Below are 287,328 nucleotides of genomic sequence, written 5' to 3' on the forward strand. Positions count from 1 at the left end.
ATGTTTCACACATTGCAGACCTGGTTTTTGAATACATCAGAGTCAGTTAATGAGCTCAGATTAGTCCTACCCTGGTTTCAGCCAAAGCCAAAGTGGCAGCAGTAAGAGATGGAGCCTCCAACACCAACATGCCTTTGAGCAGAGTCCTGCTGTCTGCTGTGCAAGGATGACTTGCAAAGTAGGCTGATAAAGCATGTGCTTATGAATTTTGTAATGCTGGCACTCAGATACTGTGATTCAGGGTAATCCCAGGGATCATGGAGGGAATATTTTGAGGGGAGAGCTTCAAAGCAGTGTCTAGATGCTGCAGGAACTGGTGCTGGCATGGATTTATTTCCCAACCATCATTTTCTCTACTATTTTCTTAGATACTACAGCCCCTGTCTCAGCCTCAGGTGTCAAAGCAGGGCAAAGTGGATCAGAGGCAGTCAGTGCCATGGCTAGAGGGGACAATCTCTGCTCCTTATCCATGTGTGAGCTGGACACACTTGGAGGGAGGATCTGGAATTTGTCACCCTCCAAACCAGGCTCACAAGTGCTTCTCATGCTGCCACCCCTTGTGCAGGCACTTACGAACCTGCTAGAGCCCCACAGCAGCTTCACAACTCTGTGTGTGGAAGTGCTGCAATGTGGCAGGCACAGGCTGGAAAGCAAAAACAACGTGGACAGCTTCCATGAGCAGTCCAGTGGTGTTCAAAATCCAGCCACAGACACATGCACACAGTGTATGATCACATACCAGTATATAAGACAACAGAGTTATGGTGGGCAGTGGTTTATACTAAACAAAGTCCTATTGAGTTATAGGACAAAATCAACATCACCCTGGTGAGTAACTTGGGAAGTAATTAAGAGCAGTTTTATAGGTGCCAGATCCCACTGAGCAACAGACCAGTAAAACTGTGTCTGAGTCTTCTGAGGGATGGATGTGAGGATGGAACACACAAGCCAGGCTCATGCTGCAGGTGTGACAGTGCCTGCCCACCTCCTCTGAGAGCCTGGAGAGCTCAGGGCACTTTACATGGGAGCCAACTACCCACAGTCCCACCTGTTGCACATTCGGGAATGGCTCCACCTGCTTCGGAGCTGATTCACACAAGGTACTAACCAAAACTAAAGGGTCATGCTCCCAAAAAGCTGGATGAAAAGCTTTATGAAATTAAGCTTGGAGACCACGGTGAAGGAGCAGTGCTCCCAGGGTGGGTATGCCCTGCTTCCCTATGATCTGGTCACCAAATACCTCTGGGCTGGGCATCCAGAAATGCAGGTGACCTGCAGAAGAGCTGGGTGTTTCCCCAGATCCAGGCTTTGGGTTTTAGCAGTTCAGCCTCAGCAGAATGGGCAGGAGGCTCTTTCCAAGATGCCAAAAGGAAACATAGCAGCGGGACCCACCAAGCCATTGGGTCCTCGCTCCCTGGATCCCACAGCCAGCACATGGCTAACCCAGCACCAGGGCCTTGGGAGCCAGCTTGTGTTCCCAGACTGAGGCAACATTTTTATCACGCCAATTTAAACCATTAATAATTGTCTGCACAAACCCTCCCAAGCTTCCAACATTATGTAAACAGAAGTGAATTAAAATTATTTTTTTCCATCACTGTTTGAAATGTGCAATGCTTTTTCTAAACTGCCCCATGAGCAAAAGACAGAGTGGGACCTGAAACAGTTCCCTGGCCTCCAGCCAGGTCCCAGCAAGTACTTTATTTCTCACTACAAGACAGTCAGAGCAAGGGTTTAAGAGGCTTTGAACACAAACAGCGTTAGGTTAGTTAAGTCCTGCTTTGAGCAGTGGCGAGCAGTGGAGACATAAACAGATTTCATTTGAACTGGGCTTAATGTGGCTGGGTTTACAGAGTCCCAGCTGATTTCCACATACATCAGAAGTGGTGTATATTTAGGGTGGCAGCGTGGTCCCATGGGGAGGGCAGCCATCCGTGTAGGTGCCCCGGCACCGGCGCTGACCCCCCGTGCACCTCTCAGTGATCCCCACCGCTCCTTTATCTGCGAAATGGAAAGAGCTGACCTACTTCACAGAGCAAACCTGGAATCAATTAATGTCTAGCCTGCATTTAGGAGAGGCAAAACACTATATAAACATTATGTATCATTTAGCTTCTGAGGAAAAGCCATCGCCTGACAAAAGGGGCCTCTCCTTTCTATTTCATGAAGTCCGGTTCACACTGGTGCAGCCCTCCTAGACTTTTTTGGCCTGGTCCTAATTTTCACCAGCCCAGATTGCAGGAGACTTCAACTCACAAAGTACATTAATTTCCCTCTTAATAAGTGAGGGTGTCCTTGCTGAGAATGCCCATTCCTTATACATCTCCCCAGGACAAAGCTGGGGGCCAGCATCACACTGTGTTGGGCACCAGGAAGGCTGCTGGCTCCTCCCAAGACCAAAGACATTGTTCAGAGGGCTGCTTCTCACTGCCCTGCCTGGCCAAAAGGGTTGAGCAACATCCCAACACACCACTTCTCTGGGCAACCTGTGCCAGTGCCTCCCCACCTTTACAGGGAAGAATTTCTTCCTAATATCTAATCTAAATCTACCCTCCTTAAGCTTAAAGCCATTCCTTCTTGTCCTGTCACTTCATGCCCTTGTAAGCAGTCTCTCTCCAGCATTCTTGCAGCCCCTTTAGGCACTGAAAGGGTATCTAAGGTCTCCCTGGAGCCTTCTTTTCTCCAGGCTGAACAACCCCAGGTCTTTCAGTCCATTGTCAGGTTAGAGGATTTTACCACTCTCTACCTGGTTTTTAACACACTGTACTTGTGATGGCTGGCCTCTGCATTCATCCCGAGTTACTCACCAATGTCACTGTTGCACTCTCCTGCCATTAATATTTTACTTTCAGTTAAAAAAATACCTCCAGACCCTTTTTGACAGGTGTCCCTTTGCATTGGTTGCTGTCCTGCAGTCTCCTGCCCTTGCACACCAATCCTTCAGCCTGTCTGAGCCCTTCCTATAAACACAGGAAGGCTCCGGATTGTTTTTCACACTACACAGAAGTTTTCTCTCACCATTAAAATAATGAAAACCAGGATTACCAACAGCCTACGTCCTGAGCTGGGGGTGCCAAGCAGGGTGCTGCTACTGCTACTGCTGCAAGTGCAATGCTGCTGGTGAGAGCCAGCCCTGCATTTTTGGAGACCCAGGGATAAGCAGCAGTCCTGGCTCATGGACTCAAGGTGACCCTTGTCACTCACCCAAACACAAATGCTGCAGGAATTGTCCCTGTTCAGTGACAACTGTGGTGTGGCCCAAATACAGCCAGTGATGCTGATAACTCAGTCATACCCTTTGTAGAGGGATTTGCTAATTTAAATAAGCAAAGGTCCTTTAACCTTGGCATCATTAGCTCTGAAACATGCAAAAACTATTTCTAGGGATAGTGTTTGCTCCCCCTAGTTTGGCTCTGTCCTTGAAGCCAGCACAGGAGCAAACCTGCACTTCAGATAAAATTCCAAACAATACTTTTTGTGTCACCCACAGGCCACAGAGCTGAGCTACCCCTAGTAAAACAAAATTTTAGAAGGAGGAGAAAAAATTTAAATAAAGAATTGGCAAGAAAACCCACCTGGAGACTGTGCATGCAAAGTTATGTGGGCTGTGTTCCTGGAGGAATGAACAGTGTCAGCATGGCTGGGGGAAGGTCAGGTACCCCACACCGCACTGATTTTCCATCACTGGGCCATGTGCTGTGGAGATGTCAGGGAAAAGCAGGTTTTCATCTCATCTCTCCACCAAAAGGGTCACATCATGAATAACAGTACCACATGTGTTTCCATCATGTTGGCAAAGTTTTAGGAAGTATCCCTCATAAAACACAAAATGATTACAAATGAGAACATGAAAAACAAATTCAGCAGGAGCTTGTGTCGGAGCTTGTGTCACTGCTTACTCCCTCACCCTTTTACAAGGAGCTCCTGTTCTCAGCTCTCAGCTGGCTTGGGGAAGGCTTTGGGGTACAAACACTACAAACAGTAATCCAGGGCTGGGATCAGAAAGGCAGATTTTGGAGAGCAATGCAGACGGGCTTTCTGGGGTTGGTGAGAGGCAGGTACAGCCTCAACAGTGGCAGGCAGAGCTCTGCAAGATTGACCCATACTGTTCTGTAGGGGTGCATCAATAATTTTGCTTAGATACTGCTCATGTCAGGGTCTCATTTATTTTACGGCTGGAAGACATAATATAGAGAAAAACAGGATATTTTCTAGAAATTCTGCCCTGTGAGGGTGGTGAGGCACTGGCACTGATTTCCCAGAGAAGCTGTACATGTCCCATCTTGGAAGTGTTCAAGGGCAGGTTGGACAGGACTTGAAGCAGCCTGGTCACATGGAAGGTGTCCCTCCCTATGGCAGCAGGGCTGAAACTAGAAGTTCTTTAAGGTGCCTTCCAGCCCAAACCATTCTGGAATCCTGTCTTCCTCTGGCAATGCTGAACTCCAACTGATTGTGCAGAATCAAAAAGAATGGTCATACAAAACTGAGGAAAACTTACCTGATGTTATACCAGCGATGCCATCAAAGGCCCGCCTTGTGGCTGACTGATGGCCAGGTCATCGAATGCACGAACCTGTTTGCACAGGAGCAGAGGAGTAGCCCTGAGCCCCCAGCATCCCTGCTGCAAGGCACACGCCCCTCTCCCCACATCACCCAGCCAAGAGAGAGCCAAACCCCCAAACGTACCTCTCCCCCAGGCACTTTCCTCCCTTCGGTCACCCCCACAGTTATTTCTTGGCCCTTGCCATAGCACAAGAACAGGAGACCGAGCTGGAGGCAAAGTGAAGCTGTGCAGGCAGTCCTGCTCTGCTAATCCCCACTGCCTGCACGACTGGGAGGGGTCAGGGTGTCTCAGCCTTCATTGTCTCTAGCACATCAGCCTCTGCCATCACAGTCACTGTGCCCAGGCCTTGGGGTGCAGCTCTGTCCTGGCACGCCTTGTGCTGCATGCAGGAACGGCTGCTGCTCACAGGTCTCCTCTTTCCTTCTCCGATTACCCCGAGCTGTGTGGGTGTGTTTGCACTAGAACTGCCAGGCGAGGCCAAGCAGGTTGTTCCAAGGTGCTAATCAGCATCAGAGCACAGGAACAAGCTGCTTTGTTCTGAGGTATCACAGCCCCTTTCCTTAGTGCGGGCTGGTTTGCCGACTCTTTTTGCTGTGCCAAGGCTGCTTGATCTTAGAAAGAGGGAGCTGGCAGGGAGAGCACTGGAGGCCTGGGCTTTAGTCCCAGCCTTGCCACAAGGTTTCCAGGAAAAGGACCTGGGCTGGGATCCATTCACAGCCCGCAGTTGCTCCAGCTCTCAATGGCAACGTTCTTCCCTCCATCAGCAGCTGCCCTCAGCGCAGGGCCAGAGCTGGCGGCTGCACTTCCACCCATTCAGCTCACAGAAAAAAGAGAAGATATTTTCTAAATTATGTTTAATCATAAAGGCTTATTTCTCAATCATTCTGGCTTATTCCAATGAAGATTTGAAGCACAGGTTTTAGGCAGAGCTCTGACAGTCACCAAGGGTCACATTCTGCCCAAAAAGAGTTTAGCTTTTCATCCTCTCGTGATCTGGTAAAGCTTTTACTTTCGTGACTTCCACGATCTCTCCCAATATGCCAGTATGTTCACAATGGTGACGTTGCAACCTGCAGGGAGAGAAAAGCATGGTAAAAAGATCCCCAAATGCTGTGCAAAATGGAAAGGGCCACATCTAAGGCACATGGAGAACTGCACCCTTGGCAAGCACTCCTCCGTCCACCCAGCAGGGCAAGGAGCAGTGGAGACATCCCAAGTGTTTTGAATGATGAGCCTCCTGACTCTTCAATATCTTTATTTTTTTTAATATCTTTCAAAATAATTTTCTCCCAAAAGATCAAGGGGGGCACCCAGGAGTGGCCTCACAACATGTGCCATGTGCACACAAAACATTTGCAGAAGCCTAAGTCCTGGTAAGTGATAGGAAGGAAATAACACAGAGACTCCTGACAGTAACCACAGTCACCTGGAGTTTTGGGTAAAAGGGAATTTTTTGATATCCAGGGAATCCTTTCTGGACTCCAGGCCAGACTGTGGGTTTTTTAAACAATGGGTATCAAGCTGTGATCATAGGCTTGTAGCACATTAAGGTTAACCCAAGATATGTAAAATTCAGCAGTCTCCATTTGGGGAGTTTGTGAGAGGTTTTTCTCATTACGTGGTTTAGACTTGCTGCCTGGGGTTAGCTGCTCCCAAACAAGATCCAGAGAAGTCCTTTGCTGAGGGAAAGCCCAGACCAGATTGGAGTTGTGTTGTAAGAAGAAGGCAAGTCCTCCTCACCTCCCAAACTTTAAAGCAAACACATTTTCCAACCCCACTGTCCCTATAAACCTGGAATGATGTCTCACCTCTCTCCCAGGTGTGCTGAGGAGAGGAACATGTGAGCCAGACCATGAGGATGGAGCCTTGCTCAGGCCTCTGCACCCAGGGGAGACCCAGGACTCTGTGAATCCCAGGACACACCAGGGCCAGGCACAATGAACAACGGTGAAAAACAGTGAATATTCCAGCAGGAAATTGATCATGTTTGGGATGAACCTTGATCCCACACCGATACTGATGGTGCTGGGAAATGACATTAGTCCTTCTGATGGGAGTGAAACCAGTCCATTTCCAGCATGTGCCATATGATGGTGCCTTCCTTGACTCTCAGCACTGCTCATGCTGAGAGCAGACACATTTTCCCTAGGGAAAACAGACTCAAAATATCCGTTTGTTCCAAGAAAATAATTCAGTGCCTCTAAAGGGTATCTGGTTCTGTGACTTGAAGTCTCTCTTGTAGTCACCTGCTCCACCATTACTGTTCAGTGTGTTATCCTGGAGGTCCAGGAAGAGCAAATACACGTGAATAAATGGAATGGCGAAACAAAATCCATCTATAATTATGATATCAGAGCAGCACAAAGTCTTTTTGATGTCATCCAGCAGCTCACTGAAATCTTTAAGAGATTTTGTGCTGTGAGAAAGAACAAGCACAGGAGGAAAGCACTGTCAGCAAGAAGGAGGTGACATTGGGGCTGTCACCCTGTGGAACCCTCCATTGTCTTCACACCAGGTGCTGGCTGGAAGGGGGATTGTCTGTGGTCCCCATCCCCAATGCACTTTTGGAGAAGGCACAGGTGCCAGGCAAGGCAGGAGCCCCTGGGTGCTGATGGCATGGGGATGCTCATCCCAAGGGAGCAGCCTGGGGTTTCCCCAGTGCCCACCCAGGCAGGCAGGATCTGCAGCTCTGCAGGAACCCTCACCCCTGCCCTTGTGTGGGACCCAAACCCCTGACCCACTCAGTCTAGAACTGAACCAGTGACTTCCTGGCCCAAAGGCAAGAACACTCTCAACCAAGTCAGCCTGAACTGATTATTTTTAAATTACGTTTGCTAAAAGCAAGAACGAGCAGAAGAGTTGGGGGAAGCAGGGAGTCACATTGCTCTAATCATCTACATTTCAGTGACAGCTTTACTGCTTTTATTTCAAGTCAGCTTGGCAAAAGCCCTTTATCAAGAGCTCTCCTGCAGCATGTGTTTCAAGTCCATAGTAGGATTTTGGATGTGACACATCACTGGGCTGCGAGAGGGCAGGAAGGAGCACGACCTCCCTCGAGTGCTCACAGAAAATAAGTCCAAGCCATTCTGGACAGGGTTCTTGGCTTGACATGACCTAAAAGGGTTTCTTTTTAAACTTCCATTTGATGTTAAACAAAGCACCACAAAACTGATTAAGAGCTTTTGCCCACCTATATAATACTTTAAGCTCTGTGTGCCATTAGAATACTTTTAGCGGCACATGTGATGAGCCTACCAAGGAGGTGTAGAGGATCTACAGCCTGGATTATTATAAAAGTGGGCAAGGAAAGAAAAGAAAATTTTTCCTCTACTGGAAGCAGTTCATCCAGACCTTTCCCTGCTAAACAACATCTGACATTTGTAGACAGTGCTGTCTGCCCACAGCCCACCTGCTCTAGTGGGACGGGGTTGGTTGTTCATGTTCTGAGCACAAACTGGAGATAAAACAATATCTCCGCTGCCTTCAGTGCCTGGCTGTTCCTCCCCTGCCATCCAGGATGGGTCAGGATGAGAGACAGGAGTCTGCAATCATCTCTCACCTCTAAACCTGCTAAGTTTGGTACGAATTCCTGGAGGAGCCAGCAGAGGCCTTTCCTGCTTCCCTGCACACCTCTCTGGCAGGCGCAGCCTGGGACTAGCAGGGGAGCAAAAGCCATTCAGGCCCCAAAATCAGGCGACGTTTTTGCCAGGTTATGTCATGACATTGGGCAAGTTTGGGCTGGGGCACATGGTCATGAAGAAAACCAGCCACCCAGAGCTGGGGGTGACAGGGGGGCCATAAAACTCTCCCAGCAACTGCAGGCGGGCCAGTGCCTCCCATGCAGGACCATCAACTCATTTGGGGCTGCCAAGGCTTCTTCGGGTGCTTCAGGAACTGCTGCAGAGTTCTGTGAGCTCTTATTAAGAAGGAGCTTTGTGGTTCACAGTCTGCACAAGCAGTAAACTACATCGGAATTAATCCCAAATATATTTTTAAAAAGCAGAAAAGTTGATTTTTTTTAGTTTTTCTTCTCCCCCCCCCACCCCCCCCCATTTTTTTAACAGAAAAACCTGGCATTTTGAAAGTTTATTTTGAAATTGAAATAAGGCTGAGTGGGGCCTACACTGAAACAGGGATCGCAGCTAACAGAACGTCTCTGTATGGAATACAACAAGGAAATTATTTCCTCAAGGTGGAAATTTATTGCTCCAAGGTGGAAGGCGGAGTGTTTTAAAGAGGTTTTTAATTAATAAAGGGAAACGTGCCAAGAATGCGTTGCATGTTTGAGCTCTCTGCATTAAATACTGCTAACCTGTTGAGGGCTAATTTAGGCTGCAATAATAAATAACAATACACACAGAGGCATAAACAGCCTCCTGCACCTTTAGCAAAATGCATTTAGATGGCTCTATCACATTTTAAACAAATTTTAGGCAAAGAGATGTTGTCTCTTGGGATGCCAAGTAGCTCAGGGCACTTGTCTCCTCAGGTCAGGACACAAAGCCAAGTACCAAAAGTCCCTGGAGCTGGAGAACAGCAGCGTGGTAGGGCTTGGCAGGATATTTATAACATCCCTGGAACAGGAAGGGACTGTGAGACACAAAAGAATTTCTCTGTTTCGTATTTTTTCCCGCAGTAATGCAATTCTAGGCATTCTCACCCAAAACCAGGATGCAATTTCCCAGTGGTCCCAGTCCCTTAGGTGTTAAGTCGCACCGACTTCCATCAAAACCCAATCCTGCATGGCCCAGATTTTCAAAGGAATTTAGGCTCTTAAACTTGCAGATTTGTGCTGAGAGGGATTTTTTTCAAAGCACCTCAACATTTTAAGTGGCTCAGGGGGGAATGGTGCCAAATCTTATCCTACAGGTTTTCTTCTTTGTGGTCCCCAGGCGAGTCATCTCCTGGCACTGGGTTCCACAAGTTCATAACGTGAGGCTCCACCAACAAACACACAACTTACCCTGATTTAAATTCCTCCCCACTTTGCCATGCATCAGTTTTCTCTCTCACAGTCAGCCCAAACTGGAGCATCTAATCCTCCGTGCTTAAATCATTCATTATTTCATGCACTTCTGCATGTCCTCCCTTCTCCCAGCGACACAGAATAATTAACATATAAAAGTCTGGTGATAAGTGAAGTTTACGATCCAAACTAGAGGAATGAAGGCTCAGAAGTGAACATTATAAGAGCCCTGTGCCCATAAACATCCCACTTCTGGTGGGCTACCCAGCCAATTAATTACAGGCAGAAATTCTGGCTGAGCATTCATTGCCCACATAAGCTCCTTGATGAAAAATAAACCTCCAGAGTAGTCAGGAGAAAACGAAGTAGGAGATGGTGTGCTGGAGAGAAAAATACACACAGACCAAGAATAGGACATGACCTATGTTTCATAGGGGTTTTTTTTTTGTGTCTACTCCGCTGTAGTAAAAAAAAGAAAAACCCTCCCCTCCTTTAAGGAAAAAGAAACTGTGCAAGAATACAATGGCCAAGCCATGGGCTTCCTAAAAAATCAGGAATTATTAATCTTCACCTTTTCTCATAAGCTAATACAAGCATCAGCCCCTCTTGGGCCAGGCAGCCCCTGACACCTGGGTACAGGAGAGCCTCACCCGGCTCCGGGGCTTGGATCCCCTTCTCTGGTGTGGCTTAACCACTGAGCAGAGCTCCACACTCATCCCTCTGCTGTACTTGAGGAGCTTAGCATGCAGAGAGTCTGGAAACCTTTGGTTGTCCCCTCCAGGTGGGCATGTGTGGTGCTGTCTGCAGGTGAAACACATGGGGAAAAGGCGATGAGGAGTGATCTGAGATCACTGAATCGCAGAATGGTTTGGATTGGAAGGGACCTTAAAGACCATCTTGTTTCACCCCCTGCCATTGGCAGAGATGCCACCCACTAGATCAAGTTGCTTATAGCCCCATCCCACCTGGCACTGAACACTTCCAATAATGGGGCAGCCACAAATTTTCTGGGGAAACTGTACCAGTGTCTCATCACTCTCAGAGTGAAGAATTCCTTCCTAATATCTAGTCTAAACCTGCCGGTGTGAAGCCATTCCTTCTTGTCCAGTCACTTCAGGCCCTTGTCCAAAGTCCCCCTCCAGCTCGTTTTTAGCCCCTTTAGGCACTGGACAGGCCTGTCAGGCCTTCTCTTCTCCAGGCTGAACAGCCCCAACTCTCCCAGCCTCTCTCCAGAGCAGAGCTGCTCCATCCCTCTGAGCACCTTCATGGCCTCCTCTGGACCTGTTCCATCAGGTCCAGATCTTTCCTGTGCTGAGCACCCCAACGCTGGTCACAGTGCTGCAGGTGAGGTGTCACAAGAGTGGAGGGGGAGAGTCCCCTCCCTCGACCTGCTGGTGACGCTGATTTTGAAGCAGCCCAGGGTGCAGTTGGCTGTAAGAAGTTGCAGCCGCTCTCTCAGCAGGGGATGGGACTCGTGGACGGCTTCAGCAAAAGCTCATTGGTGTAAACAGCAAGAAAGATCTGTGACCTGGAGAGAGGGGGAGATGAGCCCAGACAGCTGCCTGTGGCTGCCAGACTCTGTACACTGAGCCAGCACTTCCATATTAAATGTCCCAAACAACATCTCTGCCCACAGGGACCATTTCAAGTGTGAAGCAGCTCACTCTGCCACAGTCATCATCATGGGTCACTGCCCAGTGTGGGGGTGTCCTGCCCACCTATCCCCACATCATGCACCCCACTGGCCCCTTGGAGCCCGGCACGTGCCTCTCGCTTCCCTGCAGGGAGCCAAGTCCTGCAGCCAGAGCTCTCAGAAACCTCCGATGCTTGTGACTGGGTTTCCTGACATTAGCCAGGCCTGGCTATATATTACTGGGATATATAATTAAGGCTCAGAGGTTTGCATACAGTAGCTGGCTTTTGTAAGACAAGGAAATCAAGGACTGTGACCAAGAGGGATTTTTCAATGTGAAAATTGAGTATTAAAAGGGTGCTTAAGCCAGCTGAGCCAAAACCACAAGGGGGAAAGGGCTGCCTAGTAAAGGACCAAACAACTGTATCAAAGAGGTGAGGGGATCTGAAGCTGCATACGGACTCTGGGCCAGTGCAGACAATGGCAAAGGGGAGGACAGTGAACTGGCAGCCACCCCAAGTGCCCAAAGGGGCCACACCCACATCCCTTTCATCCATCCCCTCCAGGCCATAGCACATGGGAACATACCTTGCAACAGCCTCAAGTAGATGCTGAAAAGATCTAGTAAGAAAATTAGGCACAATTCATCCATCCTAGGAAGGATCTGGATGCTCCATGTGCCACTTCCACAATGGCTCCATGAAACAGCTGGGTGCTTCTTACCATCCCCAAGTGACTCTTGGCATGGCTGGGAGGGTAGAACTTGCTGTTTGATGTCACCACCTTATGAGGTCACTTCCAGAAGAAGGCAAATGCTGGGGCAAATTCCTGGATAAACAAAATTCTAGCATTAGCACAGGGTGATTATTCTTAATTTACTGGGTTTGCATTGCTGAGCAGTTTAGGCACACACCTGCTCCAGCCAGGAGGAGGAAATCAGGCAGTGTAATGCTGTGTGGACATGGGTATCACCCCTCCTGGCATCCCAGGGGAACAGCCTGCCTCCATGCCAAGGTAGGAGCAGCCAGCAGTGAGATGGAGAGCATCCCTCCATCCTGTCTCCTGGCCAACAGCAAAAACTGCCGAGCACTCCCATGAAGGGCCGTGCCTTTGAGCTTTAGCGGGTCATCCTCCCTTCTTTGTGCACCCATCATGTCTGGAAGCAGAGCAGGAGCCCAAGCACAGACCTTTGCTCTCACTGGGACCCTTCCCAGGGCTCCAGCATCCCTGCAGTCCATGTGGACTGGCTGACTCTGACCAGAGAACCTCTGGCAGCCATTCCTGGGCTGTTTCTAGAGTTTGCTTGCAAACAAGTTACCAGTTCCTCACCACAGAATCCAGCTCTGTGACAGATCTTCAGTTTTTATGCAAACATGCCAGTGGGATAGCTCACATCCATGATTGCTCCTTGCCTTGGATCTTCAGGAGAAAGAGCATTTACAATTGCCAATTTATCCCAGTTAGTCAGCAGCTCCATGCTGCAAGTCTGGACACTCTGAGAGCACTTGTTCCAGGACACACACGTTTCCCAAGGCATATCTTTGAGCAAACCACAAAAATTTGTTTCTTGGAGCAAACAGTGGTGAAAAATTGAAACTAACTCATGCAGAAGAACTCATTAACTTCATTTGATTGACAATCCCATTAACCTGAGGCTGAAAGTGCCAGAGGAGATGCATACGCCTACAAGAAGCTGTGGGAAGTACGAAGTTTTCAAAGCTGTTTTTTGCAGGATTGAAAAGCCCCTCGGAGGAGGGAAAGGCAGAGCAGGGCTGAGGACCTGGCAGGCTACAAGACAGCACAAAGGCAGTGCTGGAGCAGGGACTGGGCAAACCCAGGAATTGTGCTCATCACCCAAAGCCATGGATGGTGCAAGCACTCCTGACCTTGGGCTGATCCATAAACCAACCAAAAACTCCAATGGGATCCACCCTGCAGTTTCACTCTGCTGAACCCCCAAGGCTCCAGGCAAGGCCAGTGAAGAGGCAGCAATGACCAGCATAGCAGCCTGGACATGTCCCAAGGGATGCTGTGATCCCTCCAGCCCCACCCTGGAGCCAGGGATGTGTAATGGACACGTGCAAAGTAACCACATCAGTGTATCATTCCAGTGGGACAGGCAGCTGGGTGAGGACATGCCCTCATCAGTCTTCTCACGTCCAAAAGTGTCCGAGGTGAGAGAGGTTAATTAACAGAATACCCACCTCTTCTTCAGCCTCTTCAGCATCAGTCTGGGCAGCCAGGAGGAGGAAGGGCAGGAGGAATGCTGCTGCATCCAGGCTGAGCCATAACTCCCAAACTGAGATAGACTTCTAACATGTTCCTGCAGAGCTGTGGGACCTGATTCCTAGAGCCCCACAGCACAGCTGATGCCACTGCCTCTCATTTCAATATGATTTTTGCAGTTTACTGGACCTGAGCTCCCACTATGGGGAAAGAAAAGGATTATTCTCTGGCCCTGTTTCAGAGCTGGTGCTGTGAAGGTCTGATCTATGGCCTCACACGAGCTGAGCAGCGATCCCAACACACAGCACACTGCAGGCATCTTTCCTACTCTGCTCTCTCAGCCTCGAGTTTTGCTTTTTAATTTCCTGTGGCTACAGAGCACCATTGGAGGGTCTCCCAGGGACAGTGTTTCCCATACACCATGGTCAAGGTTGGTGGGAGGGACACAGTTGTATCAGTCTCAGCATAGGGGAGTTGCCTGCAAGAAGGCTGCTCCTGATGGATTATCCAAGTATTTCAAGCCACAATCAGCCTTAAAGCAAAAAACACCCAAACACTCCAGGGGAATATTTAACCTGGTGGCTGGTGATCTAAAGCTGGCAGCAAACAGGGAAATGTGATTGCAGGAGCAGCAACACGTTGCCTTGGGGCGCAACTTCAGGGGCTCTTGGGGAGCAGGCACCAAGCTGCCCTGGAGGAGAAGCCAGCACAGCAGCACCAGCTGTATTTTGGGCAGCTGCTTGAGCCCTATCTTCCCAGAGCAGCACAGCTCCAGCGATGCCGCCACCTGGGAAAGGCCCAAACCTTGTACACTGGCTACTTTTGCTCAGAGCAGAGCAAATTATGCTCTCCTCAAGAGGAGCCTTAGGCTGAAGTTTCCTGGCCCCAAACCAGTGCCTACCACTAAATCCTTGCTGTCCAAGTTTGCTGTGAAGTTCCAGCTCAGGGAGATCGTGCATCCCTTCCCCATGTCCTATATTTGTATTATTTACATTTCACAGCAATGCTCACCTTACTTACAGGTCTGTGGGATGCCCCAGAAGTTATCAAGAAATTACTGAATTATGGCTAAAATTATGGCTAAACAAGCACTGACCATAAAACTTGAAGCATTTCACAGCCATCCTCCTCATTCCTGAGTATTTTTGCCTCTTTGGTGGTGAGGGCTCTCAATACCCCCAGACAGTGCAACTCTCTGAGCTGAATTAGTTGATGGGGATTTTTTTCCTCAGAGTATGTAAATAAATATCAATATTCTAAACCAAAGACCTCCCAGTAACTAAATATTATTTATCTTAAATTTATCTTCAAACTAAACAGCTTTGTCACATATGTACAATAATAAAGAAACAAATTACAAAGGAGGAATTTGATTTTATTGGTTTTATTCAAAGCCCATGCGTTATATATAAATTCTGAACAGACTTTTCACAGTTCATTAGAGATGTTGTCAAAACTTTGGGTGAAGCTTGTTTCACTTCCCCACCAGTAACAGGAGACATCACAGCCTGGTTGGTTGTTTTAGTTTTATTCGCTCTTCACAACAGTGACCGTTTTCAAACCGTATCAGGGAAATCCTCCACTTCACTGGGGAAAGGCACTTGTGAGAAAACAACAGCTGAGCACGTAGTCTGAATTTGGGTCTTTTTAGGTATTAACTTGATATCCCAAGTAGGGTTACTGACAATAAACCCCAACATCTTGCTTCCTGTGTGTGACCAATTAGCACGTGACGGTGTGTTTGCTAAGGATTTACAAAAAATATCTTTCTCATTTTATCAACAGTCGCTTGGGTGGCAGCTCGTGGCATTTTGCATCCCAAAATATCTGAGAGACCACACACCTCGCATGTACCCCCGATATAGATTTTGGCACTCGTGCATCTCACTTCTTGGTAGCTGGTGGCTGTGCCGCTGGTGTCATCTGAGCAATGCACTCCGGCATTTCGGAGGTGTCAATCTCCTGGGAGCGCCGCACCCGGAGCTGCTCAAAGGGCATGACGGAGCACGCTGGGGACACTTGGCAGGGGGACTGCAGGGTGAGAGGCCCTCCTGCAAGCTTTAAGCAGGATGAAATCTCCCTGCCGGCACTGGAAATCTGTCTCAGGGAGGATCATAGGATAAAAACAAAGACATTCAAACCCCGGAAGGAATTATTTTAAACGTCAGCGGGATCTGTAACTCCTGCAACAACATTTGCAATGAAAAAAAATCGGTGAGCATAGCTTCAGTCAAGCCCAGCTTAGCAAGAATCCTGCTAATGCTGCTTCCTTCACCGCCGGCAGCCCTGGCCGGGGCTCCGGCCACTTGGCCAAGCCACCTCCCACCTGATCCAGCAGGTACTGGAGCACTACAACACCAATAGTGGCTCAATCCTGCTGAGCCACTGACCTGACCAAGCCCTTAAGAACATGCTTCATTTAATGGTGTGGGTGCTGGGAGCTCGCCGGGACTTTTTTGTATTTGCAGTACCAGAGCTAAAGTTTTCAGCAACTGCAAGATCCAGTCCTGCACCTGGGAGTGTCCAAGCCAGGCTGGATGGGGCTAGCAGCAAACTGGTCTAGTGCAAGGTGACCCTGCCCTTAGCAGGGGGTTGAAATGAGATGAGCTTTAAGGCTCCTTCCAACCCAAACCAGTCTGTGGTTATGTGATTCTATACCGTCAGACGGGGAAAGGCTCTCAAGCAGCAACACTGGATACAGCTGTTCCTGCCAGTTGAGCTGCAACTCCAAGGACACATCAGCAGCAGCTTGCACTGCTGTCCCCAGTGTCCCTTGCACTTGTTATTGGTCACTGGCAGAGATGGTGGTACCAAGCCAGAGGGGACTGACCTGGCCAGGCTGCTCTGACACTATTTGAAGTGCAGAGATCTACAAATCTATAGGAGGGAAATGGTCAGGCATGGGGGAAGCTCATATGGCAGCTGCCACCCGTTCCTGTGGGCTTGGGGAACATCAACACACATGGGTGAGCTCCTGGTTTCATTCCAGCTCAGTTTAGTTTCCAAAAAAGGATTGTTCAAAACTTATTTATTGCTGGTTTATCCACTACATCCTCCTGCAGAGCCAGCAATGGGAAAGGACAAGCACAGGTGTCCCGAGGGGTTTCAAGATGAAGGTCTTGAAGGTCAGAAAAGCTCAGCCACTCATTTTACAAAATATCTTGTCTCTAGGGGTTTTTGAAATTAGGATTACAAAGAAAGAGGGCTCCCATTTAAACACAAAATATTGCTGGACACTGTATTAAAGCTATTTACATCCTGGTTAAACCGAAGCAGCAGCTTTGTCAATAAACTGAGCCAGCTTCACATCTCTCCTGGTCAGCCCACCACAGTCATGGGAAATCAGAGTTATCTGAACCTGTCACAAAGGAAAAGAAAGAGGTTACAAAGGCATTTTGATCTCTGACACATAGGCTGAACAGCAATTCATTGGGAACACTGTGTGTCTCCATAGTGAGCTGGTTTTACTTGGTGCTCCTGGCAAGCACCAAGCTGGACCCTCCCTGCTCATGTAAACCAGAAGACGCTGTAGGTGAGGAGGCTTTACAGAGCCTGGAATCTCACCAAAATGAGCCCCTTTGCAGAATAACACAGGCTTTGCATTCTTGGGTTTCATCCAAGAAGAGGTGTCTGATTAAATCACTCACTCTTTACATTTAAATTCCATGGATCAGTTTCATGAAGAACCTGGGCCAGTGACCAAGCTGCCAAGAGCTGGGTCAGAGGCTCACATTTTGTTAAAAACCAGCATCCCAAAAGTGAAAAAATTCTTAAGCTTGTTGCAGATTAATTTAAAAATTAAAAAAAAAGCTGTCTCACAGGTCTGTTTAGACTGAGCCAGATGACAAATTGGGCATTATTTTGTCTTGCCTTTGACTGAGATTTTGGGAAGACGCAAAAGGAAAAAAAAGACAAATTCTGAATATTCTGGAAATCCAATAAAATCAGGAAGAATGGGTGATCAGGATTTTTTCCAGTGATCATTTAATGTCCCTTAAACAAGGTGACCTGAAGGGCTGATGAGGAAGAGTCTCTGCTGGGAGGCTCAGTTGCAGTGAGAGGTGGGATGTCCTGCTCTGGGGGTGGTGGTCTGAGCTACAGGCTGCTTGTCGGCATGTCCTTTCTTTTGGTATATTTTTAGTGGGACTGCCATATATTCACTAAATGCTACAACAAACAGTGTGATACAATGCAATGAGAAGTATTAGAAAATAAAACTGAAGGGAGAGCAATAATTTCACCCTTTACACAGCACCTTTCATTCGTGGGTTACAGTAATCCTTGTAACCCTTGTAAATACAAGACCACCATCAGTTAGGTAATATTATAAACAAATTTTATAAGCTGCTATGTTGAGACATAGGAGCCTACAATTTTTAAAAAATCAAATCTAAAATGAGACTGCCAGGCTCCCATTTAGGTACCAACAGTCTGCTACCCTACACCGCTGAGTTCCTGACCTGCTGCACAGAGAGGAATGAGAGCTGGTGAGCAGTCTCAAAACACTAATTTATTCAGGTTGGGTAAATAAGAGTTTAAAGGCTTCTGTTTTATTTTTAGATCTCAGCCAGAGGGGTGAAGCCACAGGCCCCAACCATATAGCTGGCAGCAAGCGCAAAGAGCTTCATTCTTGATTCCTCACCACTGCAAATCTCAGCATCTCTTTAAAATCTCGTATCTCTTTATAGAGACACTTCCCATTCCCTTATCTTGTAGACAAGCTACAAATAAAGGCAGAGAGAATGGGCCAGTGGTTTGGTCTCCTTAACTCCACTGCCGTGTGAGTAACTAGGGCTGGTGAACACGTTACCTTGCTGTAGACATTAAACCATTCTGGGTGGTGATTCATCTTCTCTGCTTGTAGAGCAACACGTGTCATAAATCCAAAAGCCTAGGGAAAGAGAGAGCAAAGAGGAAAATACTCCACCCGCCAGGATTGGCAAGATTCACTCCAAAATCTCAAAATCTCCTCAAGATGCCCCAGATGGCTGCACCTTGGGTGTGTGTGTGCTAAAGAGGCATTTGAACTTCTCATGCCACTGGTGCATTTCCCAATACAGCTGAAATGATCCCCTACAGATCCTGGTAAATCACTCTGCTCAGTGTGACTTAGCCCAGCACTCAAAGCTATTGCTGACAGCAATGATTTTACCTCTGGCATCAGCAGGGATTTTAAATATCCATCCCAAGTCCTCCATCCCCTACTGCATCTTAGAAACGTGCCATTTCTAACTAAGCACCATGCCACAGTATGGCCAACACTGCTTCCAGAAACACACCTCTCCCTTTAACCACTTTGCTATTTATTTTATTGGGGAGAAAAAGGCAGTGGGTGGGTCTGCCCCTCTGCTTTATGAGACATGTTTTCCCTTTAAACGAGTTAAAATATGTTTTCCAATCCTCTGTCCCTGCATGCTCCCCCAGGACACAGGTTTTATCATAGGCTCAAAAGGAAAATAATAGCAGGCCCTTGCCAAAGTACTTAGGAGCAAATCACTGCATTATAAAGAAAATTAGAATGTCCATGCAAATCAAGACTGTAATTATGCAGCGGGGCCGGAAGGGCCTGGGAATGTGAGCAGGACGCCTCCCAGCAGCAGGCTTTGTTCATACCAAGCTCCATCCATCGGGTTCAGGACCTGAATTAACATGCAAAGCTGGAGGAACATCCACATTACAGTCTGGTTCAGATTATAATACAACAAGCTCCACAAAACCATACCTGATTTAGGTAGGTTTTTAGTGCTAATTTATGGAAGAGAATGTATATAGCCCGCATTCCACCAGGCGATGGCCATTTCAAACAAACATGTGGTCAATGAATAACATATAATGGTTGATAATAGTTTCAAGTCTTTTTCCCTCTCACAAATTGCAAAAACCTTTAAGGAAAAAAAAGAATTGGTGCCTGGATGAAGAATGACTTTATTGGTCGCTTTGCCAGTCAAATGAATGCAAACGTTATAATCAGAGAAAATCATTCCAATGAGGTTTGTCATTTGGAAATCACCAAACTGTCAGCAATTAAAAAGCTTTTTTTCTTTGACCCAAGAGCATTCCAAAATTCAGAAGAATCTAACTTCCCTTGAATCTCTCACTTGGTTTAGTTTTACTTTGAGTGAACAATTACTTTAAAAATTTGCCCATGTTTCAGCAGTACACTTTGAAGTAGAAAGCGGCAAGTTGTGCATCCAATGTTAGCAAAGATTTGCAAAACTTCTCTATTAATAGTGCTGATTTAAATGTTTTTAGCGTGTCCATGGGCTTAATGCTATTTACAACACAGCAATCTGTACACAGAAATGTCCCCAAAAGTTTAAAACAGTGATGTGTCTGCAACCAAAGTGCCTTTATAGAAACAAATAGCAAGGGAAAAAATAAGAATGAATTTATAAAACCCCCTAGCAGGTTTGTGTATGCTCTATTGGTGTCTGTCTGTTCATCCCAGGAACTCGCCCACATACGTACAGACCCGGGTCACACTGCAAACACAGTCACTAATGGTGAGACAGTAATCATTGCTCCAACGAAAGCACACAGAGAAAATTACACAAGCAAATGACTCTTAAAAAATTAATTTGCTCTGTAGACCTTCCTCCACACTTCAGATGACAAATCCTCCTCATCAGTAGACCACCAAATCCCCCCAGTCAGTGCACCAACATGCCATCCCACTACCCCTTCCCCGCTGAGAGTAGAGTCTCCAGCTGAATAAAATGGACATCGGTCATAAAATTTTTCATCCTACCGAAGACTGCTCAACTTGAGACTGTCCAACTCATGAAAAGGAATAAATTCCAGCAGAGAGGACTCTCCCCAGGACACGTCCTGCTGCTTGTTGCTCCAGCTGCCCACAACTGTTGCAACCAGAGAAGGACGAAGCCTGCCCGCCTTCGTGCATGCCCTGCTCTGCTCGGAGACGTTCTCCTTCCCGGCACATTACCCACAGCAACTTACTCACTGCATTTTAGTTTATTTTAATTACACACAAAATGTATATCTCTCACTAGGAAAATGAGCTATGGTTCTACTGAGCAATTTCACCAACACAACCTCCATTAAGGTCTTAAATACTTCCTTTGCAAATTAAATGAATTGGAACGCTATTGTTTATGAATCACCTTTATATTTGTAGAGCCTTAACCTTTCTTTGGGAAAATACAACTGGCTCTGGAAGGAAAAGATATTTAGGTTTGGTTAGATATTAAAACACTATTACACAAAATCAGTTTGGACATTTCTTCACGTCTTGAAACTTGATCGGTAATTTGGTCTAATTGGTGATCAAGGAAACTATCTTGTGATCAATTAAAGTAATTACCGCATTCCGGCAACACAACCAACCTTAATTTGAGCAGGAGTCTGCACTTCTTCAACTTTAATTAAAAATAATGAAAATTATTATGCAGTCTGCAGTGCAAGATCATTGTCAAGACTGCACTGGTGGGCAGAGTTTATCAGACCATCACACATTTCTTGATGAAAGTAGGACAAGCACATTCACTCAGTGAGACCCAACACAGTCTTGACTTTCACCCTATTAACAACAGGGATCTGCAGTCCCTTGGCCCCTAACGAGAACTTTTTCTGATTTTTCCTTCAAAAATAAAAAGACAGGAGAAAGAAAGATTTTGTGCATTTTCTAGAAGCCATAAAGAAGTATTAAAAGAGACTTCAGTGGAGTAAATATTATGAAGTATTCTGTTTTTTCAAAAATAGGCATATTAGACACATTTTCAACCTAACCCTTTTAGGACTTCTGGGCTAAAATAGTATCCAGACATACAGGGAACTCCACACAAGTAGATCATGCCACCCAACGGGTGGCAAAGTGCAGAGTCCCTGCAACAAACCATGAAGAGCAATGTAAGTAAGGAGCGAAGCAATCCTGTAAGGACAAGATGCCTTGGGTGCACTGGTACATCTCTTCCCTCTCCTTCCCTTCACGTCTTTTAAGATCAGGAAAGAACGAACTAAAAGCTACTGGTGTTTCAGTTGTAACATCACATCTAAAATGTCTGTTAAATATTAGCAGCCCTACTATGTCTCCATGAGATAAAAATTAGGGCTACTCTTAGAAGAACAAGTTAACCTAAAGAAGTGAAAAAAAACCCCCAGGTAAACTTAAAAAGAATTCAGCTATCTCACAATGTTTTGTGACTGGCCAAGCTGCTCTTGAAACTGATATAATCTACTATCACAAAATAAGACTTAATGTTACTTTTGTTTCCAGAGAATGGGAAAACCAGGGCCAGACACTTTGCTGTCAAAAGTGGGAGGAAAGATGAAATTCCATCTGCCCCTCTGCTCCACACAGCGCTGCACAGCTCCGGGAGAACCGCACAATCCTGGAGCTAATCTGCTATTATTCTTCCTTTCACACTCCTTAAGCAAGGAATCCATTCATCTTAATACTTTTTAAACATGCTGCTTTTGTACAATGCTTGCCAACATTATCTTGATGAGTTATACATCAAAGACCCACAGGTCGTTGTGTTGTGCTCATACATCACCTACTGCAAGTCCCCCGTGATGGATCACCCCCGTGCATCTCCACAAGAAAGCAGCTGACAGTACTTGACTTGAAAGTGGAGATATATAAGAAAAACAGCTGAAAGGCTCAACAATATAACCATGCACACTTTTTATTTGTTTGTTTTAAAATGAAGTGTGCACTTGGGCTTCTTAAATCCTCTGGACGCCCAGCCAAGGAAAGCATGTGCTAATCACAAGTACATTAAGGTTTCTGCCTCCCATCTGTCATTGTAACGCTGGAGGTAGCATTAACCCTGACCTTCTGCAGTGCAAGGGCTACCTGTCTTCCCTTCCCCCGCCACCCAGGCTGCATCTGTACCATTTATCAGTGGGAAATTAATAAATTACTCAGGTTACAGTGACACTGTCATACAGGAGATGACTACACCTCACACGTTTGCTCTCCACTCACCCGAGTAAAAAGTACCCAGGGTACAGCACATATTCTCCTTAGCAGTTTGACACTTGTAACAATAAAATCAAATCATTAAGGTTCACTCCCAAACTCCAGAAGCTTTCATATATCCAGTTGACATTACTACCTAACAGTGAGCTACAAGCCAGAAGATAAAAGGAAAAAGCTCTTTAACGTCAAGCTATTGTAAGTCAGGACCAGCTGCTAGTCACAAGGGCTGTCACGACATTTCCGCTGTGCTCGCAGGAAAAAATTGGAGTTTGTTTTATTTTAATTATCTTTATTCCATCACTACTTTTATCGTATAAATACGCATAAATCATGCCATAAAGCTACACTCTTTATCTGAAAATGACAACATAGTTAAAACACAAAAAAAGAGGAATCTAACTAGTATTTAGGAAAGTAATGGCAGCAGCACAGAAGGACAGGTATTCATTCACAAAACCACGTGCCCATTTTGGGATTCTTCCCAGCTGGCATCATCAAGCTGCCTGAACTATCCTCAGGGACACTGGATCCACATGGCATTAGATACTTTCCTCCTTTTTTTTGTCTGTGTCTGGATTCATACACAACATAAAACAGGTTAATATCTTCTCATTGCGCTCCCCCTTTTCTAACATCAATCCACAAACAGCGAGGCAGTAATTAAGAATGCAAATAACCATGCACCAAAATAGAGCTAAACTCAGGTTACTCATGTCCTCCATCTCTCTGCTGAGGCTTCAAGTAATGGACAAGGCAGATCAGGCATTGTGCCTACAATTCCCTACTCCCTCCATCCCACCCCATCCTGACATGGGCACCCAGCAGGGTCTGACGGTGAACAACACCTGATGAACCACTGGTAGAAATTTGGTTTTCTCGTCTTTAATAGCATGAGCAGCAAAATATTGTGAACAGAGGCAACCCTCCCATTCCCCAGCATCACTTGTGACTAGGGAAAGCAGTGCTTTTAATTCTGAAGGATAAGGACACTAATGACGGGAAAGGATGGAAGAATAATACTACAGACACACTGGCATGGACTGAGATGCCGTTTCTGTCTTCACAGCAATATCTGAAACTGTAAAAACCCCCACAACTCAAATTTCCAACTGAATTGTCAATGCTTTTCTGTGTTTACAATATTCTTTAAAAATCCAGAGCTGACCACTCACATCCCCCATACTTACCTGCATACATCATCGACACAAAAGTGCAATGCTGCTTTACACTCCAAAAAAAGTTACCTATTTACATTCCTATTGCGGTTGTAAACATTGCTCTCTGTGTTAGATGTGCAGTGGAGAACGTGCAAACCTTTACACCATGTTCTCCAAAGAACGCTGTTTCTGTCTCCCAACACTTGTTTACAATTATGTCAGTGAAGAAACCAGCTTGCCAGTTCTATATCAAACATTTTTGACAGCAAAAGCACAAACACTGATCTATTCTAAGTAGTTTGCCACTCTATGTAATCTTGGAAAGGCATTCTTGCCTTTGATTCTAAAAATGTTTATACTTCATACATTATGCAAATAGTTTTTATATATTAAGAAATAATGCAAGCAAAGATCAAGTTAAATTAAATTCTTCACCAATAACCTTGCCAAAGCACTGATTTTCTTATTAAAAAAATTATTCCAATTTGTTGATCTTACATTGGATGAAACATACTGTAACAATCTTCATAATTTATGTCCTGTTGGGACACTATGATTTAAAGTAACATAATACAGACCAGCATCACTGCTAATCTAAACCACCTGACCAGATAAACAACAGTTTCCCCTTCTCTCTTCACTGAGGGTATTTCTGTTTATTGTCATATGATTTACCAATTTGAAGAACATGAAGAATAACTGGAGGCAGAGAGGAGTGGAGCTGGGAGGCACAGCCTTGCCTCGATGGGGATGTTTCTCGCACAGGTACCGGTACAATGTCAAGAGCCGCAGGAGATGACAGAAGGCAATTTCAGGAATGCTGTCCCAGGAAAGGCCCACACCGCTTGTGGCAAAGGGAAGTTTGCACTCACCCAGCACCCTTTAGACCCAGTGCAGCACTAGACACAACACAGTTCTGACAATGCTTGAGATGCAGCTCTCCAAAGGGATTGGAGTTTAAGGCTTCATCTTCCCAGTTCAGCCATGACCTAAGCTACGACATCACAGAATCAGAATGACAGAATGGTTTGGGTTGGAAGGCACTTTAAATGCCATCTTGTTCTAATCTCCTGCCACAGGCAGGAACATCTTCCACCATCCCAGGTTGCTCCAAGCCCCATCCAAGATGGTCTTGAACACTTCCAGGGATTCACAGCTTTCCTGGGCAACCTGTGCCAGTGCCTCACCACCCTCAAAGGGAAGAATTTCTTCCCAATATCCAATCTAAATCTACCCTCTTTCATCTTAAAACCATTAATAGTCATAAAGCAGATGCAAGTGTCATTTGCCCCATCTGAGTTTCAACCGGTTTCAAAGGAAAACTCAAGTATTCTGCTAAGGTCAATGGACACGGATCAGTGCAAGGAAAGGGACTTTGAGGAAAGTGGAGAGCACTGAGCTGCACTTAAATCCTGCTCCTTGCTCTTCTCTCCTCTTCCTCCCAAGCTCATTTAAGTATGCAAAAAACCCTTGTGTACAATCTGTACAACAAACCCCAACCTGGTCTTTTCTAAGCCTGTTTATATCAGGATTTTAACAACCGCTGAATTTAGGCCTTCTTTCTCTTACTGGTAATAATAAAACATAAAATGTTACATGTATTACCTTCTTCTTCATCACATCTTGACTTTTCCAGCAGCCTCCATGCTGAGGATCTTTATTCCTATTCTCCTTTTTATTATAATAAGCGATTGCACCATGGCTTTCATGAACAGAACACAGAAAATATTCTTGGTGATTTAATGAACACACTTCACACCAAAATTAATCACCTGTTCCACCAGAGAGATTTATAGACTTGATGGAGTAGAAGTGAGAGAAAATGGAGATGTCTTAAGGCAGCATAAAAACTTTCTGGAAGTGATAAAAGTTTCAATGTCAATACAACCATATTAGAAAATACATTAGTTTGTTTATAGGTAGATAAATATAATTTTAGTTGCCCATAACAACTTCTGCAAAATAAGTAGATACCCTAAATCCCAAGCAAACCTGGAACTAGGTCATGTGGTATTTGTGATGCATCATTTCATATTGAACTATTCAAAATAAATGCTTTTATTTTTCCTTTTTTCCCCCCAGTCCCTCAGCACTTATAAACATAGACTAATAAATATTATTTTATTTATTAAAAGTTGTAGATCTCTAAATTACATTTTCCAGAAAAAATGAGGGAAATAATCCCAGGTTTCAGGACTGAACTAGAACATGGAAGAAATCCTCCAGCCTTGTCAAAAGCTCAATGTGGCTCTCCACCTCCCAAGCCATTTTTGTGTGCTTTGTGTTAAAAAATGTAATACAAAGGTTGCACTTAGGAGGTTTGCACCAAATAAAACAGCAATTTCAAGAAACATGACTTTTTAAAATGAGCTTTTTGCACCCTACCTAAAAACATGAAATAACACGGTGAAGTCCCCATTTACTGAGCACCTGCTAAAGTAATCAGGCACTTAATATAATAAATTCTCTTGGCTGCACAACTGAAAGAACAATGATAATTTGACTTGTTAAAGCTAATGTTTGGTCCAGCAAATCAAACCCTTGGCTGTACTGTAGTAAAGCCATCACACAAACCACTATAAAATAAAGTAGTAACAACGTGCAGGGAGTCCCCAGTTCCAACCTTCTGAATTCAGACACCTGAGCCCTCTGCTAAAGCAGAGGGCAATGAATCATCCTTGACAGCACAGTGCCAGTCCATGACATGAAGGTATCATAAACCAGAGCAGATCAGAATTAATTTAAGTGAATGCTCCACTTTTAAAAGTTTCTCAAACCCTCTGACTTTTATGCAGTGCAGGTATGGTGTAGAAGAACAGAGGAGTTCATTATCCCATCACGCCGCATTTTGGATGAAAAAGATTTGACTGGAGCAGAACAAAATATTCTGCTATTTTCCCCAATGTTTGTTTTTACTCATACGTGAAGGAATGATTTCATTCTGCAGACATGAAAGTGAAGTTCACATGCCATCCCTGCTGTTGATAACACAGGGATGCTCAGACAAAATTCTCCTTGGTCTTTTGGCCAAGATTACACATACTATCAGTTTAATATCCAAGATCTTCTCTGCTGAGCATCCAAGGGCAATCATATCCTGCCTCTGATAATCCTCTAAATCTCTGCCATTTATGATCCTAAGAACACATCAAAGAATGATAAGAAAGGCTTTGCTTTATGATGGATTAAGGGAAGAAGTTGGTCTCATGACCATTTCATCTTCCACTATCCTGTCAGCTTTTTTGGTTTAGTTTGTTTTTTTAAAGACAAGTTCAGCAATTCAAACATGCAACAGAGAAAACACGATGGAGATATGAGGAATTTGGACAGGTCTTCCCATCATTCTCTTGGCCAAGCCCGAAGTTAAAAAGATCTAGAGATTTGCAATAAAGCAAACTAAGGACCATTTACTGCAGATCCAGTCAGGGAATCGTTTCACTCAACTGCTGAAGGTGTCCTACTGTACTGTCAGAACAGATTTTAATGTTTGGCCACCTTTTATAGTAGAAGAGTTTAGGCGATACGCAGGGGCAGTGAACTCAGGAGAAGACTTAGCTGGGCCAGCACTGGCAGGCTGCTAATTTATATTGCACCATAAAATTCAAATGTTATTTTCCAAAAGAACACATTTAAAATCTAGAAACAACAGAACACTTGGGAAAAAAAGAGTAGGACAGACCAAGCATCTTCCCAGACAAGATGGGGCATCCTTCAAGCTCCGCACAGTTGGGTCCCTTGCCTGGTTTGCCATGCCCACTGCTCCCTCTGGGATCTGTAGGTCACCTCGACCTGAGCTTCATCTCCTGTCTCTGCTATTTGGAAGAACAGCTGGAGCAGGTCACAGAGAAAAGGATAAAAGCAGCTACACTAAGTTGTGTTATTAAGGACACGGCTCACCTAACTGCCAACAATTCAGATACTCAACCTGCACTTCACATTATCCACTGTCTTCAGACCCCTTCTTATGCTCCAAGCACATGCCTGGAAGTGACAGAGTATGTTCCATGAGCAATATTTTGAGAAGTTCCATGGGGTTTTTGTTGGTTGTTTTTTTACCAGAACACAAGGGCTTCTCTGGGCAACCCACGCTGCTTGTACATTGGTACACCCGGAAACAGGGACACAGGCTCAGGAGGGGAGGCAAATAGGATTTCTGAGTTCTCCAGTGAACATCAAATTTCTTTTAGAAATTCGTATGAGCCACAAAGGGAAACCCTTTGTAGAACTCTTGTTTTTTTTGTTAGATGGGGCATTACAAGATGCATGCATAAACCTAGCATTCTGGGCTTGTACAGTTAACAGTATTTTAGCTTACTACAAGCACCCACCCATTGTAACACAGACTAAATGTTCCCTCAACCAGGGACACCTTGGACATACACAGACATATATTTAACTGTCTGTTGTTATTCTCATCCCAGTCTGAGGAAAATCACAGTAGATCATGCAATCAGGACTTCTTCCTCTGATGCTAGGAATAAATAACATTTTCCTACAAAGCATCCTTAGCAATAAATAAACCCAACAGTGCAGTGCTGACTCAGCACAGGGCTTCCCACTCATCACTGTGCTCCCACCAAACCCCTCCAAGACATCACAACCAGCTTCATGTTTATCCAAAATGACTTTTCATCTCAGCCAAACAAAACTAAAGGAATAAAGGGCAAGCGGAAGAAAGGAAGCTCTCCCCCCAAAAAACCCATGTGAAGTAGGTTTGTAGCTTTATAAAAGAGGGCTAAAAAACCTCCACATGCCTTGCCCTGACAAACCATGGCCCTGCCAGTGGCTTTTCAGAGCAGATGTAACGTTTTAGCCAAACGTGATTGTTTGTGAAAGAAATAATTCTGATCAAAACCCAAAATTGCAGCCAGCAGAAGAGCTGCACTTCATCACGCTAATCCACCCTGACGGGGAGCGGCGAGCGGAGATTCCTACTGCGAGAGGAGCAGATGCGAAAGGTCAGCACTGGCCCGTGACTTCAAACCCCTTAACGTGTAAAACAGTGTGCATTAAAGCCTGAACCGGCTCACGGTGGGATTAACGGATGTCCGCTAAGTGGGTTTGATGTGCTTTTGGTGAGTAATGGTTAATTTTGAAATAGGGGCGTTGTAGTTTTATTTTAGTTTATTCTGCCAGCCGGAGTCCATTTTTAATTACAGCTGCAGAGAATAATATCCCAAAGCGCGTCGCTCCTTTGTGGGAGTATGAGAAGGTGAGAGCTGCCGGTGCTAAAGGCAATTTACGGTTTGAAACCATAGGCAGGCGTTGCTCCAAAAGCAAGGAGATGCAAAAGGTTAAACAACCAGGATTGCATTTAACCAGCATCATTCCAGTGCCCCCATAAAAATAAATTTTACTGCATAAAGGAGTTTCTAGAAACCAGTTTTCCTTAACTGAAAAGATAAGAACATTCACTGAGTAACCATCTTCTTCAAAAGAGGCAGTCATACTTGCATATTCCCAAATGAAGCTATTCAACTTGAATTCAATGAATTCAACTTGAATTCAATGAATTCAAACCCACTGAATTTTCCATTCATTTTTCAAAGGTGTTTTATCATGGAAAGTGCCAAAACTGTAGCTAAAATTAGGTTGACCTGCTCCCATTTGCTCTCTTTGAGCACTGTCCACATGGCTGTAAAAACATTTGTTCTGTTTAATTGAAAAAATCAATTTGTGCAGCTGGAAAAAAAAAAGGAGAAATATATTTTTTTTGCTACAAATCTACAAGACAGCTTGTGAGATCCAAAACGCATTTTGACAAATAATTTCTTTTGCATTTTCAGATCAATGCATGCAACAAACATAAGACAAATGCTGCAATAATTTTTACTTGAGTGATAATAAATCCATCTGTTACAAAAAACATTTGTATTGGAGCCAACTGGAGAGCAGCCCAAAGGTCAACCGGGCAGATTTTAAGCAGTGGAGTGCATAAAAGGAGATACAACGGGTCTACTGAGGGGGGAAAATTCAGCAATTAGAAACACCACACCCCAATAATTATAAACAATAAAATAATGGTTTATTTTAGGGAGAAATATGACTTAGCTCATCAAGAAAATGAGTATCCCAAATTACAGTTAAGTCACAAAAAACCCCAAAACTGATACAAACTCTACCACAACCAGGATGCGACATTTTGCATGATGAAGGACATATGACCACTCTTGAGTCTTCAATTTAAAGATAATTATTTTTATTTAAATATTATTAATATCATGACATTTTAAATAACCCTGGTGGCCTGGTACCACTGGCAGTGCCATGATGAAATTATACTGGTGACATGGGTACTGTAACAGCACTTGTCACAAGCAGGTGGGACACAAGGGTGGTGGCCTCTACACACACAGACCCTGGCAAAGAGGAGATGGGACACTCCACAGCACAAAGATAAACCATCACCTAAAGGGGCTACAGGAGAGACAGGGAGGGACTTCTTACAAGGGCATGGAGTGACCGAACAAGGGGCAATGGCTTCAAAGTGACAGAGGGCAGGATCAGATTGGATATTGGAATGAAATTCCTCCCTGTGAGGATGGTGAGGCCCTGGCACAGGTTGCCCAGAGAAGCTGTGGCTGCCCCACCCCTGGAGTGCTCAAGGCAAGGTTGGATGGGGCTTGGAGCAAACTGGGGTAGTGAAAGGTGTCCCTGCCCAAGGCAGAGGTTCGGAATCAGATGAACTCTGAGATCCCTTCCAACCCAAACCATTCTAGGATTTGTACACTGCAAGCCATGATGGCCGTGAGAAGAAAATAAATACCTTATTTCCCAACTTCCAGCAGCAAGGATTTAATTTCTTCCTAGACACAACCAGATCACACATTTCTACCATTTACAGACCTCCAACTTTGCACAACTTCTCACCACTGACTGCCAATTAACTAGAAGCATCACTGGATACAGAACACACTGATCAGAGCACCAGTGTCATCTCCTCCTTCCCCAAGGCCAAGGAAGGAGAATCATAAGCTTCCAAACAAGCCATCTCCCTGGAAGCTCTCATTTCATTTCCCCCAGACCCTGCACTACCTTTGTCCCACAGGCAGTGCCAGGCAGTGGCGCGGGCAGGTGGATCATGTCCAGGTCCCACAGCTGCACCCTGACCTGCCGACTCAGAGGCGAGACTCTTATTTACTCAGTCGATCCCAAGAATAAACTCAAGGAAGGTGTGACCATCCAGGAATCATATATTTTTACTATGCTCTGCTCTGAGACACTTGATGCAGTTCACTGACTGTGTTTCAGCCTCAGGTTAACTTCTGCCAGTCCCAAAAACTTCACTATCAGTTTCTAATAAAGGAAAATGTCAACAGGCAAATACGCCAGAAATTCATTATTTTCAGATACAAAGATATTCTCAACTCTGTAAACCCACTCATAAATAATTCTGATTTATTGTAAATCTGTTATTGTATTCATAAATGCTGGGAAGTTAGTGAACAACATAACTACCAACAAAATATTTTCATAACTTTGCAGGTGCACAAATCACAGCATATGGGAGAGGACTCAAAGGATAATGGAAAATGAAGCAGTTTCAGAAAGCCTATATGAAAACCAGCACCTACCTAGGTGGATAGAAAAATAATTTATTTTCAGTCGACAGGCAATCAAATGCAAAACTCTAGCAGAAGGAGCAGGCAGAGCAATACTACATTAAAAATAGCAATTCCCCCCAAAACGTACAAAAATGAGTCCAACTTTCGATTAGCAGAAGTGACAGTCGGGCTGAAACTGCTCAGGCTTTGAGGTTAAACACAACTGACACAGGCTGCACCTGAATCCAATCACTCCTTGGGCTCTGAGAAGATTCACACGCGAGGACTAAATTTGTCACAAATGGGTTGGTTTCCGATCCTCCTGTAGCCGACTTGCTTTATTCTGACCCCCATTTAACAAATCAACTTAATGGGCACTGGGAGTGCTATAAAACTTAACAATGGAGTGATTTTAACTTTTAAAATATAGTTATGAAGCAAAATGTTGGAGAGCTCCTTCAATACTGGAAATCAAATTAAAACTAGACATTTTTTAACAGTCTTGACAGATATAATCCTAGTTACCATGTAAATTTATGGTAAGCTGCTGTGATATTAGCCACAGGTGCTACTTTTAATATATGGCTTGCATCTGGCTGGGAATAAAATATCTCAAGAGGACTGAAAATGACCTCACTATCAGACAATGGAGAAGAAAAAAAACACAAGACCACTGTGGCATATAAAAAGCTGGAGATGTGGTCCACAACTCAATATTTACCATAAAATTCATTTTAACTCTGCAGATTGTAAGTTAAAGGATATTATGTTTTCAATACATAAAAGGCATGGACCTTTTTTAGACAAACAGCCAAAAGATTAAGTACATAAAGTGGCAATGAAATACACTGCCTATATGTATAAAACCAGTTTTTCCAACCTTTGATGAATGTAGAAAACAAAGCAATGTGCCAGGAGTAGAAAAAAGGAAGGATGGATACAGATTATATTGCAGGGACTGGCACCAAGTACTGCCATCAAAAGAAATCAAGAGTATGCATTGCATATCCCACCAAATTCGTTTAGATGTGTAATTGGGATCACACAACAAGAACCATCAATTTAAAGGGACAAAACTGAGCATGTCTCCCTACAGCCAAAGGAAAAAAAATTGGCATCACCAGGAGGGAGAAAAAAAGGCATGCTCTGTCTGATTTTTTTTTCCCAGATTGCAACTAAGAGAGATATCCAATCTGTAAAGGAAACGCAAAGTGAGAAAAATAATTTATTTAATATTCCTAGATTTTTTGCACATCTTTAAATATGTTCTCAAAACTCAAGACAAAAATTGCACTGAGACACTTCCATACCGTCCCCTCTACTCAGGCTCATCTTCCACCTCCGTTCTCTTACCCCAAAAGACAAAAAATGTATCTGAAATAGCTTTCAAACTCTTAGAGCATTTGATTTCCTGTCATTTTAGAAAATTATGTTAGAGGTCTTATAGAGACTTCCTATATGTTATTTTTTTTTTTAAACAAACTTAATTAAAAACTTACCCTATAAAAGAAAGCAGCTGTAAATGCTGAACCTGACCATCAGCAAACTTGCCCACCTTTGTAATTTCCTAACTGCATTTGCTGCCTTGGTGTGATTACCTACGGAAACGCAATCACACAGGCAGTTGCCCCTTAAACCCTCTGGTCAAATCCAACCAAGTTTGACAAGAGACATGGAAGTCTCAGAGCTAAGATGTTCCTGCAAATTCAGGCAAAGTGAGCAGCTGGATACAGGACCCAAACAGAGCACTTTGCATCCTGCACTCACACCCCTTCACAGCTGCTTGCCCAGCCCAGGACTGGGCTTGAGATGAATCTGGGAGAAATTCACATCTTTAAAACAGGCCTATCCTCTCTTCCAGATCACTGCTCTCAAGGTGAACTCACCTGGAATGCTGGGAGAAGTTACCAGCATGATCTGGAGGCATAAATTAACTTTCTATCCCAATTACCAATTTTATTTGAGCAGACTGGAAGCAGAGGGCTTACTCCACTGGAAGAAAACCATTTTGTTTCAGTAGCACAAAGATCTGAATGGATGAAAGTGTCCCTTCGTGATGCTACACCATGGCCTGAAAGCCTCACCAGTCGCTCTTCTCTGCCCTGCCGCCTGGAAGAAGGGCCCCAGAGAAGCTCCCTGATGTGTCTGTGAGGTTTGTAGAGGCCCACGAGCACCCAGGTGCATAGCAGGGATTGAGACTTGCCACGGAGTGCTCCAAGCCCACCTCCTCTCCAAAACCTCGCTCACAGCCAGACATTCCTGCCAAGCACATGTTCCTTGGGAAAAGTGACTCAACCTGGGTGCTCTTGAGCAAGTGCACCCCACTGAGGGTCCTGAAGGTAAAAGACTCCAGTGTTAACTCATCACTGCCTACCTGCCACTCCAGAGTGGCAATAGCTCAGGGCAATTGCAAGGCATAAAGAGGAATGGATACATTGGCGGCATCAGCACAGCTCTTCTGGACACAGCACTCTCCTCTACAGCCGAATTGTGTTTGCCCCTACCACAGGTGTATTTTATTTTATACAAGGTGCAGAACACCCACCCACCAGAAGGCTACCTCACATAATGGGAACATACAGCCAATGCCATCCAGTCTCCCAGGACTGGTGCTTGGTGGGCATCCACAGCAACAAAACCAACAAAGGCCTTTCAGCAGTAACCCCAGGCTGGTTTTCAGCTTATTTCAGAGAACTGTACCACCAAAGCCCATTTTCATGAAAATGTATCTTCAGACTAACAATCACCGTCAGTGCTTTCAAATTCTGGGTTACAAACTAATTCCCTGAGCCAGAAGTGTCATTAGCTTGTCAGCCTTACAAAGGCAGCTCACTGCTGATCGCTTTTAACTGAGCTGATCTCAGCCTGAAAGCTTCAAGAATCTAAATAACTCTTGTTTCACAGAAGTTTCATTTCATTCTCATGCTGAAAATAATATACATAAACCAAGCTCGTGTCTACACATTTGCACAACTTTATAATAAAAGTTGTGTTTATATTCTTAACATCTGTGGACATACACAGACTTTGTAAACCTGGCATAGATTTTGAAGCCACAGAATTTTCCATGCATCATGAACATTATCTGCAAGAAGCAATAAAAAAAAAAAAGCAATGAATACATTAATCATACCAATATCATCTGCAAAACATAAATTTGAAATACCTTTCATGTCAGCTCAACTACTTTTTTTGTATTTTTGGGGGTGTTTTTTTTTTCCACACCTGATTTTATACCATCTGTAAAAGGGCAGCAAGAAGATCACAGAGGAAATGACATTTCTCAGTCCTCTGACTTTTTACTAAACACTTTAAATCCTGTACATAGAATATTTACTACATTAAATGAAAGCAGTTGTACCTACGAGTCCCATTTTTTCATTGCAGGACTAAATTCTCCCAAAGTACAAGGCAGGTATACCTCCACTTTTGTCATTTGTTTCCTAGGTTGTAGTAAACACAGTATTTACTAATAGTCATTATAAATACAAGTGTATGTGCATAATTTAATAAAATTAAGCTTACATGCATAATTTTAATTTATTTTCAGCTTCAACTTATTGAAAGGCAAATACCTGCTCTCTAATACCAGGTAAGGATCTAATGCCCTTGGGATCTGCATGTTGAGCCTGCTCCTGGACTACGGGAACAAGAATGACTTCTGCACTCTGCAATTCAAAGGGGACACTGCAATAAATCCATAAAAATCAACAGGTGAAATTCTGCCCTTAGATATTTGCATCTAAGCTTGATCCAACCAGAGCTGCCCACAGCACGCACCCGCGTGGCTTTGTCTCCCAAGTGGGGGCAGAAAGTTCCGTTTTGAAGCCAATTCCCAGCCTCTGCTCTCATTTCTGCCTTACATCCATGAAAGCAGCTAAGAATGAAAGACACTGTTCTAATATCTCCCAAACAATTGAAGTGGTCATTTTTTAAAGTACTCCTCCTACAACTACAGGTACTAGAAGTATAAACATATAGTTCATCATTTACCAATAAGCTTATTTAAATATACTCAACTTCCTATACTGGTATGTGCTCCATTCACCTTCAAACCAGGAAGACATATGGATATCTATCCATGCTGTAAGATAAATCTACACCGTCAAAAAAAAAATACAACTTTGTGCATTTTTGTCAAAGCAATGCATTTTCCAGATATCTGCTGGTGCAGGACACTGATTTGTCTCCTTACCTGTCTGTTGGCAGACAGGGACTGTCTAAATCCATCTGATCAAACCAATTTACTCATTTACAGTGAGCAAAACCGCTTTTTAATTAACTTTGGGGGCAACCTCATTTCTAGTTGTGCTGAACCAACAAAGACTTTGACCATAACCAGGCAGAGATGCCATTTCATGAATATTAAAAGCCAGGAAACCTCAACTCTTCCAAGGGTCACTTCTATCCCACCGGTGTCAAATGCGCCTTGTTCCTGGTTGCTTCAGCCCCCACCTGCCTGCACATCTCACCAAGGCTTCCTGTGAGCTCCCTCTCATGGGCTTCTCCCCTTCACTGCCCTCTGAATGAACTGATTTGGTTCTATTTGCTCTACATTAACATTCAGGTTAAAAATGTACTCAGGGCTCTGGACATGCTCCCTGGACCAGCACTGTCCTGCTCAAGAGCTGGATTTTCCTGCAGTTGTTTTCTCTTTTGCTTTCACCCAGCGCAGAGGGGCTGGGATCACCTCACCTGCCTTCTCTCTATACTGCCTCGGCTTTCCTTACTGTGACAACTACTGAAACAGAGAAAAAAAGAGCCAGCGTTACAAATCGTTGTTTATACAGCCCACTGTGGTTTCCTAAAACATCTTGTTCTGGGTTTAGGCAAGGCCATATAAATAAACAGCTCACAGCACAGCTCCTGGTCCCTACACACACCAACAAACCCATGGCATCCCCAAACTGGAGCTTGCCGTGTCCCTCCACAGTGAGGGCAAGAACTGGCTCAGTGAGATCCATCAACCCAAAAAACCCCTGGGAATTCTCTCCTTCCCAAGAAAGAGCTCACCCCTCCCTCAGAAATAAAACAAAAGGGAAATTCATGCTCTAGGAACGTGACTTTTTCTAAGCAACATCATGATTCCTCAGAAGAGAATTTTCAGGGGAAAGTAAGATGAACATGGATCTCAAAACAAATTCAGTATTTCTAAAACAAGTTTGTAACTGATGTCCGAGACATATGCGAGAGAGATGCGGCTCAGGATCCTGTCTCCAAACAAAAACCCAGTGAGGTAAATAAAAACCAGCACTCTGTGTGCCAAAGACACTGCAAGATCAGCTATTACAACTCAGTCAAGGATATACCAGAACTTTGTCTTCCTGCTTAGAAGGTGAAATGCGTCCTATTTTCCCCTCCTTACTCGCTAAAAGTTTCTGTTCTTTCTTATATTTACCCATTTTTCTCATGTATTTCCCTGACAAAGATGATCCCCACTGCCCATCAGTTATATATTTCCAGCATTTACTTATGAGTGCTAGTAATGAAAAAAAAAAAAAAAAAAAAGAGGATCAAATACTGCTTTGTCTGATTCCACAATACCAACCTTGACCCTGACCTGAATATTATAATTGAGAAACTGTCATATTAGAACAAATCTACTTATCAACTACAAAATGGAATTAATTTACTCCACCTAATGAGATCAGAATCTGAGAGCAATTCATCAGGACAAATCCAAGAGGATTTGGCCCCACCAGGATACTCCCAAACTTCTGAATATAAGTATTTTCCCATCAGGACTATATGGAAATTAAAGCAATTACATTTCTTTTATATTAAAAGCAACATACAACAATCATTACCTGATTAAAAGTTTTGAAATTGAACTCCTTGTAGATGGCATCTCTTTCTCCCAGCTCAGACCAGCCTGAAGCTTTGAGATCCAGTAAAACTTGGTTCCTTTCCTCTGTTGTCAACCAGTGAGACTGGGAGGACTATTGAGCGGAAAAAAATAAAGGCATGGCACGAGTGAGGCTGAGGTTCTCTTTTGTACAACAATAAGAAAACCACACGATGAAATTGTGGTGATGTATTGTGCAAAGGTGAGGATGTGGAAAATTCACTGTGCAGTTTCTTACTGTTTGTAATTTCTCAGACCAGTTTAACCTAAACCAGCCAAACCCTGCCATTTCTCTTTGGGCAAGTAAATTTGGCTAAGTGCTTTTTGTGAAAAGCAACAAGCTCTTTCCCAGGAATGAAGATGGACACCAGCGTACCTGCACCCTTGGTCATCTGAATTATGCAGATGTTTTAACACCACATTTAATTTTCAAATATTCCACTCTGTCTGATAATTAAGGGATGATTTGTATTATCTGATAAATGTACAATTATAAGGCTAAAAGAGATATCAGGAAATACCTATTTCAAAAGGCAGAAGAAAAACAGGAGATTGCACTCTACCTACTTCGTATTTTGTTTTTAAGAAAACAGGAATGGACTTGAAGACAGCAAAGACTGTGGAGTTCTACAAGGAACAAAGAGCTTTATAACTAAATTAAAAGGAAAAAAAAGACAATACAGACACAATTATAAGAAGTTTGACATTACTGGTAAAAGCACTAGATTCTGCAAAGCACCAGTGTTTAAGTACGGTGTACTTGAAGTGACAGGAGTCCTCCTGATGCCACTGGGAGCACAGACACAAGAGATTAACACTCTGCTTATATATATGTTACATATCTGAATCAGGGGCTGAACCACGCACAAGGCCAGAGCCAAACACAGAGGAATGTTCTGTGGGGCCTTTGGAAGAGATTTGATACCTTTTCTAGAAGCAGGGACTAAGAGCATGAGCCCTTCCTCAGATGATACATTCTGAGAGATGGGTCTCAGACTCTCATGATAAAGGCAGTGGTTTAGAGGGAAGAACCTTTCTCCCCAGTACAGCTACATTCAGATTGTTTTAGTCTTTATTTTAGCAGCTGGCCCAGCTTTGTGAGGTCCTCCAGAAAGGCCGTTTTTCTCCAGGAGTTCACTCAGACATGGGAGGGCAGTGAGGACCTGCCGCCAGCTCAGCAGCTCACAGGATTTTTTACCTTTGCCAGCCGGTGCTCCAGCGGGAGCCCCGGTGCCACCAGATGGGGCTGTGAGTCTGAGCAGAGCAGGAATTAACGCGATTAATGCGACCTGAGCAAGGCCTTAAGATGCAGGAGGACCAAGGAGCAACATTTTCATCAACAACATAGGATAAAAAACCCCAAATGAGGTAAATCAATCTAACAGCATCACTGTTGCTATTTGTGTTTAGGGGGACAAAGAGATGTAACGAGAGATGGGTTTTACAGGTCCCAAACCGAACTAATTTAGGCTCTTTACACTTCAAACACAACTCTGGGCTTGCAAGAACACAAATTTCAGATTTGTCATTGCTGTAACTGCAGTTGTAGGCATGAATTTCTTACATTCTTTTTTTTTTCAAGCATATACAAAAATCACCAAAGCCAAAGGCTGTCTTGAAATGCACTGTTTTATGTGGCACAAGATGAAATTACTCTGCGAATGTACAAAAAGTCATAGGGGTGGGTGTTTTATTTGAGATAGCAAAGTCCAGGATTGCAACCAGGATGCAACACAAAGTCCACTTCTCTGACTGGCACAGACATGTCCTGTGCCAACTCTGGGGACACTGTGGTGTCTTCCTGACACCTCACATGACACATGGCCATTGACAAGACAATGCTGTGACTTGAAATTTGATCACAGAGTTTTTAATAGCAATATGGAGACCAAGTTTGATGCAGGCCCTGGTGAACACCGAGCACATTTTGCATTGTGGAGGCCACATCCTGAGTCAGCTCCTCGACACATCATGATGTTCAGAAATGTAGCAGAAAGCAGCTTGTACAAGGAAAAAGATAAAGTGGGAGATTCCGATTGCGTTTCCATGCTCATACCCCTCAGCAGCACGTCAAAGGCATGGCCAGACCCCCAGGGAAGCAGGAACGGGCGCCGGGTGCCAATGCTGACCGAGCACCCGAGGTGTTGGCACCTGACTCACACTCGGGTCAAGGGGCGGTTGGGTGGTGCGCTTGACCCAGGGATCAATAACGTTTGTTTGGAGGAAGCTCAGGGAAAAAAGTCATTACATAAAAATTAGAACTAACTCTCATGCCTGAGGGGCGAGGGTTGAACCCTGCACTTGCTGTTCATTATCAGCTTTCTGTAAAATAATCGGCCATGAGGTGGGATGGTGGGGGGACACAGGGAGAATCACAGAACGATTTGGGTTGGAAGGGACCCTACAGCCCATTTTATTCCACCCCCTGCTATGGGCAAGGGCACCTTTCACTAGACCAGGCTGCTCCACGCCCCATCCAGCCTGGATGAACACTTTCAGGGATGGGGCAGCCACAGCTTCTCTAGGCGGCCTGTGCCAGGGCCTCACCACTCCCGTGGGGAAGAATTTCTTCCCGATATCCTATCAAACCTTCTATCAGTGTGAAGCCATTCCCCCTTATCCTCTTCCTCCACGCCCTTGTCCAAAATCCTCTCCATCTCTCCCCTAGCCCCTTCACGTACTGAACGGTGGCAACCAGATCTCCCCGGAGCTTCCTCCAGGCTGAGCAATCCCCATTCCCCCAGGGCCGGGGACTGACCCGAGCCCGCGGCCTGTCCGTGAGGGGCCCCTCCGCCCCGCGCCCCCGGCCTCAGCCCCAGCCCGGCCCGGCGCGGCGCGGTCCCCCCTCACCCTCACCCTCACCATGGCCGCGGGACTCCCGGCGCCGCCCGCCAACCGCCGCACTCCCAGCAGCGCCCGCCGCAGCCCGGCCCCGCCGCCCGGCATGGCCCCTCCGGCCCGGCCGGGCCCGCCCCCGCCGCGCCCCGCGGGAGGAGCCGCAGCCCGCGGCGGAACCGGGAGCTGCGAGCGCGCCGGGAGCGGGGGAGACGGGGGGAGAGAGGAAGGGGAGCTGCCTGCGCCGCAACAGCCGCCCGGGGCGGCGGGTGTACCGACAAAGCAGCCATCGGTCAGCAACGAGGAGGCTCAGGCACCGCATGGCTCTGTGCAACTCCCTGGAAGGAGGTTGGACTGGAGGGAGACCGATCTCTTCTGACGTGCCTGCAGTGAGAGGAGCAGAACTGGCCTAAAGCTGAGATAGGAGGATTCAGATCACATATTATGAAAAACTTGTTCGCTGTCGGGGTGGTCAGGCATTGGACCGGGCTGCCCAGGGAGGTGGTGGAGTTACCATCCCTGGAGGTGTTTAAGAGGCACCTGGATCTGGCGCTGGGTGATGTGATTTAGGGGTTACAGTGGCGGTGCTGGGTGGAGGGTTGGACTGGACAGTCTAAAGGTCTCCCAAACTTGATGATTCCCTGATCTGTGACACCCACCCGGGAGGAGAACGGCCGAGCGGAGCTGCCGGCCGCGGCCGCGGGTGGATCCTGTCGCGCTGTGAGCAGGCAGGTGTCATTTCCACCCCACAGGACAGCACTGGAAAAGCCCCGTCCTGTTTGTGAACACATCCCTGTTTCTTAAGCGTTGCAAAGATGAGCATCGGGGACAATCCAGCCCTGGGCCTCTCAAACGAACCAAATGGCAGAGGCAAGAATGCTCCAATTTATCGCTCACAATCTTTATTAATAACATCTATCCTAGCTTTATCTTCGATCACACCAAAGTTTTAGTGACAGAAACTAAAGTTTCAGTGCAGTTTCCCTTTTGGATACAGGACCTCTGGTTTCCAGAGGAAAAGAGAGAGCCAGCAGAGAAATACCTGAAGAATCACATTGCAGGGATGTGAGCTCTCTGTCAAGCAGTAAGTTGTAAGACTGGGTTGGTCTCTTTTTAGCCTTAGTTTAATTTGCTCTCTAAAGCTCCCTGTCAGGGTACTCTGACAAGCATCCACCATGATAAATGCTATGCAATCAAATAATCCAAACCCCACACAACACACCAGTCCATACCTTATCCAAAACCCTCCATACTAATCATAACTAAAAAAACCCATCAATTCTTTATGTAACCTCAAGTGGAGAGTGTGCAACTAGCAAACATGGTACTAGAAATTTAGATAGACATCAAGACTGCTCTTGCTAATTTAGGCAAGTTAACTAGAGCTGTAGTTCAGAAATTGCATGTTTTTACTTCTGAAAGAAAGCAACTTAAAAGGTTACACTAAAAACCTGATTTATTTTTTTTAAAAAGGACAATTAATACAATTTCATCCAACAGGAATGTGGTAAATTAGTTGTATACACACACAGAAATAGTGATGTGAGCTTGGGAAGTGACTCTAAATCTCATAAAGAACCGCTACTAAGTCAAAACTCAGAGCAAAGTGAATGAGAAAACCAGCACTGAACCCCAGTGCCAGAGGTGGGAACAGTCATCTCCATGGGAGTGAAAAATCATTCAAAACATCTTCATAGTTTATTTTATGGACACTCAACATACCAACACCTCCCTTCACCAGTGTTTTCCTTGCAGTGCCATGCACAGACCAATGTGCTGTAAAAATCTTCCCTGATCTACAAAGCTCAGGGAGCTCTTCAAAAGAGCAAATTAGAACTGTACCACTAATTACATTAAAGTCCATTAAAAAGAAGTCAATCAGAGCAGCTTAATAAATACTTTAGTTCATGTTTTTTCATACTTGTTTACTTACCACTGTAATTGCCACAAATGTGCTTGTTACAGATTCAGTAGTTGATAAATAAAGTCAATTTTTAGTCACTATTATAAATTACAACCAACAAATTCAACAGTTCATTCTTAGGTACTTCTTGTCCATAGAAATTCCCACTTTACCAATAAGTGGAAAAGTCTGTCCCTGTTTCAGCATCTGAGGTTATTCCTGATGTTCGTGCTCTTGTCCCGGGATGAGCCACCGGATGCTCTCGGTGCGAATGGTGGCATACATGACAAAGCCAGCCAGGAAGAGCACAGAGAACAGGAGCAGCCAGTCTATGCCCTTCGTCAGAACGCTTGGCAAGGGCCCTTCCCAGTCTTCCTCTGTCACAGCCACATCGCTTTTACCTTCTATCCCTAAAAAACAAAGCACTTGGTCAACATTGTAATCGCTAAATACAGAGAAGGTGGTTCTATCTGGAGCTTTGTTCCTGCTCTCAGACACAGGTAGACTTAAAATTTTGGTGAGATGGCCCTTGTACATTAACATATACCCAGCATACAATTTACTTCTATAAAAGCTTAGTGATTTTTATGTGTATTTTCATAACAGGAGAAGGCTTGTTCTGTCCTCCCACAGCAGAGCCTTGAGTAAGTTTGTGGGGGTTTTTCAGCACATGGAAATTTAATTTAGAGTGTTTTTTCAGGATTCTCATTTTTGTGCATTTTTGGAAATGCAGATCCACCACACAGCCCTTCAGTGTGGATTAGAAGAGAGCCAGCTGGCTGGCAAAGAGAGTTTAATTTATTTCATTCTCAATTAAATCTTTGGGCAGGAAGATGTGCTCTGTCCTTCTGGCAGCCTCTCTAGCTAAACTCGACTGTTCCCCCTGCTCTGTGACAGCAGCCCAAGGAGCTGAGTTTCTGCTCTCAGCACAGGCTGAAATCCAGCTCACAGCAACAACTGATTACATTAACCTCTGTTGGGTCCTCTCAGGGTCTTTATGACATTCATTTTAAAGAACACACACAGGGACATGAAAGCCCAGTTTGGACATTAAAGTCAGCCTGTTCTTCCCACTGATGGACCAGGGCTGATTTACACACCTGTTTGGTTAAAGATGAACTCTTTCAGGGTTTCCAGCGTTCTGTCTGTATGATTAAATCTAGCCATAGGTTTAGCACCTTGGAAAAGGAGGATATTTGGTACAGCCACAGTTCCAAATCTAGTTGATAAACTACATAAAGAAAAAACAAAGCATGAAGGAAATTAAATCTTGTGGAGGAAGAAATAAAGACAGTTACAATATAGAAAGTGTCAGTTTCACTAAATAAAGTTGTCATTTTATGTAGAAAAAAGTCACTCCTGTTTTTAGAACTCAAAGCTGAGAGAAATAAACTACAGCTAGAGCACAGGGAGTGTGAGTTACCTGCTGTGCTGGGATGCATCCAGTGCCAGGAAGTGAAGAGTTGGGAATGCTCGGGGCAAAGAGTTAAAATGAGGTGCCAGGCTGGCAGAAAAGCGGCACCATGGTGTGTAGAACAGGACCAAAGTACAGTCACTGCTGTTTGGGTTTAGGAACTCCATCAGGTCCTTGGAGAAAGCACGAGAACATGAACAATTACATATTTAACAGAGTTAAATTCTGTGTAGGGATGCAGCATTCAGCAATCAATTAGATACTTGGCAATACTGATCAAGCCATGCACCTTTTAAAACAGGTGGAGAATTGTATATAACCTTTTTTAAATATTGTTTTCAAGTTTATTGCTTAAAAATATACATACACATAACTGTAACAAGAAATGAGCTGGCACTAACTGCCATTAACGATTTCCAGGAGAAACGCCAGTCCACAGAGCAGGAAAGCTGGCAGTGCCCTGCAGGCACAGAGATGACACACACCGGCACATGAACCGAGCCATAACTCCATTTTTTTCCTGCTCAGAATGGCCCGAAAAGCCTCCTTGCCCAGTCATATCTTTTCTTCGGTGGAACTGAGAACGTTACATGAGGAAATTCACTAAGTCAAGCACTGAAAGCAACAGGCTGACGGGGCATCTTCCACCACCCTCACGGGTTCACACCAACCCCGGGCAGTGAGCGGGCCACCCGCGTACCTGGGACACGTTCAGGATCTGCAGCGTGAAGCGCTCGATGCCCGTCGTGTTCCTCTCCTCGCAGTTCACCTTGGGAGCCTTGGCGCTGTCGGTGCCGTTCTGCTCCTCGGCAGGCCCGGGCAGCACGGGCTCCAGCACGGGCTGCTCCCGGGCCTGGGCGGCCGCGGGGCCGCTCCCCGCCGGCCCGCACGCGTCGCCCGCGGTCGCCCCATCGCAATGCCCTGCCGGGCCGCCGCTCGCCTGGGCCGGCACCGCCGACAGCAGCACGGGCGGCTCGGCCGCGGCCCCGCTGCCCAGCATCGCGTCCGCCATCTCGGCCGTGCGGTACCGCACCGGCTCGGGGCCGCCCGCGCTCCGCTCCGCCGCCGCCCCTGCGGGGAGAGAGAGGGACGGAGGGAGGTGTCAGCTCCGCGCCCCGTCCACCCCGCGACCGCGCACCCAGAGCCCCCCGGCCGCACCTGCGGGAAGGGTCGCAGCGAGCCAGGCCAGCGCCAGCAGCAGCCGCCACATCCTCGCCCACATCCCCGGCCCCGGCAGGCGCCGCCGCGTTTCCCCGGACAACGATCGCTTCCGCCGGATCCCCAGGACACTTCCAGTTCCGCTGCCGGTCGTATTTCCGTGGGAAGAGGTCTTGGGGCGCGGGGGTGGGGCAGGGATTTTTGTCGGGTGGGGCTCAGCCCTTCTCGTGTTAGATACAAAGCGGGTTTAACCGAGTTTTCTCGCGGCCCCGCTGAACCTTGAATTGGGATTGTTCAGCCTGGAGAAGAGAAGGCTTCGGGTGACCTAATTACGGCCTCCCAGTACCTGAAGGGAGTTTACAGGAAGGATGGGACAAGACTATTTACAAGCGCATGTTGTGACAGGACAAGGGAGAATGGTTTAGATTAGATATTAGGAAAAAAAAAAAATTTACTAAAATTACTTTAAGAAAAAAATTACTGTGAGGGTGGTGAGGCCCTGGCACAGGTTACCCAGAGAAGCTGTGGTTGCCCCATCCCTGGAATTGTTCAATGCCAGTGTGGACGGGGCTTGGAGCAACCTGGGATAGTGGAAGGTGTCCCTGCCCATGGCAGGGGTGTGGAACAAGATGTTCCTTAAGGTCCCTTCCAACCCAAACCATCCTATAATTGTGTCCCCGCCTTGCAGAGCTGAGCCCGCACGCTGTGACCGGAGTGGCTGCCCGGGCCGGGTGTCGGGCTGCTGGTGCTGCTGGGGGCATTTCATTGTTGATTTAAATTAGTTCAGGTCGAAAATTCTTGCAGAGAGGCAAGTGCCATCCAATGGCTTCGGCAGGATGCTGTGACTGAGCAATAACTGAGGGCGCACAAGCGCACCCTGTAACTCATCCCGAAGCCGGTTCTGTTACAAGCCGGTGTTGCGGCCCCAGCGGCTCCGGTGACCAGCACAGCCGCAGCTGCCTGGCGAAGGATTTGTCTGCTCCCACCCACGTTAGGGAAGAACGGTCCCGTTTGGGAGCTGTTTGCACACAAACTGTGCCTTAACCTACAGCAGGCTGGGGGTAAAGGTAAAACGTAGCAAACTCAAGGCGTATTTTTAAAACTAAAAGGAAGAATTCTTGTCAACCAGAGCTCCAAAGCAGAAAGGCAAGATAAATACTCCCATATTCATTTTTAGGAAATTATATTTTTCCTGTTGCAGAATTGGTTTTTACTTTATTTCAGTTCAATAGTGAAGCCTCAAGACTATCTGGGGCATTTTGAAAATGAACACGCTACTTCAAGTGCCGATACAATTTTTAACACGCTTCCTTAAAACTGCCAGCAGTGCACAATGAGATTTTGCCAAAACTCTGCATCTGTCAAAAACTGATAGTTATGACCTAGGGGAGCATGAACCATGCACATTGGAAAAGGGCAGGAAAAACCAAGTACATGTGTATAAATGAAAATGGGTGTAATATATTACAGAATTTGACTTTGTTTTTAGTCAGGTGTACTTCTCCAACTCTGTCATTCCTTACAGCACACATTTTCTCACTCGAAGCTTTTTCTTTCAAAGTCCAATTTGCATAAGCACTAATAATGAGGACATAATAGTCTAAAAATAGAAAACATGAGGTTTGCACATAGAGGGAAAATATTTAATTAGATCAGCTGATACAGAGCAAGCCTGAAAGCAAAAGCACAAAGGGAATCCAAACTGGTGCAGACTAGCAAAGAAAAAGCTGCCCCATTCTCCCTTCTCCTTATGTTTGAGTTTAGTCAAAGCAGCATTTTCAACTTGAAAACGATTTTTTACTGTGAATTTAATCCTAACATAATATCCTTCCTGCCATAACACAAATCAAAATGGTACAGGTTTTTTATGGTGACTGTAAGTAATCCATGTTTACCAGGTACGACATCACTAATTCGCGTGGTACTCCTTGTGCTACTTAAAGAGCTCAAACCATGGAGATGCAGAGGCATAAAACTGCCAATCCAGCCCCAAACAAGCCCTGGTGTCTCACCATACACATAACTGAGGTTATTAAAAGGCAGAACCATTTTAAAGATTCCTTGAAGATGTGCAGCTTGTGTAACTGATACCCCAACACTGCTAGTCTGCCAGCCTGAATAAATCCTGAACTGCTCCTGTCATCAGAAACCACATCTGGCCTCACACACCACCTGTGCACTGAGGGAACAGACTCCCTGCAGCTTCCATCCTTCCATTCATTCCATGGCAGAGAACACAGAGGCCATGGAAGCAGTCAAGCAACTTCCAAAACACCTGAAAAAGCTGTATTCTTGTTTGAACAATTTGTGACTGATATAGTATCTAATACTTAAAACTTTCCTTACACCAAATAATGCATGTTGCTCATGCAGTCATGTCCAGGAACTGATTTTTAGACCAGTATGTAGCAGACTGCTGCTGAACATATCCAGTCACCTTGAATGCCAAATATTTAGAACTACCAGAATGGCCAACCAAAAAAAACCCCAAAAAACCAAACTAACCAACCAACTAACCAACACATCAGATGTCATTTTCAGGTAAATTCAAAAAGTCTGCAAAATAACTGCAACTGACATTTGGAATGTTCCAACTCCAGATGTGTTCAAGGCCTTTGAAAGTTCACGGAAAAGAAAGCAAAGGGTGCTGGAGAGCAAATAGAGGATGCAGGCCTGGGAGTCTGGACCGCAGCTTCTGGTAGGTAGGACTGCCTGTTCTTCCCCAAAGTTATTGAAAAACTTCAGTAAAGAGAAAAAAATTAAAAAAAAAAAAAAAGAAGAAGTGTTAAGTGGCATACAGAAAACATCTTACCAACACAGATAAATTGGAATATTGCTGGAATACAGGGATAAATATGTCTTACTCATCACAGAATAACCAATTATGATCACCATTCCATGAAAAGTTTAGTTTATGAGTACTTTCAAATTTATTTCCATGTGCAGCAGAGGAAAAGTTAGCAGTTGACTATTTATCCATACAGGGTTATAAGCTCCTTTCCTCCCCTTTTCTCCTGTTTGAGTGAAAGGACAAGAACAATTAAGTTATTGTCACACTGTTTTCAATTCATTAAAAAATAAGCAACATTCCTCTATTTCCTGATGCCTTGCCACTCATAGAGTCTTTTTGCCTTAATGCAAATATACATAACGTGCCTGTAATAAGCAGGTAACACTGTTAACTGGCATCTTCAGCCAGAATTTAAAAGATATTAAAAAAAACAAAACAGGGAAAAATGCTTAGGTTTTAAAGTATTAACTTTATTAATAAATATACATCCATATGATGATGTAAATACAGATCATGAACACTACTCCATTCCCATACACATAATTGCACACGAGTAGCTCAAGTTCATGGACATAAAAACATACACAGTATCTAATCAGGCTTTTTACAGCAGAGGACAGGGTGCTGATACTAGTTATTTAACAGATTACTGTTACCCCCAAAGTAAACCTGTGGAAAAGCAAATGATGAAAGATTGAAGTAACAGAAAGTGGTTCAAATTTTAGAATACAGATTCTTCTATTTGGAAAAAAAGTCACAAGGAGAAAGGTCTAGTCTCTACTAAAGTCATAAATATATTTAAGCGGTGTTAAAATATATGCATTAAAATAGAGAAGAATAAACTTTTGTAATCAGAAATGAAGTTTGCAGTTCCAAGTATTTATGATTGTTATCAGCTGTTTTAACTGTCAACTCTAAGGGTAGCATGAAACATTATTATACATATAACAAAGAACAGCAGAGTCACAGCTAATGAAACCATTGCACAAATGACTTCACATTCCTCTGCCTTTTAAAGCTCTTCAAAATGGGGGAGGGAGTTAAATTCTCATCTGAATTGCTCTGCGTATTGTAGTTCCAGGTAATTCTTTTCACAGACACATCACTTTTCACTGACAAGGCTTGGTTTTGTCCTGACTGAACATTAAGATCCTTCAGACAAAATGAAAATATATTCATTCAAAAGAGAGATCTTTAATGGCTCTAGTTAATTTGATCATTTTAAACTACATCCAAGATATAAAGAACATTGCTTTAATGACAAAGCTAAGTGCTGATTTTAAAAATACCATCTTTGATATCAAAGTCAGCTGCTTCTGATGGTATCTGATTTTTTCCTGACAAAATATGGTGCTAGCATCTTGAATCTGTCCAGTGCAAGACTTTATAGTAGCAAAATTATTTGGTTTTAAAGTTTAAGTAAATTTAATCAGAAAATGAATAGTAGTTACTATATGTATCTTAAACAGTGAACTTTATAGCATCATTAAGGAATAATAGCAAGCTAATACATTTCATTTATGTATAAATAAGACGTTAGAAACTTGCTAATTAAAAGAAATTATTAAACTTGACATGTCAGTCTTCTGAACAGTGTTAACACACAACAGTGATCCTAGCTTATGAATAGCTGAATTATGATATATAATATAAAATAAGCAATTTACCTTACAAGTAATGTTTTCATACTATGGGGGGAAAGTGCCAGTTTTCCCATTGGTACTAATAAAGTTTAGGCATTAACATGCTGTTTCAGTGTTTCTCATGGACAGAAAAGTGTTGAAAAAAGCACAATGTATTCTGCAGAGTATACATAGAAAGAAGTATTTGAAAATTCCATTTCTAGTCATTTTGAATCTCCTCTTTTTTTCCTTCCCCTCACTGCATGGCACCAGTAAACTCTAGTCAGATATAAAATAAAGCAGAATTAGGAAATGCCAGCAGTGCACTTCTGCTCTCCTTCCTAAATCCAGAGTGCCAAGGAACCCACTGCGGGGTCTCTGAACACTCTTCTACTTGATGCTCATCATTTCACAACTGACAACATTAATTAGTTTTTACTGGGATTATATTTCATCTGATATAATTAATAAACACTGTAATGAACAGAAATTGCTTAGGTGATTTCATTATTTCATCAGCATACTTGAATACAAATTATACTAGCAGAACAGCAATACATCTGCATTATCTCCTGACACACAGCACAGCACCATTGAGTGGATGCACAAGTGAGGAACAGACAGGAGCAAACAGGATCAACGGGAGGAGGTAAGGAGTGGAGTTTCTCCAAGGTACAGTGGTGACATGCAACACGTTCCTTGCCAGCGAGGTGTGACACTCCTGCAGTTATACATTCAGCTGAAGAGGACTGCTTGCCCAGCTGAGTTCAGGAAAGAACTTAAAGAAGTCTTTTGTTGAAAAATTATCTGATTAAAAACAGCCAATAGAACACAGATCCTGAGGGTGAATGAACTCACGTTAGCACTTTGCATGTGTCAGAAGTTACATCTTCTGAGAGAGAATGCTAAATTTCAGACTTGCGAGTTTGTTGAGGAACAGAACGTACAACTGGATTTCAGAGCTTCAGCATGAAGAAACTATTCCTTAGTAGCAATTTAGCTGCCATTAGTTCATCTATCGACTAAGGAGCCATCCAGTATAAGTTGAGGTTCATTGTCTTAGTTGCCAGTGCATACACAGTTCCCCCAAAACAATTCAACACACCTATTGTAAAGTACAGCAAAAGTCCAGCTCAATATGTGTTAGGCATCACTGGAACACCTGAAGGCTTGCTGCTTTTTTCCTGATAAAAAAGGTATGAAACATGACATCTGTTTCTTAAGTTGTCATCACTGAAATCAAGAGGTCTAGTCAAAATGACAGCAGGCCAGAATAGCATTTATATTAACAAAAATTACCATCATCATTACCCATTCAGCACAGGCTCAATTAACCCAAATTTTTATTCTCCCCAAATCTGCAAACTCTATATATTCCCCCTCCCCAGATATTTCAAGCTACAAATTTATCATAAAGTCATTTTATATATGAAATGACTTAAACGCAAACTTTCTTCCAGATTAAAAAAAAAAAAAAAAAAAAAGTTTTAGTTTCAGTAAAATGAATTTAGAACAAACAATATACAACATTGAGGACTGATTTTTTTTTTCTTTTGAATTCTGGATGAAAGTATTTTACACACTCACACTCACACATTCTCCCACACTTAAAAAAAAATTACACACACCCAGTTGAAAAATGGAACATTTCTTTTGGGAGGAGGGGAGGTGTTAGTTTGAGTCAAGAAAGGTATTTATAGTTAACCAACAACATTTTTTTCCGGCTTGCATGCATAGATGAACTCTATATCTGGGGTCTAGCAGTGCAGTAAACTGCATCCTGTTTGCATCAGCTATACAGTTTGCTTTTATAAATCATGGAAATGGTGTCCTTTGGTAGATATATAAGCTTCCATAACTTAAATATAGTATAAGTGTCAAACAATGAAATAACTATTTCCAGGAATATCTGGCAAAACTGAGTCTAAAAATTTGGCAACAGCATCTGTTTAAAAAGTTTAATTTGTAAACATTATACGTTATTACTTTAAAAGCTATTAAACTGTTGCCATCTAAGCACAGATTTGAAAGGCAAAAGCCAGCGTAAATACCTATTTACAGATTTAAGAACATACTGTTTAATATTAATCAAGTGCCTAACTAGAATGAACAGTACTTAATTTCTTATAAAATATTTCAAATTTCAAAGAATTATTTGTGGTTTGGTATATGTACTATTAGGCATTTCAAAATTACCCAGCAGAATCCTGTAACAGTGTAACTAAAAGAACAGCTCTCACCTAAAGGCAAAGTAACTTGTCTTTGTAAGGCGCTGTGAAGCTGTAATGCACGGTACAAATACTCAGGTTTCTTTAATATCTTCAAAAATATTTTTGGAGCATTAGTTGAAATTCACTTAATGCTACAACTCCAGAAATAAAAGCTACTGGAAATCACTTTAGAAAAAAAGGGGTTTTTTTGTTTAAGTTTTTAAGTATATCTGAGGTCTTTAGAAGGTCCTGCAGAAGTGGAAAATGTGGCTTGCCACTTTCTTTATCAATTTTTATCAAGTAAGAACTTAACTGGCTAAGTTGCTTATTGTGGGGCAGGCCACATCATGAACCATCAGACAGCTAATTTCTGTCCTCCTTATTTCAATTATTTAATTTATAACCACACATCTATATTTATGAGAAACTGAACTTAAAACTAGGGACATGGACATTACTTAAGTATGGACACCAAAGCATAATGTATAATTTCAGACTTCCTTATAAATTATGATTTAAAATCAACAGAAGCCTCTTTAAACCAAAGCCTTCTCAACATTCTGTAAAACTTATGAATTGCACACGTAGGCTACGGCATTACTGTAATAAAATCTAGAAACTCAGACTTAGGCAAACATTACAAGAAAACTCAAGAAACATGCCCAAAATCAGCATAAAGCAGATAAGTCAGGAGTTATTCATTCCCTCCTTTCATTCATTAGGCTGTTTGATTTTGCTGCTAGTTTCACCAGCAGCATGTACTCCTCTGTTATGCACCATAGGGTAAGGAAAAGCTGCACTGCCACAAGTATAATTTAGATTTGCAAGCCGTGATAGAGCTTTAATGCTACCTGGAGGTCTGCCTGGGCTGACTTTGTATCCTGCTGCTTTAGTTGTACCCAAGGGTCTGCCTGGACTTGTCTTAAATCCAGCTGCTTTGGTGGTCCCCAGGGGTCGACCTGTGCTCGTTCGGTACCCTGCTGATTTCGTGGTCCCTGACGGCCTTCCACGTTTCCCGGAGCGGTTGAGGTTTTTCTTTTTCTTTAGTTCATCTTTTGTCTCTATATTCCTGCCACTTGTGGTCTGCAAGTGGGATTCGTTCAAGGCGTCTTGTCTCTGGCAGGCAATGGGTTTGTGGCTGACTGCATGGCTGTACTTGCTCTGCTGTGTGGCGTAGAGGTCAAACTGATCTGCAGCCCTTACATTGTCTTCATTCAGGCAAGAGCTCTTGCCAGTCCCACAGAAAGCTGGATTACTGCTGGCAACAGGGTGCATCATTTTCTACCAAAAATAAGAGAGAGAAATATGTATCAATATATCATAATACTGCAGCATTCCACAAAAGAGAATCTTTCAAAAGCCACCTCTGTTTCTTAAAATTAGTCCGAACTACTTTGTCTATTTTTAGTAAACAGTATTGATGTCAGTAAATTACTTTTAAAATGAGTTTTATTAAGCCTTCACTTGAGGTTCTGCACAGTAACCTTTACACATAGTTAAAAAGGACAGTTTAAACCATGTATTATTCACATAGGTATACTTAGGGAAGAAGTAAGTTAAAAAACTGAACAACAGCATTTGAGCAACCAAGAGCTATAATATTTGCTCATGATTGATTCCAAAACCTTTCTAACCAAATCTCATCTGAATTTTAGTTGCTTTAGCTCTAAGATTAATATGCGACTCAGCTGTAAGCCAAGGAAAGATATAACTCTTTTGGTATAGTAGATATAGGATCCTAAAGATTTTTTGTTTGCTTAACTGCAGCAAAAGAATGAAGTGCTAATCAGTTTTGTTATTTCCTATCACAATTAATGTCAAAGAAAGGAATACATAAGGCATTTGGCAACATAGTTGGGAAAGCAGAGGGAGGAAATGAATTTGTAACTAAGTACAAGATGCGGGATTGCAGAAATGCCACTGCTGTCCTAGTTAGGAGAGAACTGCTAGCAATGCCAGCACTGAGATATGTTGATATTGTTGGCAATACCAATGACTCTAGGAAATAAAGCAATTATATCTTCCCTTCAACTATACTGGTTCTACAACTTAAATAAGCTGCAAATACTCAAAGTTTAAGAAAGAAATATTTAGCTATGCTGAAGACAAGATTAAACCAATAAATACCTGGCCTGTCAGAGTGTTTCTGTGTCTTACAGTTACACTTAAGACACCAAATATGTCTTCCCATGGTAAATTTATCAAGTAGATAAGGTCTGGAAGATTTATTATCTTTTCCCTACAATAGCTCTGGAATATCACCTACAGCAACACAATTTAAACTCTACCATTGATTCCTGAATTTATTTGGCAGTTATGAATGTTTCCTGCCAGCCAGAGAGAAAGCACACAGCACAGACAGTCTATTTACCCTGGAGTAAATCCCCGTGCTCTTTTCTCCTGATTACAAAGGGTACATTCCCTGGTGGAACACTCCATCTACCCTGGCTTGTCAAATGCACATTACAGTGTGCATTACTCTTCTGCAAATATATGAATACGGGTTTATGTCAAATAGGGAAATTATGACAGTAATATAGTTTAAATATTAGATGTTCTAGCAGAGATAATTAAAGTGCTACAATGCTGGTGCATTGCATGGGGTACAGTAGACTAAAAGTGAAACCACTGTTATCGCAGCTGTTAACTTGCAAACAAAACAACTAAGAATAGCTTGCAAGCCTGCACTTAGCAAAGGACAAAGGAAATAAGCTCAGGTCAAGAGACCACAGACTTTTCTGTGCAGCAATACAGAAAGAAGCTTAAGGTTTTCTACAATTAGCAGTCAAAAAAATGTTACCTTTCTTTAACCCTACTAGAAAAGTGCCTGCAATAGCACAAAAAATACCTGAGATTTTTTCATGATATGTAATTGCAAACATGAGGGTTCTATAATATCCTTTTGCTGTGGAGAGAGTAAAGCCCAGCGGCTCTGAAAGGCTGTTCTGCTGTTTGTTGATCCACTAGAGACACTTGGAGTGGTGAGCACCATTCTTGTCTCAGTACTCATTTTGAACACGGGAATACTGGCTTTGGCCCCAAAAAGCTGCTCCAAGCTCGACTGCCACAAAGAAGGATCAGTTCAGCTGCCCAGTATCCAAGGAACACACCAGAGCTGGGAGAAGGCACTGAATAAAGCAGGGGCCCCTGGTATTTCTCATGAGACCAACCAGGCTCACACTCACTCCTGTGATACATTCTTATTCTCTGATTCTTTTCCTCATTACACTTGAGGAGATTTTAACATCCTTCTTTCTGGGGGAGAACCATCATAGGTACTCCTAGACAGTGAATATATTCTGCTGGAGCTTCATCACCATATGCATGTGCTTTGTGTCTACTGCAATACCAGTGAGAGCTCTGACAAACACTGACTTCACACACAAGACCTGGCTGATGATACTTTACCTTCCCTCTGGCAACAACCAGTACGGCTGGAATGGATGAAGAAAGAAAGACAACACAAATCAGTAACTATTTAAAATTTCTTTCTAGAGGAAGCTTAACAAAACCCCCAATCTCAGTGGAAGACTGCCAACAGGATTTTTTTTAATGCATTTTCCCCCCTCTCTGCACCATTTTTCAGCGAACCATGCAAATTTCAAGTAGTAGCCAAGGTTCCTCTTCTATCTTTTTGATTTAAGATGTTTTTGTTTAAATTTTGAAAAGGAATCTGTAATCGAGCTTAATTACCCTAACATGGACTCTCCAGTGTAATTTTCCTTCATTCACATTACAGTAGGGAATACAAGAATGTAGCGAGTCTATCTGTAGAATGGAAGCAGGTTTCTTGGCAGGGAGATATACAGTATAAAAGAGAATTGGTATAAAATGCAAAGCTATGCTAATTTAAGAATTACACTCTAGCTAAATTGTATAGCTAAACACATACAACTTTGTGTGCAATCATTCTTGAATAAAACCATCCAAAAAAGTTTCCAACAAGATAGAACTTTCTCGTTTTAAACTTGTAAATAGACACCTAAAAACAATGGCAACAGTTTACTTAAATCAGTTTTTAAACTGATTTAACTGACTGACTGAATATCTCTGTATAAAAAAATAGTTAAGATAAGGCACTGTAACAAGGAAATTTAGTTGTATTTCAAAAAGATTCACTGAAAAGTGACTATGGAGGATTTTCTGTATGGATCCTTTAGTGTCTGGTAATTTATATCTATAGAAGTGCTGGGGAAGGGGAGGAGGCACTGAGTAAGTTGGCTTTGGGAAAAGAGAGGCAGCACCAGAGCTTCTCATGCAACAAAGCACAGAAGCTCCACCGCTGCTAGAAAGAAACAGGACCATCCAGCTGGGACCCATAAGGTTTTGCTACAGGGGATGACTGGACATGGTCATGACCCCTCCTTGTATCCCTAAATACAGCTTAACATACAGCTCTAACTCACGGCTGCTAAGGCTCCTGGTTCTGTTATGGCCCATCTCTCTCCAGGCTTGAAACCCTGCAAGAAATTCCCATTCATGACCTGTTCACTACACAAAATTTTAATATCAAAGCTATTCAAATCACATTACATAAAAACACCCTCTTGAGCTGTGACATAATGCCATCTTTGGCTTTCAAACCTCGTACCCTGCCTTCTTCACGGGCAGGATTTAGCTGCCAGTGTAGACAAGATGAAACCTTTGATAAGCGGAGAAGTTCGCAAACCTCCCAGAATAGGCACTTGCTCAGTAGCTATTTTATACTGAGTACTGGACCTGAGACCCATTATCTGCATCGAGCAGAATAATCAGTTCCAGCATAAGCAGCAGGCAACTGCTCTGCTCTCACCCAGCCCAGCCTGCCTTCTGTGGCCTGCTGAGCGCCAGAACAGACCTGACTCAGCAAGTGCCCGACTTCTGCTAAAACACACCTGAATCACAGCAAAACTGCACAAAGCTCCAAGTCCATCTATACTACAGCTTTTCAAATGATGAATACCAGAAAGGGTATTCCTCACAGCAACAGGGACAATTTTGCTTTTAATGAGGGTTAGTATACAACACCTACTCATTTTTCTGAGGTTTTTCACCGCTGAGCTTGCAATAGTTTCCACAGTATTGACGGGGCTGTGGGAGGCTGTAGCAGCGCATTTTCATCATCATCCAACACATACAAAGTATGTGACTCGCTATTTAACAACACAAGCAGCCACAAGCATCATTTGTGCACAGCTCTCTGAAGGTCACTGCTGCCAATGAATGCTGCGGGAGCAGAGCACAGGCTCAGCTCTGTTCAGGATCCCTCATAAAGGACGCTCTATGCCGAGTTCCACGGCCCTGGGGAGCGCCACAGGGCTCCTTTGCTTTGCAGGGGGGGCTGAGCAGCAACAGCAGCAGGAAGAATATTTTCCCTTTCAAGACCGCAACAGAAATATGGTGTCAGTTCTGTTCTTCTCTCTCAGGATAGCATGTGTGAGAAATCCTTTCATCACTCACTGAGAAGAATTAATTCTATCAATTTAAATGTTTTTCACATATTCCTTTTATTGTCAGCTCCTTTTCCACACATTAACTCTTGCTTAAGTAGGGCCTTACCCAATTTTTAAAACCCTGTGACTGCTTGCTTTCACAAAGCTGCACCTTACCTGGAGTATTCACATAAATGTAAATATTTTAAAAATACTAAATATGAAATTCTATCAGAGGCACAACATACACTGTAACACCAGAACCTACAACTGAAATCTTACCTACTTGTGAAGCACAATAACCAGTTTTTCCATACTGTGCTTATGAAGCCCTTTCCACAGTCGGTGCATAATATGATTTTTCTCATCATCTGACACCAGGTAAAATATATTAAAAACTGCCAAAATATAAGAAATAATTTCTTTACAGCAGTGATTTGCTAGAGTTACTACATGATACCATAAGACTGCAAATCGAAAAGACAACGTAATTTTGGGAACAGTTTCTTTCTCAATTATTCTTAGTGCAAAATCACTAATAAATTAAGAGTTCCCCAAGCAATACAACTTACAAGTATGGTCCTTCCCCTGGTGACCCAGGGTCATTTTCTTATGTGACAGAAGTTAAGAGTTATATGGAGCTGAAATACCCACCCCCTTTAAATTCCTCTTCCCCAGACGTGCCAGGCAGAGTGGGAGCCTTCCTTCACTATGGTCTGCGCCTCGTGCTCCTCACCAGAGAGCTGCAACCTGGGTGCGCCTCTGTGCCCCCGGGAGTTCAAGTCTTTTGACTCAGACACCCTTGGAGAAACAAAGGTCTCCAAAGCCTAAGCACAAGCTTTGTATTACAGACAAAGCTCAACTGCTCACAAAGAGTTGATGTTGGGAAGCACCACTAGGCTAAGTGTCAAGTAAACGGAACTTTTAGGGTTCATTCATTATTTGATTGCAAAACCAGGCAGACAATTGTTAGGCTTTCTAACCCTAAAAACCAAATAAGCCATATCCAAGGACAGAGTTTCACTAGATGCTAACATAAGCAAGGATGTCAGCTGACTTCTTCCCACCCCAAAATTAAGATCATATATGATGATGATGATGAACAGGACACCTTGAAAGGGTTAAGACAGCTTCACAAAAATTAAGGAAGATGGCATCAATGATTTAATTACCTGTGCACTCCAATTACACTGACACAACTGACAGTTTGGTTTCATAATCAACAGAAACCACTCTTAGAATCCGCCCTTTTTCTGAGCAGGACAATCTTGCTCCTTCCTCTTCTCTCACATTCCCACTCCTTGTGCCAACACTAACTATTGTGCAAGAGCAGGACAAATCAACACCAGGGATCTGATCCAGGTGAAAACTAATCCAACAAGAAAGCAAAAGCAACAGCGCATAGGCATCGAGGCAAGAAGTAAGAGAAACTCACATTTCCATTAGCACAGAGACAGTCCCAAGTCAGCCTAAGCCACATTACCCACTGGCTGCCACTGACCCCACTCCCTGGTACTGTTACTTTAAAAAAATTACCAGATCTCAAAAAGATGGTCGTAGTGGACTTTAAAGACCTGGACGACAGGCATGACAAGTCCCAAACACAGCAGAGGGAATGGAGGTTGGAGTAAAACCCCAGAGCTGGGGATGGAGCAGCACAGAATCAAGGCAGCCATCAGGCCAGACAGACTTGCTTAGGAGAGTATGCTGAAACGGCACCCTCATTATTCTGTGGTTCTGCATTACCAAACTTCAAGGCAAACCAAATATGCGTATGAATGATGGAGCAGGTAGAGGTGGATCTTTATAAAGAAAGGATTATTAGTGTTTGTGAATTGTCCATTCACCTCAAGGGGCTACTCCCAAACAAAAAGGAGCAGTCCTTGCCATAGCCTAGAACAAGGGCTTTGAGGAGCTGGAGATGCTTATTCATCTCTGTGGGTGTTCTCACCCACCCGCTCTTCTCCCCAGGGCTGCAGTCTCGAACAATAGCTCTGAGAGGTAAGAGGTGCTCATTCATCTCAGTGGGTGTTCTCACCTACCCTTTACTCTTTCCCTAGCCTGCTACCACAAAAGGACTTTCAAGCTTAAAGAGGTGGATCAAGCATCTTCCTGATGTACGTTTTCAGAGTGTTTCTCTGTGATGAGACCTAGTGCAGAAGGCTCTGGACACCTGTCCACACACTCCAGCAGTGCAAAGGCCTCTGAACACCTGTCCACACACCCAAACACAGCCACAGCAGTGTCCTTGTGTGAGACTGCAGAAAGACAACGTCCACTTGTTGAATCTGTTCGACAGTGGTCAATGGAAAAACATGCAGGGCTTTTTTTATTTAAGGCTGCATCTAAAATACGAGGGATATGGGTACAGACACAGACACACACACAAAATTCTAAGGAAACTGTGGCATCTCAAGACTGAAATAGAAATAAACCATAATTTAAGAAGTATATTAACAGAGTGCCCCTCCTACCCTTTCATTTTACAAAAATAAAAACCACAAGGATCAAAATAACTGTTAATTCAGGGAGAACTGCACACAAATTTAAGGTGCAACTATTCCCTAATCAATTACCCCAGAAGGACTATGCACAAACAAGAATGCACTAAACTATCCGTAACTGTCCACGAGAATACACAGCACTGACACGCACTATGTTAGAACTCAAAGAGACACAGAAGGGACACAGTGAGGCTCTCCAGGTACCCCGATGTGCAGGTGAGCAAAGGCATCCGCTACTTAGGTGTGTCAGGAAATACATCCATGGGCTGTACGCACACATCCAGGTGCCCCACGCGAATGGGAGTATGCTTCAAGTAAACAGCCCTGCACACACACCAGCCCCACGCACGGAGCTGCGGCTGCTGAAGGGAAGGAACAATTCCCGGCCGCAGGCTGGAGAGCAGGAGGGCCCAGCCCCATCAGGAGCGGCCAAGGGCCGGCTGAGGGGACAAAGGGGCGGCACAGCTCTCTCCGACTCGGCCGCAGCCGGGGACACCGCGCCGGGGGTGGCCTCGCGTGTCCCCCGTCCCGCGCGGGGGGCACGGACAGGCCCCGGCCCTCGGCCCGGGGCACGGCCGGGCGGGGACGGCGGGACAGGCGACGATGGCGCAGCTGCCCTCGCGCGGCCCCACGGGGCTCGGGCACCGCGCTCCGGGGCTCGGAGACCGCGGGATCGCCCTCAGCGGCGGGGAGCGAGCGGAGGAGGGAGGACGGGAGAGTCCCGCTCCTCTCCCCTCCCCCGCCGGCCGCGGCTCCATCTTGCCCGCCCGCCGCCTCCCATCGCACGGAGCAGGGTCCGGGGCCCGCGGGCCCGACCCGCACCTACCTGAGAGGCTCGGGGCGGCGGCAGCGGCGGCGGGCGGAGCGGCCGCCTCCCCACACCGCGCCGGGCGGCTGCAGGGAGGGGACGGGCGCAGGGGAGGGAGCGGCGCTGCGGCGGGCGCGGGCGGCGGGGCTGGCGGGGCGCGCTCCCGAGCGGGGCCGCGCCACGGGGGCGCGCGCGGGGCGGGGCCGACGAGGCCCCTCCCTCCGCCGAGGGTCGGGGCCGCGCGGCCGCCGCCATTTTGTGGGGCGGGCGGGAAGAGGTGCGTGCGGGTTGGGTGTCCGCCCGGCGAAGGGACACACACGAATCCCGAGTGCTTCGGGCACTGTGCATGGCCACGCGCATCCCTGGAAGCGGGATCAGTATTAATGGTGCTCCCATCACTGCCGTTTGGATAGAGTGCGGTATCTTCTGTCTCAGGCTCACTTAGGTTGGAAAGACCTCTGGGATCACCGAGCCCAACCCGTGAGCAAACACTGCCGCGTCAAACGGACCATGGCACTGAGTGCCACATCCAGTCTTTACTCGAAACGCGTCCAGGGGCGGTGACTCCACCACCTCCACTCCACCACACGCTGCAATCCATTATGGAATAGTCCAGCTTCAGGACTATTAGAACGATGTATTATGTTAGTTCTCTTTCCCGGCTGACTTTGCAGTGGGAACAGCTGCCATTCCAGCGTAGCTCACACGGGGCTGGGTCCGGGCATGGACCATCAGAGTCTTGCAGCACGAGTGTGGGACTGCTGGTTATTAAATACTTTGCTTTGTTTCATCCATCTGTGTTCTGAAGAGTTCAGTGTTGCAGTAGCACTTCATACCTGCAAGCAGGAACAGCAAATACAAGGAATACCAACTGCAACTGTTTCCAAAAAGATCCCATAGAAACACGAATTTTAAGTGCCCAGCACATTTCACCATCCAACCTTTTGTTCTCGAGGTCAGTTTTAGTGAAACAATATGACAGCCCACTTGGTGGAGGGCTGTGACCAACATATTTTTTAATCCACGTTTGTTAATGACTATAACAGATTCCTGTCCTCCATTAGCACCCTTGGTCCATTGACAGACAGCAACACACACATCTTCAAATCACAGGGTCTGAATGAGCACATTGGTCCTTAAATGACTGATGGACAAAAGAGCCTGAAAAACATTGCGTATTATTCAGATGAGGTTTTAGAAAATAAAAGCAAAAAAGACCAGGAAACAAGAACCTGCAGCTTTCACAAATGTTAATTCTGCTTTTAAAAATATTTCCCTCTCCTGCTGTTGTTTGAGGAGCTGACTGCTGTACTCCAGCACTAAGATATTCCATTTCTACAATACTTGGAGCTCTTCAGGCTGAAAATTGCTGTGCAACATCCTGCCAAGATGATGATTCGTATTTTTGCCATTTCTTCCTAATGCACGCAGGAATCCTCACTTGCAATATAAGAAAGTGGCAGGGAAAAGCAGCCTTCATTTAGCTTAATTTAGCAAATGATTCAGTTTATTTACAAAGCTCATCTTTCTGCTGTTCAAATGTCTATTGGAAGTGCCAATGAAAAATGGTTCAGGTCGATACCTTTTCAGTATCCTGCTATTTTCAATATTTTAATCTGGAAGGTGATGGAAGGCTGGGCTCAGCCTCCTGATTTCTGCAGAAATTGTCATCTCAACAGAACACAGAAACCATCAGACCCTAGAGGAGTGGAAGTGTAACATAAGGCAGTGAAACGCTCCATCCCGAGCTGTGAAGCCTGAACCCAGCTGTTGTCGAGGCTGTTGCTGGCAGAGCAGAGCAAGATCTAAATGTCTGACCTGAGCTGGCCATGGCTCCTTGACAGCCAGGTTGGTGTCACTACCCTGCATCATGCTCCAAGCAAACCCACACCAGCTGAGCCAGCTCAAATTGTCATCTGGTAGCAATAGGACCCGGTCCCCTCATGTGCACTGTGCTAATAACAACAGGGACCAAACACTGATAAACTGCTCTGCCACTGTCTTGTTTTGTTACAGCTCCCGGGGCCTGAAGCATGGCAGTTCCTCCAGTTGTGAATCCGCTCCCTCCTTTTCTTCCTCTAAAGGACTGACTCATTAGCAGTACCAAATGATTACATTAAGTATCTGTAAGATAAGCGATGCAATGAAACGCTGCCCCTTCCCACATCCCCACAAAGTGCCATTCTCTTCCTCTCTCACTGGAGATCTCGCCGAAGGATCCGCATTTTCAAGGAGAAGAAGGGCCTCAAAGCACAAGTTCCTCCTTCTGCTAACACATGAGCTTCTCACCGGTCCTGGGCTCCAAAGCATGCTGAGCAAACAGGGAGAATTCAGTACAGGAACTGCCATGACCTCCTGTCTATTTAACTGTGAATTATCGGAGCTGATAATTTCTACAAATTCACTTCCTCGGTAACTTGCACAGGCAGAGGAAATGTAGGTTTTAATGAAAATCCTTGATCTTAATTCTGAGTGTAACATTTTCCTTGCTCAGCCATTCATTTTCAGAACAGTTGCCACAGGGTATTTATTATTTTGAGAAATGTTTGTGATGATGAACTTCATACTTAGAATGGCCAAAGTATAAAATAACTTAATCATATGCTCACTCCACAGTAGGTTATTAGTAATTTCTTAGCTCACTGGAACAACTTAGCTCTGAGATGTTAATTAATTTACCTCTGCTTATGCTGGTCAGCTTGACAATCTTGTATCTCTCAGTTTGACTAAAGAAAAATATTTAAATTTGTTTCAGATGAAAAGTCTCAGAGAAGCAATGTTTGGGTGGCAATCAGTCAGACTAATGGTCATTTATTTAAAAACAACTGTTTCCACTGCAGCTAAAACTATGAAAACAAATCTTCCTGCCTAGCATTGTATAAACATTGTACAAAATGTACATTTTGAGACAAATCTGAGTCCAGCTGTGCCCCTTTTATTTTTGCATTTTTAGGTTACTCTCTGCCTCCTTACAGCCAGCCATAGTTAGCTGGAAGCCAGAATTTATTCTGCAAACACCCGAGCTCTAAGAACACAAACTTGTTTAAGCTGAGACCATATTTGGAAGAGATCTGGGTCAAGAAAAATAATCAAAGGAAAGTGCATTCCTGGAGCATCACGTGAGGAGGCCAGAGTACGCACACAGGGCCCAGAGCTAATGCTCAGGGACGACCCTCAGGAACTCCCTGCCAAGGGCAGGTTTTACACTGATGTTCACCCTGAGAACCACCTCACCAGCAAACTGAGGCAAAGTTAGGCCCTTGTAAACGAGGTGTTCAGCAGCACCATCGATAGTATCATGTCCATGGCAAAAAGTTAAAAACTAGTTCCTGGCCAGCTTCACAGGCTCCATCCTCACAGCCACAGGTGCCTGTCTGTAACCCTGCCACTACTTTGGCAGAAGTAACCACCATTTCTTACAACTGTAAAAATGCCTGAAGGACTGAAACACCAAAGTATTCTCTCACTCCCTGAAATTCCAGCATTCTTTTTCTTATTTTATGCAGATCCCAAATCCAGCCTTTGGTGTTTCTTTTATATTCGTCACAATTGCAGAATTTCAGGAAAACTTTGCTTAACAAAAATCTTTTTTCTTCCACTTGGAAGACTTGAGTACAAAAAGCCCCTACAGATGGTACTTTGAGCCTCGGAATATTTTATTTAATTAACAGCCAAATGCACATTAACTATATTGCACTGTTCTAATTGTACAAGTAAAATCTAAAGCAGCCAGCTCAGAGAACAGCTACAGAACATGCTGGCTATGATCTACTCATTGTCTGGCTTACAACTTTTATAGCATGAAGTCAACATGCACAGTATGCCTTGAGCTGCCTGTTTTAAACAAAAGGTGGGAACCATGTGCCACATACATAGTTCAGGGAGTACAGAATTCTGAACTGTGACAGCACACATTTTTATCTTGCTGTGCATTTTTTTTCCCCACACAAAACACTGGATTTAGTCTCTCCTGTTTTCCTGGCTAAGGCATGAATCCTTCACAGTGGTGGGGGGGAGGAAGGGAGGGCTATTGCTGTTTGAATCTCTGGTGGGCCACTTGCACGGAGAATGAGGGAGCTGGGCTGGGGTCAGGGGTCTCGGTCTGCCTCCCCTCCCTGGTGTGGGCCCGCTGCACGATGACACCACCACATTACTGTGACATAGAAGAAAAAGCTCATTCATGATCCAGTGCCAAACACCTGTATCACTTATCCACCCAAAACACCACTGCTCACTCAAGTACTAAGAGCATAAAGGCAACTGTGAAAGCTGGTAGTATTATCACCTGGGCAGGTAACAGAACAAGCTCTGCTTATGTGTATTTAAAAAAAAAAACAAAAACCCAGCTCTTCCCACAACTGGCAACATGAATCTGACCAGGGCAGATTCCCTGGAAAGCAGCCAAATCATGATGTTTATAAAGATCTTGCCTATATCCATGGACACGCTTGCAAAGAACTAAATATAGCGGTTTTCATTATTAAATTGTATCTTCTCCAAACTTTTATTCTCATCTTGTTTCCACTGTTTTTTTCCCTGTGTATTTGTTAATTTGAGAGTTTATTTTCCACCGGCTTTTATGTATTTTGCTCCTGTTTTCATGTATCCAAACACCTTCGCTGTGACTTTCTTCCCTAAGTCTGGGCTGTGTCACATTGCATTTCCAGCACAAAAACAAAAGTACAAGCTGCTGTTCACATCACCCTACTCCAAACAGTGTGAGGTTCACTCTCATAGGAAAAAATACAGAAGCAGTGCAAACGCAGAAAACAGAGGAGCTATTCAGAAAGACAGTTTCTGAAAAATATACATTGAAATTACTTTTATTTTTGCTGGAATTAAAAAAACATAGGAATATTGACATTGCATTTAAAACCCCCAGGAAGTTAAAGATTATACATTGTTGTATCTCTGAAATCCAATAAAAGTGTCTCCATCATGCATTTTTTAGGAGATATCACTGTATGAACACGTTGAACCAAGATTTTTAAAGATGTGTCAGGCTGTCCAAACTCCACAGTGCTCTCCATTAAATACACAAAATGTGTCACTCTTCTGGGAAGGGACACTGTCCAAAAGGTAGACAATTCAACAAAGAATTTCTAGGAAAGACATCAAACCCCAGTTCTTATGGGAAGGAAAACTTAGATGTATTTAAAGGTAATCAGAGAGCTTTAGTTTGAGATTTCTGTTTTAGGTTTGGAGAAATGTTACTGTATGTGCTGCTTCTCTCTGTTCTACTCCATGTATTAATACTGGCAAGTACCACATTAGGGGTGTTCTTATCCTAAATGTAGACTCTTAAGCTGGTGTAATCATTCCTTTGCATCTTCCCCGTACTGCAAATAAGGTACACTGACAGGGTAACAGACAGTTGTATGCAAACACAGAGAGTCATTTAAATTACCTGAAGTTTGGAAAGAAAAGTTGTGAATTTATACAGCCATGATGCAGATTGTATGATTTGTCTTCACCGGGGTTAAAGCAGTATATACACAGCTGGTTTAAAATGACACATTTCTTCTCAATGTGTCAGGTAAGTAAAGCTTTCTATGAAAGTCCTTTTGAAAGTCATCATCTTCAAAGTCTTGCAGCTGCTAGAATGAGACAATTCAAATTGCTACAGCTTTGGCTCCAGACAAGCAGACAGGAGTTAAATGCTTAGGAATAGTGTCCATCATGAATCCTAATGGTTATGGGGATGAGACCTCAAAAACATCGGTCTTGCCTGTCCCAGGAGCTGACTGACTGCAATGATAGCATTTGTGGCATTCATTCATAAATATCACTATACATTTGTACTTAAAGCCATGTCCTAACAGTAATAAAGACAACAATCCTGGGGGAATAATCACATTAAATGTATATATAAGAACACTATAAAAGAGTGACAAAGTTATATTTCATTACAAAAGAGGTTTCTCTTTTTTTTTCTGCTAATTCCTTTTTAAACTAAAACAGGCTTTCATTCTTATGTCACCAAATGGGAAAAAAAAATCAAATCCTAAAATTCTGATGTTTAGGAAAAAACAGGAAAACTATTGTCATACTACAAAACATTTCACTTTACAACAACCCCAAAGAGTTATCTATTATCTGGATGATGAAGAAAAAATGGGACATGAGAAGGATAAGATCTTAAAACATTTTGAGACCTTGGGTATTTTTGGATAAAATTCTCTATTCTGATCAATGCAAGACTCTCTGACCTTAGGGGGACATTTGTACAGGGAACAAATATATGTGGAACCAGCCAGAGAGATGCTATGGATCAGGAGAAAAATCCTACCTTTATTTTGGTGTTTTATCATTTTTCCAGTATAAATTGATGTGTGAACCATCTCAACAATACGAAGCAGGTACATTCTAACAATTTCCAACACAAATCCCAACACTTTAATTTACTTAACAGTATACTGTCCGTCAAAAAAATTAAAATCTGTTTATTTCACATTCTTTATGATGAAAAGTATATAAACTGCACTTTTAAATTAAATCATGTTCCGCCAAAACTGGTCTGCTTTAAGACTGATAACTTTAGTGGAGAGAATTAAGATGCTTCAGCAAGTATCAATTTTCTGTTAAAAAATGTCCACAAGACGAAATAAAAAAATTCCTTAATTTACAATAAGCAGTGTAAACAGCAAAAACAACAGAAGCCACAAAGTTTCACGCACCAGCTGCTGGCAGACAGGTAACTCCAAATGCTCATAAAACTTTGTATCTTCCTTTGTTGGTTGGTTGGTAAGAATTTTGCTGCAAATAAAAAAAGAGGATAATCACAGTTAAAAGTGAAGAAGGACAAATGAATTGCAGTAAAACCCCACTAGGTTATTAGCTGGGTATGTTGTAAAGCTACAGCAAACCAGATCTCTCAACACATATAAAATATTAAAATGAGGGGAATCATTCTCCTCTCCCCTGCCTGATGGTGTTGAAATTAGGAAATTTACTGGGACCAAACTCTTTGAGGGGTCTTCATTCAAAAATCTCTGTCAATGTGTTATCTCCATCTGCTGGCTGGATAGCAGCCGTGTTCTGGCTGATTAACCAGTGTAATGGATTTTTAGGCTGTTTAATAGAACAGTGGTTTTGAGATCTGTAGGTCCCAGTCCCTGATATTAGTAAAACCTTATGCCAGAGCGTCAACATTTGCAGAAGTCAATCTCATAAAGCATACATTAAGACACTTTCCCTCTGCATTCTGGATATTGTACTCACCAATCTGATAAGCTCCTCTTTTATAAGTCGTGTGATTTCTGCCTTTGCTTTCTGTACAGCCAGTTCATTGGCACCTGAAGATAAAAATATGTATTATAATCTTACACAGAAAGTGTTTATGAAGCTTACAGAATAAACATTGCTGCCTACTTTCAGAAGCATAGTAAAACTTGCTGAATATCCTCAGCTATTTGGTGAAGAACACTCTATTGCACAGAATGCCACAGCTTGACTGAGTTCTCTTTTAAGAAAGATACTCCAAACAGTCATAAATGATACTGTTCAGAAATATGTAGGATTAGAGGTTTCTTGATAAAAAGTCAACCATCATGACATTTGCAAAGTTTTTGTTGTAGTAGTTGATGCAATTTCTTATACCTTTAATAGCCTAAAGAGAATTCTATTTTTTCCCTTATTTTACACTGGCATAGACCTCTTTGTGCTTATTCTTTTTCCTCTTTTCTTTTCCTCTCTTCCAAACTGATTTCATAGATTAGCTGTTGTTCTGTCACAGGTGAGGAGAAGCCTCTCTGTGATCCCCATGGATCATTTGATGAAGTGTATTAAGATAAACAAGTGTTTTTCAGTAACTACAGTGAGTCTGTAACTCAAGTGTCTGAACACTGGCTACAGAAATTCCATGTCTAATTACAAAACTAGACTCAGAGCTGTAACAGAAACATTTATAAAAAGAATACATACTTTCTATAGCCAAATAAATCTTTCTTTCTCCTTCCTTGGGTTCTTTGCCTGGAGGGAAGTAAGTTCCCCTGATTGTAATGGCAGCTTCAGAATATTCACTGATTCTCTGCAGTGCTTCTTTGGAGGTAACTTTCCATCTGGCAGTCTGCAGGGTGAAGGATATGGGAGGATCAACAAGGAGAAAGGCACCACACAAAATAGCAATACATTAGTTCTGCCAACGTGGGCAGAACCTCAAATATAAATACAGGGAATTTGTACTTGATACTGTGAAATATAAATCCTCAAAATAACAGAGGAGGTAGATTAGAGCAGCAATATTCTGAACGGCAGAAATACTCAGGTACTAAAAAAAGGACAAAGAGCTGTAGCAGTCATGGCAGTAAAGCCTTTGCAAAAAACACCAGACAGTGTCAGAGATTTGGGTATTAGAGAAGTGAGTAGAGGGTGAAGAGATTTTTGTCTGATAATGAATACTTGTTTTTCTGATACTCTCTGCAGTAAGTCCAAAGCATTGCATTTATATAACCTGAGAAGTAATCACAGATAATGTAGTAATTTCAATTAGGTATCATCAGAAATAGAGACATAATATTTTATTGGTGTAAGTATGAAGAGAGGTTTTGTTAAATAATGATCATTTACACTTGATTATAGCAAAACAGTTACTTGCCTGTGGGAAGTCATTGATCTCTAATTCTTCTTCATATCTCTTAAATGACTCATTCTGTCCTCCATCCTGTTTCTCTTCCTCCTGCTTCTCTATGGGTACATAATTGAGCTTGGCATTGATTTTTTCAGCCAGTTGCTCTGCAATGGTCTTGGCAGACACAGTAGGAGCTTGAATTGTGCCTCCTCTCAGGATAGCATTTGTAGCCTGCTGCATCACATCCTGTAAAAGCAGAAGTCCATACTGAGAACAAGGTAGCCAAAAAAAGTCCTATATAAACCAATAAGGGTTTCATTAAAGTTCTCTATGTAATGTAATTGTCTACATAACAAATACACTCTCCAGACTTCTGCTCTTCCTTTCTTCCTCTCAACAACTCCCTTCACACCTCCAAATAACTTACTGGACTTTCATATTTTCAGCTTAAAATATCTTTGGACATTCCAGAACAATTAACCTCAATCTAAACACATTGTACATCACATGTACATCTCATGCTTCAGCAGAGAAAGATGTTCTGCAACTCTGCCAAAGCTGACAAAACTAATTGTGCAATGTTATCAGTAAAGAACTGACTCTTTGCCAAGGCAAAGCATTTATGGTTCTGTAGTAAGTCTTATAAACGTATCAGCTCACTTACAAATCCTATATAAGTAGTTAGCCCAGCCCAAATGAGATAAACAATGCAGTATGTCACTAGTGTGCAGAAACACTAAATCAAATGGCAGACACAGAACAAAGAACTGAACAACCTTTATTAAAAAAGAATAACATTGGTCTGTAAAGAGCCTGACCTTAAAGTGGAACGGGACCATGACTTGTGCCTCTGCTCCAAGATTCTTCTGGGCATTGATTCTCAAAGCCAATCTTTTAGCAATTTCCAATTTTTCTGCATTCCCGGCTGATGGTGTAGGAGCATTTGATGTTCCTGGTGCTGCCATGTCTTTTACTCTTTTCTTTGAATTGAACATGCTTTCAATTTGTTCATCAATCTAAAGAAAACAACAATTATATGATCACTGCATTTACCACTATATAATCTTATCATCATGGAGAAAGAAACACTAAGGGGCATTTAGTTTACATGCTTTTAAAGAAATTAATCTTGTAGAAATGGCAGAAGCCTGCCCAGAACTACAGCTCAACAAAAAGATGATCTAATCAGGAAAATGTCTGAACACAGTGTTTACTTGCAAGTCACAAAAAGGAGTCTATCAAACATTAAGAAAGGAATCTAGTAAGATTTAGAAATAGGAAATGCTACTATGAATGTCTTTAAAGCAATGCAAATAAAAATATGTTTGCAATTGAGGACAATCGTTCTATTTCACTTACGCAAGATTATTATCACAAATAATTTATGTGACATTTACATAACTACACACATTAAGTGTAAAACACCAGTAAGTCAGAAAGAGACACTGAAGATCTTCCTAGATCTTGATCTTCATAGCTGTATCTCTACATTTGAAGAATACATATGGTCAGTAACAAAGGTCACAGAGTAACTGAAATCCATGCACTCTGCAGTGTGTGATGTAACCTACTGAGGAAGAAAATCAAATGAATTGAGAAAATCCATAAGCAACTTAAATCCTATTCCCAGATGCTTACATCAACAGCTGTATCTTCATCATCTGAATCTTGCAAGCCAAGAGCTGCTTTTTGTAGCTTCTTTCTTTCATTAGCCAAAGCCTGTTCTGTTTCATCAAACTTAAAACCTTTGCCAGAGAATCCACTGCTTTTCTTAATCAACTTTCCCTCCTGAGAACAAAAACATGTATTATCATACTTAGGAGTTTCAAATTCTAGTTCTGATAGTCATAAAATAACTGTAAGATTATACAAATAATTTTGAAGTTCTTCAAAAAGCAAATCCTAGCACATTCATAAAGCTCTTCAAACTTAAAAGCTGCATTTCACAATGAAATGTAATAAAAAAACCTCTGTTAATTCAGCAGAGACAATAGCCTATTGGGATTTCCTGTAAGTATACATTTTAAATGCTTTTCAAATGCAGTAAAAAAACCCCTCCATTTTTTAGTATCAGAAGAACTCCAAAGTCACCGTTCTCAGCATGAGCGAGATCCTCTGATGGCGAGAGCTCTAGAAATAATCATACAAATTCTGTGAAAGAACTTCATTATCTTGTATGTGAATCTTGTTAAAAGCTGAAATGCCCCTTATACCATAGGTATTTATAACATAACAGGTGACAATATTTAAATTCTCAAGAACAGTTCTTTAAATGACATTCAAGATCCCAATCTTGAGGTCCCTGATACACTTAGCTAAGCACACACTTGTTCCCAGTGAGGTGACCCCTGTGTGTACACTGGACAACTGGACCCACATGCATACACAGGCATTAAACCTGGACCAAGCCCCCTAGAGAAGAAAGAATTACTTACAGCCTTCTGTTGGTCTTTGAAGTCAGCCCAGAGCTTCTCCAAATCAGTAGGAATTGGATTCCCAGACAATTCCAAAGCCTTAATGATATCACCAGCATAACGTGCCTGATCCTCAGTAATGAATGTATATGCATACCCCTGGTCAAAATTAATTTAAGAGACAATTAGGAAAAAGTTCTCAAGACACTCCATCTCTAAATTTATTGAAGCACCCTTGCACAGATGCTGATTTCTGGTCAATGAAACTAACCACAACAGTCATGCAATAACGTTTTTTTAGTGGAAGTATAGAATGAATAATGTGATTTCCCAGGAAGCTGATAAAGAGGTAATCATCCAAAGATGGTAAACACAGAAATCTTTCCTTCCAACCAATCTTGTCATGGTTGAAAGCTTGAAAAATTAAAATCTTATCAATTTAGTAGGGCACATTTCCAACAGTAAAAAACACCCAAACTTTCAGCCACAAATGGGATTTAAAAGAACACTCATACATCAGAAGAACATGTAAGTTCCAAATTTCAGAGTGCTGAAGTTCAGAATATATTAAAAACACTCTTCACACCAACAACACAAACTACTCCCTCTGTAACTATCCCTTGGAACAACTTCATCAAGCAAGAAAGAAGGGGAAAATGCCAGTACTAACCAAACCAGACAACTGAGTGAACATACTTTATTGCCAGCTCGCCCAGTGCGGCCTGCTCGGTGCACATAGTCCTCATAATGGTTGGGACAGCTGTAATTGACCACCAGCATCAGCTGCTTCACATCCAAGCCCCTCGCTGCTACAGACGTGGCCACCAGAAGTTTGCAGGTTCCATTCTTGAAGTCATTAATAATGCTGTCCCTGTCATACTGATCAATACCTGCAAGACAAATCAGTTAATTATAAAGCTCTGCTTCAAGCCATGAGAATTTGTACCCAGGTCAAAACACCCTCCAACTTCAAACAACCAAAATCACAAGCAAAAAAAACTTCAATACATTCACACTTTCAAAGGCAAAGTACACTAGCCAAAATAACCTCTATTATTTAGAATAACTTTTAATTTTTCAACTATCAAAAGATGTTTTCCCCATACCAAGACCTTCAAAAGCCTTTTATATATTATTTTCAATTTTCTACTTCAGCTGTAACCTCATCTGGAGGTTTTGTCTGTTCTCTAAAGGCAACAGAAATCTCAGAATAACAAGAATATTTTTCCCCTTTTCATTACTGCATTCCTGCTGGAAAGTGATTTTGTACTTACTGGTTTTATATAAAATGCTCTAGAAAAATAATGTAAGTTTTAAAATATACTGGGATGGACAGTATTGTAAAGAAATTTTTCTCCTCTTGGTACTTCCATTATATTACCATTAGTTGATAGAAGGAAAGTAAAGCGACAACTGCTGTTACTGTGGAATCTCAAATAAAAATATCATGTGATACTGCCCAATGGCACTCACTACTCCACAATAACAAGTAGTTAGCAATATTCCCTGAGAGGTGTAACAGTCCTCAGTAACAGTCTCAGTAACAGTCCTCTTGCACAGACACAAGATTTGGCATCTGATGACATCTCAAAGGGAACAATGAAGAATAATCACACAAAACTATAATGTCTACTTCAAATTAAGAACAATTATCTTACCCAATTACAAAGCAAAACCTGCTTATGAAGAAATAATAACTGGTACTATACAGGAATAAAGTGATTTTTAACTACTGGATACCAACATTCTAGTCGGGAGTAGTTAATATAAATCCTTAAATTTGCAGATTACCTCCATGAAGAGACAAGCAAGGATAAGAGGCCCTCATTAAATCTTTCAACAACCCATCGGCGTGTTCTTGTTTATCTACAAATATAATAACAGATCCTTTCTCCTGATAGTGTCCCAGTAGCTCCAGTAACTTCAGAAACTTGTTCTCCTCCTCTATGACAATCTGGAAAAAGACATACAAAAGCAAAGTAGAAAGAGTATAATTTGTATCTTGAGTCATTAAACGAATTCAGAGTTTATAAAAGTAAAAATCAAGAACAGGAGATGACTTTTTCAGGCTGTTCCCATACCTAGTGGTAAAACTGCTGTTCATCTTAGTGCTACAAACCAACTTTAAAAATTACACTGCATTTGCAGATTAGGGTGTTGATTTATTTTGAGTTCATGTTTAATAAGGCCACTAAACTTCTAAAAATAAAAACTCTGTGGGTATACTGGCTTATATTCAACATTGCTGGGAACAACCTTTTGCCAGCAAATGAGAAAATAAGCAAGGCAGATGTGTGATACTGACCACATGTTGCTCCACATCAGAACAGACAACACTTCTGCCTCCAACCTGCACTTCTATAGGTTTACTGAGGATCCTGCGAGCCAGGGCCTCCATAGCTCTGGGAAAAGTAGCAGAGAACATGACAGTCTGACGGTCAGGCCTGACGTTGTCTACAATGCGCATAACCTGTGGTACGAGAACATTCCCTGTTAATATCCAAGTGCTGTAACTCAATTTCGCACACATACAAAGCTGTCATCTTTAAAGTCAGGTAGTATCTGCACCTCACAGACTACAAAACATTCTTTATGGATTTCCTCTTGGCACCAAGCTGCCAGCATTGGACGACAGGCAAAACTTGCTGGATTGAAAACTAAGTTGCATGGCAATATGCAATCTGGCAGCATCTCAGCAAAAATCATAGGAAATGAAGCAGAAACCCTACAGCTCAAGAAATAAATAAAAGGAATTTTCCTAGTTTTGGAGAACAGTATAGCCCATGACAACTGAAAGAGCCCTGGGTGTCCAAAGTTCTCAGCAAGTAATTAGTCAGCAGCACTTCCAACATTTTGCTCCTATCTCTTGCCAAGAGGCATCAAAGACTTGATAAACACATTACAACTACTAATACAACACCTGTATCAAGGGATTACACAGGGATACAACATGGCCACAAGTATTCAAAATGAGTGTGTAAAACACCCTGTGTATTACAGAAAAATCTAAGCTATACAGGAATTTATTGAAAGTAAAACATAGAATCCTGAATGCTTTGGGTTGGAACGAACCTTAAAGATCTTCTAGTTCCAACCCCTTGCCATGGGCAGGGAGGGATACCTTCCACTAGACGTGAGGATAACGTGATGTTATAATAATGTGACAATAGATGTGAAAATAATAGAAATACTAGAGTCAGCTTAAACTGCTGTCCATATGCAGCACACCCTTTTGAACACCCACTGACAGTGTAGTAATAATGTAGCATTGCAAAATCCTTGATGTGGAAAATAGCATCTTTTGGCACCATCCCTCATGTCATGAATTACCTGAGGCTCAAACCCCATGTCAAACATTCTGTCAGCTTCATCAAGTACAACGTACGTGACTCTACGGAGATTTGTCACCCGACCTGTGAAAGGAGAGGAAAAAACACATGGGAAACAAAACCAAATGGAAATCTAGTTTCCCTTAGGAATATTTTTTTAAATGTTATATAGTCTCACTATCTTCTAATAAAGACATTAATTAATATTTTAAAAAATTCACTAGATGTGAATTTTAATGTTCACACTTTAATCACACATACATTCTGGGAAATGTGTAAGTATGCACAAGGCCCTTTTAGTTTGTCAAACTCTTCTCTTGCATACCATCATAGGGCCAGAAGAACCTGAAAAATTCAGAAAACTGCCCTCGCCAAAACACATCATAAAACTAAGACTGAGCTGAAGCAAGGAGCCACATCAGCCAGTATCTGACAGCGGCACCTAGAAAAGAACATATTAGAGATTACAGCGCATGTGTGGAAGGCAAAGCCCAGTGCTAACTGCTGCAGCCTCAGAAAATTCCTTTATACACAACCTGTAATGCTTCCTTGGAGCTAAGAATAACTATTTGAGGATAATCATACTAGTTCTAGATCACTGCTAATAATAGGCATAAAACAGAGTAAGCAAGTCTTTTCAAAATGACTATATAAAGATTAAAACCTACCCAGTAACACTCCTGAATTTAAAATCGAGAACCACCCCAAATTCTGGGACAGGTTGAAATAAAATAAGCAAGTTGTGTTTCTGTGAACATTTTGAAATTATCATGGACAGGATAATTAGCACCCTTCCCAAACAAACAGCAAAGAGACTCCCTTTCATGAGAAGGACTTAACTCAAGGATTTTAGAATCATACTGTCAAACAATATAAATGCATTCAGTTCCACAAAACTGTGGAGTGACACTGCCAAATGCTCTCAGAATGGAAAAGATTTGTTACATTTTCTACAACTATCACTCAGACTTGTGCCTATCAACCTACAGAAGAATTTGGTCCTCTCAGCTTTAGCAAATTGTAGCTGAATCCTCAAATTACTTAGGACATTACGCGCTGCATTTTTTAACATACGGAATTCATACTTAAGGAACAAAGTAAGTATTTCTTAATATCTACATATCTATTTAACATCTTAACACTTTCATCCCCAAATAGTAACTTCGTAAAATTACTTGGGAACAGCATTAATGTACCTACCTTTGACGATTTAAGTCTTGGAAGCCCAGTTCTATATGTCTTGAAGGTACTTTTTTCACAGAAGTTAAATAATGTCAACAGTTTAGTAGAGGTTTTGATGTGGAATAATTTAATAATAAAACTTTATCTAATAAGCATGCAATGGTTACACTAGGACAAAACCTCTTAAAGCTGCAGTGGCTTGGTTTAATCAAACGGAATATCTGATATAAGGTCAGTTCTTTTACTTTTGAGCAGGTATTTAGGGAGGGCTTCTTTATCTATTTTTTAGAGCAAACAGATAAAGGCAGAGTCAGATGCTCTTGTAAAGTGGGGAACTGCTGAGCTACTCTAACATGAATAACAGATCAACGGGCAGACAAAATAAGCAACTGTTACATAACCTTTATCTAAACGACTTGAAGTTAAAAAATTTGGACCAGCACATCTCAAGTTTAGCAATGATAAACATTCTCAAAAATGCTTCAAGAATGTAGTATTTCCTGTCCTCCCAAAAAAAGTCAAACCAATATATGCTTAAACCTGTTATTAGTGCTATATATTCTCAAAAGCTAGATAGTGCAGCCTGAAGAGATATAAGAAAATTCCATAAGACCATTTAGCAAAATACATGATCTTCTGAATTTGTTAGAATTACACAACAAATGTAAAAAATTCTCCAAAGGAAAAGGTTTTCTACTCACCATTGTTAGCTGCTAACATGTCAATCATACGTCCAGGTGTGCAAACAATAATTTCAGCACCTCTTTTGAGTTCAGCTATCTGATTTCAAAACACAGTAAACAATCTATTAGTTTTTGCTTTGTGATTTCTTTCAGGTTTTTTAAAACATATATCACCTTGCAAAAAAGAAAACCACCTACATTGTAATACAGCTGTTCTACTAATGTGAATTAGGTAAAGATTTTTCATTAGCAATTTCTTTAAGTCTTCAGAAAACTTTGCTTCCAAAAAGAGTAATCCCTGACAGCCTGAGTTACCCCCACCTGAAGTAGTTTTAATGAGGATATTTCTTCAATGCAGTTAAGAGCCTGTAAGAAATGTCAGTGTTACATCAGGGACAAGTGATAGCAGACACACCATGTTCCATCACAGATGATCACTCCTGTTGTTTCCATAAATGGGTGGGATGGGGGTGTGGAAACCCTTGAAATTAATCTCTAAATTACTTCAAGATGCAATATTTGATAATGCAATAAACCAATGTTATCATTTTCTGGCTTTTTTTATCTTAAGGGGAACTCTCAGAAAAATACAGCTTCTTAGTAACTTTCAAATTATTATATCCCACTAATAATTCAATTTTAATTTAATGGTCAGTACATACATAAAGAGAAACAGTCTGAAACATTTAAGGATTGTATTTGAGACTTTCCAAAATCTGTATGTTTAAGGCTAAGTTACATGCAAAGCTTTTTGCATTATTACCATTCCCACTGAGCAGATCAATAATGAAGACTGCAAATGTACTGGAATCATGGAAAAGGAAAATCAACTAATTTTGCTGCAAAAGTAACATTAACTAATAAAGCCCAAGCATTCTTTGACAAGACAGGCATGTGTTTTGCATACCTGTTCACTGATTCCTGTTCCTCCATAAACACAGACAACTCGAAGCCCAAGTGTCTTTGAGAATTTCTTGCACTCCTTGGTAATCTGCAAAGCCAACTCACGTGTAGGTGTCATAATGACAGCTGAAAAGCAAAACATTTTCATCATACATTGCAATATAAGAGATCTTATAATTTACACAATAGAAATTAATCTTTTGTAATGATGTTTACAGCAATTTACTTCCTATTTTTAAGAATGCAATTTCAAGGAAAAGATAATTGAGACTATGAGGAAGGAGTGGAAATCTGGTCCAAATCTAAAAATCAAAGGAGCAAGGTCTCCCAGATATGTGGACATGGGAGTGCTATTGAAACAACATTAAATAGCACTGTGATCATAAAACAACATTAAAGAGCATGGTGATCATTAACTAAAAAAAAAGCCACTTATCAATGGATATTAGTAAGCACTTCTCCCTATGACCAAGAGAAGAACTGAAATCCCATCTAAAGCATATACTTGAGGTTATATTTATTTAAATAGTAACTTTGAAAATAAAATCTTTTTACCTATGGGACCTTCTCCTTCTTCTAATGCTCTCTGATCCATAATGTGTCTGAACATGGGCAAAAGAAATGCAATAGTCTTTCCACTTCCTGTTTTAGCAATGCCAATCAAATCCCGTCCATTCATAATTGCTGGAATAGCCTGGGTTTGAATGGGAGTGGGCTTTTCATACCCATGTCTTAAAGAAGGAAAAAAAAAATTTTTAAGAACAAAATAGAATTTGACAGATGTGAATCATGATGTCATGCTAAATTTTTTTGCATATTCATATTTATATATACATACCAGTGCAATTCAAAAAGTACAGTTCAAAATGAGCAGCAAAAACATGATACAAACGGCAGAGACTAGTTAATAACAGTAATTGAACACTGAGTGACAAACACTCTGATGACTATGTAACACTTGCAGACCTGGACATGTGGCATTATGCAACAAAGTAAAAGGTCCTTCTCATGGACATGCCACAGAACACAGTGAGCAAAATCAAGGATGATACAGTTCATTAAGTGCTTGCTTACTTTTTGAGGGCAGTGAGAATCTTCATGGAAATACCACATTGTACCCAGGTTTTTATTGGTTTGGGACAGCCTTTTCCCTTGACTGTAATTCCTTCCAGCTCCAGCCTGTACACATTTACCTCTGCAATAGAGTTTACATTATAACAGAGTCAAACTTGACACTTCTCTACTACCTTGATCAAAAAACTCTTGCTTTGTCCCTTAACATGAAATACTAATTTTATCACTACCAGAAAAACAGCTTTTTGCTTGTTACACGTGAACACAGGAGTTAGGCTGAAAGGACTCAGATTAATTTTCCAACCAAAGACTCATATATAATTATGGTAAGTTATCAACAATAGTGAGGCACCTGATTTAACACTTTTCTATAGCAAGCTGCTCCAAATGCTTTTTATATTCCGAAAGCATTTGCTGTTCCACAGCACACTGAAATCCACCATTCTTTTCTTTAATAGTGCACAAGGTGTTCTGGTTGTATTTGTCTTTACCTTCTTGAGTCATTTTAGCTAGTTCTGGTACTTCAACATAGAAGTTTTTCCTGAAAGGTTCATATTCTATCTTTCCATGATCCACTGGTTCTAGCAGCTTTCTCTGCTTGGTCTGATAGCCAGTCAGGGCAGTCTGAAGATCAACTTCCTCCTCTTCTGAGGAATACTGTAGAGATCACAATTTGTGTGTATATTAGGATTAATGAATTATGATGGTGTTTCCTTTTTTCATTTATAGCGAAACTATTCAGAAGAAACAAGTACTTCTTACTGTATTAGACATGAAACTGAAGAGCTGCTCTCAGCTTAAGAGGCCCAGTTGTTCCTTCCCCTAATTCTTTCATGTTTCTCCCAAACCTTAACTCTCACCATGTTCTGTATCACTTTCACAACTTTACCAATGCCAGCTACCAGGCCTGACATTCAGAAATAATCACTGCCATACAAAAGAAACAGTAAGAAAAAGCAGCCAACCAGCAGACTAGTGTCCCACTGCAGTCACAGATCTGACAGATGTCCCCACCTCAGCTTTGAAGGAGCACCAATAGCACTGGAACTGCAGCCACAAAGCATGGCCTGACGTGGCTGAGCTCCAGGGCCTGCAGGTTATTGAGTCTGTGACTCAGGCAAGGCTGTCCCTCCACAGCCTCCCGAGCAGCAAAATACCCACACCCTTCACAGCTCTTCAGGCCAAACACACACACAACCACAGGAAGCAAGAAGAGGCACTTTGCCTTTTCACAGGAGAAATGAAAAATATTTCCATTACCTCCATTGCATCTTGGTCATTCTCCATGAGCTCCCCTTTCTTCTTTTCTGACTCAGCAGCTGCCTTTTTGGTTGTCACCACGGTTACCACCTTGGTAACAGTTGGTCCAGTTTTCTATAAGAACAGTTTAAAAAAATTAATGCACTACTGTATAAAACAAAACCCATCCTGTAAAAAACATACAGAATATTTGTACTTCTGGATGCATTATGCTGAGCATTTTTTCCCCACTTCCCTCAGTGAAATGTTGTAAGAAAAATGCTTGCTAAAACAGTTGCATAAAAACACCAGGAAATGAAAGTGAAAGCAAACATGCATTAAGTGCATCTAAATTCTTGCTTTTTTGCACTTCCCCCATTTTTTTCCAAGCCATTTTGCTACTAAAACACAAAGTTATCTTTGCCTTTTAAAAATAAGTAATCTTTAACAGGTGATTTTACCTTTTCACTCCCACCTCCACCTTTCACACTTCTCATATTGAACTTCTTGACCTCTTCTTTTACTTCTTCCATATAAGCATCTAAAGGATCTAACTCCTCATCTTCAACCTCATTGCCTTCTTTTTCTCCTTCTGCAGTTTCCTCTTCATCATCTAATAACAGCAAAAAAGATAGGGATAAAAGACAGGGAAAGATGTAAGTCCTTGTATGTGTCAAATTATTGTCTATCCAAATAATTACAGCCCAGTGTTGTTACTATATAATTTTTCCTAATACAAATCTCTCCAGTTGGTTTATCAAAAATGTATCTTAAACCATTTGACACCATGACCAGATTTAGGCTTTATCGTTTTATGGTTCATATTCTGAAGAGTAATTAGATGCTTTAAGATATTGTAATAAAAATATTACTAGGAACAAAAGTATTCTGTTATATATAAAGAGGTTAAATACCATCATCATCTTCTAAACTCCATTTTTTCCCCTGTTTCATCTCTTCAATTTCTTTTTTTAGCTCTCCTATGTTTTCCATTGCCTTCTTGCGTTGTTCTTCCCTCCATTTCTCCACTCTTTCTTTTCGTTTTCTCATTTCTTCTTCTAGTTTGTTCTGATCAAAATTCTATGATAAAAACCAACCAAACAATGAAAATTAATAGCTGCTGGCTTTAGCCTATGCTTATTTAAACAAACATAACCATTGAGTAAGCATGCTGCAGAAGACTGGACATCCACAAACTTATCTTGTAAATTTACAAGTGCTAAAAGTCTCTACCTCAGTAGCCACGGCATTTGTGGTAGCATCTTTATCCTTCTCTTCCTCTTTGTCGTCTTTGTCTTTTTTCTTTTCTTTGGAAACTTCCACACCTTCTGTCTTTTCTTTAGATCTTGATCTGAAAGGTAAGATCAAAGGTTTCTTAGAACATTACAGCTTTCCTCAGGGGGAGGATACATATATGCTGGACAGAAACAGAACTATGATTACCCTGTTATGTTTTCAAACACCTTACAAAACACACTGCTTCCCAGACAATCTTTCCATGTCATGGAATTATTTCCTCTAACTACCAGAAATGTCGATGCTAACCCAATTCACTGTCATGTGCCTTTCTCATTTCTTTGCAGACTTCATTTCAGAGCTCTTACAATTGATACTCCAGTTGTTCTGCACTTTATTTTACACCTCCTTGAAGTCAGCATTTAGAAAAGACATAGAAAAAATTTCCTGTTTGTGGAATTTCTAGAGAAAGGTAAAGTGATCTAGCATATTGCCACGGAAATGTGAGCATCCCCCTAAAGACACCATCCTGGCTGACAGACAAAAGCCCTTCTCCCTGGGAAAAGCTACTCATGTGGTGCAAATGTAACACTTGCTCTGAATTCAAAACCCATTTATCACAGGTTTTACTGTCCTTGCTTGCATCCAATTTAAAAAAAAAGAATGCACCTAAACTAAATTTGTGCTAACTTACAACAATAAATATAAAATTCACTTTAGCTAATTGAATCTCATTAAGCTTTTTTCTTTGGGCTATTCTAATACAAAACATACACTTATTCCCAAAGCCTTTGTGATTCCAGCTTGTGATGATTTCTTGAGTGTCATCAATGCTTTTTCTGTATACAGACTGTTGCTACCATTTATGGACTTCCCACTCATTTTACAGCAGAGCCTGATTATAGTCTGTTTGCAATTATATCTGAAAACCCTATCAAGATACATTTAAAAGACAATGACCTTCAGTAAGCTTTCACACATTTCTAAAGCCACGAACACAAGAATACCTGTTTTCTGTTTTCCTATTCTTGCTTGGACTGGAGGATCGAGACCGTCTCCCTCTACTCCTGCTCCTCGAGCGCCTCCTCTCTCGGCTCCGGGATCGTCTTCTCTCTCGGCTCCGTTCCCTTTCTCTACTCCTTGAACGTCTGACACGCAACAAAATTGTCTTTACTACAACTTTAGCCTTCTGTTGAGGAACAGGTTATAAAAGGAACCCACCAATCATCAAGACCACTAAGAACTTATAAACTCCAGCACCAGCAAGCCAGAAAGCATTTAATAAGCAAAAAGCCTTAAGCACAGTGAAATCTCTGGCGGACATCAGCAGAGTAACTAACTGGAGTGGGAGAACATCAATATTCAGTGGACAGGCTGATGCTTTGACTGGAGCCGATGTCTTACCTTTGACGCTTTCTGTCCCGCGAGCGAGACCTTCTCTTGTCCCTGCTGCGTGACCTCTCCCGTCTTCGATCCCGATCCCTGCTCCTGGAGCGCCTGTCCTCACGTTTCCTCTTGTCCGATGGGGAGCGACTCCTGGAACGGCTCCCGGAGCGCCCCCGGGATGCAGAGCGCTTCCGATAATGCCTGTGTGGCACATTCACACAGCGTGAGCATCAGAACCACGCGCAGTTAAATGTGTTTGTGAGGTGGTCAAGCAAGCAAAAAAAATTATCTTAATTTCTTGGACTTTTTAAATGTCTAAACTTTTGTAATCATCTTGCCAAACTGATTAATATATATATGTATTATATACATAATATGCATATACACTCCTAATGATGCTGAAATTAGAAGGATTATTTGGTCACAATTTTGTTTTAGTTTTAGATTACTACCACAAGCACATCATGAGAACACCAGAGCATCAAGAACAATTTCCTTTTCAGAAATCCACTGATATCTGTTTCATATATAGGAAAAGCTGAAGGCTCTTTGAAGCTATCCCAAAATCTGTCAAGCAAAAATACTGCTCTTTGTTGCTTTTTATACAATACGTGTTTACTCATGCAAAGTAGGTAAACTATACCTTTGCTCAACAGGAAAGCTGCCACACTGGAATTAAAGAAACATAAACCCCTGAGGATGCGATACAGCTGTGGTCAATACCTTTACCATGCTGACATCAATAGAAATTCCATAATATCAAACCTCCCAACAGAAGTTGACAAAAGTCAGCAAGACTTGAGGGGTGTGTGATGGAGATGGGTGTCTCCTTTCCTCCCCTCATTAATGCTCTTATCCCAACCACACTGTGTGGCATAGCAGGGCTAGGAATTTTCTAGGAAACTCTTCATCTGAGTGTACAAGTCACAGAGGGATGTTTACTGTGACCATTTCCTCTTCCTCCAATTCCAGATTTTTGGTCACCATGCCAGAATAATTCCCTTGTTCACTCTCCAGTGGCTCAGGACTCACAGACCCGTTCTCCTAACGAGCCCAGTAGTCATGCTAGAGAAGCAGGAAAAAGCAGAGAAGGCAAGACTTTAAGCCCCCCAACTGCTTGTTTCACTTCTATCGTAGTATTAAAATAGGTCAGCATTAAAAATAACAGTATATTTATACTTAGTCTATGTTATGTGGTATATTTAGATACCACGTGCATTCGGAGTTCATACAGTAGCACATCCTGCCTATCAGTAGGATAACTGAGTGCCAAGAATATCTGTCAGCATTGAGATTTTAAATTTCTTTCCCGTCTCCATCACAAACTTCCATGGGATTTGCTCTATACTTCCTCTCTTTCTAATATTTTAGTTTTAGAGAAATAATTTTGTTTTTAAGTTTTTTTCCTCTACACTGTGCAATAAAGCCAAAAAGATGATTTCAGGTTGCAGAAGCCCCAGTGCATGGAACATTTCTTCACACCAACCCCAGCACAGGCAGCCCCCACCCATGTCCACTCACCATTCGCTCTCACCCACTTACCATTTCTTCACTTCTAAAACTTTTCGTACGTTAAAATAGAAAAGTAATACAAGTTTAAACCCACTTTTAACATTCCTTTTAGCCCAAACAGAAAAACCTCGTCATTTGCAGCAGAGAAGCTATGCTGTGACAAGCAAGGGAGTCCTGCTGGATGGAGTGCCAGAGCTTGGCTTTCAATTCAGGTGGCTCTAACGGGTGTCCTGTACCGCCCACTGCTGCCCCAGCTCATTTGGAGCTAATTTAGGTAGATTTGTGGGAGTGCCCAGCTCTGCACTAGATCACTAACTTGAGCCTAAGGTTGTTAAAATTTCAAGTCATCTGCCTCTCTTGGTGTAAATCTCCGTTATAGACCTGGAAGCTGTTACAGTGTAGTACAACCGCATGTGTGGCCTGTCGTCTCAGCTTTAGTATTAAAATCTAATTAAACTAGGAAACAGAGGCATATACCCGACAGCACTTGCAAACTGTGGCATCGGTTTAAAGCCTGATAGGTGTGAGCAGCTCCATACCATCTGGAGCACAGGCTTGGCCCGAGACACACGGAGCACAGGGGGCCATTACTGCCGAGCTGGTTACAACACTAACTGGGTCTTTATATCAGCTGCGAGAGAACAAAAGATACGCGATCCTGCATAAGTACAAAAGGCACAAGCAAAAACATCTAAAGCAGATTAACCCCCTTACGTGGCTAATTATGGCATTTTGGAACACGCCGGCGAAGGCCGGAGGAGTTCCAGGAGCCACGGGGTCGGTGCCGGTGAGCCCCGGCACCTCGGACGCACCTAGCGCTGGCACCCGCGGCCCCGGCCCTGCCCTCAGGGCCGGCTCCAGGCCCGGGCCCTGCCGCGGCGGCCTCAGCGCGCCCGCCGACCGGGAGAGCCCACGCCACCCTTTGTCCCCCTTACGGCCGCCTCACTGCGCCGCGATCCTCGAGCGAGCCGCGAGCCCCGAGCGCGCCGCGAGCCCCGGGCGCGCGGGGCGGCGGCGCCGCTCCCTCACCTGGACTCGCGGCCCATGGTGGCGGCGCTCCCGCTACACGGCGGCGGCCATTCCGCGCCCGCACGGCCAGAGCCCGGCGGGGAACGCCGCCCCTTCCGGCCCGCGCCCCGCGCCGGCGCCCCCCGGCGGGCGGAGGGCGCAGCGCCGCCCCGGGCACACGGACGGGGGCACGGGAACCGACCCGACCCCGCCCCGGCCCAGCCGCACACAGCACCAAGGAAGCGGGTAGCAAATAGGCTTTTAATAGAAAACAATCGCTTTGGCAGTAAACATTAAACAGAATTATGTACACCAACAGAGGTAAGGTAAAAACGGAATAAAAGAGATTGGTTTCTTGGTCAAAGGTTGTTTCTTGATCACCATTTCTTCATCGAGATTTCTTGATCAAGCACAAGCCCCTCCTGGTGCTCTGCCCATGCAAGAGTATTTACCTGATTAGTGTTAAAAGTCTTTATTTGTACGTTTGGGCATATAAATAGAGAATCAGAACAAGTAACTTTTGAGCAAACTCATTATTTACATATTTCAACCTTAATTTAAATGACTATAATTTCAATTTGCTAAAATTATTATCTAATACAAATAAATTTAAAGCTGCTGAATCAATATCTGTGCTAATAGACCTAAGTCAGAATTTTCTGCAGCCCAGCCCTGTACACCTGTAATGTAATACTCACTGTAACATAATCCGTTAAAAAAACCCATGAAGATGGTCAAATCAAAACACACGGTTCTTGTATTCACGCCACAAACGTATCTAATTTAAAAGTCAGAAATGCATCACTAAAATTACAGAAGGAAGCTTTAACAGAGAATAATCAGCTGAAAGCTGAGCCATTTACTTTAGAGCGGTAGAATCAAACACAATCTGCTCCCTAAAAAAACCTCTGCAGGCAAATACCAAGTTAAATATGTGGTTTACCATGCTAAAAATATGCATCGGCCTACATTACCTGAAAGTCCAGATTCTAAAAAGAAAACTACAAACTGAAAACACTACCAAACTTAGCTTCAATAAGAGATTTTCGAAGATTATCAGCATTTAAGTGGACAATTTGGAATGACACTTCCTTCCTCTCACTGTGCGAAATTCATAAGAGACTGAAAACAAAACAGTTTCCCTTGTAAGTTTTACAAACACTAGAGCAAAGATTTGATACGGCAGGTTGGGTGCCAATATATACAACTTCTCCCTATGAGATGAACCGTTAACATTAAAAAAAGTGTCAGAAAGCACAGACAGATGTGAGCTGCGCTAGGATTAGGTTGCTGGAAACTCATGAACAGATGAGGTTAGTTTTGTTTCTTCTTACTTTTTGATTAATGACCTTTGTAAGCACCAGGACTTTCTTGTTGGTTTTGCTTAGCTCTTTTCCACTATAATCATCAAATTAAATTAATTACAATCACAAGTAATGTACAGCAAGGCAAGGATCAGGACAACAAAGTGGCAAGTTTCACCAACATTCTCCAGAAGCAGCTACTTGGTTCAACATTCTGAACTTGAACATTTGAAGAAAATACAGGGATTTTCTTTAGAGCTTTCTTTAAAAAATGGGACCACCACAAAATGAGCAGGTCTTGTTAGCTATAGTCATAGAGGATATACACATATATATGGTTCTGCTGAAGGGAACTCTCTTCTTGTTCTCACTGAAAAGAACAAAGGCAGCTTTGTAAATGTTTATGAAGGAGGCTGAGAAGGGCATCTTCTAACTAAAGCAAATAAATCATCCACTGACACTTGCATCCGAGCCTTCACATTTGTAATACACAGACACAGTATTTAAATAAACTGAACCAACACGACTGGCAGTCTGGGAAACTGCTCTCCCTTTCCCAAAATGACTGGATTTAAGGCTCCTTTCAAGCATTCCAACAGGTAAGAATTTTAATGACGGTTTAGACCTGCCTGCAAAGTCAGATGTTAAAGGAACACAGTCCAGAAAGCTTTAGTGTAGCTACTGTGTGGAATTCTACAGCCATCATGGTGCTTCAGAGCCAAAAACCAAAGTAAGTTCATGGCAAAAGATAAAAGTAAAGAAATAGACACAAAGGTCTGTGAAAACATCTCCCATTTTGCTGTAGGTGTCCATGGAGCGACTGATCACTTCTGCAGGGATTCCAGACAGGAGAAGAGCAGCAGTCAGTACTGTCGTTTTCACCTTCTTCTCACACTAAAAGGGAAAGAAAAACCAGTGACGTTAGTTCCTCTAATCCAATTCTGCTTTACATGTCCCCAATGTTGTGCCAATTTCACACATTCCAAATTGGTTGGTAGGAGTAGCAGGTTTGGATTGATTCTCTCCAGACATGCCCCAGGATTCACAGAACTTATCCTAGACACAGGTTCCTGCTGTGATGGACCCACCAGAGGCGAGCGAGAGGCTGGTTAACAGCAGATAAAATTCATCCCGGATATTCTGCTTCCTTCACACTATTGCTCCCAGCAGGCTGAGAAGTGAGGCTGGGCAGCTGCTCCTGCATGAGTGGGAACATTCCCAGACAAGGGAAATCTAGGTGTAAGAAGCCAAGCCTGGCATCTCCACTGGCAGAACTGGATTAATCTCATCACACTATTTGCCAAAACACAGAATCCCAGAATGGTTTGAGTTAGAAGGCACCTTAAAGCTCATCTCGTTCCAACCCCCTGCTATGGTCAGAGACACCTTCCACTAGATGGGGTTGCTCAAAACCCCATAAATACTGTTAAGTTTTCTAACAGAAAAATTATTTAGAATTGAAAACCAACTGTTTCTGTTTTAGAACAACTTAATTTTGCAGTTTTATCCTCTGAACTCAGAAATGCTCCGAAACCTTTTGAAAGCTGTTCCATCCTTAAGATGAGGAATCCCAAGGATGCAAGTCTGACAGGCAGGAAAAGGTGATAGTGGCTGAAAATTCTAATAATTTGATGATACTTGCTGGATAATTTAATCCAATATAAATTAAGCTTTCAAGAATATTTCTGTATTTCATGGGAGAAAGATGAAGGATAACAAAGGGATTGACCTCACCCAGGTCTAATTGCAGTAAAAGCAAGTTGTGGAAAGGAAACACCTATTTGAATTCTGAAACTGAAGAGCTGATTTTAAGTACACAAGAAACAAGATCAAGATGTAGCAGATGAGCTGGTGCAAATCTAAGGCTAATTCTCCTGTTTTGTGTTGTGACACATCAGCTTAGAATGACTATTATGATATACTTAACTACAAAACAACTGCTGATTTATTCTGATTTTCTACAAGTAATCTATTATTCCTTTTAAAATGCAAATTTTCCCTTTTAACAATGGATCTAACATCATTCAGTCCCACTCTGCACCGCAGACCTGACAAAATCATCAACCTAACAAATGCTTCAGCACAATTACCTGTTGTAAATAAATAAAGCAAGGGGTATAGCAAATCTTGCTAATAAGCAGCAAGTTTCACACACAAATAAATGTCTCATTTCAAGCTGCCATTTAAACAATACCAGCAGTAGAATGCAGAGTCCTTAAAACCCAATGTTCTGCCTCATTTTTTAGCAAACACTCTCCCAAATTTCATCCAGATATTACATGCAGAACAGCTACTTAGCAAAACAAATAATAATCAGAGAAGAGCATGGTCTATAGAAAAGCAAGTTTCCTGAAGACATGAAAGAACTACCTGGATTTCTGGGTCAGATGCTTTTAATTAGGCTACAGCTAAACAAGCTGCTAGTCCATGTTTTCACTTCAATTTTAAAAAAGATCTGGACTAAATCTGGAAAGATTAAAAACTAGTATAAACTATCAGCATTGGTCATTCAACTCTACAGTTTAAAACAAGGGAAGAATACTTCACATGCATTGGTCCTAAAGCAATACAATCTAAACACAAGTTTATATTGAAAACACTTCAAGTTAATCTAATTCTGAAAAAAGTATTTTACCTTTGGAAAGTACTTGGACAGTCCCATGTAAGCAAGTTGTAGAGTAAGAAATGGTGCAAATATTGACTGAAGGAACAGAAAAGAATATATAAAAATTAACTTGGTCAGAACAGCTAAGAAACACACAGATTTAATGCTTCCTAAGTCATAAAAGAAAGTTAGTACGTAAAAATTAATTTGTGGAACAGAGCAACATCATTCTTGAATACTACAAACATAAGTACACAAGTTTCATGTCAAAGATAAGGTTCTGCCCTATTTTCTTTGAGCCTAAAGAACTGAAATGACAGAAGAGAATAGCAGAGTGTAAAACTGAGCCCAGGGATCCAGGAGCTGGTAGGCTGTACCTGCCTCACACCTCCGCGCTGTTCTGCAAGGCACTGCAGGGGAACTACTTTTCCCAGGTTGATAAATGAGTAGGATCTACTGATCTTGGGACAACAATACTCTTAGAATCACAGAATGGTTTGGGTTGAAAGTGACCTTAAAAGCCATCTCATTCCAAACCCCTTCCATGGGCAGGGATACTTTCCACTAGACCAGGTTGCTTCAAGCTCCATCCAATCTGGCCTTGGACACTTCCACAGATGGGAACTTTATTCTTACTCTATTATTCTTTTGTAGACCCCGAACTAGAGGAGCAGCTGACTCATATGCTCATGAAGATGGGAATAAACTTGCAGGGGACTTAAGCTGCAGCAACTATTCCAGTGCATCTGCTCCTGAAGCACAACAGACCAAACATGCTACTCTCAGTGGTTACACAGTGGCTGCGCTGGTAGCAGATGAATCTCATTGAATTCAGCAATTTTTTTAGGTTTCATACAATTGTTGGAAATGTAAAGAGTGCCTGAAGTTCCCAACTTGGTCATTACTGACAGATGTCAGCCCCAGACAGCTCCCAATAATTTGCACCAGCCAGCAAACCCCAGCAGGATTGTATCCCTGAACTCACCAGGTACTTGCACACAAAAGCCCTGACCGCGATGGCAAGCAGAGCACATCCCACCAATCTGAAAATGCGGAAAGAGTCAAACTCCTCTGCCGCATTCCCATTCTCTTGGCTTGGCTTCTCACTCATCAGCTGGTTCCTCAGCTTCAGAGCTTCATCAAATCTGGACAGGTACTGCTCCAAGCCGTGTCTCGGTGGCCGTGGTGCAGCCTCAGAGGGCAGGTCTCCCCTGTGACGGTGACGGAGCTCACCTGTCCCGTCAGTGACCAGCTCTGGGGCTTTACCAAACAAGTCCTTGTCCCCTCTGAGCTCTGCCATGCTGCCTGCATGGTCAGTCGAGCCTGTCACATTACACACAGAGTCACCAAGCACAATCCGCTTGGAAACTGAAGGAATGGGAAGGGAGTTTGATTTATCTTGCTCATGCTGAAGCTTTGATTCTGTGTGACTTTCATCATCTAAGGAAGAGAAATAAAAACACAGTTATGCACACTGGGTATGTGGAACAACACTTTAGCTATACTGGATCAGGATCCTGGGTCTCTGCTTCCCAAGAGAAAAGACAGATTTATGATTAAAGAGGGCACTCTTCATGGAGCAGACACAAGACAGAAAGCTGTGCAATGCAGGTCGGAAGTTGAAGATGTCAGTCAGCAACAGAGAAATTAAAACACTGAACTTCCTTAAGCAACGGCACTGCATGCACAAGCAGAAAGATCCAAATACATGGATCAACATAAAAAAAAGACAAAGATTTGCATAAAGTGAATCAACCAGAAGAGCATTAACACCTGACAAATAAGCAGACAAGAGAAGTGCACTTTGGCTTGCTGTCTACTGTCAGAGGCAGGGCAGCGTTAACCTGCTCTGTATCAAAACTGAAGACCCATCTTACAGTGAGGGAGGCGATAGCAGAAAACAAAAGCCAAATCAAGAATGGGTCTGGTCCTACCAGAGAGCAAGAACCAACACTTCAGGAGTACTTTTCAAATGTTAAGTCAGACTGATTCATGGCTCATAGGCATCCCTGTAAACCGAAATCTGAGAACTCTTTCCTGACAAAACAGCCTGTTTGAAGAATGTACAGAAATATAACTGACCTACCTAGGATATGGTTCTGCAAGAAAATTCTGCATGCCAACCACAAACATCTATGTCACTATCCGAATGTGAGATAACTTTTCTATAAAAAGCCAGCTATGAAAGCCAGCAGCTACTGACTAAAAACATGGGGGAGGCTCATCCTTCCTTCAACTAAAAAAAACTACTTGCAGTGAAATGACAGCTTATCTGCTCGCTAAGGACAGTGCCGGGCCCAAGTCCCGACCTTCTGACGGCACAGGGATTTTATGGGCGGGTCCCTCGCGGAACAGGGCAGGTGGTGCTGCTTTGAAGCATCCCTGCGAAGGAAGGCGGCACTGAGGGACGGGGAAGCCAGCCAGCCCTGTCCCTGCAGGGAGCCAGCCGCTCCGGCTCACCAGAAGACCGCGGGCAGCGGTCACGGCAGGAGAGGCTGAGGCGTCAGCGCACCCCCGGAGCCCTCACACAGCCCCGCCGCACCCGCCACGGGGCTCACCCTTGCCCGCCGCGGGCCGGTGGAAGCCCATGATGCGGTTGATCCGCTCCTCCGAGTTCATCAGCAGCTTTCTGCGGCGCAGCTCGGCGCGGCGCTGGGACGCCGAGAGCCCCGCGGGAGGCCCCGGGGGTGTGGGCGCTGCTCCCGCGCCGCCGTCCGCCATCCCCGGCACCGCAGGCCCGGCACCACGGGCCCACCCCGCCCAACGCGCAGGCGCCAGCACCGCCCGCCTCAGCCGCTGAAGCGGCCGCCGCCATTTTGCGAAAGGGCAGGAGAAGGGCGGGGCCCGCCGGGAGAGCGCTCCGCGCCCCCTCTCTGACGGCGCGGCGCCCACACTCAAGATGGCCGCCCCGGCCTCGGAAGTGACGTCACGGCGCGAGAGGCAGGCAGTGGCGTGAGGGCGGGAAGGGGCGATGGCGGCGGTGAGGCGACCTGGGTGATGCTGACACCCCGAGCCAGGGCGGAGGCTGTCCCCGCTGCACACACAGGACAGCTTTCAACCCTGTCACTGCACCGCTGCGGGAGTGACGGTGCACACTGAGGAAACACCAACAGACAAGCACCTCTCGAGGACGCCAGAGCTACGGCCATTAAAAGCAGGGAGCGTATTTGCTTCTTTCCAGTAAGATACAGTTGGCATAATATTGATCTTTATGTACACTAAAAGTCCATTACACCTCTCCTTGTGTGCCAGGTGATAAAACTCTTCCCTTACCTGAGCCGCCCCATGGCGAAGCACAGCCAAACCAATGCCATGGAGAGTTCCCATCAGCACTTCATTGCCTTTCACGGCCCTGGCACCGAACAACTTCACTCCTTAATTCACTGGCACTTGCATTAGGAACAGGACTCACCTCGAGATCCCGTACTTGGAATTCCAAACCCCAGTCCCAGGACAGGTGCTGGCTGATCCCCGACCCACAACCGTAGTGGTGGAGTTTAGCAGCAGGACAGTGTGATGTGTGTTGGGCAAAAAAACAGACCTGACAAGTCCAATGAATATTTCTACAATATTGAAAGAGAAAACTCTGTATTCAAAACCAGTTAAATACAGAAGTCAGAGTACCAAGCTCATGCATTAACTCATCTATGATGGGCCACAAGCAGCAGTGACAAAATCTCAAAAAATTGGCAAGCATTAAGATGGAATGGCTTTTACAAAAAAGCTGCCGAAAGAATGGGATGTTAAATGATGATACACGATTACCTAAAATAAAATTGGTCATCACCTTGGAATGCTGCTGAAGGCTAAATTTCAACCATCACTGTCAGCTGGCTCCTGTGACCAACATGGTATTTATCTCAATTGATTAAATACATTGTTCTATTTTTATTTACAAGAAAGGAGTGATGGACTTGCATGAGTTCTTTCAATTAATTTTATTGAGTAGCCAAATCTGATAAATTAGCACAGATAAAATAAGCATTTGCATGTGTTACAAATGACTTTTTACAGGAATAAAACAGTGAAAATTACAAACTGTAAAAAGGAGGACAAGTAAATCCTGTCTCAAATTCAGAATGGGGAAGATTTATAACTTCATACTGAAGATCAAATGTTTGAGTTCAGAGAACAAAGATTTAATATTACAGTATTATACACTACTTTACAAAATTAAACTTACTATAAGGATTACATCCATAATAGTAAACAGAACCTTAAAATCACATTTACTGGTCCCTTAACAGCCATTCTGCATCTTTGATTAAATTCTGTTAAGAAATTAATTCTAAATAAAAGTGAATCATTCTACTTATTGCAACACAGTCTGTGTGGACTTAAGACTCAAATATATTAAATTTAAAACAATAATGAAAGCAAAGTAAAATGGATGGTAACAATGTTGGCTGAACACTAATGTGTCAAATACAGAAACAGTTTTTAAAAAGTGTCCAACTACAAAAATAGACACACCTCTACCACACATTTACAGTGGTAGAGTTGTCGTGCTGAGATCTAAGTACCAGAGCCACTCTTGCCTACTTTTGCAGTCCATCTTCAGTGTCCTCATTTTTCAATTGTATGTAAAAATGAGGAATCACAGGTAGTGTGTGTGTGAATGTTTCCTGTATTGCCATTACAGCAGTACAAGTGAACCAGCAGGCCTTCCCCACTGCAAGGGGATAAACTAACAAAGTTCAATACAGAATTTCTTCCAAAGTGAAGAGAACTCTGAGGGGGTTCATCTGACTCATTTATCATGTTTTGCTCTGTAAAATTTAGGGACTCAAATTCAAGCTTGTTAACTGCCACAAAGACTGGCATCTTCAACCATTAGTCTGGTGTACATAAAGCAACGAGGCCATCTCGAGTATTTATGTTTCTTAAAAAAAGGGATATAGTAGCAAAATACAGTCACAGTAAGAAACAGAATTTGGGTGGGCTATTTGATGCAAGGATGGTTTTCAGTTCAACATCTGAGTGATAATATACCCAAAACACAAGGTTTAGGGCAGAACCTATGCAAGTGCAGAGGTTCCATTTATGATTTAAATGAAGAGACCCCTTTTCCCCTCCCTGGAAAAAAAAACATACTGTCAAAACTTAAAAGAAACCTCTTCACTATGACTAGAAACTGTGCAATTCTCTGAAAAGCAGTTCAAGTAAATATATTCCTGTTTGCTACAGAAGCAGCAGACAGGGAAGCTTAAATTGGTTCTATAATAATGTTTTCATGCTGTTTTAGCATTGTTCTGAACTTTAGCTTCTTGTGCTCAAGGAACAAGAACAATTTCTCCCAAGGAACTCCTCCTCCCCTAAAGTAAGGCAACTCCTGACAATCATGTGCAGCTATAGCTTGAAATGGGAGCAAATGTTTACCCAAATGTTGACCCTACTGACATTTTTATCTCCAAATGTCCTAAGCACAGTACATTTGACCACTTGCAAGTGTTTTACCTCTTCAAGTTACTTGCCCCAGAAAGTTTTGCGAGACCTTTAAGTTTACCACTATTAAATAAAAAAAGCAAGCCAAGATTTTTCCATATGCAACACTTCCATGGGCATTGGGATATAGTAACTTATATACTCTTTACATTGGTAGCTATCAATGATAGCTTAATCTTCAAAACAGAAAAACTATCAATACACTTCTATAAAATTATTTAAATATTTTTTGTATATAAATTTTCACTTCAAGTCTGATGTCAGCTTCAATCTGTAGCTCTGGCAGGATCTGAGAGTATAGTTAAAGCTTTTATTTGGTGCACACTGGCCTTAGACCTGGGCTCATTACACAGCTGCAGCAAAACCCCCTTTTTTTAAAAAACTTCAGGCATTTCTGCAACCATATACAAATCTTCAAATGCAATATGATAACTTTATTCTTGGAAAAATAATTTCCAATTTTCTTGTCAGAATATTCAATGTCACAGACCAACATTTGGTCTGAAGTGCTACCAACAAACTTGCTTCAGAAACACACCAGATCTGAGGGGCTCAACATTCCTAATGTCAACAAGAGCCAAAAGTCTACTGAACATAAACCAAACAAAATCTGAAATAACCTTTCTTGCCCTTCCCCTCCCACACCATTCATAAAATTAAAATTAAAACTATTCCTTCTACTGAAGAAAAGCAAAGCTTACCGTCTAAGTCTACTTTTGCTGCCAACTCAGCCAACAGCTTTTTAAAATCTGTCTCATGTAGGGCCCACTCTTCCCCATCGTTTTTAAAATTAGAATACTGACTTATTAATAGCTTCAACAAATTCATCCACCTTATCCAGGTTAAGCTTACCTTTAGTCCTATTAGCCATAATCCAATCCAAGCACTGGATTCTACACTTCATAAGCATTTGTTCATTTCACAATGAACACTTCTTTCATTGCTACTTTAAGCATTAAGATGAACATTGAGATGCTGTGCCTGTAATCACTGGATGCACTTAGAAAGAATTTCCCTGCAAATCATGATCAGTATTGTGAGGTTTTATATCTAGCAGAAAAAAAAAAAAAAAAAGCAGAAAGTTACAGAAATATACATTTTGAACAACAAAGAACTCTTTATTTTACAAAATGTATTTCACCTTTGCAGTATTGCCTTTGTAAATGTACTTCATGCTGCAACTACTTATAGTAAAAACACAATTTGCAGCAAATTAAAGGTGCTCAACCAGTTCCAACAGTTTGATTTTCTTTTAAGGTACAATATTATGTAGTTGCACATTTGATTCTCAGATGTGGTCCTTTATTTGCTTTAGTTCGTTGAAATCACAGTGAGAACTTCTCAACAACTGCCTCAGGCCACAGATTTAATGAAGATATTACAAGCACAATCATTCTTTACTGCAAAACCTTTCCTTAAAGAAGTGAGCCAAAGGCTAGTGTTTCATTTATTCACTTGCTGCTGTATATGAAGGAGGAATTCATAGTATGATAAGGCTGATTCTGTTCTGTCTTCAATCATATTTTGCAGAAAACTTGATTTCAATGGACTCTCATCCCTTAAAAACAAAAACGTAAGTGCTTGAGTGAAAAAAACATTTGCCAAGGGCTACTGTGCATTAATAAAGTTACAGGTCAAGTGGCAAGACATTTCAAGAGCTTAAGAACATATGAAAAGAGGATGTCAAATAGCCCTTAGTAGCGATTAATCCTAATAAGTGCTCTTACCAGCATTTACTTCACTTATCTGACATTAACTAAACATTCTCCTGTGACATTTAGTCTTTTTTAGTCTTTTGACATTCTAATTTGAGATAACTCATAAGTCATACAGTCAAATCTGTCAGCACAGCACACACTATCATTAAGAATTCCATTAAGAAAGTTCAGTATATGATATCCAAGTATGTATTGTTAACAGGTTGCTGAAGAAGCAAGAAGACTGTTAAAAACCGCTTACTTTATTATATATAGTATAGGAAAGAAAGGTCTCTGTTCTCTCAGCCAAGAAATGAAAGCTCGTGTTCTGATGGATTCTGCAGTTTCAAGTTCTGGGAGATGTGTCTGAAAGGCAAAGGGTTTCATTAATACAAACAGGGTGTTTTTCAGAAAAACAGTAAAAGGAACACTTGACCTAGCCCAACTCATTAGGCATAAAGAAAACCCAGACAGATACATTTTGTGATGTATAGTTTCAGTCTTGTCTTCTTCAAAAGGGCTTGAAACAATCAAGAGCACTAAACTGCTATCAGCTGTCAGAATGGTAATGACTGAACTGTGATTGATTCCTGTTTTGTTGCAGAAACTAAAGGATTTCCCACTAACCCACTGTGCTCACTGTTTGCAAGGGTTCTTAGTCCGCTCCCACAGGTCCGAGAAAATCATTGTCAGCCTCTTCCTACTGTGTTTTCATAGGGAGAAACTCCAAGAGGTAACAGAAATTATTTCTTTCCTTGAATCTGGATCTATACCACTAGAGGGCTAATATCTGAGTAGTGGTATTTTAATTCTCATGCAGATGATATTTTGGCAGCACTGTATGACTGATGTACAGCAGAGCAAGCACGTACCATATTCTGTGGTATTGAGCCATAATTTGGAACTCCAAGGACTTGGCTGATAAAGCCCTGCCCACAGTTCTTTCCGATCCACAGAAACATCACCTGAAAGACACCCATCAATAACAACATTAATCCAACCCAAAACACGCCTCAGCAGTCTTGTACATATTTTGGGTTCTCAAAAAGAACACACCAAGTAAATTTGGATGCTTTTTAAAATCCCCACCACCACACAACTTACAGAGCCAGCATCCATAAGATAAGCACCATCCCTACTCAGCTTCTCCACTGACAGCTGGAGAAGGGGTGGCTGAGGTATAGTTCTGTCATTTATGTTAAGAGCCCCCTAAAAGAAGGAAGAAGAAAAACAGTGGTTCACATCTTGTTGCAAAGAAACAGAAGAGAATGTTAAATAAGAGTAGGATCTATTACACTGAATACTGGAGCTGGAATGTTTTTCTCAGTTTAACTAAAGTCAAAGCGCATAATTTGCTAATACATCCTAAAGTTTTATTTAGAGAGGATGAATTTCATCAAATGTATCTTAGTTAATTAGTTCTAGAACTGGAATATCCCATTTGTTGTGTACCAAATATGTGATTTTTAAAATTGTTCAGGGTTTTACATAAACATTCCCTGCTTTCAAAACTTCTTGACATTTTAAAATAAAGGAAGCTACAAAGGGACAAAAAACACATTACGATATCTTAATGTATATGGGATTTATAGCACAAGATAATGACACAAGGCAAAGATGAAATAAGTTAGAAAAAACCTTCCCCATCCATCCATAGCAAAGCACAGCTTCTCTCCAGAATTCATCAATCCAGTTCCAAATAACAAATTTATAAATGCAACAAGTGGGAGAATATGAAACATTGTATTTTAGCTGTGCAGCTTTAATATGGAAAACTTGGGAGATTTTTAACATTTACTTTCACATCACACAAATCTTTGGGATCAAACTGGTTATGTAGCAAGGCAAAGACTCACCTCATCTGTGAGATTATCAACTCTGTACAGACTGGGATGCGTCATGAGCATGAGGTAAACAAGGGGCTGGTTTTTCACCTGACACATGGTAAAGATGCGTTCATCCAAACGTGTGTTTGTCCCAGTTTGAAATGCTTTCTGCAAAAAATCAGCCATTTAGTTTAACCATTAAAGCAAAGCAAGATAAACTGAATTTCACACATCACCTACTGCTTATTTCTAACTTACTTAAGTTTTAGAGATGTGCCCTAAGTGTTTTCTCATGGTCTTTTACTTCTGCTATTTTACTTCTCCATAGTTCTCTTCAAGTGTTTCACATATAAATCATAGAAGTCTCATTATTCCCATTTCTGGATTTTAGAATTAAGCTCGACCTGGCACCATCAATCCTTTCTAGAGAGCACTACAGCTGAGATGAAAGCACCCTGAAATATATCTCTCTAACACGCACCTCAAAAATGCTACCTGATGAAATTTAAAATAACTATTGGAGCAGTTTACAACTGGCTTCAATGTACAGAATCCTAGGTCTGTATTTAAAGGAAAGAAATACTGCTGGCTTGTTGGGACCAAAAATACAGCTATAAATCAAAGGAGGGCTCACTCCTCCCACTTGACTGGGTCAAATGCTTATCAAGCCTTTCACATAAAAAAGCTCAGTATGAACATGCTGGTTAATTCCTAATCAAGATATATGAATCCTAAACTTCTCTTTGAAACAGAAAACCAGTTCATCCAACACTTAAATGACTTAAAGTATCAGTTCAGGGAAATTAAATTTAAAAATACTTCCGTTGAGCAAATACTGTGAAATGCTTTAAACCTACTGCAAGAACAGCCAGCCAACTCCCTCTCTGCCACCCACCCAACTCTCTTCTAATCTGCACTGAACTGCTGTGTGATCTACATTTCCAGAAATGCACAAAAATGAGATTCCTGAGAAAACACTATCATCACTACCCTGACACATTCTCTTCACCAGTCAGTGTCTATTACTTTGCTCTTCCAGTGCTTAAAACATTTGTACTTTTGGTTTTACACACACTTCTGAATTCCCGCTTTTAAACTAAATCATTCTCCATCAAAGAATTGTCCTTTTACTTCAGGCTGACCTGCCAAACAGAATCATCCTCTTGCCTGGCTTCCTTTCCCCTCTTACCTGTTTTAAGAGTGCCAGTATATAAAGTGGGAAGAGCCGCAGCGAGTGTGGAGCTGTGAGCCCAGGCTGTTGGATGCTCAGCACGGATGAGCGATAAGCAGCTAAAGAATCTATCACTGCATTGACCAAGGCATCCCGAGCATCGCTCAGCGTAGCAGAAACGGAGCGGTCCACAGCTAAACACAGAGTACAAGGCTCACATAAGAGGGGTTTCCTCCCTTGGCAGGAATACAGCCACATACATTAACTTCTCTCATTTTATCATATATGTTGATGCATCTTAAGCTTTTACTACATTCTAGGGTAAGTCACGTGCTTCAGAAAAAAGCTGGGGGCCCATGATGATGCACCAGGCTAAGCCTAAGTCCAGGTGACCATACACAGCTCTACTGATCCTCCACCTAAGCCAAGCATTAAAACCAAAACTCTCTTAGGTTTGCAACTTAGAAAGCACTCTTAGAACAAGGGAGAACCTTTTCTTCTAATGCCACATCCCAGAGGATTATTGCTCAGAGCTTTAAGGATACGATCCACGCATATTCAAACAAGCTCTTAGCACACTCACCCATGTTGGCTAAGAGCCCTGTGATGGCCTGCACATCTGCTCCTAGGTACACATCACTCAGTGTTGTGACAACAGGTAAGCACATGGTGTGGACACGAATTCGTCTTTCACCTGCAAGAAAAGAAAACTGTAGCCTCCATACTTGTTTTATGGAACAACACTACAAATGCCACTGTTGGCTCAGTCTAACCTTACCTTTGCTGGAGGTGTACAGGAGAGCTGACTGAAAAGAAACAACTTGCATATCAGTAAGACTCTCTTCCACTGACATTTGCACAGCATATCCTGCGTCTGGGTTTACATTGGGTAATGACAACAAGTCTGTAGATCGTACAAAGAAGTTCCCATGGAAAGTATGAATGGAGAGACCTACAAGATAATAATGAATCAGTTTGGATTTTATAGCTGTGAAGTACAGGTACCATACACAGATCTGCCATCAATGTAGATGACTCTGCATTGAAATGTTCCCTCTCAGTGAAATACATTATCTTCAGAAAAGGTAAATACCGCAAACTGACTACTGATCCAAAGAATCCATAAAGCCTAGCAGAAGGTGGGAATTAGCAAGGCAAATCAATGCACAGTAGTAGAAAGTATCTAGATTATAAAAACAGTCCCTTGCTGAAATAGCAGTCCAGCAAAATTTCCAGTTTTGACCATTATAAAATGGAACTTGGATGCCAGAAAACACACTGCAAATACAATCTTTAAAAAACTGTCTTATCCCTGGTACTGAATTTTACTTTTCTAATCTTTGCCTTTTAATCATTTAAGATTACAAAATAGCTAGAATACCAATGAAAACGTTCTCAAACAGATGCAAACACCCACTTCCCTCTTCTCCATCCCTCCAAAATCTAAGAAGGTGAATTCAGACCTTTGGTGCATCTTATCCTCATGACAGCTTCAAACCCAATTTTTCTAGTTAAATATCGCTTCAGTTCTTTTTGCAATTTCTCCACCTGGACAGGGTTGTGTTTATGATGGTAAGACTGGTAGTAGTAGACACTACCTGCAGAATACCTTGATATGCAACCTGAAACAAAACCAGCATACATTGTAGAGTGCAGACAGTTGCTGCTGCAGTCTTTAAATTATTAAATTGTTCACACCTGCAAATCGCTCAGATACACAGTTACAGACCTGCCTACAGACACAGATGTAACTGTATCTCCTAGTATGTGATAGTTTCGGGTGTGAAATAATTTTCTATTGACCTGAAATTGCTGTCACTTGAAAGTTTGGTTAAATAGAGAAAAATATTTAAAATGCTAATAAAACTTGCTCTAAAGAAAATTACACTGGTGGCTAAAAGGCATAAAAAGAAAGAAAGTATTTCAGCTACTTATATCAGTAGCACAAGAATCCTGACTCACTAAGGGAGGACACGAGACTAAGTAGGTTAAATCAGGACTGAATGATTACATTCTATTCACTGCACTGCTCAGCAAGGATAAGTTTGCATCTTGACACACTAGATTAGTTCAAGTCAGGTTCATCTACTAAATATGAATGCAGATTCTAATGTAGCATTTGCTCAAAATACAAGAGTTACATGCCCCAAAACAGGTTGATACGACTTACCTAGAGAAGCCAAGTCAGAATATTGCCCACTAAGAAGAAATAAATCCACTGCAACCTGTTGCCCTGAGCAGTCCAAGGCCAACTTCTTGTAAAAATCAGTCGATGGTGTCAGATGTATGTCCTGTTAACACAGTGGAGTATTACAAAATACAAAGCAAATTCAGATTGATTCATACATCTATTGCCTGTTTTCAGGGACACTAATAATCAATTCTACATCATTGATTAAAAATATCTTATTTTAAAATATCAGGTAATTAATTTGTGCTTATATTGCTTGGTTTTTCTTTTGTTTTTTCTACTACTTTAACAAAGGATCAAGACAAGCACAAAATTAACCCAGAAGAGGCAATCCCAGAACCACCTACATGCACAGAACAGGGTTGTTAGTACTCTCAATCTTTTTGCTTTCCGAACCTTTGCTGTTGCTCTTTGGTTTGGCTCTTCTCGTGACTTTAGTGCTCCCATTCCCACAGATGGGAGCTGTGTCTGGAAGACAGTGATTCTACCTCCAGTAGGGGACATCAGTTTAAAGGCAGCCTGTAATGCAGGCCCCAGAGCACTCTGAGTTTCCAGGGACTTAGTAAACATCTGTGGCAATGTCTTCAACAGATCTTGAATTAGCTGCAAGTGAGAAAACAGTATTAGGCCTATGAGTTTTCATGGTTTTCTACCTTATTTAGAGTTGATTGCTGAACATAACCAAGTATTAACACTTCTAATATTAAGGTAGTAAAGAGAAAGTCCTAGAAAAATTGAAGTACTGTCTTGTTTCAGGTTGGCAAGAATTTACAGTGACAGAGATGAAAGACCTCTTTTTTTTTGCCTCACACCTGGCATTTGAACAGCAGGTGTTAGTGAGCATTAATTAATCAAAAAATTACCAAACATATCCCCATCTATGTAAATGTCACTAGTTATGTAAGAAAGCCCTTGCTTCTTACCTCTTTATTTTCATTTAAATTTACTAATAAGTTTTCCGGCATTGGTATAAATACATCTGAAAGGGAAAAAAGATTACTTGAGTTATCTTTTAAAAACACATCAAGTTTTCCCTGACTTTATTTGCCAACCATCATACTTACTGGAAAAAATACACAGTATCAGTGTATTAACCCATGTAAACATAATTATGTGGATTTCTTTTTTTTCTCATAAGCATTCCTGTGGCTAGAATCCCATGTTAGAGTAGCAATAACCGGGCTGAAGGATAATCAAGATTATTAAATAAAATCACATAGCGAATATTTCCAGTGTTCATTCTACCCTGCCCAATAACATCCGGTGAAAGGTGACTTGAAACAAAAGGCAGAAGGACAAGCACTAAGCACCAGCCACCAGAAAATCTATAGAAATGTATCCAGCATCAGTATTTGGGATTTCAAGAGGAATCTAGAGAATTGTACAAATTAAACTAGAAGTTAGGAAGGCTGTCTTCATGTTTGAAGTCATGAGCAGCCACAGCATTGCTCAGACATCAGGGATATATCTTCATAAACTCACACATATGGTACTTCTGAAGTCATTACTAGAGAGATTAATGGTGTGATCTAGAAACTCCCACCAGATACATATTTTTAAAGGCTGTCATTACCAGAAGTCATTAATAGGTACTGATGACAAAATTCATTTCTGCATACCTTCAATATCTGAAACTATAAGCATCTGAGGCTGAGAAAGACCTTCCTGAAGACTGTAGAAATGGATTGTGCTGTCAAACGTTATGAAGCCTATTTTTGTTCTAGTGTTCCCAGGAAGCCTGAAAATGAGACATATGGTATTCAAAGAGATGAAATTTCGTTTCTGCAGGGCTTTTTTTTTTAACATCCACTGCACCTCTCCATGGTTCTTACCAAGCAGTTAGCTTAACAGCTAGACTGCAAGAACTTCACTAAGTCATTTTGGACAGAACAAAAGCCACAACAGAAAAGGAACTCATGGTAGAGTCACCTAGCAGGTATGTGAAAACCTTTTAAGAGGGTAATCAGCAGTAGAAGAAAAGGAAGAAATAAACTGCAAAATACCAACTAGTGTTTATATAAGTTCAAACAGTATGCATTTTATGAAAAGTTTATTAGATGTATGACTCTTTTCAGCAAATACTTATCTAAATCTCAGGTTTTAAAAAATACAGTTCAAAATATATCATAAACATGATGCTTATATTCTTTTGGGGATTGGTGAAGCATGTAGGAAAGAGTCAGACTGAAAATCAAGCCTCAAAATTACCCTTTACACTGGTGTAGCTGTGATGGGAAAAAGACTACAGCTTTATGGTACATTTTAACACAACACTGGCCATTGCTAACCCACACCAGGAAATTTGTCTTCCAGACAGAAAGGACTGGCATGTTGGTGTCTATCACAAGTTTCTTAAGAGGAATGAAAATTGGAGATTTTAAGAAAAAAGTACTTACGAGTCAAGATTGTCTAACAAGGTCTGGCAGACTGTATTCAAGTATCCTGTCTCTATTGCATTGTGAGAGACATCAAACACAAAGAGGTACACGGGCGGCTGAGGTGGACGCAGCTGAGCAAAGAAAAGATTACCTTTAATTTTCAAATAGCATTTGTTAGATTGGGTTTATTCCTTCCAATGCAAGTATAAACTGTTAAAACAGCACGCAGATGATAGCTAAAATTTCTGAATGCATTTGCCTCTTATTTGGTAATATCAGAATTCTAGTTTTCTTCAGAAGAGACCTACATATTCTAAATACAGAACAACTTTGACATAAATGTTTAGAAGTCAACTCTCTGAAGTTCTCCCCATGAGTTCTTGGATACACTCCTTAAGGCAACAGCTGTTCTACTGAACTGGAAAGCATGGTCTGAAACAAAGCTTTCTCTGACTTCCCTCTGAAAATAAAACAAAAGGAAAGAATAAGTACAAGTAAATAAAGCCTTACCATGTATTCAGATGGAGCCATAAACTCAATAGTAGCATTCTGGACTTCAGGTCTTTTATGAGGTTCTCCATAAACTCTTGTCACAGGATTATACAGGAATTCTTCAGGAACTATGCAGATATGTTTATATATTAGTATTTCACAGTAGTATTAGTTGTGCTGCATTTTAAAACAAATATATCAACTCTTTTGTGGCTGTTGGGCAACACGTGGAGAACTACACTAGGCAGTATAATTCACTTACACTTGTCACCTTCAAGGGTACCCTGAGGGACCACTTGGGCTTATTGTGTTTTGTTAGGGACGCCACTATCGCTGGGAAACATTTCTCATGATTCCCAGAGTGACTGACAACAATCCCCCTACTGATGTGGCCAACAACACTCCAGTCTCAAAGGCCAAGGTGGAAAAGGTTAATTGCAACACTTCAAAGCCCATTTAAAACTTACCATCATTCACTCTATAGCACAAATTGCATTTCCATCTCCTTTGGTCTAGGAAGCTGACAAAAGGGTTAATGTACGTCCGGCAGGAACGGCATCTCACAATAATACTGGAAGTGACCACTGGCAATTGCTGGAAAAGAAAAGCTTCCTGTTTTAAAGCACCCTCACCCTGCAGCTGTTCACTTGTGGTAACACCACCACCTACAGTGTCCTGGCTAGTGAGTCAAAGCATCCTTGTTGAAAGGAGTACTTCTGTATCCTCACAACATCCCTACAATTCCTTAATACAACAGGTAGGAACTGAGCTCTAACATATTTGACTGCATACATTCCCTTTTCAAGCCTCTAAACTCTTGAATTTTACACTGATGGTTTAAGCCTAAGTCCTGCACCCAATACAGATCAAAAAGCAGGGGAAAAAAAGCCCACATCTTTGAAAAATTAATTAAACTGGGAAAAAACCCCAGTGTTTAAGAGAGACACTGCTAAATTCAAAGTCTCCTGGCTATCTCATGACATCCAAATCCCTTCAGTTTTGTCAAGTCTTGAGTTTAGTACTAGATCTGAAATGAGTAACTACAACTGATACATGACAACCTGGAATTCTGATGTGTTGCCTTCTATCATAGTCCAAATTCTGTGCTGCCTTCAAGCTTTTTGTTTTTTGAGGTTTGGGAGGGTTTCTTTTTTATTAAGAAGTGAGACCTGAAGGTTTAAAAATGGTAGGGACAAATAATTCAGAAAAATTACAGTGATCTGTATGGAAGAAGGAAACGTCAGTTACTATGGTAGTTCTTCTGGGCCAAGATACCTGCCCTTGTTTTATAATTCATTGTCCATTGTCTGGACTCTAGTAAAGGCATAGTTGATATTTCAGCATGTAAAGTTTTGAATATTTCTCATACCGATAAGTCTTTGAAAGGATGAAGCAGGAGCCCCAAAGGAAGTTTGGCTTTATTCAATAAGGCCTGAGTTTGAGGAATGTTAGTCAGGGTACAGCGGAACAACCTACATGGAGGACAAAGGGTTATTTTCAGAGGCTTTCAAATAAATTATGATTTCAGTAGTACAGTATATTTTTCTAGAGCTGTTGATGGTGAATTTCCATTTCCAGATAAAAGATCTTCTCCATCTCTGTCAAATAATTTTGTTTCTGTCTGAGCTTGACCCACAGTACATACTTTGAGTTCTTATTTTATACAAATACTCTTTACACAGAACTGAGTGTCATTTTAGTCACTCAAGTCAAAGTTAAGCCTAACAATACTCCAAGTTGCACCAAATCTTTATATACTAAATGCTATTTTGGAATAAATCAGAACTGGCAAAGTTTAAAAAGCGGTTTTAAAAACTTAGTAACTATAAACAACCCCACAATCATTTCCTGAGTCTTGAGCACTCAGCAGCTTCCACAAAGTGCACATGTATGTGGCAGTTTTGCAAATCCTGTCCAGCTTGTTTGCATGAACAACATCACAAAGGCACTGTTATTTCCTTTATCTACCATAAAAATATTTGCAAAGCAGGAGTCCCTGGCTATACACACTTTGGTTGGTCTCCTCAGAGAGGATAGTTGATTAACCAACTGCCAGCCTCTTCTTTGAAATTTCATTTGCTCCATTGTTTTAAATGGTTACTTTCAATACAGAGGTCACCCATGTTTCTTCATGCACAATCTTTTTGGTGTACCTCCCCTGGCTGAATTAACTCTCATTTTATATCTTCTCATCCGTACCCACTGCCAGGCATAAAATTTTTGTACTGTACCTATCTATAGCTGCTCTGCAAGCAAACTTTTCCTCATACTTTCTACACAGATGATTTTTCCCTCTTCAAAGTTAAACCCACTTACTGCCTTCATCTTAACACAGTGAATCCCATTTTCAATATTTTCTTCTCATAAAATTAAGAAAATATTTTGTGAAATTATGTTTATAAGTAGGAATTTATACTTCTATCTATTTTGATGAGTTATAGCAAATGCATAATCTTACTCAGGGTTGCAGTTGAGCTTCTGGATGTCTTCATGCAAGTTGGGGACAGGAGCCTTCAAGAGGGTTGTGGGAAGAATATTTCTTTCTTGAAGAAGATTCACAGGTCTTAACCCTTCCTGCTGTAGACTCAGGCCACCCATTGATGCAGTTAAGTGATTAGGGCCCAGGGCAGGCTAGAGTCAAATAATATTTCAAAAATTAGCACCAATTATTTGGATGAAACCCACAGTCCATTTATAAGTCCATTTCAGTTTGTTTTGCTCATGTACTAACTGCCATTGCATGCATATATTGTCACATGAACTTGACTTATGCATGTAACATAATAGAGGGAAAAAAGTAGCATAACATGGCTATAAAGCTCTTGAAATACAGAGGCTCAGCTGATGAAAGTGTTGGTCAGTTCACTTTGAAAGTTCAGGGGAAAAAAACCCAAATACTTCAGCTAATAATAACAATGCCAGGGAAGAGAAACATGCCAAAAGCAGCTGAAAGTTTCAAAAGAAACATCCTGAACAGATACGAGGGTGAAACAATTCACAAAGAGCTGGCACATGGCTTTTCCAAACTGGTACCAAGTCACAGGCAAAAGCATTCATTCTGGGCTATGTCTGTCCTCTTGAACAAATGGTGCCCAAACAGGGAACAAAAGAAGAAGCACCCCAGGGATGCACAACACACACCAACCATCACTTTTCTTTACCCACACCCCCCCACCAGAGGTAGTACTGAGATAAAAACCAGACAATCTTTACCTGGTGGAAATGTTTTGATCCATCTGGGTATTGCAAAGTAGATGCATTCATTCCTGGTGCTCCAGGTGGAGAAGTATGTTGGTAGCCTGGAGGTAAGGCAGGGTAGGAATACCCAACACTTCTATTCATTTTAAGATTCGGGGCTGCAGGAGAATGATGTGGAGTTGCTGGAAGCAGAGTAGACATACTTAATTGCTGAAGAACTGTGTCTAACTTGAGGCATTAGTGCAACAGGAGAGCTGCCTGTTTAGTTTCTAAGAGTAAAAAATACAGCTCCTGTCAACTTTGCAAAGGTTTTCTCACCCGCTTTACATACTACAGGCAAAGACATGCTAATTGTCAGTGCTTCAAATTTTGTATTTAGCTTCAAGACAGGCATTGAACCAAGTACATATGTTTCTACACAAATGATTAAACTTCCATCTTTCCCAGACTCTTAGAAGTTCCATAATAATAACAACCATTTTTACTCCCAAAGCCTTACCCATGAGGCCACCACCTTCAATTGCATCGTAGCTGTTTTGCACTACAGACCCATCAGTGGCAGCAGATCTGGCATCACCTTTTAAGAAAAACAACCACAGGAAAAATTTGCACAAGTTATGAATAAGTTTCAATGAGGTAATTGCAAAAAAAAATCCTACTTGCTGGATGAATATTAAGACAAGCATAGTTTGAATCTACTTTGGTTTTGACCCAGGATGAAACTAAATTAAATATACACTTTGGCCTCTTTCTCACACACACATCCCCTGCAGAGGTTACCTCAACAACGGACATTCATAAAACATCACAATCTTTTTTTTTTAAGGAAAACAAAAGTCCCTACACTTCTGGTTGAATAATCTTTTACGATTCCTTTAGATTAGGGATTTGCCACAGCTTCCAAGCCGACATGCAGTAAAGGGTATGGGGACACTCCCTCCTCAGCAGAGGAAGTCTCTTTAGGCTAGCTGCAGTTTTCCAAGTACCCTGAAGAACCTTTTCTGCTGATAATTCACAAAAACACCAAATTCCTACGCTTATACACTTAGTCCACTACTGCTCACCAAACAGCAACAGCTCTGACACAGTTACATACCAGTCAAGATAGAAATTCAGTCTAAGACAGGAAAAACCTTGAAACTCAGAGAGTGCTCCCAAAGAACAGTTCTTGGTAAGTCAACTATGTCTAAATATACTAACACAACTATATATTGCGAAGGAGAAGTAGGTACTCTATTTTTATTACAATTTTTTATTAAAATCTTCAAAGATGACCCAGTAAAAGGAACTTACATTGCACACTGAATCTTGCTAGCAGCAGCCAACCTGCTTCATAGACTAAACATATTTATCTCTCCAGGACTCTGAAAATGTTTCTCTTCATTAAGAAGAAAATATTTTCTAAGCAAAAGCTGTTTCTAATGCATTTCATACATTCCAAACTAAGCTAAATCTCAATATACTATTACTAGTGTATTGAGCTACCACACACAATAAACTGTCCATGTGAACATGCAAGGAACCAACAGCTTTGACAGAACTATGTATGTAAAAATAAAGCTGCCGACTCGCACGTGGCCCCATCTAGCATGGGCACTAAATGCCAAACAACTGGAGTCTGTCTGATACAGAGCCCTGAGGAGCTCTTAAACAATGACATATTTGTGCAGGGCCCACAGGAGACACAAAGTCAGGTATCTCTCTACAACAGCTGACACTTCACAGCCTCTAGTAACTTCCTTCAGAAAACCAACAAATGCAAGATGTACTGCTTCAGTGATTTTACACAGAGAAGAATAAGGTACAGCTACATAAACAGCAAAGAAATGCAAGGTCCACATTTTAGCTCTTGCTGTAGAATGAACAATACAGGGAGTCATACATTGATTTCTGTCCTCACAGCAGTCAGAGATGCAGAGAAATGAGAATTTCACTATCGCTTTATACCACAAAAAAGGAAAACGCAATGCCAACTACAAGAGACATGGCCATGTAAAACAGCACTTGGAAATTTATTTTTAAGTGTTAATTTCTTAAATTTTATCAATGTCTGTCTGCAAGAAGAATTTTTCCTCTTTCCAGGTCCTTACCTGCTCTTTTCAGATTAAATTATTAGTATTGTATTAGTATCAATTTTACAATTTGAGTCTCTAATAGAACAATGTGTTCGACTTTGAAGGTTGTATATTACAGCAAGTTGCCATGTTTGAATTCAACATAAAGAGCAAATTGTTTCTTACCTTCTTGGTTTGCAGCTGATTTTAGCAGAGACTGTGCACTAGGTGGTCCTGCTATCGCTGCTGATGGCCTAGGTGGACCACCAACTGGTGGAGGTCCTAAAGGTGGCCTTGGAGGGTGGAGCGGAGTTAAAGGCTGAGTCACTGGTGGAGGTGCAGTTCCTATAAAGAGATTAACTTTTAGGAGAAGTTTAACCCAGCTGAAAAAAGACACAGAAATTTTGTTACAAAAACACACAGATTGAATTCTAAATATTCCTGTTATTCAGAGGATGAACAGCATAAGATACATAAATCTAATATGTGGGTAGAGGGTCTCAACTGCAGGTTGTTTCTTTCATGCTTTTCTCATTCTGGATTCCTGTAGCTACTGATTTCTTTCAGCTTTTTGTTGCTATTGCTGGCAAGAATGTCAAGATGTACTGAAAACATCCCAACTTTATAACTAAGTCTGGAGTGATCACCAAATAAGCTAACTTATTTTTAAAAGTGATCATTGTTATACAAAAAAATATCAGGGAAATTGCTCAGGAGGATTGAATGGATATAAAAATTACTTATTCCAAACACTTGCTCTCATTTCATATGCCACCTTCCAAAATTTCTCTGCATTTTCCTCACTAATTTCAAAGTACTAACTGTTTATTCCAATTAAGTGCCAGAAATAGTTTCATAAATTCTGTGAGCTTAAGACATTTTGAACATCGTAACAAAATTAGGCAGGCATATAACAAAAAAACCTAGCATCTAAAAATCTCTAATGAGGCTAAAAGCACTTCACAAGAAATATTATTTGCTTTTACATGGAAAATATTTCTCTACTTAAGTCCTGTTTGCATGCTCAGTCAGAAAAAAGCTGTGTAACAACAGACAGCAGTTTGGCAAAGAGAAACTTGAGTATTAACTGTGTTTCCATAATAATCACAAGTTGCACAATAGAGCTATTTAGTGTTAGAAAAGCTTTTACCTCTGCATATACCAGCAGTCAAGCAGCAGGAACAAAGTCTCCTACTTTTAGAGTACTTTCTGAAGACTGACAATTATCATTAAATGTGAAAATTACAAGTTTGGGGGAAGGAAGCTTTCCATTGAACTGACCTCTATTTCAACAGCACAGAATGCTTTTCAGTTTTCTTTTCAGGCTGTGCTCCAGTTATTTGCATCAACCTGACTAAGGCTGTTCAGAAAACTACCTGAATCAAGTGCTTACAGAAAACCCAACAATATGACCATGCTCACTAAACAGAACTAGTTTTCAAGGGTGAAGTCCTGAACTGAAACATGCTAGTGCTCCAACAGCCACCCCAGGAAATGGTGAAGGTCACAGAAACAGCATCACCCACAGACAGCATCCCAAAACAATGAGACACTATTCAGGAGTTATCTGCTCCAGCCAGCTGAAAAACCCAACCTGTGCACAGAACTTCCATTTCTAACCCAAAGGAAGCATGCATGTATTTCTGATGGGTGTATCTGCTTTGACAATCTTCCACAAGCAAAATGTCACTGCAGAATCAATTCTGTATTCATTATTTTAAAAAAAGTCATTGAAAAATGGACATTGGTAAGATATAAAAAAGTTCTGGTTACCTGGCTTCATGTAGCTGTTCTGCAGTGAAGGACCCCCCGGAGAAGCAGCATATTGATAACTCCCTGGAGGATTTGTACTTCCTGATAACGATGACGGTGGCTGAGCTGACCCTGTCCCAGGCACATGAGCCAAATGGCTTGTTTGAGCCCCAAGTGGCTGACTCACAGGAGTCGGGCTGTACTGCCAGTTTGAAAGCACTGGTGGACTGGCTCCAGGAGGAAAGCTTCCAGCAGATGATACAGCTGCTGAGTTCTGTAATGCAGGCGGCAGCACTTGTGGAACAGGACCTGGTTGTTGTACTGGTGACCCGGAGAAAGCTGCCACTGGTGGTCTATTGAGAGTCTGGCCAGGTCCTTGGTAGTTGTTTAATTGAGAAACATTCTGAGAGCCACTATAGCTATACTGTCCAGAAGACTGATGTGGAGTAACCTTTGCTGGCATCTGATGGGAGTATGATCCTGGAACCGCAGGGCTGTATCCCTGGCCATCTGGGGAATGCATCAGCTGATTTTGAATGGGGCCTGGAAGGAAAAAAAACCCACACTCTTTAGGAAGCCAGTGCTGTGTATCACTTCTGAAAATAAAAGATGTTCCTGTGAATGTCTTTCCTTAGGATTTTATTAGAGTCCAAGCCATTTTTAATTCAAACCATTAGGTGTAACAGAAGTACTACAGCAAGGGACATGAATTTGGCAGTATTTTGCTATCAACACTTAGATCTTTGTTTTGTTTTACAGTGACCTTGCAATCACTAAGCATTCCAGTACCATCCATGCTCCTGGATTGAAACTCACACAGGATCCCATTCCAGTCTTCAGAAACCCCCAAAAGCAAGCTGCCCACAGAGGAGCACTGTTCCACACCGCTGGCAGTAGCACACATGAGCAGACCGAAAGCGGAAGATCCATTGCGTAAGAACTCCATTTCACATGACGGCTGACACCACAGCTTACCACAACTCACTGCCAGCCAAGTGCCAGCATAGGTCACTGCACTACTTCTCAAGTGACAGAGTTAATCTATGAAAGTTTCTGCAGTTAATTTAGTAAGAGAATTATTCATACACACACTGCTCATGTGAGTGGCTAACTGGTCACCAACACAGAATGAAGGATAAGGTTATCATAAAATAATTCACCAGTCAGGAAAATAAAACTTGACAGATTAATGATGCTCTTTGTGCATTTGTTGGTTGGTATAAGTGAACTAAGTTTTACTCATTTGAAGAAAAAAAGTTGAAAAAAAGGCTAATAACTCTCCAAACAGTAAACAACATTGGCAAGAGCACGATCAGATTCCTGCTTTACAGAGGAACAGGTTGACAGAATCCCATGGGATTTCCAGTGCAGTAAGAGCTCCATCAAGAAAGATACTACCACAGGTTGTTCATACCATTGCCACAAAATGGACCTCCTGAAAAGAGACTATCAATTTTCAAGTGAAACCCTTCTGAGCAGAACACACTAAATACTGCAGGCCACAGCCAGCCATGACTCCTTCACACTACCAAAACACTTTCCAGTGTTGTATCATTCAGTTCAGCCAGTCACATTGTGGCTCTCTTCATCCCCTAAAAACACAGCTTAGATACTGGAGACATTACACACACACAGTTACACATTAAAACAAAGAAGGCTCGTTTCCTATAGAAACATAATGGTTAAATTCTGAAAGGTGAGCAAGTTCACATTTTCAAATTAAAGCAGCTCACACATTTCTGACAATAAATTAAGCTAAATGCAGAATACATTGAAATTCTTAATTGGGACAAACACTGCACTGATCATTCAGCTCCTCATTCCCTAGAAAAACTTAGGCTCTGGGTCACACACAGCTGTTAATTCACTGAATATTGCACAGGTCCATATAACTACTACAGTGCCAGTGATCTCATCCTCGCTGCTTCTTATTTGTGCATAAAAGGTACACACCATATTATTCTCCAACCATTAATTTCAACATGCAATTTATCATTCAGTTAGGAAATCCAGTTATACTCTGCGGTCCTTACAATGCTGCTCATAAATATTTGCAATTAAAAATTCTCTAAAATCAAGGGTGTTTAAATAAAAAGCTCAGAAAGATGAAAATGCTTACAGTTATGAGTAATCTTCAAAAACTACCCTGCAGTGTATCAGATGGGTTTCCAACAATGGATTTACAAACCCCATTGGCAATTGAACTTGCTAACTTTAAAAATTATGAATTCTTATCAAATCTTCTGACTGCATCTGCACAAACACTGATATAACATCATCACTATAAACCGTACGAAAAATACAGAACAAATACAAATTAATTTCATAACTTGATTTTTCATCTTAGGGCATGACTGACTATCCCAGGCAGAAATCAGAGTACTTGGATTGCTCTCTTATGCACTATTTTCCCTGTTTGAGGATAAATCAGTGGAAGTGAGGTGATATCAAAAACTGACGTACATGATATTTTCTATGGCACCTTATGCAAAAATAAAAATCAAATTCACCACAGAACAATGTTCCAATTTCAATTTTTATTTTTAAAGCCAGAAGCACAATGAAGAGTCTTGATACCCTCATGTAGTAGTTAATGTTTCCAAGACAAGTGTGCATAAAGCTGCCAAAAAAGCTACAGAAATAGCACTAAGGGGCAAAACCCCTTTACAGAGAGTTTCACAGTGCACAAAAAACTTTTCAGGACTTGCTGTTTGGTTGCTGCCAGATACCCATCTTGACCTGACCTCTTTACTGAGACCCATCAAAGAGTATCTACGCTATTCAGCTTTCCCCAAATGCTGCTGGTTTTCTGTGGAGCCAAAAACAAACAAGGAATTCTGTGTGGACTGAAGAGCTACTTCACCTACACAGCAGCAAAACAGCCAACACTTGAAGACCACAGAAATTAATTAGTAATAGAAGAAAGGCCACCTATTTAACAACAAAAGTCTCCTCTACAGCAACACAAGGCCATTTAATATTTCTCAGAGATCAGGAATAGCACCAGAATATATATGAAGGTTGCTTGATGGTTTTATAAAATGGCCAAAGTACTAACATGGAAGGCCAGGATCCAAGTAATATTTTCCACCACACAGAATTTTACTGTCCCCTACTCCAAGCCAGTTACTCAGCACATCACTTTGGCCAGCCACAGGCTCTCCAAGCTCCAGAGAGATGCAAAGATAAACACTCTGAAAAGTTACATCCCAACAGATGCCATGGGACCAGTCACCACCAGTGTCCACTTAGGCTGACTCTGACCCACTGGACTCCAAACCCAACAGCTCCTAAAGCATCTCATGACCTCAAAGTACTGTGTTAAGGTATCACATGAGAAGAGCAAAACAGTTCTAAAAGAATTGTTTCTCTTTCATGTTTGCACTTCAGATCTATCAACTGGAAAGCAAATTAGACACCTGCAATTAAATGAGTACAGAATACTGGTCCTATTAAAAGACAAACAGAAATGAAGGAGAGGAAGGTTGTTGCTAAGCAACACAATGCTCTGTGATAAACAATTTCCCGGGCAGCACACGGTGCTGCTGTGACAATTCACTGCCTTGGTGGACACGCAAGCTCGGGGAGTTACCTGCTAACACTTCAGCAAGCAACAAGTTGCGAGGAAGGGCTGACAGCTATAGAACAATTTATCATCCTGCTGACAGTTTTCTTTCCTCACAGACCACTGTAAGCACCACTACAGCACTAAGTATCCCTAAAACTATTCTATAAAGCTTTGGGATTAGTATAAAGGTCAAGGATCACAGCACCTTCACAACATATATTTTAAGCAATGCTATGAGCAGTCTATGCTTGAACAATTTGATTTATTTCAAAGGCCAGCAAGCCAAACCTTATTTCTAACATACTATAACAATTGTTTAATTTTATTACCTAGTATTTGCATAACTCTACAATTCAGTTCTTTATTTTTCATACACCTGACGGCTGAGTAGCCTGAAATTCCTCTTTCTCAACTGCCTCTCCATAACTTCCATTATGTGCTTAATCTGACATTAGGGAAATCAGCAAAGTAAATAAATAAATAAAGTAATGCCAGTCTGTAAATCAACCCATTCAGTTACTCCATTAGCAAACACTCTCTTTGTACAGTGTCTGCTCAGATCATAAGCTCTCCAGAACAGAGCCTCTCTCCACACGACATTCATACTCTTCCCACTGTCTTGACCATAGAAGCAACTACACAGTTAATTGCAAATTGTCGTTTTGCTGATGACTGAAGAAAAGCAATAAACATACTGTGCAGGAGGAGGGGGAAGAAAAATCAAAAGATCTCATTATAACTGAATTGCTTATGATGCAGCACAGCTACTGAAACACATAAGTGTATAATTAAGGAAGCAAGTGCAGAGGATGCAGTCTGTGTATGTGAAATCAGGAGACACTTCCATCAGCACAGATCTGCACTCATGCAACAAAAACAGACACAGAGACAAGGCTGGCCTTGAATTTCTTATTCCTGTCTTAAAACGCTGGCTAGTAAGTTCAGTTTCACCTTCAATATCTCGTCTTAAAGAGATGCATTTTGAGGGGAAGAAAGTAATCAAGACTTTCCCAGTTTGCAGCACAAAGAACCAGCTAATGTCGGCTTTACGTGAATGACAAGATAAGAAAGCCCCGCTGCACTGCAGGCTGAGCTCAGCGATAACCACAGTGCCACACGTACAGCTCCGTTCCAAAGGGTGAAACCTCGGCTGTGTCACCCGTGTCACCGACAGGGGCCCACCCGGGCCAAGGGGCGGTCCGGGGCAGCTCGAGCCGTGCGTGCTACCCCAGCAGCACAGACACGGGCTCTCTGAAAGGCGCCGTCGTTCATACCGACAGAAAAATCTACTCGGGGATGCTTCTGCCATGAAAATAAATCACAACGAAGATTTATTTTGCCTAATGAGCCGCTCTGTGTTTTCCTCAGCGACACTTCGGGCAGGGCCCGGTCCGATAGCACCTCACCCCTGCTCCCGGGGTCACACAAGGAGCTCGGCATCGCTGCCGCTCCTTTCCTGCTTTCCTCCCTAATTCAGCTGTGTTTCGCCCCGGGCCGCGGGTGTCCGGGCTGCAGGAGGGCACCACCGAGCTCAGCCGGGTGTAACCCAGCGACCCGGGCAGCGAACGGACCGTCCCCGGAACCCACTACCCGCGCTCTGCTCGCGGGCACCGGTCCCCTGCCCCCGCTGCCCCAGGGCGAAGGGGCGCAGAGCGGCCTGGGCCCGGGGGAAGCGCCGCGGGGCGGGAGCCGTCCCTGCCAGGCCCTGTCCCGCGTCGAGCCCCGCGGCCCTGCCCCGCACTCACCGTTGCTGTAGGGCTGCTGGCCGGCGGGGGCCCCGGCGGGCTGGGCCATGACTCTGCCGGGTGCGCTCGGAGCCGCCCGTGTGGCGGCACCGGCCCGGGCGGGGGGGGATGGACCCACCGGAACTGCCGGGCGGCGCGCGCAGCCGCACTGCGGACACGTGGCACTTCCGGGAGCGGCTCTGCGGCTTAGGGGCGGGGCCATGGGCGGGGCTGGCCGGGCAAGAGGGGAGGCGGACCCGAGCGGAGCGGAACCGAACCCTGACGAACACGACCGAGTCGCACCGAGCGGAGCCGAATCTAGACGAACCCAGCCGAAGACGACCCAGCCGAGACGACGCCCGCGCATCCGAACACAGCCGAGTCCATCCGAACATAGCCGAGTCCATCCGAACACAGCCGAGCCCAGCCGAGTGTGTACGCCGCGGGCGCCGGTGCCGGAAGGAGCCGCGGGGGGCGGAGCGGGCGCAGCCGCGGGTGAGTGTCGGTGTCGGTGTCTGTGTCTGTGTCTGTCGGTGTCGGTGCTGCCTGAGTCCCGGAGCACCTGAGGCTCGGCGGTGGGTGAGTGGGGCGGGCGGTAAGGGGTCTGTCCGTCCCGGCCGGTGGGAAAGCCGGGCGAGCCCCGCAGGGCGTCGGGCCGTCCCCGTGTCCTGCTGAGAGCGGCCTCCGTGCCGCGGCTGGGCCTGGCCGGGGGTCCCTGCGCTCCCCGAGAAGCCGCGGCCTGCGCGGGGCCACGGGCAGCGCGCCGCGAGGGGGTTGGGGGCGGGCGCTCCCCTCCCTTCCCTCCTATCCCTTCTATCACCTCCCTCTTTTTCTCCCCCCGGCTCAGCCCTGGGGGCTGCTCGGGCCGCTGGGAGCACCATCCGGTCCGTGAGGCTGTCACGGTGCTCGCAGGTCCCGAGCAACGCTGCTTCAGTGGGTCTGAGATGGTGAGGTGCGTTAAGTAACCCCATAACCCACAGATGCCCTGCAGCCTCTCTGGGCAGCCGTCTGCCACGTTGTATCGACCTGGCAATACTTGCTTGAAGTATTGTTATTTCTTCAGAAGTTACTGCTTTTAAGGGTTTTGTTCATAAGTCAGTGAATGGCTGCAGCAGCCCTGCAGTGAGGATGTGCTCTGACAGCTGGGCTTTGTGAGCCAGGGCTGGCTAAACCTCTGCATCAGGTGCCCTTAGGAACTCGTGTGTTGTGGTGCTGTCTTCACCGGTAAACTCTGCTGTCTCGAAGATGAGTTGCTGTCAAAAATATTTTAAAATACTAAAGAAAGTCTATGCCATTACCTCATTTTTGAATTCTGTGCCTTTCCTTAGCTTTTAAAATACAACTCTAAGTGCAGTTTCAAATCGAAGAATAAACTGTATTGTAGAATCTTAGTTTGTCCACTGAGTTTCCTAGGGATTTTGACTTTTGTTGCCTGCGGTAATAGTTTATAATGTTGTGGTGATCATGTTTACATTCTAACTGAAAAACTAAAAATACACTCTTAGCAGTGGGCTTTAAGCTGTTGCTGACAGGTTGTGGTTGCAGACTGAACTGTGGCTGAGGTGCAGGTTTGGTGCAGTCAGGCTGGACTGAGATTTCTTCCCTGGCTCTTACTGACAGTCCCCACACAGGTGTAGCACAGTGTGTTCCCAGTTCATGCAAGAGCTGTTCAGCTTGGGTGTCACTGGTTGCTATTTCCTAATTGTTCTGTAAAGGCATTTAAAACTCTCTTTAAAAGCCTGATATTGTCTCCTACCTGAACTTTGTGAAGCTTTGGAAGTGAGTGCTGTCCTAAGGTTTGGAAGTGAAATGATGAATTTTTAGCTAGAAAAAAGCAAGTGGAGTGTAGGAGGAAAAAATTTCCTAGTTTTCAGAAGATAAAAGACATGTGAGTGAGTTTGCTTGCTAGTCCATGCTGTCAGCAGCTTTCCTTTAAGGAGGCTGGCTCGGTGTTACCAGAGCCACTGTGCAGGAATTCCCCACAGTCTCCAGGAAGTGAACCCATGTCCTTTGTCTATGGAGTGGTGGACCTGGCTCCACGGGAGTTACTGGGTGATGCTTTTCTGATGAAATAATATTGACCAGGGTTGATGGGGACATTCTTCAGTGGTAGACGTGTGTCACTGAAGTGATACTAGAAAGTTAACTTCAGTAACTTTGTAGTGGAGACGCAGTGAGTTGGCGATGTCTGTAAAAGTAGTTGGTATCAAAGGACTGTCTTGGTCCAGCACAATTTTTCATTCAAAGCTTTCGTCTGCTTCTAGTGGATTATTTTCAAATCAACCCTTGAAATAACATTAATATAGTATCTTCATCGTGGCTTGTGAACAGTGATTGCTGAGTCTTCATTGTTCTGCTTTTATAGTGCTTTTAACATGAGCCTGAGCGTTTGAGTCCGTGTATATTCAACAGCCTTAGCTCTTCCCTAAATTTGCTCTCAGCATAACAACTCTGGAAACCAGAGCAGAGCCATTCTGACTTTGTAATGCTTTGAATTGACACAGCTCTGAATTATGTAGTTACTTTTCCTGTGTGATAAGGGTAGATGTAATATCTCTGTTCAAATATTACCTGTGTGCCTTTACAATTAGCTGTCCATTTTTTTCCCATTTTGGATGTGTTTTCCTTTAACTGCTGCCAGCTGATATGAAGGTTATTCTGGGAGGATTTGGATAGCTCTGTTTCCAACACCACTTTTCTTATGGTGATGGAAATTGAAGCAGTATTAATGCCACTTCAGCTATGTTTGTAGAGTAATCCTGTTCTCAAGTTAATCATTTGATTCTCACCCCTTGAAGTTTTTTCTGTGATGCATGAAGATTGTTTTGGTTGATGTTTTTTGTAAATCTAAGTGTAATAGATGGAACAGGTTAATACAGCTGAACACTGAAGTTATTCTCACCTCAGTAATCTGAGCACTTCTCTTACATCATGCTGTTTGCCCTGATTTGCAGGTTATTTGAGTCGATCATTTTCCTAAGCCCCACAGAGGCTTTTCTCGATTGGTATTTTGCTCAAGCAATAAATAAATCTGCTGACGTGTGTGTTCTGCCATGTTTGCTTATTCTTGACCTTTGCTTTTTAGCCGTGCAAAGGACAGTTTCAGTCATGACATTGTGTAACTGGGTGTTTATGCATTGACAAGCATATTTGATTTGTATTCTTAAAATTTGTGCCTGTTGCAGCTGCTGTGTTGTTCAGAGTAATGTAGATGCGGTTAAAGGTTTCAGGGTTAGTTGTGGCGAAACCAAGACACCTGGTGCTTCGTCATCTGAACAGATTTTGTTCCAGTACAAGCAAATGTCATTTAAATATTCGCTCCTCCTCTTTCCACGTTACCTCTGTATGATGTACCTGTTGTTGCATAGCAAAGAAACTCTTTGTCATGAGTGCAGTTGCTATGACAGATGCCTGGATTTTAGGCTGGTTCAGACCTGTGTTTTGACTCCTGTGTGCTGTGCTCCAGGCTCAGAGCTGCCCTGAAGTGCTCTTGTGATGCCCCAAGGCAGCCCTGCAGCTTCTAAACAAATGTGGTGAGAACCTGTAGCAGTGTGGATGCCTCTGCCAGCTGTGCTTAGCAGTGCAGTCCAGTTTTTCCAGGGCAGTCAGACTCCAGTGTCTGCAGAGCTTATGCATTCCAGTAGGAATTAGCTGGCTAAAGGCTTCTAAGGATGTTGCCCTTTAGTCTTTCAAGAGAACTGAAATACTCACAGTTCACTATGTCAAACTGGAGCTTTCATTGTGATTTAGAGCACAAGTTTGATGAGGAGCAGCTGAGGGAGCTGGGGAGGCTCAGCCTTGACAAAGGAGGCTCATGGGGAAACCTCATCCCTCTCTACAGCTCCCTCACAGGCTGTAGCCAGGTCGGGGTTGGTGTTTTCTCTCAGGTGACAAGACAAGAGGAAACAGCTTCAAGTTGTGACAGGGAAGATTCAGATTAGCTATTAGGAAAAATTTCTTCACTGAAAGGGTGGCCAAGCCCTGGCACAGGCTGCCCAGGGCGGTGATGGAGTCACCATCCCTGGAAGCGCTCAAAAGTCCTGTGGTTGTGGCCCTTGGGGACTTGGTTTAAGTGTTGAACTTGGTGGTGCTGGGCTAACAGTTGGACTCAATGATCTTAAAGGTCTTTTTTAACCTCAATGATTCTATGACTATCCTCACTTTAGATAATGAGGAAATTAAGATGAAAGCTAGGAAATTAATTGCTCATGGCTACACAATGAGCCTAGTACTGGCTCTCAGCTCAGCCTGCTGTTCTTGAATCTAAGCTGAAGGAATTCAGTGGGAAATATGGGGGTCTGGTGGGCTTTTTTTAAACAAAAATTTTGCATTTAAGGTTTGAATTGTGGCAGCCTGTGCAGGACAATACAGGAGGTCCCTGTCTTTGAAGGGTAATTCCAGTGCTTTGTGCTAGGTAGTTGTTTTCCATAACAAGCCAAACAGACAGGTTCTGTGTGGACAACAGGGATTTATTTGGTATCAAACTTCTGTAGATTCAACTCTGCAAAACTTTTTCACCTCTTACTGCCTCTGCTTTGAACCCCAGCAGCTCCCAGGGGTGGCTGGAACACTGACTCTGCACTGATATCCCTCTAGTGCCCTCTTTGAAGTGCCACTTTTTCCCAGTTGAAAAGTGAAGATCCTGTTTAAAATCTTCAGTGGATCATCACACACTTTCAACAAATTGTACTTTGAATAAAATTATTTTTATTTCTTGCAAAGACTTCAGTCCATGTAGTGTTTTCCCAAGGGAGGGGAAAATCTTTGCTGTTGTCACTTAATTGGTCTATGATACAGTTTACTGAAACTAAATTGGTTTTTTATTTTTAACCCAGGATTTTGAATTACTTTTGTTACCTATAAATACTTTACAATGCTTAATGTACTGTTGTGACAGAACTTAAATGCATTATGTTTTCTCTTTATTTCAGACTATAAGATTCAGATATGTTCCTATTTGATTGGATTTACAGTGGTTTCAGTAGCGTATTGCAGTTTTTAGGTAAGTCGTTATTGTTTGAGGCTTTTCCTTTCTGCTATTCTTGTGTAAAATATCTGTTCATCTCTCTTATCTTCAAATAAGGCTGCTGGGTAAATAATAATATTTGGTTTGGTGTATATTCAGTTACATTCAAACAAAAGTTTCACTTCCACTCCATCTTACATTAATCCTTAACTTCTTGAAAAAAAATTACATTTTCTTTCATGATCATAATTGGTTGGACTTTACTAATCATACTGCATTTAAGCTGGTGCCATTCAATTGGCTTTTATGGATCTTCTCCTGATTTTTCTCTGCTGTAAAGAACTGAACTCAGTTATTTTAATTCAGTTCTTTTGCACATGAGGATATAATTTCAGAATCCAAATAGGAGGGGCTGTCTACAAAAAATTAGTGCCAGATATTGAAGCCCTTTCTCGTGTTCAGCAGTGCATTGTTCTGTGACTTTCTGTTCTGTGACTTTCTATTCTGTGACTTTCTGTTCTGTGTCACAGAAATTAGTGTGAAACTTCACTGGCGTCTGCTCAAGAGCCTCAGAAAGTTATTCCCCGGACAAAAAAGTCTGCAATCCATATCAGTTCAAGGTGAAAAAAAACCCACAACCAGGAGGAAAATTAATGTTAGGATACTAAAAAAAGGATCAGAATTTGCAGATCACATAGGTAAAAAGCACAATTTTCGAGTTCAAAGGATTTTATTGAAGTGGTCAAAAAGCATTTGAGGCTAAGAAGTCATAGCAAGCTGTGCCACCTACCTTTAATCAGTTGAAAGTTTAAAGTTTTGCACTGAATGTCAGACCCTTGGCCTGCTATCAAAATGTTAGCCAGTGAAATTTTAACTAAATTGACTAATCTTTCTTATCTCCTCTTCCTTAGCTGCACAGTGATTACTGCACACTGGCCTGCTCTTCCATTTCTGTGCAAGCAAAGGCTAATTCTGCTGAAAGACAGAGAAGCTTGAAGTAGCTCCCTTTTATGTCCCTCTTTTTCTAAGAGAAGCACTTTCTCTTTGCATTCTCAGTTATACTTACAGTTGAAGAAGGCAGATCATAGCATTTTGGAGGCGCCCCACAGTTCCCTGTGCTGTCCTGTCAATAGGCTGATGGGTTCACTTTAGGATGAGCATCTTTGCACAAGTATACTTTTGGAATGCACAAAAACATTTTTTAATTTATATGTATATATAAAATCTCTGGTCTTGGTGTAGTGTAGCCAATAGCTGAAGTATGGCTGCTTGTTAGTCTTGTGTTTCTCTGAAAGACAGTTGGGAACTTGAAATGTTTTGGAGAAGCCAGCAACATCTGTCTGGGAAGCAAAGACTCCTGGATGTGCAGGCTGAGAGTGGCAAAAATGTTATTGTTTTCCTATAGGTTAGTAGAGTTTTGTTTAACTCATGAGGTGAATGTGAACTGGAGTTACTCCTGTGATGTAAGTTACTATAGGAAAATGTTTGTCCACTTCTTCTTTCTCTGTAAACATTAACACTTTCTCCTCCACTCTGTAGTTTAATAGTTAATATATATATATGGGCATGTGGGAAGGTGAGTTTGGGAAGTAAGAGTTGTTGTATTTGAAAGAACTGTGAAGACACTCTACAGGACCTGGAGTAATAAAGATCATTAATGAAACAAAATGAGGAATAGGAGAGAATATTCATTCCTGCAAGTTACAAAACATGTCCAGCTGGAATGTGATCCCTTAGATTGGCTTAAAGGCGGAGGGAGAGGTGAGCAAACAGCAGTGGTGTAAAGGTCTGCTGGGCAGAGGTACTTCTGGCCCTGGAATGCTGTGGCATCAGCGGGGCTGGCTGAACATCCCAACACACATGAGGATAGCACATTAGAGAAGATAGGTTTTTTCAGTACAGAACAGGATTGATTTCTTGTTTTTAAATTTAATTTATCTTAATCTTTTACTTTGAATATCAAGGAGTTTGAAGCAATGAAAACTAATTCTGGCAGAGGATACAGTGTTGACAAGTTGTAAGAGAATTGCCCTTTGATAATCTCCAACTTAAGAAAATACGGTGTTTGTGTTTTAAACCTCTTTCCTCTCCTTCACAGCAACTGTTGCATTTCTGGGGTTACAAGTGGAGGGGGAGAAGAAGGGCAGAAGGTATTTTTATAAAGATGACAATCAATGAAAATAAAATTTCTTATTCCTGTTAGGAGAGCATTGTCGCATGGGAACCAGTGTGTCAGAAGTGCCCTGACAATGCCATTCAGGATGTAGCCAACAGTTTTCCTGGGGATATGGGTGAAAGTTACTTTTTGTCCAGATGATATATTAACCAATATTAAAGAATTCATACACAAATTATTATTATTGATGTTGAATCCAATTTCTCCATATTATTCTGATTGAGGTCTGAATTTTCTTTTTGCCTCAGACAAGTGTTTTGCTGTAATTGGAGGTAGCTGAACAGAGTTCAGGTTCGGGATGGTCCATGGTCCAGAGCCTCCTGTTAGTGCTGGGTCCGCACCCACCTCTCCACCACCTGTGAGCAGAACTGTCCTTTTGCTGGGGCAGAGTAAACTACACTGGTAGCATTTAGTCCTGTTCTGCCATACTTTTTCTAAGATAATCCAAACGCATTTCCATGATTGACACATTCACACCAGCTGTGTGCCTCTGCTGCTCCTGCCAAGCATCCTGTAAGCTGCATGTTACCTGGTGCAGCAGGCTTGTGGTAAGTGGGAATGTAGTTTGTACAAGTAGGAGGACATTGATAAAGGGCACTGATAAAGGTGTGGTGGAGTTTGCCTGGTCTGTATTTTGTACCGTGACTGTAACACTTTGTTCTGGGGAGCAAAATCATCTCTAGTACTCCTGCTGGTTGAACTGATTATTCACTAGGTCCTTCTTTGTTTTAGGACTGTACAAGAAATCAGGCAAACTAGTGTTTCTTGGACTGGACAATGCTGGAAAAACTACACTACTGCACATGCTCAAAGATGACAGACTGGGACAACACGTCCCCACGTTACACCCCAGTAAGTTAATAGTGCTGTTCCTTAGCTAGAAAGCATTTGAAGGATTGCAAGAAAAGCAGGATCTGATTATACATCATAAGACCACCAATCTAACTGGGGAGAAACAAAGGGATTTTTGGGATTGCAATCCATGGACAGTTCAAGTAATCTTAAAAAAAATGTGTGTAGGATAGTTCAATGTGTTATATTTAAAATTAAGAGGTGAATAACAAGCAGAACAATGAAGCGGAGAGTTTATACTATAGAAGCTGTGAGAAATAGAGGCTTGCAATTTTTGGGAACAGCTTCTCTGTATAATTGGAAAATTAATGTTTATGTCTCAGAGGTTGCTGTGCAATTGTTATCCTGGTAACCTTGCAGGACAAAAAGTTCAACACAGGTTGAAAATGTGGATTGGGGAAGTCCAGTAAGGAGGTGAGAAATTGGGAAAGGATGTGAAGAGGAGAAACCTTGAACAGCATTGAAAACAAAATGCCAAATGCAAATCTTTTTGGCAAACCAGATGCCAGAGCCAACTGTTGTTTTTGTAATATGTAGGGATAAATAATGTAGGAATACTCTGCTGTATTGTAGATATTTCACACATGCTTTAATGGCTAATAACATTTTGGTGATAAGTGAATGTGCCATTGATTCTGAGAGAATGTATTACTCTCATTTTCTTCTTGAATAACAAAATACTGTAAAGAACCAAAAGAAAGTAAAATCTATGTGCTAGAAGGCCAGACTTTTCCAAAGCACTGCGTAATCTTCACCTGGAACATAATTCTGTGTATTTCCAGCTTCAGAAGAGCTGACAATTGCTGGGATGACTTTCACTACCTTCGACCTGGGTGGACATGCTCAAGGTAAGAGTGTGTGTTGACTCACTTAAGCTCACTGAACTGGGCTGGAGTTTGTGTCCAATCAGAAATACGGCCCTGCTGCAGAGAGTGACTTCCCACACTCTTCTGTGGCAGCATAAAAGACATTGGCTGTTCTTTTGCCCGTCTCCACCATTTATCACAAATCCCAAATATGATTTGGCAAGAGCTGCAGTAGAGCAGAAACTTTTGACTAATAATATGAAGAGGAGTTCTGTATTTTGAATTCCTTGTATTTACCTTTAAGCTTTGTGCTTCAAACTTACCTTTGTTGACATAATTCTTGGGGAAACAAAAACCATTTCCATACATCAGCATTCATGTAGGATAGAACAGTGATAACATTAGAGAGAATGATGATTTTGGTCTGTTATTTCAAGCTTTGTAAAACATGACATTGCATCCCAAAGACTGGCAACGTAGGCTAAGAATGAAAATCAAATTAACAAACCCACCCACACCTGTTGCTTCTTAGTTACCAGTGTGCATTGCTCTGTATTTGGGCATCATTTCCTTTTATTTTTAATTCTTATTTTCCCTGTAGCTCGCAGAGTGTGGAAAAACTACCTGCCTGCAATTAATGGCGTTGTGTTCTTGGTGGACTGTGCAGATCATGAAAGATTGCTTGAATCAAAAGAAGAACTTGATGTAAGTTTAAATAAGCTTTTGAAAGTTTGAACTTCTAAGAACTAAGCTCAAATACCCAACAGACCTCTGCTGTCACCTGCAAATGAGTAGTAGTGATTTGACCTTCTGTATTCTAAATTAATCAGTCCTCCTTTCTCCATTCTTTTGCAGTCACTAATGACAGATGAAACTATTGCTAATGTGCCTATCCTAATTCTTGGGAACAAGATTGACAGACCTGAAGCCATCAGTGAAGAGAGGTTACGAGAGACGTTTGGTCTATATGGCCAGACAACGGGAAAGGTATTGCTCCTTTTCTTCTTCTTTTTCTTTTTTTTTCTGGTGGGTTTTTTCTCTGGTGAGGTTTTTTGCTTAGGGAGTTTGGTTGCCTTATTTGTGTGTTGACTCTGGTTTGCTCCAGCTATAAAAAATAAATGTTTTTCTAATTTATAAAGTACTTAGTATATAGTAACAGTATATAGAATGAATCCTGGGGTCTCTTTTTGTGTGTTAGATGTATCCCTACTACAACTTCTTACATCATATTTAATGCCACATTTTTTCAGAGAAAATGTATTTCTATCTAGAATAATTTTTAGTGCTTCAACATTCTTATGCACTATTTTTAAACAGTTTTCAGAGGCAATAGTTACAGAGTGAATTATAAGAGAAAACTGAATAGAGTATTTCAGTAAGTGACTTTTCTCATTTCAAGTACAAGCTTTAATAATTTTCCACTTAACATATCTAAAGCTTAAGATAGATTTACACCATTGTAGAAGTCTAAGTTTGTAGGTTGTGAGAAAGAAAAAGCTCCTACTGGCATCAGTAGCAACAAGGCAGAATTTTAGTACGGATCTTTGTGATACTTCAACTCTTCTTAAAGTAGAGTTAATACAGTGCTCTTCTTGTGAGCATCAGAAAGAGGGTGCTCCGATGTCCTTGGCCCTTGGAAAGACACCTCCCTGCAGCTGACAGAGTTGTTCCACTGTGGCTTCCATCCCAGCTCCCATTAGCTGACCAGCTCTGCTGAGGGCACCTGCCTTGCAATTCTTCTTTGCTTATTCACTCTTAGGTGCCTTCTTTAAAGTTCAGTGTCAGTCAAAGTTTAGGTCAGGCAGGAACAAATCTTTAGTTCCTTGTTTGATGCATTTTACCCTCTTGTTTTCTGGTTTTTACACCGCATGTATTTGATGAAGTATGAACACCACTGTGAATCTCTGTTTGAACAGCAGCTTTATTGCACTGTGCTGATCTTGGCAAGCAAGCACCTTGCGCTCTTGCTTCGGTCAGTCCTAAAATTTGTAGCAAATGCTTTTTTTATCTGGTTGGAAAACTGTTGCAAACAGAGCAGGGAACTGTGACTGAACACCAAATATAAGCTCTGAAATTCTCTTTGCATGTTTGCTGTTCCATTCTGGTTTCACATACTTCCCCCTCTCCAGTGTGGATGCATGTGAAAACGCACATAGTGTATTTCTTGTATACAAGTTACTGAGATTAAGGTCACGTGTTCTGGTCTCTCTGTGGAGGTGTCAGGCCCAGAGAAGCTGGGGATGCCCCATTCCTGGAAATGTTTGCTTGGAGCAACCTGGTCTAGTGGAAGGTGTCCCTGCCCATGGCAGGGGTTTGGAATGAGATTAGCTTTAAGGTCCCTTCCAGCCCAAACCATTCTGTGATTTTAGATTAATTTATTTTCTAAAATTACAATATCAAACACAAGTTAAAATAAGGGCATTCCATATACGCAGATGTCCATATAGAATAGATGTTGTTTATAAGGGAACTGTAAGGGAATGTTTGTGTCTCTCTGCAGGGCAGCACACCACTGAAGGACCTGAATGCCAGGCCCCTGGAGGTGTTCATGTGCAGTGTGCTAAAGAGACAAGGCTACGGGGAGGGGTTCCGCTGGATGGCCCAGTACATCAACTGATCCCTGCCAAAATCACGGCACATCCTGGCCCGGGTCTCAATGTTGTCTGCTCCTTATTTGATCACTCAGTGTACGTAACTTGAATTCATTTGACTGTTCAATTTTAAAAATACACATTTTTAGCTAATTATATCATTGATGCTAAATTGTAAGTGTGAGGATTGCAAAATTATTTCAAGCAAGTTTGTAAGTTTAAATACCACAACCTGTGAGCTTTCTAATCCCATGCAACATCCTTTTGCAGCTTTTAATTTAATGAGTCTCCAGCACCATTTTTGGTCAGAGCAACTTTCCAGTACAGTATGTTTGAATGCACTTTTTAACAGCTGAAAACGATGAACATGTGAAAAATATTTAATGCTTATGTTAAATTTTTTATGTACTTTTTTGAAACTGGTTTTATAACTTTAGAGTATATAACCATCTTTCAAGGAATAATAAATAATTAGCTGATGGATAATTGCATGATGCCTTACAGTTTTCAATAATACACTTTCTTATGCAACGTCATGCAATAAATTTAAATCCAGGTTTTGGCAACTTTAATGGGAAATGCTTCGTTTTAATGTGTCTTAACTAGTGAGGCTGATCTGAATATGTGGGATATTTTCCTGAAACACAAGCAGGCCACAAAGTAGTTTCATTGTAGGTTAGAGTAAGGTGGGTTTTTTCAGACTACTAAATTGTATTTATTTTAGGATTTTGCATAGTAAAGGAAAAATCTAATGTGATCCCCTTGTAGTTACCACAAATACAAATAGTGTAAATTAGCTGTGCCAAAGTAAATCTTGAGCTAATGACAAAAGTGGTCTTAATCTACTGGTCTCTTGAATTAAACCCCTGATGTGACACAAGAATTACAGTTTCTTTCTGAAGAAATTAAGAATACCGCTTCATTAAACATCCTGTTTCCAATTTCTTTAGTTTTTGGGTCTGCCAGAAGACATGCCACTGAAATTTCCAGGAAGAAAATGGGTTGCCATTGCTGCTTTTGAAAATTTACCAGCTCGCAGCCTTTGGCCAGTTTTATTTTTGGTATTTTGAGCTGGGACAAGATGGATTCTTTTATGTGGTTTTGCCTTGAAACCTGGCTAGTGTGGCAGCTGCTGGCTGCCCAGGGGACTTATTTCTGGGGTAAAATTCTGTCCCCCTTTCCAGTTTCTGACTGCTTTTCCCTGCTTTTGAGTGTTAGTTCCCCAAGGAGAAAGCAGATAATCTTTGAAGAAAGATTTTTTTTGTTTGTTTGTTTTTTTAGTTTTTTTTTTTAGTTTCTTTTTCCCCAGCAGATTTTATTGATGCTGGCTGGGAGCTGTGGTTGGTGTTTCCATGTGCTGGGCATGTTTTACTCCTAATTTGCCAAATGAAGGTGGGGTTTCAGCTTTGGAGTCACCATTTCACTATGATGGGTTTGAGTTTCACTGTGTAGTTTGTTTTCTCCTTGTACAACTACAAACTGCAGCAAGTTGTACTGAATCCCTTCTACATCCTGTTGTACATCTTCTCCAAAATACTTTAGGCCTTATGTTTCCAATATCCATGGCAGCAAATGGATTTCTGACTGGTTTGATTTCACAAATAACTTTCTCTTGACCTCTGGGGTTGATTTAAAGGCTGTAGGCACAAAGCAAATAAATGAGACCTATTCCTTGCCTGAACCTGAACTGGTATGATTGAATATTGATGATCAGTTCCCCACAGTCCTAGATTGTGCATCTGAATAATTCAGAACCTAATATAAATTGTAAATGAAGTTTATTACTGTAGAATCACATGCAAAACATTAAGCCCAGTTCGTGTGTGGTGAAGTTCAGTATGATGGTATTGGATGGCTTTTCTGCATTTAAACTCGTGCTCAGCTGTAGAGTGGTGTCTCTGCTGCATAAATCCAAACTGGAGGCAAGAAGTGGCCTCTCACCAGCGTGTGGACAGTGTGTATCTTTACTACCTACAGCCATTATGTAGGGGATATGCCTCTTGTTTTTTTCCTCTAGCTTTTCCTGATGATGTTTATAATGCAGAGAACCACGGCTAAATCACTAGATGGTGTAAATATTAAAAGTACTACTTGCAGAGTCACATTGTGGTGTTGATGTGAGAGATTTGGCACTGTATTGCCTGTGCTTATGGAAATGAAGCTGGAGGTGGAGATGTTCTGCTGCACTTCCACAGGCTGAGCTATTGCATGGGCATGGAGGGGTCCTCTTCACCTGCTCTTCCAACCAACCGTGAACAACAGCAGTAAAGAAGGGGGTAATCCTATTAAAAATTAAAAAGGAAGGGAGGTGATGGTGCTTAAAAGTGTGTGTTAAGAATAATTCTCAGTGTTATGGAACCACTCCTGATTTCCTGGTTCCTGCTGTGGGATGGTGGCTGCAATGTGATTGTAATAAGGGCATGAAGAAACCTGGACCTTGTGTTATCCACCTGGGTATGTTGGAATAGCTGATCAGTGCTCAGTGAAATACAAGAATAATCTTGCTCTGTTTCATTTCATTCAGCAGAGGAAGGACCTTTCTTCTGTAGTTTACATTCTATTGTGCACGAGTGTGAATGAGTGTTGTGTGTCTTTGTGTGAAGACTTCATTAATAGACAAATATACTGACGAGGATTTTCCTCGTGGTTCTCATCCCCACCCCCTCCATACCTCCCTGGCCATTTATTTCTATTTTATTCCTATGACTATGTCCAGTCTTGCTTTTAAAAAAGCAGTGTTCACATTTGGGTCTGACTTACATGAATTTTTTTTTTTTTTTTGCACTCTTGACTATGCAGATTTCAATTGAACATCACTTTAAAGAATGTGAAAAAGAAAACTCATTAATAAAGATGTTGTTTATGAATTGTGTCATTTTGCTTTTACATTGCAACAGTTCCTTAAGAGAAATGAATGCAGATTTCTAAGATCCTAATAACTACTACTGACAGTGGCCTGCATTTCACGGCAGTGACCCCAGTTGCTAGCATCTCTGGGTTGAATAAGATTTATTTTGCTTGGATGTAATTAAAATTGGGGTCTAGTATGTATTGTATAACTGAGAGGTGATTGCTGTATTTCAGTCTTGGTTTAATAAATTTTTCAGCAACAATTACTAGCATTGGAGATGGGAAAGCTCTCCAAGCTTTCTCATTTATGCTCTTGCCAGATCAGGATTATTTCTGTGTTCAGGTCCTGTCTATGATGTGCCAAAGGTGACCTGTGGCATTCACTGGAGTACCCGCATGCATGGAAGCTTTATTGTGTTTTGATAATTGAATTTGGGCATCAAATAGACTATTTGGCATTCACTTATTTATAATAATGTCAGTTCAGAAAAGTGATGGAGGTGGTCTCCAATCCCAGTGAATTCACAGGTCTGCTGGAGGTCAAATTGTTCTTCTCTTTGTCCTGTCAAAGTATTTGGTTTTTACCAACCAAAGTCCAGTGTTTCTGTTGACTACAACATGCTCACATTTAGGTCACACAATTGTTAGTTGTGGACTGAGGAGTTACATTTAAGCCTCATCCACTGGAGTCAGTGGGGACGTGTAACTTCCTTGCACTTGAACAAACCACTCTTTGCACTGGTGTTTCTGTTCTGAAATGTGAGTGCTCTAAATGTTTGAAAGCGTAATTTATATAATAAACTGCAGAAGGAAAGCTAAAGATGAAAGTGTTTGACATGTTGTAAATGTGTTTGTTATTATGTTGTCCCATCCCATGTTGGAAATACAAGTATTGGGAATAGAAATAAAAATTTTGCTTGAAAATTGAAGAAAAGAAGTTTTAAACAGGTAGTTCTTGTCAAATTATCAAAATCAGGAAAAATGTGTGCTCAGTACATGGTCTATGAGTGAATTTGGGTTTTTTCAGATGGGTAAAGTTAGTAATAATTCTGTCTCATTTTTGCTCAACTTCTGTTCATGGTTGTATGGAAAAAAATCCTCTATCTGGAAAACTCTTTGAACATGGAAAAAATTGTATTTCCTTTGTTGCAATTCTAAAATAAGATGGAAGAATGTGATCTTACAGGTGACTGATGCTTCCTTAGAATCCAGCTATGCTCTAGGATTGGCCCTGTTGGTGGGACTATGGAGTGAAGATTGCCACTGAGTTCAAACTTATCAAACTGAGTGTAGCCCACAGGGAAGTGTGTTAACCTACTGTTAGAGAATTTTTTTCCAACCCTAAGCATACGTTCCCCTTGGTTTACATTTTTCAATTTATTTTTTACTTGTCTGCTTTTGAATTAGAATTTAAAATTTGGTGAGCAGATATGGTAAAATAAGAATTAAAAAAAGATATCCCTTGTTTTTCTTACGACCCTGTTTCTTACAGCACATGTTGCATCATAGTAAGAAATCTTACAGTAGTATTTTGGAGCCTTTGATGCCTTTCATTTCAGGGCCTCAGAGCTTTCAATCTGCTAATGCTGCCTCAACATCCTTGTGAGTTGAAGGGCTCTTGTCCTTGTTTTACCTCTGGTGATGGTAAGGGCTGGAGGGATTAGGTCATGCTTGGTCTCTACCTGAACAAGAAGAGCTCTCAGAGAAGCCTCGAAGAAAGTGGTGCCTCTTTAATGTGGGCACCGTTTGCCCATGTCCTTAGCAGGATGACAGAAGCCTCTCTCACATAGAAGCTGCTGGAGATGCTTCACAAACCTTGTGAAAATTAGTGGCATTTTGGGTCCTGTCCTCGACAATCACAGCACAACAGCCACTCTGTGTGCTGTTCCCTGTGTTGCACCCAACAAGATTCAGTGGATAACAGGGTTAAAGAATGTCAGAAAAACTTGCAGTGTGTACACTACAAAGCTTGGATTTACTTAAAATGTCTGATTCTCCTTCCTGAATCTAAATAAGTTCTCATAAAAGGAGAACGTAAAGGCATACTTTACCTATTGGGTACAATGCCTGGGTTTGGCACAGGCAAGTAAGAGTTTATATTGTTTGGTTAGGTATTTCCCCCACAAAGTGGTACTTTACTGTCAGAGCAGTTTGATGAACTCCCAGGAGCAGCACTTGCTGGAACAAACCCTTGGCAGTAGCTTGGGGCAGGGATGAGCTGTTGGAGACCTGATCTTGGCCACTTGGTGATATTTGAGTACCCGACCCAGGGGCGGTACAGCGGCTTTGGGGACAAGGGCTGAGGTGTGACAAGCGGCTGGGCTGGGCTGGGCTGGGCTGGGACTGGTGCTGCAGCAGCCTCTGGTGAAGCTGAGCTGAGGAGACCCAGAGCTTACCCTCCTGGCAAGAGGCTCTGGAGTAGCTCAGCTTTTGTAGCACATGGGGATTCTGAGCAAAAGGATTTGGTTTTCAATGTCAATGTGGCTCTTGAGAGGAAGGGCAGAACTTAAGTTCGAGTTTGTTCAAATTGTGGTGAAAGCTGAAAGCTTTGCTAGTGGGCATTGAGCAGGCTGGAGGAGGGGTCAGTGAAGGGGGCGTGGGGCAGGGGCTGGTCGTGTGAGCATCTCTAGGAAATACTTGACCAAGTTCCCCCTGTGCAATGGAGGAAGGGAAGAATTAGTTGGGTTGAAAAATGTCCTTTTGCCAGTGAGGTAAGAGGGAGAGCAATTATGGACAGGGCTCCAAATGCTGCCCTGCCACAGCTCACGTGTGGGCTGACCGCAGGGCGGGTGTTTGGAAACGCTGGTGCTTGTGAAAGCAAAAGGGAGAGAGAACTTAGGGGAGTGACAGGAGCTGTATTTCAGTCAGTCTGTGCATGCTGTGGTGACAGCATTTGTCAGGTTATTTCAAAATCTATCCAGTATCCTACAAGTAAGCTGGGGTTTACTAAGTCACTGAAAACTGCTGCTTCTTGGGCCACTGTTCCCCAAAAATAAAGCTGAGGTTTAACTTGTTTAACGCACTGAACTTGTGACCAGATAAAAGCACAAGCTGCAAATCAAACCCTCTCATGGCCCATTGGCACTCAGAGAGGGATTTTGAGTTCAGCCCAGGCTCTGGGTTCCAGCCCCAGTACCCAAAGGCCGTGTCCTCTCTGATCTCTTAGAGCAGGACTTTGGTTTAGGGTCAAGTTAATTGAAACTGTAAAAGGAAGACCCCTGCACATGCCACTTAACTCCTTGCTTTGTATGTATTATATCTATAATAAGTATGTATATATGTATACATATATATACACACACAAGAGATTTAATATAAACCTGTGCAAAATATTTTTACTGAGATGCATTAGCATGAAGTTGCAGAGGACATTTACTACAAGTTTGCACTTATAGTAGGTTTTAAAGGGTAAAAGAAAATCAGGAGTCTGCAGGAGAGAAAATTAAGAGCTTTTGCTTTACTGGCAAATAAATAATTACAGGAGGTAGTGTGGGAGAAATTGAGATGGGCAGCTATGGTAGGGAGAGCAGCTGGAGCTCTGAGTGCTGCCGGGAGAAACAGTGGTTAGGCAGAGCTATAATGTAGTTTTCCCATTTTCAGAGCTTATGTTTTGTTGCTGACATCAGAGAAGCTTTTAGCATTGGTATAAAGAAGTATGGGTGTTCCTTCAAAATGAGAGGTTTACTCGAGCATGTTTTTAGGAAGTGTGTCCTATCCACTCGCTCTAACTCACTGCCCTGTCGGTGACAGCTGTCTCTGGGGAGCTCTGATGAACATCCCCAAAAGAAGGTTATGATGATTTGACACTTGGACCTGAAGATTTGTTTGCAAAGAGAACTTCTTTTTGATTTATAGTATTTTTTATTTTTTGAGTTTCCCTCTAGTCCTCCTATCTGCTATTACCACTTCTGTAATAGCCTTTTGTTTCCTGATCTGTAATTTAAATTGCCTCCCAACTTAAAAAAACCAGCATGATTCTTTTTCTCCCAGGCTGTTTTGGGGGGGAGCTTTTTTCCAACACTTGAATGCTTAAAAATCCTGGGAAAGAAATTTGTGAAGAGACCTCTATCAAAGAAGAAATTCTGCTTGTGTTTTCAGAGTCATTGTCAGGCAGAATGCAAGAGAGAATCAGCATGATGTTTATACGTGTTGTTTGCCATTATTATTTTGTGAGAAATGAGGAAAACCCAAAAAGTTGCAGTCTCTGTGGTTAGTTGAAGTTAACAGAGCTGCTGCGAGTCTGACTGCAGTGGAGAATGTGTAACAGATCCTCACACGTGACTGTGGGATGAGTCTATTTATGTCTCTGTAAACATGAAATTATGAAATGCACACTGTGGAGATGGGGCTGGTGAAGTCCTTGGCTGACCTGGTCAACTCTCATTCCGCTTGCACCTCTCTGGGGGTACAAAGCAAATTTAAACTTCCTGCAGAACATTGTTCTGCTGGAAGATACTTAGTGAAAGGGAAGTAGGTTCATGCAATAAAGCAAAGAAACCACCATGTGTGTTACCAGATAAGAGGGAAAACGATGTGAGTTTCTGTAATAATATCTTAGACACCTTGTGGGCATAAGAGCACTTCACAAAGACAGCATCTAGAAAAAAATCACCAAAAAATTTTTTTTCTTTTGTACGTTCCACATCTGAAATAAACAGATGTGTGGCTGAGACTTGGATCCTTTCTGCAAAATATAAAAAACGTGCAAATCTCAAGATTGCAAAAGAAGGAAAAAAAGACGTGAGAGAAATGGGCCGTGGAGCCTTTGCTTTTTACACTCATTAGATGGTACCGACGGTGACCTGCACAGTACAAGGCTGTGGTGGGGAAGGAGCTGGTCCTACCTTGAATCCTTGGCTGGAGCCTTCTGGGATCTAGCCCATTGCCAGGGGTGTGAGTGGGAGGGTGGCACTGGGCAGGAGCTTGCTGGGACAAGCAGCAGCCTGCCTGTGCAGGCACAGGAGTCCTGGCAGGTGGGAGGAGACCCAAAGCCTGCCCTGGGAACTGGGTGAAAAAGTCATGCAAGGAGGGAGAGCAAAACCCCATCCAACCTGGCCTTGAACAGGGATAGGGCAGCCAGAGCTTCTCTGGGCAACCTGTGCCAGGGCTTCCCCACCCTCACAGGGAAGAATTTCTCCCTAATACCTGCTCTCTGTCAGTGTGAAGCCGTTCCCCCTTATCCTGTCACTCCTTGTCCAAAGTCCCTCTCCAGCTCTCTTGGAACCCCTTTAGGCACTGGAAGTGGCTGTAAGTTCTCCCTGGAGCCTTCTTCGCTCCAGAATGAACAACCCCAGCTCTCAGCCTGTCTCCAGAGCAGAGATGCTCTAGCTCTCAGAGCATCTTTGTGGCCTCCCCTGGACTTGCTCCAAAAAATCTGTGTCCTTTTTATTTACTTCAGTTCTGATTTTTCTCACTCTGCAGAAGAGGCAATCGAACTCCCACCTCATTTTCAGCAAATGCTTGAGCACAGTCCTTTTAGAAACAGATGGTGCCCCTCCATTCACACACAACATCCCCCAAACTCCTGGAGCAGCATGTGCCTTCATCTCCCTTCTGTGTAATGCAGCCTATAAGGCATGTGTTGCAACCCTGCATCTGACCCCAGCGGCCTATGCTTCTGAATCTCCCTGGGGAATAATCTGTTCCCAGCCCTGACCTTTAGAAAGTTTGTGGGTTTTTTGAGCTAAGAGTGAAAAATCAGGTGGAGTGCAAAGAGCAAGCCTTCTAGCCCACAAGCCTTCTACAGCACTGGAAAGGTCCTCAGTGGAAAGCTGATGGGGAGGATTCAATGAGGAGCCCAGTTTGGCATGTTACTGCTTTACAAGAGCCAAAGAAAACCCTAAATCCCCAAATTCAGCTCATTCCCCCCTGCAAATGCAGTTATACCCCATATTGCCTGGCTGGGCAGCTCTGCCAGCAGTGAAGTGTTGGTGATTACTACAGAAATTTTGAGTAGAAATTACTTTTAAATGGTTTTCCTATGAGCTTTCTAAATGTGTACAAAGGACAGCATAGAAAAGCAGGAAGGCAAGAAAAATACTGTGTTAAAATTTCACGTCAGCTGGCTACTTGCTGTTAGGGAAAACCAGAAATTTATGCTCCAGTTTAAGCTTATCATGGTGTGCAACCCTCTTTTGGGGTACTTAGCAGAAATCATCCTAGTCGTAGTTGGGACATTCATTTTATTCCCACTGGCTTTCAAGTTAGTTCTTGTACTTTTCTTTGCCTTGGACACACAGAGTCACAGAACTGTTTAGGCTGGAAAAGCCCTCTAAAGGTCAAGTCCAACTATTCACACAAGTATTAATGTAAAGGCTGCTCTGTGCCCTGTGCATTCCTCCTACCCTTGAGATGAATCCCAGCCCAACTGGACCATGGCAAGAGTTTGCTGGAGCACTCAACACTACAGCTGCAGGAGGTGTGAGCCATGATTTGATTTATGTCCCACTGGGAAGTGCAGCATCAGATATTTAGGATAAGGTGCTGAATATAATTGGATCTTGACAACTATGGGGTTAGAAGGACAAATGCTGCCAAAAGTCTTAGTTTCTTTTCTTTATTGGTACTTATTCAGTCACAGAAGGACAGGAGGAGAATGATTCAGGTCTTGGTGCATAGGAAAAGCAGGATCTAGCCTTTCATTTTGCACCTTTAAACTCTCAAGGCTTGGTTTTGCTCATGCAAAATTTGTTCATCCCTTGCATGCTGCTGGTGCTGCATTTGCTGGTCAGGGGTGATGTATCTCTGAGTGACAGGGGGAATTCTAGCTTCAAAAGAGCTCCTTTGACTCAGATTTCAAGAAGATATAGTCAGGATCTGTGTAAGAGCTTCAATGAAGTGGATAATTTGGATGGCGGCCTCCTTTCCCCCATGAATTCTTGTAATTAGAGGTGTCTCATTAACCAACAGTTGTGTTTTCCACCTCATGGCAGTTTCTGGAAACTTGATATTTCCAGGTATTTCAGCTCTATCGTTTAGATACTTGTCTCTCCTTGCAGGCATTTGTATTTGAACAGTAGACAGCTTGTCAGTGAGATGTGGTTCATGTGAATGCTCCTCATAAAAACGATTACAAAAGCAAACAGAACGATCACTCCGGGTTCACCGAGGAATAGGAACAAACGAAGGCTTAACCAGCAATGAGTCAATGCAGAAATGAAGTGCCTATTTATTGGTAAATAAAGGCTGACTGCCATTCCCTGCTTTGAAGCCCACATGCCCCTGAGGGGTTTGGAAAGTGGTGATGCAAACTGATGAGTCACAGTTTAGAACAATAGTTTCTTCATGTCAAATGACTCAGGATAAAAGAAAACCGGGTTTTTCAAGAAGCTGATGAAATTACAAAAAAATTAAAAATAGTAAAACAATGGGACATCTTTAACCCTGTGCTGAAAGTACTGTATCTGTTTCTAAAGGGTAAGGTGGTAGGTGCCTGAGATCAGGTGATCAGGTTGTACCTGCTTTCAGCTCATTTTCTACTTCAGAGCATGCATGGGGATAACCAGAGCAAAGAACAATGAATACCATGTGTATGAGCATCATGTGTATAACAACATCTCACACAGCACTGAACTGTGGTCGTTTGTCTGCACCACACTTCCTGCCCTCTCCTCTTTGCCTAGTGTGAGGTAAAGGTTTGTCCTGCTGGGCAGAGGGCAGCATTGACCCTGTGAGGTCTGGTGGGATTCTCTGGAAGATGGGAGGTATCCCCTGCCATGGACCAAAGAGCCTCTTCATGAACTAAGGGCTCTGTTAGGGACAGTGCTATAAAAATAACATCTATATTATAGATGTGTTGTTATCTACAGCATTATCTATATTAGATATATCCCTGTTTCCTCCAGTGAAGATGGAATATGCTGCTCTGTAGTTTTCATGGCCCCACAAATAATCCATTTCAGGTGTTTTGTAGAGTATTATTGCAGAAATTATCACCTTAGAAATCTGAATGCAAATATGTACATTTTTTTAAGGATTTAATTACAACAGAAAAAATAGGTAAAGGGGAAGGCAAGCTACAGTCTGTCAATGAAAACACCATCATCAGATTATTCAGCAAGCCAAAAACCAAGCTTATTGCCCCTCCATATTACACGTATCACATGATGGGTAGCAAATTTCCCAATACCTTTCCTCAGTCCTTTGTGTCATGCACCTTGTTGGGTTTGTCTGAAGAAGGAGAAAGCTCGTGTCTTTCTGGGCCGCTGGCATCTCCCCACTGCCAAGGGTTTAATCCACAGCTCAGCTCTCCTTCCAGTCAGGCGTGCTCCCGGGAGGATTCCTGCTCTCACTGCTCTCCTTCCATCCATAGGTGGCAGCAGGCTTTAAAATCTTTAACCTCTCAACACCGATGTTTTTAAAGAGCTCAGGGAGTTGTGCAACGATCTCCAGAGCTACTGTGCACAGAGCTGGTGTAAGAGGAACGGATTATTTTCAAGGAATGAAACATCCTTTGCAGCTGTTTGCTGAATTGCTGAATTGTGAAGACAAACAGCACAAAGTCAAACTCGGGAGCAAGACGGGGCAAACAGGCACCTATTTGGGGCCAGCATACCCTTGCAAAGGGCAGCAATTTCATCAGATCAGCAGCTCAGGAAGAATAATGTGGTTAACAGCTTTCCCCTGCAAAAGTACGTGGATGCAAAAAGCTGTGATGTGGATTTTAGCAGCTCTGCTCTAATTTGCTTCTGTGTGCCTCTGCCTGCAGCTGGGGATCTCTCCTCTCTACTGTGGTGCTGCCTGACTGCTGTTTGGGTCGGCTGCAGGTGGCAGGGCCAGCTCTCCGTGCTGGGGACACGGGGACAGCAAGGGGCAGACTGGCTGCTCCTGCTCCAGCAGCACATGGACTATGATCAGCTCCATGGTGATGTTAACTCCAGCTCCAAAGGCTGCTCAGGATCTCCAGGGCCTGGGGTCTCCACTCTGATGCCTCCACCTGCCACAGCATCTCACTGGCTGCCCTGGGCTGGGCAGTGCTGTGAGCCAGCCCTCCTCCAGCCTCTGCACCCCAGCCGCTTCTGAGGATGGAGCAGATGGAGGAAGAAGGTCAGCATCACTGTCTCTACTCACATTAATTTTAGGTTGTGGGTCCCTGTGCTCAGCACACCCTGGGGACCGTGGTGCCACGTGCCAAGCACACTCCAGTAGCTGACTGTGGTTTGCCTTTTATTTCCATGCGTGTCGTGCCAGGCTCACACAAACACATCAGCTCATGTTGACAAGGACCAGCCAAAAGCCATGTGGGCTGGAGGCAGGGCTGGGAGGTCAGAGGGCTCCTTGGGAGGCAGAATGAGGCACAACTTGCTTGGAGGAGGCAATGAGTCACGGCCACCTCCCAGGGTGATTAACTGGGAAGTTGTTAAAACATGGAGGAAAAAAAGCTCATCAGCAGGTGCACTGGCCAAGGGTGAGGGAAACCCTCCACAGAAGTCTTCTGCAAAAGACTACTTCTGCAAAAATTAATCACTGCTTTAATTGAAGGAGATATTCTTTTCCACCTGCCCAGTAGCTGATGGGGTGTTGCTGGAACAGTGGTAATGACTCACTTGGAAACCACAAAGGTGACAGGAATTTTGACAGACAATCCTAAATAAAACCTTGCAAGCTTTACATGGTGCTTGTAAGATTAAATAATAATAAAATGGTAGTTACTGTAGTGCCTTTATGCACAGGGAGCTCTGTGACTTGGCCTGGAGGGAAGGCATCCAAAGGGGAAGAAGAAAGCCTGGGTTTGTGGATGGATGTCTTGGGACTGTGAGGGAGTAGGATCAGGCCTGGTGAGCAGAGGGGCTGGGAGGGGACATGGTTCCCTTGCTGCCTCCTCCAGCAGAGACAGGGCCCATCCAGCTCTCTGCTCATGCTGGAGTGGGTACTCTGCTCAGCTGAACCTCAGGGAAAGGCATCTTCCCCACATTTCTATCCTCAGCCTCATTTTCTGATTCTGTAGGGAAAAGTACATGCTGACTTAAGCTTAACTTTTCCCAATAACATGATTAAATACATGTTTTACACAGCTGGCTCACACAAGGCAAGGAGGTGATTCATGTGGGGATGCAATGCTGGTACCGGTGCTGGGATGTGGGGACTGAGGCTGCCACATTCCCTGGACAATCATTACCCCACACCACTGGCAAGGGGATGCCCACAGCCCCTGCTCCACTGCAGAGCTCTGAAGAGAAGCACGACCGCTTGTTTACAGCCATGAGCTGGCTCTGCAGGCAAAATTACCCCTATTTTGACACCTCTCAGAAGCACTGAGTGATGGCTCTTGGAGAGGAGCAGAAGCTCTGCTCAGGCTGCCATTGACAGTTCCAGATGACAGGAATATGAAGGCTTAATTATGATATAATTAAGTTGAAGTGATCATCTCATGTCTGTTTAGTGTCTAACATAAAATGATCTGGTGATCTCGGTCTAGTTTGCAGTGGCCTTTGGTTAGAAACCAGTAGCGTGGGGGTGGGAGTGGGTGCTGAAATCCTGGGGGGAAAAGGGGGTCAGGGAGAGGGGTCCTGCCTGGGCAGTGGAGGCTGCTCAGGAAACTGGGCTTCTGCAGTGTTCTGCCTGTATTTGGGTGGCTTTTTATTTTCCCTGCTTCAGGAACTTCCCAAAGAATGATTTCTGTGTCAGACAGCTGTGAGAACAGCAGTTCTTCGTCTGCTGTAGTATAAAATGCACATTTGTGCATAACACAGGCAGTGGCTGTCCTGTGCCTGGCCTGGGATGGGAAAGGGGCAAGCCCTCAGCCTGTATCACCCTTGCTGGTCCTGAGCACCCATAGCCCTCAGCCTGTATCACCCTTGCTGGTCCTGAGCACCCATCTGCCATGCTCCCAGTACCCAGGAACACCAGAAAAAAGAAAAATATTTTCAAGAAAACTACTATTCAAACCACCAGTGTATACACCAGCTTCTTGGTAGCTGCAAATATCATATTTCCTTGGAAGCAAAGTTCAGAGGATGGATCCTATCTAGGATGAGCACCTGCCACAGGACTGCAGGGAACCCCCTGTGCTGTGAGCACCCCAGGACTGAGCCTTGGTGGTGGCTGGTGCCACACAGAATAACACAGGATCAGAGAATATTCTGAGTTGGAAGAGACCCACACGTATCATCGAGTACAGCTCAGGACATGAGCAAACACTTCTCTCTCTTCCCATGTGGAATTGGATTTTTCAACCTTAAATTCTAGGAATATAGTTTTTCATCTATAGATGTTCAAGGTACCTTGACTATGTGTAGAAGAAAAACTGTATTTATAGAGCTATCTATCTATAGCTATCTATCTATATAGATTTTTGTATATAGGTATTTCAACATATTCATTATAGATGTGCCTGTAATATACATTTATAAGACTAAAAACCTTTTTAATTCCAGGCGAATGTGGATGATGGCATTGGTGGATTGCTCAGCTGTAATGCCTGAGTAGCTTCTGAGCCCCCGGGTGGGGGCTGAGTAAGGAGATGCTCTTTAACCCAACAGCTTCAGCACAGATTTGCTCTTTGGTGGTTGCTGGTGCCATTCAGCCTGGTTTGGTTGTTCTTCTCTCAGCACAAGCAGGGTACGAAATATTAGGACAGGTGTTAGGCCATGTTTGTTTTTTAAAGGCATTTCATGCTGGGGTTCACCTCTGCCTTGGGAAAACCCAGAGAGAAATTGCAGATGTGTGGGGAACATTTACAGTTTAAACATCACACTCAATAGGAACCTGTCCTGCTCAGGCTGGGCTCTGATCTAATATTCCCAGCCTCCATCTGTCCTGTTGCTCTGACACACCAAGGGCCTGCAATTCCAGAAGAAGTCCAGCCATTTCCCTCTGGCTCAAATAGTCCATGCCTTTATCCAAAAAGGATCTCCAAGTGCTTTTTGATTCTGAGCTGGGGATGCAGCAGCTTCTGGGCAGCTGAAAGGGGGGGCTCTGTCTCCATCAGGTGGATTCTGGTCCATCACTAAAAGCAAATGTAGCTTTTATTTATTTTCACAATTTCTTTGCGTTAACCACATGTGTACAGCCAAGCAGTGTTTGTACCTGACAAGAGCCCACGAATTTCAGCTTCTCTCCACCCTTCCCCTGTGGCTTTGCTGCAATGTTTGCTGCACTAGTGGTTCATGGGGAGCTCACTGAAAGTGCCAAAGCTGGGAGCCATGGCAGAGTTGTCCTTCCATGGGCACAGCAAGTGCCACTGCAGGCAGTAGGACGGTTTCCTCAGCTGCTCCTAGGCTATCCCAGGGGATGAAATCACTCTGCAGGCACTCAGTGTGATCCACGTGGCAGTTCAAACCAGCCCAGTGGCACTGCGCTCCCAAAAGTGCTTTCCCCAGCACTGGGATGCCTGCCCGCAGTCAGCAGTGTCCAGACTGGAGCATGCACAACTGGGGTGTTCATCATCAGGATTTTGGCAGTGGCCTTGTTGGGGCCTCATATTCCTGCAGAAAAGAGCAATTCCCACGTGCTGCTACCACAAAAGCTGCTCCTCTGTGCACAGCCCTGTGTAACTCTGGGTCACCTCTGCTCCCTGTTCCAGAGGCTGCTCTGGGAGAGTTGGAGCGGGCTGGGGAAAACCCTGTCTGCAGCAGGCTGAGTGTTGCTCCTTTATGAAGTTTTCATTTATTTATGGATTTATTTTGCCAGGTCCAGCCTAGCTCCCACCCACCAGCTTGCTGGGTGGTGAGCCACCAGGACAGGCACACGGGGACAGCTCAGTGTCATTTGAAGGAGCAGTGATGGCTCTGGTGTGTTCTGCAGCATAGTCACCTGCCCATGGGGCTGGAGTGCCAATTTGCCATCAAAATAGACTTGAAAAGTCTTAAAATTATTGTGGTTACATCTTCTCACTGTTTACATCACTAAGTGCGCACAGTGCATAAGGAAGCTGATGATCCTCAGGCTGCAGTAGTGCTGAACATCCTGGCATGCCTCGGGGTCCATGTCCTTATCCCTGTCCCTGTCCCCGCTGCTGGGGTGGGAAGGTGCTCAGCAGGGCTGTGCTGCCAGTGCAGCAGTGAGGGGAAGCTCTCCTGGAGCAAAGCCCCTCTCCACTGCAGCAGACCCAACACAAACTGCTTGGAGAGCTGCGTCAGGGAGGGGGACATCAGCCCTGGTTTGTCTTCCTGAAGCCAGCTGGCCCAGATCGACCGCAAAAAACCCCCAGCGTTCCGAAAAGCAGCATCGTCTCGAGCAGAGCTGGTGGCTGTGAGGCGGCGGCGGGGGGAGGAAGGAAGGAAGAAGGGGCCGGGCGCTGCCGGGAAGCCAAATGCGCTGGGTTTGGCCGGCTCTCCCCGGCAGCCTGTGGGATCCTGCGGCTCAGGCTGACACCGGCTGCTGCTGCGGAGATGACTCATGTGTTTCGCAGCGAAGATGATGCTCTCGGTGCCGCCGAGTGATGCCTTCGCTTTCCTTCCCTCCCCAGGTGAAGGTGCCAAAAACCTTCCAGTACCTAAAGGGGCTGCAAGAATGCTGGAGAGGGACTTTTTACAAGGGCATGGAGTGACAGGAGAAATGGGAATGGCTTTAAGCTGAAGGAGGGTAGATTTATATTAGATATTAAAAGGAAATTCTTCCCTGTGAGGGTGGTGGGGCACTGGCACAGGTTTCCCATAGAAGCTTTATCTTCCCCATCCCTGGAAGTGTTCAAGGCCAGTTTGGATGGGGCTTGGAGCAACCTGGGGTAGTGAAAGGTGTCCCTGCCCATGGCAGGAGGTTGTAAATGAACTTTAAGGTTCCTTCCAACCCAGTCCAAACTGTGACTCTGTGAAAACTGCACTGAGGGCAGACGATGGCTATGGGGGATGGCAAAGCAGGGGTTGAGCTCTGCATGGGACCAGCAGCGCCACAGCTCCTCTTCTTCTTAGTCAGGAGAAATTAGGAAATTAGGAGGGAGGTATGTTCCCTGCTTTGATAATTTGGGGACATAATTACACATGCTGGAGTGGGAACTGGGCATCCCCGAGTGCTGCTGAGCTGCACTGAGCTGCGCCAGTGCTCAGCTGTGTGGAGCACTCAGGGAGTGGGATCAAAGCCAGCATATGAGCTGGGGGCCAGTGACGAGAGGAACAGAGCTGGGGCTGGGTCGGGGGCAGAGGTGTTTCAGTCCAGGCTTTTCTTTCAGTTTATGTTTGATCGTGAAACAAATTCGTCTGTGGAGGATCTGAGCCTGTCAGTCCTCTTGCTCCTATCGGGGCTAAGAGCACCCTAAAAGGGGCTGCAGCACCCATGGGAGGCCAGGCTTGGAAGCCGAGGTCTGACAGTCAGAGGTGCCAGGCAGCGAACCAGTGTCAGCCTGCCCACTGCCTTCGGCTCCCGGTGCGGGTACAAGCCTCCCCGGCTTTCGATGTTTCGCGTGTCGTTCGTTCCCCCACACCAAGAGTTCAGGGTTCTGGCTTTCAGTCTGGGGTGAGTCAAACTCTCAGAGCAAAATGTAACTGAAATTGCTGCCTGTGGCTGGCTTTCCACTTGGACCAGATCGCGGGAGCATCCTCAGGGGGGACAGCCCTGCTCTGTCATGTCCTACAGGGGGACACAGTCACAGCCCCACCCTCTGGGAAAGACAAAGAGGCACAAAATGAAGAGAAGGGAACGGGGATATTTTGTCAACAAAACCCCTGCTCCTGCTGCTTCCCTTCTGAGGGCTGCAGATGCTCATTCCAGCTGGGTTTAGCCTACGGCTGAGTCTGAAAGATGTTTCAGTTGCTGCAGCAAACAGACTCCTGGTTCTTTCCAGTCATTCAGCACTGAGCCAATTCCTTCCTTATTTACCCCATCAGTACAGCCCTTCAGGTCCACAAACCTTTCCCCCAAATACCTCCTTTCCAACAAACTTCTTTCATTGACACATTCACAGAAACCAAAAGGCAAAATGAGTTTGTATATGCATGACAATTTCAATTCTGCCAGCCCCCAGCATCACAGCTCTCCAGCAGCCAGCAAACACCACCCTCAGACTGGAAAATCAGCTGAAATGTGATTTTTGTGAGGGCCCCAGTGTGGTTCCTCTGGCTATCAGGCAGCACTGCCCTCAGCTTGGCCATCCCTGCCTTAGTGTAAGGTGATTCTGTTTGCTGAAGCAGCTGTTGTCCACTTAATTGTCAGGAGGTGGGAACCCTTAGCCAAAGACTTTATGAAACTATAAAAAAAAAACCAGTGAGCAGTCTCAAAAGCCAGTAATGGCATCCTATGTTCCCCCATTAGGAAGCAGAGAGTTATACTGAGTTTCAAATCTCAGGTCATGTTTTCCAACAGGCAGCTGAGAGCCAGGGGCAGCAGTGACATCTCCCTTGGTGTCAGGTGGGGCTGTTACTTCATCATCACTGAATATCCTCTAATGCTTGGGATGGAAAACACTGCAGATCCCTCTCAGGGGGGCTAGTGGGATGGTGGGAGGGAGCTGTGGTTGCTGGTGGAGTGAGGTCTGCACGGCAACTCTCAGCATACTCTCAGCTCTGGTTGTGTCAGTGCCACACCATGCCCTCGCCGCTCTCAGCCTGTGCCCCTGGAGCTCAGCTATTTATACTCCTTTATTTATACTCCTTCTTCCTCCTTGTGTGTTTGTATGAGCCAGTTTTGGACCTGTTGTGCACCACACACAGAGGACTGGGGAGATGCTCACAGGCTTCAGATCAGAGCAGTGACCTAAGTCCTCACAGCTCAGCAGACATCTGGCTCTTGCTCTGCCAATAAATGCGCCTTGTGGCTGACTGTGCCTTGGCATCCTTGTGATTCAGCCTAAAATATCAGCCATGGGTCCTTTTGCTACTAGAGGAGAGCTGGTGCCAAGCAGGTGATGCTGGTGACACAGGGATGTGTGTCCCTAACTTGCCTCTGGCCATACAGTGATGCTGCTTGGCCCTGTGCTGCTCTGGAGCTGCTCCCTGTATGGAGGATTTAAAAACCTGATTGGAACCAGCTCATTCCCCATGGCTCTCCAGAACATCCCTTCAGAGGGAGGCTGGACTGTGCCAGGTCTGTGTGCTGGTGTCTCTGTGTGTCAAGGACTCCTCTGTCCCCCAGCATGGCACCTGGCTCAAGCTGGCTTTGGGAATGCATGGCACAAGGGCTGGCATCCCTGCTGCTGTGCTTTATCCCCCAAACTTACTCATTTTAAAGCTGGAGCTTCAAAAATTGCTGATTTCCCTCTTTTAGAAATGCTTTATTTATCCTGCTTTCTTATTAAGGGCAGGAATTCATCCCCCGCCTGCCGGTCGCTCCGTGGAGTGTCAGTGTTATTTGTGGTATCCCATACAACAAACACCTATTTATAGCTGAGCATTCTTGGAAGGGGTTTTGGTACCTTGTTTTCTGCAGGGAATTTTCTCTCTTGCAGGGTACTGCATTCCAGCCTGCACAGGGAGATGTCTGGATGAAGGCAGAGCACGTGGCAGGTCCATTCCCACATGGATGGCTGGTGTCCTCAGCATCTCTCTCCTGAGAATAATCTTCCCAGGAATTATGGCTGCAGATGTATTATTTTGCTTTCTTGACCTGCCGTTTTTTTCCCTGGAAAGATTCCATTTCATTGATCCGACCATTTGGAGCTCATTGCAGGGCTGCTAATGACCAGGTGTAACAGCAGTATTTTAACCTCTGCATTTTCTCTTCATGCTCAGTGTCAGCATTATAAAGTACCACTTAAAATATAAGCACAGGCAGTCAATTACATTAATCTTTATTACATCTGAATGTACAGCAGCTACTCCTGAAGAAAAACACTGTGTCTGATACTCAGCAGAGTGGGTTTAGCTGGGAAACACCATCCCAGCACTTCAGGAAATGCCAAAATCCCACCACCTTGGGAAACTCCATCCCACCACTGCACAGACCAGCAGAGCTCAGACTCCCCAGGGCTCGTTTCTCAGGGCACCCACAGCGCAAACAACACCTCCAGCACCTGACTTCTGATTTTGGAAAGGAGTTGCATTCCTCTTACCTCCTATTTCCCCTATAACCTCTGCTGTTTGAATGATTTCTACCCGATGGCAGACAAGGTCCAGGATCTGTACCCATAGCACCCTCCCATGGATGAGGGATGATATGGGCAAAGCTGTGGGCTCACTCTGTCCCCCCAAAACTTGGCCAGGGGCTAAACACCTCTCCACCATGACTTAATGGTGGATCTCCAGTATATTTGGCCATCTCAGGAGAAGGAAGAGCTGCCTGCAACCAATACCAGTCCCAACTTATCCCCAAGCTAAGTTGCCATGGGAAAACGTACCTGATTAAACCCTCCATGAAAAAATGCCTGGTTAGACCCTCCACAAGTCTATTTTTCACTTGTGCATTAAACGAACAGGGAATGAGTTTGTCAGATAGAGTTTGGGATGGGCAAGATGGCAGAGGCAGCACTTGTGAAACCCTCTGAATCAGCCAGGGTCGACATTGGCTGCAGTGGGACTTTTCCCTTGTTTTGTGGGTTAGTCATAGGTTTGTTTATTTCTTTAGAGATTTTTTTTCTTATTCATCTGTTGCAATCACAGCAGACACATCATTTCACAGCCCTACATGGAAATCTGAGACCAAGGAACTATTTTTAGGGCACAAAATGTCTCCCCTAAATGTATTAACTTTGGAAGAGTAAATATTAAATATGGCCTCATCACATTAGAGGCATTTATGCAGAAGTACAGCACCAGCAGTTTTAATGGTTAGGGGAAATTATGTTATACCACCAGCACTTAATCAAACACAATAAAACAAGGTCTTACTGCAATTCTTTCAGGATAAGCTGAAGGAAAATTAATTCCTTTCCACATCCATTGCTAATGATTTACTGACACTGGGGCATACTTGACCCATTAGTATTTATGGTGGCACTTGCAATACTTATGCAAAACATACAGGGACTAGCCTAACATTTATTTTGCAATTAAATTGAAATGATTCTTTGGCTACTCACTCCAAACTGAGGCATTCAGCACCATCTGTGATGAGGACACTATAAGCAAACCCTGAGTGAGCACCCTAGGGAAGCCCTATGTGCTCAAACTGCCTACAAATAGGTATTTTTAATAATAGCTTTTTAGTAAGTTTATTGGGGAATAATTTCTCAGGATGGGCTCTAGGACAGTGTGGAGCTGCTGGTGGAGCCCCAGTACCCCAGGTCTGTCTGTCCCTGCTCTGTTGAGTGCCTGGAAAACCAGCAGTGCCCTTGTGGCTGGTGGCTCTCCCCTGGTGATGGTGATGGGCAGCGGGGTGGCTGCCTGGGTTCGGTACCCAGGGTTTGGGTCCTGGCCTTGTGGAACTCCCTCCTGCACCTCACTCCTTCAAAAGCCAGCTTGGGGTTTAGAAGGTGTCTGTCTAAACAGAAAAATGTCAGATGTGAGCTGCAGAGCTGTTCTGGGTGAGTTGGTTTTGTTGTCAGCTTGGTTATTTTATCTCCTGTGAAATGGGCTCAGTGGGAGGGGACGCAACATACAGAGGTGATGTAGTCTTTTTAGCAGCCCAAAATTCTCTCTATGTGCAGGCATTTTTGTTCCATTGCCCATTTCCACGATACATCCAACTAGACCATCCCAACCATCTTGTCTAATGCAGGTGCCAAAAGGCAGGGATGCATCTCCCCAGGAATTTGGCTAGCTCTCTCTTCCATGAGCCTTAAATATTTTGGAGACAAAATTGTTGCCAGTTTGTGAAGATGATGCCTCATGTTCTCCAGCATCAGATCTCTGAGATCCATCTGGGCTTGGCATTACCCCCTTGGACATTTTGAGGCTGGGAAGGGGGCTGCTGTTTGGGGTTAAACTGCAACACGCAGGCTGGCCTTGCTCCCTGCTTTATGGAATTGAACTCCTGAATATCTCCCTGCCTAGAACAGGTGAAAAACTTAATAGAGAAGGCTACTCTTTAACTGGCTTTTTGACAGGTTCATGAGTGTTGCTGTGGGCATCACACCTGCACCGAGGGGCTCTTGGGACCAGACAGGAGTCTGGGGTGCCTGGAGAGCTGTGAGTAAGAGCACAGCCCAGTAACCAAATTCGTAGTTTGCAATAAACCAATCTGTTGCCTTTTCATTGAAGAGCTACATGTAAGGCCATGGTAGTTGTCTCCACCCCCCAGAAGACCTATCTCAGATTAATAGTTTTGCTCCCTCTTCACTGTGCACCATGACCTGCCTGATTAATCAGTTCACTAACAAATTTACTGAAGTATGTCTAATAAACAGCTCATTTTCCTTCAGCAGCTTGGGCACTTTCACAGAAGAAAAATGTGCCAGTAAAAGCCAAAGAAGGTAGAAGAGCCATTCCTTGATGACTCGAGTATTTGCTGAAGCAAGGCAAGCACCCTTACGTGTGGCCTCCAAACCAGCCAAGCATGCACAGGAAGATGTGGATCCCACTCAAGTTTTTAAAGCTGTGTGATGAACCCTGTGCTCCCACCACACTCCACAGGTGGAGGGTCAGGCCCTAAACCACAGCCCGTATCAGCAGAATCACAGAATGGCTTGGGCTGGAAGGGACTTTGGAGATCATACAGTTCCAATCCCCTTCCATGGACAGGGATGCCACTCACTAGATCAGGTTGCTGGTTGGTATCAGCAGGATACAAGGAATGTCTTACAAACAGGAACACATTGCTGGAGTATTTTGGATTTCACAGCTTGCTTTTGCTCCCATGAATAGCAAATCTAGCAGTGTGTTTCCCTGCCTGTTACACTAGCTCCTGGTGCAAGAAGCTGTTCCTCTGAGCATCCTGTCTTGCAGCAGGACTTCCCCTGCGGGCTTTGCTCCAAGTCTTCAAAACAAGACATAAATATCCACAAGAAAGGTGGCTACCTTGAATTATAGAAACTTTCAGGCATGGGAAACCTTGTGAACATTCTCTTGCTTGGGTTTGCCCTTCCAGCTGTGACAAATGTCTCCAGCTGTGTTTCCCAAGAGGTGGCTGAGATTTGGCAATGGAAATGTCAACGGAAATGCAATAGAAGTTCAAAAATTTGCTACTTACAGGCAGAGTGGCTGCATCAGCAGGGCTGGATTAGCCCTGCATCCCCACAGAGCTCATCCCTGGGATGAGTTTGCTCTGTGTGACCATGCTCACACCGACACGAGGTACACAGAAAACACTGCTTTATTGACTGCATTTGCCAACACACTGAGGAATGCAAAGGGGTTTTTTTTCATAAGCAATGGGCCATGGTCCCAATGTGTATTAAAGCATACACTGTATCTAAACAGGATGAAAATAATGGCAGACAGAGCTATTCCAAGGCAACACAAATAGCATGCATAATACAGTCTCACACAGAACGAGTTTGATAACATTATATTGCTTTAAGGATTAACTAACATGGAAAATGTACAAAAAGGAGAAATAGGTTTTTGCATTAATGAAAAATACATTTTTTCTCTACAAAGGAATTTCTAATACAAGAAAATAAATATTGCAACATAAGCCAAAAATAATTTAAAATTGCTCTTTTCAATATATTTTCAATATTTCTCTTTTGTATTAACAAATGGCACATCACGTTCTTTGAAACAAAGAAAACAGAAGGGTTTCTCCTCCTGCGACATTCATATCGTTTCCTGTAACTGATGTGAAGTGGGTTGTTTTGAATGTGGAATGGTGCAAACTGCAGGGGATTTCCTTAAAGAACAACCAAACCTCATGCTCTGCCCTGTAGCAGCATCCTCCTGCATCCTGCATCCCTCTTGGCTCTGTTCTGCATCCGACCTTGGGGCAAGCTCCATGAGACAGCAGGCATCCTAACTCCGTAAAATAGGTGCAAGCAAAAAAAAAAACAAAAAAAAACCCCAAAAAAACAAAACAAAAAAAGATGGGCGTGGGTAAAATGGGAGTGTGGAATGGGAGCTGTCCTGTGGAAACTCTCTCAAACATCGGGGTTGGGGCTGGTGTGGGGCTGTGCTCCATCAGGGAATGATGCTTTCTGCATCCTCATCTCGACAGCAGCTGCTTCTCCAAGGAAACAGGTGCTCTTACAGTGCAAACGTCGATTCCTGCAGTTTATACATCTTAAAAGATAACATTTCTGTACTAAAATAAACCTTTTTTTTCTTCTCTTTCTATTCATTTCAAAATACATTTACATTAACATCAAAAATATTTTCCTTGTGCATTTTCTCTCCAGAACACCAGACTCCCCTGCTCCGAGGACACTCCAGGCAGGGGATGCTCTGGGGTGGCTGCAGCCATCCTGCCATGGTCCAGCCCTTGCTCAGCCCCGCAGCTCACCAGAGCCCTTTTCCTCCTGTCTATTCCCTCCATCCCATTCTTCTCCCTGTGCCCCACCAGCTCCCTTAGCTTTCCTCCCCCCCATCTCCTGATGGCAAAACACGATGCCTGATGTTTTGGGAGTGTTTCAAACTGTGTTACTGCCCAATGCTGGCGGTGCCAGGTCGGTTGTTCTTTAAAGTTTCCTCCTTTTTGCTTTCCTGTACTGAGAAGACAAGTAGTGCAGAAGCTGATGAATGGAACTGTGTACAGTGAAATTTGTGGATTGCTTTTTTTTTTAATCATAATTGAGTGAAGCACATTGAAGCAAGATTCATTAAAAGGCAGCATACTGATTATTGTTATGACTTGTATACTAAGATACTGGAGCTAAAGCTAGCAAGCCTGATAAGATAAACTAAGTCCTATTTACTGTATTTAACATTATCTGAACATACTGAGCCTTAATTAATGAGCGGATTTTCATTTCCAACCTCAATGGATTATGCTAATTTATAACAAAGGTGGCTCCTGTTTTGTTGGTATTTTGCTGTTTTTTTGTTTTCTTTTTTTTTCCACTAATAACTTGTGTCACATTTTTCCCATCTGAGGAAGATTCCTTCCCAGGCACGGTCAGTCTCAGCCAGGTGAGTGTTGGGCTTAGGCAGGGCTGGGCATCCCACCCAAAGCCCCCACCACTTGCCGTGTCTGGGATCAGCTGGGCTGTCATCGCTGATCTTTGCTGCAATTTTATCAATAATAAGGACTTTGGAAGGCTGATAAAGATGATGATCTACTCTAAAACATCAATTGAAATAGTCTCAGTTTCAAAAAGAAAGCTCACAGTGAAATGAGCAAAAAGCATCGGAAACCAAAACGGCAGGATGCGGTCTTGGAGCAGCAGCATCCCTCGGAGCAAGCTTGGAACCTAACGCCGCAGCAGTGTGGTATGAGCGTGTCTTTAGTCCTTGGTTGCTAAATAACTTCCAATTGTTTTTCATAATGACAAGTTTCCGGTTTCTGGCTGTGCTGCTTGACTGTCAAAATATTTCTTTGGCATCCACAAAATTCTTTGACTGATTGGTTTGACAATTGCAAGGTTTTTTGTTTAGTGATGGGTTTAACCGGTTGCAGAAGTGTCCCAGGTTTGGGTTGGTTGGTTTTTTTTTGTGGTTTTTTTTTTGTTTTTTTTTAAACATTTTTTATTTTTAAAAAACAACAACAACAAAAGTTTCAGTGAATTCCTTTTTTTTTTTTGTTCCCTGAGCTCACACTGGGGTCACTCCAATAAAACACGTAGCATGACTTAACTGTGACCTTTGAAGCCAAAACCGAAGTAATGGTGCAATTAAGTGCAAACATGGAAATTCGCCTGACTTATAGGTAACATGGGCTTTTAAACAACATTTAAGGCTTATTGGGGACATTTTATGCATTAAATTATTGTAATATTTATAATGTCAGCTTCTGTGAATCACCCCTCCACAACGAGTCAACAGCTTGTAACCAGGATTTAAGGTAAAAAAAACCAAACCAAAACAAAGGATGGAGAGGAATAAATTCACCATTTCCATTGTAGCATTTAGTAGGAAAACACAATGGTGGTGGCAAGGGTTGTCATTTCCCCTCAGTGACAGCAAATTTGGCCTTGGGGCCATGGTTTTGGTGTGCAAGGGGGATTTCACATGTGCTGCTCTGGCATGGTGAGACCACGGCAGCACTGGAGAGAAGCACGGGCAGAAAAAAATCGCTCAACCTCCCAGGTTACACCAACCCTGACTCCCCACGGTGGTTTTAAAGGATGCGTTCCTCCTCCATCCTGCCCCACATTTCCATTTTCCACTTGCTGATCCGTTCACCTGAATAAATCACTTCAGTGTTTCTAACAACCTCAACAGGGGCAAGGACAGGGAGGAATTTTGCATCCTGGCTCCTGGACGGATCCCAACCAGATGGAAAAGTGAAGGGAAAAATAATGACCAAGGGTTTTTTTCCCTAAAAATAGAAATATAACATTGCTCTCTTCCACCCCAAGCGTTTTCCTCCAACAAGCTTTTTGTGCTTTAGTCATTATTTATTTTAGAATCACTTATTTTGCTTCCTTGTCTCCGCACACACAGGTGGGAATTTCCCCTCCCACAGCTGGCCACTGCCGGACCCTCTTACTCGCTCCCTGCTCTGAGGGCAACCGTCCCAGGCAGAAATCTGCCCCTCATTAAATAATGCCCATTAATTGAACTGTCATCCCTGCAGAAAGCACAGGTACCGGCACCCTCCACCCTCTCAGCAGCCTCGGCATCGGTCCTGGGGGGTGCCGGCTTGCGTTCCCGGGAAGTGAGGTCCGGCAGGGAGCCTGGGAGAGACCACTGCTGTCACAGTCATTGATGTCGGTGAAGCTGAAGCTGTATCTCAAGCATATCGAGAAGAGAAAGACAACAGTGCCGAATTTCCAACTATATACACATATTAAAAACCCCCCTCGCTGTGATACCAGGCAGAAATTGGACATGGCAGTTGGAACTGGGTTGAGGCCTCATCGAGCCGGTGTGGTTGGATGAGTTAGGATGCCAGGATGCTCATCCTGACGATGTCCTCACCGGCTGCATCCAGCTGGCCCCGCTGCGCCCGGCCACTGCGGGACTCCCCGTCTGAGTCGCTCATCTCGGCGTCGGAGAAGTATCCGTCCGTGTCGGCGTCGAAGCGACGCAAGGGAGCTCCGCCAGCGCCGTCCGCCTTGGGGGGCTGCGACCGCCGCGCCCCCCGGCTCTCCTTTGGTAATTTGAACCGCACGATGGTTTTGGGGCTACCTACGGAGTCAGGCACTTTGGCCGCAGGGCCGGGCTCTGTCTGAGCGCAGCGCGGCGTCTCCTCCTCCTCCTCCTCCTCCTTGCTGACGCAGCCCCGTGTCCCAGCAGGGGGGTGAGGCTCGCTGGTTTTCTGGAGAGAGCCCTTCTTGGCCGCCTTTTTGGCCTCGCCCGTCCCTTTGCGGTCGGTGGGAAGCTTTGCTGCCCCTTTTTCCGACTTGCTTGGTCTGGAATCCAGAGCGAAGGGCTTGGCAGGATCATCCGACAAGTTGCTGGCATTGTTAGTCCAGGGCTCTGAGCCCTCCGGGTGGCCCCCACCCACTGCAGAGGGGCTGCTCCTCGGCAGCTTTTTCTTAGTGTTCGTTCTCGTTCTGCTTTTCACTTTCTTTGTGGTCTCACTCTGCCTGAATGGGGACCTGAGGGAATGGTCCATCATGAAGCTCAGCAAGGTTTCCTCATCCTGGAGGAGCTCCTCGGAGAGGCCAGGGGTGCTGTCCTCGTGGTGGGCATTGTTGAGTGACCACTCGCTCATTGCCATGTTCTCTGCAGTGATCTGCACTGACTGTGCCAACCAGCTGTTGAAGAAGGTCCCATCGATGGGGAAGGAGGTTGACAAGCCTGGGAAAAACAAGAGTGGAAGATTGCCTCAGAAGCCAGAAACATTCATGTTGCCCTCTGTCAACATCACCTACTCCACCTAAACTCCCTGGCACTGGAGAAACACTCAAGAGATCAACTATAATGCACCACATCCAGACACAGAGGAGGGTTTACTCCAGCACCAGTGCTGAATTTGGGGTTCACTGAGGTCGCAGCACAACAACCCAAGCAGTCCCTCACATCCAACTCTCCATGAACCTTCCTGAATCCAAACCAAGCATCTTCCTTCAGCAAAGATGACAAGCAATGACATATCCCAGCACAGGTGGAAACATTCTTGTGCAAAAGTGGAAGACAAACAATTCAAGTGTAAGTTGAAAAATGTGGTGACAGAGCAGGACTTGTGCCCAGGCAAGGGGTGACAGGTTCCCCAAGAAGCAGCTGCTGCCAGGCCACCACCAGAGCCAAGCAGCCGGTGTGGTGATGGGACCACTGCTACATCTGCACGTCTGAGAACATCTCAAAAGATGTGGAAACTGAAGAAGAGGAGCAGAGATGAAGGCTGGAATGGAAAAAACAGAAAAACTTCCTGATAATGATCATTGAGAGCAAGAGTGAGCACTGTGGGTGGGGCTAATTGGGTCCGATTAGCAATGGGAAAGGTGCACACCTACACAGGCACAGGCAGTTTTAATCTCTGAAACAGAAACCCATGGGTTCAGCATCTGAGTTGGTTTTACGGAAGGAGGAAAAATGAAGTTTGATTTTGGATTTCAGGAAGAGCTTTCCTTTGAAACAGCCAGTCTAGCAACAGAGAGGGAAAGAGCAGTGGCCTGGGTGGGGTGACTCACACCTGCAATGTTTGCTGGTAGCAGTGACAGCTTTGCATCACCCTCACCTGTGAGCAGCAACACAGGCTGTGACCCTGCAACTCCTGCAACTCACCATGGCCCTTCTGGAGAAGACAGCACCCCACCCTGACACCAGCCCAAGGCAGGGAAGGTGAAGCAGGAGCAGGGATGAACTTAGGGTATTGCGTGGTACCCAAACACCAAAGAGCCCAAGTTTTGTGGGCAAGGGCACTGCCCAGCTCACCTTCCCCAGCTCTTCTGGGGAACAGATGACAGCAGCCCCAAGGGATGCTTGAAACCCTTCACAAAATTCAGGGGGTGACAAGACCTTGGTGAAGCTTTGGGTCAGCTGCCTGGTTTCCCAAGCTCATAGCCATGCAGCTTTCCTCTGAGATTCTCCAGCCTTCCATTGTTTCCTGGAATTTGCCCCAGAAAATCCAAAACTTCTTTAGCAAAGAACAGAGCAGAGATAGAAAGAGTGCAAAAGCCCCATTTCCAAAGGTCCTAAAACCCAACTGCTCTGAGATGACCAAAAAGCAGCATAGTCAGGTGAGCAATGTGCAAAGCAGAGCAAGGCAGGGTGGTCCAGACCACCAAACCTCCCACAGAAACTCTCTGTACCCCCTGGAGGGTTTTATAGCATCTCCAGGCTGTGTGAGAGCCCCACAGGAGACCAGTGCTCCCCTGTGTCCCTGCGGGGCAACTGGGCACACATAAGCTCATCACCTTCTGCCTCTGCTGGTGGAGGTGGCAGCACCAGAGGACATCAAGCAACAACCCAATTTCATGTAAAAACCACATGCAGTTGTCACGGACCTTGTCTGAAACAACCTTTTTGTTCTGTTTCTTTTTCTTCCCCCAGCCCTGCCTGCTGCTGTAGCCAATAGGGACAAGCTGGAGGTGGTTGAAGAATCTGTGGGGCCAAGCTCCTCACCCCCTGAGCAAATTCAAGAGATGGATGCACCTTGTGCCTGGCTCCTGCATGTTCCTGCACCACTGGCACAACCAGCATGACCATATATGCCATGGACAGTACATGAAAACTCACAGCCCACGTGCTGTACTTGCTGTCACTGCACAGCACAGAGGACATGGGGGAGCAGCCCTACCATGGGGTGGGTAAGTCTGATTTTATCACCTGAAAGCGAAATCCTGCTCCAGCAGCATATCACAGGTTTTGCAACACATTCTCCCAATCCCGGAGCTACCAGGGGGAATTTTAAATCCCCTGCCCCGCCAGTGAGCATGTTTCTGACCCAGTCTCTCTAGTAGGACCTGGATAATTCAGGCTGATTCCCACAAAGAAGAGATGGAAGGTGTAACTCTACCATGTACATGCAGGAGGGATGAGGGGCTGGGACTCTTAACCCTGCTCCCCAAAATAGGGAGCCTCCAGCATCGCAGGTCAGTTCTGCACCATAAAATCAGACTTACCCAGTTGTCCCAAAACAGTTTCGTTGACCGATTTTCTTTTCTCTGTCTTCTCAGGACTATTTTTTCTACCATCTCTTCCTTTCCTTCTTGGGTCACTTTTCTTACCCTTTGTCTTCTTCCCAGTTTGTTCTGGCATTTTTTAGAAAAAAAGGAAAACGCCGTGTGAGACGAGGCATCAGGGATGCTGCGGCGAGCAAGTTCCCCTGGGCCACCCCTGCAGTGGAGACCTGGAGCAGACCTGCAAACAACTCCAAGCCAAGGGCCATTCTTTGGCCAGCTGTAGGCTAAGGTCTCTACATGTTAAGAAAATCTGAATCCTGTAGGTTATACAAAAAAGAGATTTTAGCCTTGGAGAAGAACTTAGGACTGGCCACAGGAGCAGCCCCACTGAAGGCAGGGGACTTGCTGGAGACTGCAGCCACGGACCTGGACCAGGACTTTGGGGTGAGGACCCACAAGGGAGTAACCCCAAATCCTGCTCAGACACCTTCCAGGAGCCATGGTGACCTACGAACCTGGTGCTGTGTCACCCATCATCAACAGGAGCATCTCCAGGAAGGGATTCAGCTGCACAGCCAGACTGACAGAGCAAAGGTACCAACAGTTTTAAAGCCAACCTTGTTTTGACCTTTTGGCAAAACTGCAGGAGTGAAAAAACCCCAAAGTGATATAGGTACATGAAGTAGGAAAGATGATCAGGATTGCCTATGGAAAGGTAGGGATCTAACTCTTAGCTATACATTCAGCTAAAAATTAGCATTTCCTAAATGGCTTTGAACTTCTACTGGATTTATTCTTGGATAAACAGGACAAATACCCTATAAAAGTACAACTTTTATTGCCAAGTAAAATACTTCCAACAGTTTTTACTTACTCTGTAAGTCATTATCCCCCAGAAGTCTATGCTAAAACTTCTATTAATTTTCAGAGAGGGAAGGATATTAAACCTTAAACCAAAATGTGAGTGGCTCATGGAAATCGAGGCGGGACAGGCAGTTTTTCAGAGTCTGGCCCATAGGCTAAACAATGATCTCAAGGAAGAAATCAGTTTATTGTGTTAGCCAGCAGCAAATCCTCAGCAGAAAGGCCATGGGGTGGATGCGTCAAAGGGAACAACCTCGGCTCTCCCCGTGCTGCAGCAGTGGAAATGTACTGGGTGAGCAGGGGAGGGAATTTGCATTTCACCTGCCTGAGTCTGAATTAACAGAGGATTTACAGTCTTGGAGTTGCCAGCCAGGAACCCCTCCTTACTAAAGGACTTACAGAAAGAAAGAAATGCAAAAGCAGATTTGGTATTTGCTACGTTCCTGCCAAGTAATGGGAGGAAGGCAGGCACATTTTTCACTTCGCTTACAAAATCAAAATCTAACTTTGTTTAGACAGCACAACGGGGCTAAAGAGAAACCCGAGCAGCACTTTTTGAAGAGGAATCTGTCAAAATAGTAGCCGTGTTTCAAAGCCAGACAGTGTTTACTTTCCACTCTGTGCAAGAAAAATACAGGGAAGAGAGGAGGGTTCATTTTACACGGGCAGTTCTCACTGATTTTATTAAGAATCTCCTGCTTAAATGATCATTTGACAGTGGGAAAAATAAACCCCTCCTGTTCTGAGTTTTGTGTGGGAGCCAGTCCAAAAAAACCTCTGTGCCAAAACCATCTTTGGAACAACCCCAACAGATCCCGGTCGATGGCTACTGTAACAGCAGTTAAAAACAGGCCTCGTCCTGGTGAAATAATGGGGACTTCTTCCTTTCTCTTAGGAACCCCAGGTATGGAGAGCATCCTGGTCTGGAGCTGTGGGGGAGGATGCTAATGGAACTATCCCCTACCTCCAAACCAGTAAGTGCTTTGCAATGCTGGAAAATGTAGCAGTGAGTTATCCAAAGCCTTGGTTCCACTGGATGCTGAGTATCTGCTGCTCCTGGTATGGTCACTTGGCAAGGGAACTCCTCGTGAGCTCAGCACACTCTATAGACTGGTGCCAAAACGCACTCGGATCCCTAATGTCACCCTGGCATGGGAAGGACCGAGATGCCCAAACCACCTGGAGATCCCAGGATCAAATTCCTGGAGCTGGGCTGTTTCCCTGGCAGCAGGGACTCAAAAGGGCTGGGTCCCAGAGGGAGCAGTCAGTCCTTGCTCAGGCCCAACCAATAAGTCCATCCCGGGAGAGACAAGCAGCTCAGCTCGGTCAGTTCAGAGCAGAAAAGGAAAGCGCAAACACCAGCCAGGTGGGGCAGGAGAGAAGAGCAGCTGCATCACAAGGTCTGAAGTGATCCCTGCACACCAATCCCCACTGGAGCCATCCTCCTCCCACTGCGGGTTTGTCTCTGATCACTCACCTCTAGCAGAACAAACATCAAGGGAACAGCAGCCATGCTTTTCTCAAGTACACTCATAACATTTTTGGGAAGGACAATCACACAGCACCAGCACTGGGCAATGAAGACAACCCTGAAACACCACCAGCAGAGCCCCAACAGAGCTCCTCATTGGCTGGCATCTGGACCCTACTGGTGAGGCTCCCAGCTCACCTAATCCAGCTCTCCCCGGGAGGAATTGCCAGCTCACAACCCACTGCTGCATCAGAGAGAGGCTTGGACATTAGCCCCAAGGCATTTTGGGGAACACAGGTCCCCAAAGGCATTTCCAGCTATCTAACACCTTGTTTGCAAGACAGGTGAGCTTAAAAACCCTTCCTGGCAAACTACCCTGCGCCCATCTCCTTCTGAGAGCTGCAAATGCTGGACTGGGTTTGCCCAGCTGAACTGAAGAGCATCCTGAAGTCCCCCCTGTGATGCCTCCACAACCCAGAGAGTCTGGCAGTGAGAGCACATGGCAGGTGGTACTCCTGGGGCAGTGAGGTGGGGGTCCAGCTCAGGAATAATGTGTGCACAATACCCTGGGTGCCAGGGAATGGATGTCCAATGTAGGGTCTCCAGCTGGCGGGAACACCATTTGTGTGTGTTCAGGCTGGTGACCTGTACCTCTGGTCCAGTGAGGACGTGCAGAGCAACACAGAGTATGACAGGGACTGGGATTTACAGGACCCACATCACCCCAGAGCACACCCTGGGGTCCCAGCCACTCCTGTCCCCCCATTGCTGCCGGGCTTTGGGTATCAAGAGGAATTTGCATGGGCCTGAGTCACAGACATCTCAATATATACATTCCTCAGCCTCCAAAACTTCAGTCAAAGGAGACTTTTGTCAAGGAAAGCTCAGCCCAGACAGTTCCTGAAGAAACCCCAACCATGTGATGGCTTCAAACACAACTCCAAAGCCACAAACACAACAACCGTCGGAAGCGGCTGCCAAAGCACCAGATGCTGCTGCTGGAAAAACTGTTCTGCAGCCACGAGGTCTGGTCTGCCCTGCCACCGGAGGCAAAGGAGGAGGGAGCAGGAGCTGTGGGCTTCAGCACTGCTTGTGCAAAAGGAAAAGAAGAAGTAGGACAAAAGGAAACCAACTTTATTTCGGCTCCTTAATAAAAGTTGGCAGAAGCTTTGCATACAGCAGCATGATCTCCACTAATGGGTATGTGAAGTGGGGAGCTGCTGCTGACCAGAGTTAAGGGAGCTGGTCTCCTGGAGCAACAGACCCCCCACCAGCAGCTTAACCCTTGATTCTTGACAGAATGCTCAAAGGCATCTGCAAAGAGCCTGAAGCAGGGCTTCCACCCTGTGCCAGGGAGCCAGCTGCAGAGCAGCCCTGTGCCCAGGATGTGCCATCTCCTCCCAAGGAGTCCCAGCTCACAAAAGTCACCAAATACTGTCTTAGCATCCCCACCTAAGCAAACGCTTGGTACTTCTGACTGATTTCCAGGAAGGGGAGGATCAAGAGGGACCTGCGAAATCAAATAGCTCCAGCACTCCAGTCACCCAACGTCCGGCTTTATTGAGTGTTTCTGAGTCAATGTATGAACCATGCCAAAATAACACATCAGGGGAGGGGGCAGCTCTGGCTTCCCTGGTGCAGGGAGCTGGGGCACACAACTTGGCTTCAGAGGACAGTGGGGACCAGTGTCTAAGAACGAGCTCTGGGAAGTGGTACTGACCTGGGTAAAGATCTTTCTCAATAAGCTTCATCTGGAGATGGAAGATCTGCTCCTGCAGTTTACAAATGGTGTGTTTCATTTTCTCCCGTCTCGTCACCATGTAACAGAGATTTCTAACCTACAGAAACACAAGAAAGAGCATCCGGTTTAGCCATGGTCAAAGCAGGTCCCCTCAAGTTGTGTTGCTGCTCCTGCTGCACAGGGCAATGCCCACTCCCTGGGATTCCACCCTTTTCACCTCACCATCATCGGTGCTGCACTCCTCCCAAGGCCCTTTGGGTGAGCCAGGGCGAGCAGTGAAGGCTCTTGATCCAAACTGTGATAAATATGGGAAAAATCATGCAGTGAATAATTCCAAGCCTAAATGTCTCTGTCCTGGCTCCAACAGCCAGGACCCCACAGTGGGCAAGGAAGGCTGGCTGGCTTCTCCAGCATGGGCACTGGGAAGTCTCAGAAGGGAAGATGCTGTAGAAGGGGCATTATAACACAGTTATGCAAAGGTCCAGCTCCAACCACCGAGCATTGTGCTGAGTCCTTGGCCATGCATGTGTCCTGCTCACACCTGACATAGCCAACTGCACAAAAAAATGCCAAATTCTATGACGCACCTTGGTGCCCTGAGTCAATGCATCAGTTCTCATCCACAAATTGCACCTTTTGCAGGGAGGGATAAACCCTCTTCCCACAGCCAGTGCAGGGAAGGGGCTCAGCTGGGATGGGGATGTCAGAGCCTCACAGAACTGCCCTAAAGCAGATATCAGGAAAAAGCATAGTAAACACAGCAAAATACCCTGGTGATGCTGGTCCAGGTCAGCAGCTGGAGCAGCTCCCTACCTCAAATCTGGCCCCTCCAGATGGTTATTCACAGTTGCTCCACATCTACCTGCAAATCACTGGTGCATTTTGTCCTAATTTAAGAACTTTCATTAACCATGGCAGTGGAGTTGGAACAAGATGATCTTTAAGGTCCCTTCCAACCCAACCCAACCCAACCCAACCCAGCCCAACTCAACTTATTCTATGATTATCTGAAGCGTTAAACACAAACAGCAAAGCACAAAATGTAACTGTTCACGTGAGCCAGTGCAGCAGCAGCAGCTAAACCCGGGTCATCACACGGGGCTGCTGATAAACACCCCCAGTAGCATAAGATGACAGAGCTACTGCTGGTAACTCCTGGCACCTGGTACTTCATGAGTTTCAGTGCCATGCTTTTGCCAGCCCCATGTAAGGGTGGCTGGAGAGCCAGGCTCTGGCACTGCTGCCACAATGGACATCAAGGCTTTTGGAGCAAGCAGAGGCTTTCAGCTGCAGAGCAGAAAATGCTAATGGCAGCTAACAGGATTTGACAGCATTTACCCAGCTTTCTATGCTCTGAAAGAGCAGAGCTGCTTGTAATAAGGTAAGGAGGAGGTGGCCTGAATAGAGGAACATGCACATGGGTACGTCCGCACTCACATGTGAGCCTGACATCTTTGACTCCTTCCCCTCCTCATGCTCACACCTTCCTCTGCAGGGAGTATTTCCAGGCTTGGGGGACTGTCCCAATGTGGCCAGGAGCCTTTGTGCCTCTCACAGTGACAGAGCAAGCCAGGACATCGTCCCATACTTACCTCATATCTGCCACCAAAGGCTGTGAGGGCAGCAGGACAACTGCAGCCAACAACTAATATTGTCTCACTTAAGGACAAATTGGGAATGTTTAGAATAAAAGGAGAAAAAGCTGCTCTTTTTTGTTGTTGTTATTGAATCCCCTAGCTGTAAATACAAGGCAGGGAGTTATATAGTGTATTTTACTATGTTCTCTTTTTCTTTCTGGATTGGAGAAAACACGAAGCTATTTCTTTATGGAGAAAATAACTGCTTCTGGCAACCTGAATCTCCAAGTGTTTGGCGGTCTCTCTTCTCTATGATTTGATATTCCTGGAAGAAAACATTACTTTAGCTTTGCTTAGAGACTGCTGGTATTTACCCACACTTACACAGCTCAACACCACCCAGTGCTGTTTCCCCAAGCCAAGTTTAGATGCTGGTGTGAAAGCCTGGAAACCACAGCTTTTTGTTACAGCTAATTTAAATAATTTCCAGTCCTTGGAAAAAGCTTTAATAAAAAGGCAAAGAGGGTTAAAAAAGGCCAAAACTAAAATGGGAGGACTGTATTAGGATTCCCAGGTAACAGCTTTAATTTGCTGACACTGTGAAGTGCAGAAATGACAGGGGTTAAGAAATGACAGCGGGAACCACCATCACTCTGGCTGTCCCCATGTCATCTGCTCTCTGCTTCTGCCTCCCCAACTCCTGGATCCCGATACCATTATCAGCCCCAAAATCACTTCTGCCAGATTAACTGCTGAAATTGCCAAAATCCAACATGATGTCCTGTGGACACCCTCTGAAAGCCTTCAGAGCCTTCCAGGCTGCTCATCTCTGATCCCAATTTGATGTGATTCCTCACTATTTGCAGGTGAAACAGGGTGGCTGTGACCTGCCAGCTGCTGCCAGGCAGGATCAGATACCTGGGATGCACTGGCAACAATTGGATTTAAACCCCTATCACCCATCTGAGCACTGGACTTTGACCTGGCTGGTGTTTATTGTTCCACTCTTGGAAGCAGAACAAACTAACAGCTCTTCCAGGGCCAGGCAGCGAAACCTGGCAAGCAGTTGCTAAGCAGAGGCTGAATGCTGATGGGCGCACCCCACAAAGCCTGGAGGCAACTCTGGAAAATGAGAAATCTGGTAAAACACGTAGTTTTGACACAAATCAAAGAGAAGCTGCCGCGAGCAAAGCATGGTACCCAGGGATGCACAGTGGTTCAGTGCAGCTGGAAAAGCCAGGCTGGGAACAAGAGGAAGCAGCAGGAGGCAAAGCAACCTGATTTAGATTTACAATATAGAGCAGATGAGGGGAAAAAATGAGTTGAGCTCGTCACCCTCAGATCAGGCAGATGCAGCCTGTTGCTAGAGACCTACTAACGGTGGCACCAGCCCAGCCCAACACAGAGATGGAAATGTGATGCAGTAAAGGCAGGAACAAAGGGGGAAAAGACTGGCAGAGGGATGGCAGTGATGACCACAGGGATGAAGGCCCACAGGATCACAGAAAAGAGACCAATAGCTTCAAAGCCAACTATTTTTACACAGAAGAAGGCTCTCAGGACCCAGGATCCACACATGAGGCAGGTGCAGCAAGGGACCACAGCAGGCTGGTCCAAAGCTGAACACCACCTGGACATAAACACAGTGTTCATCCACACTGCCTTTCTCCCCATAGGTTCAATTACGCCACAGCAGCTTGAAGAGAGAGTTCAGGGACACGCAGGGGCAGCATCCCCACCACCTTCACCTCCCAGGGAGCAACATGTCACCTACAGCACCCTCAGCCCCTAGTCAGGGAACCACAGCACCACATCCACCAAGTCAGAGCAATGCTACTTTCCTGCTGTCCTTCTTCCTTGCTCCTAGAGACTCCCTGAGCCCTTCCACGGCTTTTGCATGCTGGGTGGGTGGTCAAACAGGGACCTGGGCAAGGGCCATGGATTCACTCCTCTGGCAGGAACAGGAGAGAGGGGACCAGGCAGGGCTTGGGTCTTAAGCAAAGGAGAAGCAGCAGCTTGGGCTGTGCATGACAGGCGCAGCATCCCTGCCCTGCCTGTCCCTGTCCCGCTGCTGCCCTGTGCTATGCCCATGTGCCTCCCCAGCAGCAGCACTACTGCACCCGTCCCCTCTCTGCCATCTCACCCCAGGTTCTGTGTGTGCTTCTTCCCCTCTGCTTCTTTCTCTTGCTGCTTCTTGCCTTCACTGCTGCTCCTCCTCTCCAGCCTCTGCCCCATCCCTGCTCCTGCCCTCCATGCAGCCATGACAGCCAAATCCACAGGCAGCTGCATGGTGTGGCAGCAAGCCCAGCCCAGGGAGCTCTGGCACCACTTGGGCACTGCTGCTCCACCACTGCTCCCTCTCACCCAAAAGCTGCCGTGGAGGCTGCTGCTCCTTCTGCTGTGGATGGGAGGATTCAAGGATGTCCTGCACCACTGGGAGCTGCCAGTGCCTGCATCCTCTGTCTGCATCCTCTGGCCCAGCTCTGCCTCTGCCAGCAGCTCCCCCAGGAGCTGACCCACTTTTGGCTGCAGCAGGGCAGGGGATGCCCAGTCCCTGCTCTTGCTCTGCCTTTCACTCATCTTTGATGTTTAATGTAAGTGAATAATGACGTGTTCCCAAGCCTTGCTGCTGGAAAGCATCTGAGGGGCAACACAGGATAATTTTGTGGTTTGAAACTATTTAGGTATAGTGGACATAAGCTGCAGCATCATCTGCCTCCCATCCACACAGCCCTGCCAAGGCACCTCTCCCTGCAGACATTTGTTCTTCTGAACCCCTGGCTGAGACCAATACTAACTTATTCCATCAATGTCAGTGCTTTGGCAGTGATGATGTACACACACCGAGCACTGTTATGCTTCTGAATGAAGATGAAAGAACAAAACTGTCAGGGGAGTCAAACTGAGTCAGGGGAACAGGGCTTGTGCTGTCTGTGGGTGCCAGCACATATTACAGCAGCCCTGATGGAGCAAATGGGTACCCCACTGAAGGAGAAGCTGTACTCACCCTCTCCAGGTCTTGCCTGAGGTGCATGAAGAGCTTTAAGCGTCGGTAGAGAACATCCTGCTCTTGCTGAGCCAGGTTGTCCACTTCATCTGTTTTTGGTGTCAGCAGCGGTTTGTTGGAGTTTGCTTTCCTCTTCAGCTTCCAGTATTGGTAGACAAAATCCACCAGTGATTCACTTAAGTCAAGGTTCTCTGCCACCTCTGAAGGCTTCACGAGCTCATAGAAGTCCTCCTCCAGCTGCTGGAGCTTCTGCTTCCGCAGCGTGACCTTCTCCAAGTCCAGCTGGGCTTGGTCGGGCTCTGTCCGTGCCTCCTCGGGCAACTTGGTGGCCCCAGTGCTGTGCTCAAGGCAGAAGGACTTGAACTTCACTTCATCGTTGTCTGCAAGGATAGTCCGCATGTCGAGGTTGTGGTCGAAGGCGCAGGTGACGTGGAACGCGGTGACACAGGCGGGCATGGAGCACTGCGGGAGAAGGACAGGGCTCAGGGCCAGGGCCAGGCACCCATCGCTGAGGGGACACTCACCAACGCAAGAGGGGCATACCATAAACCCAGGGAGACCATCAGGGTGACACTTGCCATGAAGTGATGGATGCTCCACAACAGGAATTCCTGATGGAGGAACACCTATACTGCCCCAGTCGTAGAGACCTGAGGGCCCAACACCACAAACCCGAGCAGAAGAATCCCAGGGTTCAAGAGGTGGCATTTTCCCACCTTACCTTTTTTAATCCACCTCTGTAATGGGCCCTGCTCGTCTCTCACCTATCAGGAGCCTCCAATGGTTCTTCCAACAACACATGTCAAAAGCCAAAGAACAGCATGGGCCAATGGGATGCTTCAAGACTGTCAACGGATTTCTCTCCTGATGGAGAAATGCTCACCTGTATTTCACCCTCAAGCTACTCCCCCTCTATTACCACATCTAAAGCCAATATGCCACTTTTATTGGAAGCATACAGAACATGGCAAGGTTTAGGAATGAACATGGGATCTAAGAAGCAGCCAATGCTCTTGAATGCCTTCCTTCTCTAGAAATTACACAGCCTCTAACTAGCTCCATTTAAAAAAGAAAGCAAAAGGCAACTGGAGCAAAACATCACAAAATTAATGTTTTAGAGCTTGTACAGTGGCTACAATGTTGTCAGAGTTCCATCAGACCAATTTTTAAATGTTTTTCCAACTTACCTCAGGCTAAATTACTTTGGATCCCACAGGCAACAAATCTCAGCCTGGTGTCCCACAGAGGAACTCCCACCAGCTAGTGCTATGCCTGTGTCCATGTCAGCAGCTTCTCCCCCTCTACTCATTAACTGTAGAGTGTCAGGTAATTATTTCAACCATAACCCATAAGAAATCAGTCTATTCCAGATGCTAATGACCAGTTAAACTGCAATAATGAGACATCTTAAGTGGGCTATTACTGTAGGCACTAGTTTGGCGTTAATAGAAGAATTGTTCTTGTGGGGGATGAAGATGCACTTGTGGCCTGAAGGACCAGGTGGAGGCATGTGAAATTTCCTGAATGTTGATGACAAACCATTTGGTTTTACTGGGGCTCTGCTGCACCTTGATTCTCAAAAAGAAAAATATATTCTGATAGTAGTTGAGGAACAGAAGTTTTACAGCTTTTTATCATCATCCTATCCATCAGCCCTGAATCATGCTCAGGCACCCAGCGGTGAACTTTTGATGTTGCTGCTTTTAGGTATTTTTCTTTGACTTTTTAAATGAGTCTGCTGGTGCTAAAGCAGCTGCCAGGACCAAGAAAAGCACAGGCAAGAACTGTCCAAATCCTTCACTTACAGAGCACTCAAGGCCCTGCTCCAAAGCCTCAGGGAGCAGTGGGAAGAGCTGGATGCATCTCTGGCTGTACGAGCACAGCTCTAGGCAGCAATGATGGGCACTAACTCCCGCAGGCACCACAAGCAAGCAGATTATGAACTCTGACACCATGTTTATCCTCTTTAAAAATGGCCATTTGGTCCTAATTTCAGTCTGAAATTGTTCATGGAAAATAGCTGGTAACTTGCAAACCTCGACTCCCTCTGCTAGGCTTGCTGGCACTCGCTTGGAGCCATTGTGAGGGACCCACTGACGCTCCCTGTGCCAGCCCAGGGCACTCACCACCACAGTGGGCAAAGGGTGCCTGCCTTGCCACCCTGGCCATCCCCTGGGACAAGCCCTGTCACAGCCACCCACGCAGCTGAAGCACCGGCTCCGTTCTCAAGTATTTATTTTTGGCAACAAATGAGGGATAGAGGGAACCCAGCCTGACTTGAAGCTTCCAGATTTACTCAGGGCAGTCAGTATATCACACACTGGCTTTTAAAGCACACACAGTGGTGTCCCTTCCCTTCTGTTTCTGCCATCAGTGCTAAAAACAGCATTAACAACACTCCCATGTCTTCTGCCAGGACAGTGTCCTGCTAACAGGAATGACCATCACTCCACCTTAGGAATAAAGCAAATCCAATGACATTCATCCTGGATCTCTCTACTCCAACAGATGGCAAGCAGCACTTGTCAGAAACCGTGCCCAAAATGCAAACAGAAAATAATTAGGCAGCTCAGCTGACAGGGCAACAAAGAAAGATACCTGGTTGGCCAGAGCCACTGAGGGACCCTGGATAAACTAACAATAAAAACATATTGATCCATCCCGGAATGGCGTTGGAATGAAGCCACTTGTGGCGGGAGGGAGTGATCTGCCACACAGAATAAACCAGGCTCAAAAGAATAGAGCAGTCCCTGCTTTGTTATTGACTGTGCTTCATTATCTTACAGCACCTTTCATTCAAGGATTTCAGCACACTTTGCTTATCCAGGCAAATCCATTCCCAAACAAAATTCTGAGAGAGAGAGGGTAAAACTGCCCCAGAGATTTAATGTGGGCTCTTAATTAGTCCTCAAATCACTCTTACTGGGAAGAAACAGAGATGATTTTAGTTGCCAAGGACATTCAAACAGAAGTTTAGCAGCTTGCAGTGGTGCTCTGCTGCAGTTTGGGGCTGGAGGGGAAGGAAGCAGCTCCTCCAACAGACCTGCGAGGGGAGCTCAGGAAGGAAAAATTAATTACCGGTGCTGAACACTGGCCAAGCCATCAGACACAACACTTCTGCATCCTTAAAAAAATACCATGTGATTTTTTGTGACCACAGATGGTCTGGAGCCTGGTAGAGCTTCTCAGCTGAAAAAGGCAATTTCAGCCTCACAGACTCCTCGGAGGATGCGGGGCAGAGGATGGCTGGGACTGGGGCAGCATGGGCAACACACTCTGCTCTCATCCCTGATGCCATGTGCTGCCTTTTCAGGACTACAGGCAGAAGACAGCTTTGGGAACCACCAATTATCCCAGTGGATAACTGCTTGCTCAATGGGAGAGGGCGGCAGTGGGCAGAGAAGTGATGATGAATGGGGGAGTGATGGAGAACATTTCCAAGGGCTTTTTCTCCAAAAAATGACAACAAATAGAAAGCTGGAAGATGATGACAGCAGAAGGCTGTGCCCTTTGGAGAAGCTTGCCAGCGACCAAGAGAGCCCTGGCATTCTGTGCTGCCTCGGTGAGCTCTTCCAGACGCTCTGACAAGCGAGGAGGAGGGAGCAGAGTCCCAAAAAAGCATGGTCAGGACTCAGGCTGCACCAGAGCCTAGCTCCTGGCACTCTCTTTTCCATCTCAGAAATGCAAACAAGAAAATTCCTCCTGCATTTTGAGCTCTCTGGCATCTCCTGATGTCTGACCACAAGAACCACCATGAAGTAATGCCTTCCTCTTAACAGGAGTCAGGCAAAGGGTGTCTTCAGAGCTGCATCCCTGCACCGCAGTATTTTTGGCTCGGTTACGGTCACACTGAGTTACACCGGGCTCACAGCTCTGTACCAGAAAGCAGGGGTTGAGTTACATGCAGCAGCAAGGGCAGAGGCACAGACAGCAGTGCAGAGCCCTTCCTCGGGCTTCTTTGAGTTTCTTTACCTTTTGATAGTCAAATTCGGATGGGGAAAAACACCTCCACACACAGAGGTCCCTACAAAGATTTCTTGTGTTTGTCTCTGCAAATGTGGCTGAGGTGGGTGTTTTCTCAAGCTGCAGTGCTGCCTCTGAGACGCCCTGCTGGGATGACAGTCTTCTACTCCTCCAGCCTGCCTCCCAGATTTCACCTTCATAAAACCCACTTGGCCACTTGGAAATCCCCTCCTGGAAGCAACTTCCTTCTTTCCCCAGACCTGCCCACCTGCAGCACCTGATTGCTGCTGCCAGAAACAAACACCCAGTGCTTTTGCAGAAAACAAACTCCTCCTTTCAGAGCTGGGTCACAAACCCGAAATGCTGACGAAGGTAGATCCCACCTGTATAAACAGGCACTAGCAAAAATATGCTCCATAAAATATGCTCCACAAAACACGCTCCATAAACATGAGCTTTCAAAACAGAGCTCTTTACCACTGATGAGTACAGAGCATATTTACTTACCTGTGGATGTTAATTTACCCCATAAATCCTTAAATAAAGGCACTGCCTGCTTTTTTTTCACTTCTCCCCCTTTTCCTTGAAGTAAAACCATCCCGTACACAACAGGGTGGCCTCAGCAAATGCTCCAGTGACAATCTCATGAAGACTTATAAACCATGAGCTGCCAGCACATGAGGCAGCAAGGCTCCTGTTCCATCTCAGGTGACCTTTAATGCAAATCCATGCAGTCCCCGGGATCTCACGGCTCCCATGTCATGATGGCACTAAGAGGATGAAGCCTGAGAGACACTGAATTCTTTTTGATGCTGCCAAGCCTGTTTGCTTCCTTCCCTGCCCCTCTGTTCTTTGAAAGCAGTTGCCATTCTGACACAGTATCTCCATCTGGCAGGGTGAATAAGCACCCAGAGCCATCAAAAAAATGAGTCAATGCGACAGATTTAAAGAAGTATTGTGAGATTTCATTTCAAACTATGGGGATTACTTTTAAATAGCTCCCTTTAAAGAACTAAACCCAAGATGACAGCACAAACACAGCAGAGCCTGCAGAGCTCCATCCCTGCTGTCCTTCTGCCACCAGCCAGCAGCTCCTGATCCATCTGAAAAGAGAATGTCTGTCCCTCCTGTTGTGGGGAAGGTGGGCAATCAGGTATCCGCAGTGGTTTGATTAGGTGTAGCAAAACAGAGAGTGTGGAAATGTAATACATGGTAAGTACTTTATTTTCCAAGCCAGCAGGCCAGTGAGGACTATCCAACCCTGGTGCACCCTGATATCCCCCCAGCTGAAAGGCTGACCCCCTGAGGTTTGTGAAATACTTGGGTTATGTATCCCATGAGCATCTCACTTTCCTGGCAGCCTCATAAAGCCCATCTCCTGGAGGTTTCTGATCCAAACCAAGGTCACTTGCAGTCCCAGTAATTAGTGTCACTACAGCAACACCGCTGTGTTATGCAAAGAAAGTTAATCTAGATTTCTAGCACTCAGTGCATTAAATGATTGCAAACAACATCTGATGATGCCTCACAAGCTCTTGTTATTAGGTTTACTCAGAACAGAAATAAGCCTCATTCAGACCCTGTCCTTCAGCATCTCAAGATTCTCCAGTGGCTAATACAGGTACAGCCCCAGAGGTCTGAGTTTCTTCAGTGCCAAGTTACATACCTGAATGCATGTCCCAGTGCACTCCTTGCAGAGGCTGCAGGACAAAGCCCATCTGCTTGCTGGGATATGTGAGATCTTCGTAATGGGTTCCATTTTTTCAGGACATCCAATGCTAACCTGACCACAAGATAGAAGACAAGTTGTAAATACTGGCTACAGTCCCAAATCTCCTACAAGGGGCAGTCTGAATGAGGGATGGATTCTATTTCTTACTCTTCAATGTCACTTGTAATTTGGAAAAAAAACCCCAAACCCCCAAAACCAGAAACAAATCTGGATGAATACTGGTTTTTCCTCTGCATAAATTCCTCATCTGAGGTGTATCTCCGACAGGCATATAAAATTAGCTTTACTCTGTTCAGAGGTATGCCCCCCACCCCTGTGGCCTTGCACCCTAATTCTCTGCCCTCCCTTAATAGGGTGCCCCTTGGCTGCTCATTAAACACACAGCCTGATAACTGCCTGGCATTGTGTCTCTGGCACAGCTTGACGAGCCAAACTTCATTTGATATCTACACCATTAATGAACACCCTGGGTCAAGACCTGAAACCAGGACTGTGCCCACCCATGTATCAGGAGGAGGCTGGAAAACATCTCACTTCAGGTATCCATAAGGCACAGCTAACGTGGACCCATTTCGTCCCGCTCCGGGTGGGTTTCAGCGCCCCGCCCCTCTTGGGGCACAGCAGACACTTGGGCTGAACACCGAGGGCGCAGGTCCGGCACAGCCAGCTCCCGATGGGGACCTTCAGGATGCCATAGCACGCCTGTGGAGACACAAGGGACGAGGGTTAATCCCAGCAGCCCAGGATGAACATCCTCCCAGACCTCCTCCGCCACTCCCACCTTTCTCACTGCCGCTGCATCCCAATAAACAGCAGACTCAACGCAGCGCCAAAGCCACAGACAGTGAGCTGAAGTTCTCCCTTACTACCTTCCCTGCTTTCACATGGATGCTCATGGCAGATCAGTGTGTCCTGGATTTTAATTAAAAGCTAAGTATAAAAACGTGCCATGTATCATGGCAAGCACCTGCCTGGCTCCAGGCTGGGCATGGGCAGAGCCCCCACCAGCAGCAGCTCTGCAGTGCACTCATCTGCCTGCTCATGTCCTGCCCGTTCCTGACCCATGATGACTCGGAAAAGTAAGAAATGCTGTGTAAGAAATCTTCTGAGGTCACAGAGGGCTGAAAAGCCACAAGCCCATGATTGAGAAAGTTGACCACACTGGTTACAGACACCGCACAGCCCAAAGGGGAAGCAAAAATAACTACGGAAAGGCAAAAAGGGGAAGCCAATAGTCATGAATGTAAATGAGACAGGAGCAATCAAAAAGGATAATAATTCTTAAGGATGACACATCTAAAGGGGGCACAGACAAGTCTCCAGCCAAGAGAGTGAGAACTGAAAGACTCGGGATGCCCATGGAGCTCCCTGACCTGCTGTGGTAACGCAGGACACTGAGCAGCCAAAGTGTTTCATAAATATTTCTCTTGCGTACTTGGGGAAGAGCCAAATGATAAGCTGTATCCCATAATGAAAAAATACTTTCCACTTCGACCATAATTTATGACTTTATTAAACAGCTACTACTAAAGCTAGACAGTTTTTAACTGGCAGGTCCTGATAACTCACACTTAAAGGGTTTTCAGAGGGCAACACACACTGCCTGGGGCACTAACACAGGGCTGTGTCACTATTTAAAGCAAGGAAATGTAATTAATCCTACATCTGGCTGCTCTGACATCCCTGCAGAGGGCAAGCAGCCAGCGTTGACAAGGACCCCCAGCACGGGTGGCTGCAAACTGAGCCCAGGCATTCATCAGCTCCATTTCTTGAAGTTTACCCCCAAAAAGAATCACTTTTCCTCCGGCTGCTGCAGGTCATTGATACTCCAAGTGCCAGTGCTGCAGGTGGGGACAGGAACAGAGGGGGCACACAGAGATGTGTGAGTGTGGGAAAAGCACATCTTCAGTCTTTACTGGCCAAGAACAGACTATAACACGGCTTTTGGTTGCCCCAAATCACAAACCGACTCTTATAGTGATTTCCAAGGGGAAAAAGCCAGTTTGTGAACAGATTATTGGAATAACAAGGAATTAAGAAAGGAAATATTATTGCTGTGAGTCTACACAGTTTAAAGAGACTTAACTGTGTGTTTCACAGTGTCTCCAAATCTGACAGATCAATAATTTCCGGAACACAGTTGTATAAAACACGTGATTTAGTGCCAGTCAAGAATCAGCCTGATACGTACTACCAGCAGAATGAACTGGCAGACTGATCTCAAAATCCAGGGGAAAGCAGGAATTATGACCAGGTGCCCATCACTAGCAGATTCTTGGATCTTGGTTATTTATTTCTAGTGATTTTAGTGCAGCTGAAGGTGCAGTTCTGCTCCTGAGAAGCAAATACACGGCTTCTGTCCCAGACAAGGAGCGGCTCTAGAAACAAGGTGCATTATCAGCTAAACACACTCTTCCAAGTCCAGCACCAGGCAGAAGGTGCTCCAGAACCATGAAGCCAGAGGAATGCTGAATAGGAGCAGAGCAGCTATTTTTATTGCTGCATCTCTCTGGGGTGCAACATCACTGAGAACAAGATGCCAAAAAACCAAGGAGGACGCCAAGCCATAGACAAGCTTGGTGTGGTCCACGGAACAGAAGGCAGGTTCAGCCATGTGCCCACACCAGGGAAAGGGAATTCAGTGATGACAGGCCCATGGCATGGTGGCTGGAAACTGGAGGTGGATCATTCCCATGCTAAACAGAAGTGTGATGCTGTCACTGTGAGAGCAATGAACTGTGATTTAGCAGCGGGGGGCACAGTTCCACCTCGCTGACAATCTGTAAAGGATGACTGCATGTGCTTTCTAAAAGCTTCACTCCATAGGAATTAATTAATAGCAAGCCTCATGGGCTTGTGATACGCAGATGAGTACAACAGTGTCTCCTGGCACTGTAACCCACCACCATGTCTTGGGCCCCTTCCCGATGGGATGCAGGAGGACACGGCATGGCTCTGGTGAAGCCCATGGCACCAGCACCCATATGCCCACAGGAAAGCCTCATTCCCAGCAGGTTTTGGATGTGGTGTTGGCAAAGGCACGGTGCAGGTTAGATAACTGTGATGCCACACAACACCCTGCACTGTGGCTCTGGACTTTGCGGCTTAGGGTGTAAATCGAGGCACAGATTAAATCACGAGCAGCTTATGGGCTGGCAAAGGGCTTAGGGCTGGACTTTGCTCCCTGAAAACAACTGAAAATCCCTCTTTTCTTCCAACAGCCTTAAAATCCAGGCTGCTGTGTCCCCTTCTGCAGCACTGGGGCTGCTGCTTGAAGTGGAGCCCACAGGGTGCCACAGCTCCCCGAGTCCCTGCTGTGGCTCACAGCCTGACATTGTCACTTGGGCTTGACAAAAAAGAACCCAAGACAAAAAAAATACCCCGAACCCAACCCTGAATCATTCTGGTATTTTGTGGAATCTGATTCACTGATGGAAACCATTCAAAACACCCACCTCCGGCAACTATAGATTTCTCCAGTGCTCTCCCACCTCCAGGAAGCACTGATGGAAAAGCTGCCCAAAAGATGAGCAAATGGCTCTCTTTAGAACTAAAAAACCCAAAACGGTTCACACAGAGGGTGAACCCCAGGTGCTGCTGCTGCCATCCCAGCACCACATAGTGCTTCCCCTCAAAGCACAACCAGTAAAACCTCCCTGGGTCCATGAGGGACCCAGGAGACACTCACGTGGCTGCCTTCCCCTTGTCAAGGTTTCCCCAAAAGCAGGAGCCCACAGACCCCCCCTCAGCAAGGGCTTGAAGCATTTGCACTCAATTCTAAAAATAAAATTATTTTCCTCCAAGCAGCAAAATAAAATGAAATCCCACGCTCACACAGTGGGGAAGCTGGGACAGAAACCCTGCAATGTGAGACAGCACTGGTGGAGCTGGAAGGTCCAACCACCCCCCAGATAAAGCAGAGGAAGAGAAGGCTAGGGGGTCTGTGCAAGCCCACCCCTCTGGTGAGCACAGGACTGCAGACCCACATCCCACCCAGCCACTAGCCAAGTCCTGCACACAGTGCTAGTCACCCCAGGGTGCTAAAGATCCCACTGGGGAGCAAAAAAATGGGGTAAAGAAGAATAAGCACATTAAAGAATGAGGAGACATAAAATATCACAGAGACCAGAGAATAAGGAGGAAGGGGTAATTCAACTTCTGGCTGTGTGTTTCTGTGGGCACTTATAAATGGTTAGGACTAAGAAAGTAAGAAAAACAAATTTGCTATCAGCCAGCTATCCCAGACCCCACTGCTATCCCCACTCCACCGGAGCCACACTGGGGATTTAGGAAGGAAGGAGTCTACAGCAGCCCAGGGGAGCGGCTGGGTGGGGATGGGAGGAACCCGGAGGAGGAGGGTACCAGAGTGTGATGAGCAGAGCCAAGCGCTGCCACCCGCCCTGCAGCCGGGGCTCACCTGGTGCACGCAGACATTGCACTTGTCACAAAACACCATCTCGTTGCCGTCCTCCCCCTCTGGTGAGCGGCACACGTCACACACCACGTCCTCATCGTACTCGATGCCCAAACCCTCCTCAGTCTCGATGGCGATGTTCATGTTCTCGTAGCACATGGTCTCCAGCTCCTCCAGCACTCGCTCCAGGGTGATCTCGTCCAGCTCGGGCTTTTCTGCAATGCAGAAGGCAGAGCATGAAGGCAAAGCCACTGATGCAGCTCCAGCACAGGCGCCCACCCGCTTTTGGGGAGCGTTTTGCCAGGGGCTGAGCATTTCAGATGGCAACTCAAGAGGCAAATCCACAGCGACGGTAAAAGCAGCGATTCGGAAAACGGCTACTCCTAACTCGGGATGCAGTTTATATTTCATAGACAGTAACAAAATATTGCTGCTGGCTGAGAGGAAGGAAACCCATTCAGCTGAAGCAATGCGGATAATTGGGGCTGACAGTTTAAATGTTCAAGGAGACAAGTTTTGCAAAGATGCTTTCTGCAGCGAGGGCTCAGACAAGCTTTGGCAACACAAAGTCAGTGCTTTAATTGTTAAGACTGAAAATCGACCATTTTAAGGCCAATTAAATGGAAGAGTAAAACCAAAGCCAAAGGCAGAAATTAAGGATAAACAAGGGGGTTTTTTGTGTTTGGGTTTAGTGAAATCAGGAGGTCAGACCCAGGTGGGTCTTTTGCTACCCCCATACCAGGACCTTTAATGGAGAGAGGTGGCAGAGATGCTTTACCAGAGCTTTCTCCACAGAGACAACCAGGAATATAAGGTCAATAACCAAGAGAGTTTTTTTAGCGCAGAAATCCCTAGCAGTGGTATACCCAGCTGCCTTCAGATGGGGCATGCTGCTGCCAGGAGCTCAGCAGCCCCAAAATGGTGCCACACTGAAGGCTGGTCCCCGAAGTGCTTCCTCCCACCTACACACAAAGATCCTGGTGCCACAAACGCAATGTGAGGTCACTCCAGGCAAGGAAAAAAATCTGTCATCAGCAGCAGTAAGGTTCTCTGTGAAGGGTTAGAGGCAGAGTTAAGCCCCCACCACACCCTGTCTCCCAATGAGCACTATCTCATCACAGGAGAAGGCACGGAGACAACAACAGAAGTACCAGCAGGATGCAATACAAAACAATTAGACTTTGCAGTTAGTTAGCGTGAATTATCCACAACTGGCCAGACAGTAGAGGAACATGACCCAAACTGTTGTCCACCCTCCTTGATGCAAAGCAATGGGAGAAAATACCTCATTTATGAGCAGAGACGGAGAAAAAAAGGCTTGAGGAAGAACCCATAAGGAGCAGTTATTAATTAAATATTCTGAGAAATATTTGGCATCCTGGGCATCTCTCAAGCCACAGTATGATGCCCCTGTCCTGGGCTGAACTCTGGGCTGCTGAAAAGCCCCCAGGGATGGGGTTGCAGGGGTCCCAGCACCTCTGGCTGGATGGGGCTGGCAGAGGCTGCATCTTTTCCCCCATAGCCACTGACCAACTGAAAAAACTCTGTCAAGGGGGAAAGCAACACATAGGCGGGCTCGGCAAGCAAACATGCCATTGTCTGCCTTTTTAAGCTCTTCCCCAATGTTTCACTGGCACGGTTTCCCTTGGCTTGACAAGTCTCTGCAAACATCCAGCCTGGCATTTTACACGTCTATGTCGAGTCTGAGATACCATCTAAGACAGACACCACTGTTCCCTATCACAGCCCTTTCAAGAGCTTGGGCTGCTGTGCTGCAACATGCCAAGGAACCTGCTGATACCTGTTTGATTCCGGAGCAGCCCCGGCGATAGGTGCAGGATCTCAGCCCCAGGCTGGCACAGGCTGCCTGGGACCTCTGGAGCTCAGCAATGCAAAGCATCCTGCACTTGCACAGCGAGTTCTGAGCACCAGGGCTGGGATGGAGCCACCATCTTGCTCTTGGCATAGTGCCGGTTGGAGGCGGCAGGTCAGGAAGCACAAAATCATGGAAACGTGGAACGGTTTGGGCTGGAAGGGACCTTGAAGATCTTCTTGTTCCAACACCCCTCCATAGGGAGGGACAACTTCCACTATCCCAGGTTGCTCCAAGCCCTGTCCAACCTGAACTTGAACACTTCCAGGGATGGGGCATTCACAGCTTCTCTGGGCAACCTGTGCCAGAGCCTCATCACCCTCACAAGGAAAAATTTCTTCCCCATATCTAATCTAAATCGATCAATCCTCTTTCAACTCAAAGCCATTCCCCCTTGTCCCATCACTGCCTGCATGTTACAGAGAAAGCCAGAGCATTATTTTTGCCTTAATGGAGTCCCTTTATAAACACACCACCTGAGGTGCACTTGCTCAACATGACTTTATATGAGTATTAAACCAGTCCAGCAAGAATATCCTCCTCTTGGTCAGGGTTTCAACTTCCCATCTGTGACTATGAGCCTGGGCACCAGAGTGTCAGTCTGGAGTAACTCCATTCCTCCCAACCTGTCAGGCTCTGCTCTTCTAGAAAGCAAAATGACCATCAAGGTGTTCCCAGTGCTTTTCCCCATACACTTTCCAGAGCTGCCCTGTGCTCATGGGAGAGGGCTGGCAGCTGCAGGCAGCATGAGGAAGGAAAGGAAGGGGGTTTTCCACAGGAATCATGAACCCAACCTTGCCCAGGGTCAGGGTCACGCTGGCATTGCCACTGTCCCACTTCATCTCAAGTGGAAAGAATCAGCACCCATCCTACCTCCTGAATTTTCCATCATCACCTGGTTAACCCTGGGAAGAAAGTTCATGCTTTCTCAAAACTCCTGTACCAGAGGAAGACCAGAGCCAGAGGGAGACCAGCGCCTCAGTGGGGTTCCCTTATCAGCCTCTGTGCCGTGCAGCTGTTACACCATTACCTGGGGAAATATGGATCAGTCCCTCCCGCGCACACGCACGCAGGCGCTCTCACACTCCATTGAGATGTAATTACATTAGGAATGTGTTTGCCAAGCGTCATCCCAAATACCTCAGAGCTTATTGAATTGACAATTGCACTTGATGGGGATGAAGCGATTAATCGTTTATGAAACACTAAACAATGGGGCCTGGGGGTGAAGTGCTTTTTCCATTTGTGCTCCATTTATCTCCTTCTGTATCACATGAAGTTTGTGCTACTGAACTCCATTCATAAAATTGTCATCTTTTTGGCTGCAAAAACTCTCTCCTTATTGATCGTGGCCAGCTAAACAGCAAACAGAAAAATTCTCCACCAAAACACTCCCTGTGTACATGCTCAAGTGACACTGTTATTGTCCCCAGAGAAGGAAAGTAAAGACACAGACACTGATCTTGGTTACAATGCACAAATCCAGCAATGACCACATTTGGGACCATCACCAGGTCAGTGGACTCTACCTGCTGACCAAGAGAATGGTATTTTCACCTGGTTAAGGTGTGCCAAGGTCTCAGGCAAGAAAACAAAGCTTTTCTGAGCCCCCACAGAGAAGGGCAGTGATAGGCATAAACTTCTTCAGAGTTTCTGTCTGGACGGACACAGGCAGAGGTGAGACTTCAATCTCATGCCAATATAATCACTGGCGATTTGAAGCCACGTTCAAAACACTGACACAGGAGGAGTATGTCCCATCACCCCTTCCAGGAGACCCCTTACACCCTTTTCCCATTAACACTGAGTGCATTAACAATGATGGGTTTTGATGTGGCCACCCAGCCTCCCTGGAATACCCTGGTATTGCCCCACAGCGGGAAGGGCTGTAATCCAGGGAATGATGCCTCCCATGGCATCTCAGACAAGAAAAACTGTCCCCTTTTTGCACAGGGCAAGATGCTGGGCAGTAGCACCTTCCCAAATAAAGGAAGCATCAGAATATGGGACTTGCTTCAGAAATGGAAGAGAAGAGGTGACAGATGATGATGCACTACAGGAGGTCTCCAGATCTTATTCATGAAAGGAAACCCTGAAGGAACTTTGCTCCAAACAAAATCTCTTCCCTGTGTGTCTGCGTCAGGGTCTGCCATGATCCCTGCAGCTCCACAGCCACCCAGCATCCCCCTTATCCCTTGGGAGGGGCCCAGCCCAACTCCACAAAGCTCAGCCCTTCCAACTGCCTGTACAGCACCTGGAACACAGAATTTAAACACTTTATCCCAAAGGGGCTGGGATTACTGGGCTGGCACCGCAGCCACAGCGCCGCGCCTGGGAGAAGTACCAGGCACATCCCTTTACACAACGCCGCCCTCCGTTATAATTATTTCTGTAATATTGTAATTTATGTGGCATGAAGGAGCAATATTCTTCTGCTAAATGAATTCTCAGCTACTCCTTGTCGTGATGTGAGCCAACTCACTGCGAGGGGAGGAAAAAAATAGCTGGAGAGCCACCTTTCACAAAATAGAGACCTATTTCTGACTGAACTGTACTCCACTAATATCAATTTACTGAAACAATAAATCCTTTCCCCCTGTGGAGAATACCTGGAGATAGAAACAGCTCATGAACAAACAGCTATAAGGACTGCAGGCTGTGCCATTCGCTGATTCACAGACTATAAACCTGGGAGTCTACTTTTCAGGAAAAATATATATATATATACAAAACCAAGCAAAATCACTGCTTTTAAAAATAATAGTAAGAAAAGGAAAGCACTTGTGAGATGATGTAGGCTTGTCTCTGACTATCTTTCAAAACCTGAGAGTGAAAGAATGACAGGTCCCTGATGGGATGGGGTGTTCACACATGGCACACAGACCACAGACTTCAGAGATCTCCCTCCAGCTCACTGTCCCTCCAGCTTGCCCCAGGCAAGTCACTTCAAACATGCCTGCTTTGGCATTTGTGGGGACACCAGCCACCCTGCCCCGGGCTGAGTGCCCCCCTGGGCACCCCAGGTCCTGTCCCAAGCATCCTTCCGGGACATCAGAGGATGACAGCCAACCACCTGAACACCACACCAGACCACCTGGGACTCCCACAGCCACTTCCAGCCCACCACCTGTAGACACACAGCCCTTGGAAGATGAAGCAATTGTACATTAATCTTTTATCAATGTTATTTATAAACAGACCCTGCATGTAAAGTGTGACCAACACACAAACAGTGAACTGAGCATCCACAGTGAAACTTACAGACATTTTGTTGCAAACACAGCCTGCTAATGCACTTAAAAGATTTACAGGAACCAATTATCACCCTTTCTGCCACCCACTGACATCAATTATTGCTCAAATTTAAGATGATGACAAAATGTTTCAGAAGCCACTTTATAAGCTGCTGCCTCTCTGCAGCGATGCTTGGCTCTGACAGGGCTGTCCTAGAACACTCCTGATGAAAGCCTCCTCACCCCATCAGCAGCAAAGCTGGAGTACTGCTGGAAACTACCGCAATTACTGCCAGGAATTTATGGAAACAGCAAAACAGCAACTTGATGTAAAAACTGATTGTACTGAAAATGTGGAGGCAAAATGTCTGAAGAGTCTCCCACTGATCTCCAACCCTGATAATCTATACATTACTACATCACATGCAAACAATTAATACATTCACTTACATGTGGTATCAATTTTCTGTATCTCTAAGGGGCTAAATAAGCTCAGCTCCAGAGGCTTGTGGTGTTTTATAGAGGGGAATAGCTTCAAACTGACAGAGGGCAGGGTGAGATTGGATATTAGGGAGAAATTCTTCCCTGTGAGGGTGGTGAGGCCCTGGCACAGGTTGCCCAGAAAAGCTGTGGGTGCCCCATCCCCAGAAGTGTTCAAGGCCAGGTTGGATGGGGCTTGGAGCAACCTGGGATAGTGGAAGGTGTCCCGGCCCAAGGCAGGGGACTTGGAATGGGATGAGCTTAAGGTTCCTTCCAAACCAACCCATTCTATGATTCTGTACTGGGGTGGTCCTGCACAGTGGGACATGGACACACATTGGTGGGCGGCAGCTGCTTGGAGACAGGCTCTGCCTAGGGAGCGCCAACGTGCTGCCTCAGGGTGAAAAAGGGACTCCCAGAATCCCAAAAGGATGCAGTGGGATGGGAGCAGCCTCAGAGTGTGACACCCAGGACTGCCAGGGAGGGAAGCAGCCACTCTCTGAGGAGCAGGACTGACAGCAGCCTCTGCTCCACTGAGCACATCTTCCCCGGGGTACTCCACCGACTCCAGCTTATTTCACATCTACTTGACCAATCTCACCTCCGCTGAGGGAGGTATCATCTCATTAGTACACAGACATATCTCAAGTATGCAGCGATGAATTCCCCCTGGAGCTTCAAAAGCAATCCATGTGACCTTTGCATGTTCCTGCCATAAAATACCAGGAACACCTCCAGCTCCCAAGATAGAAGCCGTGGTGGGCATATGTGAGCAGAATACACCATATGGATTAAGTCAAGGGAATACTTAGAAAATTCGACTCTGCCTTCAGCAAAATTGATTCTGACAACAATTTTAGCAATTTCTTGAGGATTTTCCGTGTGTTTATGAAGTGCTGATCACTGCAAAAGGATCTTTCAGCCTTGGTCTTTGAAGTCTCTCTAGCTCCGCTCTTACAATACCTTTGGATTTAGTGAAGATCACAAAATACAACATAACATGTTAATATAAAAACGAAGACTTATGGCATGGCTCCTGTCTAAAAGGAAAGGCCTGTACTGCCTGGAGTGGCACGGACATTAAGCTGGCTCAGGGCTTCATTTAGCCTTCTTCAGATCCACTTTTTTTACTATCTCATATTGCAGCAGCAACAAATAAAACACTTAGGCATGCCTAAATACTGACTTCATCTCTAGCACGCAAAGGTTCTTTAAACAGCACATTTCCATCGAGTACAGCAACAGCTACTGAGGCATCTTACTGGGGGGTTTAAAACTATTTAAAGCTGTTTCATGTTTAAAACTTTTGCTTTTCATGTAAAACTTTTGCTTTCCACAGCAATTCCACTTAATTGGGAGAGGAGTCAGCAGGCAGAATGCAGAGAGCTGGAGCTATCTGGAGGTTTATCTGATCTTGGTGATAAAATTCCGTCCCTGGGGTGACCTAAAAAGGACTGGAAAAGGCATGTGCTATGTGCTACGTGGATCCACGAAAGGCGAGCTGGATGATCTCATAGGTGCTTTCCAGCTCTCCTCCCGCACATCCTCAGGAGCCAGTCAGAGATCAGGATCCTTCTTTGCCATTAAATATTTTGGGAATGACATATTGTGCCCCTGGACAGCCCAGTGACAACAGTTCAGCCAAACACCAATGGGGAATTTAAACTTCTGCCTATCTTTTAAATTAATGCTCGGAGATAACTCCTGACTCCTCTGAATGGGAGGAGAGGCTGCAGTTCTCTAGTTAAGTCATGTTAATGATCTTGGAGATTAGCAAAGCGGGTTTGGAAATCTCAGCAAGTCATTAATGGTGTCATTAATGTCAAGGGCTTCCGGGAGAAAGCACTATTTATGGACTGCCTTTGCACCAACCCAGGCAGCCACAATCCTCTTCTGCCTTGGGTGGTGAAGGGCACCCAAATCCCACCCTGGCTTTTCCCATCTGGGAAGCAGAGGGAGCAAAGTCCCTGCTCTGGCACAGCTTAGGAGCTGAGCAGCAACAGACTCGCTGTAACAGCTTTCCTCTATGAGCACCCAAACCCCATCACTTCCACGGGCAGGAAAATACATCCCCTCAAAGCAGCCTGATGACCTTCAGCCTCTATGGTGGGCACAGCTGCCATGGGTGATGTGACCATGGTCCTGCAGCCAGGAGCACCAGCTCCCATCCTGCTTCCCACCTGCCAAACCCCCAGCTCCCCACAGTGCCAGGGACGTGTTATTAATCAATGCCACATCTTTTCCTTTCCAAGTCACTGGAAAAAATGTACTAGCCCTTGCACTGCTAAAGAAGTTGGGAGGACTGAGGGAGGGGGCAAGGTACCAGAATCCATTGGGCTGAAGCTTCACATGCCAAACACTGGTTTTGAGAGCTACTCTCCCCCCAACATATTTAAGGCTCAGCCAGTAATGACAGTGCTCCCTCAGCAACAGGAATGGGCTGGAGAAGCAGGTGATGGGCAGTGGTGTTCTCTGCATGACCGCTGCTGAGATCCCCTTCGTCCTTATCACCATCTAGAGTTGGTGAAGGCAGGAAGGCTCAAGGGCTTCCTCAGATTCTATGGTTTCATCCAGCCCAGCCCTGGACAAACACCTCCTAAGGACAGTCCTTGGAAAAGGTGACTGGCTGATAAATGACGAGATGGAGTCACAAAAATGCAGCCTGCTCAGAATGGCCGAGGGTCAGCAGCAAAGCACTGCCTGTGTCCTGACTTGCGATGCATTGGGATGCTGAGGTGCCAGCCCACCCACACACCTGCACAGAGCAGGGGTATGGCTGGGATGAAGCTCAAGCTCGCCTCCTAAACTCTACTCATTCCCAAGGCAGTGCTGCTGGAGAAGCCGCCTCTCTCCCCCAGCACTCGTGGGTTTGGCACATGCCAGCCCCAAGGTGACATGGGGACAACCAGCAGCCATCTGGCCTGGGGCAGGGACCTTCCAGTTATCTCAATCTTCCATCACCACGGGAGCTCCACATCTGGACACTGCATTTGAAACCGAATACTTTGAAGAAATAATAAAGCAGGGCAAATTTAACCCAGCTGAGCTGGAGAAGCCAAATCTCTGCCCACTTAATTTCTAGAGAGTTATGAATTTCTAGAGAGTTATGAAATACACACAAGGGGAAGCAGAAATAGAGACAACCCTTCTCTGGAGCCCAGACACACTTCTGATGGCCATGCAGCTGCGAAGATGGCAAGGGAAATGTAGTAGGGGATACACTGAAGGCACAGTGAGGTCAGAATGATGCCCAGGGTGGTAGAAGCTGAGTTCCTGATGCAGCAACAGCAGCTGTGCAGGGTTAGGAAGGGTGGATCCTCTGCAAGGTACATGAGCAGGACTGAGGCACTTGGCTCTATCCAGCAGCACCCTCTGCTCTGCCCAAGGACTTCACTGTAGCTGCCAGTGCCTCAAAAGCTGGGTGTGCTAATGACAGAGCTGAGGCTGCTACTACAGGAGCAGCTAATGAGGGCAAAACTGACTTGTGATTTCTCTATGATGCTACAGGCTCAAAAACTGAGATTATGGGAAATCCAATACACAGGATACCTATACCAGATAACCACACAAACTGTGAAAGCAGCCTCTACAACTTTCTCAAGATCATGGTAACAAACTTTCATTGTAAATCATGAGTACACCAGAAGGCCAGATCTTCCAAAACCAATGCCATGCCCAACTTCTGAGCTCACTTATGCTCCATGCAAGCTCACTGAACTGCATCTTTCTGCCCTCACCCTGAATCCTGTTGCAGCCCTCAGCTAGCTGCCTGTGAGAGCCAGCACAACCTTCCTGCTCCGCAGTGCACAATCCCATCTGCTCAAGCACTTGGTAAAATTCTTTTTCCCATCCTTGAAAGACCTTTGCCACCAGGAGTAACTCTTCACGTAACCATGCCTGAGCCTTCACTGACCTCACAAGGTGAATGTTTTATTGAGGTGTTACTCTTACCTGCAGAGCAGTAGACACAGCACAGCAACCCTTCCCCAACAAGGACTGGAAAATCCCTCCACAGTCTGGCAGGACTACACACCCATGGGTCTGTGCCAACAAATCTGCCCACCAGACCATGCTAAGCACTAGTGCCAATGGTCAAATTCCAAGCTCAGGTACTTTGACTCAACCAAAATCCACTAAAGGATTTGAAGAATGTGCAGTGATATAACAGCAGTGATGCAGGCAATGTTATGCTGTGATATCTAGAGATGCCTGGGACAGAAAACAATCAGGACCAGCATTTCCGACATTTCTTCTTCAAGGCCTTTAGTTCCACATGCTTACCCAAAAAGCCTGAATGCCCAATGTGGGACACCCAGGCCAGTAAAAAACAGAAAAGCAATACTCACCCATCTCCTTGAGCTCCATGTTAACAAGTTCCAACCAGCAGGCATCGAGCTCGTCCAGGTCATAGCGGCTCATTCCTTGCAAGTAAGTCCTTGTAGCTTCTGAAATCTCAGAGCCAGGCAGGCTGCTCGGTGAAACCTGTGAAAGTGAGTTCTCCAGCTGGGGGATGATCCTGGAAGAAAAGAAGGGGAGGTTGAGGAAGGGCTACAACTCACAAAAACATTCTGTTTCTTGCCATGGAGGGTGAGACCACACCAGGTACCTGACTCTGTGAAGGAAAGCAAAGCCACAGCACCCGAAAGTCAGCCCATGGGCCGGCACTGACAGACGGCCCCAGCACAGCAACTACAGCAAGAGTGTTCCCATTCATCTACAGAAATTAACTCTTTACATGAGAAAAATGAGGTGCAATGGTGATGATGATCCAAGTACCGACAGCAAGCCCCCCAGCCATTAACTCCCCCATGAACACCTCCAGTGTGCTGTACCACTGCAGTGCCACATCCACACCGTGCTGGGCAGCACTTAGGCACACTTGGCACTGGAGAACATCCCATGGTGGCCTGTGAGATTTGTTCTGAGTGCTCTCCAATCACAACCACAGGGATGGGGAGAGGAGCTGCCTCATCTGCTGCAAACTCCCTGCACAGAGAGAGACCAGGCGCTGGCTGTCAGCTCTTCTGCCTTTCCTCGGCAACTCTGCAGCAATATGCATGATACTTGCCATGCACATGTCAACAGTGTCATGCCTAATGACATGCAAGCAGAGGACAAGCTGGAAATGAGAAGCAGCCTGTGGTGCCAGCTGACAGATCTCGGCGAAGTTGGGGATTGGAGCTTGCTGCAGTATTTGCACAGCTCACATTTCCTCCCCTGAAATCCACCTCCTGGCACAGATATAACGCCAGAAAGATGCTGCAAAGAAACAGCAACCAAACATCAACTTGCTGCAGCATGTCAGCCCCTTCCAAACAGCTTCTCCCCATGCAAAGCTGGAGGACCCAGCCCTGCTCTTGCACCAGTGCCAGCTGGGAATGCTGCTGATCCCTGGAAGACCTTTATCTGCCTTCTGTCCCGCTATGTAAGCTCACGTCAGAGCATCGAGTGCCTTGTGCTCTGTGATGTGTCTGGGGCAAAGCCATGGCGTCCATCATATAACCAGATGAACTGTGGTACCAGATGCTCCAAGGTCTGTATGTGCCAAGGTGAGACACTTGGGCCCAGCTGTCCTTGGGAATGGGACCCTACCTGCCTTGCCCAAGGTCAGGAAGGAAATCTGTGGCAGGGCAGGAAAATGAACCTGGAGTTTCTACAGACACAGACATGTAGTTTAATTGCTGTTCTCTGTGGTCACAAACACCAGAAGTACTTCCAGAGATGCCAGCAGGAGAAGCAACGATTTATGGCTCAGAGAGGGAAACATCAAGAAATGGGTTCTTATCATCTCTTTTGCTTTACTTTCTCCCCCAGTAAACTGAAAATAAAGATGTGACCCAATGTCCTGAGTACATCTCCAAATTTAAGTTCAAGAACTAAACAGAGCCACATGGATGGACAGCTCTTAGTCCCCACATTTTAAAACAATCTCACTGTAATCTAGGACAAGACTTGGGGATTCACTGACACTTCTATTTAATGCAGACAGCAGTAATAACACTGAAACTAGGCATGCTCCAGCCACAGCTTCAGGACTGGCATCTAAGGAGCTCCCAAACCCCTAAAATCAGAGAATCACAGAATGGATGGGGTTGGAGGGAACCTTAAAGATTATCCAGTTTCAACCCTCCCTGCCGTGGGCAGGGACAACTTCCACTATCCCAGGTTGCTCCAAGCCCCATCCAGCTTGGCCTTGGACACTTCCAGAGATGGGGCAGTCACAGCTTCTCTGGGAAACCTGTGCCAGGGCCTCACCACTCTCACAGGGAAGATTTTCTTCCTAATCTCTAATCTAAATTTGCCCTCTGTCAGTTCAAAGCTATTCCCCCCTGTCTAGTCACAACATATCCATCTAAAAAGTCCCTTTCCAGCCTTTCTTGTAGCCCCTTTAGCCTCTGGAAGATGCTAATAACAAAAAAAAAAAGCAGGAGCTGCTGGTGCAACACGCATTGGTTCACATCAGACTGAACCTCTCCTTCCCATGAGCCCAAGTCCAGGTCATCTCTGCACAGAAACAGGTGGGGGAGCAGCCAGGCTGGGCACCACCTTGCTACAGGAGAAACCTCAAAGCTGTTGAGAAAAAAAACAGTCCTCCACCTGCAACGAACATTTCTGTTGGGAAGAGCTGCCTGAGCAGGCACGAGGTCAGGGCCCTAAGCCTTCATTAAGCCGAGTTACACAAGCTGCTCACCCAACAGCCCCTGCAACAGGTGATGCTCTGACACTGAGCCAGCCACGGATGCTCGGGATGGCAGGAGGAAAGAGCTGCTATTTTTATCCTGACATAAAATTGCAAAGATTAATGCTCTGTGTACATATCAAAGGAGTATCCTGAACAGGTCATTTACTGTATTGACAGCACTGAAATGCACTCGGTGTGATAAGGATGCTGACGTGACTGGAGCAATCCCTTGGGGTTATCTCACACAGCGCATACTGCCTGCCATGAGCCGTGTGTGGGACACAGCACCTGGGCACGTCCACTCCCACCTGGGCACGCAGCCTCCACCTCCTGTCTGCAGATATCTCACAGAGAAGTTTTGCTGAACCTGATGATCAGAGACAGGAGACAAGTGACTCTCCCCTAGAGTCATGCACCCACCTCCCCAACGCTCCCAACCCCCCGAAAACCTGGATGCATGTTTAGACTCTCAGGCTTTGCACAGTCCCTGGTCATGCAGAGATCACAGGGAGCTCAGGGGCTCACTGATGATAACAGCACCACCAGCACTCAATGTCCAGCTTTTTGTGACACTGTAATTAAATGCAGTTTGCTTTGGTTTAATGGGAACTGGCATTTACAGAGTGACATTTTGCTTCTCATCACGTCACTGATGATGAGGATCAAGGTAATGAAGATACAAACATCTAACAAGCTCACCAGCACTCTGTTAAAAGGTTTGAAACGTGCCAGTGCAGCAATGGCAGGTGCCTCTCCCTGTCTGGGAACACAGGGATCAGGGAGGGATGATCAGGTGCTGCTGCAGCACTCAGCAGACGCTTTCCTACAAGGAATAAGTATTAATATGAAAACTATCTTCTTAAGAGGACCACTAAATTTTACGTTTGAAGTTTCTTCCCCATGACTCCATGCTGATCTGGCAGCATGGGCTGGGATCCCCTGGAGTTAATTCAGGCTTGGGGATGCAGGGACATGTTCATGCCATATTGTCACCATTTCAAATATCAGCAAACTGAGAAGGTCAGAAATTAAGAAACTGAAATAGCTGCTAAATTATTTTTTATACAATGAGCAGCTTGTATAACCCTATGAAGACCTGCTGGAAGCCTGGTCCAGACCAACTCCCTGACTCATCTGCAGCATTCAGTTAAATACAAGAGTTTTATGGTTTGCAAACAATTCAGCAAACCCTGAGAGGCTATGCCTGTTCCCATGAACATTCCTCTCACCCCGAGGGGAGCTGGAGGCTGCCAGATGCTGAGGCTCACATGGGGCATCCCAAGCCTCTGGGAAGACCAAGCAGGATGCAATGCTCAGAGGTGCACAGCCTCCCACTGATTCCTGGATTTGCTTCGGTGGATAAAATCCCATTCCTAAAAAGCAGCCCACTCCTTCCTGACACATGCTAAAGCACCTGCAAAGGGCTTTTTGGTGTTGAGATATAAAGATCAATGACTGCAGTGACACTGCCATGGGCTAGGTGGAACACTGGAAGGAGAGATCCTACAGTTTAATACAAGAGGGCAATCATTTGGGAAAGACCATGCCCTGCCTCACAGCAACACAGAAAACAGACCCAGCCAGGCACCCTTCCTCATCTCCAATAGCTTCAAGAAACTGGAGCCCAAAAAGCTGCAAGCTTTGTGCTGTCAAAACACTGCAGCAGAGACATAGCAAGAAAAAGGGAATAAAGCACAGAGGCTGCCCTCACCAGTGTCTATACATCTCCTGCTGAGCACCAAGAGCTGGGGATGTCATCAGGGCTCCCCTTTTGTGCAGGGACAAGACTTAATCCATTTGGAAACCATGTTTCCAAATAGCTGCTCGGTGGACAAAGAAACACTCAGGCTGGGTGATGAGGAGTCTGCACATGTGCTACCAACCCACCCAAATTCCCTGCACCATCATGGCAAAGAATCACAGAGGCAAAGCCTCCACCAAGAGCCAAACCATTCACAGAAGCTCAATTACACTGGAGGAGCATTTACTCCTTTATTTATCCAGCCAGCCAGAGACACAGCATTTTTAAAAAATCCTGTATCAATCAAAGGCTCATTTAAACGAAGGGCTGAAAATTGGGATCAGCCTGAAAAGCACAACAAACCTGAGGCCATTAGTCTGAAAGTGGGTCTCAAGGGCACTTGAGGAAAAGGAGTAAGTGGACCCCAATACTCTTGAGGATCACATCTATCCCTGGAGAAGATTACACAGTAATAAAATATATTCAGCAAATTCCCATGGTTAATCATCTCTGTAAACTGAATGCTTCACTTGGCTGAAGGGAGAAGGCATTTTTTTCTATATGCTCCCTTTTAATACATCAGATAGAAATAATTAATCCTGCATAGTGTTTCTCATCTAAAAATACCTAATTTTATTACAGCGAAGGCTTTAGTCAGTCATCTTTTCTTTACCTCCATTCCAGTCTAGATTAGTCTTGTCCAATGTCCATAAATAAATCAGCTTAGGAAAGATAGCTCTGCCAGCAACCTTCAGTGGATGCTGATACTGTTCCTACTGTCAGCTCGGCTTATGGGGGAATTTTCCTGTAGCACATGACAGCTTCAAAAGGGCAATTTAAAAGGATGGTTTTCACCTTCTGTTTACTAAAATAGTATCTAGTAGGCCACTTGGACTGGATACCCCATCTTCTTATGAATTTAGGCTAACAGATTTTATAGAGGCTATTGCCTCTCAACAGCAGAGCAGAATTTAAGACGTTAGAAGAAGAACCTGGGGATGTAAGGAAGAAGGATGGGGTTGGAGATGGTGGTGGACGGTCACAATAGAGCCACAACCCACACACAAGGGTTTATGACCCTCAGCATACCCACACCCAGATTTACTGACCATGTTACTCCTACTTCTTGAATTTTATGGCTTCTAGTGAAGGCTATAAAACCATGAGCCAAAAACTATACTCCCAAAGCTGGGTTCAAAGAAGAAAGGGAACGCCAAGAAGATATTAAATAGTTACGTTTTAAATTAACTGGCCTGATGTTCAGACCTGCATGCAAGCTGGCTGGACCGGCTGGATGAGCCTAAAAGCATCTTTAGGACCCAGGTCTTGGTGCTAACAGGTACCTGTGCACTTCACCCCTCCCCCCTTGGCTGAAGATACTCCAGGTAACATCTGGAGCACCCTGGTCACCAGCACAGAGAGCTCAGGGCCCTAGGGGCACCCTGCTGTCACCCCTGGCATAAGCCACCTGACAACAGAGCCCCTGGACCCCGCAGGAGGGAGCACAGGTACCCAGAATCTGCCACATCCTCCTGTGGATGGAGGAGAGAGAGGGCTGGAGGTAGCTGGTCCCAGGGAGGAGAGAGGTGACACAGTGTATATCAACAGGCCACTGTCACCAAACCCTTTTATTTTAAAACAAACAAGAACCTGAGCAGAATGAGATGGCACCGCTGGGACCACTTTGCGCAGAAAAGAAACGATTTGTAGTATTTCCTTATTGGCTGCTCGAGCCAAAAGCCCCTCAAGATCTGGCAACAGCCTCTGAAAATCCATGAAAATTCATTATACGTACATCAACAGAGCAGCCACGGGAAGGGGAACCTGTGGTGGCTGATGGCCCTGTCTGCCACCCATTTTGCACCATTTGTAGGTTATCATCATGGCAGGGGCTGTAACAGGCACATTCCTAGCAAAAAAAGTTGATGGACAGAACTTAACATCAACCCTTCCCGTGTACATCCGTGCTTGAGCAAACAGCCCGGTGCTACCGTGCAGTTTGTCCCCACTGCTGTTGATGGGCACAGAGGGTGGCTGGGCTGGCACTGCCCTTTGCTATAACCTCAACCTTCTTTTAAGTACTTGTCCCAAAAACCTACAGAGCCAGTTACACGCGTGGTTCAGCCATGAAGCTCCACTCGGCTTTTGCTGCTGTTCTGAGAGAACAAAGCAGCTGAATTTGTCCCCAGGAGGATTCACCAAGCTCTGGTAACAGGAGCAGCTGTGCTCAAAATGCACCCCCTGACTGCACAGACATCGGTGGCTAATGCTCAGGTCTGTGAAGGTCCCTTTGTGTTACCCAAGCGGCACTGAGGACGTTCAGGAAGGGGTTAATGCTGCTTGCAGCAGCGTCCTGCCCTCCGGGTACCAGCAGCCAGTGAGTGCAGCTCCAGGTGACGTAATGCCTGGGTGGCTGTGCAGGCTGCACTCCCCATCCCTGCACTCCCCATCCCTCCTGCGCTGGAGATGCGTCAGGGACCACAGGATGCCTGACCCCAGCATGTCTCAGGGACCCTGCTGTCCTCTGCCAGGCGGGGACCAGCCCAGGACAGCGCGGTGCAGCTACGCCCACCGTCCCTTTAGCTGCCGCCGTTGTCTTTCCCAGCTGAAATCCGACACTCGGTGCTATCCAGTGAATATTAGAAATTTTCATTATCAGCTTTTAAAACATCCCCAGCCATCAGGAGCATCTGATCCGTGACCAGCACAGCACAGCTTCACAGGGCACAGCCTCAGCACAGCCTTGTCACCCGCAGCTGCTGGCACATAGAATTCCTTTCGGCTCCGGGACCATTCAAGGGCTCACTCCTTGGGCTTGAAAAACCCCCTGTGACAATCCCATTTCTGTGCAGAACGTTAAGGACAGGGTAGGGTACATGGGGTAGCCCCTCCTGAGCTGCTGGCAAGTTTAGGATTTACATAGGCAGGTTCTGGAATTTTTACAGAAATGCTCGTGAAGCTCCCAATTACAATTAACAGATGCAGTAAGAAAAATGCTTTCTTTTTTCCCTCCCCATCTGAAATCTCCTTCTGTAACAGCCTGTAACTATAGTGGGTCCTTCCAGGCCTCTGGAATAACATAATCCTCTAAGGAGAAAGTGACTCACTCTTCTTTGATGTGATAAAAAGAGGAAAACAAGTGAACAGGAGGCACTAAACAGCCATCTTGTGAAACCCAGACAGCTTTTCCAATTCCATTTCTGAGCTGTTTATCACCACATAAAAAGCCTGATACCCAGCAGACTAGAGAAAGACCAGTGTTGATGTCCCTGTCTTCCTGATGTTTATATTCCAGCCTAAATCTCACTGAGGTTTAGCTCAACAAATGAATTATTTAAGTTGCAACTCTCATTCAGTGCCCAGAGAACCATTCTGATGTAGATGGGAGTAGGGACCTGGTACAGAAGCATTCAGGTGCAGAGCAGTGTCTGCTTTCCCAAGGCAGAGGAGAGCACCATAGCACAGCTGGGTTCATCTCCACAACTTCTGTCAGAGGAAAACCACGGCTGCAGGGGCACAGCAATGGCTGGGCAGTGGTTTGCTGGTGGGCTGGTTGGAACAACAAAACGCAGATGTTTTTCTGGTTGACTAGACAAAAGCAGTGTCTGGGCTGAGAGCAAAATACACACATAATTTCTGACGCTGTGCAAGGATCTTCTCCATATTCCCTTCCCCCTTTTCTCTCAGTGCCATTCAGCTCTAACAGCAGTGTTGAAAGCAGCAGGAGGGGACTGTGCCCTGCTGCTGGGAGGGGACACATCCTATGCTGCTCTTCTGGCTCTGAGACCCAGCAAAACCCAGCAGCCTGCAGTTCCAGGGCAGCTACAGAGGATGTTCACACAGCACCTTCTCCCCGCAGGCAAGCAGGGCAGAGCCCGGCCCAGCACCCATGGGTGCTGCTCTCCCCTTTCTCCCAGAGCATCACTGACCTACCTGGTGGCCCTTCAAGGACCCATGTCACACAGCAACCTTCTCCAAACCCAGCCTGCAGGCTGCCAGTATTCTGCTCATTTCCATTTAAGCAATACATATCTTGGAATTGCTACTAGAGAAGCCAGGGACACTTGAGTGTGTGTTTTCTGGATATAAAAAGACAAAAAGATGTTGCTTCTCTATGTAACTTAAGCCAAGCTACTAACATTAAAGCATCTGGAATTAATTATCCCAGCCAGATAATGTTTCCACAATTACTTCAGCAATGCAAACAGCTCCACTTGCCTTTGTATCCACCTACTAATGGAGACCAGAAACAGAAGACATGAGCAACGGTAGCAGCTCTGCACCTGCCATGGTCTGAGCATGAGCCATGGCAGATCAGGAACTGGACAAATCCCCCTGACACTGTTACTCACAGAGCTGAGTATGGGAAAGCTCAAAATACAGACACAGGCACAAGATGACAACTCCCATCCATCAGCACGGTGTCATCATATGGGTCTCCTTAAAGAAATCCAGCCCAGTGAAAGCAAGGCTTTGAAGAATTTGAAAAGGCAGCATCCAGACTCTTTTAATGTGTTCTGGATCACTGAACTAATGCTGAACCCTGAAACACATGAGAACTGCTCTGACGCTGAGTCACTCGAAGCAGCACACAGCCCATCCCAGAAAACAAGGAGGGATCCGCCTGCCTCTTCCACCATCCACGTGCAGCTACGCTTGTCTGGGTGCACTTCATGAAACCCCAGAATGGTTTGAATTGGAAGGCACCATTAAAGATCACCTAACCCAAGCCCCATACCATGAGCAGGGACACCTTCAACTAGATCAGATTTTCCAAATCTTCTTCAAGTACACTGAAAGAAACCACCTACCAGCTCTCCTCCACCTCCCCAGGGTCCTGGGAACACAGTGAAGCTCACTTTCCAGCAATACTTCACCTAAATTGAACAGGATTATCCACAGCAGCACCAAGAACTGAGCAGCTATTTCTGCTGCTGGGCTATCCCGCTCCTCCCGTCACTCTGGAGAGCACTTAAAAGTAATAGTTCCTTGCATTGTTCAAAGGGGACCCAAGGTGCACTAAATCACTAAGAGGTGATTTCATTAGTGCTGCGGTTGCAAGCCCAGCAATCACAGCTGCTGGGGTTTGCCTGGCTACACACTAAATCCATGGTTCTGGATGGAGAGCAGAGGCAATGGAGTGAGATGTGGAGGCTCTCAAGGCTGTACCAAACCAGAGTCGGTCCCAAGAGCTGTAAACCTTGTTACAGAGCAGCAGGAAATCAAGTTCACTCATTCTATACATTTACTGCTGAAGTACACTTGACTTTCTGTGTGCTTGATCCAGTATAAACCACAGGCATCCACCACTGGGAGGATTAGCAAACATTCAAAATAAAAGTCCAAGTGGCTCAGAATGAGGTAAGAACAGGCTGGATTAACACATTTCCCATAGCAAACTAATAAAGGTGAGGACTTGCTGAAAGCCCACACAAGAACTTGTCAAGCAGAGAGTAAACCAGAAATGATGACAAGTAACAGGCAGAGTAAATCACACATACTCCGTTGCAAAGCACTCACAGGCACTGGGCGTGAGCCAACAACCTCCTGCAGCACCAGTATCACCCTCTGCAGCACCAGTACCACCCTCTGCAGCACCAGTACCACCTTCTACATGGCCCAGACCCTCTGAACTGCTGCTGCCCTGGGTGTGATTCATCCCATCCTAAACCAGGTACCTGGAACACTGGCAGGACAGACCACCCTGTGTGCAGCCCATCCCTCCCCACTGCCTGCAGGGACAAGGGTTGCCTGAGCAGATCTGACTGGAAACCTCCCTTTCCCAGTGGCAGAGCTGGAGATGAATCTCACTGATGTTACATCACTAGGATTATTCTGCTGTCCTGGATCAGTGCCACTGCCCAGCCCATCCTCACCACAGCCAGTTGTCGCTGTGGGGGTCCCCAGGAATGGACAGGCAAGGAGCTTTCTTCTCCCCACACACATCCCAGGGCTTGTGATCAAAACATTTAGGCCTAGGGCAGTTGGGATTTTCATTTCTTTTAATCAGAGCACAGTCTCTGAGGGAAGTGTACATGTATTTCTGGAGCATACCAGAACCCAGGCATATTTAAGGGCAGGCAGCCACGGAATGGGGATAACCAACCCAAGAAATAGCCCTTTGTAAAATCGCCAGCATGCCATCTGCAAGCTCCAAACTCACACATTTTTCATGATGAGCTGGAGGGAAGGGAAAAAAAAACAGGAAAAAAAAGGATTATGTTAAAAAAAAAAGCTCTGCTCCAAAAGCTACTCAAACTGCTGCAGAATCTTGCCTGCCCCTTCTGCAGCAAAGCCCAAGGGAAGCTGCTGATGAGTCAACAGCCAGGCTGCGTCGCCGACTGAGGAAAGGAAGTCCAACCTCACCACTCAAGAACAAAGTGTGCTGGTTCATCGAGTAGACACTGAGAACGCAGCCTCAGGAAGCCCTCCCTGGGCTGGGAGCTGCAAGGATACAGCCTGGCTGCCAGCCAGCACTCCCGAGGGACGGGGAGAGGTGACGTCCACACATAGCTGGGACATCTGCATCGTGCCACCCTGCTGCTGGCCACTGCTCCTCAGGCTACCATGCTCCACAATGCAGCAGAGACTGCTCGTGGAGGGATTTTCTCCCTTTGCTGGAATCGCTCCCTCGCAGCGCTGGGAGTTCTGGATGCAGCACCCAGCCCTGCGAGGAGGAGCTGAGGTGTCTGTTCACTGCCAGATGGGGGGCAGGGATGTGTCCCAGTCCTACACCCACTACTGATGCACCAGTTCATTCTTCTCCCCACCTCAGTATACTCATCTCCAGCACTGCTTCCCACAAACCTGCTCTGCATGCCTCCTCTTCCACTGACACTGGTACCGCAAAACCACAACCTGCCAGCAACTACATACCCTTGTAAAAAGCTGCTGGAACTCCTGAAGATGCGGGGGCAACTCCTTATTAGAGTTCAGTAAAGAACAACACAGCTCAGAGGACACGAACACTGACCAGGCAGCCCCACACCATCATGATCCAGCCAGCCCTGCACCAGCTGGATGTGATCCCATGAGCACAGCAAGGAGCTGCCTGACCTGTGCACGTAGCCATTAGAGAAGGACAGAGGGGACTGAGGGAGGAGGACAGGACAGGGACACAGACACCAGCCAACACAGCAGACAGCATTTGTGCTGGTGCCGCCGCCATCGCTGAGCTGGTACTCGCCGAGGTTGTGCCTTCCTGTTGCCACAGCACTTTCTGTTTTCTGTTAAAACAGGGCCACAGCGACGATGCAAGTATAGATCTGCAATGCCAAGAATATCTGGGAAGCCTGCCAGCAAGAAGCAGTCTTCCTGCTCATCCTCCCGCTGTGTGCAAATTCACAGGAAACAGAATCTACAGCACATACTAATGTGGCTTAATGCGAGATCCAAGAGTCACCTCGAGATCCTGCCTGCATCCCTGTCAGCCTGGGGAAGGAGCTGCATGCCAAGAACATTAAATCATTAAATAAAGAAGGAAATAAAACCTGTACAGGTGCATTAAATCCCATGTAGGTGCCGCTGCTTTATGAAGTGATGCTCTGCTGTGCAAGCTCAACACGCTGCCAGCATCGCCACCAGTAGCAAGCCCAGGTCAGGCCCTGGCACATCCGCTGCTCAAAAATGGCTTCAAAGTCTCCTATGAGCACCCATATCAAACCAGCAAAGTCCACATCCTTTGGGGTTTACTGTGGTGTGACTCTGGGAATACAAAGCTCATATGAAACATCTCATTTACAACAGGAGAGGTACCCAAAGCCCTGATGCTTCCAAACTGCTGATAACTCCTACCCTTACTTTACCTTGTTTAATCCTTAAGCTGTGCTGAGATGAGCCACTTTGCATCCAACACTCAACTGCACCCCACACCAGACCGGGACCTTGTACCTGGCTCTACTCATGTTGGAAATCTCTGTGCCTCTGTTTATACAACTGTAAAATAACTGCAGACCTCACACAGGGGCTGTAAGGCTCAGCTCTGGTTCAAGAAAGCCAGTGGAGATCCTTTGACTACGGGCTCTAGCAGAGGTGGAATACACAGTACCACTGGGATGTAGTGTCACCACCACCCAAATCCCAGGTGGATGACCAGGCACATGGGCACGGGATGCCAGCCTGCCTGCTGGAGGGGAAAGTTGCCCTGACTACTCATTCCTGATAGCTCCCATCTGACTGAAAGTGGCTTTTATCACCACACAGGAGCCCTTCAAGCTCCAGGCAATTCTCAGGCATGTCACAATACAAAATAAAACTCTTTTGAGTAGCCATGAGCCAGAAGTGATCATGGAGAGGAAACAGCTGATCTCCTGTGCTGCCTCTGATGACCCTGGCTGCCAGCAGCATCCTCCTGGAACAACAAGCTAAGATATGCTGCACCTCTTCCCTCCCTGCTTTCCTCACAACTGCACTGCAATTTGTGCTAACCTAGAAAGGACCCTCGAGTTTAAGGTGGCTCTTAGTGGAGGCATTTTCAGACAGCTGCTTTCTGGGGAAAGCATTCCTTAAAATACAGCTCTTGCCTTCTGTCTCACCCCCAGCTTTTGACATTTTACAGCTCCAGTAAAACAAAATGTTTTAAAAATCTAATTTTCAGCTTTGGAGGCACAAAACCTAGAGGCAGGGTGCAGGCAGGGAGAGCCAGTTTCCAAGCAGCCAGGCGGGAGATGAAAAGAGCAGCAGCGGCTGCATGCACGGCACCTTTCGGAGGGCAAGATCCACCTCTGGAGCGGGAAGCGACTCCCGCACACTCCACGGCACAACCCACTGGCTGCCAGTGGCTCAGCCCAGGAACCAACCCCTGGGCACCAGCATGATGGGCTTGGGATTATTCTGCAGGCTTGTCTGCTCACCAGCTCCCAGGGCCCCAGCGTCTTCTCCCCAGCCCCCCCACCTCCCTCTAGGAATTTCACATGGAAGTGGCTGTCAGAAGTGACAACATCAGGACTGGATTAGCACAGGCACCCCTCCCTAAGGGCAGGATGCTCTGTTACACCTCTGAGATAGGGGAAAGCAGAGCACTGACAGTGAGGAAGAGCATCAGCTGCTGGGCTCCACATTTCCAGTCTACAAAAAACATCAATGCAGGGACTTTTTTCAGCAGATTAAAGGAATTTGGATTGTTCATATCCGACACAGAGAGGATGTTTGGTTTAGATGAATTTTTTTGTTTGAGATGGAAAAACTGAAAGTTTGGAAGCAAAGGAGGAAAGTAATGCAGAGGCCACGGGGCAGCAGCCACAGGGTGGGAGCAAAAGCAGCAGCTCAGGTAGGACCAGCAAGGTACCTGCTCCTGGGATGGATACTGGGGTGAATTATAGCAATTAAATGGGGGAGGTAAATGGAATTGTAAGGCCTTTTAAGGCTGTGCTCTGAAAGCAGATGAAATAGTCATCTCTTGCAAAAAAGCATCTGACATTCCTCCGAAACAGGGCAAGATGCAAGAGGGAGTTGTCTAACCCTGGAGACAGCAAAATGACTGCAGTCTGCACTGTCCATGGCAGTCCCTTTCCATCTCCCATGCTGCCCTCTCCACCTCCCATTCTCGTATCAGTGGCCCAAGTGGGAAAACCTTGAGGGCAGGGATGCTTTGGGAGGAAGAGCTGCTTAGCAGAAGCACTATATCTCTGCTATGGCTTCTGGTGTGCATGTGGAGAGATGCTGTCCTGATTAAAAAAAAATCTGGCAATGTCACTGCCTCTCCCCCTGGGATGTGCATTATGGCTACAAACCAGGTGCAACCATTAACACTGCTGTAAAATGAGCTCTTCATTCTACTCCCATCACACTGGGGAAGGCAAAATATCCCAAACAGGCATCTGTCTGAGGACAAAGCCCTTCAGGCCATGCTTGCTGTCCTGCCAGCAAAGAGAGATGGTTCAGGCAGTTGAGACACAGTGCAAGACAGACAGGGCAACAGGAGAAGAAAGAAGAGGAAGCTGAAGCTGTGGGCAAGCCGCACAATCTCCAAGTAGCCCAGGAGCAGCCTGGGATGAGCAGGGCATGACACAAACTAGAGGAGCTGCAGAAATCCACCTGAGATTAGCTAGGAATGATGGAGCCAGCAATGAGCATCTTTCAGAGGCCACAGAGAATGAGTCAGATTTCAGAATTACAGAATGGGTTGGGTTGAAAAGGACCTTAAAGGGGTCATCTAGTTCCAGCTCACTGCCATGGGCAGGGACACCTTTCACTAGACCAGGTTGCTCAAAGTCCTGTCCAGCATGGCCTTGGGCACTTCCAGAGATGCAGCCACAGCTTCTCTGGGCAACCTGTGCCAGCACCTCACCACCATCACAGGGAAGAAGTTCTGCCTAATATCTGTTGCTTTAAAAATAAAACAAACTCTTCGTAGAGCAAGTCTTGAACTCAAAACAATGTTGAGGTACTGAAGAAAGAGCTGGAACTATTTCAGGAGGCAATTCATCAAGGATTGTGGCAAAGTGCCAATTTTGAGAGTAATCAAACAAGCAAAATAATCCCAAGAATTAGAAATTCTTCAAAGGATAACCTGACACTGGAAGTGAAACTTCACACTCAAGGTGAGTGGGCAGCACCTCCAGAAGCCAAGGGCGTATCATTGTGGTGACGGGGGTGTCAGACCAGGACAGACTGGGATGGGGACCTGGGAGGAATGACCTGTGCCAGGCATCACTCTAAGAATACCCATGTATGAAAACATGCAGCAGAGCTGCTCCAGGACCCCCAAATCCAAGGGCCTGGAGACAAGCAGAGAGCCATATCTGCAGCCCGTCCTGCACCCCAGAAGCCCCTGACTGTGAGGTCTGGGATGCCAAATCCCACTGCTGGGAAGCAGCACTCCCGGCTCTACATGGGCACTGCCAGCCCAGGCAGTGCCAAGCTATCCCTTTTCTTCTGGAAATAGCCCCGGCACGAGCCCTCAGCTGGGAAGCAGAGCACTGGTGAGGCCAGACTGCGGTTAGCTATCAAAGACAACTAAAAAAAGATATTTCACACACCGGCTTTTTTTTTCCCTTCTCATTTTTTTTGGTTGCATTTTTTTTTTCCCAAGGATTAAATCAACTCAACAGCCCCCTTTACAACTTCCCTTTTGATGTGTTCAGACTCATTAAAGTTTCATTTCTTTCTCTGTTTTCCCCAGGGGAGGAAGGGTAGCGTACACAAAAGTTTATTTCAGAAGCGGGGTAGGCAGCTGCAGCAGGAGCAGCTGCTGTTGCTGTGGGACAAGCGGAGCCTCCACCAGCCTCTGCTCTGTGTCCAAATCCCTTGGCAAAACACATCCCCCTGCAGGCACCCCGCTCCCATGAGCAGCCCTGGCATCACCCTGGCACGATGCTTCACGAGTGTTTCTGCAGGATGCACACACGGTGTCACACATCACGAAGGGAAACACAAGAGATGCAAAGCTCCTGCAAACCCTGTGGGGAGTTCTGGGTCTGATCCTGCAAGTTTTCAGATCCGACCCTGCAAGTTCTGGGGTCCCTTCCCAGCCTGTTCAGTTCCCCCCACTGGCAGCACCAGCCTTTCCCCCACAGCTTTGGCCACTGCCCTGGGATAATCCCCCACACACATCAAGGGAGTAGCAGCTCCCCCATGTTTCCTTCTTGCCTGAGCAGCTGTTTAAGTGTCTATTTTAAAACTCAAGTTCCCTATTTTAAAATAGCTAATGAGCCCCCGATCTCTGCTGACAGACGTCGTCTCTACAAGGTCTGAGAGATGCTTCTCTGTTTGCTGGGCTCCTTTTCCCAAGCCTTGAATCTCAGCATGCCCAGCACGTCTCCAATCCACACAAACACAGTAAAGAGGGAAGTTTTTAATTTAAGGGCCAACTCCTGCTTCCCTGCCACGAAATACCAGCAGTACAACCACGTACTCCTAGACAGAGATGCATCAAGAAGCCAGGCAGAGGCTGGCATTCTGCACAATTTTCTGTTGCTATTTTTTTATCATCCCTTCCATTTTATCAGATCTTTTTTAAAATTTCCTGACCAAGAGCAAACAAGGAGCTGTCCCAGCTGGCCACTGCCCAAAAAAAGCCACACACACAAGAGGGACTTTTCAGGATGTGGTGGGAGGTCCCCGTGCATCCCTCTGCAAGCCCAGGATCCCAAGCGCCACCTTTACGTGCTCTCTGTGCACCCCACCAAGGCAGAGGGAACCTCACACAGAGGACCAGGTAGAGGGGGCCCCATGGACAGAACCAGATGGAGAGGACCCTGCCCACTTACCTGACCACAGGCTCTGGGATGGCTTCAGCACTTGCTGGCACTTGGACGCCCTTCTCCCACTCCTGTCTCCAAGGGTCAGCCAGAACGTAGTACTCGTCAGGGCTCAGCTGGAAGGAGTCAGGGATCTTCATGGCTGTTATCAGATCCGTCCGAAAAACCTGCACCGGAAAAAAACCCATCCTGAGTGCAGAGATCTAGCAGAGGCTGGGGGTGCACGTGCCCGGGAAGAGCGTCCTGGGGAAACTGCCCCCAAGGGACAGCACAGTGGGTGTCTGCATCACCAATGGTGTGGCTTCAGGGTGTCACTTTAGGTCCCTTCAGGGTGAGCTTTGGGCAGGGGAACATGGCAACAGGCAGGGACTCCCCTCCAGCCAGGCAGCGCCAAGAGCCCAAGCCCTGCAGCTGCAACCCCTCCAAGGTCTCCCATACTGGGAAGTCAGGAAATCCAGCCACTGGGTGTGAGCTTGGACAAGATGCAGACTGAAAATTAGTATTAAACTAAAGAAACAGGCTGCTTTATCTTAGGGGACTGATGGCTTCAGTGCAGCCGCACGAATCCACTCCAAATGCTAACGGACGTACGGCAAGTGAGCTTCTCCACGTGTGGCCTTCACAGGGAAAATTATGTTCTTGACATGAATGAAGATGTGGGAAACACAGAGCCACTTTGTCCCAAGCACCTTCATGTCCTCCTCATGTCACCTCACCATTCTGAGCACCTTTGTGTTCCCTTCAGGTCACCTCCCTGCTCCAAGCACAGCACCTTCATGTCTCCATCACAACACCTCGTTGTCCTGAACAGGGACGGACAAAAGCTGAAGGTAAAAAATATCCAGCTAAAAGATTATCTCAGTGCTGCTTACACATCCACAAACACAGATTTTTCCTGACTCAGTAAACCCCTTGTCCTCCCCGTAGGAAAATCCTCTAGTCCTTCAGTCAGTGAATGGGCTCATTCTCCATCTCACTCCTGGCCCTGCAGCATCTTCTCCCAATATACAAGGATGAAAAAATCATTCTAAAAATATGCCTCACTATAAGTAAGGTTTTCCTTCCAGAGGGTTGCCTGACAGCAATGACTCGTGCAATCCTGCCTCTTGCAGCATAAAAATAAATTGTAAATGAAAATGGATGATTTCTCCTCTCTACCATCTGCTATTAGTTGGAATAATAACTGCCAGTGCCAGCAATCCTGCCTGGACACCATCTCACTCCATCCCTGCTACTTCTGCATTCCTTCCACAAGGCTGGGATGGATCGGATGTTTTCTTTGGATATTGTTTAATCTCTTCACAGTCTGTTCTCCCAATGAGAATTGCCTTGTCAGAATCACAAGAAACAATACTACATAGTTTTACCTTTTTTGATACAAAGATAACACACTTTGGAGAGTATTTGGGAACCCAAATCGGCTGAAACACAGGAAACTAGACGTTAACTAAGACCACTGAGACCAGTATTTAGGTCAGTTTGCTTAATCCTCAGAGTCTCAGCTGCTAACCCAATTAGAGTTAAATACGATATATAAACAACCTTTGCTATGTTGGGACCTCTGAATTTTACTGGTACTTTCCTCCTGATGCAGCTGTTTGGAGACATTTTCGACTACGTCTATATAAACCTCATTTGAGCTGGTCAGACATAGTCCTGGCACAACACCCTTCAACAAACATAATTAATAGCCTATATATTACAGTCAGCTGAGTTTGGGAAAGATCAGGGTCCTTTAAGTCTCTGTGTGCTACAAACACATGGTTATAGACACCACAGTAACCTTTTAACACACTGCCAGTGTGGGGAATTAAAAAAAATATTACGACAGGCATTAATTAAACGTGAGAAGGGATATGTGAGGTATCATAGTCCCTCCAGCACTGTGGGTCTGTGTATCCAAACAAGCACAGGAATCCCACTGAAGTGTGTTTTCTAAAATACAGGGCAGAAATACACCCTGTTCTTGACAGCCCTGTGCTGACAGGTCACAGCCTGGGTCAAGAACATCTCCTTAACCCAGTTTCAGTGCCCAGCTCCAATGAGGACAACGTGAACCTGAGTAATCCCTCACTCCTCAGAGCTCTCAGCTTGGGTGGATGAGATGCTCCTGTCCTGTGCCTGGACCACACAGGGCTGAGGCCACCATGGGGGTCAGTGCCACCTCCCTGCTCTGGCCACCAGTACCATTCAGTAATTGAACCACAGAATCATTAAGGTTGGAAAAGCCCTACATGATCATCAAGTCCAACTGTCAAGCCAGCACTGCCAAGCCCAGCACTAAACCATGTCCCCAAGAGCCACATCCACACGTCTTTTTAATTCCCTGCAGGGATGGTGATTCCACCACTGCTCTGGGCAGCTGATGCCAGTGCTTAACCACCCTTTCAGTGAAAAAGTTTTTCCTAATCTAACCTTCCCTGGCAACAGCACAATACTGTTATAGAAAATACTGTTTGGGAGACATATGCCCTGAGGAGTTGTGGTCAAAGCCCACAATGGGATGGTTTTCAAAGGTGCAGGGCACCCAAAAGCTTTTCTAAACAAACTGAACTGGACCCTACCGACATGTGAGTACCCTCCTTCTCCCTCACTGCCAGCTCAGTTGCCTCCTGAGGACACCTCCTCTGATGCTGCAGGGTGCAGGAGCATTACATCCCTCTTTCATGCAGACAAATACACCCAATTCCTCCAGGAAGCTGCTCAGGGCAGTGTTGGCAGTGCAGGGCAGGATGGCAGCATGCTCCTGCTTCCCCCTCAGTACACAGACCTGGCAGCCAGCTCCAGAGCAGTGGAGAACATGGGACTGCCCTTTCTAGGACAACCAACCATTAGGAGGGTCCAGCCATATTATTACCCTGCCCTGAGGTCTCCCCAGGAACCCACAGCAGCTGTGGCCTTCCCAGAGCCTTACCCCAAGCAAGGATCCCCATTCTCTTTTGCTAGGTCAGCACGAGGTTAACCTAGGCGAGGTGAGAGGCCCTGTCCCTTTGGGGCAATACCAGGGCTGGGCACCCATGGCACAGTGTCAAAATCCCAGCCCACCACCCTCCTCCTACTGATGAAGAGGGAGGTGGAGGAGCCTGCACCGCAATGGGACCAGCCCTTGGTATAATTTCTCCCCTCTGCATGGTGCAGATCCCAGGCTCGTGTTTTCCTGCATTAAGTCCTCCCCAAATTCATCCCTTCTGGCTTTTCAGCTCGCATCAGCATAGAAGCTTAGTTTTAATTTTAAGCCAAATAAGCACGATTGTATCTATTTCCCTGAAGATAAGGCGCATCGCAGGCTGGATTTGCAATCTCGCTATTTCATTTATTTAGTCCTTCTTGGAAAACAGATAAGTTCACCCATCCGATGGCAGCACGCGCGCCCGCACTTTATCACAGCGACGCCTCTGTCTTTTCATGAAGAACTGGATATGCTCAAATTATTAACTATCAAAGCAGAACACTTTAGAAATGATAGAACAGCACAGAAATTGTAAAGGAAAGCAGATCAGTTGGCTGGAAATCTCCCAACAGCTAATACGCTCAAATTGTAATCTAAATGTCTTTTTGTTTTGAATTGTCTGGGATTAGGGTTGGGAAAAGACTCAATTATTCTACTCAAACTCTTCTGAATTATTTATGAAAACCAAATAAAGGACAAATTGGGCACTGATGAACCGAGGACCTGGCGATGAAGAGAAAGTTGGGTACCAGAAAACAAGCAATTTTCCCTCAATAGGAGTGTTTACTGTTTCTCCCCGGCCGTGGGAGCCGACAAATTGTCTGCTGCCCTGCACCCGCTCCCCCTGCCACTACCACAACAGCCCTGGCCAGGCTCCGTCCTTCCCTTTCAGTCCTGAATGGGATCTGGTTATTGTCTATCGATCTGCCAGCAATGGGAAAGGCCAAACCAAGATGTTCCTTTATTACCTCTGCTTGCTCAGGAAGCTCACGGAGGTTTAGTGATGCTCAGAGATGCATCACACCAGTGCCCAGAGCCAGCCTCTTCCTTTGCTACTGTCAGCTTTAAAGATGGGGAAAAAGAACATGAAATTTCAAAATCCCAAGACATTTTTGCCTCTGTATTTCCAAAAGAAATGGACATAGAGTCCAGGTTGGTGTGGTTGTACAGCCTCAGACTCCAGGCAAAGAAAGGGATGTGGAGAAAACCTTCATCTCCCTTGTATCTCACAGGTCAGGTGAGCCTGGACTACCCACCTCTACTACTTCCCCGTCCTTTCAGCCCACCAGTTTCTGGTGTTGGACCAACTCACCAGTAGAGCCAGTCCTGGCAGTCCAGTAAAATTAGAAGTCACTGGGATGCCATAGCCATGGTGTTCCAACAATGTTCCCGAACAATATATCGGTATTTTTGTAATTTCTGTAATTTGCTATTTTGAAGCAGAAGCTGCATTGCTTTTACCTCTCAAAAATATAAAAAACCCCTGAGCTAATTAAATGTAACATCCTCTGATGTTCACATCCCACTGCAACACTTGGATCCAGACTAGTATTCGAAGGATGCTCATGTGGGTATGGCAGAAACCTGCAAGGCAGGGGTTGGATTTGGCTCCTCCTTGAGCCCCTGGCACCTTGTACATCAGCTGCTCCACCTTGGCGAGGATCTGCTGCTTCTCCCACCGGACACAGCCCTGCAGCCTCTCCCTGTGCCCTGTGACAGCTGTGAGGCATCTCCAGGAGCCCTCCATGGACCAGCATCAATTTGTCCAACACTTGGACAACCTCAGAGAAGAACACCTACCCCTGGGAGATGCCAAGGCACACAGTGCCTTGCCACAGCAGGAAGGATGATGGACACACCATGAAGCATCAGAAGTGCTGCTCCCTATCCCTCCCTTAGCTAAGGACTCCCAGGCTGTGCTGCTTTCCAGCATTCTCCTCCTTCTCTGCCTCTCCCCCATCACCATCCAGCCCCTCTGAGAGCCTCTCCACCACCTTTCCATGCAATTCTTTCATCAATTTCCAGGCTCTGTGAATCACTCACAAACCCCTCTTAATGAAGTAGCCGGCAATCTCCCTGCCATTCAGCTCCCACACCACGTGCTCTGTCAAGGACTTGGCTTTTCCAGTGACTGTACTGTAGGTCTAAGCCTGCCAATTATCCCCTTTGCCCCAGATAACCCACCCAAAACCACCAAACTCCAAACGTGGTAATGACTTTCCACTTGTACGAAACCAGCTCCTGGGTGAGAGCCAAAGAGCCGGATCTGTTTTGGGCTTTAAATCGAAATGAAAAGAAACACTCGTCTAGCACTGGGTTTAATTAGCTTTAAAGCAGCAGCCAGCCCAGGGACTGCTGTGCCGGATCCGGCGCAGCCGATTGCGCCCAGCGAGGCGGCACGGCCTCGGCATCCGCCAGCACGGGTACCTGGCTCCAGGCGCCTGCTGCAAACCAGCCCGGGAGAAACTAGCTCCAAAGGGACCAGGCAGCTCAGCCCAACACAGATGGGTTCCAGCAGGCCAGTTCCCTGCACACCAGGCCTCCTGAGCTGGCGGGAATTCTGTTACACATTTTCCCCCACATCTGCACCCAGCTGACTTCGGAGCTTTCAGACCTCGCTCTTGGGTCAGAGGAGTAAGCTCGGTCCCTCCTTTCAAGTCCAAGGATGGGATGTCAGTATTTAATACACAATAACATCTCTGTCCCTAAAAGGTTTTAGTGAAAAGAACTCTTTCCAAAGCACTCCACACTGCAAAGCAGTGGTACAAAATGTAGGAGAAGAGAAGCCCGAAATGAAGTGCATGCAGAAAACACAGCACCCACTAGGGTGAGGGCAGGCAGGAGAGGTGAGAAGGGATGGTCACAGCCTGCATCCGAGATCTCACCTTTGAATGCACTCTCTCCATCACCCAACAGATCTGTAATCCTCCCCAATGCCCTCACACCCACAGCAGCCACACGGGATCTCACAGTGGTGATCTTCACACCCACAGCACCACATGGGATCTCACAGTGATGACCCCTCCACAGCAAGCAGGGGTGGTGGGTGCTCCGAGCATTGCTCCCAAGCAGGGACAGCAGCAGGTCACTGCAGGCAGGGTGTGGGAGTGCTTCCTGACACTGAGATAACAGGTTTTCTTCAGGTTTTGGCTCAACACTCTTTTTTCCCCTCCATGACTGCAGTCCTGGCAGCTGTGCCCTGCACATCCCCCAGCCATAACCACCTTCCTCTATCCACACTGGGACGAGGGAAGTCTCCAGCTGCCTCATTCGCAGGACTCCCTCCTCATTTCCAGCCAGCTCCATTAGCCCTTCACTCTCTCAAGCATAAAATTGTTTGTTATAGCTCATCAGTCACAAGGATTTTTAGAGAAAGAGAAAACAACAGGAACAATGGGAGTCCTGGGAATAGTTTTTGGTTGTACGAACTGTCTTGATATCAGCTTGAGATGGCACCTAGGTGGGCGCAGCCCTGGCTGCCCTGCCCCACACCCCTATGGACCTCCCAGTCCTACATCCCTGCTGTTCTACCACATTTTTCCAGCCCTTTCCAAAATGAGAAGGACATCGATACTCAGTAGCAACGTTTTGAAATGCAGCAATGCCAGGAGTGTGTGTGCAACCAGATATTATGTGCCTGTGGGGGAAGAAATCCTGAACTCCCATGTCCATTTGGGAGCCAGCCTCCTATCTCTTCATCTAGTCTTGTTTCCTCTTGAAATTCTGAATGTTAAAGCTTCAATGAACAACAGAACTCAAAATAGGAACAAGAAGCATTTTTGTCCAGCCCTCCTCAGCATTCAGAAGACAATGGTTTTAATCTGTTATCCCAGCGCTGGCATGGGAAAACTGACAAAGCCAAACTGCAGTCAAACCTTTCAACAGAGACCGATTTCCTCCCCATCCAGCCCCATAAAAGCATGCCCAGTCTTGCTTGGCCACATGCATTAAAGCTCTTCTCCAAGCATGGAAGAGTACAGCAACTGCATTCACATTGCACTGGGTGACTATATACCTAATGCAGGAGGAAAAAACCATGATCCAATGCAGTAAGAATTACTTTTTAGAAGGGAAACAATGAGAATGTTTATTAAGAGTTAAATCCTTATAAAGAGATATAAAAAGGCGCCTTTCAAAACACGGAAGTAGTATCTAAACAAGGCAAGCAGAAAATAATGTAAATTGTATAAATTTGTGGTTTCCCCTTCATCCTGAGCCCTGCCTGCAGCTGCAGTCCCCTCGCCTCCCAAAGGTCCAGAGTGAGGGAGAAGGGCAATGAGGACGTCCGGTGGGATGAGCTGCACCTGCACAGAAGAGCCGAGACTGTGCAGGGCTCTTCAGCTGAGAAAGGACGCCTGGAGGGCTGGCAGGCAGGTGTTCTGCACAAAAAAAGCAGGCTTTTGTCCCTCCAAAATATATTCCAGCAGTGCAGGTGAGCACTTTGGATCTCAAATAGCTCTGGAGCTAATGACTATCACAGCAGCTAAGGCAGTGACTCAGAGGCAGCATCCGAGGGAGTCCCCGGGCTGCTGATGGCTGGGAGATAGAACCAGCAACTATCATTACACACTTGCCTTGTTCTTAGATTCTCTCCTTAGACACTGACAACTGTTCCCTGTCAGGAACAGGAGAGCAGCTTGATGACTGCAGTCAAACCAGTGAGGCTCGTGTTCACATCCCCAGCAGCTCTACAGCCAGGAGCAGGATTCCACTAATGTGCCACTAACAGAAGCAGAAATCCGTCCTTCAGGCATGTCTTATTCCCTGCTGCAGATTCAGATCCACGGCTGGGATAACCTGAGCAAGCACTCCCTCCTTCCAGCTCCCAGAGTGGGGAACATGACCAGCACCTCCTTGAAGGGACCCGGGGAGATGGGTACCAACCACCACGCTCCGTTTGCAGACATGTTAAGATACAAACAAGCACTAATGAGATTAATTAAAATCACCAGATTGGTACTGCTATCGCTGCAGATGCAAGAAGCTGTTGGCAGCTGCCCACGTCCATCCTCTGCCTTCAGGCAAAGCAGTGCAGCAGAGCCATGCCCAGGGCACCATCAGCATCAGGTTTTAGCCCCAAAGGCTCTGCTGCCCAGGCAAGGGATAGAGGAGGACGACTGTCACCTCTGTGAGGGAGAGAGCCAAGACAGAGGCCTGATGCCTGGGACAGTCAGGAAAGAGCCTGGGCAGAGCCCCGTGACAGGCACAGATAAATATAATCACCCTCCCTGGCAATGGCCCCTTCGCGGATGTTTACAAACAGCTCAGTACTTTTCCATGTTAAGAAGCTTGTTTTTCCAGATGCCTTGTATTGGGTGGTTTTTAATGTGTATAGTTAATCCCTTCTCACAGTCTTTCATAATAAACATCACCCCCTGACCTGACTAATAACTATGTAACACTAGTGCTTTTGATTTTTTTATCTCCTGCCCGGGTTGTCAGGGAGAATGCATGTTTCTCTGGGACAGCAGCTCCCAGAGAAATGGGGACACAGCTTGGAGAAGGGCAGGACAGGTTGGTGAGTTCACACACACATAAATCCCCTGTTCCCTCAGCCCATCCTCCAGCATGGCCATCCCTCAGGACATACCTGCACCCCCTGCAGCTCTTGATAAAGCTGTAAGCCATGTGTAAACCTGGAGTTTGAGTTACTGTTAGAAAAGATGTGTCCAGCCCCAAAACGGCTAGGGGTTCAGTACATGCTAACACATTCATCCTGCTCTCCCTATTACTCTCCTGTGGCTTCCATCCTCAGCAGGATGGACAAGAGAAAAAGTGATTCACTATTTCATGTGAAGTAGTTTGACCGTGGTGTCATTTATGTTTTACATTTCTCAGTACTTGCTCCAACAGGACATGATGCCCATCCCAGTCTATGCCTGAAATCCCCCAGTGTTCTTGGGAGGATGTGCCAAACCCTGCAGTGTTTCACATATGACAAGCAGTGGATCCCACACATGGACCAGACGGGTTCATGGGTGCTCACAGGAAAAGCAGAAGTTGGGTTACACATGGAAAAGTTTGGAAGATGCTGTTGGAGAGGAAATTCATACTGGAGTGACTTCCAAATCATCTCCCTGCACTGCTGCAGGTCTTGGAGTGATTGGAGTGATACTATATCCAACCTCAGACAATCTCCTGACCCCTGGTTCCAGCTGGCGCTGATTTCCAGCAGACCTAGACACCAGCAAGTGCAGGGGCGATGCACAGTGAGGGGAGCACAGCTGAGATCTGGACTGTTCCATCTGCTTGTGTACCCACCATCTTTTTGTAGAAGATGGTTTGTCAGCTTAAGCATCCTGGCCAAACTCCAGCTGGAGTAATCACACATTGCCTCCCCAAATTCCCCTGGAGTTTCAGTTCAGATAAGCCACAGAGGTTTGCTTTCTGTTCCAACTGCTGCTAAGCTGGGCACCGTTCAGCTTTTGCTCCACTTTATTTGTTCCACAGCTACATTTCACTGAGAACCGTCCTGAGGGGATAATGCAGCATGAAGCAGAGGGACGAGCCCTCTGCAGACATCTGCCATGGACTGAGATCTAGTTTTCACTCCAGCTGTTGTAGAGCAGCAACTTGGATCCAGGTCTTACCATCCTTCATCAAGTCCAGAAGCATTTTCACTTGGAATCTTGGACTTATATTCAGTAACAGCCAGGTAAATTCCTAGATGGCTGATTAAACTAACTCATATTGAAGACAAAAATGTGTCTGCATCAGTGAGGCAGAAAGATGTCCCAGCTCTTGAAGGAGGATTTTACTGGGCAGCAGCAGGATGGCACCCATGACACTGTCGTGACACATGAGCCACATCCTCTCACATCTAACATGGGGCATCTCTGTGGCAGGGACTCCTGACAGCACTTAAAGGGCTCATCCAAAGCCTTTATGAACACATCAGGCACAGGGATAGGCAGTTATTTCAGAGAGGGGTAACGGTGCCACAGGAGGAGGAGATGCCCTAAATGCTTCACTTTCCAAGAGAGGATTCAGCTCACAGAAATCTCCCCCATACCCACACTAAGGGATACATCTATAACCAAAACCCAAACAAAAACCTAAACAGTGCTAATACTCAATTTTCCAACAGCCTTGTCAGCAGTCAGTGACATCTACACCCCTGGTTCTTGCTCTCTGGAGTGTTTCCTACTAACTCAGCTGGTAGTAACAGCTTTGCAGTCCCTCTCTTTACCCAAGGCACAAATAACTTGGACTTTTTCAGTCTGTGTCCTTTGCCAACCGAGATATATCAATGTAAACCTGTCAGAGCAGTAAGAACCAAGTGCAGCTGTAATTCAGGCAGTGACCACAGGAAAACCTCAAAATCTCTACTCAGCTTGATGCAAAAGGAGGATGTTACAGAGGTTTGTGCTCACCAGGCCACAGCGTCAGGAGAGGTGAGACGCGGAGGACTTGGGGAGTTCACATGAGCCATGCCAGCTTCATCTGCTTCTAAACTTAGCACTGTTTGACTCCAGACCCCAGTCCAGAGGGAAGGGAATGTGAGAACAATGTCCCTCTGGCTTTGCTCACGCTGCTGCTGAAATGAAGATGACCACCGCCAAACACTGCAGTTGCTACAACAGCAGCTCATGCCTGGTATAGTTTCCATGGCTAGTGGAAATGTATCCGAGGCACATAAGGAAAACAGGACACAGCACCACCCCTTCCAGCACAGTCCTGGGGACAAACAGCTCCTCCCACCCAAGGCCCAGACCCTGCACTACAGAGCCAGCAGGTGAACCTGGGCAGTATCCCCAGAATGGGCAGTACTGCCCATACCAGTGAGGGGAAACCCTGCGGCAAGGTCAGGCACTGATGGCCTCAGCTTACTGCCCTTGAGCCCCATGACAGGGGGAAACCAACACAACACAACACAACACAATCTGCAACTCAGCTGTGCTGTCTCTCATTTCACAGCCCTCCATGCCTCCCCCTTGTCCACGGGGAGGAGTCTCCACATCACCCTCCCCAGTGCTGTGATCTGTGCCATTAATGAAAGAGCACCCAGGCAGGCAGTCAAACCAGGGAACCTTGGCATGCAGACACCCCAGTACTGTAGGACCTCTCAGTCCCACGAAACTTAACTTCTCTTTACTTCCATCAATAGGGATGGAGTGGACACAAGGACCCCCACCCTTCACCAGAGATGCTCATCACATATCCCCATCAGCTCCCTCCCCGGGAGAGCTGGGGTTGACACGGCTGTTGGGAGTTGTGGCTCTGCAACAGGGGCTCTGGCTTCTTGGAGATGCCTTATCCTGGCACCTATTGCCCATAGACAGCCACGGGCATGCTGGCTGCCACATCTGGGCAAGCACAGTCCCATGGGAAAACTCTCCTTTGGGAAAAGCCTAAAAGCCCACATACCTCAGAGGGCTTCTTCTCCTTCTGCCGTGACCAGGGGGATTTGGTATTCGGAATTTTGGAGCATCTGGAGGTTGATGTGGTGTGACCTGCAACAAGGCAACAGAGACAGGTTACCTGGGAAAGAGTCAAAGTTTTTTCCATACTTTTGTCACCAGCCCCACTGCTACAGCCTCAACCAATACTTTGGGTCAGCACTAAGAGGGAGTAACACCTTGACATGACCTTTTTTTTGCGCAGTATCATCACTCCTGCTACCACCTCTGAAAGGGAATGGTGGCTAAGGCCTCAAATGTGATGGAATCACTACATTAGTGATCTTTATTTCCAACCCATTTGTGTCATTATCACTTAAATATAAGACTGTATTTGTTAGTAATAAATAACAAACTGACTATTGGAATTTCTGCAAAATAATGATGACAGTTCAGTCTTCTGTATTACGAGGACCCCTCCATATTCCACTATATAAAAATGTTTCTGTGAAGTTGCAACAAAGTAACTATCAACAGGCCTATTTAACACTGACTTATCCTTGGAGAGCTAAATAGGAGGAAACAACGCCATGCACATAAGCAACACCCAAACACGATGGAGCCATGTACATGAGGACCTCGGGAAGGGCTCTGGCCAGGAGCTGAGCTGACTCAGGGATCAGGCTGTGGTACCACTGTGATGGGAAATGTCTGTTCTTCCACCAGCTCAGGCAGTTGAGCCCAGGTAAATCTCACATGCCTATTTTTGCTGGCAGGGGAAGAGGCACCAGCTCACCCTGTATTTTTTACTTGCACTACTTTGCAGTGCACTTTCTTGTACTTCATAAAATGAAGACCAGATGTGGGGACATCACTTGCTTCCAAAAGACAGCTTGTTTTTTGAAGTGTCAGGCTAGATGTCATTAAAGAGGGTGCCATAAATATGAAATTCTTTATAATATTTCAGAGCATAACAGGACAAAGCCCAGAGCAAACATCCCTGCGCTGCAGCCACATGGACACGCTGCTTTACTCAGTGAGCGGCTCCAAGGAGTGCAGCAGCAGCAGCTCCACAGCTTTCATCGAGAGATCAGCCACTAATTTCTACCTTGCCCCCTCTTCTCAAGCTAAAGTCTGATGCTACAGCTATACAGGCTTGGATAACACACCACAACTACCCTTTCCTGACAGAGGCATGAAAAAGAAGGTCACCACTCTGTTTACAACTATCCTGCAGGAGAGCATTTGTCAACAGCTTAGATATCACCTGCAGCATAAATATCCAAGCCCAACAGAGATAAGGCCATGTTGTTTAATACCATGATTAAAGATGCCTTACCCCCGAAAGGCAGCAAAGCCAGCGAGCACAGCTCGGCTCCATAAGCCTTTGAGCATCTGGGGATTAGGAGACGGGAAGTTTGGAGCATGGCTTCCAAAACAAACCCCTTTCTGAGATAGAGATGCTTCATTTTACGAGAAGCAAGCGGTGTTGACAGAGCCTGAAACACCTTCTGTAGGCACAACTCAGCCCCCAGGCCCCCCAGGGCTCCAGCAGGATGGGGGTCCCTGCTGGCAGCCAAACAGCAGGTTCCTGTCGGCAGTTGTGGTGCAAACTCCACTCACACTGACAATTTTTTTGGCTAAAGCTGTGGGAACAGCAGCCAAACCCAGCAAGATCAGCCTTTCCGTAACCCCCTGTAATCTCTCCATCATCCTGTTAGGAAAAGGCCCAGAAGTTTAGTGTCTTTAGTAAAGTCCCTTTCGCACTCAGATATCCAGCAGCCAGATCCTGTAAAGTGTGGAGAGCAAATTCCCAGCACAGCCCAGATGAAGTTACTGTGACATTTGTAAGAAAACAAGAGCAACTAGTAAGAAACTCTGGAGTCCAGACAACGGATTAGGCTGGTGCCTCGAGGGTACTGAACACCAAGGCACTGCGGTATGTCCGCAGTGGGCGAAACCCTGGGATAGGTGGGAGAGGAAAGTGCTCTATTTATAGCCAAAATTCAGCACATTTGCACGTTTATTGTTGAACACATGCTTCTGTGCCTTCCTGAATGAGGATGGAGTGAGGTAGATGTTGAAAAGCAAGCGTGGGCTTGCAAGTTTTGCTGGCTTGAGCCTTACCCTTTTCCCACATCCCTCTTCAGTTCGCAAGAAGGGAACAATGTGGCTCCAGTTTTACTCTGACTCCAACAAAAACTTCCCTTTCCCCCAGTACAACCCAAATCAAGAGCAAACTAGTCTCAGGCTGCAGCTCACAGGAAAGGACAACTCATCTACAAAGGGTGTTTGCTGCTTTGTTAGCAGATCTGCAATCAGCAGCTCTCCTCACCCAGACTCCTCACACAAGGGAGACACTCTCATCAGTTAAGAGGAGCCACAGCCAAGTGTTTAAAGAAATTGATATCAGCTTGTTGCTGCATTTCTGACAAACCCAGCCCTGCACACAATTCATTGTGCAGACACTTCCCAGTAAATGCAGTTTCCTCCACTCTTTGTAAAGTAATTATTCAAGCATTTTGACTGCTGGAGGTGAATCTTGTTCAAAGCTTTGAATTAAAGGCCTTACTGTCAGTGGTGTCTGAATTATCACTGCTGATGGAGTACTTGCGTCGTTTTTCTTCCATCTGTAACAAAAGAAATTGAGCATTACACTTGATGTCCAGAAAACTCATCTCAGCACCAAAGCACTGCAATCTGAGTACCTGCACACCCTCTCACCCCAGCACCAGTCAGTCCTCACCCTCAGGACAGGTAACTACCCAGAGGCTGAAAAAAAGGGAAGAAAACAACTATCACTGATTTTTTTTTTAATTTTAATTGTCTCTCTACCACCTGTTTCCACTCCCAGGAGTTACAGTGGGTGCATTTGGATCACTCAGCTTTGCATGGAAATTTGTCTATGCAGGATTTGCCTCCAAAAGTCTCTTCCTCTGCAAGAGCACTGCCAAGGGAGGAAGCTCCACCACGGACCAGAAGATGCCCTACCAGGGACCATGGTGCTGTTGGACGGGAGAAAAGATGTCCTGGGAACCACTTGTCTGAGCTGCAAAGTTGAGAAGTGCGAAGACAGAAGAATGGAAACTGCACACTCTCGGTATGTCTGCAGGGGGAAGTACAAGCATCCCAGAGCTGAAGAGGACCCCTCTGTACCACAAGCCTGGGGTTTTACCCTCTGACTCATCTTCCCACTTAGCCGGTATCTACTTTTCAGACTTCGGGAGTATGTGTCACACAGCCCAGCCCGAAGCACTTCCCATCACTGTGCACTGCTCTGCCAGAGCTCCCCCCCGGCAGCACTGCCAGCACCAGAGCTCCCGGGGGTGAGCAAGTGGCTTCTGCACAGCTGCTGTGATTTCTCCATCCTCTCAGAGCTAAAATCACAGCAGCGGGCACCACTGCACTGATGAGGAGACCCGTTTCAAGCTCAGCTGATTTGCTTTGAGACTCTGAACAAGCCACAGGAGTGCTTGAAATCAGCAGGTTCTCCTGAACTCGCCCCGTGGGAACCAAGCTCTCGGAACTCAAAGTCGAAGTAGGTGCTCCAGGAAAAAAAAAGAAGCTATTTCACCTTTTGAAGATCCAAAGTTGACCAATGTGGCTGATCAACATGGCCCCCCATACAGGGCTGGGATGGAAAGGGCTACCCATGGACCAGACAACTATCCAACAGGCTGTGAGAGCCAAAATACATCCACAGAAAACAATCTTAACCTCATGGAAATCTTCCTAGTACTTTCTGAGATATTTTCGAAGATTCTGAATGTGTTGATACGTCATACCGACTATTGCTTCCACAAATGGTAAGTGGGAATGATAATGAAACACTGGCTTTGTGTGGTTTGGTTGCAGCAGGTACAAGCAGCGCACAGACTGGGATAGCATGCTAGAGCACAACATTGCCCCCCAAACATCAGGAAATGTTCCACATAAGCATATAAAACCCTTCCAATAGTCGTATTTTACAACAGATGTGCTATCATAGCATTATAAGGGAAAATACTACAAAGTATCCTAAACATTTTAGCTATCAGTGTTGTGGTAAGGCATTGACCTGTCAAAACATGACTTAAAACACTCCCTAAGAATATGGCAATATCAATACTTTTCCCCTGGTGATTCAAGGAGAAACAGATGTTATTAAACCAGCCTTGTTCCAAGTAGCCATTAGATTTTGCTTGGGGGAAATGAAATTGAAGATAGCTCTAACTGCAGCTTACTTACTTCTAGTGAAAATCCTACCTGAACCTTTTAAACTGGTTCCTACTGGTCTGAAGTGGCAGACAGACATCTGGAGCACAAAGAGCAATGCTTTTACTGATTCTGGACGTCCTAATCACAGAGATTAAATAAGCCAAAGCCAAGAGGGGGAAAAAAACATCTGAGCTGAAGTAAAGGAATTCTACTGATAGCCAGTGAGATTTCCCAGGTTTCCCATCTTTGCTTTTACAGCAAGACAGCATCACCAACATCACTCTCCTGGCAAGGCAGGGAAAAAGGTTTACAATCAATGCTCAGCACAGGTAGCAGGAGGCTGGCACTGATACATATGAGGAGATGCATTGATCATCCCTCTAACTGAACATGGTCCCTGCACCCTGCTTCTGTCCTACACCTGCCTACAGAATTAACACACTCACTACATACCAGGATGAATTGATATTCAATACAGAAGTGGTTCATATTGCAGGTAAAAATAGTGTACTTCAGTAAATCATTTTGCCACTGTTTGGCATCCTCCAAACCAAACTGCATTAAAATTTCTGAATGGAATTCTGGCTTGAGCAAAGTACGGACATCTCTGAACAGCAGCACTGAAAGGCTGGGTAGGGGATGGCACACAAGGTACTGCATGCCTGAAGGGAGCAAAAGTTTTGGCCAAAACCAGACCATTGCAGAAGATGGTTGCATTCCAGGCCGGGCTACAAAGATGCTGTTTCCTGAGGGACTCATCTTGAGCAGCCAAACAGTAGTAAAATACACAGCACTTAACAGAGGAATTTACTGTAGAAGGGTAATTCGGCTATTTCCCCATCTGTATCCCAGAGTTATAAAGTCTGATGGTGGCTGAGCTCCCACCACCCTTTTGGCACCCGGGGTGGGGCACGGGGGGACCCACTGCCCACATCCCTCCCAGGGCTGGAGCTCCAGCTCCCACAAGCTCTCAGGAGCAATTCAGTTGGTGGATTACTGAGCAACTTAAGTCCCCACAAAATATGGTCTCTGCTCCAAAATTAATCTTTTGTTTACATTAGAAGTTAATTTCACCTTTAACTGACCCATTCCCCATATGGCATCATTATTAAAGTCATAAACAAATACCAAAAAAATTTGTAATACTTTGAAAAGGTCACTGTTAGGTCAAACTTGGCCCAAAATCTAGGTTTTACAGAGCCAGAAACCAAGTGAAAGGTTTCTGTGTAGGCTTGCTTAAAAAATTCAAACAGAAACAGATGTGGGTTTCTTTTATAAACAAATGAACATCCCCCTGAAGTGTCTGCAACTCAAATCCACAGGCATAGCCCTGGCTAATGCCTGGAAACCAAAAAACTGAACTGCTTGCAAACCGACACATGTTTAGCATCGCCTTTGTTCAAGCTGAGAAAGGCAGATAAATGCTAAACCAAGGAAGATGATGGCCCTTCATCAGCCTAAACAAATGTAAATCACTATGTCCTTGGACAAATTAGCACCAGGATTGGTGCTAAAATGGAGATGATGGCCTGAGGCTGGCTGGTCCTGCCTCACAGCAGGGGAAGGTTGGAAAGGAGCTCTTGGGAATGCAATTTTGCCCAGCCCATGCAACCTGGGAGAGGTAAAGGCAACAGTACTCCTGGCACACAGCGATGCCTGTGCCCAGATCCTGAGCTCAACTGGGCACACTGCCAGGGACAGACACCCGCTCCCATCCACACTAAACCAAAATGCCTCATCCAGCCTTCAGCCAGCACAGAAATCTTCCTCTGCGGACCCCTCCACCAGCCCTGTGCTCTGGGGAACCCCCTGGTGTTTTCCAGCTCCCTGCAAACTCTTCTGCACATCAAGTCCACGTGGGATTTGGAGATTTTAGTGGCATCCCAGCACCCTGTGCAGGGGCTGTTTCCAAGAATGAACCATTCTGAATTGTGGGAAGCAAATAGAGAAATTCATACATGCCTGTACTCCCCACTTCCACAGGGAACAGGCACAGAAGCCTGCATAAGTTGCAGAAAAAAAAAAAAAAAAAAAAAAAAAAAGGAAAAGTATTGGGTCATCACCTCTTCCCAGCCTCCCCGCAGGTTGAGGGATGCGCCGTGCTCGGTCCCCGCGCCGTCACCTCTGACGCTGTGAGCAACCCCGGCTGAATGATGCGCTCTGTTTGTGAGCTGCAATGAGACTGCAGAAAAACCACTTCCCTGTTTGTTCTGCCAGCCCAGAAATAGGAACACAAACAGAACATAGTGCCCCCAGCGGCACGCACACGGCTCCGGCCACCGACCCCGCGCCGGGGACCCCTGTCCCGGACCCGTCCCGGCGCCCGTGCCCGCAGGATGACACCGAGCCATGGGGCTGCTCCCAACGCATCCCCTCAGCGCTTCCCCTCTGCCTTAAATGTGTTTTTCCCTCTGTCTAGGAACACCAGCCAGTTGTTAGAAAGTGTAATAAGAAGGGTGGAGGGCTGGAACATCCCAGTCTGTACACCGTGGGAGGATTGTCCTCGTCCCATTGCCTTTTCCCATGAACAAATTCTGGAGCCAAGTGCTGCTACAGGAGGCTCTGAGAGAGCAGCAGCATCCCCCAAATTGGCACAGTCCCAGTGTCACAGTAACAGAAAAACAAACTTTTGGACCAAGGGATGCACAGCAGCAGTGCCCACATGACCCTCAGCAAATCATGGTGCTCAGCCCCCACATCTGGGAGGAAGCTTTTTTTAACCTCCCTGGTAGCCCTGCAAAGTGTAAGTGCTAAAGGGCAGGATCCTGGTACCCAGAACAACCATTTTTGGGGCAGCAGAAGCCTGCCCCTGCCTGCCAAGGCTCGTATGTCCCTCACCTCCTCTACAGGCTGCTGCCAGCCCCAGCTTTCCAGCAAAAACTCAGGTGCCCTGGTGAGGACCAAGCAATCCCTCCTCTCCTCCACACCAGCTCTGCTGTCTTGGCTCCCTGGGGCAAAATTTAATCTCATTTCAATTTAAAACAAAACAAGCCCTCACTTACTTCCTGTGCTTTGCCTTTCTCCACATTACAAGGGGACTTTTTTGTCTTTACTACTCACGTTTATAACTTTACTTGCCTCTTCTGACTCGTTACTTTCTAATTATCTATTTTTCTTTAGCAAGCCCAGACAGAGCACAGGTAACCAGAAAGGTTACTGAGGGCACTGGGGCCACCCCTGCCTTCGGAGGGGAAGGTGCAGGCAGGGACACAGGGCACGAGGAGGGATATCGGGCACAGCTTCATGCCCACAGTCGGCTGCCCCATCCTGCAGGTCTCTAGAGCATCAAAAACTCAGAGGAAATCAACAGGAGCTACAAGCACTCCAGGATTTGTAAGAAAACCCTCAGAAAAGTAAAGACCTGATCTGAAGGACCACCCACCCACCAACTTTCACAACTTGGGTGTCAAACACTACCAGCAGCTATCAATACTTTAAAGGAATTGCATCTCCTTGCCTACAGACCCCTTAACGTGTACCCTCCTTCCTTTGCTCCAAGCGTACATTTTTGAACATCAGCCTCAATTTTCCTAAGAAAAGCAAATTTAACCTTCGATTTAACCTTTCTGCAAGCTATTTTTACTTTATCTCAAGCTTATTTTAACCCCAGTAGCCAATAAATGCGTAAAGGTCAAACACCATTCCTAAAAGCCGGGCGCCTTACCCCTGGGGAGAAGGCTGAGATCACTTAATTTTTTTTCCCCCAAGGAAAATCTCCTCTTAAAAATGTCCCAGCGGTTGGAGGGTCCTGGCTCAAGCCCTTCAAAACAATTTTCACTGTGGGGGCTGAGAAGGCACTGAGAATTTTCCCTGTGAATGCCATACCCTCCTTCTCTTCCCACTCAAAAAGCGCTCGAAATGTATAGGTACGGAGAGAGCGGACTTTTTTCCCCCCTAATTGCAATCGAGGTTGACAATTCAGCAGCCTCCCGCCTTTGCAGCGCTTTCCAACTTCCAGCTCGCTGCTCCCACCCCGGGCGCAGGGCAGCCGGGGGGGCGCTCCCAGCCCCGCAGCCCGACTGGGAAGCGGCTCGGCAGGTGGGGAAGGGGCAGCAGCACGGCGGGGGCAGCGCGGGCGCCGCCGGCTTCCCTGAAGGGTGCGGGAGGGAGCCTGGGGAGGGGGCAGGTGGCCGGGGAGAGAAGGGGGGGCAGCCCGGGGGGACAACGGCGCGGGGGGACGCGGGATGTTTTCCAGCGCGGGTGATGCCGTGGGGGGAAGCGGCGGCGCCTCCGGGCCCGGCAGCCCCGGGACCCAGCGGCGCGGTGCGGCGGGGGAAGGCGGCGGGGAAAGCCCCGCGGTGGGGAGGGAAGGGGGGAGGAAGGGGAGGGCAGGCGGGAGCCGGCAGCCGCCACGCCCCCGGGCACCGCCATCCCGGCCCCGCGCAGTGCTCCGCGCCCGCGGCCCCGCCGCTCCCGACCGCGCTGCCCGGCCCCGCGCTGCCGCCCGCCGAGCCCCCGCTGCCCGCCCGAGCCCCGCGGGGCACCGGGGCGTCCCCTCCTCTCCCGGCGGGCAGGGCAGGGCGCGGGGCCGCTGCCGCAGTCATTAATTCGGGGAATAAAGGGGCGAAGCGGCGAATCGAGCCTTGAAAAGTTCTTGTTTACGTCCCCGCCGCCTCCCTCCCGCACTTCCAAAGGAGAGTGACCACCGTGCGCCATCCGCCCCGGGAATGCTGCACATCCCCCGCCCGGCAGCCGGGGGAGGGAGGGAAAAAAAATAAAAAAAAGGACAGAAATACAGCAAAAGCAGGGGGAGCTGCAAAATAACCATCCGCTGCAAACCCAGCCCGCTCCCGCCGCCACCCCGCCGAGCCTTTACCTTGGCCAGGAGTGTCCGCCTGGAGTTGCGCCGGTCTCTGGGGTGACGGGCGGGAGGAGGCGGGGACGGGGGATGCTCCCGCAGTCCCCGGCCGGGAGAGCCCCCTCGGCGGCTCAATCCGGTGTCATTGCCGGGGCCGCGCCGCCCGGGCCCTCCTTAGGAGCGTCCGCCCGGTAACTCCATGGATGCGGCCCCGCTCCCAGCCGAGATGGCCGCTCCGCCGCGACCGGGCGAGCCCTGCCCGCCTGTTTCTCTTTCTTTTCACCCCGCACTTCCTCCGGCGCTCCGCGCCTCGCCGCCGCCCGGGCTCCGGCTCCGGCTTCGGCTTCGGCTTCGGCTTCGGCTTCGGCAGGGAGGCGGGGAAGCGACTTTCGGAGCGGGGACGGATAATGGTGGCGGTGCTTCCACCCCCCCCACCCACCCCCCCCGCCTCGGCCGCCCCAAATCTTCAATTTCTTTGCCTTCTCCCCTCCCCGGGCGCCGCGGCAGGGCCAGGTGCGGGCAGCGCGGGTCCCATCGCGGGCCGCGCCGCCGCCGCCGCCCGCCCCGCGTCACCCCCCCGCCGGCCGCCGGGGCCCCATGGCGCTGCCCGGAGCCCCAGCGCCGCTCGCCCGCAGCCCCGGCGCCCCGCAGCCGTCCTGCCGCCCGGCCCTGCACACGCACTCACACTCGCACACACTCACGCTCTCCTCCCCCCCGCCCGCTCCCCCTCTCCGCGCTGTGCACACGCGTACACGGGGCGGCTTCGCCAACCTTAAAAAAAAAAAAAAAAAAAAGCTTATACTTAAAAAAAAAAAAAAAAAAAAAAAAAAAAAAAAAAAAGGCTTTTGGCGCCATATTAATGACGTACTTAAAATTTGCCATTTCTCCTGCGTCAAAAAGACGGCTCTTGCCCACCGCGGGGCGAGCGGGGGCCGCTGTGCGGAGCTGCTCCCTCCCTTCCGCACCCGCGTAGCAAAGTTCCACGGCCGCGGGGCGTGGGAACCGCCGGGGCGGGGGGGTACGCGGAGCCTCCGCGGCGGCACCGCGGCCGCTCCGGAGGGGCGAGGAGCGGCGGGGCTGGGGATGCGGCTGCAGCAGAAGAGCCCCCCCGACCCGTGCATGTGTGTGTATGTGTGTGTTCCCCCAAAAAAACTTCGCAGAGTTTCCGCGGAGAGGTGCGGAGCGGCGCGGTTGCCGCCTGCCTCCGCGCAGGGTGACCCTGCTGTGCGCTCCCCAGACGAGTGTTTTGGGCTCTGGGTGGTTCAGGACTGCCTGTTGCCAGATGCTTTCCGCAGGATTAAAAACAATGACAGCAGTGTCGTCGGGATAGAAACGGTTTCTTAAAATAATAAAATAATAATAATTGGAGATACAGCATACATCTTCCCCAATTCCCGGGGGCCCTACAGAAGTTGGCTTGCACTGTTTTAAACCCTTGCTGCAGAAGATTAAAATTCAAGTTAAAGACTCTTTCAGTGACAATCTGCCATCATCTCTTAGGATTCGTTAAGCTGGTCAGCTCTAAAACTGTGAATTACCAATTCTAAGCCATTAGGAACTGGAGCTATCATAGCCAGATGCTCCCCACCGTACGACCCTGTAGTGGCTACTTATAAATTACCAAACTTGAGTTAATTAGGCTGCATCTTTCTGCCTTGGCAGCCTGTGCTGGATGTTTTCTGAACGTTCCAAGTACTTTGGCACTTCCAAGGATGAAAACAGAGTAGGAGAAGAGCATCACTTTGGTCATTCTTGGGCTTGCTGTGGTTCTTAGGACTAACACTGGAAATAGGGTCTTGAAATTTGGTATGAAGCAATCTTTTATGGCCTTTTAGATAAACCCACCCAAATTAGTCATGTTACTGGGTTTTGAAGTGCAGCTCACTACACAGTAATAAACATGCCCAGTTCTGGCAGCTGAAATCTCTCAAGATGCTGCTCTTGGGGGCACCTGCTGCTTCAGGTGCTCAGAGCCTTCTCAGCAGCCTCCCAGGGAACAGGAAACATCAGCTCCTGGCTAAAAAGCCTTTCCTGGGATTACAGGAGCAACGGGATTCATGAGCACAGCCCCTGTCTTTAAGTCCCTGACAGGACTTCACCTACAGATCCTACCTCATCTACAGCACAGGCTGCCTTAAGGGATATTGTGAATGTCACTGTGTTACCTGGTCCGGACATCAGAAGTGTCCAAAGTCAGGCATTCCATACCAATTTCTGTAGATTTTCTTGTGCACACATACTCTAATGCACTTCTTAGTTACACTGTCACATTCTGATCTCTCTGTGACACCGGCACACTGTGGATCTGCTCTGTAAGTCAAAAAGGAAACCAATTTTAGCCAGATCCTCATCTTATCTGCATAACCAAAGACTGCCTAAGGAGCGATGCAAGGGCTGCAAGACACAGACAGGCTGTGACAAAAGGATAAAACTCTCCCAAAGAAGCAGATTCTTTCCGTGCCCTTGCCACAGGCTATGTAACACTAACAAGTCATTAACCCAAACTTCTGGCTTCTGATGGCTGTATTGCCCACACTGCGGGTGCATAGCTGGAAACCTTTAGCCTGAATTGCTGACATCCATCTTTGTGCAGCTGGAAGCAGTGGGTGCTGTGCTTGCATGTATGAAGTGCTGTATCATGTTAAATACTCTGAAAACGCAGACGTTATGCTTTTCAGATGGAGTACCCTGAATTAGTCAAAACTGACCTTAATCCATCCACGTCTCACTCTGACCCATCTTTAGAACGAGTGTTTGGGGAGGATTAATGAAGGTGCTGAAGCACTGAGGCAGTGTAGTGGAAAGTGCTATAGAAAAAGCCGTGAGGAAATTAATAATTCTGTCTTTCGAGGAACCTGCAGGTCCCTGCTCTGGTCCTGTACAGCATGCTACAGCCTTACCACCCTCTGGGCCATTTCTCCAGGATTTCTGGAGTACACTTCTAAAGAAAGTCACAGCATGGCATGGTAGGTCCATGGCATGCCTAGTTGCAACCTCAGTACATTTTTACCATCCAGAACATGAGCACCTTGCTCTGCTTTGAAAACTGCACAGAGAAATATTGGTGCTGTATTTTCTATTGCTGTGAAATCCAAAAGTGGCCAGACATGTGAATAATGTGCTGAATAATGTGCTCTGCCTAGGCTCATGTGCTGAACAATAGGCATTGCTGAGCCCCTCGCTGACCATCTCACTGCACACACACCAACGCAGAAGGAGAAGAGTATCTGAACATGCAATTAAAGTCGTGTTCTGCTTTGACAAAAGGATGTAGATGAAGTTGCACTGACAAGAGTTCGGACATTTCTGTTTTTGTGTACTCTCCTTAATAGATTTTTGGCTACCATATATGCACACTTAAACACAGCTTGTGTACAAATGCATAAACGTGACACACACAGAGACAGCACTTGATGGATGGTTCTCCAGAAAGGTCATGTATATGTTACATACAACACTCAGTTTACATAGTATGACATTTATGTAACACTTACGAAGAGCTTTGACAGGCTGTTGTCAGTTGGCATTTGCTAAGAGAGGAAATAAATCTAATTATAAAAACAAAAAAAAAGCATTTTGGAAGAAACAATACTGCACAAATCCTTTAAAAGGACAGAATTGTCTGCACAACAAAGGCTTGGCTGATTGATGCTAAAATAAGCAGTTATGCAACAAGTAAGAAATACGATCTCCAGGGAAGAAACCAGCAACATTTCTCTTTCATCTTCATTCACCAGTGCTTATTTTCGCAAACCTGAAAGGAAAAATATAGGCAGTCTTTCGATGATGAGCACTCAAGTAGAATTAACAGATGTTTTGAAGTGAAGGACAGTCTCTGTGAGTTTTGTATGAGTTCTGCAGAGTTAAATCCCATTACTAATCCTGAGTTCCCCAAAATGCTGCAGAGCTGTCACCTCAAGGCTGCTTTCCCACCTTGGGGGAGCATTGTGCTGGAGTGATTAGGTGTGAATACCTGGATTTTAGGGGTGAATTGGCTCACCTTAGAGCTACAAAAGTGTTAAAGCAACTTCAGGAGAACAAGCATATGAAATAGTTCATCTTCAACTCTTTGGTTTAAAAAAACCTCTCAGTAAGAGTTGAGACCAGTGAAAATCTCAGTGCAGAAAAGAGAGAAGGAGGAAAGCCCAGTTGCCGCGTTGGCATCAAATTTGATTACCATAGTACAGGAGCATCAGACGGATGGGACAGGTCCATGGGAGTGCAAGTAGTCCCCAAAGAGAGCAAAAATCCACTGTCATTTTGAAGGCAGATAGAAACATTCTATTTTCTGACATTAGCTAGTGAAAAAAACACGAGGGAAGCTCAGCTCCCTTAGCCCATTCCTACTGCAACACCCATCCAGCCCTGGTGCTGGGTGTGGGAGGACCACCATGGAGCAGGGAGCTGCTCCAGTGACAGAGAGCTCCTGGAGATCCCTCAGAAGCATCACACTGCTTGAAAACAGCACAGGAGACACATAGCTGCTATTTTACTGCCTTAGATGCCTTCTTTTGAGGCCTCTGGTAGCCAGAAGTCATCAAAATAACCTCATGGCTACTTTAATTCCTTTCAAGGACGAGGGCAGTGCACAGTCATTCCACGAGGGGAACAAAAGGTGATAAAAATCTTGCTCCATCCATATTCCAGCTGGGATCATCCAATATCCCAGCTATAGTCAAGATATTTAGTTTTTATTAAAATATGTATTAATTTGGAGAGTAGTAAGCAGATGCAGCAGAAGGAAAATGAACAAGCTCTGTTCTAAATTACAATAATAATCATTCCCATCTTCGAGAGTGAACTACGACAGATCAAGGGAGAGATGGCTGCTATGGTCATTATATAAACTAATCCCTTTTCTTTCTTATTCATTCCGCATAATTCTTTTCCTCTCTGAAGCTAAGGAAAAACACTATACTTACAGGAGAAAAAATTTGATTTGGCAGATCAGTCGATAGTGAGATTTTGTTTGCTGTCTCAATTACCTTCAGTAGCTGGAAAACTGGTATCAAAATAAACTATAAATTAAAAAAAAAGTAGATATAGCCCTACAAATGTCCATCCCTTGACAGATAGCTCAGTAATTCTCTCTGTTCTAGCAACAGCTGCTTTAATATCTTTCAAAGAAATGGCAGCCTCACTCTGTCTGAAGGGATTACCTTTAAGGAATGCATCCGTAAGTGGCTTTGTGCAAAGATATGTTCTTGTGGGGTTTGCACTGCATTTTTTCTGCCAAATTTCAAGATTCCTTTTTCGTTGTTGTTGCTGTTGATTTTCCTGTTTTCTATAAGTTTGCTGCTATTGCTTAATGCATCTAATACATCCCACATTTCATGTATTCCCCAGACTGGAAGAGCTGGGGCTTTTAGAGGGCTTTTAAGGGTAGATTGGGGAAAATGAGGACCATCAGTGGTCAGGTGAACAGCTTCCTGTGACAGGAGAGCTGCTGTAGCTCCTCCTGCGTCAGGAGGATCCTTGGGCATCTCAGCAGACCACTGCAATTCCCTTCCTGGCTTTCTTTCCTTTGCTGCCTTTTTGCTGCCTTTTCACACTTCCCACACGCGATGCGGTGAGGGGATAATGCAGCTCCTTGGACCACGTAGGACTTCATGTGAAGACATTTGACTGCTACAGGCAAAACTCTGGTTCTGGGTGATGGGTGGTGAAAACAGAAGTAGATTTAGAATAATTCAGTTGGAGGGGACCTACAAGGAACATCAGCTTGGGTTCAGCTGCCTCAGTAGGTCTGCTCTCCCTCGTGAAAGGCTATCCCACAGGCAGGACATGCCATTGCAAGCCCTTGTCCTGCCCATTCCCACCCCACAACCTAGGAAAGATCCACCGAGGTGTAAATGCCATCGTGTTGTACTCCCTGAGCAGGCCAGCAGAGCTTTCCTCCTCCTGCAGGTGTCCTGGCTTGGGAGGGAGGTTCACAGTCCAGTGCAAGCGCGTGTCTTCCTACCTGCAAATCCCACCACAGAACATGCAATTATTGTCCCAGTTCAAAAAAAAATGAGAGACATTAATGATCCCAGTCACAATTCAATGCACCATTTGAGTGAAGGGTACATATGCTAAACAATACATGCATCAGGACGGCATTAATCCACATTTTATATGGATTCCCTCTAGACATTCAGTTTATAACCAAGCTGGCTATTTCCCTGTATTTCTCTGGAGTTGGAGGGTGTGAAAAAGACATTTCCATTTCATTGACTAAGTTCCCAAGGGGAGAGTTTATGAAAGTGCAAGTGCATAATTTACTGCCTGACAGGATGAAGATGGTATCTGGTTTTCAAAAAATAGTGTACCCTGAAAACCAAAATTGCTAGAACAGACATTTGTTTTCCTTAAGTACCATATTTTAGAAGCATTTAATTTAGCTTAGGAGCACCGTTAAAAATATATGCATTGTAAATTGCAGCTGTATAACACGATATTTATCAGATAATGTCACTGAATAGTCTCCTGTTGCAATATAAATGCCAAGGCATTTATAGAAAATAAATGTTGAAGTAGTGAGCTTTCTTTTCAAAGTGGAAAACCATTATCTCATCTGAAAGTCATAAATAAAATTATGAGGGTTTGCTTACAGGGTTGGTTTTAAGCATAGGGGGGCTGACATGGACACACCAAGTTCATCCATCCATCCATCCATCCATCCATCCATCCATCCATCCATTCCATCTCCCAGTCAGAGGAGCAACACACCTGGCATGGCTCAACTGGTACATGAACACAAAAAATATGTGTCTAAAATAACTTTTACATACAAGAAGTGGCTGGATGGATGGACAGCTGATTCACTGACACGTCAGCAGGACACACCACACAACAGCACCCAGGTTTCTGGGCCACATTCAGGAGAAAATACGTCAATCCTGGTAGCTCCTTGCGGAGGAGATCCCACACTGAGCATTTCCCGTCTGTGAGCACTGAGGACCTCTAGGCTGTGCACCATATTAGTAAAATGTCACAGCAACAAGAGCATGGAGACATGTTAGATCACCCATTCTGTCGTCTCCTGGGGTAGGGTTACAGCCCTTCTGCGGAGGATGTACCAGCTACTGATTTGAATTTACCTTTTCCCTTTGAAAGTAGCCACTCTTCACTAGCCGTTCCAGACTGCTGAGCAGCCCGACATCTGTCTGAGCTCCATGGATGAGCTTTGGTGAGCTCCACAGATGACAGGCAACCATTGAAACAACAATTCTTGCATGCCAGGACTTTAACACATTGTATATGCAATGCATACCCCCTTACAATGGTTATAATCTTCAAATCAATCCTACCTGGCAGTGGAAGTTTAACATTAATGACTTTCTTATTATGGATGGAAAAACCTTTCAGAGCTAATGAGCAGAAACAAGATCACTTGCTCCTAGCTGAGGAGGTGACTCCGCGGTCACGACCAACACTTGGGGCAGAGCTGTAAGTGCTTGCTTTAGCAAGCCGAAGCAACCGAAGAGTTGGTCTGGCAGGTTACACTGCCTCTGCCTTTGGAGCTGAGACCTGGGTTCAGAAAATGCTTTAAGGTTCTCAGCTCCTTAAAATAAAGATACCAGGAAAAGGTTCTTCACCCAGAGGGTGGTTGGGCACTGGAACAGGCTCCCCAGGGAGGAGGTCACAGCACAAAGCCTGACAGAGCTCAAGGAGCATTTGGACAACACCCTCAGGTACATGGTAGGATTTCTGGGGTTGTCCTGTGCAGGAGTTGGACTCGATGAAGTATGGGTCTCTTCCAACTCAGGGCATTCTATGAACACTATCAGCAGGGAGGAGGCAGCCACCCATCACCCTTCCCTGCAACAGGAGCTGGGGCTGTGGTCCCAGGGGAAGCCTTGCTCTCCCCAGCCAGGGACAGCTGCCGAGGTGTGAAATTGGGGGGGTTCAGTTTAATTTTATCTTGACAGCCAGGAGAAAACAGGACTCGACCAGTAACACGTTTAATTTCCAAGCTGGTCCCGAAGGGCAGGAGGAGCGGGTGAGCCAGCGAGGGTGAGCTCCTGGCCCAAGCGTGCCAGGCATCCCGCAGTACCCTGGGGTGGTGGCATCTGCCCTGGCATACCTCAGGGAGCAGCAGCCGCAAGCCTGGCTGCTGGAGGAAAAATAAACAACTACAGTGAGTCACAAAGGCAAGCAGCATATGACGGGGACAGGTACTTATGCAAATAAACTGTTAACACCCAGCCAGACAGAGCTGATAAGCCTCCTAGGCCAGCTGGAGGCTTCTTCATCCTGCTGGGGGGAGGCGGAGGAAAACAGCTCTAGGACAACAATAGAAACCGAAAAGCAAGAGCAAGGCAGCTCTGGAAAGGCTGCACGGGGATGCCTGGTTTGGGTACCAATCTGCTGCACCCTGCCATGCCAGTGTGTCCCTGGGCTGCTCTGCTTCCAGAAGCAACCTGCAGTGCCAGCGTGGGTTAGTCTGTGCCGTGGTGCTCGTCACTGAGATCTCCTGGGGGTGCTGGGTGCCTGCCAGGACACGTTTCCCCCCATGCCCACGGCAGCAAGGTACTCCATTCTGAGCAAAGTTTGAGATTTGTGAGGTTGTGGAACAGGGGGTGCATGGGGAGCTGCCTTCCCGTTTGGAATATTCCTGTAATTCTTCCCCCTGCCCTCTCAGCTGACCAACCCCCTCAGAAGCATGAATGAGTGGCAAATTATCCTTCTGCAACACTGCTGGGGATCCCCCCGGAAGCTTCATATCTGGCCTGGCTGGGCTGCTGATAATCAGATGGAGGGGTTTAAAATAATCAAGCCTAAGCAGCTGAAATCCAAACTGGAATAGGTAATGGGGTCAGAAAACAAACACTGCAGCCCGGGCACAGGCGGGGGCTCTGCAGGGCACCACACACTCGAGGTGGGCTGAGCTGGGAGCTGTGTTGCTTCCTCAGGATGCTGCCCAAAAACCAGAGTGTCCCAAGCCCTGCACTTCTCTGGTAGTGGGAAAGCTGTGCAAAAGACCCCAAATGTTTCACAGGGAGTCTTGAGAGCCTTCTCCCCCCATTGCAGCCATCACCAAAAGCCTGAGTTGTAGATGAAAGGATTTTGCTGCCCCAGAGCTCCGATAGTCCCAGTCCCAGCAGTGCCAGCAGCTCAGAAGATGTGGGACACCTCCCTGCTCCTGCAGCATCATCACCCACTCCTGGTTCACGGGTCCCCATCCCAAGCTGGCTCTGCCAACACCTCCACCTGCCTTGTCTGTGGGCAGGGAAGAGGGGACAGAAGCACCAAAGAAAGGGAGAATTATAAGTTTAGGGAATTTGTTTTGCCCGCTGCTCAGATTTCCAGCTTGTTTTAATGACGTAATGCTCCAATGGTGAGAAGCCAAAGTTTGCCCTTCCTGTGGTTGTCCCTTAGGAAAAGCATATTACTGCAATGTGAAACTGAAAATTGAAACAGGCTGGTGCTTCACCAGAGAAAAGGCCTCTCCCTTTTCCCTATTCAGTGAGGCAGGGATGAATGTTGTGAGGTTTGAAAGAAAAACTGAAAAAGCCTTTAATTAATCCCTGGAGGCTAAACCCTGCCAGATATGGACAGGATTTCTCCTCTGCCTCCTTTTCAGAACAAGAACATGAAGCTGCCTTCCTGCTGCAGCTCTTTCCGGGGGATTCTCAGGTCTCAGAGGAGGATCCAAAGCATTTTCCAGAGCTTTTTTTGTGGAGAGAATGGCTGCCAGGGAAGCCTCATTGCTGTCCCAGGACAGTGAAGAGACAGGGAGCCCTTGCTCAGACTTTTGGAAGCTTTTACCTGCTGGGAGGAAACTTTCTGAGTTCAAGGTCAGGTCTGTTTGTCTTCCCTCCTGACAGATGTAAACTGTTATGCAATATTCAGGAAGTCACTTTTATCAGACTCAATTCAATTTCTAAGATTAAGAGCACGGAAAAACAAATACTAGTGCTGGATGGAAAGTACTGGCACTAACCAGTCCAACACTGTTTGGACAAGGATTGCTAATAGGGTATCTCTTATTTCCACAAGTCAGTAGAGGCAGGTTACAAAATATGCTGCTTTTTATGGGAGGCTGATGATGAGGAGGACGAAAATTAACTGTTGCTTAGAGGGCAGAAACCATAGCGAAGTTTTTTTGGAGAGCAACTTCTGTGTTTGCTACTGCAGCATGTGGGAGCATCCCAGGGTATAAATTCGGGGCTCAGCCCCTGGCAGAGGGCAGAGGACTGCACTGTTAACAGTACCAGTGCTGGACACCTTTGCTTGGCTACAGCTGCCCTGGTGCCTGGCAGGGGTATGGCTGCAGGACAGGTAAAGGCTTTGCTCACAAAAAACCCAACGTGCAAGGGAATAGACAAAATATAGAGCATGTGCAGTTTTCACAGGGATCATCAGCTGGCACAGCACAACAACTTCATTCAGAAAATGTACTGGGAGAAGGCACTGGAGAAAAGAAATCTTAACTTGCAGAGGGAAAACTGTCCTAAGCAAGACCCAAGCTGATCCAATGATCCAGAAGTCCTAGGGTCCTTAAAGAAAAACAGAAGGAACTGCAATGGAGGAGGATGGATCATTTGATCTGTGGAGCTCCATGCCAGGGATCACACCAGCCCCAGCCCAGAAGACGTACCTGCTTTCATGACACTTTTTGCAAACAAGGCCCTTATAAAGTTTCAATCATCACCACTATTGAGACTAGTTCAGTGCTTTCTGTTGGTATAGGAAAAAATGTTGAAATTTAGCTTCCAGCACTGTAAACTCCCTTAATTCAGTACTGTGTATATAGATATTATACACAGAGAAAGTTAAAATGTAGAAATAAGGAGCTCGGGAGTTTGGTAAAAGCTAAAGGAGAACCTGAGGTTTGAAAGAAAACCATTAGCAATAGCAGATTTGTGAGTTCAGCTGTGGGAAGGACCACAAAATCCTAGCACATGCTATATATCTTCTTTTTATTGACTGCTTTGTGGGAAGCTGCATTTCTTGTTGGAGTTGGGAGCTACAGCTTGCACTCTGTGTTGATTTTGATTATAGAGTGGTGGTAATTAAACCTCTGGAGCATTAAGTTACCATTTTAACCAAATGCCTGCATTTTATCTTGATGGGAAATTGGGAGTGAGACTCAGATTTTCACAGTAAATAAAAACTGTTGGCTGTTTCACAGATAATCCTTTTCCTCAGCTTATGTATGAGAAAATCCTCCTGAACAGTTTCTTCCATCCTTTTGTAAAGGCACACACTCCTTGAAGAAGCTCAGCAGCAGCACTGCCAGGTTCTGCACACTGTTCATCTTGTAAAATAATAATTATAATCATAATGTGCCTCCTTAATGACACTTTTAATCCAGAGACCAGTATTCTTATCTCCATGTAAGCAAACAGAAGCATGCAGAATTTTGCTCCAGTGATATAAGTGGCCAAGGTCAAAGTCAGGAGTTACCCAGCACCCAGGTTCAGTCTATCAGCAATATCCACTGCCTGGCTCTGAGGTAACGCTCTTATCTACAGACAGATAGGGAAGGTGCAAATCTGGTTAATTCTTAGACAGTTCTGTGTTGACAGGCGCAGGTCTGCCTCGCTGCACACCTGTAGCTTAGGAATTGGCCATTACAGCCATTTCAGGTTGTTACTTTCACTGAGTACAACCCTGAGCCTGCCTGGACAAGTGACTGAACCAGGTGAATCCCTTAAATCCACTATTTTATTGCAATTAACAGCAATATTGCTGAAGTAAGACTGAGATGCTCAGCAAAAGGCTGTGAGGCCGCAGTGTGCACTGGCTGCCTTCCGTGCAGGCAGGGGCATTAAGTGCTCTGGAGATCAGTGATTCTGATAATAAACAGTTGCTTGTGCAGTGGATTGGGCTCAGCCCTTTCAAAGCGCAGCCGTTGCCACAGAATCTTTCATCCTCTGCTTTCGGAGTAAAGTGCATCCTCCCTGCCTAGAGCAGCAGCAGGTTTACCACAAAATGCTTGCAGGGTTTGCCGTCTGCAGAGGCAGGTATTACTCACCCAGTGGCTCCTCATGCAAATGAGCTGCTGTCACTGGGATAGCAGAGCCAGGAGCTGGAATTGAGGCTGCTAGAGATGCCCATCTGTGCGTGCCACCTGAGACCAGGGACAGCCACAGGATTCCTTTGGGACCATGTTTCTCAGCAGACAGTGTTCCTGCAGATCTGCAGGTTCACTGGTCACACTGCAGCCCCGGGAGCTGCATCTTTTGGTGGGGACCAGAGCCTGAGACTGCATCACTTCACCTTCACTATCACTCCCCCTCCAGCCATTTGTTGAGAGGAAATGTCTGTCACAGCACATGGGGGCAGGTACAGAGACTCCTGCACACCTCAGGAGAGCTCCTGGCTGCACAGCTCCCTCAGGCAGAGCTCTCAGGAGGAGATGCCTCAAGCACACAGAGCTGCTCCCTCCTCAGCAAGGTCACATGAACTCAGGCGTGGTCTGTGTCACCTGCCAGAGATCAGGAGCAGCACTGCTCCTCAGCGTCCCACCCCATCTGCATGAGGAGTTTGGGATCTCCTGGTGGAAACCCAAGAAAACCCTGAAACAAAGTTGTGATGGAGGCTTCTCTAGATAGAAACACAGTTGCTGCTGATGTGGTTGGGAGCTCAAATAGAGTAGGGCAGCTTCCAATTCGAAGAGGATCACAAAGAAGTCACTTATTTTGGAGAAACCTTGAAGGAGTACAAATTATTCTATTCTTATCTAATAAAGGTAATGAAAACTGAAGTATTGCTACTGATGCTACTGGATCCAGGATTTCACACCTTCTTCCTATCATACCATGCTGAGATATGATGCCCTCCAAGTGTAACTGATAAATCCCTCAACCAATTTCCAACTGTTCTATATCCTGGTTTTATACTCTAACACAAACAAAGCAAAAAAATCAATATAAAACCCTCATTTTTTTCCAAACCAAGCAAACTAAGGAAGGAAAACAGATCTACTTAATGTTTCTAGATGTAAATATTTAGGGTAAGAGAAAGAAAAAGCTGATTATCTTCTCCATTTGACAGGACAAATATAAAAGCATCTTCTTTGAAAGATTTATCTAAGCATTATTCTGCATTCTGACATTAAGGGAAATGTTGCCTGCTTGCATCTTTTCCCAGGAATGGTAAACCGCTCTGGTGGTTTGGAAAAATTTAAGTAAGAATCTATTTTTCAATTATTTTTCTTTTTTTCCACAGACCACTGCCATTCTTTATTTGAGTGATGGCCAGAGTTATAAAGGATAAGCCACCACAAGACAAAATTTTCTCAGAATATTTTTCTGCTATGAACTTCTGGAAACAGCAAAAGAAACCAAGTTTGTGTGAAGCTGGTGTCCCATCAGGAAGAACCAGGCTGGATACACCCACAGTCACCAACGTTATGTGACACCAGGTAAGTTACCAGAATCAGTAATGATATAAAAAAAAATCCATTAATCAATAAATAAATTGGGGAGATACCCAAATAACTCAAAAAGACTGCAAGAGCTCTACAGAGCAGCTCAGTCACTGTTTTCTACCCCCCACACCCCCAATCAGTCAGGAATAGGTTGTTTTCTGCCATCCTCCTTCTTTTCCCCATTTTCTTTTCACCCAAGTGATAGCACACTGGATTTCTCTGGAATTATGTCTCAAATTTGCTCTTTTTATCATGTCTAAAACTTTTTTTTTTTAAATAATCTCCTCCAAGCCTCCCTCTTCTTGCATCTGTTATTACAAACTTCAATTTTAGCAGCTACCCTCAAGGCCACATCAATTCACTCCACAACCATACCAGTCCTTCAGTTACATAATTTACGAGCTTCTTGCCTTCTACTCTTTATTCCTGTTACCTTTGCACATCTCCTCTTACCTGGCTGAACAGCCTACCTACATACAGCCAGCCCACAACCTTTACCCCATCAGGCTCTATAATCCTTCTGTCAGCTCCTTCCCAAAGCACAGACTCACATTCTGCCCAGCTTTCTTTTAAGCCTGGGAAAACCTTCCCGATAAAATCTGAACAGCCACTCCTTTCTTCTCCTTCAAAACTATCCTTACATCTCACTTCTGCCAAAAAAACAGCCAAACTCAGCTTCGGCTGTGGCTGGGCAACATGAACCAGGATTTTCTTCCCTCCTTTCCTTGCTCCCTACCTCTGCTCTCAGCTAAGCATTAGCCTAACCAAATTATGCTACCAAAGAAATGTCGTTGCCACACACACACATATGTATATGTATATATACACACGTATTTTGTGTGTGTGCATGTGCTGTATCTCCTTGGTTCCTAGTGCCTGCAGAACATAAGACACTCAGATTGCCTTTTTCCCTCTGCTTTTGCAGAGCACGTCACAGAGCCATGGCTCAATTCCTGTGCATGCTCCCAGAATATAAACATGTGCTGATAACAGAACAGTCCCTGGAGGAGAGGTACAGCAGAGCTGGGAACCAGCAGTGAACTGCAACTATCACTGGTGCAGAGCAGACGGGGAAAGGAGATCAGACTGATCAGATAAGGGCCTGGAGTGTCAGGACAAGGGGGAATGGCTTCAAACTGTCAGAGGTTGGTTATTACAAGAAATTCTTCCCTGTGAGGGTGGTGAGGCCCTGGCACAGGTTTCCCAGAAAAGCTGTGGCTGCCCGATCCCTGGAAGTGTTCAAGGACAACTTGAATGGGGCTTGGAGCAACCTGGTTTAGTAGAAGTTGTCCCTGCCCATGGCAGGGTATTGAAACTGTGCTTTAAGGTCCCTTCCAACCCAAACCATTCTATCATGATTCATTGATGAATAATAAATCAAGATTACAGTTAAAATATCCTTTATGTAGTAAAACACTTGAATTAATTAAGCACAGAGGAATAAGATAGAAATCTCTTGCATATATTTCCAGTGACTCCAGCACATGATGAATCTGAGAAATGCAGCTGAGGTGTGAGGACACAACCAAAGTTATTGTACCAAGGTGGGTCTGTACTGCCCAAATGTCCCTTTTCCTGTTGTCATGATGTGGGACAAACAGCAGGTCTCACATAACACAGGACCAGGTATGTTCCCAGAAAAGCTGAAGCCATGGCCAAGTAAGAGGCTTGGAGTATGTTCCAGAGTGGATGTTGCTGTGGTTCCAGGTAAAATATTGTGTATAAAATATTACACGTGGGGAGCTGAGTGTATCACTTGGCTGGAGAGGATGACACACTTACAAAAATCCTATTAGGACGTCTTCAGTGTCCAGGTACCCTTAAAAAAGCTGTTTCTAAATAGTTGATATAAACTGCAGGTTTTTTGTAAGTACAAACTATGTAGTTTCTGTGTTCTTTGTAGATTTCTGTGACAAGAGTGAAATACAAGAGCAGAGAGCACTGAAACTGGTGGTATCAGGTGTGAGAGTAAGTGACCACCAGCATGCTCAGAAGCTCCTGTATTTCCCTGGTCCAGCCCACCGCAAAGCTTACACGCAGTTAGAAGCATCCCAGATTCCCTGTACTTAAACTAAACTTTGTTTCCAGCAAAAAACTCCCAGAGTTTTCAGCCTTAACTCCTAAGCCAAACCCCATATTACAACAGCTAAAATGTCAGAGCTAATTAAGAGGAGGAAGCCATGCAGAAACCAGCCAAGATGTGCATCTGCCACCAAGGAGAAACCCCATTCCTGCAGTGTGTGCCAGGACCCGGCGTGCACACCACGTCCTCCCAGAGGCAGAGAGCTGGCTGGCAATTTGGTCAACCCTGAATGACATGCTGGAGTGCTGACTTCCCTTGTGGTTTCAAAAAAAAATTAGCTTTAAACCCATGATTTTAAGTGATGCCCAGGGGTATGTTTAAGGAACAGCCAGCCAAATTCCACCCTGACTGCTGGAGCACCGTTGGGCTCCGATGGGGTTGCGCAGTAGATAAGAGACCACAGTGTTTGGGCAATTAGTTTTAACCATTATTATATAATATTGATGTCATATTGACTACACATATAAATGCTGGCACGGGGACTGGAATTACATTGATTTATTAAGTTGATAGCATGCACTGGTGCCAAGCTACCAGGTCATTGATCAGCTGCCTGGGCTGAACTTCAGCGTGTAATTTCCAGCACAATGTGACTGATCAGAAATACCATAATTGGTTGCAAATGTCCTTCCTTCTATTTGTTTTGTTAAGTGGCTTTTTCATTAACGCAGCAGAGCCAAGAGAATAAATATGACTTTACTATTGGACTGCAGGCAGAGAATAGCTGAGAACTGGATGCAGACTGGGACAGGACTGCAATATTGTCAAGCCAGCACTCTTCACTCCTTTTTTTGTTATAAATTTTCTATTTTCCTGCATTTAGGGCCCTGATTGCTTCAGAAGAGATGGCCTTTGGCTAGAAGGGACTTGGCTGACACTATGTTCAGTAAAACACAAATTTATTGAATTCATGCCCCCAAATGCTCTAATTCAATAGGTTTATTATTCGGCAAAGCCATGATGTCTCTACTTAGAATATGGCCCTCAGATGTCCCTGCTAAGAGAGGAAGCTAAGTCCAGTCCTTGGGAACAGGCTCTCTGCTCCTTACAGTAACACCCAGTCATCTGAACGAGCTGGAACACTCAGAATTAGGCACAGAGACTGCAGGGGAGGTGGCACCTCCCTCCTGAACACCAAAGCCAAGGCTGAACCAAGCAGTGGGTCCCTTCTCCAGAGCCTCATCCCAGCTCAGCTTCTGCAACACAGCCCTGCACATCTGCAGGATCACATGAAGTGAGCCTTGTTCTTTGAGAGAGCAGAAAGTGCCAGATGGGCACCCACACCTCTGGGCCTAAGTGAGTTGCAAAGTTCCTGAAAATACTGACTCAAGCGTTGTATCTGTGAGCAAGTGCAATTATTTGAACAGGAGAAAGACAGAAGTGAGCCGCTGTGGCACCAACTATCCCATGAAATAGCTCTGTACATGACCCAGATTATTGCATGCCCTTTCTGATTTCCAACAGATAAATAAATCATTGTTTTCTGGGTGTGTGACTCCTCAGTACCTGCTTTTAAATGCTCTTTCCACCTGTTATTTTACACTGTTCTATCAATGTCAGCCCATTTCTGGCTATATTCTAAACATACATAATTGCGTAGGACCAGAGCAGGAGTAGTGGTTATCCGGTGACTTCACAGCAATGAAACATTATTACAGACCTTTCACATGAGTCACCACAATGCGTTAGAGGAGCAAAGGCAATAAAAAAAATAAATGTCAAAAAGAATAAAGGTATTGAGTCAGGAGAAAAGAACCAATCCATTATTTTTCACTGTTTTCAGCTGTTTAGGACTTTATACTTTGATAATTTTCATCCGCTGGACTCTGCCAAATAGAGCCATTGTTTCTCTCCTGTTAGCTCCCTGAAAATATCTGGCAATGGTTTACTCCAGCATGAATAAAACTAAAGACTAAGCTACTTAACCAATGTGTGTTCTTTGAAGTATTGGATTTAAATCTCCAGGATGCCAGCATGTTGCGAACAGGCACACTTCATTAGTGATGCTGAAACATTTCCTCAAAAGAAATCAGAATGGAAGTGTTTGATATCTATTGTTTTATTTTCTGTTCAATTCAGTTGCAGGTTTCAAAGGGCTCTGGAGGGCCAGACCTGCAGGGCTGCTGGAGCACCAGCACTGGGGATGATGCAATTTGACTGAAGCAATGGTGAACAAGGCATCATTCCCTACCTGTTCAGGGCATACTGGGCTGAGGACTCTGATTTTGTCCACACTTTATAAAGAGCTCAGCATAGTCATTACTCAACAAATAACTAAAAGAAACAAGTTTGTAATTTGGTTTGTTCAGAGGGTTGTAAATTATTAGCATTTACTATGCCCTGCTGCATGTACAACCCAGGGAAAACATCCTTCATGTAAGGGCCTGTTCTGCAACTTCTGCTCAGAGCGTTTGCTCCTTGAGTGGGGTCACAGAACCCATCATCCTCATTAATGTGATGAAGCAGCAGGCACCCTCCCCCTATATTTAATTTTGAATGTGCTCTTCAGTGCTCCAGTGCCTGGACCTGCTGAGCCCCCCCACCTCCCATCCCAACTTGGCTCCTTCCCACATTGCTGACTACTTCTGTCCCATCAGAAGACTACTGCTCCTTCCAAAGCCTAAATCCCAATTTCACAGGAGCTCTACCTCCCCAAAATCCAGAGCAGTGCTCCCAGCAACGTGCACAGCAAACCAGAAGGTCGCTTTTCATGTAAAGGGCAACATAAATGTGCCCAAAACAACTGGAGGGATGCATTAATTGAGCCTTGAGTTTTTTCACCCCTGCTCTTGGTAGGGAAGAAGGTTTGCAGCTATTCCAGAAGTTTTACATGAGAGGGAAACACTCACCAGCTCTCAATGATCTGTCAAGGGCAGTGTCTGCTTCTTGGCAGGAGCCTCTGCTGAAACACCAGCAAGCATCTCTCCCGCTCCCAGCACAGCACTGCTGCCAGTGACTAAGCAGTTTCTATAAATCAAGCTGCAGCAGAGTTCAGAAGCCTAATAATAATCTGCAAATGTACAGTAATAATAATATGGTGGTTTTAATGGTAAGAAGGTCACAGATAAGTATAATAGGCATTCTGATGTTGAGACTTGTAGCTTGGTTTTGAATAATTTTAACTTTCTATTTGATGTCTAGTCTTAGAGCAGTAGAAACTGGAATTAAACAATGCAATTAAAACACAGCAAAGCTGTAATCTGATTTTATGTCCTACTTCTAGCCTTGCTGCTTCACCTTTTCCTCTGAGCCCTTCGTCTCTCCCACGATGAAGTATTTGTCATTGCCTGTTTGGGGGTTGGAACCGGCTTGCCTGCTGGGATGCCAGCAGTGCTGCTGTTCCCCATCCTGCTCTACTTAGCAGCAGAGACCACCACAGCAGGTGGATGTTCGTGGCTTGGCTGTGAATGTCCTCCCCAGTGCCACAAACACCCAAGGCTTTGCATCCCAAATGCTTGACAGCACCCCTGCAGCTGGCACAGGACAAGTGCTGCTCATTCTATTTACTGTAACTGTCTCTTTAATACTTTGTTTATATTGGTACAACTTAATCCAGCTAATTGCCATCATGAACCAGCAGCACATTAAGGCCCTGGCTATAAAGGACTATTGTGCTGCACCAAACGTAATCCCTCTTAAAATGTCCTGTGTTGGTACCTGCCAGTTTTCCAAGATTCCATCTGTGTAACACACTGACACAAAGGTTTTGCAGACCTTTGATGTCCGTGTGCCACGGCAAACATCTCCAAAGCAGGCACAGCTTTGCACTGCCGGCTCTTTTGGGGCAGGAATGGTTTGTTCGCGTGTGTTCAGTACCGAGCAGTACCAGACACCGTGGCTGGAAGTAATAGACATTCCCAGAGCAAGGTTAATGAAAACCTTATGAACAGCCATCTTCATATTGTTTTATTGGGAGAAGTAATTTTCCTGGAGTTTCCTCATGTAGTCTCAAGTGCACTGTGGTTCAGGACAATGCAAGCTCTCTTCAACAGAGCTGAAGGTTCAGCTTTGGATGTTTTTTCTGAGGAAGATGGGGACTGATGCTGAGCACCTGCTGATCCAGCTCAGCCCAGTGCCGTTCATTAGACCATTCACCTGGTCTAGCGTAAGTCTCCCTGCCCAGTACAGGGGTGTTGGAACTAGATGATCTTTAAGATTCCCTCCTACCCAAACCATTCTGTGACTATTCTATGATTAGCCAGAGTTGTTCCTGATGGCACAAACAAAGCAGGGACTTTGGTGATGCCCAAGCTTTGTGGTGGCCTGCTGTGCAGAGAAAAGGAAGGAAACATCTCTGGATGCATAAAACCATCACACAGCAGCAGTTTATCCATCACCTTAGGGAAAGATTCCTGTATCAACACCAGCCCTTTGCCCAACAGTCATTCTTCACTGCCTGCATGCACAGTGCATTCCAAAGCTGCTCCATCGTTAGGGTATAAAGAACTTAATCCATAATGTGTCATCACCATATTACCTTGCAAAACAACATCGTGCTTATCAAATATCCAAAGGTCCAGCCCCTACCTTATACTCTTGTCACATAGTCAAAGACTTGAAACTCAAACTGGAAAATAATCCAGCTGTATGTCACTTCAGTGTGGTGGTTAACTATTACCATGCATAATTTGTGGTCGGGGAAACTGAGGCACGGAGGGAGAGCAGTGTGTTAGGGATCCTGCAGATCCTGCAGCCTCAGCAGGCCAGGGGGAAGAGCCATGCTGCTCCATCCCATGATCCCATGTGTACCCACACAGCTCCTGGCGAGCCCTGCTCTCCACTTCTGCCCTGATTCACAGGGCCTGGCTCTGGCTCCTTTGCAGCTCGGTTCCTGATTGAGACCAAGGGTAGCTGTAAGAATTAATCAAACCCTCCACCTCCTGTTAATCCCCTGCTCTGCCAGCAAGTACACCACCCGTATTTAAGCAACTAAACCCCAGCCTAATTTTCTGAGTTCCTGGATGTCTGCATTGAGTCCAGAGACATCTGAGGTTCCTCAGAACTGCCGAAAATCAGGGCATTGCTCTAGAATTAGTATTTATGTCTCTTTATATAATCTTAAATGAAGAGAATAGCGGAAGCCCACAATATCCTACCTGAGCTGAAACTCTGATGAAGGTGGTGTTATAGTCGAGGCACTGCAGTGGGTTATAGGAAATCCTGCAGAAATCACTTAATTTCCGTGTGCCCTATTTCCACATCTGTGAAATGGGGATAACAAGACATCATGTTGCGAGGTGCTGAGCCACGAAGAGTTATTATGGGAGCTGCAGAAGTTGCTATAAATACCTGAAGAACGAGGGCATTCGGTGTTACACTAATAGAATACAAAGTCTATAAAAGCCTTTGCATTTTAGAGATGAAGATTTGAGATAACTACAGGAAGCTAAAAAAAATCCTCCCAGAGCTTCATCCAGAGGCACTGATGTTCCCCTGCAGAGTGGGGCGGTGGGAAGGCAGAGTTTATTCTTTACAGGGATAGGGATCTAAGAGCTTTCAAGCTGGTGACTGCTTGAACTTCACTTACACGAGGAGAAGGTTGTAGTTTCAAATGTAAGCAGCAGGGCTTTGGAGCTCACTTTCAAGTTCAAATCAGGGCAGATTCGGAGACCACAGACATTTACCACCATTGGGCTGGTCTCTTGGATTTCTTATGAAGTCAGGTTATGTCAAGTCCTCTTCACATCACCCAAATGGTACAAAAAAGCTTTAGAAGAAATCCATCCCAGGCTTCCCACAGCACTTCTAGCCCTTTCCTAAATTAAAAAGGTGCTCAACTCCTGCATAGCTGTGACCTCCCACTCCTCGGACTTAGAGAGACTCTCCTGCCAGTTCTGGCAGATGTAGAAAAAACAAGTGGGTGAATTCTAAGGAGAGGGGAGGAGAAAGACCTGCCCTTGCACAGGTGGTGCAGCAAGGCTTGTCTGGAATCACAAACCTCCCTTTAGGTTAAAGAGCCTGTTTCTGTGGGCAGCCACAGCTGGCAAGTCTGTGCAGCACAGCCCCGAGCCGGGAGGCAGGAGCAAGCAGGCTCAGACAGGGGCACAGCTCCACCTGGTTGTACCTCCGTTCCCGAGGGGGGATCAGCAGCCTCTCCAGCTTAGAAGCCCCCAGTATTTCCCCTAAGGGACTGCAGTAGATTGGCTTTCCTTGGTAACCCTTCCCAGACCTTTGGAAAGAGCCCACGGACCCCTCTCCACTTACTGCAAGTGAAAAATGTCTCTAGAGGAATCTCAAGACTCCTGCAGAACTGAGGATCAGAAGGATTTTGAAGGGCTAATCCCCTTCCTCCTCCACGGCAATCAACCCTGTGTAGGTTAATTTATCAGAAAGGCAGCAAAGGAGCTTCCCATTGAGGGTTTTCTCCCCATGCTGTGCTGGTGGCTGTGATGAGAGGCAGAGAAGAAAGAAGAGGGGAAAGCTGTCAATAATCCCATCTCACCACTATTACCATCATCCCTCCTGTATATTATATTGGCAGCAAAAGGGAGGTGCCTCAGGCAGAAAAATACCATGAAAAGTATTTTGCTACCCCCAACCTTGTCAAACAATATTTGTTCCTGCTGAAATGTTTCGTTTCTCCAGTTCAGCTGTTTTCCCAACAAATGGATCTACACCTTTCACTGGGTGCTTCTGCAGGTTAAAAATTGACAGAACACACCGATTTCATGAGCCCTCTGGACCTCCAGCAGCTCCATCAAAGCTGCAATCAAATGTATTTATTGAGCAATATATGTGAGAGAGATTAAGATGAATTGTAAGTCTCTCCCTGTTAATTGCAGGGTATGCCTGATCATCCTGCGTGTGCCAGTCAGTGGGGAAAGAGAAATGGATTAACTTCTAGAGCATCCATGGTTAAAATGTGCTAGACAAGGTCAGTTTGAAGTGCTACTCTGGCAGAGTAGCTCCCATTCACATGGGAAATGTTCAGTAGAAGGGGATGAGAACTCAGATCAGTGCGTGCTGGAGCCACTGGAAAAATATGTGAAAGATTCCTATTTAATTCCTCTGGGCTTAATTCTTATTCATTTAAATATATTACTACATAAAGGATAATTTAACTGTAATATTGTTTAATTAATCATGATAGAATGGTTTAAGCTAGAAAGGACCTTAGAGCCTGTCTCATAACAACCCCCCTGCACACTTTCTTCTAGACCAGGTTGCTCCAGCGTGGCCTTGGACACTTCCAGAGATGGGGCAGCCACAGCTTCTCTGGGAAGCCTGTTCCAGCACCTCACCACCCTCACAGGGAAGAATTTCTTCCTAGTATCTAATCTAGTGGTCAATTAATGTTCATTAAGGTGAAGAGGCGAACTCAAAACTGATAAAGTTAGATGATGCTGTTAGATCTGCCGGAAGAGATCCTGGATGCTCATAGATCAGCAACAACCAAGGAGAGCCCCAAGTCCTGGGTTGGTAAATATATCTGTATATCCAGAGCCACATCCTGGGAAAAGATCAAGTTTTGAGCCAGTCCCCATAAGTATTAGACTAACATATTTGGGGGAGAAAAAAACTCCTGAGGAACAGGCTTCTGTGCACATGCCCGCCGCCACATCTCCTGGATCACCTTGTGCAGCCTCTGAGACAGGGTGAGACTGAGCCTGCTGGAGACAGGGTAAGGAGCCAGCTGGACGCCAGCATGGTACAGTCTGAGACCTTACACACTTGACAGAAGCCAATCTCAATCACATGCCTGTAGTTAGGAAGGAACCAGCTTTTAGAGATTTTGACTGCAGAGTTCAGTTACAGCAGAAAAAACCAACCTCAGAAAGAGTCCCAGCCTCTCTCCTGCACTTGGGAAGAATTCAAGGCAGAGAGGATGCAAGGGGCAGCCTCACATTCTGAGATGGAGCAAATGAAGAATTTGGATCTGAAAGCCCCCAGACTCTGGGGGAGTTCAGGTCCAAATCTGTGCTTTCCAACTTCACACTTCTCCCTTGTTGTGGTATCTTGTTTCACTTGGCTCTCCAGCTGTGTTTTTCAAGACGCAGCCGTGGAAACGTATTGGTTTCAGTTCTGTCTGATATTCTGGGAAACGGCTCAGTAAGCTGGAATTTGACCAAGAGTCATGTCTAAGCTCCACTGGACCCTTCAGGCACCACTGTTAGCATTCTAATAATAATAAAGTTTCACCATGTCAGAGCCATGGATCCAAATCTCACCCTTTAAGAGTTGCTTATCACAATGAGGTACTGCATGGTGCTGCTCTTATCAAGGCACCTCTCCTCTAAAGAAGCATCCATTTCCACCAATTTACGGAAACTGCCAGTTTATTGTTACAAACCCAAAGCAGAATCAGTCACATCTGGTGCCTGCAGTTCCAGTGTTCTGATAATGCTCCTTGAAACCTGTGTGGGGCTCAGGGTGACTTTGAGGCCACTCCAACTTCTCCTAGCCCCCCATGTCCAGTCCAGCCCTTCCTCATGCACCTTAAGCAAGGCTCCCACTATCCAAAATCCTAAAGCAGTTTATTTAAATGCATTTTTAAACTTCCAGCACATGCATGTTTCCTGTTATTTCATCAAAGACTTGGATTTCTTTTCGGTGACATAATTTGTCAACATATGCAGTTCATAACAGAAAAAAAGTTGATCAAAGAATAGCAGGTAAGCCTTATTTACTGCCTGATAACAAGCTAAATTGCTGCTATAGCTTTGTATTAGCAAGCTCCACATTTAGTGCTTTTATCAGCATTTCAGCTGCAACACACTCTTCAACTTCGGATAGACAATTTAGTAATCAGAAAATAGGTTTTTTTCCCTGCTGTCAGAGCTCAGTGCCAAGGTTAGGATGCAGTAGACTGTAACTTACAGCTAGTGATTAATCCAGACAAAATACTGGGTGTGTACCAGGTGCAGAAAGATGGGAGCAATGCTCGACTGACTAACCGCGAGACAACAGTGCAGGTCTGCAGTGCTCACAGAGAAATCCTTGACTTGGGAGGGGAGCAAAGGCAGCAGAAATGGTTTAGAGTATAAAAGCAAGCCGTGGGTGGTAGTAACTGTCAGAATTTAGATTCACCTTCAGTTTGGGATAAACCCTCAGTTATTTGGATTGATCAGTTCAATTATACGGCAGAATAAAATGCATCAGTTCCATATCATGTAGCCTTCTTTAGGAAAATGTCAGACATTTGAAGACTGCTTCACAGGTGTTACTGACTCTGCCTCCATCCCTGGGTTTCAGTCTTGGGTAGGATGCCAGGGGGTCAGGCAACATCTTCCAGACTGACAAAGTAGACACACAGTACCTGTGTTTTTAACCATTCATATCACCTATAAATATAATTTTAATCTGTTTTAAAATTCATAATACTTCAGGAATACAGGACTTTAAGGGCATGTGGTGGCCCTGTGTCAGCTGGAGTCTGTGGGCACATCTGAACACTCCACATCCCTTTGAACATCCTATTGCCCTCCTGCACCCAAAAAAGGGCATGTCACACCCCACACTGCAGTAGTTAACCTAATCCACCTACCCCAAAAATAAAATTTTCGTTTACCAGCTAGAAGGTGGCCCTGGACAACATCATCTCCCCAGCACAAGCCCTGTAGTCCTGGGGAAGAGTCATATTTTGCTGAGTTCTTCAGCCTCTGCCATGAGTTATTTTATCAAACTCAAATTTAAACAAAGATATTTAAGGTTTAAAAGCACTTAGAGGGATGGAAGGCGGGAGCCCAGCCTCGTAACACACCCAGCAAAGCCCTCAGTATCTGAGCAAGGGGAGCAGAGCAGACCCACAGGTCACAGCCAGGCTCAAGCAAGAGCCCTCATGATCAGGCAAGTTCATGGAGATGGGTCAGCTCAAAGGACACGCTACAGGTCAAGGTGAGATCCAGTGAAGGTAATCCAGGTCAGACACCATCCAGCAATTCCCAAGCAGGTCCATCAGGGCAGAAGGCCCATAGATGTGAGCCTGAGGGAGGGGGTGTGGCTGAGCTGGAGCCCAGCACCTCCCTGACATAGCTCAGGGAGAGATGGAGGGTCCTGGGCTGAGCTTAAATTGGCTCCTGGGCAGAGGGTGAGGGGTGTCCCCAGCTGCTCAGGGTCATTAATGTCTGTTAGTGCCCACACCTGACCCTGCAGCCTGTCACAGCGAGAACATTCACTTTCCTGAAAAGTGAAGAATATGTGATAATACCTATACCTGTATGTGACATTACTTATACCTGCATCTATACCATGCTTCAGATGTTACTAAATCCAGCCTGGGAAGGGCTAGAAATGTATTGTAAGATTCTGCTTCTAGTTTTCTATATGAACTGTAAATAATGCCCAACAGTCAAGCTATCTGTGAAGGAAACACACTGTGAGACAAGGCCAGCTCCTCGCTTACGGCTACATCAAAGGCAAAGCTGCTCCCTTCAAAGGCAGACAGGAGACTTTTTTTTGGAGAAATCCACACCCTGACTCCTAGGCATATGTGCAAGGGAGGGTTTTCTACTTGTGACTTGTGACTTGAAACAAATCAGATGTTGAACCATATGGGTTTGGGACTTTTTGAGACTGTAAAATTTTTTCATTACAGATTAAGGTAATGATGAGGCAGCTGTGTGCTCCAGAGCTGCAGGCCAAGAGGGATGAGGACAGACAGGTGGAGTGGGATGGAGGATGATGCCATAAAAATATATAGGGAGATAAAATTGCAAAAGGTGATAGTGTGCTGCTGGGTCTGGCATGACAGCAGGACGTCATATAAAGGCTGAAGGGAAAAGTCTGTTCCATTGAGAGGCACAGTGCTGGCTGAACAGCAGTCTTAGGGCAATACCTGAGGTCTGAAGAAGACAACAAACCACTCTTGCTCTTGGCTTCAGTTCAGCTGAGCAGTCCAGAGAGGTTAGAGGGCTCAGACCACACATTATGCCTGGTGCAAGTGCCCATTACTCACTCTGTACAACTCCAGAGGGCCATATTTTGGCTTGTAAGCTGTGCAGTGGTCATTTATCTTTCTGCTTACTGCTAACTATTTTTACTGTGCTCATCTTTGCTTCCCCCGCACTATTGCATTGTGCTTATTTCCAAAACAAGATGATTGTTCATTCTCTGCACTCTCACCCCTTTTCCATTCCCTATTTCCAGTGGTGTCCATTAGGTAAGTTTTTAACAGAGCAATTGAGAACAGCAGACTTACAGAAAAAAAAAAAGAAGAAAAGAAACAAAACCCCCAAACAAACAAAAAAAACCAAAATAAAAACTAACCAAACAAAAAAACAACAACCAAACGCCCACACCAGAAAAAAAGAGAAAAGAGGGTGGCTGTGTCTCCTTACCTAAAGTGAACCTTGCAACGAGAAGACATCTCATTCTTCACATCTTTCCTTGTGTTCATGGATGACACAGACACAAACAACTCGTCACCTAAGAGGGGTGTGAGCCCCCATAAGAGTTCTTGAGAGGTGTGGGGATGTTTGTCCTGGCACCCTTCACAAATTCTAATGTTATCCTCTGTTTTATACATTATATTGAATTGTTAAACGTAAAAGGGTCTTTAAATTGCTGAATATTAGATTTTCATTTTCCTCTAGATTATTTTTTAAAGAAATTATATAAGGGAAATTCTGCAAGGGTCAAAAAGCAGAACACCATCAGTGTGTCAAAAGCCTTACTGAAGTCAATATATTTGATATCTCCTCTTTTTTTTCTATCCCCATGGCCTTTTACTCTTTACAATTAAATTAGAGCACTGTGACAGGATTTGTTACTGGCAAATCTTTATTGGATGATGCTCATATTCTTATTTTCCAGGTATGTGTCTATTTGCTCCAGCTTTTTTTCTGGATTTTGAGAGTAAGCTGACTGTTGTACAATTCTCCTGTTCTTTTTTCTCTCACCTCTCCCACCTTTTAAAGATAGCCAATACATCAGTCTTCTGGTATCACCACAGCCCATCCATGAATTCAGAGATACCATTAATAGTTCTGAGATTACAGTTTTTCAAGGACTGCTAGATTAAGTCAGCCCCAGCCAATTTCAAAATCTCTAACTTATCAAAACATCATTTAACCCAATTTTACCCTAATCTGTGCTGAAATATTTCTTTTTATTAGTATTAATTTTGTAAACTCTTATTCACTATTTACTTTTTACTGAATACTGGTGAAATAGACATTAATTCATAGAATCATAGAAGCATAGAATCACAGAATGTTAAGGGGTTGGAATGGACCTTAAAGATCATTTAGTCCAAATCCCTCAGCAAGGCAAACCTTTCATTTGCTCTTCCTCACATTATTAATGGTCTTAAGGACTATTTCTTGTTGTCCCTGATGTTTCCTTGCTGGCTGCATTTGGCTTTCTACCTTTTTAATTTGAATTTTCCTAATGTATTTGAGCTATTCCTTTGTAATAATTTTCAGTAATCTTAAAATTATAGTTCTTTCTTCTGATGTCAATAAAGAATTTATGATTTAGTAAATAAATTGCATTTCTTGTGCTCTTTCTAGGATAGTACATTTCTGCCTTTTCCCTCCAATGGAAATCTGTCCATTCTCTGATTTTACTGAAGTTTGAATGTAGGGGTTTTGAGTGGGTTTTTGGTTGTAGTTGGTTGGTTGGGGTTTATTTTTGTGTTTTGTTTTGTTACCAGCTTCTTTTTTAGCAAACAGCTCATTAAAGTCTTGGCCACAGGAGTCAGAACTCTGTTGGCAGTATCCCCCAAAGAGCTGAGGGTTTATGGCCTTGCTGTGGGGCTTATGAAGCTGCAGAGACAGGCAGAAGTGGCCACACAGTACTTTGCATTGCTCTGCAGCTGGGGTTGCTAGAAGAGCCTGTGGTACCAGATAAGGGTTTTTAGACTGTGCTGTCTGCCTAACTGGCCAAGACTTGTATAAAGTGTTCATGTTGCCAGAATTCAGTCTGAATTTTCAATTCCCTGGCTATTCATCATTTTTTCCAAGGGTCATGAAGAGGATATCATTGAGCTGGCAGTGCTGAGCCTAGGATGCATCAGGGAGTTCACTATACCAGGAACTCAGCTGTAAGTCTGCTTTACACATCTGGAGCAATGGAAATGGCCTTAATTGAGGCTATAAACTAGCTCATGATGACATTTCCTGCCAGTTCTGTGTATCATAGAGGATATGCATGCACTGAAAAGTCTTAAATCATTTCTGAGCAGGAACAGAAAATCAATCTATTTAAATATGTTGTTAAGAGTAAAAGGTTCATTGAAAACTGCCTTGTACTTTCAGGAGTAGAGAGTCAATGGTGTGTATAGAAATATCCTTCACAAAGTTTCTTCCCATAAGTTTTGTTTGAGATGCTTCTGGGGCAAGTTGAGAGTGGCCAGTTCCCCTCACTGCATCATTTTCTAGACTTACATCAGCAGCAGGTTTCAGTCAGGCTAAAGATCAAAGGCTTTGATCTCCAGTCATCTCAGCATAACTAAAGGAAGCCACATCTGGAGAATTTATCTAATTCTGCAAGCTATAAATACGTATGGTTTTGGTATTATGCAATTAATCAAAAGGCTGAAAGAGAATATGTGTGCCAACCTGCAAAACTTGGATTGTACTGTAGGACCTGATGAAATACCTTCTGATGCCTATTTCTGTGACTAAGTAAACTGCTCAGTGGTTTAGCACTTTGTTATGGTTAACTCAGTGCTGAGGACACAAGCCTTCCAGAGTCCTTAAGAATTAAGTCACTTATTTCTAAACAAATGTAAGTTTACTGCAGGGGAATAGCCCAGAGACTTTCCTTGCAAGATTTTGAATCAGTCCACTCTGAAGACAGGGGCCTCAGGATAAAACTTGGATCTAGGTCTGAGTCCTGAACTTTTCATTCTCAAAATCTGGATCAGCTTAAAGTGCCTGGATTGCATCTCTGATTTTTCCCATTTGCTCAAAATCAGCCATAAACAGCACCAAGTTTAATTTAATCAGGCAGCACTTAAAATACGTAATCAGGCTCCAGTGGTGACTCCCTGCTTCAGCCTCTGAAATACAACTGATTTGTGCCCAGAAACGCCGAGACAATCCGAACTCCTGATTAGCTGAATATGCCACTTGTGTGATTATTTTTAAGCTTATGTACTTTTGCTGCAGGTTTTTCAAGAGTGTGTAGCTGCTTTATTTGGAGGCTGCACCTAAATGCTCATGGTAGATCTACAGATATTGGAGTGGCTGAAGGATGTGTTTGCAGGTCAATGGCTGAGAAATGGAGGGGTTTGCAGATACCACACCTGATTGGGAACCAACCCCAAAATTTCTGAAGACAAAATGGAAAAATGAGTAATGAGAATCCCCCAAAAATACTCCCAAACAAACAAGCATCGTGCCCTACACCCACCCGTTCTGCTGCTGTTTTTCCTTGCAGGGACCCAGTGCTAAGGAATCTTCATGTGTTTTACCTGCCAGACTGAAAACCTAACTGCAAAAAATACTAAAGCTCAGAGAAAGACTTTTCTTTGTAGTTATCTTCATGTCTCTCCTTTAAAACTCCTTTCCCACAAGTAGCGGGGAAAGATCTGTAATGAAAGGCAAATATTGAGGAGCAGCCCAGGACAGCTCTCAGTTTCCCAGCAACACAGCCACACTGATCATGACTATTATGATTTCACCTTTTAAAGAATCTCCTGTCTATGGCTAATTTTACATAATGGACTTTATTAATATTAATTATGTCTCAAACTCATGTGTTGTGTAGCTAAGACATACAATTTTGAGGCAAACCCCAGAAAAGTTACAATTGTGAAAGGCATGAAGATTGTAGTGAAGTCAGAAGTACTCCCCTTTCCTGACACCCTCATCTTTGAGATCAAACCTAACCCTGCCTCCTCTCCAGCTGCAAGGATGGCTGCTTGTGTTTTCTCAAGGAATGATTATGCTCTGTAGCTTCTCACAGCATCCTTCACCTGGCACAACCAACCATCCAAAGCTGAGAAGTACCTCCAAATCAGAAGGAATGGAAGAAATAGTACCGTGCTGTAAAATACAGCATGAAAAGTCATGTCTGGGAGACAGTCTCACCATACTTTCAAGCTTCTCCATGTTTTATTGAACAATTTCAGAGCAAGACTGACTCATTTACAAAGGAAACCACTTCTCTCTTCAGAAGCACTTGAGAGAGGCTTGTTTCACTGATCTTGTTCCTGGCAAATACTTGCTACAGTGAAATACTGAGAACCACGCTTACTCATCAGAGGACGATCCTCTTGGGAAAATGTCTCCTTACTTTGCCGTATTTAAAGCAGGATACTCACAGATCTCTAAATGGAATTCTGTTGACTAAGTATTTTTCTTGACCGTTCATGCCCATCACTGGGTAATGGAAATTTGATTACTGATGGTTTGCACCAGAAGAAAATAAATTTAGTGCTTTCAACTGGTATGTGTACACGGAGTCTGTCCCTACCACTTTTTTCATTACCTGGCTTGGAATAATTAATTATTATTAAACCTTGTGTGCTGAGTTTGGGCAACCACTTCCAGCAGAAGACAATTCTGGATGGTGAAAACGCCATTTAAAACCTGGTATTCAGGGTTCATTTCACCAGATTTTTGCATGCTCAACTGACCAAGTTTGCAATGTGAAACCGAGGGGCAACACAGAAAGTTCCGTTTTGCACTGGTTTTTGAAAAAAGGAAATAAGTCTTAATACCCTAAAATTTATCCCCAGGGTTGCAAAGAAGAGAGTACTTTAATTGTAATGAGGGTTCAATAATTAGTAATGTGAACCACTGGAGAATCATTCCAGCAGTAGCAGTTAAATATTTTCTACAGAGGAAAGTGAACATGATGAAAAGGCTGCAACTACAGACATACCTCCCTAAATGCACTTCCTTTGCAGGACAGAGTCACCAGACCGAAGACGAAAGCCACAAGGCAGCCAAAAATAAAGAAAACTGGCCCATGTGTGTGGATGGGTTGGTGAACAGGGTCACACAACCTGCTGTTCTCCAGCCTAGGTGTGTAAATCCCCACTGTAAACCCTGGAGGGTAAAGGAAAACCATCCTTTCACTGAATATAACCTGAAAGGCAGCTTTTATGGATACCTCTGTATTGGTGTCTTATTGAGGCCAGACGTAATGCGAGCTCTGAGGCTGTGGGCAGCTCTGGCTCCTGATGGGTATGGAGAGGTCAGTGTCCCAGCTCCTGCATCCCAGGAAGATCTCCCACCCGAGATGCCTGTGCTGACTTATACAATCTTAATTGGTTGGAAATGGCCAAAGGAGGCCTCTGCTCTTGGAATGTTCTGACTTCACATGGTTGCTTCTCATAAAGGGTGAAGTCTTTCTTCTTACTTCTCATAAAGTGTGAAGTGTCTGCTCTCATCCCTGTGCCTATTGCCAGCAAAACCTGACCAGCGTGAAACACCAGCCAGAGGGATTTTGGTAGAATTTAGAAGCTCTGAGCTGGGGTCAGTATTTTATTTGTGTGTGCTCATCCATCATGGTTCATTCCTCAAGCAGCTCTACAGTCCGCAAGTGCCAAGATATTGCTCCCAGGAAGCAAAAAATTCTCATAGTGGTGAAACTCTAAATGTCTATTTTATTTAGTATTTAAAGACCACTTTTCCTTTTATGCAGGTTAGTACCCTCAAAACCCCTCTGATCAATACTGGAGGGCTTATGACCAACATAAACCCGGGAGCTGCTGTAAATGGGTCTCTGCTGACATGGTTTCTGTGCACGGGTATTACTGCTCAGGAATGAGACTCCACATTCCAGCTGCTGTAAGACTGCTCGATACTCAAAACCACCCTCACTTGAGCTCTGAGTCAAGGGTACTTGAGTTTCTAGTTTAACCCTTGAGGAATAAAGCCTGAGCAGGCGCGCTGCACACAGGGCTCTTGGAGGACGGCGGAAGGGATCACGAGGCATTTACTCACCCACAGGCGGAGTGTGCACACAGATTTAAGTGGCATATTCAACATCTCCAGGCGATTCTGAGCCTTTCAGAACCCACATCATCACTTGGCTTCTGCTTTAATTTTGTCATTTGCCTCTTGGCCTCCCGGGGCATGGGCTGCTTCATGATTCCTGCCCGCAATGTGTTTGTGACCACTCCTCCCATCACCAGATATGTCCCCTCTTCACAGCCCTTAAGTACACATCTGCCTTTACTCCTTTCTTCTGGGACTTTTTCACTGCTGTCAGTCACTTGCAGAGCCCAGATTTCCTCTGCCTTCCGCCCAGGTCAGCATCCTCACCTCCCTCCAGCAGATCATTGCAGTAAGTGACACTGGGCTGTTCCTCTCAAAACTCTTTAAGCTCAGACCTGAAGCAGACAACATAAATTTTGAAACAAAGCTCTGAGTCTTTATACAGCAAGGCATTAAATAATACAGCAGCCTCATGAATTCAGGCAGAATTCATGACTTTGATACAGCTGAAATGTCCTAAGCCTTCACTTTATATTTCCATGCCTTGATGCCATAGGAAGCTGATAACTCTCCGAGGGCTTTGCTACAGAAGAAAGTTGTATTACTGCAGAACTTAACGTGAATCCATAAACTGATACAGTTCGACTGGAGCAAGGACTGTGCCGACACTGATTTCCATATAAAGTGGCTTATTATGAGTTAGTCAAATGTAGTCCCAACCAAACCAGTAAAAATTGGTATTAACTTGTATTGATTGAAATTCAGAGATTAGTTGTAGCAGGTGGCTTTCTCCTGTAGATGATCTCTGAGCTGTGTGGCTGAGGACAGCACAGCGAGGTGCCAGCACAGGGAGCTCCATCTCCAGAGGGGTTCTCTACCATCCCTGCAGTGCCTTGTCCTGTGCTCCAAACATTGGTCTTTTCCCTGGTAAGTGGATGCTTGGTTGGTGTGGAGGTGCTCATGGCTGTACCCCAACATCTGCCTTTACAGAACTGCAGTGGTTTTACCTTCACACTACACACCTTGATGGGAAAAAAGATGGTACAGAACACTGTTCAGCTGTTCGGTGGAGGGAGCAGATAAGAAGCTACCCTTTCTCTAATTTTAGTGATTTTTTCATTAGTTGATATCTATCCTCTTCAGATCCCTCAGATTCATCAATAAATGTAGTTTTAAAAGCTCCAGGTACCATACAGAGCTGTAGGTCAGTGCTGTTAGACAATCACACAGTATGCAAATGACTTTGCTTCAGTAAAAAACTCTGAGTTGAAACTTTCTGTTCTATGTTTTGCTACAGAAACAACACCTCGGATCGAGGTAGTGGCTAACACAAAGAACAGTGGGTGAGGAGATGCCAATTTGAATGTGTTTCCCTGGTTATTTTAGGGACTTGTTGAGTAACAGTGTGAGGAGAACCCACTCCATTCCCTGTGTGTGTTTGGAGTCTGCGCTGTGATTAGTGGTACTTCACAGCCCGTCTGTGAAGCATTCTGCAAAGTTTTCAGACTGAAAAAGTCCCAGAATTGTACACATTTCCATAATTATGCCTGTGTATGCTGATGCATTTTTATTAATTGACTAGCCAGCCAGGAAATTCCAGTCCTAGTAATAAGTCTTAATACGTACGGGCCACATATTAGGCAAGAATGACTTAAAATACATCTCAGGGATGTGCTGTCACCTGGTGTTGACACCTGCAGAAAAGACATTTGTAAAAAGCAGAGGAATTGGGAGGGGAGATCCATCAAGGCAAGACACAAGGAAGCCCTTTGCCCCAGGACCAGAGCGGGAACAAATGGAAATAATTATTCTGGAGAGTGAGTAACTGAAATTCCTTTTCCCAGGACTGTTTTAGCCATAAGCTAGTGAAGAGATGAAAAACTGCCATCAGAATGAAAAGTGCTAGAAGCAGCAGAAACACATGCAACAGCAAGGTTAGCAATTGGGTACGAAAAGGGAGAAAAAACTCTGCAGAATCTTCACTCTCAGCAAAAAATTGAAGGCAAAACCCAACAGATTCTGTTTAAAGAAATCGTTTACAGCAATTTTCTTTACTCCCAAGTTAAAGCGTGCATGTTCTCATTCCAGCTGAATAAGGGAGCCTTTTTGCTGATGCGGAACACATCTTACTAGTTCATTTTCAGTACAATGCACAGAGAATTAAGTGCACAATTCCTGGTAACAAGAATGGAGATTGCGCACGTCTCCTTCCTTCCTGCACATCACAGAATAAATAACTGGGAGTGTAGGGCAGAGAACGCCAGACACATCACTCTGACTTTGGTTATCAGGAATCAGAGGGCTACAGCTAAAATCTACCCTAAAACAGAGGAAATATTTCTCAGTATAGCAGTTCTTCCTATCTACCATTTACAAGAGGAATGACCAGCCTTAATATGCAGCAGCTGAATACAAATCAGGCTGCTAGCTCTGCTCTGTGCAAAACCATCAGAAATAAATGCCTGAATTTTACCTTCTCAGGAAATCATGTCAACATCAGCACAGCCAGGTCTTGCTTCCTGTATAATCTCAATCATGGCACAATTCAACTCTGATGGGCTTTTGTAAATATGGGACTGACCTTTATAAGCATGTGACATGGGCTTCACTGGCTTCAATATCCGCCTGATCCGCCAAGGTGATGAGCTCCTTCAGCGCTCATTGAGCTCATTGGGATTTAACAGTGTGCAGGCTCTGAGCTGGGCCCTAAGCACTTGGTTCAGCATCTGTGAAACAGGCATGACATTGATCCTGGACTTGGATGGATCTAAGCCAGCGCAGAAGCAGAGCTACATTCAGTCACTTAGGGGGGGAAAAAAGAAGTGTTTTTTTCTTGCAACCAGAAAGGCAGAAAATATCTAATTAGAGCAGGTCCAAAGGAGGGCAATGAAGATGCTCTGAGGGCTGGAGCACCTCTCCTATGAAGACAGGTTGAGAGAGTTGGGGTTGTTCAGCTTGGAGAAGAGAGGGCTCCAGGGAGACCTTACAGCACCCTCCAGTACCTAAAAGGAGCTTATAAAGAGGAGGGAGAGGGATTTTTTTATACTGGCAGACAGTGACAGAACAAGGGGGAACAGTTTTAAACTGAAAGAGGAGAGATTTAGATTAGATATTAGGAAGAAGTTCTTCCCTGTGAGGGTGGTGAGGCCCTGGCACAGGTTGCCCAGAAAAGCTGCGGCTGCGCCATCCCTGGAAGTGTTCAAAACCATGTTGGATGGGGCTTGGAGCAACCTGATCTAGAGGAGGGTGTCCCTGCCCATGGCAGGGGGATTGCAATGAGATGATCTTTAAGAGCCCTGCCAAACCAAATAATTTTATGATTCTATGAGTATTGAGAAAATACTTTATGACAAAACTTCCAACGTACTTGTAGGATGATCGTGTCTGTTGGTTTATAGCTTCATCTAACTGAATGTTCTCAAGAAAAAAGGGGATATCTCCCTGACTGGACTGAAGGTGCTGCACCCCTCTCTGGAACTGGGAGTAGCTAGGACAGGGTGGCTGCCACCTTTAGTATTAAAGCTTTCCTCTCCCTGGAGCAGAGTGGGACATGGTCAAACCACAGCCTGAAAATGGCCCAAACTACTCTTTATCCCTGTCCAAGAAACGAATGGTCTGGGAAAGTGCCACAGCTACAGCCCACGGTCTCCAAGAAATGATTGTGAGGCTTCTAGCTGGAACTCTGAGCTCAGTCTGCCCTTTTTTTTTTTTTAGGAAATCACTAAAACATGACACCCTTTTACCAAATAACTGAAACAAACACAGTCTCTGGTTTCGATTGAAGGTGATGGGGATATTAGATACAACAGGATTTTGTAATCATCAATGTCTCCTCTGAAGAGAAGATTACTGGATTTAAGTAAACTCTAGTTTCCAGAACTGGCTGAGAAGAGAGTCTTCCTGTAAATAAACTGGAATAATTAATTCCTGAATGGTACCCTATCATAATCATAGAACAATTTGAGTTCGAAGACATCTGTGAAAGGTCATCCAGTCCAACCTCCCTGCAATGAGCAGGGACATCAATGACATCAGGTTGCTCAGAGCCCTGTCCAACCTGGCCTTGAATGTTTCAATGGACCCACCACCTCTCTGGGCAACCTGTGCTAGTGTTTTACCACCCTCATTGTGAAAAACAACTTCTTTATATCTAATCTAAATTGGCCCTCCTTCAGTTTAAAACAATGAGAGGAGGCTGCTCTTGGTGTAGAGGATACACAGCATCATTTCATTCTTTCCCTGTAAAAACAAAACACACCAAGGAACAGAAAGATAAAATTCAGCAGTGAATTGCTAAAACGTGCTGTATTTCAGGCTCTCATCAAAAGCTGCTGCTGTGGCATGCCCACGTGTTCGTACAACAAGGGCACCCTGAGACTCTGCCAGCTACAAATTGTGTTTTGCTTGCAGCTCTGACGAGGAATCATTTTCGTAGCAAAGCGAAGAGTGGCCCTGCCTGGGGTTCCTGTCTCTGAGCCTCCTCGTGCATCTATAAATAGCAAATCATCAGCTCACCTCCTCTGAGCTCATCACATCCTCCCTGCCTTCCCCTCCTCCTGCCTGCTTGTTGAAGCTGTCACCGTGACTCAGATCTCCCCTATCAGATTCCCTGTGCGGGGAGATTCCCCGTACATTATATGGCATCGGGAAGCTATTAAGCTCCTTAGGTTTATATCACCTAAGCTACTTAGGTTTCTATCACCAGCAGTGATACGATGTTGAAGAACCTGACATTTGAAGCAATGTAATTACAATTTAAGGTGTCAGAGCTCCTAAACACTTAAGTTGACAGAGAGGGTCTGCATGATTTTGACGACAACACTGAGTGAAAATAAAGTGTCAAAATCCCAGATGAATGTCATACACAAAATCAAGGACAAACATAAGCTATGACCATATAGGACTGCAGCATTTCAGAGATCCTCCTGCAGAATTCCCTAAGATACCAGGCATCAATCTCTTTCCCTTACGTCCAGCCCCCTGATCAACAAAAATATTATTATTTACACTCTAAAGCAAAATTCTGTTATTCTTTGCTTAAGAAAACACAGATGAAAAAAGATATTTCTCATTTTAATAGACTTAATTTTCAGAGTTTATAATTTCTGAAATGACTGTAACTTCAATCTAATCTTGCTTTCAACCCCTTGTAATGGCAATTACTCATGTATTCATCAAAGTATGGGATTGTTTGCACTAGAAATCTCCAGATAACCTGCTTACTCAGTGACACTAGAGATATCTGTCAGGCCCTAATACTTCATTTCCTGAATAAATGTTTCATAGACTCCATACTCAGAATGTGAAAAGAGTAAAATATTCTTTTGATCATTCATTTGAAATATTTGCTTCATCCTTTAAAAATGAATGTAACCCGGCATGCAGTGAGCAGTGAGACAGTTAAGCTTGATCAATTAATATACAGAGGTTTAATAACATTTTGTGGTCTTTTAAGCGATGTAAACCCAAAGATTTTCACTCTCCTCCTGTATACATCTGACCTCTCTTCTGCCAGGTTTAAGGATGAAATGTCGCTGAGGATGCTGCCCAAGCATTCCATTCGAGCTGCGTGTGGTTGCCAGAGCCAGCTCAGACACTCAGTGTCTGTGCAGCTCCACCCTTGAGGTCCAGGGTAGATATGGATATTTTAACAGTTTGACTCAATGATTTTAAAGGTCTTTTCCAATCTAAATGATTCTATGATTCTGTTCTATGTCTGTACCTGTACATGCCCAACATTTTACCTACTAATACTGCAGTGAGTCCTGCCCTGCCTGTACCAAATTCAGAAACAAGAAGTCTTGTGACTGACCCAGAGGAACGGTTTCTCATAAAATAAAAATCCTAGAGAACTGTGTATTTGTTAATATAACCCATAGAGGAATTCTGTGACATGAGTATCTACAAAATAGCAAGGAAGGTGCAATTGCAAGGGCTGTGAGTCCATCCTTTTTTAGATGCACCAGTACAGCTGGAGAGCCAGGCTGCTCTTCGTGTTGACCCTCATAACTCTCACCTGCTTGGTAAGCAAATACAGTTTGCAGGAAAGAACAGAAACAAGCAGCAATTGAACTTGTGGTGCTTTACAATACTTTCAGAAATGCAGAACTGCGGAAAAACAGAGGTGGAGATCACCCAGTCTATGAAAATTGTATTGTGTAACCTGCTTTTGGAGCTGAAATATACACACTGAGGACAATTTGGCTTTCTCCTTCAGGTGTGCACATTTTTTATGAAATATATAAATTTCCAAGCTTAACTATTGATTTATTACAATGTTTGATAATTGGCAAAAAGAGACCAGTAGTTCTCTTGGCACTAATCATGATTTTGTTATTTTCTTCCCTTCTGTGCCTGACTGTTCCCTGTCATTGCCTGCCTTACACCTGTGCTAGAAGCCCTTTGGAGTAAAAACAAGGCGCTGGATTTGTTTGTGTAGAGCCCGTAGAGGCTCCTTGCCATGACCAGGAGTCTGAGACACTATAATAATTCAAATGATAATATGCCAACAGAATCCAATGTCGTGTATCAAGAACCTGTTTCTGCTCTGCTTTAAGACACCAATAAATAAGGATTTTCCTTGTGGTGTCACTTATTTTGTTATGTTTATCAAGGGAGCCAGTTGCAACAAGTAGAACCTTGAGCTGGTTAAAGCTTATTTCAAGTTAATTTAAAATAATGCACTCTCTCTCTTGACTCATCCATCTCTACAAAGAAAGCAGCAAGCAATCCCGGACATTCAAAGCATAACAACATTCAGATGTGTCTAGACATAAATAGCAACTTCTAAACCAAGAATTTGCCTCTGGAGCCTTTTCAGTAGGTCCTCAAATAGAAAATATTTAAAGGACAATCATGATAGTATAATTTCTCTTTGTTTGAGGCAAGGATGGAGTGAATGTGTCATAAGGCACTAAGAAAGAACAAGAAGAATCTCAGTGAGACAAAATGAAAGAACGTCATTATAGACAAGACCCTCCAGTTAAATCAATCATAAATCCGTTGACTTCAGTAGCCAAGGATTTAATGACACAGCTTCAACCAAAACCACTTTTTAGCACTGTATTGTACAATTTTATTTTTTTCTGTAAGTTTATATTCCAGAACTGCGGGATCTGGCCATGTGCCTGCAGGAGAGCCTCCACTCGAAGCCATGGCTAGAGCAGGGATCATCAGGGGCTCCCAACAACCCTTTGAGCAACATCCCAAACTTCCAGCATGGGAAAACTCTTTCTAAATATTAATCTACCTGGGATTTCTTTGAGTATTAGTAAATAATTGAAATGTCAATGCTAACAAGTTGGTGTTTCCACAAATTGACATAAAAATGTCCTTAAGAATAGGTGGCACAGAACCCACAAGATAGATGCACTGACACCACCTGCAAACAGCAGCAGCAGCTGTACCTCTGACCTCTCCCAAGCAGGAGACGTGGGAGACTGAAACTCTCCTCACATTCCAGACTGCAGGGAACGACACCAGCAGCGAGTGAAAGGAGAGCTCTGCCTTTGCCTCATGGGTTATCACCCCGGAGCTACACACCCCCTTACCCACAAACACAACAAGCTTGAAGCAGATGAATCACAATAAAAATACCTAAAATTTCACTGAAAATACCTAAAATTTAATTTTGTTATTTCTTTATACAGAAGAGGAAGCACACAAACAAAACTGGGAACAACAAATGGAGTTCTCCAGTCCAATCCTTTCCCCACTTAATAAAGGGTATGCTTTGCTACCACTTAATTCAATGGAAAAATTCCTTTAGGTCTCCATGGGAACAGCATTGGGTCTATAATACTTAACTATAAGTACCAAATTCTATAAGCTTTGGCTGAAACTTTTTAGTGTCCTTTTAAAGATCTCTGTGGATAAAGAACTTCAGGCTCTGGAGTCAATAAAGTCAATGAAGCAGCTTTCACAGGCATCAAAAGTTCACTTTCAAACTTTTTTACAAAATAGTTACTGGAATTTGGGGGAAGCGAACACAAAGAAAACACTGTAATAACTAACACAATGACCCTTTCAACAAGGCAGGCGAGCAGCCTTCTTAATGAAATTGGACTTAACGTACGTTTGGACCAGACAGTGAAAGAAAATCCCTCAACAGCACATCACAAGGCCAATAATGTGTAAACAGATAATAGCAAGAGCTGTGTGGTTCATAATTAATTCAGAGGAGATGGCATTTCTGCCTTCTTCCCACTTTGGTCAGTCACTGAAGACAATTTGCCTCTGCCTGTGTGAAGTATCACATTTCAGAATGAAATCCTTCAAGTCCCATCATGATAGCACTAACATGAAGTGATAAAATAACAATATTTATATTTACTGGACATTGCAGTTGTGTGGCATAATTCTAGACAAACTCCTGAACCCATAATCTTCTATTCTTACCCAAATTAATTTCAAAATAAACAGAAATATAAATAAAGATTATTTATAGAATAAATAACTGGTGATAGTGAACAGTGTGGTTAATAATCTAATGCCGAGACTGAGCTGTTCAAAGTTTAACATGGCTTTGAAAACAATGTGAATGTGTTCACTGATTTTTGCAAGCAGGGGCTTATCTAGGATAAAAACCTCTGCGGGTCTCAGATGATTGGGGTGACCTTTCTCAGACCAACTCATTCCCTGATGAATACGTATTTAGGTCCCCCTTTATGCCCGAGGTTGTTGCTGTGCCAGGTAGAGCCTCTGCTCAGGCTGCAGAATCCTCCCCAGCTTGGTGGCTCCCAGCTCAGCCCATGGTATGTGTACCAAATTGGCAGCTGTCAAAATTATTCAGCTTAGAAATGCATCAGACACGGCAGTTAATGACCCAAACTGAAAAACAAGGGAAGAAACACAAGATCTTTTCAGTTCTAGGGGCTGAGGGCTGAATATCCTTTGCTACAGGTGGAAGCTTGGGCAGGGACATCTGCCCACCTTCACCACTAACAGCCTCTACAGCCAAGTCTCTGTTGTCAGTGCCATCAAACCATAAGTCTGCCTTCTTACAGTAGTTTGACCCAGCCCTGGCACTTGTTTAAGGGCAAAAATAATTTATTTTATGACCTCACTGAACTCCTGATTGAAACATTGACGTACTGGGATTTTAAAACAAACTTTCTTCTAGTTACATTTGCACTAGCTCAGAAAATCCCACGCTACATGCTTTGACCACATCATGAAAAAGGCTTCATTCTGGATGCTGAACAACATCCCCTGTTTGAGAGGAGCATGTTTGCTTTCTGGCAGGATACAGCTTTCACACAGACCACAGCAGACACAAACATTAACACGGAGGTTGAACATTACCATTAGTGGGACAGTACCAAATACAGAAGATACCCTGTCTTAAAAATCGTTATTTTCAGTGCAGAAACAGAGGATAATGACAAGAAACCTTTAGGGAATATTGCAATTTCCATAGCTTGTGATGCTAATTACAGTCATTATCAGAGTCTAAAAAGTTCTGCCTATTTTTTGTTCTCTGCTCATGGAGGCTGGGCTGTGAGATGAACTCAAGGTGCAGTAACAATGGTAACCAAAAAAACTCCTCAAATCTTAAAGCCCATTTATTTTCAAACACTACTACCTAACTAAAGTTTCTGTAATAGCTCAAAAAGCCCTCTCCTATGTACACACACACACATAATCCAAGATATATTATTTTCTAAGACTCATATCCTTTGAATGCACAACAAAAGCAGAGCAGCATCCTGTTAATGGGTTTTGCTCATTGATTCTACATATTTAAGTTTTTTTTAGATTTAGCTCCTTTTCCCCTTACCTCTTTCACCATCATTAATACTAAGAGATTTCCAGAGATAAACTGTTAAGAGTCATGTTCAACAAAACTGCCCACTTGCCTGCAATAATACATAATTCTTTGTTGGTCTTCTAGTTTTGGACTGGTTTTATCCCAAAAACTTTAATGAAATAAAAAGAATGCCTCCTAAATCATTCACTGCTCTGGCTACATGGTGTTCATATGGCCCATAAGGCTGGGTCCAAAGGTTTATACCAGTTTTCACTTCTAAGGGAGTCAGGTGCACTGAGCAGGGGCTGTGATCCATTGCTGGCACGATGACACAGGACACACACATTCTGCACTCAGCTGAAGCTCTTCCATTAGAAAGATTAACAAAAGCAGGAAGAGGAGGTCAGATAATTCTTTTAATACCTAAACAACAAATTAAACAGAGTGCTGGAGCTGGCACTGCTCACAAACAAATGCTGCCCACTCACCGAGTCTCTGGTCACTGTTTCCCACTCACAGTCCCACTAGCCACTCACCATGGAGCCCCATCCAAAGCGGAGGTGGAGAACCTGCCTTGCCAACTCACACATTACAGCAGATTGCCTGCTGATTATACCTTTCCTCTTCCAGAAAACAACTCCAAACAAATAAGGCATAGTATTTGCCTGGGACACATTCCACAAACAGTAAAAAGCTCAAATAAAAACACAGGTTGGGAAGTCTGGCCGGAGGAGAAGGCTCTTCCTCTCCTGGTGCATTTTTATATACATCAAAAGCTATTCTCACGGACCCTTGACATGTTAAATGTGAAGTATTTAACTATCTACATTAGCCTACCTATTTTATTTTGAATATCTCAATGCTGCTGTAGTTATCAGGGAATCTTCCTTTTTTGCTGTAAGTTTTTTATTAGGCACCTCCTAATCTCTAAATATTTAAAGCTTTATTTGTTTGACACATTGAATTAATTGACTATTAATACAAAACCTCCCACTAAGAAGCTGCAGATACAGTACTTTAAGCTGTGATTTCTTCACTTCTCACAGCCTAAGGCCTTGATTCTGCAATTACACACATTTATCTGTACTGTGGTGAAGAATCCCAATGGGACGACTCACACTAGTGAAGTTAATCACATTTGTGAAGATCCAAGTCCTGTAGTTCTGGCTTGGGACTGCATTTGGATGAGACATCTTCAGGGAACTGAGATCTGAAGAAAGCAGCACGAGCAGTGCAGTGTTTGATGTTTCTTAGGAATAATGTTAGTGTGATAAACCTGAAGGCAAAGGTGTTCTTGTACCTGAAACTCAGACTGGGGAATGCCCAGGAATGGTTCACGCCCACAGCCCTGCCGATGGCCTCCTGACTGACACAAAAACACTGCAGACCTGGATGCCTCTGCTTGTCCACCTGTAAAATCACGTGAATGACATGGATATATAGGACAAAAACTCTGGGGTGATTAATTTAAAGACATCTCCACGATGGTTTTCAGCCTTTATATGGAATCTAATGGAAGTGATTATGAACTGTTTAATTATCAGTGAACGAAAGCCCCATGAGAAGTTACAAATCCAAAACTGTGAACCCATCAGTCCTTCCTTAATTAATCCCACTGTCCTAGCAAGCTTAGTACATTACATCTGCTAATAAATTAAAAATCAAGCATCCCAGTACACTATTTAAGAAGGTAACTGTGCCATAAAGTTTATTGTGACTACTGAGTGCTCTTGTGAATCACTGCACTTGAACCTTTTTGTCTTTAATTGTCATCAGACTCCTGTTCTTTGTAGCATAAAGAGGGAAAGGACTTTTATTTGTCTGTTACCCACACACAGCTTTGGGGCAGTCCACAGAGCTCAGCCCAGGGACCAGCTGGTCCCAAAAGGAGGGTGGTGGGAGGAGGGTGGTGGGAGCAGGGAGCACTCAGGAACCCACAGGCCCAAAGAGTCAGTACTTCTAAGCCCACTGAAGATGCTGAACACGGGCATGTGAAGGCTCCAAGAGGAAGCTGTGGTCCTGAGCAGCATCAGTGAGTGCTGACAGCTCACATCGGTCAGGCTGAGCAGGCCATTGCATCCTTTACACCATCACCTCTGGCCTGCTTCCTTCTGCCTGGTAATAAACTGTTTTTCTAGCAGATTTTAGCACATTTTAACCTATGTTCTGTGGTAATTTTTAATGTGTATTGGTGGAGGGCTCACAGAAGTCACCCTTTACCCCATAGCTCCTGGGGATGCACCATGCACCCAGGTACTCCAGGATCCCACCTGCAGAAACACCAGTTCCCCTATACCAGTGTCTCCCCACGGGCCACCATGGAGGCTGGATTCTCACCTCTCTCACATTCCCATCCAGCCTGCAGAGTCAGCACACAGCATGAACATGGGAAATCTGGTGAGCGAGGGAATGATCCTCCCCACCACACCCTGGGATACAGCAACTCACCTTGATCTGAGGGACAGCAGGACATTTTCCAGGCAGACTTTTCTAAGTGTAGGCTCCAAGTTCTGCCCTCCACAGAGAATGCTCTTAGACACCTTCAGCCACACCTGTCCCTGAACAGTGTGGGTCCCAGCACAGGCAGCTTGCAGGGCTCATCATTTAATTAACCCCCCCCCTTCTGCTCCAATTTTGTTTCTCACACATCCACTGCCTCCATCCCAGAGACATAAAAACATGTTCCGAGTGTTATCAATCTATAACTGGGCCAAACTCCTCAGGAATAATCAAATTAATGTGAATGCTAATGAACAGCAAATCTCAGCTCATGCACACGTCAAAGGAACAAAAATACTGAAACAGGAAGCAAATTAAAAAAAAAAATCTTCAAAGTTTAGATTAATTCTTAAGAAGGAGGAAGCTTTTCCATATTATATTTATGAACAAAATGATGTTGGTTTAAGCCACATAGCACCACTTTGCCAGTGTTACTGTAACTTCATCACAGCCAAAAGCAAATTGGATCCTTTGGAGTTTCTGTTAATAATCAGATGTAGATTGAAAAATTCTTGAACACAAATTCAGCAAATCAAGGAAAGCAAACTGACTTAATGAGCGCATAGTTATTACCTAGCATTGATTTTTGAGTCTTTGCACACTAATTCTTATCCAAGGCAGAGTAGTTTTACTCCACAAGGTACTAACAGAGTCTGGTTTGACAGTATTCTGAGTGCCATTTCTAACTTAAGTGCTGTTCCTAGAAATTACACACCTTTGCAAGCAGGTGTGAGGTGTAAATTGATATTCTTGTTTCGGTGCAGTGAGATTAACTTTTAGTAATCACTGTTGCAAATAAACAACACTTTCTTTTCTAGGTGAAATACATTTCCACTGCTTTTTTAGGCACCACTGAGCTGTATTTTGGTATGAGTTTGGGGGGTTTAATACATACATAATGCTGGCTGGAATTATGACAAAGGTGTTACAATTTTAATGCTGGAAGAAAACAATGGCTTAATTCTTTCCTGTAGTCAGCTAGCCGGGTTTACAGAATACAGTAAGAAATTACCACCACATTAACACTTACAAAAACAAAGCCAAAGTTCTTTACACTGTCAATTTAAGAATATGTGGAGCCTCTGTACTACAGACATGAGACTTGACCACATGGTACACAGTCAAATTTTAAAGAATAACTCCATTAAATCTGCAGACATGTTTTCTTCTGTTGGTGATTAATTTTTTCCCTACCCCCAAGGGAAACTAACGGGAAACCTCTTTAATATAATTTTGAATATCTTCTAATAATTACAGTATCACTAGGTGAATATAGGACAAATTTAGATGACAGCATTTTCCAAGCTGGTAAAATACAGTATCTCAGAAAAATAAAACTTACTAGAATACATTATCACCAAGCCTGGTCACCCAGGTTATGTTTGCAACTCTGCTGCTGGTTTAAGGTGGGACTTTTAGCAAAATAGTTAGATCTGTTTCCCCATTTCTAATTGGCAGCTACCAAAACTTCTCTTCCTCATACAACTGAGGACACACAGAATCAAGTCAAGCTGTGGTGCAGAAGCAAAGACATCCCGTGAAGACAGTTGCATCATGGATTAACTTTTCTGTTTGTAAAGTGCAGGGTATCAACAGCATGGACAAAAAATGAGCCCTTGGAAAAAGATAAGAGTGAGAGCAGAATGTCTTGCACTAAGGTTATGTATTTAACAGTTTTACATGAAATAATCATATATAAAAACTTTTTTAAGTGCTTTTCTCCAATTTAAAAATCTAAAGAATTCAAAAATAAGGCATTCAATATTTGAAAAAGTACAGATTTACAAAATGTGTATATTCTGTCATGAAAACTCCACACCAACATTATACACTTGGAAAAAAAATACAAACAGGATATATTACAAATTTATGTAGCAATAACTTAGTTCATACCATGCAATAAAAAGGACGTTAATTGAGATACACAAGCTTTTAGCTTTCCCTAAACTGGAGGGCTTAATTTTGTTTGCAAATGAGTTTTTATGCGAATTCATAGAACGGTGGCACTTGAAATTTCTGGTAGCCTTTCTATTGAGAGTTAAATTGTACATAATGATTATGAGGATGGAGAGTAACACAGCAGCTGTTACGAATCATTCCAACTTTGTTCGACAATAGCTGAAACTCTTTTCTCATATTCACGTTTGTTCTCCTGGTAAAGTTGTGCTGCCTGACTGTTGGCTGGACTGTTTGGATTGGGCTCATCAAGCAGAGACTGGAAAAGGGGGAAAACAATGTCAGACAAACCAACACATTTAAATCAGGAAAAAATCAACTTACTTTCAAGTCAAATGTGTTTCAGAGGCAGAAACAACTCAGAATGGCCCAGTTGAAAAAAACCCAGTTAAACTCATTGTTAGGCATCCCTAATTGTATTACTGAACCTCAAATTACACCCTGCACCAGTACTGCACACACTTGTAGCTTCACAAACCAAACAGAGACAGTTTGTCTAGTCAGCACCATGGAGCTAACTGACTAATTGGTAATTATATTACTACTGTCATTCAGGACTAAAGAGAGGCTTAAGATGTCTCCTACAAAACACCACTGTTGAAAAATAAAAACAATCACACAGGAACAAAGGAATTGTGCATTTCCACTGTGCCAGGCCATTTTTACTTATTCCAAGTAGTGTGTTTCAGCAATATTGTCCCTTTGAGGGCTTCACAGGGCAAAGCTTCATAGTAAAGTTACATGTTTCAAACACTATGCAAATTTCTGCATCTGATATCGTATCTTGAGTAAAAATGGTTAAAAATTAACACAAACCAGTAAATGCTTTCCTGTGCAAAAATACACAATGGCAGTTCTGTAGCTCAGAATTAGTAATTACGTAGCATCTTTGCCTTTATTTGATCTAAAAAGTACTGCTTTGCTCATAAGGATTTGAAGTTCCCCTTGACACAAATACCTGGCTATCCCCATTACTGAGCTTTGAATTCTGGAATACAGACCAACAATAACGTAATTATTTGGTAAAATAGATGCAAAGTTACCTGAATCGAAGTTAAAATAGATGAAACATCATATGTTGGACTCCAGCGATTCTGAAGAATATCTAAACATATGCTGCCATCTGCATACACTGCAAATACAGCACAGATATCACTTAGAAACTTGACAGTTTTATGGCACTGTTCAAAGCAGAGTTATTGTTCCAATTCAGTCTGTGCTTAGATTAATGCTTTAGGAAAGAGGACAGCAGTTTGTCTCACCATCTGCTGTGGCTTGACACATACTTTGAAGATTTATTACTGAAATTAACAGAACACCTAAGAGGGAAAGAAGGAAGGTCTGAAGATTATGGAATTAGCACAGGAACAGGCAGACTTGGTGTCCTGCTCCTCCAGTGTGACCGACCCATGCTGTCACAGTGGAGAGGCCTCCCAGAGAGCAGCAAGGCCTTCACTGAAGGAGTGGAACCACTCACAGCCATCACACTCTGAACAGTGGCAGCTCCTGCCCCATTTTCACACACCCTACACTTACCACGAGAGGCACCAAGGCAGACAGTAGAAAATATGGAAAAGTGCTGAAATCCTACTTCTGTCTGGATACTTATCAGTCTTCATAGAGCCCATATGAACCTGAGACTCACTGCTCAAACTTCTACATGCTTGTCCTCCAGCTTGTTCCCAACAAATTACAAACCTCCTGGCAGAGACAAACTGGCCTGGACAGTATGTGAGGCATTATGTCTACAGAGGAGCAGCAGGCAGGGTTTGTGTTTTCTGCATGCGTGAACTGAGCAAAACCTATCAGCGCTGGGGGAGGAAGCACAGTGCACTCTCATATCTGCCCTCATCACTGAGTTTGGGTCACACACCTCCGCTATGACTGAGCACCCTCATTTTCTTCCCTGTGCTAGTCCTGGTTGGCACAGAGCACCAGACAAAAGCAGAGACTTGGGTGAAACCTCACCTGGCAGGAATAAGTAACACTTGGCTCCATCAGTTCCCTGCAGCTCATGACACGGCTGCTGTTAAATGGAGGGGGGCAGGAATCTGCAGCCAGAACTGCCTCTTTAAACCAATCTAAGTGCAGCTGCTGCTGAAAATACTCACAGGCTTTGCTACTGAGGCTACATATTGATTAGAAAGAGGCAGATAGCTGCTTCTTAATAGCATTGTAATTCGTAATTTTTCGTCAAGCAGTTGCTGTCCTAGACTTCTACTTAGGAGACAGCAATGAAGAGAGATTAAGCATTCTAGAGCTTCAGAGAATGCATGACCACACTGCAATATTTACAGCTAAATAAAGATGGTTTACTCACCATTTGGGTGGAACATTTTTGATAAAAATCTAACAGTTGGAGGCTTATTTGGATATTCTTCAGAAAATTCTATTACTAGTTTAAAAGTACCTGTCCAAACAAAGATAAATACAATCAGATAACTAACAACAGAAGAACATATCCAGGAACATAGACAACAAATTAATTTATGTGCTCCATGATCAATATTTCTCCTCACCATTATATAAACAAACAACACTGAATCTGATTGCTTTTCATATATTTGAAGTGATAATGGAACTGTGGAACTACTGCTTAGAGTAATAAACCCAGCAGCAGAGATTGGGTAGAAGCTTGGAGACTCACTGTATACATGGCAAAGGCAGCCAGATCCAACATTATCCCACTTTTCCGTGGCCCAATATGCTGGGTCTATGGACTTGGGTGACTTTAAGGCGTTTCATTAAGAAGGTATTGTGGTGCCAGCAAAGAAACACTGGAATTTCATAATCAGAAATCTCAGTCTTTGGAGCTCACAACTGATTCACTGAAAACCTTTGCTACGGATCAGTGAATAATTTACTGTAACTCCTCCAACCCAACATAGAGAAAAACCCATCTGCTGCCAATTACTGCAATAATACTATAATTATTAAACTCATTATTCCTCATATGCCTAAGGGAGGCTCATTACACACCAACTTTCATGTTTATGTACAAATTTGGGATTCCCTCAACCTCACTGAGTTCCATATTGAGAATTCAAGGTTTTTCACCTGTTCTTCATTAGGAGAACAGTGATGAATCAAACATGCCAAAAAAGATGAAACAAGAAAAGCTCTTGTTGAGCTCAGCTATGGGGATGTGCAAACACATCTGGTAGTGTCAGGCCAACATTCCCTGCTAAAAGCTCTTGTATGTATGTTTCTGAAAAAGCCTCAATAGAAGCATTGCTTCTTAGCTTTCTAACCAACCATGAGCTAGCATGACAAGACACTGCTTAGATCAAGATACATATTTTTATAGCAAACAAGCCTCACTCCTTCACTTGCTTGCTTGGTTTCAAATTATATACAGATAGCATATATTATTTTTCAAAAGCAGAACAATGCTAGTACTGGCAAGATTTATTAGAATGACAAAGGATACAAAAGTTAGCAACTTACCATCTTCAAAAGGAGTCCCTTCTGGCCTGAAAGGTTTAAAAAGAAACTCCAGTTAGAAGTGATCATTACCTACTTCCACACAGGCCCAGTAAATGGGTATCTTCTTCCTCATCCTCCCCAAGATATACGTAGAAGCAATAATTTAAATACTTAGAGAAGCATCCGTGGGCAACCTCTGAGAGCTTTGTTGTATCTAAGACACCTCCCATAGTCACTCTGCTATTTGGGATATCTACTTTATCATCATCCCAAACAAAACATATGCCATTAGGTTACTAGATTGGAACAAACGAGATTATTAGCAAGCACACTTCAGTTTTACGGAAGGATACTAAGACAGCTCCTCTTCTATAGGATATGTAATGTAACTTCCCAGACAGATCCTGTACCTTGTCCTACTGGGATTCAATCCAATCACTAATACATATGGATTTAAAGGCTGAGAACACGTGGCACTTACGTACTTTAAAGAGGAATCCTGCTTTTTCATAACACACCTATTTATTAAACCACATGCAAGCTTTATTCAACAAAAAAGCTGAAAAAATTTAAAATTAAATTTTTTTCCTTCCTAACCGTTCTCTATTTAATCTGTGAAAAGATATTTTAACTGTAACACTTGGCCATTTTTTAAAGTTTGCTGACTTTACATACATGAAACAAGAGAATAACTGCAAAAACAAACATCAGGTTGTTATATTTAGTCCTCTGATATCGAATTTCATAGTGACCAAAAACTCTTACCCAAATATAACTGCATTCCATTGCATTATATTATTCTCAGATGGTGCACCACTGACACCCACAGGAGGGTCTTCTTGCAATCTAAGAATTACAAACATAGAATGACAAGTCATATATCTTAAATACTTCCACCTGCAGGTATAATTTACCAGTAACATCCACATTTTGTAAATATTTTCTAATTCCAAATCAGAGAATACACAAAGCATTACATGCAGCTTATCAACACCCCAAAAGACAGACCTGCAAGGCAACGCACATCAAGATTTTCTCATGTTTTACACCGAGACACAAGGGCACAACAGGTCTGATTAAGTGTTCAGGGAGCAAAGGATTAACTGTAAGAATAACATAGCACCATGGACAGCTGGGATTTATGGTGCTACACAGTTAACTATGAGAGAGCAATTGCTGCTGGCTGCCACAGAGAAGAAGAGAACAAGCTGCAGCCACAACCAGGGAGTGACACACACACAGAGCACTCTTGCTGGGACACAACACAAGGGACCCTCAGTGGAGCTTTTCCTGCATTCCCAGATCCGTGCGTGAGACGTGGTTAAATTTGGTATAAGCCTATTTTGACTGACAAGCTGATCGCTTCAAAAAGGGAGCAAAGGGGAAACCTGTGTGCTGCTCCTCCCTCCTGCCAGTCCCACAAATGTGTTTATCGCTAAAGCAATCACGGGAGCATTTTAAATTATTTTTAGTTCCTTAATCCTTGGACTAGGGAAAAGCATGTTACTTACTGAAAGCCTCACAAACTTGAACCAGAAATATGTGCTGCAGCCAAAGGGCAGGATCCAAATGCTCCCCTCTGCCCATTGCTGGATCCATATTAAGGATCACAAGACCCTGAAGAATGTACACCAGCAGGCCCCAATCAATCCACCTGATCAAATCCCCTCAGTGACAGCTCCTCCTCCTCTCACCTGTTTTGCCTCCACAATTATGCAAGAATAAGGAAAATGCAGTGACTGCCCTTGCCTCACTAACAACTCTTGAGTGTTACCATAAGGTTTAATCATATCACAGTACACTTATAAACAAGTCACTACAAAAAGCTCTGCAGACCAAGGGACAAATCCTAACTAAATACCATGTGCAAATGCAGATTTATTGAGAGCTGACAGCAGCACAGCCAGGCAACCCTCCTGTACTTGCACTGCCTCAGCCTGGGGTAACACCACGTGTTGTCCAAGGATGCTGAGCAGTGGTGCTGCCCTACAGAGCAGCCCAGAAGCTGCTCAGAGCCCCTGTGAACTCTGTGTTTACATCCCTGCTCTCCGAGCACACACAGTCCAGGCAGCTCAGTATCAACAGCATAAACCACCTACTTTTTTGGTCAGGGAAAGCAGGAACAGGACTTCTTCCTACATGACAGCCAGGCTGCAGGCCAGCAGCAGTGCTTGAGCATTAGCCTGACAAACGCATCTGGGAGACAGCTTTAGTTTTTAGATCAACTTTAAAGCACCCTACTTGTCACAGAGTCTAACTACACAAAGGATCTGGCAAGGACCACAAATAGGACTAATCCTGAAAGTCCTAAACAGCAAGGAAAATGTGGTATTTGCACTCCCTTTTTATCAGAAAATAAATAAATAACTTTGTTGTTGTTGTTGTTTACTCAAACAACTTAGAAGAGGTAAGAAATCGGCTGAACTGTTCTCTCTTCACTGCTCCTGACAATCACAGTATGCAAAAGCAATTTATATTTAATGAAGTGAATCAGAGTTGACAGTACACCGTCTGTTGTTTCAGTATGAAGTGCAAGTAACATAAGAACAAATACATAAGTTCCAGCACGAAAGAGCAGAGTAAAATAAAAACTGACATGAAAAAGTTACGTAAGTTTTGGAATATCAAAGTTGCAACATATAGGACAAATATATTTGATTTACTTCAAACCACGACATTTGTCTACTTGGTTGTATTTTTCCACATCTTTAGAGTTTTCGCTCAAGCCTTAACTTCAAAATTATTAAACCAGATCTTGTAGGAATATAACGGCATAAAACCCACATCTGACTGCAATTTTGAAAAATAAATTAGTCAGCTTGAAAAAAATCACTGGTTCATCTGTGTAACCAAATACAATAAAAAGTCTGCATATCCTGTTTTGATTTGAACGGGAATCAAGCAACACCCACTTAACAAACACCAACACTCACACAACAGCAGGGGAGGGCTCCACTTCCCAAAAACCTCCTACTCCTCCTAGATTCACGAATCAGGCTTTTGTCGCTGGTGCTTTACGTGCAGCCACGTAAAGCAACTACAATACACGTCAAGTGTTTACTGATGTGTTTTCAGGGGCTGGTATAACATAGCTATGCTAAAAAAAAGACACACTATCAAAGCTGACTCACCTCTAATTACTCCTGAGCAACCCAGTCCGGAGACTCTTACTGTAAATCTTAAAAGGAAACCCCCCACCCTTTTCCACACTCTGTTCTAAGTGTGTTTACGTGTCAGACTGGAAATAATTTATTCCAGAGTCAGTGGTTCAGTCATTAATGTTTAAAAGAGTGCAACTAATAACTGCTCCTTTAGCAGTTCGCATATATTACACAAAAGACTCCTCACGATTGCAAACTTTAAACACAGTATCATGAGCCTAAAAACATTTAAGGGCATTTTGGTTCTTATTACATACAAACGAAGCGTTCGCTAATTCTTTGCGCTTCGTTTTCAGGTGCCTATTACAAAAAACTTGTTTTCAGAGAGACTCTCCGACCCAACAAGCCTGGAACACTTGTGAATTCTGCCAGAGCTATTCCGAAGCTGGAGCCTGCGGGTGCCGGACGTATTCGGCGGAGGTGGGGTGCGGGCAGGGCGGCGCGGGCTCCCGGCCCGGCCAGCCGGGCACGGCCCCTGGCAGCGCCCGCAGCCCCCCCCCCGACATCGCGGCGCCCCGTGACCGCGCGGGCACTCCCGGGGCGCCCTGGTTCGCAGCCACCGCTCCAACTTTTATCCTCAGACGCCCCCAGCCGTCGGCGCCCAGGCGAGGCGGCTCGAACAAAGCCGGCGCTGCCCGGCGGGACCCCGCGCTCCCCCGGCAGTGCCCCCTCTCCCCTCGGCACTGCCGCTCCCCGCGGGGCGCGCCCCTGCCCCGGGGGGCTCGATGCCAGCCCCGTGCCCGGCACAAAGGCGCGGGGCGGCGGTGGGTCCGGGCCCCAGGCCCCGCTCACCTCTTGAAGTCGCGCATCAGGCGGCGGCGCGCCGGGGTGGACATGGCGGAGCCGCGGCGCCGCCTCCCGCCCGTGCTCGCTGCTCGCCCGCACAAACAACCCGCAATGGCGGCTCCCCGCGCGGGGCGGGGCCGGCGCGGCACGGACCATGCGCGCCGGCGCGGGGGGGCCGGACCGCACCATCGCGCCGCGCGGGGGGGGAGGCGGCAGCGCGCGGCGCCGCGGCCGGAGGAGTTTGGGAAGCGGCCGCGGGAAAAGGGCCGGGAGCGCCCCGGGGGCTGCCTCGGCTCCGCGGCCGCCCGGCAAACAGCAGCGCTGCCTCACGCTCTCGGAGCATCTCGGTCTGCGCGTGGGCCGGGTTGGATTTTCTCCTTGCCAGACACACCAGCTCGCTGTGATTTAACTGAGCTTGTGCGAAGTACAGAAACAGAAACTCGTAGTCAGATTACAAGGTTATACATTTAGGTTCTTACTTCCATGTTGTGTATGCAGCTCACTCCCACTCTTTGCAGTAACTGGATGTTTTAAAAATTCAGTTCTCAGCAATTTTTAATTAGGGATAATGGTTCATTTTGCCATATGGGTCCCTCAGCATCTCTCAAAGTTCTCTCTAAATACAGACTGATGTCCTGGCTCTCAGCCCTTTTTAAAAATCCCACTACTCCAACAGGCAGAGCAGGTCTCTTTGAAGTCGTGACCCAATTGAGTCACCCCATGGAGTGTCGGAAGTTATCCCTGAACTTGGATTTGTGTGGTTACATGTGCCTCCATGCTTTACTTTCAGATGACTTTAAGGAGGTCAAAACATCATGGGACTCATAATGAAGTGAGAAATAAACAGTCTGCGTCCCCTGGCCATTCCCTCTGCCCCTAGCCATCCAGGTGGTGGAATAGTATCAGCCCAGAGTTTAACACAGCATAAAGCTCAGTACTTCTTTTCACAAAGTTAGTGCCAGGCCCTGCTGCAGAAGCACCACTGACTGGGCTCTTTAGAAGAGGAATTTGTATTTCACACAGGGCGGGATTTAAGTCAGCAAAGATTTACTCAGAACACTAATCCAACGTCCCACCTCAGTGAAAATAGTCAGCCTATTGTGAGGAATTTGCATAAAGCCTGGTACTGCAGGGGAGCAAGCTTTTCCAAAAGCCTTGGTAATAGGAAACTGTAATACCCCAGCCACTAAAATATTATTCCCCACATTAGTGAAGAATGGTTCCTGGCAAGCTCTCCCCTCCTCTGGACTTTCCTCCTCCTCCTCCCATCACACACATTTTCATTTTTCATTCCACTGCTGCTCCTCTACCTTTATCCAGCTTATATTTAGCTCCTGTTAACTCAGAAAGGAGAAAGCAATCTGTAAAAAACAAGTGCAAGCTTGAACCTGTACACATAATGAAGTGTCGTTTAACAACATTAATTAATTTAGTATTAACAGGCGCTGCATCAGGGCCCAGATGGGGCATCCCCTGTCTCCAGGGCATCTCTCTGCCTTTTGAAGCCCAAGTCACTCTCAGCCTGTGCAAGGAAATAAACAAAGACCAAACACCAGCACCAAGCTCAAGTTGAATCTGAAACCCTTTGTTGTTTCCACCTGGCTTGGGAACTTTTTCGGCAATATCTCATCAGGGACAATATTTCTTCTTCTCTTACGCAACCGGGATACAGTGTATTGACATTATCTAATGGAACATTTTAATCCTACATAGCAGTAACATGTGTAGATGGCAGTTTTAGTAATAAATTAAGAGCTTTTTTTTTCCTCTGAAGAACTAGATGCAATTTCTGTTCTGTTGATTGCATGGCACATATATGTTTTAAAATTAATATATTCCAAGCTACTTTCAAAAAAAATCAGTCTCAACTAACAATGAAAGAGAGGCTCTGGCCTTGCAAAGGTGGTTTAATATGTCTCAAAATGAAATCTGCACTAAATATCCACTTTAGATTTGTATCTGCTGTTAATTATTTCCAGTACTTCCTTGCTTAATGAACTTAAATGCATCACTGCCATTATAATGAGACTATGGGCATTTTAGGTCAAATGTTTTCAATTTATCGTGTACTTGTAACCCACTGACTTCCAGAGATGGGTGGAAACAACGATTTCAACACTAACTTTGTCATTTGGTGCCTGGAGAGGTCTTTTTTCTGTGCAACCATTAAAGCTATCCACTGTAACAGTGCTTCAAACACTTGGAAAAAATCCTTACACAGTCTGTGGTCTAGAACAGAAACTAATGTCTTCCTTCTTGAATAATACTGGGATAGATACAACAAATTCCTGATCAGAAAGCTGTTTCAAGTTCAATTTTTATTTCTATGTTTTTTTAAAAATGCTATTTGATAGGGTATTACATTAAGTTAAAGGTAACATTTTACAGCACATTCTATATTAATCTTGAGTCAGTACTAGATTCTTGTGCAGCATTTCTCAAAACCAAACAATTTCTGAGGTGACTTTGACCCATCACAAGATGATGCATGTGAGCTGGGTGAGTTCCTGGGGTCGTGCCGTGCGTTGCTGTGGGTGCTTCCATCCCAGAGCTCTTGCCTGTCCCCATCAGGCCATGGGAGAGGGAAAGCAGAGCTGGCTGACTTCTCCCGGTTCTGCAATTCCGGAGCCATCCTCGGAGCTCACGCTGCCCTGCATCAGCTTCCCCAGGTGGCCTTTCTGCCAGCTGTGGATTGCATCACTTGGCTCTGGTTCCCTACCCGAGATCCCCAGTGCACATTGGCCACGGAAGGGGTGGTGTATTTATTGCACCAGTTCTGTGCCATCCCCAAACAGAACGGGGATTATCCACAAGTATTTCATTGCAAAGATATTTCAGCATTGTGTGGGTGCAGTGGGGAGATTTCCCCTAAAATCTCAGTTTGAGTTCAGACCTCTGCTTGTGAAAAGTCCACAAGGATTTCAGTCTGCACATGGGTCAGATTGGATTCTCTCTGTGCCAGACACACCAGCTCACTGTGATTTAACTGAACTTCTGCAAAGTACAGAAACAATAACTTGTAGTCAGATTACAAGGTTATAAATTTAGATTCTTACTTATTTGGATTCTTACTTCCATACTTTATGTTCATCCCATTTCCACTCTTTGCAGTAACAGGATGTTTTAAAAATTTAGATCTTATCAATTTTTAATTAGGGATAATGGCACATTTTGCCATATGGGTTCCTCAGCTTCCCTTGAAGTTCCCTCTAAATACAGAGTGATGTCCTGGCTCTTGGTGGCACTAAGGAGACCTGGCACCAGTGAGAGTGTAGCTCTCAATTAAAAAAAAAGAGGGGTAATTAAAGTAACAGATACTTTTATATTGAGTTTAAACCAGCTTTGTTGTTAACCTAAAACTCCTTCAAAATATCAGCAGCTAGTAATGCAAAAATTAAATGGTAAATGGATCTCAGTATGAAAAAGTACATTTTTACTGTGATTCTTTTAATGTGGGAATTCTTATCTATGATTTATTAGAGTAAATTAAACACATTCAAGAGGATATTTTTAAGCTAATGAAAGGAGCTGCTCCTTTCTTTGCTGTATTCCTGGTACAGCAGTATTGGTTCAGAGCCTGAAGATGCACCATGAAAAGTAATGTGGTAAATGTGTATGAATGTTGGAGGAAGGCTGAGGGAGCAGAAACAAAGTCTTTTAGTGTGTTTTCAAATTAATGACAGTCTTTAGTTAAGCAAATTACAGTTCTTGTTATCAGCCTTTCAGAGGAGGCCTCTGTGAACTAAAATAAAAAGCTATGGTAGAAAGTGTTTTTCTTCTTTCACCAACAATGATTTCATCATAATAATATTGTTAACCCGATTCATGTATTTAAGCAGAAAGAAGAGACTTCACTTAGTGTTAGAATTTATCAATCATACAATTCTAGATGGGCTCCAGTGTTATTTCCATGGTCTGGATAACAAAGAGCTTAAAAATACCTTTTCCAGTTAAAACAAGCAATTGAGTACCTTCACAACAATAGTGAAAGAACTCATGGAAAGATTAATCATAAATAAAATGTTATTGCTTCTAGATCACACCGTTTATTGTTGTGGTTTGTCATACAGATATAAAATACGTTAATTCTTTATTAAGAACAAGGGTTAGTGTTGTAGTTTAAGGCTTCCAACTGGTATGAAATGATCTGCAGAACTGGAACATTAGACTGGATGATTGAAGGAGGACTTGGGTAGCAGCAGTGCTACTGCAGAGAATTCGGACCCGTCTCTGAAATTCGGAAGAGCTCAAAGTATGCAGTACTTTGCATTCCCACCTTGTCCTTCTCCTTCACTGTCTCATGTCTTTTAATCACTTCTGGTTTGTCCTGCTGCTGATAGGTTGGGTGCTGTGCCAAAATCTATACTGTACTGTGCCAAAATCCTGCTCTCTTTTGCTCATCACCTACATTAGCAGTTGCTAATTGTAGTAGGATCAGGACATTGATGACTTTGGGAAATGAGGGCAGTCTGTGCCTCAGAGTCAGTTCTGATGTAGCAGGAGGGTTTTTTCAGTCCGTGCTTTTATGCCTTGAGTACTTTTAAAACAAACAGAACCTGCTTCTTATTAAACTGTTTTGTTTGGTTTTGTTGGGTTTTTTCCCTTTTTATTTTTTTCCCTTTCCTTTGTTATACACCATGATCTCATCTGAGAATATTTTGTTAACACAAAGTGGAATTACTAAACTTTCTGATTTAGGTTTTGCTTAAACATGAGCTGCCCCGGGTGATGTTTATACAGATTATGTGGTTACACAATGGTACAGGGCTCCTTAACTGATTTCAAAAGACCCTACACATGGAAAATACATGTGTGGGGTTTTTTGGAGGGGGATGGCACCTCTAATTCAACTGGTACAGAAAAAGCAATTTCCTGCACATGAACTTCTGGATACAGTGCCATATTAGCAAAATGAAAATAATCATATAAAAGCTAAATTAAAATGGTGACATGTAATGTACCTACATTTAAGGTCAGAGTTAACATTATGTTCTGGTTCCAGATTCAGTCAAAGCAGTGCAAAGTTTATCTTTAAAAATAGCACTGTTATTGTATAAACCAAACAGCAGAGCTGTTTTATAAACCTGTAGAAAATGGTAATCTATGTTATTCCTGGGTAACCTGTGCCTGTTTGCCCTGCAGATGGTTTTCCATATTGTCCATACCAAAAACATCCATCAGTGCTGGCACTGAGCCCCTGGATGATCAGTGACAAGGGCTCTCTATGGAGCAATGCAAGAGAAAATGCTGGAAAAGTGAGGAAGCAGCAATGTGTAACTTTGGAGACACAGCATACATGGTTAACAATGCGGTAACTTGGAATTTTTTCCAAGTGTGTACTTAATTTCCACTAAAGACTTTTCCTGCATTTTGTAAATTTCTGTTATTGTCCACGTACTATTATGGAATTCTGTAGCGGTTTGGAATTGTGGAGAGGAGTGGTAACTCCTGTTATAAGTCATGCTCTCACTTATGCTTTAGATATTGATTATTATTAGTAGTAGTAGCAGTAATGATTGTAACAACAGTACCTTGCAGTAGTTATTCTGGCAGTGCTGAACTATAAACATGGAGGTAAATATCTTTTTAACAAGCCAGGATAATTCCCTTAGTCTCAAGCCTCAGATACAGTTCATAGAGCAGAATGAGTCAGCGGGAAGGATCTGCTTTTACATATCATTCTTCTCTGAGAGGAAGCACAGGGAGGAACACAGCAGTACTGGATATTTGGGTTCGTTTAAGATTTGAAGATAGTAGGCTTTTTGATAAGAGATTTGGAATGTATTTTACCAATCCCCACATGGATACAAAAAAAGAATATGGTATACAATCTTTATATCTCTTTCAACCAGCTGATTTATTGTCTGTTCATAATGTCCTGTTTGTCAAGCAGCTGGACACTTCCTCGGAGTTTTTTATAGAGCCTAGGATTTTTAGGGATGATACTTCCTGAAGTTCTGCATCCTAAAAAACACAAGGAAAAGGTTTCCCCAGCTCACTGCCTTACTGGAAATGCTATTTCCTTTTAGAAACAGCACTTCCTATTAGAAATCCCATCCAGTTATAGTCTATTGCCCCAAAGTCATGTGGGGAGTTCACAAGGTTTAATTGGGTTGTCCACATAGAAGAATGTGGCATATCAGAAATTGCTAATTAGAGAAGTTGGGATTTTCAGAAATGCCAAGGAGATTTAGAAGTATAAGTGCCAATCCACAGTTTTCTAAGTATTTCAGTTAACTTAAATTCACTGATGTTATAATCACTATATGCACTGAGATGCAGTTGTAGACACTAATGGTTTAAAAAAAAAGTGTTCTGTTCAGACACTGAATTTTGTTTCCCCTGAAGTCAGTGGGAATAGGAAAGGATTTAAGTTTTGCCATTTCCATTAGCAAAATCAAAAATCCAATAGGCAATTTCCTGCCATAAAAAGATCTGAGAGAACAGATGGAGGAAAAATAATCTAATTGAAATGCATTTTCTTTTTTACTAGCTTGCTCTATTTCATTTTTAAGAGCATACCTAAAATGTCTTCTTCCACAAAGAGAGCTTGTTCATTAAGTCTTAAAATAAATGACAAGCAAAAAGCTTTTTTACAAATCCAGAATGCTTGTGGTGATACCAGGCATTTCTTATGACTGATTAACACCACAAAAACTCAAACTAAAAGGATGAAGCCCTCTGTTGAGGACAGCCCAGTGAAGCTTTCACCAGCAGCAGGCTCTTCTGAATCATTCTTTCTATTGCAATAGAAAATGCAGTTGCTGCAGAGGAGTGAAGGGTCTCATTCCTTTCTAGAGGACAGGGAAAAGGAAAGATCAGAGGCCAAGTTTTCTTCCCACAGCTCAATTACAGAAGGGGTTACTCCTCTCTCTTGTTCTGTCCTTCCAATCTCTGATACTTGTAGTGGGATGTGTTAAAATCTCCAGAGTCATTGATTTTGTTGAGGATGGACTGACTTAGTGTTACAGATACATTTTCAGAAGGTGTTGAGTTATAACAACAAAGTTTAACATTTAAAATGAAGTGGAGCTTTGGAGACAAGGAAGGGAAAGCAGTTTATCCATTAGGCTACTTGGATTCCTCAGAAGTCTTTGTAACCCTTCAAAATCCTTCACAAACATTTTGAGAGCTTTCAGGGGGATTTATTTTATTTTCTCTTAGTATGTTTATTTGGGTTTCTTTTCTTTTCCATGTAAGATGAATCACACAGAGACAGCATAAAAGGGAAAAGTGCCCCACTTCGGAAGTGGCCACCACCATCCAGCTGTGGTAGCTGGAAGCTAAATAGGAATGGAGGGATGGAGGCTGTTCTTTCAGCATGAGGACATGATACAGGAAGTTGGTCTCTTCCTCTGGCTTTAGAGGGGTATTAGTCCATCCATTTCAGACATCGGATTTATTTGTTTATGCTAGAAGCATCTGTTTTCCATCCATATACCCAAGGAAGAGAAGCAGAGATTCTCAGAAAATGCTTCATATGCCTCAAATTAGGCAATAATTAAACTATTAAATCAGATGTTCCAAACTGTTTATGGAAGACAGGGATCCTACCTTTCTCATGTGGGCCCTTTAATTTAAGAAGCTCCAGAGTGACAGTCTTAAAGTTGGGCAATATCCCTCAGGTATGCAGAAGAGGAACATATGGCTGTGGATATGGTAAAATCAGCTCTGGAAACACTGCTGGCAGGGAGTCTGAACCCACCTGGGCTGGGCTGAAAACCCATTGTATCTTCTGACACACTCAGAGAAGATCTTGCACGTTGGAGGAAGAATCTGTAGTCAGAGGTGCTGCATTTTCCTGGCTGCCCAGAAGATTTAAGTTGATGACCTTATGATAGTGTCTAATTTCCTATTCCATGTCCAAAAACTGCATGACTTTAAGAATTTCAGGCTCTGCTTATGAGTGTGAATCACATCCACAGAAACACAAAGGGTAGGGCAGGACATGTAAATGCAATTTGGAAATAAAGATATGAGGACTGGCTAAAGAGAGGTGAAACAGCTCCAGCTACCCTGACAGTCCATTCATAACCCCTATCTAGCAAATTAGAAGAGTATTTTGGGACAGTTCTCAGCCAGCAGAATCCTCCTAGAGGGAATAATTTCTCCAGTATAATTTAGATAAAACTCTTGGGCCCTTACCTACCTTAGAACTAGGAGCTAAAATAATAACTCACCTTACACCCACCCATTGTACCAATTCAGAACGGTGAGCCAAAAACCATGAACTAGGTTACACAGCAACAGAATAAGGCCCAGACATCCCAGATGTTACTGAAGTAGGTGCAATGACAAAAAAAAAAAAAAAAGAGATAATTTAAGTAGAGAACAGACACGGAATAGCACTAGATGAGAAGACTCTTAACCTGATGATATTAATTTATGGATTATCTAATGATACAAACAGATATCAGTCCATAACTATGTACACATTGGTAAACTGCTCCTGTAGAGCAAACTGTCCTTGGTTTGTGTGTGTGTGTGTGCAGTAAAGGAGAGGTATTCAGAGGAACCCGAGAATGTCCCAAAAGACCCCCCAAAGCCTGTATTTCCCTAAAGTTCTGTAAGATATTTCACTATGCAAGAGACTCAGAGACAGTGGCTGTCTTCCGTTTTCTGAGCCTGCTCCTCAAAAAAGCATAACTGTATCATGGAAAAGCATCAGATTTGGCCCTTTGCAGAGTGAAGAAATCACACAGTGAACAGTGAAGAAAACCCCATTTTGTTGCCCCCCAGACAGAGGAGTAAAGCAAACTCTCCAGTCGAATAGCAAATACCATGCAATCACTTTTTAATGTATAAAGAAGCACCAATGGGTTGTGGGAGTTTAGGAAATGTAATTTCTATTTTTTTAGCTTGTTTAATGCTTGGCTTGGCCACAAAGAAGCTTTTACAAGAACCTCCATACAGCACTTGGTGTAACACTATTTTAAAATGTTGACCATTTTTCTGACACCCTGAGGGCACCACGGCATGACACAGCATTAAGCATTGTTTTGGAGTGATTTCTGCAAAAATTCCTCGGTTTCACCCGTGTTGTGCCGAGCCCGCCAAGCCAGCAGGTGTGGCTGTGGAGCCTTTCGAAATCCACGGATTTCTTCCATCAGTCCCGAGGCTGCGGAGCGGTGTCATCGCTGTATTCCCTTCTAAGCGAGGCTACTCCAACAAGCTGCGTGTTTGCCTTCTCCCTGGGAAATCGCAGGGGAACTGTAAACCCGAGTGTGTTTGTCCACGTCTTTTACACAGACATTCTGTCGGGATTTTTGCTGCAAAGGAAAACTATTGGTTTCTAATTTAATTAATTTAATCTAATTAATTAATAAGCTCCATTTCTAATGTACATGATTGCCATTACCCTTGGAACTGTTCATGAGGGATTTGGCTCTCTGAGTTGTTAGATAGCAGATTTACGTTAGATGCTGGCATATGGTTTAAGAGAAAATATTATTTATTATAACTTAAAACATCACCTTTTGCTATCAGATTCTTATCAGAGCTGAGAGCCAACTTCTTACAAGAAACAAAATCAAATTCACCTTCAAAGCACAGAGTAACAGCACAGATGTAGAACTACGAAAGATGAGAAATGCTGATTTTAATGCCTGTCAGAATGGTGCAGGATTTGGGAAAGTGAGAACTGCTCTTCTTAAAATATTTATTGCTGCATAAAATTGTTATTGTAATTACGACCCACTGCTGATTTTAAACACCAGCATGAGAAACATCTTCACTTGTTAAAGGACCTTCCAGGTAGGGATACGTAGGATGTGCATTGTTATGGAATATTTCTCTTGCAGATGATCCTCTGCTATTTTATTCCGTATATATTAAGAAAATGCTGGACTGAGTGTTCCAGCTGATGTTTTGTCATAGTTTCCAAAAATAAAAGAAAGTAAAGGAAGGTTGTACGAAAGCAGTTGTGATTGTGGAGTCAGCAGTTGCTGAGCTGACTTAACTTGGAATAACAGCCACTGAAAAAAACAGTAAAACAACAAAATTTGGCTCACAGAAATTTCCTGAACTGGAACAGTCAACAGGATTATTTTTAGTTCAGGTTTTAATGTTTTATCATTTAAAGGGAAAACAGTTGCCAGATGAAAAACATTACATATAGTTTGAACAAAAGGTATTTTCTTACATGCTAATCTTTAAACAACAAATTTTTACAGGATATGGTTTCTCAACTACCTCAGTTTCTGAAGTTTTCCAGTCCCAGCATCATTAACAAAAATAAAGCTAATGTGAAAATGAGATGGGACATTTTAGCCAAAAGCTGGTTCTGGTGTAGTTTTATAGTGAGGTGAGGTCATGCTTGAGTTAGGGGTTCAGCATTGCCCAGGAAGCCTCTTCACTCCTAAACACTGATTATGAGCTGTAGTTTGGTGAGTAGGGTGACAGGCATGAGTGATCAAAAATATTTATTTAATATTTTAAAATATTTATTTAATATTTTTTGTTGTTAAATAGCTAATATTTAAATATGAACAGTGAAATTAACTATTTAGTCTCTGTAGTATCATTTTGTATCTGTTTTTTCTGTATAATTAGGAGGCAGATTTAGCTTTGGCTGTAGCCTTTTTTCCCAACAACTAAACACATTTCATTTGCAAATGTTCTGAAACTATATTTCAAAATTGTTTCAAAATAAATATTTGGTACAGCTTGATCAATGTTTCTCTTGGCAGCAGCTCTGCCTGCTGCAGCTCAAAGTCACGTTGTTTCTCTCCAGTCTCCACATCTTTCCCTAAGCTGTACTGGCATAATTGCATGTGGGGTTGCACAGTGAATCCAGTCAAGGACCTGATCTGGATTAAAATAACCTGACCAAAGATGGGTATTTTGGGCTTAGATCCTTTTCCTGCAAGAAATCTCACAGAGATGCTGTGGCACCACTGAGACTATGGCCTGGGGAGGGACACAGTGAAAAGAGGGGCAGCTTCACCCAGGACATGGAACCACAGCCTTGGCTTTTCAAACTGAACCCCCCAACAGTGACTTTGGCCCATTCAGTATCTAAAGAAAAAAAGAAAACAAAAAGTAATTGCATAGCTATGATACTGAAGTCTTGTTTTAATTCTGTTTCTCCAATATCCATGCCTAAAATAACTGTACCATGAATTAGTGGCATGCTACAGGGATTAGTACACACAGAAAACACATGAGGAATCAGCACAATAATGTAAGAGTAGGGAAAGCATGCAAATGTGCATTTCTGGGAGGAAGATCTACTTGGAGAACATAAATTGCAAACAAACAAAAAAGCTAACAGAAAATTAATAGGTATTTTATATTTATCTTCATGTTTTCTGTTACCAGCCCTGAGTGATGGTGGGTCTGCAGCAAGAGGAGCAGTTACACATTAACAGCCGAGTCACCACAGCATGATCCAAGATTGTAACTGAGCATAAATTACCAGTAGAGGCAGTAAAAGAAACTGGAACTAGGAAAATACTTAGTGGAGATGAGTTAACTTGTGTTCCACATGTTTAACTGAAACTGGAAGGAGTTTGATTGTACTGAAAATGTGTTATTGAGGCTGTATGTGTCGTGGGGGCTCTCTTGTCCATCCTGTATTTTTGAGAGAAAGCAATTTCTGCTTGACCATGACATTATCTGGTATCACAAGGCATCTGTAAAGTATTTAA

The 287,328-nt window shown here is 44.6% G+C and overlaps 9 protein-coding genes and 3 long non-coding RNA genes across 19 annotated transcripts in view; 2 read left to right on the plus strand and 10 right to left on the minus strand.

The window, feature by feature from the left end:
• The window catches only part of LOC125333974, a 7,796-nt gene extending 4,114 nt beyond the window's left edge, over positions 1 to 3,682 (minus strand). Inside the window, exon 1 of the long non-coding RNA XR_007207031.1 lies at positions 3,576 to 3,682. This is a non-coding gene — a long non-coding RNA (uncharacterized LOC125333974). The remainder of the gene's footprint in view (positions 1 to 3,575) is intronic.
• Positions 1 to 8,575, plus strand: part of LOC125333973 — a 17,050-nt gene extending 8,475 nt beyond the window's left edge. The window contains exon 4 of the long non-coding RNA XR_007207030.1: positions 6,384 to 8,575. This is a non-coding gene — a long non-coding RNA (uncharacterized LOC125333973). The remainder of the gene's footprint in view (positions 1 to 6,383) is intronic.
• A 6,168-nt stretch (positions 8,576 to 14,743) lies between these two features.
• PCBD2 (pterin-4 alpha-carbinolamine dehydratase 2) lies at positions 14,744 to 39,818 on the minus strand. 3 transcript variants are annotated; one of them, XM_048319968.1, is made up of 4 exons: positions 39,739 to 39,818; positions 36,839 to 36,970; positions 18,200 to 18,280; positions 14,744 to 16,747 (listed from the first exon to the last, which is right to left on the minus strand). In XM_048319968.1, the coding sequence occupies exons 1-4, from the start codon at positions 39,739 to 39,741 to the stop codon at positions 16,652 to 16,654; spliced, it is 312 nt and encodes a 103-aa protein (XP_048175925.1). In that variant the 5' UTR covers positions 39,742 to 39,818; the 3' UTR covers positions 14,744 to 16,651. The 3 variants fall into 3 exon arrangements, with proteins under 3 accessions (XP_048175925.1, XP_048175924.1, XP_048175926.1); XM_048319967.1 differs by having other exon boundaries at positions 39,733 to 39,756; XM_048319969.1 differs by lacking the exon at positions 36,839 to 36,970 and having other exon boundaries at positions 39,739 to 39,776.
• Positions 39,819 to 41,149: 1,331 nt separating this feature from the next.
• TXNDC15 (thioredoxin domain containing 15) lies at positions 41,150 to 44,290 on the minus strand. The gene is made up of 5 exons (XM_048320234.1): positions 44,187 to 44,290; positions 43,729 to 44,099; positions 43,038 to 43,201; positions 42,715 to 42,845; positions 41,150 to 42,024 (listed from the first exon to the last, which is right to left on the minus strand). The coding sequence occupies exons 1-5, from the start codon at positions 44,248 to 44,250 to the stop codon at positions 41,828 to 41,830; spliced, it is 927 nt and encodes a 308-aa protein (XP_048176191.1). The 5' UTR covers positions 44,251 to 44,290; the 3' UTR covers positions 41,150 to 41,827.
• Positions 44,291 to 47,426: 3,136 nt separating this feature from the next.
• On the minus strand, positions 47,427 to 59,660 carry C15H5orf24 (chromosome 15 C5orf24 homolog). Of its 2 annotated transcripts, XM_048319874.1 has the most exons (3): positions 59,551 to 59,658; positions 51,661 to 52,090; positions 47,427 to 49,783 (listed from the first exon to the last, which is right to left on the minus strand). In XM_048319874.1, the coding sequence occupies exons 2-3, from the start codon at positions 52,085 to 52,087 to the stop codon at positions 49,743 to 49,745; spliced, it is 468 nt and encodes a 155-aa protein (XP_048175831.1). In that variant the 5' UTR covers positions 52,088 to 52,090; positions 59,551 to 59,658; the 3' UTR covers positions 47,427 to 49,742. The 2 variants fall into 2 exon arrangements, with proteins under 2 accessions (XP_048175831.1, XP_048175830.1); XM_048319873.1 differs by having other exon boundaries at positions 47,427 to 52,090; positions 59,551 to 59,660.
• Positions 59,661 to 64,339: 4,679 nt separating this feature from the next.
• Positions 64,340 to 84,169, minus strand: DDX46 (DEAD-box helicase 46). The gene is made up of 23 exons (XM_048319861.1): positions 84,089 to 84,169; positions 81,566 to 81,748; positions 81,169 to 81,309; positions 80,159 to 80,276; positions 79,840 to 80,005; positions 79,387 to 79,538; positions 78,947 to 79,060; positions 78,178 to 78,343; positions 77,687 to 77,807; positions 77,168 to 77,343; positions 76,617 to 76,738; positions 75,728 to 75,806; positions 73,846 to 73,928; positions 72,821 to 72,985; positions 72,307 to 72,469; positions 71,212 to 71,405; positions 70,537 to 70,674; positions 69,740 to 69,889; positions 68,920 to 69,117; positions 68,129 to 68,347; positions 67,456 to 67,600; positions 66,754 to 66,827; positions 64,340 to 66,288 (listed from the first exon to the last, which is right to left on the minus strand). The coding sequence occupies exons 1-23, from the start codon at positions 84,103 to 84,105 to the stop codon at positions 66,241 to 66,243; spliced, it is 3,132 nt and encodes a 1,043-aa protein (XP_048175818.1). The 5' UTR covers positions 84,106 to 84,169; the 3' UTR covers positions 64,340 to 66,240.
• Positions 84,170 to 84,309: 140 nt separating this feature from the next.
• Positions 84,310 to 90,727, minus strand: CAMLG (calcium modulating ligand). The gene is made up of 4 exons (XM_048320116.1): positions 90,535 to 90,727; positions 88,962 to 89,416; positions 88,007 to 88,072; positions 84,310 to 86,265 (listed from the first exon to the last, which is right to left on the minus strand). Exons 1-4 carry the CDS (start codon positions 90,695 to 90,697, stop codon positions 86,074 to 86,076), a joined length of 876 nt encoding a protein of 291 aa, XP_048176073.1. The 5' UTR covers positions 90,698 to 90,727; the 3' UTR covers positions 84,310 to 86,073.
• Positions 90,728 to 91,895: 1,168 nt separating this feature from the next.
• On the minus strand, positions 91,896 to 115,630 carry SEC24A (SEC24 homolog A, COPII coat complex component). 2 transcript variants are annotated; one of them, XR_007206917.1, is made up of 24 exons: positions 115,494 to 115,630; positions 110,202 to 110,723; positions 108,615 to 108,773; positions 106,874 to 106,951; positions 106,390 to 106,556; positions 105,635 to 105,807; positions 104,546 to 104,648; positions 103,644 to 103,770; positions 103,195 to 103,304; positions 102,703 to 102,815; positions 101,926 to 102,044; positions 101,230 to 101,285; positions 100,703 to 100,909; positions 100,286 to 100,406; positions 99,579 to 99,737; positions 98,894 to 99,067; positions 98,699 to 98,809; positions 98,134 to 98,309; positions 96,975 to 97,112; positions 96,223 to 96,327; positions 95,991 to 96,083; positions 95,381 to 95,484; positions 94,563 to 94,979; positions 91,896 to 94,471 (listed from the first exon to the last, which is right to left on the minus strand). XR_007206917.1 is itself a non-coding variant. In XM_048319509.1 (23 exons), the coding sequence occupies exons 1-23, from the start codon at positions 115,540 to 115,542 to the stop codon at positions 94,865 to 94,867; spliced, it is 3,279 nt and encodes a 1,092-aa protein (XP_048175466.1). In that variant the 5' UTR covers positions 115,543 to 115,630; the 3' UTR covers positions 94,515 to 94,864. The 2 variants fall into 2 exon arrangements, 1 of the variants encoding a protein (XP_048175466.1); XM_048319509.1 differs by lacking the exon at positions 91,896 to 94,471 and having other exon boundaries at positions 94,515 to 94,979.
• An 84-nt stretch (positions 115,631 to 115,714) lies between these two features.
• Positions 115,715 to 130,533, plus strand: SAR1B (secretion associated Ras related GTPase 1B). 3 transcript variants are annotated; one of them, XM_048319510.1, is made up of 7 exons: positions 115,715 to 115,967; positions 120,404 to 120,474; positions 123,347 to 123,466; positions 124,249 to 124,314; positions 124,874 to 124,977; positions 125,128 to 125,259; positions 126,773 to 130,533. In XM_048319510.1, exons 2-7 carry the CDS (start codon positions 120,420 to 120,422, stop codon positions 126,887 to 126,889), a joined length of 594 nt encoding a protein of 197 aa, XP_048175467.1. In that variant the 5' UTR covers positions 115,715 to 115,967; positions 120,404 to 120,419; the 3' UTR covers positions 126,890 to 130,533. The 3 variants fall into 3 exon arrangements, with proteins under 3 accessions (XP_048175467.1, XP_048175469.1, XP_048175468.1); XM_048319512.1 differs by having other exon boundaries at positions 115,955 to 116,047; XM_048319511.1 differs by having other exon boundaries at positions 115,961 to 116,051.
• A 19,220-nt stretch (positions 130,534 to 149,753) lies between these two features.
• On the minus strand, positions 149,754 to 219,288 carry JADE2 (jade family PHD finger 2). Its single transcript, XM_048319637.1, is given in 13 exon segments — positions 149,754 to 154,297; positions 156,565 to 156,693; positions 160,620 to 160,737; positions 165,225 to 165,686; positions 170,854 to 170,970; positions 171,454 to 171,621; positions 175,337 to 175,548; positions 185,266 to 185,435; positions 201,552 to 201,709; positions 212,860 to 212,945; positions 215,404 to 215,461; positions 219,092 to 219,193; positions 219,196 to 219,288. Coding segments are annotated over 13 exon segments (2,721 nt in total). The 5' UTR covers positions 219,274 to 219,288; the 3' UTR covers positions 149,754 to 153,434.
• Positions 219,289 to 225,236: 5,948 nt separating this feature from the next.
• On the minus strand, positions 225,237 to 240,206 carry LOC125333989. Its single transcript, XR_007207039.1, has 2 exons — positions 240,122 to 240,206; positions 225,237 to 227,788 (listed from the first exon to the last, which is right to left on the minus strand). It is a non-coding gene; the product is annotated as an uncharacterized LOC125333989 (long non-coding RNA).
• Positions 240,207 to 267,262: 27,056 nt separating this feature from the next.
• Positions 267,263 to 275,810, minus strand: UBE2B (ubiquitin conjugating enzyme E2 B). 2 transcript variants are annotated; one of them, XM_048320058.1, is made up of 6 exons: positions 275,687 to 275,810; positions 272,499 to 272,579; positions 271,755 to 271,780; positions 270,628 to 270,717; positions 269,351 to 269,439; positions 267,263 to 268,566 (listed from the first exon to the last, which is right to left on the minus strand). In XM_048320058.1, the coding sequence occupies exons 1-6, from the start codon at positions 275,728 to 275,730 to the stop codon at positions 268,438 to 268,440; spliced, it is 459 nt and encodes a 152-aa protein (XP_048176015.1). In that variant the 5' UTR covers positions 275,731 to 275,810; the 3' UTR covers positions 267,263 to 268,437. The 2 variants fall into 2 exon arrangements, with proteins under 2 accessions (XP_048176015.1, XP_048176016.1); XM_048320059.1 differs by lacking the exon at positions 275,687 to 275,810 and adding an exon at positions 275,213 to 275,231.
• Positions 275,811 to 287,328: the final 11,518 nt, after the last annotated feature.

This window comes from Corvus hawaiiensis, chromosome 15, assembly GCF_020740725.1.
Source record: "Corvus hawaiiensis isolate bCorHaw1 chromosome 15, bCorHaw1.pri.cur, whole genome shotgun sequence".
NCBI lineage: Eukaryota > Metazoa > Chordata > Aves > Passeriformes > Corvidae > Corvus > Corvus hawaiiensis.

Bases quoted from the DNA above. Each gene is read 5' to 3' on its own strand.
- PCBD2 (XM_048319967.1), bottom strand. The intron at 18,281-36,838 runs GTAATGATTGTT...CTCTTTCCCTAG, and splicing joins ATTTCAAAACTTTTAATCAG to GCTTTTGGATTTATGACACG. The intron at 16,748-18,199 runs GTAACGTGTTCA...CCTTTGTGACAG, and splicing joins GGTTTAATGTCTACAGCAAG to GTTCAGATAACTCTGATTTC.
- TXNDC15 (XM_048320234.1), bottom strand. From the start codon at position 44,250: ATGTGGGCGAGGATGTGGCGGCTGCTGCTGGCGCTGGCCTGGCTCGCT. The intron at 43,202-43,728 runs GTACGCGGGTGG...GCTTTCTCCAAG, and splicing joins AGATCCTGAACGTGTCCCAG to GACCTGATGGAGTTCCTAAA. The intron at 42,025-42,714 runs GTGTGTAAATCA...TTTGTTTTTTAG, and splicing joins GTTCATCTTTAACCAAACAG to GGATAGAAGGTAAAAGCGAT.
- C15H5orf24 (XM_048319873.1), bottom strand. From the start codon at position 52,087: ATGATGCACCCTGTTGCCAGCAGTAATCCAGCTTTCTGTGGGACTGGC.
- DDX46 (XM_048319861.1), bottom strand. The intron at 78,344-78,946 runs GTAATGGAAATA...TGATCTCTACAG, and splicing joins ATGACCAAGATGCAATGGAG to TATTCCTCAGAAGAGGAGGA. The intron at 66,828-67,455 runs GTATGTATTCTT...TTTTATCTTCAG, and splicing joins GATTTATTTGGCTATAGAAA to GTGCCAATGAACTGGCTGTA.
- CAMLG (XM_048320116.1), bottom strand. From the start codon at position 90,697: ATGGCGGACGGCGGCGCGGGAGCAGCGCCCACACCCCCGGGGCCTCCC. The intron at 89,417-90,534 runs GTGAGCCCCGTG...TCTCTTCCTTAG, and splicing joins CCGGCCCGCGGCGGGCAAGG to ATGATGAAAGTCACACAGAA. The intron at 86,266-88,006 runs GTAAAATACTTT...TTTCCCTTTTAG, and splicing joins TGTCCAAGTACTTTCCAAAG to TGTGAGAAGAAGGTGAAAAC.
- SEC24A (XM_048319509.1), bottom strand. From the start codon at position 115,542: ATGGCCCAGCCCGCCGGGGCCCCCGCCGGCCAGCAGCCCTACAGCAAC. The intron at 106,952-108,614 runs GTAAGAAACAAT...TTTTCTTAAAAG, and splicing joins ATCAGCTGCAAACCAAGAAG to GTGATGCCAGATCTGCTGCC. The intron at 99,738-100,285 runs GTAAGTCGTATC...GTTTTGTTTCAG, and splicing joins TTCTGACTTGGCTTCTCTAG to GTTGCATATCAAGGTATTCT.
- SAR1B (XM_048319510.1), top strand. From the start codon at position 120,420: ATGTTCCTATTTGATTGGATTTACAGTGGTTTCAGTAGCGTATTGCAG. The intron at 124,978-125,127 runs GTAAGTTTAAAT...ATTCTTTTGCAG, and splicing joins AATCAAAAGAAGAACTTGAT to TCACTAATGACAGATGAAAC. The intron at 125,260-126,772 runs GTATTGCTCCTT...GTCTCTCTGCAG, and splicing joins ATGGCCAGACAACGGGAAAG to GGCAGCACACCACTGAAGGA.
- UBE2B (XM_048320058.1), bottom strand. From the start codon at position 275,730: ATGTCCACCCCGGCGCGCCGCCGCCTGATGCGCGACTTCAAGAG. The intron at 271,781-272,498 runs GTAAGAGTTTTT...TAAACCTTTCAG, and splicing joins TGGAATGCAGTTATATTTGG to GCCAGAAGGGACTCCTTTTG. The intron at 270,718-271,754 runs GTAAGTTGCTAA...TTGTTTGGACAG, and splicing joins AGGGACTCCTTTTGAAGATG to GTACTTTTAAACTAGTAATA.